General features: G+C 38.1%; 2 protein-coding genes and 1 long non-coding RNA gene across 14 annotated transcripts; 2 read left to right on the top strand and 1 right to left on the bottom strand.

The window, feature by feature from the left end:
* The first annotated feature begins 39528 nt into the window (after positions 1-39528).
* Positions 39529-147124, top strand: MBP (myelin basic protein). Of its 5 annotated transcripts, none has more exons than XM_088172374.1 (11): positions 39529-39844; positions 64763-64836; positions 94032-94122; positions 128437-128867; positions 132157-132180; positions 138540-138563; positions 140552-140659; positions 141134-141169; positions 141746-141778; positions 142754-142876; positions 145346-147124. In XM_088172374.1, exons 2-11 carry the CDS (start codon positions 64786-64788, stop codon positions 145400-145402), a joined length of 978 nt encoding a protein of 325 aa, XP_088028500.1. In that variant the 5' UTR covers positions 39529-39844; positions 64763-64785; the 3' UTR covers positions 145403-147124. The 5 variants fall into 5 exon arrangements, with proteins under 5 accessions (XP_088028500.1, XP_088028492.1, XP_014730644.2 ...); XM_088172366.1 differs by lacking the exon at positions 39529-39844 and adding an exon at positions 40050-40231; XM_088172379.1 differs by lacking the exon at positions 39529-39844 and adding an exon at positions 40051-40280.
* A 1705-nt stretch (positions 147125-148829) lies between these two features.
* Positions 148830-221875, bottom strand: ZNF236 (zinc finger protein 236). 8 transcript variants are annotated; one of them, XM_088172349.1, is made up of 33 exons: positions 221797-221875; positions 211030-211172; positions 209407-209571; positions 204964-205142; positions 203294-203418; positions 199921-200093; positions 197402-197548; positions 195082-195153; positions 190402-190572; positions 189082-189310; positions 187088-187360; positions 185130-185333; positions 183190-183334; positions 180682-180942; positions 180180-180430; positions 179459-179560; positions 174485-174636; positions 173294-173400; positions 173043-173194; positions 172714-172926; positions 171927-172206; positions 171413-171516; positions 167316-167681; positions 165214-165359; positions 163752-163995; positions 162888-163067; positions 162217-162369; positions 161435-161625; positions 159641-159772; positions 158217-158414; positions 152423-152552; positions 150978-151154; positions 148830-150551 (listed from the first exon to the last, which is right to left on the bottom strand). In XM_088172349.1, the coding sequence occupies exons 1-33, from the start codon at positions 221858-221860 to the stop codon at positions 150424-150426; spliced, it is 5757 nt and encodes a 1918-aa protein (XP_088028475.1). In that variant the 5' UTR covers positions 221861-221875; the 3' UTR covers positions 148830-150423. The 8 variants fall into 8 exon arrangements, 7 of the variants coding, with proteins under 7 accessions (XP_088028475.1, XP_014730650.2, XP_088028455.1 ...); XM_014875164.2 differs by having other exon boundaries at positions 165214-165329; positions 190402-190605; XM_088172329.1 differs by having other exon boundaries at positions 190402-190605.
* A 29-nt stretch (positions 221876-221904) lies between these two features.
* Positions 221905-225268, top strand: LOC148225372 (uncharacterized). The gene is made up of 3 exons (XR_015806461.1): positions 221905-222074; positions 222476-222977; positions 224146-225268. It is a non-coding gene; the product is annotated as an uncharacterized LOC148225372 (long non-coding RNA).
* The last annotated feature ends 63090 nt before the right edge of the window (positions 225269-288358 follow it).

The raw sequence follows: 288358 nt of genomic DNA on the forward strand, positions 1-288358 counted from the left end.
CCCTGAGCCAAGGACTTTTCAGCGTCCCACGCTGTGCCAGTGAGCAGGTGCACAAGAAGCTGGGGGAGCAGGGCCAGGACAGCTGATCCAAACTGGGCAAAGAAACACAGAATGTTGTTCTCAGTCGATAATCTGAGGGAAGCTGGTCAAATCCTGCTAGTTGCTGCTCAGGAATGGGCTGGGCATTGGTTGGTGGGTGGTGAGAAATTAAATTATGCATCACTTGTTTGTCTTGGGTTTTATTACTTTCTCCTCTCTCATTTTGAATAAAAATAATGATTATTGTTATTATTCTAATTAGTATTATTAGTATATTTGGGTTTGTTTCCGTCATTAAACTGTCCTTATCTCATCCCATGAGGTTTGCTTTTTTCCCATCAGTTCTTCTCCCCATCAGGGGTGAGGGAGTACTTAGTTGCTGACTGAAGTTGAATCACAGCAATACTATTTACTTCTAGCTCATAATTGCTCTCAATAAGCTTTGTTCTCTGAAAATTAATAATCAGCTGAAGCTGTGGGCTTGCTTCTTAAAAAATGCCCAATATTTTCCCTCTTTCTTTCACATGAAATACACAAATGCTGTAAAGATGTTTTGAAATAACAAACAGAATTGAAAATTATTCAAATTAATTTCTTTGTCAGCTACATAAAGAAATCCAGGTCCAGAAAGGACCTTCTAAGTCAGTGTATTGCAGGCAATCACTGTAGAAAGATAAGGTACAGTAATGTCATGCCTGTCAGTGTCATGGAGCAGCAGGAATTTCATCATTATTGTTGAAACACCGCTTCCTTAGAAACATCAAATTTTATTTGCCTTTTGATAAGCCCATTGTCCTAAGAGAATGGTGATCAAAAGTAATCCAACATATTTTTAATCTTGGAGAACACTTCAAGAATCTAAATAGGACGTGCTAAATCAGTTCTGTTGTTCTCTACCTAGACTTTGACATTTCTGGTTTGATATGGTTATTTTCCTTGCTGATATTTTGTAGGTGGAGAGCTGTTTCTTTATATTTGTGTGCGTGGGTACATGCATGCCCTTATTCTTCAGTTCAGGAAAACAGAAAGGTTTCAGATCAAATTTGGAACTATGACAAAAATATGTTAATAAATTTCTAGGCAGTATAAAATCAAATTCATGTAAAAAAAACCCTTTGAAAATATCTTACTAACCAACAACAACAGAGCTCTGACTGGATTTCCAAGATTTAGAACTCAAACCCCAAATGAAAAGTTCACTGAGTACTTAACATTACTTGTCAACTGCTCACCAGGCTAGACATCACCTGTGTAATTTTCCTATTAATTAATAAAGAAATTCTGTATTTTTATGACTTTCATTTTAAAAATCAAAATTTCGTTTTAAGAATCAAAATTTCATCAGTTCAGGCATCCAATCTGCTAATTGCAAGGTTATCTTTCATATGATTCTTTTAAATTCTCACATCATGTTGACTTTCCTTATCAAGGAATTTAAATACTGACCCATGACGAGCATTCTTTGGATCTGCACAAAGGGCCCAAATCAGCAGCAAAGGATGCTGTTCTTTATATACCACCTCATTACTCATATGAGTCAATCTAGCAGATAAAATGGGTGAAAAAACCCAAACACTTTCAAGACACTTATTTAAAAGAGCTTTCCAGTAATTTGTATGAATGGGGATGTTTTTTTAAAGTACACTCACTTGCACAAGGCTATGTTCTGTTGATCATTCTGTGCATTTTATAGGAATCAGTCATTAAAAATAAGGTCACCAGATAAAGCTGCTTTAAAGCTCTTGCTCACCTTGGCAGAAAAGGAATAAAAGCAAATTTTGATCAAGCTCTGCACTTACTTATGAGATCGATATACACTATTGAAATTTTAATGATGAGGCATTTTTTTAATGCTCGGAAATGACCTGATTTATGTGCTTTCTGTCAGGAATCTAAGCTTCAGAAGTAAACAATAATGATGAATTTAAGTCCTCTAAAATGGCCTTGAGAGATCAGCTCTCCCTGCTGACTACCAAGGAAAACTAGACAACTCACCCGTGTCGGAGCTCTATAGCACCTGACGGTATGCCACAGTCCTGAGAAGTAAAAACATAAATAGAAATAAGACCCTCTCAAGATCCCATAGGTTAAAACCCCTGATCAACCCAATTGCTCTCCCATATGTCAAAAGTTGGTGACAGTTTCTTGTAAACACACGGTCTATTGGAAAGATGACACACAAGTTATAATTAGAGTGTGCTACATGGATGGATTCCAGGCTACTCACCTACTCCGTGTGCTTGCCTCCTGTAATGTGATGTCTGAAAATTAATGGAGCTATCTTTCAGATGAGTCTTTTATTTCCCAGCAAAATATATTTCTGGAGGACAGCTCCAGAATGATTCATTTCTATAACTGTGAGAACTCCATTTTCCTGTCAGTATTTATGAAAGGAATTGTCTTTACATTTTCCAGTCTGCCCTAGCAGAACTAGGTCGAGGTGTGCATATTTTTTATTTCACAAAATCTCCAGTGAAGTGTTTGGACCACTAAAACAAAACTGGTAAAAATTCCTCCAAGAAAATTTATGATTAGCTCCTATTTTTTTTTTGTTCTTAATTATGCATTTTCTATTTTATTCAAGCAAAACATTTTTGTGTAAACATTGCTGCATGTGTGTCTAACTCCTGTGTTTGCTTGTGGTGCCAATTCACCAACTGAAGCCCTGTGAGCAGGTGTGTGATGGTGAGTGGTTTCAGTAGCAGTTTGCAGAAGACACTGGACTTATTTCTTCATATTAGTCTGCCTTCTGGCACTAATGGTTTATCTGGCTTTAACCTACCCAACTGAAAGCAAAATTGGACCAAATTCCTCATCACATCATCTTCTCAAGTTGTAAAGGGTTACATTTTTTAAGGACTCATACCTGATTTTCCTCTGCAGCTTCCAGTTCCTGCTGCAACACATCAATTTCAGCTTGATCTCATCTTGATAATTATTTTACTCACCCTGTCTTGTTTGTTGGGATATAATAATTGCATTATTATGATGATGATGCTGATCCTTTGTGCTGCTTAATAAAAGTCAGTGTTCCCCTCCGACTGGAAAAGACAAATTTCTTATCTGAAATTCAAATACAATGATCATGCTAACATATCTAGTGGTTTAGGTGCACTTCAGAAAACTGTGGCACCAGGGAGGTAATTCCTCAAAGAAGCTGCATAAGCAGGAGTAGTTCTAAAACAGAACACTCATTCTTCTCAAAATTTTGTCTCCATTTGTTAAACTTAAATAATAATTCAACTGAGAAAAAGGTCATTGTTGTTTTTTGGATTTTTTTTTGTTTTTTGGATGCTTTTTTGAGTAAGATTCTTCTCCTTGCATATAAGAGCTCACGGGGTTTGGAGGCATTGCTCAGCATAAAAAATGCCAACAGTCCAGCATAGGATTGCAGATTCTGGAACCTAATAATATATGTTAATTCGAATGGTAAATGCAAAACAAGTTGAAAATACAACAGATCTATGATGCCTGAAGTTTTGTGAATCTAATCAAAGCACTTGTGGCTGCCTTCTTGCTAGAAGTAGTCTGTCAAGATCTGTCAAGACAGCTCTTTATATGCTTGCATGGTAGGAAATGATTTGAGAACCAGACAATTGGAAAGGATATTTTTTGAAGATGTACTTGACTCTCTTTTACAACCTTCGAAGAGGGCACTTAAGACCAATACATAACCATTGAGGAAATACTAATTACACCTAGGAATGTCTATGTACTTTAGAAACTTGGCTCCTTTTAAATTCTGCTGACCTCCAAGTAAGTGATTGCACTGACTGTAGTGGGGTCTTGGATCAGTTATCTAAGTAAGCATCTCCTCCTTCCCTCTCTGTGTCATAATACAGCAATCAGCAGCTCTGCTCCCAGAGAGCTCTTACACAGAGACACTTGTTTCAGCAAGCAGGGTGCCATTGGCAATACATTCCAACTAGGAGTACTTGAATTTTCTAGAAGATTTTTGCCCGGAGAGTTTCTTAATCTCTTAATTTTACTTCTCTGGTGAACTGCACGGGGGAGTGTGAGAGGTATCCTTAAAACAATTTTACTGAGCCTGCTGTAAAAAGGTTCTTTATGGAGCACGGGGAGAAGGGGGAAGAGGAAGAGGAAAGAAGGGAAGGGAAGGGAAGGGAAGGGAAGGGAAGGGAAGGGAAGGGAAGGGAAGGGAAGGGAAGGGAAGGGAAGGGAAGGGAAGGGAAGGGAAGGGAAGGGAAGGGAAGGGAAGGGAAGGGAAGGGAAGGGAAGGGAAGGGAAGGGAAGGGAAGGGAAGGGAAGGGAAGGGAAGGGAAGGGAAGGGAAGGGAAGGTGGAGAGAGAGCTTATAAAGATCAGTTTACTGCATTTAGAGTTGGCCGCTATGAGCCCTCTCTTTAATCTCACTCCCTGTGGAGAGGACGTGATTTGATCAATCTGAAAAATCTGTAACCACCTATTAAACTAATATTATTTAAGAAATTCTCATTAGAAAAGTTATTTCTGCTTTGGGTCATGGATAACAGAAATGTCCCTTCCTGCCTGTGCTTTTCAAAGTGTGATCCTTTCTACAGTGATTCATTTAATTAAATTTCTTTGCATATCTAAAGAAGGAAATTGAAAAGATGTAGCTTATCTATCCTGTCACCAGATATTTTTAGAGTTCTGCACATTTTACTGACCTGCTAGAAAAATTAAAAAGGCATGGTAGCATTTTTTTATTTACTTAGTTGAATGTTCTTGCATATCTGGCATGATCAAAAATTGTGCAGCCCTTCTGAAGAAGTTTTGTGCAATTATTCATAGGAGATAAGGTCATTATCTTCATAGTCACCTGAAAAAAAAGTGATAATGCATTTCTTCTTTATTAATTATCCATTTCTCTAAAATCTCCATGATGGTAAAAAACACTTTTGCGTGATTTAGTTAAAAAAGGCCTACTGAGCAAATCTCACCCTATAGTCTAGCTGAAAAATGTGTTTGATAAGCCATATTGACTAAATTTATTTAGCAAAATATCCGGTCTAATAATGTGACAACTCCCAGTGAAGTTCCATTGTTACACAGGGGAGCAGAACAAAGATTTTTTTCTGGTATTTGACAGCCCAACATTTGGTCTCCCTGGGGCTTGGGTGAGGGAAGGGAGAGGCTAAGATATAAAGCCAACATAACTATATATAATATTTTAATAATATCTTTTAAAATATTTTAATTTTATAATATTTTATATAATATTTCCCCCCACTCCTGAATATTGGGCTCCATGTAGACTGGGACTGTAAATGTGCCCTCCTTGGCTAGGGATGTAGAAAGAGAAGAGAGGGATATGTAGATAGAGAGGTAGAAGTAGCCTAGCTTCTAGACACAGAGGAGCAGCTACTAGGGATTTTCCTTGTGAGGCTAAGATTACTAAGATTACTTCAGGACCAGAAGAAGCATTCCCAGGGAGTAGGAGAGGGAGAAGGAGGTCCTTGCAGGAACTGTAGCAATGACCACTTTTAAAGCGTGAGAGTGAAATGGATTAAATGGATAGACAGTGACTTTCAGGATATTTTTTGTAAGGATTCTTTCTAGAAATTCAAGAAAATAATCCTTTATTGATACTGTTTAATTGGCAGAACTATTCCAAAGGAGTATATATTTAACCAAATACAGTTCCCTTGTTTACACACTCACACAAAGGCTGTGCTTTTCTCTACACTGAACCATTCTCTGAGCCTTTGCAACAAATGATGAAGCATAAAATTATATATGCCATGGGGTTTTTTAATTCTTATTTACTGCCAGGAGCAAGCTGTCAGAATCAAATAATCTGAACACTCAGCATGTCAGAAAAGGTCCCCAAACCAGTTTGATATCAGTGCATTCTTCACCTGTTAATTTCAGATGTATCTTGTTTTTACAACAGGATGAAGGAACACTGTTATGGATGTGATTTTCTACAACTTGATCATTTTGGAGTCAATTCTGGTTTCCATCTCAGAATTCCCAGTGCCAAAGGCATGCTTTATTTTCTCTTGAAGTCAGAGCTAGCTAAAGTGTTAACTACAGGCTATGTAAACAGTTGCAGGTCTGAGAAATAGATAGATAGATAGATAGATAGATAGATAGATAGATAGATGATAGAGAGATAGATAGATAGATAGATAGATAGATAGATAGATGACTTGTGTATCTAACATATAGTCTAATAAAGCATCCTGTGTCTTCAAAAGGCTTAGAGACAGAAGGCTGTACTTCCTCCTACTGTTTTGTCTGTCTGTTTGAAACCTGACTCACATTTTTATCTATGTAAGATTCTTCAAACATTCTTTAAGTATATATATATGCATTATGTGAGTCAAAACAACTACTGTCAAAACTCACAGACAAAGAATTTCTTTCTGGAAATGTATTCCTGCTATATTTTAGCAGTGAACATTGTGCTATTACCTTCAAAGACAGATGGGATCTTGAATTCTTGCTTTCTACCAAGCAGCAAATAATACAAATGAAGACTAGATGGTAATGATACAGAAATGTGGCAATTTATCCATGGGCACCAAAGGAATATTTTATCCTTTTTGCTGCTTATTGCGAATTTACCTGATACTGAATTCTTTTTCCTTTCTCTGCATATTTGCCATAATGAAAACATGGCTGAAAAATAATTCCTAAATCATATCCCTGATAAAGTTTTCATTATTTCTCTTGGTGGGTTCTGCCTACTGAAGATCAAATTAGCAAGAAAAGTAGTCCTACTACATAGGACTACGATATTTAACAGAGTGCATATAGTGGCTGTTTCTCTGGTAGCATTGGCTGAAACAGTGGCAATTTTTGTACAAAAAGATTACTTTGAAAAAAATCTTTATGATGTATAACCAATTAATGTGCAATGGGTTAATTGCAGCCCTGTGAAAGTTGAAGTGCCAGGATAATGCTGTTTTCTACAGAGCTTCATGGAAAGAAGTTGGCTTTTGTAGAGGAACTGGTTTTATAAGGAACAGCAGGATTCTAATTCAAAATCGGAGTAATCACATATGATTTACAGCTTTTAATTTAGTCTTGTTTATAACTCAAAATACCTGCATCAACCTGCTTTGTCCCCACAGAGGTTTATATCTTTGGGGTTTTAAACCTTTGTTCATTGAAGAGGACATTTTGGAAACAGTCAGAGGGTTTATCAAACTTCCGAGTACATTAGAAGACTCATTCAAAGTGCCTATAATAAAAACATTTCCTCTGAAGTCTTGATGGGAATTGCAGTAAAAGAAATCTTTTTTCTTTATTTTCAGAGCTATTATAAGGAAATCAATAATATATGATGGGGACATTTAAAATAAATGTTAAAAAAACTGGAATAATGGAAACCATTCTTCATGCTGACACAATTTTTAAAAAAATGTTCCAACAGAAATAATAATTTTCACACCAACTAGCAGTCCATGAATGTCTTTTGTGTACATATACAAATGTGGACTGTCTTTTCTTTAGGAAGCAAAATTTTTCTCTAAGAATAATACTTAACGCTAGATGTAAACTCTTACAGTTAAAGCAAGCATCAATTAGTGTTATTATTTTAATTTTACAGCCACCAGCATCTCATATCAATGTATAATCTGAGATCTTCATTTTTCCTGAGCTATTTACACCGAATTTCTTCATTTTTGGGTGAAATCATGGGATTTCTCATGCTTGTTTGGTAAGAAACAGTTTCCCATTATTTAGGTTCCCTTGCTTTCAAATCAGGGTAATAGTTTTAACAAAATATTTTAAGTCTTAATTTTGATTTTCTAAACAGCTATTCATGAATGCTCTGCTTTAAAGGATTATTTATTATCAGTTAACACATTGACTTTTTGTGTCATTAATTTTTTTCACATTATCTATTTTTTTGTAAATGGAAGCAAAGCCAATTTTAAAAACATCTTTCTCACAGAAAGGATAATGGACTTTCACCTAATACTTAATTTTAAAAAAATTAAAGAAGGAAGCATTTTACTTTTGATTCATTTCTTTTATTATAATATTTCATACCATATTATGGTAGAGGGAAACTGCCTGGTGCAGCACAGCAGGTACAGAGTGTGGCAGGGCCCTGCATGCCTGCTGACAGCAGGGCTATTTCCCCTCTTTTTTTTGTCAAGTACACAGCAAATGCTACAATTTATGGTGCCAAACTCTTTAGATTATTTTTCTTATGCATCTTTTGCTATACTGTATTTCTATTTGTTTAGCATGTTGGCACCATGGGGCAGCGTCAAGTAAAGGTTGCTATTGCAATTTAGCCTGTTTCCAAGCAAAGACACCAAGCTTTTTCCACATACTGAGCTTTGTTCGAAAGAAGTCAAGTGAATTCACACGTTCCCTCAGCACAAAGCACAACACCCATCTTCGGAGTACATCATCACAGAGAACAGCATGTTCTCTGTTCCGTGTGAATCTACTGCTTGTACTAGAACATAAAACACTAAGAATTTCTTTGGAGGGGAAGCTCTTTTAAAAGTGTCCTGAAGATAGCTGACATAACTTTATTCATGTGCTTGATGCCTAACAAAAATCATTTAAGCTCTGCTGTGATGAAGATTGTTTTTGCATTGTTTAAAATAACCTGTACCAGTTGCAAATGAGTCTTTTCCAGCTCCCTGGTTGTCACAGAATGTGGATCAGGCCCTGTATCACATGAGAAGGAAAACATCAAAGAGGTGGGATAAACACTCAGCATCTGGCATGACAAATGCATGCAGGTTTATTTTGCAGAGTAGTCACGAGCATTTACCACAGGTAAAGACAAATGGTGATGATTAATTTCTCTTCCAACAGAAAATAATTTTCTAATGATTTACCTAGAATGTTCACAACAGAGTTCATTTGCAGCACCTGCTTCCCAGATTTATTTTACTCCCATACAAGATTTTATCTAAGGAAAGCAAATGTCCCCGGCTATGTTGAAGGCTCATCCACTGCATATTCCTGGCTGCTCTGCAGCCACAGCTAACAATGCTGACATGACCCACATATGGGGGTTTCTTATGCAAAACTCTTTTATCAGAGAAATTTTGGCCTGCTCTTAATACAAGGACAATGTCTTCCTGCCACCCTCAAAATTATGCTCATTCACAGGGTGATATAAACAGTGTCTCTTGGTATGTCTCCTTCAATATCTGAGAATAAAAGAATTGGTACAACATGAACTTCCCATTATTGCTCCTACTGCTGCCACAGTCCCTGCACTGCTTCTCAAATGAACCCCATGTGCAGTAAAACTGCACTAGTTCTTCTGCCTGAGACATCCAGTATCCCATGAATATATGAAGGATGATATTAGCATCATTCAATAGAGAGGTTTCGAATATTCCCGGGTTTTCCAAGCAAAAATCCCCCCTCCCTTTCCATTCTTTAAAGAGAATGTTTTACAGGGGTGTTACAGATAAAGTCAAAAAGAACATGCATCAACGTGTGAATTTTACATCTAAACTGATGCAATCACGACTGGTTTTGATTCACATGCTAACCCTGTGCCAAATCATCATGAGTGTTTATGTGTGGATATGCACAAACATACACTAGCTCTAAATTTTGGTGGGTTTTGTTTTATGGCAATCATAAAGACATGCTCAGGCCAGTAAGGAATGAGAGCACGTTCATGAATCATTGATCAGTCTCAGTGCAGACCCAGAACTTTCTTTTGCTAGTATGCCCAGATGGGCTATTACTGTTACAGGGAAGTGATATAGAGGAGGAGAATGGTGCTGAGCCAGACAAAGATAACAGGAGCAGCTTTTGCCTTGGGAACAGTGGGGTCCATCCCATCAAAACCTCATACTTCTTATGAAATGCCTTTTTTTCCATTCTATCTTAATGGTAACGTGCATAGCACAATACAAGTTGTAAGTAGGAGGCAAAATGTCGCAATAAATGCAAAATGTCAGACGTTTCAGCATGACCAGCATGCACTTTCCATATATATATATATATAAATTTTTTTTTTTACTGGTGTTTTAATGCACCATAAAGTTCTCATGCCTTTATCCACCTGCACAGTATCTCTATTCCAGAAATTTTCTGGCTATTCTCAAGCTTTCAGAGATGAGCCTGTGGCAATTCAGTCAGTGCAAAAATGTTGCAGAAGAAAATTACAAGGCCTTTTATGAAAGTTATGGCTCTTTTCTCTGGTTTCCAAAACAGAAAAGCTTAACTCTGAAGTTTGATTTGTCTTCTCATTGTATTACTGTTAGGAATAGCACATATTGTTCTTGCTTTGTGCTCTGCTGCTCACTGAAATATCAATTGTGTTACGCTTGCACAGATTTGCAGTTGTGCACAAATCTACTCTTGTGTTTCCTGCTGAGAGCTTCACCAGCCAAAATGTGTTAGAGTTGCCACTGAGGATACTTCATTCTAACTAGCTTCTAGTGAAACACCATTCTTTTCTTCTGTTGAGGTGGCTCATAGGGGGTTTTACAGCTTTATGGAAAGACTGTTTTCATTCTCTATGTCTTCTAGTCAAAACTAATAAGGAAACAAAACAAAAGAGACAACTTAAGGGCTGGTTACTGCATCCAGCTCCCTCCTGTAGTGTGCTTAGCAATTGCACACATCCTTTCATTGCCATCATGTGTGGTACGAGAGAGCAAGGGCAGGCAGCATTCTTTTGACAGTGATATAATAAAGAACCCAGACATAATGGATATTGTCCAGTTTCAACATTGCAGTGGTGCAGATCAACTGCAACGAAACTACAAGGGACAATGAAAACATCAGAAACCCAGGGGAAAGGGGATAGAACCAGGCAAATGTTACTTTGTGTGTTTTTAGTGGTCACTGTCCTCAGAGGCATTAATGAGTGATTTATTTAAGCTTATATGGTGTCCTGTCAAAGGGAAACTGCATTTCAGCAGTTTCTCTCTCTGGAAAGGGAAACGACAGCAGCTGTGCAGTCACAGTACAGCTGTCTTGAATTGCACGATTCCCCTAGCAAATATAGAAGTCCCACCTGTGAACTGGTCTATAAAAACCACTAAGATTCTCCTTGATTTCTGTGGAATTAGGGAACAGTTGTTGGCAGAATCAGCAGTATCATAAATAGGCAGATGGTTCGGTAAGTAGCAGAGAGGGAGTATTGCTGTACTCCTTTCCTAATTTAGTATGAAAAGTAGGGTTTTTGTCTGTGCTTATACATAGATCCGCCTGCATTCCCTGAATTGAAAGAAATATGCTCAGTCTCTTGATTTCTATTTCTACTATGTAGATTATTTTGTGCAGTTGGTCTCTAAAGCTCAGCATAGCTCCTTTAAAACTGAGCTAAGAATGTCATGTTAATGTTAGATTCCTCTTGCCTACAGCAGGGAACCTCTTCACTAGCATCAGCCCTAACAATGTACAAATCCAAAGGGTTCAAAAATAATTCAGCTAACGCAGTTAGAAAATAAAACAATTACGGACGTTTTAAAGATCTTTTATGCCTAATTATTTGAAACCATATCCTGCTCGTAGACTGATGTTAGAGGAAGTTAAATAAAGTTAATTAGCAGGTATTTTGGCATTCTGCTCAGTTTAATTCTGTGGCCACATCCTGCAAGGTCAGAATATCCAGAGGTTAGTAATGAAAAAGATTTGGAAAATTCTGTCTTGTCTGAGTGGCTGTCATAAGCAATTTTCCTTACACCACTGCTGTACATATTATTTTACAAGTTACCTGACCAGACTTTGCTGTCAGAGATGCAAGCGGTCACTCAGTCACACTGCTAAGGCGGGGAAATAGGAGGAACATTTTTTATAATTATTCAATTACTTAGAGAAAACAACAATAAAGCCACAGCCTTGGAGGGGTATTCTGTTGCCTGACTCACCTCAGCCTCTTTGAGGTGATTGCAATGACAAAATACCCATCAGGAGATGGTCAGGATGATCTGTGCTCCCAGGTAGAATAATGGTGCAGAAATATTGGCTTATCAAACCCAGGGGGTGACAGATTACAGTGTGCACACTATACATATACAGTCCCTGGAACAGATAGTATGTCTGATAAAAAGAGGTAGGACTACTCTAAATCCAAAGGAACATCTCTTTTGAGTACTCCCTAGAAGCCTGGTGCTAGACTCCTGAATGAGTTCACAGCAGCCTAAGCAAGCAGAGTCACATGTTAAAAAGCCTGAAGCAGCAGATATATTTGGTGCACATGGTTCGTCCATGTTTCAGTTTTGCAGAAACACCAGAAGCAAATGGCGTGGAGTTGTGCTTTCATCAAACATCTAAATTTATGCAGTGGGACAATTCTGCTACAGAGCAGGTCCCCACAGCCATGTGGCTCTTACCAGATCTCTCTCTAACTTCCCACTGCAGCAGGCCAGAGAGCAGGAATCAGTCATTCTGTGCCAGCTGCATGCAGCAGATTCTGGACAAGCCCTTCACTCACATGCTTTGTGTAAAGCCATGTTACAATTCCTTTAGCTCCTTCTACGACCTGTTTAATAAAGATCTGTGCTCTTTACTGGGAATAGGTGGTAGGAACATGATTTTATACCTCAGCCAAAAGACAAATCCAATCTGCTGTGGCTGGTAGGACAATCTCTCCCACAGGATCATCTACTCAAAGGACAGCAGTCTTCCCCTCACTCAGCAGTTATTCCTTCTCCTAATCCAACTTGTTTCCATCTCTCACTTGCCCAATAACTCACAGTATGCACAATGAAAGCCAAAATATCCTGCAGAAGAACAAACAAATGGAAAAATCCCAGACTGGCAATGCAATTTCATTCCTTGATAACGTTGCATAAAATTTCAAATCTAGGGTCCAGTAGAACAAATTATTTTTGTAGGATGAAGCACCCAGCACAGGAAACTACACCAGCTCCAGCCTCCAACTCCATCAGCTTGACTTCTTCACATGCCACATTTCATGGTTGACCATGCATCTGATAACTTCGTGGGCTTCAGTGGAGCTGCATTTCTTGTTCCAAGGTAATACTCCTTCCTCTGTACATTCCTTTATTTTGTTGTGTGTTGGAAGAGCCTCCTGCGCTGGAGGAACTGGGTTCTGTTACAACCAGAGCTTCAGAAATCTCACTTAAAACTTTCTTTGTCATTCTGTTTTAATAAATGTTGACATGCAATGGCAACATAGCACAGTGGAGGAAATATGTGATTCTGGAGATAACTGGTAATATTTGCTTTCTTATGTTTGCATGTATAAATGTATATATATGCATGTATATATCTTTTTCTAATGTTTATATGTCATAAACTTTTCATACATTTGAACCCCTACGTAGGAGCTTTCACTGAGGATTTTTCTGACTATCCCCAAGCTTGTAGAAGACAGGCTTGTGGGAATTAGGACTGATGAGGAAAAGTGGCTTGAGAAAATCACAAAGTGATCTTTTACAAGAGAACAGCCCTTTTCTTTTCCTGTGTTTCAAAGCATAGCAACTAAATACTTTAATCTGGGTAATATTATCTTGGTAATGAGTGACCTATATTGGTCTTATTTTCTATAATGGTATTCTCATAACCCTCCACTATTTGCACACATATGCATGAATCTATGCAGAATTTTATAAGATCTGGTAAAAAGCACTAGCACCACTACCACAGAAAAGGAAATTTTGGTTGTCATAGTGTTCAGATTTAAACTTTTCTTTAGTAAATAGAACTACTGATAGATCTCATATTCATTTCTGGATCTTAATTTGTGCACTACATGCCTTTTGAGTGACGTACTGTACTTTTGAGGATAAGCATATCTTGAGGGCTGTGTTTGTTTTTTTTTTAAGTAAATATTACACAGTACAGTCATTGGATCTGCATTATGTTACTAGAAACATCTGCAGATCTTAAATTCTCTCTAATCTTATTATTTTCCTGACAGCTATAAACTGATGCTTCAAAATGTAACATTTACCACGGGCAAAAACGTTTCTTCTCACCAAACAGAATTCCTCTGCCAGAGAAATAGTCCTGTGACAGCAGCAGTAAGGTAGGGTTTGTGGTGCTGCTGTGCTCAAGAGGAAATAGAAATAATTTATGATTCTTGTTAAAGTTCCAAAGTCTCAGTCCTCTACGCTGACCTTTCAGATACTAGTGGATTTTTTTTCCTAAAAGTCATCAATGGTTCGTGTCACTTGATTGCAACCTCGCAGAGTCGTCATTTCCTTTACAGCTGATTCAGCAGTCAGAATGCAGGGAAAAGTCATCCACTATTGCAAGCATTTAAAATCAATTTAATGGGTTTAGGTGTTAGACTGGCAACATTTGTTCTTGTTAGAATATTTGGACTTGCAATATTCTAACCGCGAGAAAGCAGCTGCAGATGCTGTGGGATAGCCCCTAATCAGGGTAGGTTTGTATGTTCACACATGGTCTGGAATGGCTCTTAATGACTTCAGCCAATTGCAAGAGCTGGTAATTCTATGAGAAAGAATAACTTGGATGAGTACTACCCACTGGTGTTTGAGTACTTATTCACCATAGATAAACTAAAAGTCTCATCCTTTCTGTTATGCAGTTATCTAACATGACTTGTGTTTGTGTTTTCTGACAAATCCCTCTTTCTTGCCTAACTTGATCAGAAGTGACATTTAGTTTCTGACATGGTGCTGTGAGAGAAGTAATTGCCTCATAAAGCTGCTGCTGGCAAGCAGAGACTTTGAAGAAGGTTGCACTGCTTCATGGCCAGTCTGCACCTTGAAATGTTCCTATCTGGTCCCAGAGCAAGAAGTTTTAAAGCATTGCATGCCATGCACAAGACTGCTGAACAACCAGGTTGTTTCAGTCTAGTGAAAAAGTGTGCTTCACATCTATGGTACTGGTGGAAGAATGAAGAGAAGTTTGTATATGGGTCTGTTACCTTCCAGAATATGCTAATTCACTGCTCTTAAATAAAATGTGTTGCATGTACAAATCCAAGTCTTCTTGTTTTGCCAACATTTCTGGTTATTGTTTCAGTCATACACCATTCATCCAGATTCCCATTTCTCAGTGCACAAACATCATTTTCTGAGTGATTTAATAGTGGCAGTTAAGCTGGACCTTTTGCAACTTCCATCACTTTCAGAAATTTGAATTAGAATAGACTTCATTTCTATCTTAATTAATTCAGTTGGGTTAACCATTACAATATTTGTTAATTCAAGGTTGGTTTTATTAAAACTATGGAGAAATATTGTCATTGTATTAAAATTATATCCATTGAAGTCAAGCTTCTAGAAAGATGCATAGAGAGGTTTTAACTTGTTTTAAGTGCTGGAATTAATGCTTGAGGCTGAATTGTATGCAGTAGGTTAAAAAAAAGATTGTTATGATATTTTTTTCAGTCTTAGTCTCAAAAATTAGTCTTTCATTCATAGTGAGACAGATGCACTTATATGAGAAGCTCTGTCAAAGTGAGGCAAGAACTTAATTGGACTGGAAAGTTCGTAGATGAACATTGGAAAATAATGCAGGTTGGGCATTCAACAGATCAACAGAAAGCTCAGGTAGGGTAAAACTACTGAGTTTTAAAAGACAGTTTCACAGTAAATAGTTCAAGTTCCCTGTAAGCAATTTGAATGTTCTGAAGTTCAGGAGCACAGCTGCAATCATCCTCTGTAATATAAAGAAATGTACTTTCTGTCCCCCTAAAAAGGTTATCATTAAATCCTTTAAACAATCCTTTATGAGCAAAATGGATGCTGAACAGACAATGGACCAGAAAAGTTATAGGGAAAGAAGCATTTTCCTCAGCTAAAAGAAAGAGAATTTCAGAGATTAGTGTTTTAAAAGTGAGATAATTTTTTCTACACTGAACTAGAAATTGAGTAATACATATGGGAAGTCAAAATTTTTTCTTCTTTTTTTTTTTTGCTAGCTTTTTTGACCTATACTCACTTCTAGTCGGATATAATGGCTAAAACTTGAAAACTTGAGAAGCAGATACAATACATCACTGAAGAAGATTCACCATGCTTCAGTTCCTGATTTAAATGATATTTATATGCTATGCTAGTAGCATGAAAAGATTAGTGGAAGAAGAGGTTGGTTGAGGCAAAATTATAGAATATATCAGGACTGGCTGTTTGATTAGGTTCAATCTACAAGTCCTAATTTCCATATTCACACCCATTCTTCAAGTGTAGACAGGTCTTTCTCCTAAACTTAGAGGCTGCCAGCTGCAGATTGTAAACATGAAATAGTGCAGTACTTGTTACAAAATGTGAATGCAACTACTTTGAGGCAACATCATTTGAACTGCATGCATTAGACTTCTCTGAATTTTGGCACAAGTAAAAATTCATCTGGTGAACAAAAAGGTCTCTGATACTTCTCTTGCCTAGTGAGGTGAATTGTATTTGTTTGATTTTGTATTGTGTTATAAAGTTCCAAAAATATTTCAAATTTTGTGTTGTAGAGTGATTGAATTTTGTCAACAGCTCTTTTTGTCACAATATAAGACCCATATAAACATCAATTCCCAAGAATAAGCTGCTATGAGAGTAGAATCAAATATCTGACTGTCTTGCAGAAGAACTGTTTGTTTAAATTTAAGTGCTATACAAGACAGCTGCTTAAATATTAATGCAATAAAACGAAGTATGAAAACAAATTGTGTATTTGTATCTTGAAACTTAAGTTTATGTGAGAAAAATGAGAAGGACAATTCTAAGTCCATCCTCCTTTGTGCTGTGGCAGCACACATGCATGCTAATAATCAAATGGCAATGAAAGTTTCCAAAATGCAAATGGAAAAGGCCTGCAACTTGTCCTTTTAGGCTTGTCTACAGTGTTTACTGTAATTCTTTCTCACTTTTAGAAAAGCAAAATATTCAGGCTAGAAATTTCCATTCCTTGTTTTTGTAACAGTTTTTTTTTCTGGGGGCTTGAGTAAAATCAGTTGTGCAGAGACTGGAAAAATGAAAATGTGGAACTTTCTTATTAATGTTAATAAATAAAGCCAGAAAACAAAAAAGCTCTGTGAGGATAATCTCCAATTATATCTGTCCTGAAGTACAACACAATGAAGGCACTGCACTTTACTCTGTGGGTTGAGTGACAGGAAAGGCAGTAGCAACCTCAGAGTTTTTTCAGGAAGCTAATACCTGTGGCCATGAAAAGCTCTTGTAGCTGTCACTGTCATTCTTGCAATTTTGGTAAAAGATTGTACCAATCTTGACTGCTTTTCTTGTGGGCACAGAGTGTGCTAGTTACATAGTATGATAGATTATATAATCACACTGTGTTTGTTCACTGAAGTGTAGTTTCACTAAGTGAGACCATTAAATGCTATGGGCTAAGTTGAATTCACTTAGGCTGTTCTACAAGCACAAGCTAAGCCAAAGAGACCTTGGCTTTTTTGCATTCAAAATGTGACATCCCAGCATTTATTAGATACTTTGAAAACAAGCTATAGACAATTCAGGCTGGCTACATAAATGAATAGAAACATCTGTCTTTAGTTTCTGACTGTATTGTCCTCTTCATGTATCAAATGATCTGTGAAACATCCTAGCGCTGTGTTTACAAGCAGCAAAAAAGATCATGAGAAAATAAACTGTTCTGTCTTTAGAACAGTATTTCTGAGCTTAATGTAAATGCGATGAATAAGGCATAATAATGCATTACCTGGACACTGTGAGGAAAAACATTGCCAAAGCCCTGAATTTCTGTCTACCTGCAGAGCACTACACTGCTGTGGGCTGGAGGAGGCAGGGGCACCACTGGAAAATGTCATTCAGTTATGTGGTTGGACACTGATGGCCCTTATGTTATGTTATGGCCCTGCATTTCTCAACTTTAGAAATCTTGACTTAGTATGTTCTCTATCTGTGGTAGGTTTGTTTGTAAGTATTATGTATTCAGGGAGTATCAAAGTTTTTGTAATGTGGTAAATGACAATCAAGAGAGTTCGTATTTCCTTAACTAGCAGTCATAAAATAATGACAGAAAGGATGGAGAAAGTCTCATAAAGGCCACAGCAAAATTTAATAATTTGCAATTTATATAATTATTATTATAATTTATATAATTATTTCCACTTTTAAAATTTTTCCTTGTTTCTGTCCGCATTTCTTCAGACTCTGTTTCTATATCCCGTGCTTTCACCTGCATTTCAGCACAGCAACTGCTGAAAATATGAATGAGAACAACTATTCCAAATCCTTTCTATATTTAGATACTGTAATAAAAATATAATGAGCCTTCAGCAAGTGATTTACAACATCAGAACTCTGGTTTTCACAATATAAAATGTGCTCAAAAGTGCCAAAACTTCACAAATAACAAAAAAAAAAATAAAAAAAGAAAATTAAAAGACTGTTAAAAAATACACTGTACTAGCATTTACTACCATTTTAGGATTTAGATGTTTTTTCATTCTAAAAGTGCATTTTTTTTCCCCTTCAAATTCTGTGCTAAAATATTGCATAAATTCACAGCCGGACAATTGAATGTCTGCAATAAAATAGATGAAACTGTAAATCAAATGCAGTATGAAGTGGTAAGTTAAAGGTTAATACCTTTAGATATGAATAAATATATATAAAATAAACTGTTCTCTGTAGTGACACGATTCTGAATTTTTCTTCTCTCTTCAAATTCAGAAATGGCTGTGAGTATTGGTCTCAGGATTAAATTGTTAGCTGAATTCTTTATGTAAATCAAATCTATGTAAAACAATTTTGAAAAATTGTTGAGATCCTACAAAATGCAGTAATTTGTACTTGGTTTCAAGCCATTTCCCACTTAAATTTTAATACTATACTTTAGCATTCAGATGCAATAGCAATAACTTTTCTGAGCCCCACATAGATCAAAAGTAAAAATCTTTGACAGCCAACCTGACAACATCATAAATGTAAGTCATGTGATGGTAGGCAAAATTCCTCTTATTTTTATGGTGTCCTAGTTGCTATAAATTAAGTGAACTTATTAAATGCAAAGATAAAGGACAAAGGGTAGAGTTGCATAAATATTCAACTAGTTGAAATTGTTTAAAGCTAATAAATAATTGCCTAGCTTTGGACAAATGTATGCCATATCTGCAAAAGATCATCATCTAGCATGCACTTAAATTATTCTGCAGGTCTAATGTAATTAAGTGCATGAGCATCAGTGCAAGATGGAGAATTTAGGAGGAAGAGAGTTTAATAACACCTGTATAGGCTGCCAGTTTCTTTTATTTAGAAAGGGCAGTACATACATCAGCATTATGTTCAGGTGCACCTTTCAAGAGAATAAGAGCATAATTGTATTTAAATGCTTTGCAGAACTGATGTCTCATTTGTCATCATGTGCCACCAAATACCACAGAACTGCTTAAACCACTGGAGAAAGGGTTCAGAGGGTGTCACATGGATGGCCACGTCCAGGAAAGGCACTACCTAGCACAGAGATGATTCCTTAGGGCAGTGCAGAGAGTGGTAGGAGACCTCAGAGGCTTAATAAAACAGCAGCGTTGAGTAGCAATGCAAACGAATCTTTTTTATGCAATTTGCCATTGCAGACATTTAAAATTTGCCATTGCAGACATTTAAAACTGCAATTCTGCTGTAGCAGAAGAATATTGCCCATCACTTTTAATCTAGTAAGGGTTAGAATTATATTAACTAAATTTACTGCCTTGACAGACCACAAGGACAGGTGGATTTCCACTTGTATTTCTCTTTCTTTCTGCTCAAACTTTGTTTTCTCAATCTTTTACAGAAATTACCTGAACCTTTTGGACTTACATCTGGTAATGGAGCACTGATACCTAGGAGAAAACCTACAGCCTCCCTAAGGTGTAACTCTGACACAAAACAGTTGCTAAAGATTATTGTAGCAAAATGGTATTGTCTTCATAATTCATTCTTAAATCAGCTGTTGGGGAAAAGGCCAACATGTCTCCAGGCTCTTCTCTCCAGAAGTTCTTCCTTTTTTCCATGGCTCTTTTAGTTTCCTGCTCTGCGAAAAGGACTGACATTAAGGATAATGAATGTACTGACTCACACTTCTGTTAGTGATTATGTCATATTAAAGGTTCTCCCTTTGTGTGGGCAGAGGAAGCTGGGCCTCATTAAGAGTTCAGAAGGAAAGATTAACATACTAATTAATGCACTAGAAACTGACAGCCAAGATCTCTGGATCTGATTTCAGGCTGTGTTCTAGCTGCAATATCTCATGACACTTCTAGATTTAGTCAGAATTAGTTCCATTAGAAGATTGTTCATACTTATAAATTTAAGTAGGATTTCCCGTTGTTAAATATCAACGCTAACAGCTCCTATTCCTTCTGAGAAACACAACTTATACCTCTCCATCACTGTGTATCATTGTCATGGCTTTAGTTAACTCAGGGCAAAATTCAAGAAGGTGAAGCCCAGACAGAATCATCCCCTGTATTCTTGCAGTACTGTAGACAAAATAGTGAAAAATAGATGTATTCAATTTATAGTTACTAGCTTGGTTCAGGAAAGACTCATCAAATTTTGTGGTGCTTCTTCTTTCAGTAAGTAAATAGAAAAGATGATTTTATAACTCTGTTGCTAGACAAAAGCTCTTTTTTATTGCTTATTTTCAAAACTTTAAAATCTTGTATGAAAAAAGATGCTGCTTTTTGAACTGTGAAACTTCCTTAGAGATGATAAATATTGGGTGTATGGAGGATTGGGTTTGTATTTTGCTCTTAGCAAAGGATTGTTTACACAGGCAACAAGGAAACAAAAAGTCATGTGGCTATTAAAAACTACTATATTTAGAGCCTGGTGCACCTAAACTAAAGTGTCAGGTAACTATCAGCATCTCAACAAGACTTCCATCAAAATGAGCTATCCCTCCTATTTGTAAAGAATTGTATTGTATTTCAAAAATGTTTGCATCTCCCACTAAAATATTTGGAGGTGAGTAATGGAAAATAGAATAAAATATAATTGATGGTAATTGATTCAGCATATTCTGAAATCCTAAGCTTATTTACTAGTATTTATTGTACATTATATCACTTTGAGGGTGTCAAATTAAAGCTGTAAACTAAAGAAACTAGCAGGGGAATTAGAAGCTGACTAGAGACTTGATTGTATCCAGACATTCATTCATTCAACTTTCATTAAATGCCACTGACTGCTCACTCTTCCCCAAGCTTTCTATTCCCATTTTTCTATAATTGTTAAATACTATTTTAATGCACAGGGTTTACCTTTTTGGCTTAATAATGAATGATTGGATTCCACAGAACATGATAAGTATAGTTGCCTTTCACTTGGTTTTGTTTGTCTGCTTTTATCATCCATTTCTTGCCCTTCTATGATATCTTTAGATCATAAGTTCTTCCGTGTGAAAGCATTATATTTTTCCACACATTCACTTGGTTCATTTTCCCTAGGTACACTTTAGAATCATGGAATTAAGGTTGGAGAAGACCTCCAGGATCAAGTCTAACCTTTGACTGAACACCACCATTTCATATTGCAAAATGCCACAGTTTTAATGTATTTTAAAATTTAAATGTATTTTAATTGCTAATCACAACACAAGAACTTTTATAATTTTCACCTGTAGACTTAACTTGTTTGCAAAATACTCAGCTGAACATTTTTTAAGACATTTTTCCCATACATTTCTTTTCACCTCAGAGAATAACTGCTCAAACTGCTGCTTATGCTTTGAAACCATTGACAATCTGCTATGCCTGTTTCTAAAATTCAATCTCATGTTTAATGGTTCTCATTGGAAAATAAATAATTGCTTAGAACCATTAATTTTAAATGTACTTTGGCAAGAGTTGCTTATGACAGAGTTATTCCTATTCTGTTCTCATACTGTTCATCTCTGAGTGACTGCAAATCCCAGCGAGAATTCTGGGACACGTAATTAATGAGTACGCTTGGTTAACGAATAAACATCAGAGAAAGAATAAAATGTCCTCTGGTGAGTATCACTCTTGTATCCAAGGAAAGGATAGCTGACAGGCCTGGACTGTGTTCCCTTTAACACAATTTAATTCCTTGCATTTGGAAGGGATTTTGCTATTTTTTGTTTGGGACAGGAGGGGCAGAATGTTTTATTCTCTGGTAGTTATTTACAGGGTCCATTACAGTCAGTATTTTCTCTCCACCCTTCCCATTCAATATTTCAGAGTATCACGAGTAAGTAAGGTTCTTGGTGTAGAAAATGGACACAAATAAACTAAAAGTCTAAATTGCTGTGGATATATTTCAGATGGGACACATTGGGTTTCACACTGACCCGTTTTCTGTGTCTAAGCTGAACCAAGAGCCCCAGAAAATACATGCCCATCCCTCTGCCCAGCAAGAGCAGCTTCATGACTTCTCATTCTATTTTTCCTAGGCCAGACTGGAATAGCCAAGGTGGCAGTGTGTCATGGCATTGGCCCATGACACTGATGTTAAAAACAGATACGTTGTTCCAGCTTGTTCTGCGCCAGGAGGAAAATGCTGTGGATGTACCTAAGACCAAGAAATTACTAGCATTGCCAGAGGTGTTCAACTACAGGTAACCCCAGTGATGAGATGTGAGAGCACACTGCCATCTGCCAGCTGCAGAGCACAGAAAGGTGAGACCTGTGGTGGAATAGTATTCTCTCTTTTAATATTGCAGAAGGACTTGTTTCTGGAAGAACCCCCCATTAGAGTGAAAGGAATGTGTTAAAACATAGGTGAATTTCCACAGGATGAAGAGATTTCACCAACACGAAACTTTTCTTTGTCCCTGTTTGCTTGTGTAGCAGTCCCACTGAAGTGCAAATAATTCACACAAAGCAAGCATTACTTCACTCTGCCAATTCTGCTCATTATATGCATATCTTACATTGATTTTAGGTTGATTAATGAGGTAACTTTTTGCAATTCCAACATACCACTGTTAGCTAAGATGTGTTCTTATGTTTCACCCAAGAAAAAGCAAAATCTGAACTTGTTACCACACATCTAAGAGGAATTCCAAAGTTACCAAAGCTTGGTGACTCCCAGCATGGTCATCACTATGCTTGAGAACATATTGGGAAATCTTCCTAAAGTGAAAGTCTCAGAGTCCCAGTTTGTTCCCACATCTTGTCAGATTTGTTTGGCTAGATTTCTTTGGCTAGAGGTTTTGTAACCTGACACAGTTGGATGTCACCACATGCAGCAATAGTAGTATGTCAACTTTAGAAAGAAAAAAAAGTAGATTACGCATATCCACCTAGCAGGAAAAAAAGTCAACTTGTTTTCCTGTTGATATGCTTTAAGACTAAAACCAGATATTGTATGCCAGATGGTAAAGAGTGTACAGTTTCTGTGGGGTAATTTAAAAAAAAAATGAAAATCTGTGACAGATCTTGTCTTTAATTAATTTCTTTACCTTTCCTCCCACTTTTCTAACAGTAATATTGGAATTTTAAAAAAGAAATTGCACCACATTTCCCAGTTAACACCCTCCACTGGGAGACTAGAGCTTCTCACAAAATAAGTAGGCAGGAGTGCCTTATACTCTATTTTCCTGGTCATAAAGTGTAAGGAATGGAGTGAGCTATTCCCTGTTGATGGCAAGCCCAAGCCTTTTACTCCTCCATCTTTATAGATGTACAAGCCACATACCAAGACAAATACGCCAGGCTTTGACTGTTTCTTGGTGAAATCCCTGCATCTTGGCCCTATCCCTATTGCACAGCATTCAAAATTAAGTAGGGAAACAATATTTTTGAAACCTTGTTGAATTTAATGATCTGCTTTGTTCATATGCTAGAACACTGTGTAGGGATTTCGGCCTCAGGATCAGGTGTTTCAGATGATATATCTTCAGAAAATATAGGATAGATCTAGGAATTGTCTTGGTTAATTTTTCTATATTTATCAGGAATTTCTTATGTTCCCTCCCCTACAGAGTTGTTGAAGTTTCTTAGTGCATTTTATCCAGAGTCTGCCACAGTGCCCTGCTCGTGACTCGAGGCATCAACTAACACTTAGGGATTATGTAACACGTGATGCTTTCTCTTCTGCCACAGACTATGTCCCTCAGGGACAATCTCCTTAGAGAGAGTCATCTGATTCACAGATGATTTTGTCTGTAAACTTATTTCTGTACAGAATATTACAGATTTCAAAATCTAGGGACTGATACCACTAGGCTGAAGGTAAATAGTGAGGAGCAAAGAAGCAGTTTAATAAAATAAATAAACCAGATGAACGTGGGTTGTCTCATGGTTTTAGTTTTTCCTCAGATAACATTTGTGTGGGACTTTGATTAGTGAAATTTGGGTGAGATTAACTGTAGATTTCAGATTTGTGGCCAAACTTTTTCAAAACTTGATAGATTGTTCAGTCTGATATTTCTTTTCAGGAAGACTCACATTTTCTGCAGCCACTATCACTGATTAACTGCTTATTTAAGCAAGCAATTTCATCTGTCATTGCATTCAATTATTTCTTAATTTGGCTAATTTGTCTTCTGCACTATGGCCCTTAGTGTGTTTTTCAACTCTGCTGCTAGAATGGGCAAATACAATCTCTAAAGAAATATTGTAATAATTATAAATATAATATAATATAATAATATAATAATAATAATTTAATAAACAATGTATTCGTTTCTTTTTAGAAATTATTTCAGAACACAGAAGTGTTAAACAAAAGCCTTTTATTTGCCTTTCTGAGCATCAGAGATCTGCACTAAAGCCTACACTTTTGGGGAGGTACAGAAATAAAAGCAGAGTATTGGAAGGGCAGTTCCAGTCTATGGACTCACATATTATAGATACATATGAAGTCTAAATGTCAGCTAAACACATTGATTTTCCCATTTTGGTTTTGAATGAAATATCTTCTCTCTTCTTTTTACATAATCTCCTGCTTTTGAAATTCATGTCATTCCACTGTTCAAAAAAGAGAAACCCCCTGGGGGATTTAAGGGGAATGCATTGCAAAGCTTTTGGAAAGAGCTTCCTGCATTGGAAGATCACATTGTAGTTTTACTGGTTCATTAAATATGTACGCCTCATCTCCTATGTAATTCTCATTCCAAAGTTGCACAGCAGCTTGTAGAGCATGTGGCTTTGTTCTATTTCCTAAAAGATTCTTTCAGCCTTTAATGCAGTGGAAACCAATAATGTCATTGACATTTTCCCTGCGAGCCTCACATTTAACCATGACTTTCTCCTGATGTCTGGGATGCAAACTCTCCATCTGACTGATGTTACTGAAATGTCATCTGTTTTGTCACCCTCTGAGTATAGGAATATGTACTAGGGAGGCAGGGCTTTATTGAGGTAACCCAGTACAAGGATTTTTTTAGGTTACCAATGTCATGCAGTTCCAACTAAATAAAATCCCATTCACCCTCAGCTACAGTAGAATGCCAATACAAGCATTCCTTCACAACGTCCCAAAGCAGCACAGTTAGAAATCATTACCACAAAAGAGATACACACGCAGAAGTGAAAGAAAACCTTGCTGGTGTACCTTAGGCAAGGTTATGTAGGAAAAATCTTTCACCGTTATTAATGCAAATCCTATGCCTGTTTTTCATTTGCTGCTTGGCTCTTTCTCTCTTGACTCCTATTGCTCGGTAACCTCCACCTAAAATCTTGCCCATCACTAAGCTATTTTTAGCTTCCTATGGGGAAGTACCTTCACAGTGCATCTTTAGCTACGCTTAGATCTCTGCTTGTCCCCTTCTTATCCTTTGTTGGAATATTGGCTCTCCTTCCCTTCAGTCCTTCAAGGACATCCACATGAACTCATTCTTTTGCTCCAAAACTCATATTAATTCATGCTTATACAGGAGATAATCAGCCCATTCTTAATGAAAACCAGGATTGTTTCTCCTCATTCAACATGTATACATATATATATATATATATGTATATATATATATATATATATTGCTTGCAGCAACCCTTTGGCCAAGGCCTATAAAAAACTAGCTAGCAGAAAAAACTGTCCTTTGGTGAGTAAAAGTCTTCTGCTCCCCTCTTTAATGACTGCTTCCCCTGTTTCAGTGTGGGATGTAGCTTTCATTGCACTTTTATTCTATACCAATCTGTACATTGAAACCATAACTGAGATAATTACACTTAGGTGCTTGTCTGCCTCTCATTATTGGCTGAGTACTGCCTGGGCTGGCAATGAATTTTGTTGACTGATCTCCAGCCTCCTACACCAAAGCACTCAATTTGACATATTGATGGTCTTAGGGCAATAAAGCTGTAGATGTAATTTTTTTTTTTTAAACAATTGAAAAGGCATTTTTCTACCTAGTCAGTACCATCTCTAAATTGAAGCTTTTGGTTAAACTAGAACTAATCACTGTGTGATCACTGAGTATATGTGCCTATTGACTTTGATTGAAAATACCACTAATATCCAGCTTAAAACACATCACTGAATCCCACTGGAACTTGAGTGTCTTTAATGAGTAAAGATGGGCAGAAATCTTGTAGATCTGCAATCAAGACCTTGTGGCTTTTTTCCATCCTCCAAAAATTAAAATCCCTATGGCTGCTTCAGTCCTGAAAGAGTTCCAGAAGATTCTGTCTGTCTGTAGATAATATTTGATTGTCTGGGAATGTTAGTCCTCTACCTGAAGCATAATTCCTAGAAGAATTAAGCTCCTGACAGTGGCTGAACAAAAATATTGATTTTATCCTCTCACTGCCAAGCAATTTACTGTATATGCATGATCCTTTCCAGCAATGAAGAGAGAGGTGTGACCACTGGCTGGGTTTGTTAACTGAACTCTGTGCCAGGGCTATGACAAGGCTTAGAGAGCCTTCTTCATGTTTTTAGGACCCTGAAAGTTCTCCATCTAATAAATATGCTACCTCAAAAGTTGAGTAGTTTCACTTCAGACTTCTTGGCTCCTTGGGATACTCTTCCCAAATACTTGACAGGAAGTTCAACCAATAATTTCTTTGTCTTCATGGTAGAGAAACAGGCAAAAAGTAATGTTTTGGGAATTTTTAGCTTGATGAAATGCATTTAGAAAGCATCAGCAGTATTTACACAATTCTACTGCTATCTTTTCATCTTATTCTGCACAGAGATCAAATGTAGCAATTTAATTAATCTGGAAGGGGGAAAACAATTTCATAATAGATAAAACTGATCTTCTGCATCAATATAGCCAATGGGCTCACCAGGTGCTAATAGTTATGCATTAACTTGGTAACAGGCATCATGATTATTACATTTTCCTTTCCCAAATCATTTGCATTCATTTCACTATTACAGTCTTTTTCTCTTTGATTAATACTAGGAAAAATGAAGGAAAATAGCTGGAGTTTTTCCTCAATGAAACTAATTTTTCAAGAGCAAAAAGAAAATTACATGTTTTGTCAAATAAATAAAAAGACCAGAATAAATAGATTATCTCCAAGTCCTTTCCAACCCAAACCATTCTATGATTCTATGATCTTAGGATAAATCAAAGCCTGTTTGCCTCAGAGAAGTGTAACATCCACTGTTTTTACCTCTTTTCACAGTAATTCAATCTGAAGCCATTTATGACAACTGAAAAGTTAATTATCAGTGTAAGCAGAAGCTACACTGAATTGGGTCACAACAGCTGGGAACTTAACTCTCAGCCTTGAAATGGAATGGCTTTGACAGTTTCTTTGGCAAAAAGACAGGTGGCAGCACATCTATATTAGATATTTTCTTATTCATGCCTACAGACGATGACGCTTTCACAGACCTTATAGCGCAGCACCTGCCTTGAGCAGTACATCCACATGTGTTAAAGGCTCCTGACAAAACAGGTCATTGTACAAAAGGCAAATCCACCCACTCTGACTCTCCATTTAGTAAAACACTTTGCAACCAATGTCACTGTTTTTTAAAAATAGTCCTTCTAAAAAAAAATAGTACTTTACAGCACATTAAGAATTTGCAACACTTAACCCTAAAGTGAGATTTTTTTTTCCCAATACAGCTATGTAATAACGGTGCACTGTGTCACTAATCTCAATATTACTGGATAAAGCAGAATTATTTATTTACTTTTTGATGTAATATTCAAGACATGGATACAGAGACAGAGAAATGGATAATACAAAAATAGTTTTCTTCTAAATACATTCCTTTGCACAGGAAATAACATAGAATGTGAAATAGAAAAGCAACAACCTATTATTGAAGAAACAGACTTAATTTATAGCAGTGGTGAGTGACAGACTTGTGGAGTATCCATAAATACCAGTTTATGCTTGACATATTTTATTTTAACCCAAGTATTTTAAACTGTAGCCTTATGATAGAATTTATAACTTAAATGCTCTCTTCTCTACTTAATAAAATGAATTCCGGGGTTGGTGGTGTTATCTTCTATCAACCTGAATTAAATCTCTGACAGCAAGCTAGATTCCACATATCACAGGAAATTCAATTTGTCTCCCTGAAGAGCTTAGAGTCTGATTAAGCTGACATTAAAGTCGATGTAGATCTGCCCTAAGTTCAGGGAAAGGGACTGATTGCATCGGCCCAGATTTGGAGTTAAGGATAGCAGACACATTCTGCTCTGAATAGGCAGCTTCAGTGATTGTAAGTGCAAGATGACATTCAGCAAGCTGTTCTTTGCAAGTGGAACACCCATTGAAAGCACTTTTTTCTCCCCACTCAAAAGATGCTTTCCACTGAAAAAATGGGATGATTTTCAGTGCCACTCCCAGCACTCAGCACAAGCAGAGTAAAACACAAGATTTCATGTGCTCAACTTGTTTGGTGTTCAGGATCAGCAAGAGGTCTGATGCTGAAAGGGATCCTTTAATTTTTGCAGTTTATTTTCAACAAATCAATCCCAATTTTAGAAATGTAATACTTCTTATGCATATTGACAGTTCTTGAAGACATGCATAAGATTTGAAAACAGTGATTTAAGCAATTTCTTTCCCGTTTGATGGGAAGACCAGGAGCTAATTAATAGCCACAAATGAAACATTTTTGGTCATTGTAAAGACACATATTTTTCCCCATCTGTCTGAAAAATAGATTGCATTGGGGCCCTTAGTTTGTGCCAAACCAGCAGGAGGTAGGAATTTTTATTAAAAAATAGGTAGTACAGATTCATCAAAGATTGTCATGAACTGCAACTACACTGCATGAAAATCTGATGTAGCCAAATGAAAAAAAAAAAAAAAAAAAAGAAAACAACCCCACACTGTAATAAGAGTGTTTTAGCTGAAACTATGTTTATTAATATCATGGTGAACCTGAGGCCTTTCCATGCTAAACGCTGCTTCCAACATGGGAGCAAAAGATGTTGACTATTATAAGGACCTTGAATAATGGGCAAGGCAGCAGATGGACACAGGCAGATGGGCAGCAGTGTAACAAGGCAAATACTATCAGTCAGCTTGCCTGGCACTTGTCTCTGCCCATGAAAGCTTAACTGCAGCCATGCTGCAGGTGGCTGCTTTCATTTGGGCAGTGGGTGGGTGCATTTTGCTTGCTGTGTTTTTTTTTAACATAGGCATTATTGCAATTGAAGGTATTAAAGCAAGTGGAGGGAGGATAAAGACAGAGCTCTGCAGATGCTTACAGGGAAAATTGAGGGCGCAGATAATCTGACAGTGTCAGTTCTACCTTCCCCTGTAAAGATTTCTGCCAGTTTTAGTGGATTATACATACTCAGTAACAGAATAGCCATCTTCAGACCTTTTTGCTTCATGTGTGCAGTCTACCTTCATTTTGGTGAAGTTCAACTCTCAGAAAATTTTATTGCATGAGATTTTGGTAATGGGGGTGAACTGTATGTTACCTGTAAAACCAAATGTTGTTATGTAAAGAGGTATTCAATCTAAGATCCTTGTAGTATTAAATATGTACCTGATTTAACAACGATTGATGGGCTCTTACTGTCATGAAAATCACATCTTCCCTTAGTAGTCTTTCTACAGTAGAACTCTTTAATATTCTTCCCTCTGTCACGTCCTTTTTGAATACATTGTTTTCTCGTGCTATGAGATGCTGACACTTGATGGAAAAATTATGCATCAGCTACATTATTAATTAAAAAAACACAAGTGTCTTCTGCTATTTTGGACACACAAACACACCAGCAAATGCTCCAGCACAGGCTAATTTACAGAAATACTTTCACAAAACTTATCTTTGAACAAAATTAATGTAAATTTCTAAGTACAGTGAAAACAGTATTTTTCTCATCATCTTAAAATTGCTGTGTAAAATTATTTTAGGCGTTTATTCTAAAATTTATTTATTTAAATATTGTTTGAAATGTATCTAGAAAAACACTCTTTCTTTTATTAACTTCTAAGGACTTTTTGAAATTTTTTCAGGTTTTTCATGGACTTCATGGAAAACTGTGGAAGAGAAACCTAGCCAGGGCCTACAATTACTCTTGTAACAAACACCAAGTTCAATGAAAGAGATGCAATGTTTTGTGACACGTGCAGGACAGCTTACACAAGGTTGAAAACAACATACATACAGTTTGCATAATAAGTATGCCTAAAACAGCTATTTTCAGAGAAAGACTTCCTTGGGCTAAAGCTGAACCACAGATAAGCCCAGTCTACAAAAAACTCCTCAAACTGGCATTTTTACTAGGATAATTTCAGCCACTGGCAGCTGTTCAGCTCTGATAAATTTTTCCAATAATTTACACTTATTGCTATATAATTACAACTTATAACCATAAATGTTTGCCTTCACAGATTTATTAATTTATTGAGAGTTTTCCAAACAGTTACACAGGACTCAATTTTCTGTGCTGAAACTTTATGACTTGTCTATTTTTATGAAATTATTAAAAAATAATAAAATTTATAAATATAGTCTCTTCAATTCCAAACTTATTTACTCATTGAATTTGGGTGTTTCCCAATGAAGGTGCTGACAGTAAATTTAAAAGGCACTCAAAAAAACATCTGTTGGGCTTTCTTTTGCTTTGTCTCTTCTTGGAAATTCAACTCCATGCAGACAATTAACTAGCTTTTTTGCCCTGTTTTCCATTTTAAGTACTTTTTCCCTTGGAATGTCATGTTTCCAGTTTACATCATTTCTCTTTGTAATGCATCAAATTCCAATCTTTCCACAGCTGTGTAAGCTGTATAACAACAGAGTATAATTCACTGTCTTTAGTTTAGAAAAAGGGCATTCTTCTAAAGCATGTTTCATCTCACTAACCAAAAATCATACAAAGTCAGTTATTTATGCAATATTTAAGAAGACAGTATTTTCCTTTAACCTTGTTGTTACCTCTCTGCTAAGTAACATCATTAACATGCACAAACATTCCTGTTTCAGCTGGAGCAGAAATAGCATAACTACACAGTATTTTGATTACCAATCTTATTAATACTAATTAATTAAAAAATTGGTTCTACTCAGAAAAAAAAAAAGATGGAAAGGAGATACAGAATCTGACAAATAGTTCTTTCAGCTACCATCACTGAGTCTCTACACTGGACTTGCACAAGAAACTGAACAGAAAAATTTCTTCCCAATATTTAATCTTATGGAAAAGTTTGCCAGCTATTTGGACCACTTGATGTTGCCTCCACGAAACTGCCACAGCTGTGGGTAAGATCAGCTGTGGTCCAGCACCATTCCTTAACCCAGCGAGTGCCACCATGCCCATTGCTTAGTCCTGACATCAGGGTATTTTGGACCACCAAGCAGACGTGTGGCTCTGGTGGCATGCCTGCCACCAGCAGGGCAGATGACAGCTTTTGAGAGCTACAGAGGCATGGAATGGAGAAGCAGCCCCAGGAGAGAACGGCCTGTACCTCACCCTGCTGCAGACAGAACACCCCCGAGGCCATAGGAGCTCCAGCTCCTTCTGGCTCTTCACCTCATGCTTTTAGTTGGTCTTCACCATCTCTAAACATTTTTGCTACAGATGAAACCCCCTTCTTTCTGCTCTTATCTGACTTGCCTATAACAATCTTCTATATACTGGAAGATTTACAAGTTCAGCCTTTGTCTAACAAAGTTAATGCTATACTTGTAAGCCCCAGCCATTTCCTAGAGTACTGCTGCCTACTCTCATTAGTGCTTTTTTTTTTTTTTTCCCTTTCATAGAGGAACTACCTAGGAAAGATTTAAAGTTTCCTTTCTTCAAGGTTTTAATTTTCATCTTGTCCTATCAAATTACTTGCACCCTTTCTCAGCTGGCTCCTTACACCCATTTTATGGCCATCCTTTTTCTCTAACTCATATCAAAGAGGAAGGAATCTGGACAACTGTAGGGTGTGTTCCTGTTGAAATGCATCAGAGGCCCAAATTTTCCTTTCTGTACCTCCTGTTACTGCCACCTTCTTTCATACTGCCTAGCTTTTTTTTGTCATTTCCCTTTTTTTTTTCTCTGTTATTGGAATGAAAGTTTTATACTAGCAACTAGAGCTTATCAGAAATAGAAAAACAGGAAAAACAGGTAGACTATTGCTATCCCTGAGCTGCCTATTTTTTTACCTTCAAAAGAAAGCTTTAAGATTTTAAACAACTAAGCACAAAGAAGCAGCTAATGAATAATTTTCATTATGACAGATATCAGAGAACTTTTTGAAATTTATATAGTAGTGTATTTTGGGAAATGGATATATTTACCCATTTCATAACTGCATATAATTTTTTACAAGACATTTATATCAAATACATTAGAAATACCTAATAATTACCAACAAAACAGATCACAGATCCACCTGGAATTATTGATAGGTGGTTACCACCACGCATTGGAAGACTCAGCTTTGGACACTTAAAATTTTGTCAAATTTCAGTGATTTGGGAAAATAGTTTATTTGGGCTATACCCCTCCATAAAACCTCAAAAACATTGCTTAATCTATTTCATATACAAGGATTGTACAGAAAGTAGACTTCTTCATGTAAAAACAAGCAAGCAAACTTAGATTTTGCAATATATGTCTAAAAATCCATATGGCTTGTTAATACTAGAGGTTAGATCTACCATGCAGGTTAAAATCAATATTAGGTAGCACTGCCCTATCATACCCTACATTTGTTTTGGCCAAGAAATAGAAAGCTTGGCATAGTCAGTTCCAGAGTTAACTGAGGAGAAGTTTTCAGTATTGACTGTGGAGGCATAAGATAAAATTACCCTGCTCAAGCCCATTTGGAACTTCCAGGATAGTCATGTATTGTCTGAATGGGGCTGTGGATTTTCAGAGTTGAGAATTGTTGCATTGTGACTGTAAAGAAGAAGGGAATTAATATTATTCAATCTACCACTGTTCATGAACACAAGATCAGAACTTTATTGACAGTGATTACTGAATATCGTATCTGCTTTGATAGATTTCCATCATTCTAGTTTTTACTGTTTTTTCCACAGCCAATCCAAATAACAACCTTTTATTATGGTTAACCTTACTAGGTGTATAAATCTGAAGCACTTTTCCGATTAAAGTTTGGTTTATCCTTCTATCCACCAGTCTGAATCTGGAGTAAACTCTAATATTTAACAATGCAGTGCAGCACACACAGTAAAGGAATGAACTGCTACTGAAAGCCTCTCTCTTACTAAATGACTGTTTGCTTGCCCCATAGCATAAGTCAATCCATACCTGCCAGTCAGAACAGACCACCAAGAATAGGCCTTCTCTGGCACAAATTGGGATACTACTGTGCTAACCATTAAAAATTCTACTGACAGCCATGTTTTCTAGACCTCTTCCTTTGTAGTGACACAACACCCTGCAAGGCTACTGTATCCTCCTTTCCAAAAAGAAACTTCACAGGTGAAAATAATACCCTTTTGTTGTTCATCTTCAGTTGGCTAACTTGCCCACTTTGCACATGTTTAATTAGGGGGAGGGAATGTTATGCATTGACAACTCCAGTTAAAGTCAGTACAGAACAAAGTTATGTGAGGTCCATTAAACAAGCACTGTTAGCACAGTTGATAAAATTCTTTGTTATGTATACTGCACTAGCAATTTAATCTGCTAAACTGAAAGAAAAGATAAGAGAGTGATTAGCACAGTGCAATGTATGCAAGTGAAAAGTATTTCCCAATGGCGAAAACAGAAAGCAGTGCAAGCAACTACATGCCCTATAATTGTACACTTTGCACAGATTTGTACTGAAAACTGCTTGTGTTCAGATCCTTCTGGATTATGCACTAGCAAAACTGAAAAATGGCATGATTTCCTATCCTAGGAAACTAACCCACAGCTGCAAAATGGGATTGTTTTTTGTAGTAGGGTTTTTGTAGCCTGAAGGGGAAGGCCCCAGTTCAGTTATCACGAATGTTTTCTGCTCTTTCTCTGCTGATACTGCTGCAGCTGTGCTGAGGCATTCTGGAGTAAGTTTTATGTGTGAGGCTGGTTGACTTCCTCTTGTTGGAAAGGCACTGAATAGCAATAAAGCAGAGCTTTGTAGATGTCTGCCCACACAGCGACTACAGCTTCTCTCTTCTGCAGCAGGAGAAACTATAATGATGGCTGTCATGTTTAAGGAGCATGTTTTACTTAGTGTAAAACTGATCTGAGCACACATTAGATTCTCTTGTAGAGACATACCTACATTCTGTGATTTACTCTCAAAGTGCACTGAATTCAAGAACTAGGTGGTCACAAATTGCATGTAATACAAATCTTAGCCTTCTACAGATTTTCAATTTAAGGATTACGCTATAGTAAACAAAATCATATTGTCACTAGGTTTTTAGCATATATTTTAATACCCCTTTTATTTCTCTTACAAAATTTAACTCAGAAGTTCAAATGTCAGAATCTTATGATTTTATAAAGAATAACAAAAAAGTTATTTCACTGTGAGTGCCAGGTGATCATTCTTATTAGTAAGTACACTAAATCTGTCTTTATGTTCTAAGCCTGGTCTCTTTTCAAATTACCCCTTTTGGAAACTTTCACTTGGGGACTTGTAAATCTTCATTTTTTAAGCTGAACAAAAGCATTATTCCTCTTCTTTTTCCCTTCATGACACAAAGTAAAAGGACTTCAAGCTGGACAGCCCTGCCTGTTGCATTGGTTTCCAAGTTCAGTGTGACAGGAAGTTAGATATTTCACATCTCTGGAATAAAGATGATTTCTCCAAATGGCTGGAGAACTGGCATTAGAAACAAACCAGTACTTCAACACACTGCAGATAATGGATTGAGAAAACGGATGGAGACACAGACAGGCAGAACTTCCTCTGGCACTGAGCTGAGTGAGGACTGTTATTTTAAAAGCTTCTACACTGAAATAGAGGAAGTGTTGTGCTCGTCATCCCAAAGAGAAGTCCCAGTTCTGAAGCACATGCAGTGTAAGAACTAAGATGTAATAAATAAAAAACAAAAGGTGGGAAGAACAGAGGTTCATAGTAGGGTAGTGCTGTATATATTAGTTTCTGTCTCTCTTTAACTTTCCATCTGCCCACAGCAACCTTTAAAACACTCTATCATGGATTAAAATACAGGGATAGATATGGATCAAATTTATGTATATCTGTGTGTGTGCATGCATCTGAGAAAGCAGACACTTTAATTTTTATAAGTGGAGAGGTATTTATACACAGGCTTGTTTTCTACTCATTCATTTGTAAATTAACTGTACACAGCAGGCATATTTTCTCTACTGATTAAGTGAAAAGCAGAAACATGGTAATGTTCTTAGCACTTGAACACGTCAAATATTTTTGATGAGCTTTTTCCATTAGCTGGAATGTTCATGTTAGAAGAAAAAGAAGAGTAAAAGCTCCTTTTATCATAGAACTTTCTTGTCCTATATTGCAGCAGTACATGAGACGTGTTTGAAATAACTGGTGAGATGATCAGTTTCACAGAAAACTAGGTTGTCAGAGGCAATGATTAGACAGACAAAAAAAATAGAAAATGGAGAAAATTAGTTTGAAGGCCTCTTATCGTTATCTTCACAATCCTGTGCTACTACAACCACTTTTCAATGTTTTCCTGCAAACAGGATATTGATGGTGTCATAAAAATAAAGCTCACCTCTTGAACAATGCTTTAGAATCTGAAGACAAATATTTAGGTCAACAATTTGGAACAAAAATTCTTGTTTGATCACTGATAGGCAGTTTTTGCTCTTAAATGCAATCACTCAGATCTTCAAGTGTCAGTATTTATCTAAACAATTGCTTTTCTTTCTCATTCAGGCAAGAATATATCATATTTGCAAGGATCATCAATATCTATTATATTGTCATTCATCCACTGCTGATTCATCCAGGAGGTAATCATAATTTACCAATAGAAAAATTTTCTTTACAATGAATATTTACAATTAAGTCAGACGCCTTAGTACCCATGGCTAGTAAGAAACTGTGAGTTCTGAGGAGATTTCTGAAGAGGGTCTGTCCCCTTGTGGCTGCAGAACACCACCCCGATTCTCAAGATTCATTGAGAAAGTAAAACTGCAATTTTTTAAACAAAGGCTTCAGAAATTGTGGGTTTTTAACTGCCCCTTTCACAGGTATTTGCTGAAGAAGGACACATGTTGAGCCATTTTTCTAAATATTTAGCAGAGACCTTCTAAAGTTTAGTTACCCTGACCATATAGAAAATTCCTTACAAGAATTCTAGTCTAACTTTGAAATATATTAACTGCTAACACATAGCTCCCAGTCTGTAACAGTTCTCAGCATCTGCAGGTAACAGTGTTCTGTTTGTCTATATAAACAGTATGACATTTCTCTAGATGAGACAATGCTCTTGAATCAGAGTCTTCTTGGAAAAAAAAGTATCAAGGACTTATGTGATTCTGCTCCTAAAAATAGGGTAAGCATTGTGTTGTTATTTTTAAGGACTCACACATAATAAAAGGTTTTGTGAAGATACAGCAACCTCCTAAGTCTTTATAATCAAGTCTTGATTCTAAGACTTCAATGAAACTATTATCATCTGGAATTCACTGATGGTCCATTCACGAAAAATTTCAAATGAGTTCCTAATTAGGTCTAGATTATGTTTCCTCTACATGTAGGACTTGATATCGTTAATCTTGCATTGGCAATCTCCACTGTCTCACTGATGATTCCTCATTACAACATTTGCCGTTTGCCATTTTCAATTCTTGAAAAAAATAGCTGTTCTTTCATCTTAATTCAATAGCATTCCATGAATTTTAATTAAATCCTTCTCTGAGGTTATGTGATGTTAGTCTGGTTACCCATTATGAGGCTATTGCACACAAACTACAGTTTTCCTAATAAGTCTAATCCACTGGCCAACAAGGTCAATTGCTTCTCATTAAGAATAATAAATGGCAATTCTAGTATAAAAGTACATATGAAATACTGTGGAAAATCTGCTCTCCTTCCACTGCCTTTCTCTGATTTGCGTAAAGGAACATTTCATACTTGACTCAAGTAATTTTTTCAGGGACAGTTAATTAAAAATAAATAAAATAAAGACTAATTTTCCTGTGTCAATTGTTTTCATACTATCTTCTATTCAGGTATCATTCTTTACAGTGGCCCAAAGACCAGGAGTGAAATAATGTGTGGGGTATTTAAAAACAAGATGACATTTTTCTTTTCTCCCTGCAAAAGCAAGCAAACAAAAGATGAAATGATACCAGCTTTGTAGGTGTGGGCGCATTGCTGCTCAACCATACACACTTGCTTTCATCACGAAGGGTTTCCAGGAGCTGGCATTCATTAGTCACAGAGTTACAAGGGACAAACCAGAATGTCTACGTTTCTAGCTACCAATGCTGTTCACTCATTCTAGTGTTTTTTACAGAAGTTAATTTGTCTATGTAATTGAGAATGCTGACATCTGTTTACATATACAAAAATCCTGGAACAATGGGGGAAACTGCAAACTGAACAGTAGGGAGATGTTCAACACACTAAGAGAGAGGTGTAGCAGCTATGCCAGGTAACACAGCTGTACAAGGGCAGTTATTTCTTCAAATTTTTTTCCCTTTTACTGTATGACAATGCATACTCTGCAACTGTGAGTCTCCTCATACCTTCATAGCCATTTAGGCCTCAACAGAGTAAGCGTAGCATAATTGTATGTAGAAACACACACACGTATATAAAAAATGTATATTTTTTGTATGCACATCTCTATGCAAAGATGTTCACATGTGCAAATGCATGGTCCACTGCCTGAAGGGTAATTATTCTAGCTCAAATCTACACATAATATGAAAAAATGCAAGATTTGGGTTCTAATCTTGTTACCATGATTTATTCATCTGCCTTCTGAGGGTGTGATCAGATGAGAGTTTTGGACCTAACTTTCCCCTGACATTTTTATCCAAGAAAAGACAGAGATGACCACCTTAAATCTGAAACTGAGTGTTGTCTCTTAAAGTTATTAAATACTGGTTTCTTTTTTCATGCTTTTTTACCAAAGTTACCATTTAAAAGTACACAAAGCTAAAGTATCAAACTCATTTAAAATCTTCCTCAGATTTCCAAGAAAAGAAGTGATTTTGCCAGTCAAGAAGTGTGAGGAAAAAGATGATTCAAAGCAGTATCTTATGTATCCTTAATATAAAATTACCCGACTTTGAATTGCTCATAATGGTGATATTCCACCTCTTCATTTCCTCTGCAAACCTCCTTTCCTTCTGTGACCTTTTCTAACTCACATTCCAGAATTTTATCTTCACTGAAGTATTTGCACATTCAATAAAGACTAATGTTGTAAACGTCTCACTTTGCATAGTAAGGAATTAGGAAACAAGGATGTACGTTTCATACAATGGAAATAATTATGCAAATAACTGTTTATTCATGAGAACACAGAGTTTCTAATCTGAGCCAAAATACTTTTCTAAGACTTCCTTCATCTTTGGAGATGAACAGCAAGTAAAAAAAAAGTTCACATAATGAGAAATTGATGCATAGGTAGTTTAATAAGTATTTATAGAGGTTTAAACATGGTGCAGGTGCAACAGATACAGTAATCACCAATGAACTTTTCAAATTAAAAAATACACAAATTTACTTTGTACCTTTGCATTTTTGAACTGAATGGAAACACTGCCTACAGTATTCAACCAAGTGAACTGCCCCCAAATGCAGGATGAAACGCAAAAGGCGATTTCTCATCCCTCTGAACTCCAAACAGCCCGACCCCCGCTCTGGAGCGTCATCCCACGAAGGTGGCTGAACTTTGCCTGTGCCTCGCGCTAAGGTGACACGGGCTCCTGGGCTCCAGGATGTCCATGGGTCAGCGTGTGATTCCCGTTGGAACAGCGAGATGTGCCGTGGGCCTCGGAGCAGGCAGAGCTCGGCGATACCCGGTGTCTATTGCGGGTGTGTGACTTTGAGTCTGAAACTGCAGGTCCCTTTGCCGACCCCTCCCGCCACCCCCCGGGAATCAGATGTATCAGGATCCCAGTAACCCCAGTTATGGGAGGAAGTTACCGGCCCACGGCAGCCAGCCCCGGGCGGGCAGGGCGGGCATGCAGGCAGGTTGCCACCGCTCGCTGAGACCGTGGCCAAACGCAGCTCTCAGTGGCCCAGAGCTACTTGCGTCCCTTTCTCAGCTTGAGCCCCGCGGGGCTAACGGGTCCCTGCCCTTCCCTGCCCTTCCCTGCCCGCCTCCGCCGGTGGGAGCTCGCCCGCTGCTCCTTCCTGGTTGCCGAGGGGCGGGCGGGCGAGCGGCGGGGCGCGGCTGCCGGGCGCACCTCCCGCGCAGGTACCGGGGGACAGCCGGGCTTCCAAAGGGAGGGCTGGGATCAGGAAGGAGCAAGGGAACAAGCCACACGGCGCTGGCACCGAGCGGGGGCAGCTCCCGGCTCTGCCGCCGGAGGAGGCGCGGCTGTGTGGCGGCGGGAGGGACCCACGAGCGCTCCTGAGCGCAGAACGGAGGTTCTCCCCTTCCTGCTCCATCCCTGCCTCTCCCCTCACCTGGCCGCCGCTCCCGGTGGGCGGCGGGTGCGTGTGCGCTGCCCTCTCGCATGCAGCCCCCGGAGCGCCGCAGCCCAGGAGGATACGCCGGGTGCGTTGGGATTTACTAATATTATTATTATTATTATTATTATTATTATTAATAATAATAATAATAATAATTTAAGAGTGTTTTTTTTTTTTTTTTCTCTGTCCGGGCGGCTTCGCGGAGGGGAGGGGAGAGGGGCAGCCGGGGCCTCCCCAGCCCCGGCGGCTCCAGGGCTGTGCCCGCCCCGCACGCTGCGCTCCGCTCCGCCGTGTTTGTTGTTGTTGTGCTCCGGGAAGGAGGCGGCAGAGCGAGCGACTCCCCCGGGGCGGCGGAGGGCGGGCAGCCCTTCGGCTTGTTTCTCTTCTTTCTGGCCGTGTGAGCCCGCGCCCCGTGCTCCTCGGCGGAGGACACCTGTGCGGCGCTGCGGGACACCTGGGGCAGGTGGCAGCGGTAGGTGGCCCCGGGCTCCCTCCGGGGAGGGATCCCGCCCGCGGGACAGGTACCTGCGGAGCAGGCGAGCGGTGCTGGGCGGGCAGGGAGGGAGGGAGGAAGGGAGGGCAGGGCAGGGCAGGCGCTGCTGCCCGGTCCCCGCAGGTGTCTGCCAGGGGCGCGGGGCTCCCCCTCCGTCGGGGCGGCCGTGCCTTACATAACCGGGCGGGAGGCCCCGAGTCCGTGCCGTGCCTTCCGGTTTCACATCACGGCTGTGCCGGAGCCTTACGCCGAAACGGACAAGTTCTCCTTTTTCTGTTTTGTTTTGTTGTGTTTTTTTCCCCCCACTTCACGGGGCCAAGGCGCGGGAGAGGCGCTGGCGGAGAGGAGCGGGGCAGGTGCTGTCCTCGCCGCGATCCCAGCGCTGCCCCCTGCGCGGCTGGGCGCTCCTGCAGGGATTTCCTGAGATTTCCCTGGGAAAGGTGCGCACGGGAGGGCTGCGGTGCCTCCGAGGTGCCGCTGGGACACTCCTGTGGAGCGCCCCGGGACCCGCCGCCTCCTCCGCTCTCTCCGGCTCGGCTGGGCTCGGTTGGAAGTTGCCGTGATTGGGATGCGCCAGGGCTGTGCGCTTGCCGGGGAGGGTTTGGCGGTGTTTGGGGTAACTGTGTCTCCGTGTGTGATGAGCTGTGCCGATAGCAAAGGCTGTACTCTCCGTGCCTGAGTACGCTTGTGCGGGACTTCTTAAGAATCGCTGCATGATTTGCCTCGGGAAGAATGTAAACATGTGTTTTTGTAATTTTAAGTAGGTCCATCCTGATAGTATTTCCTGTGTGCACCGCCTTTGCCCTTCAGTATATTCGATGCTGTGTTTGAAGTAAAGCTGATTGAAATAATATGAAGACACTGGGAAAATAACGAATTCTTGTGGAGAAACAGAAGGTTTCCTCCTCCTCAGTGGAACCAGAGTTGAGTCTCAGGTGATCAGGAGTGATAGCATGTATATTGCACTGTTTTACTTCTGTTATATCCACTAATCATTGTTAAAGAGCTGAGACTAATATAATTTTTTTTGTTGTGGAGTACTGACAGCTCACAGATAGTAACAAGTTAACCTCTAGGTTGTGGGTGATTGTGTATAAAGGCTTGAAATACCTGGCTGGAAGGATGATGAAGTGCTCCCTGTCAGTCAAGGTAAATAGTAACAGGTTTATGTTAATGATTTGACTACTCTTGGCAGTAAAGTAGGAAGCAGTTCTAAACAGTTCTCTAAAATTCTTAAATGGTCTTAGAGCAGCTAATAATAAGTGGTGTGGGTCCATCAAAGCTCTTGAGCATCATGGATTGTGGGTTACATTGGTTCTGTCTGTCACTGGTTGCATTCAGAATCGTTCTAAAGAGCATGAATGAGAATATTACAAATGCCATACCAGGCTATACCCAAGTTTCTACTGGTAGCACCCAAAGAGGACCAGGAAAGGAAAAGCTTGCACTGATGCTTCCCTAGAATGCTGTCTCCAGGCAGTTATGGCTCAAGCACTCCCATGGGTAGAAGAGTTGCCTTTGTTCTTGAACAACACAAAGTTTGTTGTTCTTTCTTTGATATTATACAGTAGTTTTTTCAGTCTCTGAGGAAATAGGTAACCAGATGAAGTATTCTACAGATATTAATCACTGATAAGATGGTCAGAGGGCAAGTTTTTGTTTGCAAAGGCCCGTGCATAGGAGTTATATTGAGGGATATTAATTTTCCAAGTGGTGTTCATGCATTAGGCTCTGAGATAATACATCTAAAATAAAGCTTGATATTTATAATGAAAAGAAAAAGGCAAAGAGTGGTGTCTTAAAGAAATAGATTTGAATTAATTTTCACTGATTGGGAGAAGGACATGAATACAACTTACAGTCAGCTTCACTGAATTTCTAAGTAGAGAATTAAGAACAGAAATGGAGTTTATGCCATTCTGTATAGCTGAATAATGTTCACAGACTTTCAAAGCCCCTGTTCTATCATAGTAATTAATATAAATAAGGTTGTTACAGTTAATATTGTGATAAATTTTAGCTCACCGCAGACCCTTAATGATAGAAAATGGAGCATATTACTTAATAATAGTTTCATATTTATAATTGTCTAATTTTGTGCATTTGTGAAAAATTTCATGACAGAATTGTTCTTGCATTGGGATTTGTTTCTCATTATGCCAGCTCCCATATGACACCTAGAGCCTTACATCCTCATTAAAGACAAGCTTGTCAGAATTCTAGAAGTTATCAACTCAAGAGTATCCTGCATATGCAGAGGAGGATTATACCTGTTTTTAAGGCTTGATAACAACCGAGATGATATTGGTCACCCCAGGAATTGATAGCATAACTGGGACTTACATCCAGTTCTTTTCAGTTCTGAGAGTTTGAGAAGATGAGTGTTGGTGGTGTGCTAGATGACAAATGAAGGTACATAAAGTGGTAATGGTGAGATGAGGCAAGAGAGCAACCCGACTGAGTGTCCCTGCTGTTGTGTATCCAGAAATTTCTTGTTTGTTCTTTTTGTGATGGCTTATTCAATACATGATATAAATTACCCATATGGTTGAAAAAGCCACTTTGGTTATTTATTCCCTCAAATAGAACATATAATTTAGGCTCTCATTGCTCTGCTACATTATTTTTGTGACAGAAGAAACGCATTATAAACTGTCGAGAGAAGGCCAAATAAGCTGAAATATACATCTCATGCTTACTTGAAGCAATGTGGATGAAATCTCATATTTTTGGCTGAAGTACTAAAAGCATAACTAATGTTTAATGAGGAGAAGGCTGGAAGGTTTGCAGTCTAAGACTCTGATCTTGCATACAGGTTAAAGTATAAACTCTGCCATGGATTAAAGAACAGCAGAGTCTTCTGGATCACTGGTGGAGTGCTCCTTCCTGTGGTATTTAATTACCTGAATTATTTTTCTTTCAGGCAAGACATCAGGTTGAAACTGTTATCTTTGTTTCCTGAGGTGAGGCTCTTAAATAAAGGACAGCTGTGATGAAGAGCAGCAGGTCAGGAACTGCTGTTTTAAATACAGACAGCTGATAATCTTTTATAAAACAGGGATTTTTCTAGATTCTTTAAAGTACTCTGTTGAAGACAGAAAGGTGTCCAGAATTGTTAGAGGCTTCCAAGAAAAAATCAGTAGCACATTGTAATTTCTGAAGAAGCCTGAATTTATATGAAATAAAAAGAAAAGTTAGCAGCCAATAGAAGAAGAATCAGAAAAAGGATATATGCTTTAGAGCTTGAGTGCTCAAATCACTAGCACAACTGGAATTTCAGACAGGTAACTCCTGTCCTTTATTTGCATGTTTCTTATGTTAATATCTGTTTTCCAGGGCGTTCAGCCTTCTGCATAGAGCGCTTGATTTGGACCTAATTAAAGAATTGATATAAAATGAACAAGTTGGTGCAGTTGCCCAAGGCAGTAGTGGCTGGCTGCAGTGGAGATGACATTAGAGCTGTGTCAGTGTAGCCTTCAGCCACGGCTTGGCTCTGGCTGTGCTGGTCATTCTGCAGGCAGGTTGTCCTCAGCCCCAGGAGACAACCTGTGAGCCAAAGGAGCACAGAGGGCTGGTGCTGACTAAGCCCCAAGTGAAGATGCCACAACTGAAACACAGTTCTCTAAGGGTTTTGCCAATGTGAGACTTTAGACAAAGTATTCTTAGTTATGCTAAGCTATGGTCAGAAAGAATTGCACAGAACTTCATTGATGGCTTTCCCCAGGGAGACAGTGATAGTGCTTAATCTTATGTATTCAATGACATTAAATAAAGGCTATGTCACAATTAGTTGTAGATTGTCTTTACTTAATAATGTCATTCAGATGACTATGGATTTTCTATGTTCATTTCTCTGGTTGTTTTCTTATATTAAAAGTGCATGAAGAAATGTCTTCTTCAGTCCAATCACCACAAATATCACATGTACTCCTGTTTGAATCCTTGTGTCAAATGAACTTTTGGACATAGTAGTAAATAATTTTTGATGTTACGAGTTAATTTTGATTAACAATTTCATTAACTTCTTTAAAAAAGAAATTATACTCATGTTTTCTTGCTTTGCCAGCGGTTTCCAGAGTTTGGCCTTTGGGTTTTTAAAAACACTTCTTCTAGATGTTCAGGAAATATATCAGCCACTCTCATCAACTTTCTACGCCTCATCTTCTTATTTGAGACATTTCTCTGACCCTTTTGTAAAAGGTTGATCATCCTGGGTATAACTATTTCTTGTAGAGATTGGCACACAACTTACTACGTTTTCTTTAAAGGATTCAGAATCTATTATGAACATTTGTTATTAGCTAAAGAATTCCTGAATAGGAGACACTTAAACAGTTCCTGATAACAGTATTCAGATTTTAATATTTTTCAGCTTTCATATTCTGAAAGAAGCTTTATGCTTGTCAAAATGCTCTGTTAAAAATAAGTAGAGAACTCTGGTTAATACAGAGTGAGATCATTCCTATGAGGCTTCTTGCATCAGTTGCAGTAACTGTGAAATCCCAGTTCTGTTCTTGGAATAGCTGTAAATCTTGGACATAATCCAGGAAAGCCCACACAAAAGGCACGTGAGAGAAAAACAAGAAATAACATGGAAATTTTCAGACAGTTTTTTTTTTTCGCTTCTGTCCTGAAGTGATTTTGAAGTTACTCAGCGAGGAAGTTAGTTTTCTAAATATTTACTTAAATATTGCTTTTTATTTTACCTTTTTTTCCCCCTTTGAGCTTTTGGAAGTCCTTTCAAAGGGGAGAAACAAGGAAATAATAAATACGAAAAGACTGATCAAGTCAGATTTTTTTTTGAATATACAATGACTGAAGGTAAAATAGTGGGCTTTATATTATTTTTTCTTAAAATCTGAGCATTTTTTGATAATGTATCAGCTGTACTACATTTGTTTTGCATGTTCGAAGAAAAGTTGTTTTTTTTAATCTGACTTTTTTTGGTATTTTGTTCCAACACTTGTAAAATTTCTTAGCGTGTCATTGAAATTCTTAGTATTTATTTTTTTACACTTGGGAAAGTTTAAACGTTTGGAAATGTTTAAATTCAGGTCCTTCCAGGTTGGTGAAATTAACAGCTGAGGGGAATCTGGTGTTATATTTCTGAAATTAATTTAGGCATGTAGTGTATTTTTTTGTGTGTCTACCTGGTGCATTATCTTTGACTTCTGCTAAAGAGTTGAAATTGGTGGCTCACAAGTCAAAATCTGTTTGTTCTTAGCTTACTTCTTACTCAGAAGTCTCAAAATTCAGGTAAAATGATGCAGTTAGACAATTCATAGCTATCACTGGAATTCAGATACTTGGAAGAGAGGCTTATCAGTGTGAGAGATCAGTACTACCAGACACATATAAAGCCATTCTGGCTGCATTTTTGAACCAGTTTTTCTGACTGGTCTTTTGAATACATGAAAGACCATGAAAAATAATGGTGATATGTAATGGATTAAGTTAGATCAAGGATTCTTATAGTGCAATAACAGCTTGTCATCTCAATGGACATATATTTTTTTCTCTGAAGATTGGAAAAGTCATGAAATACAGCTATTGTGTTGGCAGTGCCCTGCCAGTTTTTTTGGGCTTTGTTTCTTTGCAGTTATAAATTGGGCTGGGATAATTTCCGGATTAGAAGGCAGTTGTATTCTGGTTATTCAAAGGTCTTCTGGGGGATAATGTACAGCTGCTTCATCTGTTCTGGGCATGTCAGTGTATGTGCTTCATCTGTTCTTGCTGAAGTGTGATATAGTGGTAAAAGGCCAGTCATGAGGTTTGTTCATCTGTGGGCTTAAGGTGTTAAAACTGCCATAGTAAAATCATAGTTTCCAATATAGCAATAGCCTTGGAGTCCTAAGGACAGTTGTCCTGTAATTTTTGTATCATTGACTTTCCTAGATTTCCTTGATAGATTTCAGGTGGATAAACTGAGTGAGGAAGGGTGGGTTCAAGTTGGTAATGTTGGTTTGTTGGATTAAAGTGGTCAAGATGGTTTTTGCTGTCTCCTCAGATCTTCTTCCTCACCAGCTTAACAATATCACTTTGTATCACCTACACCTTGTCCACACAGCTGGCCAAATCTCTCATTCCTCAGGCTTGAAGATCAGGCCTAGACATTTTTTTTTTAGTGCAGCAATTCTGCAGATCCCAGTGACAGCTTTTGCTGTCCTCTGCCCTTCAAATCTGTACCTACACCTGTAGGTACGTCAACATCAACATATCCCCTTGTTGCCATTTTCTCCTGACTAATTTATGTAATAATATATATATTTAGGACTTCTATTGGCTTCCTAAAGTACCCACTCCCAGGAAGTATTCCTGCAGTTTATGACAAATTCCTCAATTACCTAGACTTTCAGTTCATCTCAGAAAAGACTTATCAGCTTATGGGGGTGGAAGTTCCATATCATCTACAATATCTTGGATAATAGCAAAACACTGTTCTGTGATGTTGTCTAATGTATTGTAATGCTTTTCAGTTATCCTTCTCCAACATTGTAACATTGTTGTTTCCTGGATGTCAGCATTGCTCTTCTAATTCTAAAAACATGAGTCCTTAGTTAAACTCCCTTGTCAGATCTTTTTAGTTCTCTGGATGAAAAGCAGTGTTGGAATATTATCTGACAGAACTTAGAGTGTTTAAAATAAAATACTATACTTGTCCCTTAGAGCGTTAAGAAGGTACATAAGAAATTATGGCAGATTTGTGCATATGCTGGATCTTTTTTTTTTTTTTTTTTTTTTTGTGGAGGATGGTTGTACAAGTTTGTGTCCAGAAACGACCTGTTATACTGAAAATTATGACAGCAAAGTCTAAAACCAAATGAAGGAAAATAACTGGCCTATGTTTCCAGTAGTTCTGTGATATGGGATAAAATATGGTTGAAACAATGCAGAACAGTAACTTTGGGGATTCCTGTGTGCCTTGGAGCTTTATCCATAAAGAATGATATAATCATTTTAATAAGAAACTTTCAGACACCTGTTGTGTTGCATTTGTAATGTTTTGATAGTTCACACCATTCTGGAGATCTAAAATTGGAGTAAAACTCGTAATCCTATGAATTACTAAAATCCACTGTCAAGTTACACTGCGATCCCATTTTAATTTGTCTCTTCAGTGAAATGGTCACTGAAAAATAGTAAGCAGTTTGATTCCAAGCATTTTCATCTCTACATTGCTTAACTTAAAAGAAAAAAACCACAATGCCTGGAAGGCTGATGAAAGAACAGTGGCAAACTGTTTTGAAAGTGGTTGCCTGTTGTGCTTCATGTATTAACAAAATTGGTGATATAAGCAGAACCTTTCCACATTTCTTAAATCAGCCTTGGTGCTAACGCTCCTTTTATTTTTCTGAAAGTAGAAAGAAGGCCGATTTTTTTGTAGCTGTTTTTAAGCTTAATATACATGCTCAAATAATTGGGACTGACTTAAAGGAGAAAAATTGCAATTATCTTGTGCTTTGGGTCTTACTGAGTCTATTGCTTTTAGATTCTTTCCTCAAATGTTGGAAGTTACTGAGGGACTTCTCCCCGAAGTGCAGAGCTTCTACAAATAGAAACTCCCTGACTCGTATTTTGTGTTATCTTTTATCTGTGCTATTTCCTTGCCCTGACTTGTTCTGGTAAAGAGATGCACATAAGTTTCTGCACAGCTTTCATCAGCATGGTCTGACTCAGCGCTGTTCACCTGGAGGATAGGCAGTAATTTGGCTTTGGTTTTGTTCTTCAGAAAGATACTCTTGTCAAATGGGAAATAACCCATAATAGACTCACATGGAAAAATTGTTGCTTTTATGGAAATTTTAGTAGGTGCTTTTCGACTGAGCAGCAGGGCTATTGGAGTTGAAAAGCTGATCTTAAACTTTGGCCAACGTGTAGAGTAGGTTGTGAAATACCTCATTCTTCTCCTCCTCCAGTGGTAAAACACTTTGTATGTGGTTTGGTTATTGGGTTTGGGGTTTTTTCTGGTTGTTTGTTTCCCCCCTCCTCCCCCCTTAATACTAGCTCCTGAATGCCACAACTTTCTTTATTAATGAAAGCACCATAGGAAGATATTTGGTTCCAACTGAGGGCTGAAATTATAGCCACGAGTAATAATTTTTTATGCCTCTGGAAAGAGTGAGAAAGAAGTAATGAAAACTACTTTGCAACATAATTGGCCTTTTACTATAAGTGGCTTGCATGTTTCATCTCTGTGAGTAATATTTTGTCCATTAGGCCTTAGTGAGGCCACAAACAGCACAGAGCAACAACAAAAGTATGCTCCTTGTCTTAATGGAGTTACGTGGTAAAGCACTGAGTAGCATCATATTCAGAATTCCTAACCTCAGTTTATATCCTGCCACTAGGAACTGTGTTTCTTTTCCCCTTACCTAATACATATTTACAACTTCCCAGATCACAGTTGATGTTGTTCTGCCTCCGTGCACCTTGATGAAAAGCCTGGCCTCATCATTTTTATAATTTACTTTCAGATATTGAAAATTTGATGCTAGGTGCTCCAAAGCTTTCTCCAGGCTGAACAATCCCAGTGTCTTCAGCCTCTCCTCACAGGACATGTGTTCCAGCTGACAGCTGTCTTTGTGGCCTCCCACTGAACTTGTTCCTGTTGACATTTGATAATGTGGATCCACGAGCAGACCTGGTAGTGCAGATACCAGAGAAGTGGATTGTGCATGAAGCAGAACAATTGCTTCCCTCAGTCCACTGGCTGTGCTTCAATTTCCAAAGCCTGGGAAGCTTTTGGCTGTCCTTGCTGCCAGGTGGAGGGCTGATTCATGTCTTGCCAGGACCTCCAGCTTGTTTTTGGGGGAGCTGCTCCCCCAAAGTTGGTTTTCAGGCTATGCTACCATGACATTTTTGTTTGCCATATCTAAGTTATTCTGAATGGCAACCCTGTCTTCTACACCCGTAAATGTAGTGTTTGCAGACTTAGAGTCTGCTCTGCAAGATTACTGTAAAGGAAATTAAACAGGATTGGGTGCCCAGCCTATTCACTTTATGACCATAGGCTGATACTAAACCATTAAGAGCTGCTGTTTTGGCTTATGATAGAGATCTTTGGGCTTTTTTATCAGCTAGTAGTTTACCCATCCATGCTGTAACTTGGATCAGGTTTGGTGCAAAGATGATGCAGGAGACATTGTTAAGTATTCCTGAAATGAAGGCGGGCGACTCCAGTGATCTCTCATTCACAAATCCTGTCATTTTATGACAGAAGGCAATCATATTGGTTAGGCATTATTTAACCTCTGTAAATCCATCCTGGTGATTTCCAATGACCATATTCTCTTTAATATGCCCAGAAATGACATCCAGGCAGGCATATGTCTAAACATACTGTGGAAGCAGATTAACAAACAATGAAAGTTGGCTGGACTGTGATGTTTTCTTTCCTAGCCATCCCTCAGACTTGGTAACTGGTCACCTGTGCATAATCCCTCTGCTGCTTTTCTTTTCTGGATGCTGCTCTCCATCTGTAGGTGATGAGTGCGTGCTGGTCACAGGATGGAGCACCTGCCTCTTTGGGAATGTGGTGATGAATAAGCTGGGACTTCATGTGACCTGGGGTAACAAGTTTGTTAGGAACAGGATGTTGCTTCTAAAGTGATTCTTGCTCCCTGTGTGTGTGAGGAATTTACAAAATAAGAAGGTGACAGCAAAAGTGACAGTAAGTTTAATAATTATTTTGGCTTGATCTAATGCATGTTAATGATTATATTGGTGATCTTTTTAAAGCCAATGGGCTTTGCCCTGGGTTCTCTTTTGTATTGATTTAGTTCCATTAGCTTGACAGTAAAAGTATTGCATATGCAAGTGTCAGGGTGTGTGAAAAAACTGTATTTGCTTTCTGATATGCATTTAAAGCTTGGTTTGGTTTTTTTTTGGGGGGGGGAGAGTTGTTTGCTTTTTTTTTTTGTTTTCTTGCTACTTTTAATCTGCTTTTACAGCTTCTCTAATTATGTCATGGCTTTTTTTTCTGCTAATCACTCTTTTGATACTCCCTTATTACTCATAATTTTAGGTGGTCTTTAGAAAACACCAGCAAATGCAGTAAGATCCACAGTAAAACTGAGACTTGCTTGCTTTGCACATAGTAAGAAGCAGAGAAATTTAACCTGATAGCATGAAATAGTGAGTTCACAATGACTTATTGGGGAATTCAGTCTTTCTCAGATCTTATCATTAGCACCACTTGCCTTACTAGTTCAGATGCTTAATTTTCCGACTTCTGTTTTTGATGAACAGCTATTGCTCCACATAGTTCATCATGTATCAAAATAATTTTGTCACGTGATGATAATTGTCCTTTGTTTTGTCCTGTATAGAACTGTACATTTAGATATTAATTTTTATTAATTGCATTATTTTTTAGGACCTGAAAAGCCACTTCAGAGTAAGGTTACAAATATATTTAATAAAACATTTCTGAAGGAGCAGTAGCTGAATTGATTGTAAGAGTTACATTCTGCAATTTAGAAATGTTTTAGTAACCATCTAATCAGCAGTGAATTAATCAGAAATACAGTATTCATAATATGTTTTGAATGGCAGGTATAATTAGTTCATTATTTTAATGCTTCCAGTAGTGTTTAATTGCAGTAAGACTTCAATGCTTTAGGAAAAAGATCATAATTGTTGGCAAATCATTGTCAGTATTTTAACCCAATCTTACGTGTATTCCAAAATCATACTGGCGTTTTCTAAATTGAGACCGAAAAATGCATATAGGGGAAAAAGTCAAATGCCAAATGATAAGTAGTAAATGGTACTTCTATAGTAAATTTTAGGTATCTAAGTTCTTACTTTTATATATAATGCCTGTCTCTCTCACATTTTTGGAATCTGATTTTATGCTTTACTTGTGAAGTGTAAAATCACATTTTCTTCTTGTTCAGTTTAGTAAATATTTCAGTTTTTCAAATAAAAGATTAACATGCAAATACAGTATTTGTAGAATATTACATGTGGAAATGGACAAATGATTAAATGTATTTCACAATCAGCTAGCTGTGTACTTTAACCTGAGAGGAAAAACCAGGGCTTTGGAAAGAAGGCAGTTAAGTAATTTCATAATCATTCATGCATTACAGCAATAATACTGGCACACAAAAGCATAAAAACCGGTTTTGCAACGTCTTCCTGATACAAAAAAATACGTCATTCTTCAATGGGCTTTCTTGTATAAGGAAAGACCACCTAAATAAGTAAGATCAAATGAAAGCAAGATTTTAAGACATTACGGTTTGTTGGCACACTGATTTTTAAATAGATAATAAACATATTAAAAAGTTATTCTGTATATGTCCTTTCATGGTATTGAGTCATTTTGTGATTTTTTTTGATTGATTAAGGGAGGCATTGACTTAGAATATGTTGACTGAATTCCAGCTTATTTTGTTTGTATAAAACTCCTGTAGTGTCAGTTAAATAAGTTGCTTGTCATGTATCTTCTTAAGCGTTTTCAGTTTTCTCAATTTAAAGATTGCTGCAATTCAGAAATATTTGAAGTTATTTTTATTTGTATTTTGTTGGGAGGCAAGAAATTGTACTTCAGACAGAAGAGAAAGCTGAGTAGCATTGCAGTGGGACATGTATGGCGAGTTTCTGGCCAAGAGAGAAGATCTCCTTCTGCTTTCAAGTTCTGTATTTGCAGTATAAGATCAGGCAGGTTGTGGGGGTGGAGCTTGGAAAAAAACCCACCTCTTTTGTGGAAAATTATATATTCTAGATTATGTTTGGGTATGGACAATTTTCAATGGGCAGATGGTAAGCAAGTGATGGGCAAGGTAATTGTATTGCCAGAGAGTTATGACATGAAATGAGCGAAATAGTAATTGGCACCAAAATTATTAGGTGCCTTTGTTTCTGCAAAGTTGTGACACCTCCTGTTCATCAACCTGTGCATGTTCCAGTCCCACTGGACCTGGCATCATTGTGCATCTGAGTCTGTTATTGTCTGCTTACACCTTTTCCCCATGTGAGATTTGAGAGAGCATTTGTGGTATGATCTGCAATCCTCCTCCATTTTAGCAGACCACCAATATCTGGTGACATTTTAAGTGCTTTAGGACTTACTATTTATATTATGTACTTGGCAAGATAAGAGAAACTTCTGTGCATGACTAATTGAATATAAAAGTGAAAAAAGTGCACTCTGATGTGTCCAAACTGATGAAATGTTTACATGCAACTCTGTTAAAAAAAACCTCAAAACAGTTCTAGTGATAATTGCTTTCCACTTTGCTTAGCTTCAAACATACAAAGTCTGGAGTGCTTTTAGCTTGTGTTTTTAAACATCCTTGCTATATGCTATGAAGCCTGTGGTTTTAGGGGGTGGAGCTGTGTTTTTTTCTGAGTGAATATTGTGTGCTTCAAGATAGTGAATGGGGAAAACAGTTTTTTTTGGTTTTGTTTTTTTTTTTTTTGTTTTGTTTTTTGTTTTGGTTTTTTTTTTGTTTTTTTTGGGGTTTTTTTTGGGGTTTTTTTTTGTGGTTTTTTTTTGTTTTTTTTTTTTTTTTTGTTTGTTTTTTTTTGTTTGTTTTTTTGTTTTTGTTTTTGTTTTTTTTGGCCCTGGCATTGCTGTATTTTTGTTTTGGAAACTGGCTTTAATTTTGGCAGATGCTCAAATACCAAATGGGGAATGGATTTACTAATGGATACTTACCTATCAACAGTAATGCATTAATGTTACTGGATGGACTAAAATAAGGCAGTGATGAAAACAGTAGCATTAGCTTAATAGAGACAGGTTTGGTCATTCAGAATTATTTTAAGGTCTTAAAATTCTACAGACTAAATATAAAGGACCACAGTGGGGCAATATTGAAATAAAGAAGGGATTATTCATTTGGAAGTGAAAGACTCTAGCTGTAACATCTCAAACCTATCATAACTGTTATCTTAAATAGCTGAATTTCCACTTAAAAATGTATTATAAGTCAGCTAAAACCTATTGGTATAACTTAATTGCTTGCAATTCAGTAAAAGCTGGTTTAAGCATGATGCTATGTTAAATAAAAAACCCGTTGCTTTCACTCATAGCTAACTCATGTGAATGTTAAATGACAGGTTTTGACTCAGGTATAGTAACTTGTATTAATGACTGTATTTATGCCATGAGTAGTTGTTGTTGAAAGTGCTGTAGGTGAATTAAGAGTGAGATGGTAGTAGGTTGGGTGGAGATATTGTTTGAGGTAAGAAATAAAGAATTCAGACAAACCTGCAGCTAAATATTTAAGCATTTCTGAGAGGTTTTAACTCTCTTAAGGTGTGGAATGAGAAGCACTTTTATGGATTGAGTTAATGATGAGATGCACAAACAAATTGCTGGAAGAGTTTGTTATATAATTTGTTCTATGCGTATGTGATATAAAGGTTCAGTCACAGACTGTGGAACTATTTCTTGTTGTTGCATTTCCATGGAGGAGTGTTTACTGCAGAGTTTTTGAGGAGGGGATTTTAAAGGACTCTTTTGGAATATAGTCTTAGAGGAATGTTACGAGCAGTTGATTTGTGAATGGTTTGGGAAAAGGGTAAAAGAAACTTGCAGAGCCCTGTATGAAACCCCTGTTGTATCTGGTGCTCAGAATTAGATGTCTCAGAATATTATCCGACGTAACCAATGAGCAAAGGCTCCTGAAGGTCAGTATCCGTCCAAACAAAGTGTGTTTCACTGCTGTTCCAATTCCCAGAGCTGCGGAGGGCAGAGGTGGACTTTGTGTGTGTCTCACAAATGTTCCCTGAGGGCCACTGCTCACAAACTTGCAGAAGAGCTGGTTAGCCAAGACCCTGCTGTGCTGTGGTTGGGATGGAGATAGCTCCAGCTCTTTCCCAAAGGGTTCAGACCTGTGTTTCCTGCTGCAAGGAGCAGGCTGCCAAGGTAGAGGCAGTTGAGCAGGAGTCATGTTCCCTTGCTTCAGTAAATCCGTGTCTTAGTGCAGAGAGAGTTACAGCTCTCCCATACTGACACTGGTCCCTTACAGGATAAAGTGGAGAAGCTCAGAGTGGGGAGTAAAGTCTGTTTGTCTCGTATCCTACCTGCCAGTGTGATCCAGCTGGCTAAAAGCTATCCTATTTCATTTCTGTTTCCCCTTTCCCACAGTATTGCTGGTTTTGTGGTTTTCTTTTGTTTGAGGCTTGGATAATTATATCCTTTTTTACAGTCAGTTGTCTGTATATGAACAGTTTCAGAAAAAGGTAGGCCCTCTCTGCACCTCCCTCCAGCTTCCCATCCCAATACTCCAGATACACTGTTCAGAAATATGAATTGAAATATTCCCAGGCCTGTGTCATTTGGGGCTGTCCTGCCATGGTAAGAGCCACACCACTCATGCAGTCCCTGAAATACAGTGGTCATTTCTGTCTTCAACAGAGCTAGGTGTTGTACTCTCCTCTGGTTCTCCCAGAGCGCTGCTCTCCTGATGTCTAGAAATATTCTGACTTCCAGTTTAGATTTATATGTGGGCAGTGTGTATTTTCTCCTCCTCCAACACTCATTTAGCTTAGCTTTGCTTTACTTAGGCTTGACATGTCATGAGCTTTCAGTCTTCTCTCTGTCTAATAGGTTCCTATTGCTCCCTCATCTTCGCATCTGTTCTGGTAAAAAATTCATGTTGTTAGACACGGCTGATCAGAACTGTTCGTGTATTCAGCTGATGTTGTGCTAGTGACTTGTGTGATGACTTTAATTCTTCCCTGTCTTAGCTGGAAATACTCCCTCATAATACAATGTAGGTCTGTTTGTCTGTCTTTTTTTTAAATCTATTTTCCCCTTGCCAGATCACATTGGTGACTCACAGTTATCCTGTGATCAAGCCAGACTGATCTTTGCCTTCAGTATCGTCTGAAATGATCCCTGGTTTCCCACATCCTGTGTGAGTGTGCTAATCACAAGCCTATTATCTCATGGTATGGGTGACCTGCTATAGCTGCTTAGGGGAAAAAAAAGGCAGGGGGTGAGTTGTTGCAGTGGTTTCCACTCTGTCTTGTGATAATCTTGGACCTGATAGTTCACATTTCCTGTGTTTGAGGCAAAGTTGGCTGAATGAAGACCTAGGATGTGAGAGAAAAAACCTCATTGTATATTGATGGGGTTCTAGTGTAAAATCATGTGAAGCTGCTTGGCCGTGTTATCGTAGCTGGAGTGTTATTTTGTATGACTGATGGTAGGACTTGAAAGCCATAAAGCACTTGTAAAATAAGAAAGGAGGTGTGTGTTGTGATTACAAACGCTGGCATTATGTAGTAGCTGAGAACGGGTTTTCAGAATTACAGCTCTGGATTTAATTTTCTAATGCCTGCCAAAGTTTCTCAAGTGGGCTGTAAGTATTTTTTAATGTATTTTCCTTAACTTATCTCTGCCTTTGCACTATATCTGTAATATGGGGGAAAGGTTTACCTTCTGGTCATGTGTTTTGTCTACTTATGTTGCAAGACCTTTAGGGAAGGAACTTCCTTGCTATCTTTGCATATTGTCTGGAAAACCCCTCTTGGCTGCAGGCTGTGGACCCTGTCACAGATTATGGCATTTGCAACATTTTCTTTTCAAAAAAATATTTAGTTAACAGTAAAACAGTTCACAAGTGCATCTTGTTCAGACACAAGATACTCTTGGGATGGGTGCTGCAAATATTATATACAAGCTTACTTTTAATCATATAGTGGATTTGAGATGTATTTTGGTAATCATGATTGGAAGTGAATACACTGCTAGACTCCTTATTGAAACATGTATTTTCTCACTCCATTATTTTGATATATTGCCAGATTTTGTTATCTTTTTCATTTGTACACTGATAAATGGTGAACTCCATTTGAAAACCATTCTGAAAAAATGAGTGTTTGGCCTGTCACGTACTTTTGTCTTCCTTTTAACCTGGAATAAACAATCTGATTTTCTTTTTAATGAAAGAAGGGGAGATAATGGTCTTGTGTACATTTAGGACATTCTCATGTTCAAGTGGAAATTTTCCCCTGGGTCTGTCGTTGTTCTTTTCAGTAATGACTGTTTCTATATTGGCTTTGAATGTACCCCTGATAAAGATTGGGAAAACAATATTAGCACATGACACTTAAGATCTAGATAAAATGAGACAATGTTCAAGTACAAGCCACGAGTTCTTGAAAGCATATTTAAAGAATCACACAAGTACAATAATTATGTCAGGGTGATGTTTCTCATGCAGATTTCAGCTGCTGTTACTCATTAATTATTTAAAATTCCAAGTGCAACGACTCACAGCTTAGTGATTGTAACCTGCTGAGCCTCTGACCTAAACAATTAAAGCCAAAACATCTGGATTAAAATTCCATCTGAAAAGAAGATAAATTGATTTATTTATTTCTCAGCTATGCAATTATCCTTAGCAAAAAACTGATTTTACTTTCTCTTCTCAGAAGAGAAAGCAAATCAGTGTGTCATCACCAGAGAAAATCCCAAACTGGGGTAACTGTGTTTCCAGATAAGCATTTATGAGCCCAGAAAAATTGCTTCTTTACAGCCTTCTGAGTTACTTCGTTCTTAAATTTATTTACTGACTTTGGAGGAGTTTATAAATCTTTACTTAAGCTTCATGAGTCATCACTTGTAATTTGCATAGCAAACCATTTCTGACTGGAGAACTGTCTTGTTTGTGTTACTGGACTCTGGATAATGGTAGCCTTTTAGGAGACTGCCACATGAACTTTGAACATTCTTGCATGTCTTCAGCATGCCTACAAATTAAAATACCCAGGATTGAATCTTCATCAAATTACTTTAAAAACTACTTTAGGAGCATGATTTCATGTATGAACGCTCAGACAATAAGGCCAGGCAAAAGAAGACAAAAAGAAGTGAGAAACACAATGCACAAGAAGAGAGAAATACAAGCATAGAGTTAAGGATGCATTTTTTTCCGTGTCAGAGAAGGAACATTGGGTTTTGTGCCTCTTTGGCAGTGTGTTTATGGGAAGGAAGGGAGGGACATGACTGTAGAGAAGTAGATTGGGCCAAAGGGAGTCAACTCGGAGTATGGTGAAAGTCAGACCCTTTCGCAATATCAGTATTTATGCCAAATGTTGCAGAGCAGAATCTACAGGAAATCCATCTGTTGGTTGATATGTTTGCAGTATAGATAATATATATGAAGTCAGGAGCGAGAGAGAATTTTTTTTTTTTAATTGAGAAGGATACAGTGATTCAGTGTTATCTCACAGCACAGTTAATGCTGTCTGAAGGGGTGAATCATCTCCTTGTGCCATCTGTCAGTCTGTTGAATATGAGAGGAGCAGGCATACAGTGCCTTTAATTCATGTGTGTTTAGAGCTGCAGGTGTGCATTTTGTCATTAGTCTCTACAAAGTGTTAGTGAAATACTGATCATCAAAGTGCCTGTTCTCTGGGAAGATTAGGTAACCTATCTCACTTTGAAAGAGAGAATATACTGCTCAACATTTGGAGAGGGCTGGTTTTTCTAAGCAGAGAACAGGAAAAAGAGTGAGTTATCAAATATATCTTGGTTTTATTCTCCTGGAATTTTTTATTTTTTTATCAGAAAAGAGGTGCTAGATCTTGTCTGTTTTCAGAGTACCTTAATCTCAGAAACTGAAAGTCTTCAAGTAACAAACAATTATAATTTTCTGTATGATTTCTCAGTTGCTTTTTTTTTTGCCCTCTGGTAGTGGTAAGACTATTACTTTGGCCTGAAATTCTCTGTGATTTGAATACGAATTTCATTCTTCTTTTCATTCTCCTGGTTAGTACTGCACTTAGGTTATATAATCTTGTGTGGTGTTTCCTATTTTTCAAAACTACCTGAGAATTTAGGACAACTGTCTGACTTTTAGTTGTTGACTCACTGAGGCCGAATATTGAGGTTCCCAGCAGTGGAAGTGTATTCGTAAAGGACATACGGTACTTTAGAAGCCAGGATGGTGGAAAGCACTGTCTTAGGAGCCTACTGCATATCTTACAAATACATAGAATGAGGCTATGACATGTCTCTGTTCTTAAACTTTATGTCTTTCTCTGTCCCTTTTTTTTTTTCAATGAGATAATTTATTTTATTGTAGTATCAAGTTACTTTGTTTCTGGAGCACAAAGGAAAAATAACCAATGAATATGTGTCTGATCCTTTTCAGAAAGCTTGGAAAAATTGGTCCTAGCACCAAGCTGTTGTATGCCATGCAGACCTAAACCTGTATGAAAAAGAATGTAGTAACACCCAGCCTATTTTGTTGTGGTGTTGTGCAAAAAAGACAGCATGTAGCAAATTAAGTGAACTTGTTCGTATTAGTGACTGAGATAAAAAACAGACAAATCATCTTAGTTTTGTAGGAGGGCACCATTTTCATTTTGATACATACATTCAAAGGAGGTGGATGTGTATGCTTGCCTCTCTGTTCCCTAGACTGGGAATTGCTGAGAGGCACAAGTATCTCAGCAAAGTCAGAGTACTTTCAAGGACATCCACGTTTAGTCCAGACCCAGTTGTAGGTACAGTGGTAGAAGTGCAGCAAGCAGAAGGGATGGAGCTCAAACGTGCTGGGTGCATCTGGACCTTGCCCCAGGCCTTTGGGGTCATACCTGGCTCCCTCCTCAGATGCCCTGGAGGTGATTAAGGAAATTTCCTTATGACCCTGCAGGTGGATTGGCACAGAGTTCACAGGGCTTTGCTAATGTTAGTGTTTTGAAGACAAACAGTAAACATGTGGTTAATGTCAAATGATTGTGGTCATCGATGATTTCTGTTTGTGTAAAGGAGTGTAGGTACCAGTGTGTGCTACATGACCTCGGGGGAGCGTTTTTCCATTTGGGAAGCAGAAAATCCCTGTTGAGAAACTTGTTTTAAAATTTCATCTTTTCTTAGTGGGTGGGACAGGGCTGATGGTTCTAGCAAGGAGAGTGGAGTGGGTTGAAGGAAGAGAGGAGAGAAAAACTAGAGAAGCCTGAGGTACAGAAAATAAATGCATGTGGCTTAGCAATTTCATTGTAATTTCACTGTTGTCTAAAATCAAGTTTGGACTTTGCTCAGCGTGATGAGGTGAGATTCCTGGAAATCACATGCTTTTATAAAAAATAATGTGCAATATCCTTCTTATTGGCAGTAGAGGAAAATGGTAATCAAAGCAGGCAGGAAACATCTTAAATCTTGGGTCCTGCTTACCCTATGGCAATTTTAGGAAATAGTTTGCAACAACTTTTTTTTCACAAAATATATTCTCTCTCACTATTGTAACCATTCTCATGTGCCATAGTGTTGCAGAAAATTTTAGAGAAAACGAAATAATTTTGGTGTCCTTTCCAATGATATGTGAAGTGTGTGTAAATTACTGAGCAACACTGGGGGGGAGTATTTTCTCAGGCAAATAGTGCTTCACATCTTGGCTCATCTCTCAAAGGGGTGGTTTTCTAGGCCTAGTGTCCTTGCTAAGGTACATTCAGTTATCTGTAAACATGAAAATTGGTGTAATATCTAGGTAGGTCAGGACTGTGATACACAAGACACTGTACAAGCATGATTAAATACATCTGTAAGTACTAAACTCCTGTTGACTTCTCTGATTTATAGGCTATGGCCACCAGTGAAATCTTAGTTTTGATAATTCGTGATGGAAATATGTCTGGAATAATGTATTTTCCTTTCAGAGAAATCAAATTGTGGAAGTCAAAAGTGAAAAGAAGTTTGATTTAGGAAATACTGCATTCTTTCACAATAACGAAAAATTAAATCTGCATTAAATAACTATGAAACTTGTAAGGGATTTAAGGCACTGTATTTTATGAAATAATTCAACAGTTGAATTAAGAGGGTGGGGTTCCTGGGGAGCAATTTGTCCATGAGGCAGGTTGCTTTTGTTAAGTGGTTGCTCACATCTGTCTATGAAGGCTGTGGCCACTGATGAATTTAGCTGCAGAACACTCATTTGTGCCTGCTGGAGGTTTTCTTCTTTGGTGAGCTGGAATATTAGGTTACCACGATGAGGGAATTCTGAAGAAACAGATGAGGCATGCCCAGTGTCTCAGTCTTGTTCTGAAAGAAAATGAAGTGAAAAGCTTCCTTGAAAAGATGTGTATCACACTGAGAGCCTAAAAAAACCACTCAAAGATTTCCATCTAGCTGGCAGCTACTGCTGTGCAATGTGTCAGCTTGCTTCCTAGGAAGCTACGTAACCAGGACCTGACACTACCAAAAACAAACAAAAAACCAAACACAGAAGATTTCAAAAAACCCAAAAAAACCAAACAAAAAAAAAAAAACAACCCCAAACCCCACAAAAACTAGAATAAGTTTGTAATTAAGTTTACATTAGGGGGCTACCAGAATTAGAGACAACTTGCACGTTTCTTAAAAGAAAATACACTTTTTTTTTTCCAAATAAGATCTGTATGTAGTAGTAAAAAGTCATATTTACTTGGATAAGAATAGTTACGAATTTAGCAGGAATTTTAAAGTAAATTCCTCCAATATTTTTATATTCTATGTTTACCCTTCCCATGTGTGAGTAAGGCTAGGAGCACTTGTAGCTCTGCACCCAGCATCAGTCTGTGATGAACACATATTCCTAGACAAGGTAGTAATTATGTTCTAATACTTTTAAATATGTGAGTCCTTGCATACCTCTATTATTACATGTAGTTCTGTTGAGTCATAATTAACTTGTGGGAAGAGGTAAGATCATATTTAACAATCCATTTTCAGCATTGTGTGATACACATTCAGTAGTTTATGCTTTTTAATTTGAAGGAACCATTAATGTTCAATAAAAGTGCTCCATGTGGATTGGCTTAGAGACTGTTTTGACTCCTGAATTACAGTATTACTTATTTAAAGTCTGATGGCTACATGGGTGAACTTTTTTCAGGCTCCTGTGAGTAAGAAAATGCTATTTTGACATTACAACTGCATAACCTGCAGAAAGTAATGCCATTGCATTTCTTGTTATATTCAGAAGGTTTGGAGAAGTGTTTTTCTGGCTTTCATTGAAAATTCTAAATCATAAACTTCCTTCTAGGACAGTGGGTGTGTATGGGAAGATGATTAGAACCACTTGTTTAGCTGCAAATATCAACAGGCAGGCTAGAATGGGCTAAAAACGCTACAATGATAGATGTTTCTAAACCCCTATTTTTAATCAACTGCTCCGATGAAGATAAATTACATTATGCCAATGTAAGTGTACTTTTATGGGTACATGTCGTGTAGAACAGAGTTTTTCCATCTCTTTTTTTATACTGAGTTTTGGAAATAGAAGCTTTTCTCCTTGGGTAGGGCACTGGCATTTCTGCAGTTGTTGCTAGTTGGAATATGGGTTCCTGTTGGGAAGAAAGTGGGAAAGCTGCTTGGCCTAGGCTTCCATCAGGTTATCTGTTAGACTGACTCTCTGTAAGAAGGTGAATTGATGGGAGGAGACAACTTTATTTCATTTCCCCAGGCAAAATCCCTTGGAAGTTTTTGGAATTACTCGAAGCAGCCGGCATAGGTGGAGCTACTGCTGTATCAGTCATGGATTGGGAAGTGCCAGGTCATGGCAGCAGAGCTGATTAACTCTGTAGGTGGTTGTGGCATAGTGCTGAGGCAGCTGGATGACTGCTGGTGGCACCTGCAGCGGTGGTTCATGACTTCCTGCCCTAATTCACTCACTTCAACATAAAGAGTTTTTAGGTAGCAGAAGTGTTTTCAACTTTTAGTCCTGTTAAATCAGTTTACTCCTGTGACCTTTAATTTTCTGAGCCTCTCAGATGGCTTTAATATGGAACCAGCAACTCTTGGTGGGGAGTTTTATAGGGGAGCTGGTGATGTAACTCCATTCACTGCAGTCATGCAGAGTGTCCCCTCTCATTTGTGACTCAAGCTCATGTGCAAAATTTGTCATCTCTTAGGATTTACAAAACTTGCAGGGTTTCACAAGGAAGGTTTTTGACAAATGCTGTTGTGGTCATAAGCTCCATCTCATGTGCAGGCCTGTTTTGGCAGCTTATTGTTAGGTGTGATTGATGGGAGATTCAAAGAAGGTGTTGCCTTTCCACAGTACTGTTTCTTCATTGCTTGGAGCACTGTGACTGTTCATCAGTGCTGACTCATTCATGGATTCCTCTTCAAAGAAGAGTGTTATTCAGTTGATGGACATTCTTAGGAAGTGCAAGAAGCTGTTTCTTCACTTAGAGCTGTTTAGTCTGGCAACCTGTACATTATGAAGGTGACTAAAAAGAAAATACGAATCTTCTTCCAGATGAGATGTTTGGAATAGTTGGCTACAGGTTCCTACAAAGATTGTAAAATGAGTAATCCCATTGAAGTCAGTGACTCAACTCATTGCATGAAGACTGGCACAGGTAGAAACTGTGCAGTATGCTCTCCCTCTGGACAGTAAGAACTAAAGTCAGTGTTTAAGTCGTAGTGTTGCAGGGTGTACTTTCTTCCTGAAGTGGAAACAACCTGTGTGCTCAGTGTTCAGTCAAATAAGGCGGATTTCTGCTTGAGACTGAAGTGAAAAATTAAGTCTTTGTTGCTGTAAACGCTTGCATGTGTGTGTGGTTTTGCTTCCTAATCAGATATCTACAGAACAGCTGGCACTATACAGTTTCTTTCATAATTCATGTCAGATTCGTGGAAGCCTTTCTTTGCCAAAGGATTACTTAGATTTCTCTCTCTAATAGGTAGCATGAAGAAATCTGTAACATTTAGGATACCCTTGCTAGTGTCTGGTTGCTTTTGTCCCTTTGGCTGAAATGTAGTTTTATTGCTACATGAGGAATTAATAGCAGTTACCTATAGCTAACTTCTCTTCAAGCATCAGCATTCATTTATGCATGGAAAAAAAACCCCATAAAATCTAGTTGTGAGTGTTTTATGGGTACAGGGTGGTTGTTCCTGGAGCTTTATTCCAAAGGCATAGGGGAGGCTAAGGAGAGGCAGGAGGACAGGATCACAGCTCTGGTCTGCAAGTGTTATGTTGGCTTCATCAAATGTGTGTTATAGACCAAGTTTGATAGTTAATTTTTGATGAGTAGAAGAATAAGACATAGAACATTTGCCTTTATGTTCTGCTGTAGAGATCTCTTACAGTTTTGTATGCCACTGTGCTTTCCTTGTGTTAGGAAGTAGGTGATGAGGAATGAGCTGCTGCTCATAATTTGTAGAGCAGAGGCCAGTTTGAGGAAGTTCCGGTCTGAAACCCAGTGTATATGAATTTATTTGTATTTTTCCTTGAAAAATTTTAGAATGTCAAAAATGAGTGAATTGGTTGTGCTGATCTCATAGTTGGAAAGTAGAGGGGTTTTTGCTTTTGTTTTTTTGTATCTTGTATGCAATAGATGGTGCTTGTTTAAAAAAAAACATGTTTCCAATATAGCAATAAATTCTATCTTGAGTGCATTTACTGAGTTTGGATGTTTTTTGTTTTGTGAGACCTTGGAAATGGATTTTTGTTAGTAATTATTTAATTGGATACAGTGATAACATGGAATTTAGAGCAAATTTAATTTAGTGAATTGCCAGATGAGCACTGTATGCTGTCAAAATTTGAAATTTATCACTAGGGGTTAGGTGGGGTGGTGAAGTGTGTGTGGAAATAAATCTGTCAGTCTCTCCAAAAGCTGAAGTAGAGATACAAAATAAGATTGATTACTTATGACTGTCCATCACAGATGTGCACTTTGTGAAAAGCCAAGTTTCTGTCTTCAGAATCCTTTTGTACACAAATCAGTGTGTGTAGCTGGGGTTATAATATATGTATGAGTTTATATAGGCTATTGCTTTACTTCATGTATGTAATTTTATTCAATTCAATGCTGAATTTTATTCAGCTTCAAATGCTGTGATGCACTGCATTCAGATAATCTCAAGGCAGCAGCTGCAAGATCCTGCTTCTATGACAAGAAATATGTGGCACAACCACAAGCATGCTCTAAAAGCTGAAATTTGAGTGTTGTGGTTTAACCTACATTAGCTCTGTTGGAGCTGAGATACACCAGGATGAGCCAGAAAATACAAAGAAAGAGTTGGCATTACTTTCTAATGTGCTCATCATGAAAGCAGAGCTGTAAACATGTTCTAACCTCCACAGCAAATTGTTAGCAGTTAGTGTGGTGCTTTTTTCACTAATTGCTGTTTATATAATGGTAGATGTGAATTCAAAAGAACTTATTTGAACTTCTATGGAAGTTTGTACTTACAAGTTATTTCATACATACTGCACTGTTTGTTATTAAAAGCATAATATCAAGAGACAGAGCCTAATTTCTAATCTCGTTTTGTTTTATGCGCAAATTTCAAAAAGAACATTTTTTCCCCCCTCTCTTTTATGTCTTTTTTTTTTAAATACAGAAGTATAAAAGCTTTCTGATATTGCTTAAACATGCAAAATAAACCAGCATGTTTTCCTTAGGATGTTTCATAGGTCTTACTTTGGATTGTAAACATTGTATGTGAAAAATATCTTTGTTATATGTCAGATTAAAAATTAATTTGTGTTTCTTGACAAATGTATTGGTTTCAAAAATGTTGTTTTGTTTTTATCTTTTCAGAATTTAAAGTTTGGTGATCCATCATGGGGAACCATGCAGGAAAACGAGAGCATAGCACTGAGAAGTCAGCCAAGGTGAGTATAGAAAATTGAAGAGAAAGTGCCACTCGGGAAATACGTATTCTGTGAAATACAGGAAATTTTTAGCACAGTAGTTTTTTACCAGATCATTGTTATCATTACTGTTTTGTAGTTTACACTGTAAAATGAGCACGTTTTTGAAAGAGTGTTCTATGAGATGTGCCCAAATGAAGATTTTGTTGTGCTGGATTTAGTGAGAGATGTGGTATTTGTTCCACAGCTGGTAATAATCTTCTCAGTCATGGTGGAAATGAATGAAAGGAACTTAGAATCATGATATTGTAGAATTCTTTTAAGAGTCATGAGCAGAATTGTGTTCTGTGTGTTGGGCAATAAAATTGGCTTCATCTATAACAAAGATGTTATGAAGAAATAGGTAAAATAAGAGGCTTTTAAAGGACAAGCTTGTCAATCCAAGGAGAGACAGCTTTAAAAAAATCTCCTCCCTAGGGGAAAAACAAAAAAGAGAGAACTGTCAAAATGTTCACTCAAAGTTAGTATTTGATTCCTAAGCATCTGTTGACACTGTTGTGTATTCTGCACATAATGTGGTATTCTGTTTGCCTTGTGATAATATATTGTTTATTTGTTTTTCTGTGTTGTACGGAAGAGATTTCACACATCTTAGAACATCTTTCTCTATATATTTATATGTAAAAAAACCCCAACCCGCTGCTTGTTGCTAGCTATTGCTATCTTCCCTCCACACATCCTCATCCAAAAATAACTGTTTACAGTCTAAGCCCACACTGTATCAAGCTCTTGACCTTTGCATTGGACAGAAGATGTAAACAGATATTTCTGAGCTTTATCTGGAGCCATGTGGGTATTTTGCTTTGCTGTGGCAGATAAGCAGCTATCCCCAGAAGGTGTGTAAACTAGAACTCAGACAGTTTTTAGTTCCTTGCCACTCTTTTAGGAAAATGCATAGTCACACTGGAGGGAACAGGGAGAAAGCAGCAGGAACAGAGGAGAGCTGGCTACATATGGTTTTGTTTTGTGTTGGTGCAGTACTCTGCAAAATGCTTTTGTGGCCCAAAATTTCGATTTTCAGTACAAAAAACAGTGTGAATCCCAAGTTGCTGTCTTGTTGCTGGTCTTGCAGACTTGACCTTTAGAAAACTCTGTTGTGCAGCAAAGTCAAATGCACCAAACAGATACATTTAATCAAATATTTTGATCCTTTCCGAGTAAGCATGTGAGATCCTGGAGGTATGATACATTAAGTTTACAGAGCTTGATGGGCTGCAGTGCACCAAATATCCCCTGCTTTGGTCTTTGAGGATAAAATTTGGTTAAAAAAACCCACATTGAATCTTCTCTCCTGCTATGGGCTCATGTTTGTTTTTGATGCATCTGGATGGCAGATGGGTGAGTTGTGGGGCACAGCTGGCTTCAAAAAGCTAAAAATTCTTCAGATTGTAACAGCCTATGCAAAAGGTGCAAATTCTGTGGTGGAGAGTGAGAGTCAGGTGACTGTAAGTCTGCACTTGGTATATGGGACAGAACTACAAGGAAATGGATTGCTGCAATTCTTTAAAATTCCTTCTCTTTCCTAATCAGTTCATGGAAAATACTTGATTCTGCAATCAAAATAAAATTTGTTTACCAAAGTTGCTTTGTGAAGCAGGAACTTAGTACTGTAGCAATGTTTTCTGTCCTTCGCTCATCCTCCTAGAGGGTCAAAAAACCAAAACACTAAACCCCTAAACTTTCAAATTGTCAGTGCTTGATGAAAATCTCCCTTTATGCACAGAAATGTGCATGATCTCCTTTTATCTAAAACAGTAATCATGCCACAAGAAATCACAAGACCATAGATTTAAAATCAGGAAATACATGATTAAAGCACTACTATGGATTCTCTGTAGTCGGTCGCTCTTGATTCAGTTCTTTCAGGCAGCATTAAATTTCTTAGTCGTTACATTAACCAAACCAGTTTGTTTTTCTTTTTTTTCTCTCTTTTTTTTTCAAAGCTGAAGTAGATTTTTTTATTGTTGTTCAATATTGCTGTAGATTAGAACTGTTTTCCCACTAACCTTCTAGACCTGCTGAAGGCTTACAGAGACTACGGTGGAAATGCTGAACTGCCTCTCCTCACTCATAGTAATAGAACTGCAGTAAAAGAGGTGAACATGTCACCAAGGCTCTTTCTAAATTTCATTACTTTCACTCTCCAGGCTGTTCATTTCCCAAAACTGTAGGTCCAAAGGAAAAAACATGATTTTAGGCAGCTTCTCTGAACCTTTGAGGCCACATTTACAGCCACTGAACTGCTCCTGGACTAGTAGACCATTTCTCCACAGAGCTATTTTTTGTGTAGTGACATTAAAGAGACTGTTGCCAACTGCAGCAATCACAGTTTTGGTTGTCCAGTAAATGTCCTTTAATCCAGCCATGACTTTGAGGTTAGTTTTGTGGGTTTTTTGAGTTGACATCTACCTTCACTTTACTTTCAGTAAATTTGTGTATTTAAATTACAAAATTAAAAACCGACTTCTGGAAATCAATTACTTCATGAAATGTCTAAGGTGACACTGATAAGCTTTCAAATTAGGAAATTTACAGAAGAGATTAAGATGGCTTCCCATGCTGTGACACTTCCTTGCAAATATTGTTCTTCTCTTGATATATAAATAGGGCAAACTACAATGATTACTTAATAAATAATGAGATACTGTGGAATTAAGTGAATGTTTAGAAAAAATATTTGACCTAAATAGTGTGGAGGAGTGTTTACAAAGCCCTTCTGTTTTACTCACAGCAATAGCATACATCAGCTTATTTCTGTGGGATTTCTTTCTTGTATGTTTAACGGATCTGCATCTTTTAGAGTTTTGTAAGATATAAAAAAAATTTTCAATTAACCCAGCATTTTATCTTTTCTTTTTACTTTGAATGATACTAGACTTTGCAACTGCTTAATGTGTTAGTAAATGTTTAAGTCTTTATTTTGTTTGCTTTCTTAGTGTTAATACATGAGTTTGAACTTAACATAAATCTAAGAACAACAGTAATAAAAAGAAGGGGCTGTCCAGCATATTATTGCCATCCAAAAATCTTTGAACTTTCTTGCTATCTGTCAAAACTGGCCCTTAATATCATTGATTGTTAAGAAAGAGGGGTTTGGGAGGAAAGTTTCTGGCGTTGTCCCACTTACTCCACAGCGACTTCCAAAAGCACCTGGTCCAAGTAGCCCGGTTTCCATGGTCACATAGTACTGTGGGGAGCTGGAAACCAAACTTGTGACCTATAATGAAAGATCAAAACACACTGCACTGCCATGTCAAGGGATTGCTCAAGAAATTTATACAGGATTGAGACATGTTAGATTATGGGAAATGCTGGATTATGTACCTAGTTCATGTCCTTTAGGTAATTGGGGTGTGCTGTAAAAAAAAAAAACAGCAAGGAACCAAACTCAATTGCCACTTCTGGTACCAAACTCTGAAATCCCTTGGGAAATGCAATTGCAGGCCGAAACTGAAAACAGACATAATGATGATAAGGCATTCAGTCTCAATTTAGTTTTCTTTGAACTAAAAATAATCTGTTAGTAATGACCAAGACTTGCTGGGTAGTGAACTTATGAAAAAATCCTGCCTTTCATTGCTTTGTATTATGTACCTAGCTTCTATAATGTGTTTTGCAGTGGTTGATTTGATGTAACTTTAATAAACTAACTGGTTCTCAGTGTTTAAGGAAAGCTCAGTGTAACTAGTTCAGGCTAAATTGCTTCAGTGAGCACGTATCAGTAAATCAGATGGTTTCTGTGCTGCTTTGGAGGAGATTCTATTTTCTCTCCTCTTTTTCCCCCCCTGTTGCCTTGCTAATGTTCTGAAATTTGCACCCTGTGTAAGGCTGCAGTCTGGTAACACTGACAGAAAATCTTCTCTCTTCATGGTGAAAGAGAGTTGAAATTCTTAAGATGACTGGCACATGATGGTAGTTGAACTGTTCATCTCATATGTGCTCAGCGATCTGCAAACATAAAAGCTTTCACTACCTCTCATGGCTTAGGCTGCTTACAGACCTGAGCTGCATGTGTGGTTTTTGCCAGGTGCTTCCTCTTGTTATGCATCATAAATTATCAAAAAAGGAAAAAATAGATTAAATACTTCTTACTTGCTCAGTTAATTGCTCTGAAGTGTTATTTTCATAAGATAAAGGTTTATTATTTTTTAGTATATGCAGGTTGAGAGATACGTGGCATACAGATTGTATGGGTTTTGAAGTCTGGGGTACATTTTTCTGTAAAAAGTAAAGGAAAAAAAACAGTCTTATTACCATACAGAATTAATCATGAAGCCTTTTCACTTTTTCCCCCTAGCAAAGTTGTATAGCACTATTTTTATTTCTCAGAGTTTTACTCTTTCCTATAAAGCAATATAGAGCACAGGAACTCTTATGGTGTATTCTTTGCAATTTGATGGATTGATTAAAACACTCCCCCTTGAGCCAGTATGTTTTCTGAAGGCAAGTGGAAAGGAGAAAAAAACTTTAAAATGTTGAGAGCACCAGTGTTTTCTGTGAGAGATTTAATGAGCATTTTCACCAGTCAATTTTACAAGTTAGATATGCTCTGTAGAATCTTTATGACCATCCTGGTGCCTGGTACGAGGTGCTGCTGCTTTTGGAAGAGACAAATCTTCAAGGGTATGCAGGGCAGTTCTGGAAATTCAGCAATACCAGTTGAATTTGATAGATGTCTGTTTTCCTCATTTTCTACCATCAACCTGGCTTTGCCCTAGAGCAAATCCTCATATGCTCGCTCTGTCTTCCTATTTCATTTCCCAACCTTCGGGCTGTCTAACTGGATGGTTTGTTGGGACAGATGCAGTGTCATTCTGTATTAATAGTAGTGCTTGGAGACCTTGAGTGGAGCCTTCAGGCACTAATGTGCTTCTCCTGGTGAGATGGTATCATAGTGATACAGAAATGACTCTACTGTTTGAAACTTCTGAGAACGCCAAGCATGAAGTAGCTGTGACATCTGTCCTCAAAAACTAACCTTAACACCAGCACTCAGTATGGTATCAGAAGTCTGTGTAAATGTTTTGGTGGGCAAATAGTTCTACTATGAAGTTTAAAAGAACAACTTGTGTCTAAATCCAAATAATGTGTTTCAGTACTTGATTGCTCATGCAACTCTTGGGGTGCTGAATTTGGTATAGTCAATCATAGCTGCAGTAATTAATCTTTCTCATGTCTAAAATATAGCAAGCTGGTCGAAATTTTGTGAGGACGATAAATTGTCCCTGAATTGAAGCTGATATTCCTACACTTCCATGTTTCCCCTTGTTGCATGTGAAGGCTGCTGAAGGTACAGTGTTGTGCTGTGCAAGGAATGGGTGGAAAAGTTAAAATGTGAGAGGCAAGGCAGGTGCAAGTGAGGTGCAAGTTCTGGCCCTGCCAAAGCGCCCACTGCTAATGTTTAAGGAGTTGCCTGAATTGTGTAACCATGGCAGTATATCACTATATCTGTATTTCAATGAAAAAGTGAGTAAATGTGTGGGCAATGATTGTATAAAATAAGTTGCAAGTATGTTTTTTTCTGTTGTGCATGCAATGGCTAAGTCCTAGTGCTTCTTGGTTTAGGTCTTGAGCTGGTTTAAGCCTGCATGAGTGTAAAAGGAAGAGGTGCAGTCGCTGTGGTTTTGGCTGGGGAGGAGGCAGGGTCTTAGATTTTGTTCTCCCACCCTCAGCCTGCAGAACTGACTAAAAGAGAGAAGTGCACTCTCTGCTTTTTTAAGGTCTTGTGCTTCAGATGCCATGTTTTTTGTGGTAGTTTTCTGCAGTTCCCTCCTTGTTAGCTTTGATACAGAGCTAGATAAATGTCCTGTCAGATGAGTTTAATGCCAGTGCCACTTAAATTAGCAAGGAGCTGGAAGAACAGGGGTGTAAGGCAGTAGGCATTCTTTGTGAACTCTCTGCGAACTGTTCTAGCTGCTGAAATGACTTTTCTAGTAAATCAGCCCATACTTCAGCCTGAGAACATACCGATCAGTGTTTTGGCACCTTCATGCCGTAAAAATGAAGGGAAAGTTGTTGATATTTTGTATCTTGAGGAAGCAGTTAAGTGACCTGGCGATCCTGAAGGGGAAGAGTATCTTCCTTCCTACCTAACCTTATGTGCTTTTATTGTTGTGGTGCTCCTGGATCAGCGCGCTGCAGTAATGTTATATCACCCAATTTTAAATTGGGTCAGATCAAATTCTAGTTTGTTACTTTAACCTTGGTTGTATTTCAGAAGAGCTTAAAAAAAATCTTCTGCAGTAACATGTTACCTTAAGATGCAGTTACATCTGTAAAATAAGTTGTGATGAAATGTACTCGTCCTTTCATAGGAATAGCCAAGTTTAACCTCTGGGTATCCGGTGTCAAACCACAGCAGAACCTCCAGCATCTAAGACAGTGACTGGCAAACCTGCCCTGTAGCACTTACTGAAGTATTGAAACCTGTTAAAAGTGCGTTTTAAGGTTTGTTCTCATCTTTTTCCTCCTAGTGCTAGTTGGGTGGTGTTTGATGCTCCTGGGCAGCAGCTGTGAGGAAGAGTTCTGGGGACATGTTTTATTTTAATTCTCAGTTTCTCACAGTTGTATTTCTGATAATGCAACCGACTGTGCAGATAGGGTAGCTGTAAGACAGCTCTACACTATGCATCAGTACAAGGTCAGAACACTCAGATCTGATGTTAAAATGCTGCCATTAGAAAAGAGGGGTTCCACATTAAGCTGACATAAATTTTGCTCTGATTTGTAAATTCAGCAAGTGTGTAATGGACGTCAGAAGGAAAAAGTTGTAGGGCTTTCCCATGCAAAGTATTGCTGACTGGAACTTCTTTTTGCACTTCAGAAGTTGAATTTCTTGAGTAATTGGAGCTATTTGTTCAGTGAATAAATTCAACTTGTCTGCAGCTACAGTTCAGAAATTGATTTTTCCACTTTGAGCAGAACTGCCATGGAATGCTTTTCTTTTTTATTTAACTTTTTCAGGCAGTCTTCTTTAAGTCAATGGAAATTCTTTGGTAGGTGGCATTTGCTAGGGGAGAAAAAACCGGTTTTTGTAAAAGGAAATTGAAAAACTTTAAAGCAGAATAATGTAATGTTACTCTTGATTGCTGAGATAAGATTCACTCTTAAAAACAATGTGATCTTTCAGTGCAGCATACAGTGGATGTGACCATAAAGATATCAAAATTTGCATAGGGCTGAAAGCCACAAGATACATGCCAGTTACCTTGCATGATTAAAGGGACTTCTGAGCATCAATTGCAATCAAGAAGAGGCAATAATGGAAATCTTGTATTTTTGTCACAGTGCCACAGAGTGGTGTTCAGGCTGGTGTGGCTGGACTAAGAATTGGAAGCTGAATTTAGGGAGGCCTGAGGGCACTCAGCTTGCTAGGAACTCTAGGTAGCTCAAAAATAATTGAAAGGCCCCAAGAGAGACCCAGAAATCTTAGCAAGTCTGTCACCAATGAGATACATCTTCAAACAGGCACTTATCGAAACAATAGTCCCCATTTCTGGGCCCTCAGATTTTCCTGTTCAGTGTAAGAGCTTCAGGAATGGATTCACTCTTTGGTGGTGCAGACATTTTCAGATGAACTATAGAAATACCAATATACTGGAGATGTTTTGATTAAAAACAAATTGAGACTATGACATTGAAATCTGAGTCATTTGGGGTTTTTCTTGTTTTGGTTTTGTGGTCATAGCTAACTTATCTGTCTAGCTCCTTCCTTTATCTTCCTTCTACTTCTTTCACTCAGTTTCTTCGTGCATGCTACTTTCTGCCAGCGCCTCTGATGCAATCAAAATGCATTGCTTTGATTTTTTCTGAGGCATTGGAAGTAATATTTAGTTGCTAACAGTGCTCAGAAACAGAAGAGCTGGCCAGCTAATAGGCAGTCTGATCAGGAAGGTGTGAACACTGTAGAAGAAAGCAGAGAAAATTTGCACTTTCCTGACAGCACATATCCACCGGAATAATTACTTTCTCTTCAAGCCAGTTCTCTCTCTTCATGTTATAATCTGACTTTCTGCAACATTCCCAGGCTACCACAGCACATTGCTTTACAAAGCAATCCAGTAGCGCCATTGCCAGTATTTGAAAGCTGAAAATCAAAGCAATATTATGATATTTTTATGACCAACTATCATTGAACTTATATGCTGTTTTGTCATGAAGTTGTTTTGGATTTTTGCATTTGTACCTTGTACCTGTTAGAGAATTTATTATATGCAGCAAATGCAAGAACTTGTATGTAGTCCTTTTGGGGAAATGTGGCTAAAATTTGTCAGTGTGAAGTGGAACTGTGCAAAAAGTTTAAATCCCTTTAAATCACTTCCATTTCTTTTGTGCACATATATGTAAGCATGCTCATGTCCATATTGAAAAAAGTACAAGCCTATATTTAGAAAAATACTTGTATATAAATGCAAGTGTATATTCAGGCATTGATACTGTGCTTCTAGCCCTGTATGGCTGCAGATGTGCTCCCTGTATTAGTTTCAAAAGGCAAGAGCAGTAGCCTTTCACCCTGGGGAGTCTGACTGTTCATTCTGATCTTCCCTGTGAACTACAGACTAAATGTTCTCTTAGTGTTAAGCCAAAGCTTTCTACTGCAGATGAAACTTGCCTTATGCTACACAGTGATAAAGCCTGAATAATCAGTACCTTTTTTCTTTTAGACTCTTGTCTGAAATTCCAGACAGTTCTGGGTTTTTGAGGCTTGGAAGATGAAAGATTGTGCATGTGAGACTCAGAATCTCAAGTCAGTGCCTGTAACAGTTGAGAAATATTTATATATCATAAAATATATTGAATACATTTCAATACTTCATGTGTATTGATTTAAAATTAGATATCTTTAATATATTTAACAAATCTATAGTACTAGTATAAATAAATATATCTTTGTGTTATAGGAGAGGCTTCAGAGTTCACAGTAGTTGAGACCCACTGCATAAAATAACCACTGCTTTGTCTTTGGTGCACTACTGCACAGAAATTCAGTGTGTTTGGGACGATTGACATTATTTCTGAAGCTTGGTCATATGAGCTGGGATTCTAGGTCAAGGCTGCGCACAATGTTATATTTTTGTGCTGAAATAAATAACTTGTCATGTGCTGCAGGATACTTGCTGATAGAAACTTGCTGAGAGGAGCTCTTCTCCTGTGGTAGGGTGCTAATCTTCAGTTTCCTTCAGAATCATATCTGCGTTTGGAGAAAGCTTTGTATGTTATATATAACCTATATGTTATATATTTTAATAGAGTTGGATCTGAACCACTGTAATCTGTTACATTCAGATTGGATTAAGTGAAGTATGCTTGTTTGTAGGTGCTGACAATGTGTCCTGAACATTCAGCTTTAGGATTCTTTTATTTGACAGATTAATTTTAATGTTGGTATTTTGTTTCTAAAATACAATATTAAAAAATATTCTAAATAAAAGGTTTTTCTTTATATGTACTACAACTAATTTCTTGCCATATAAGTAAGGGTATTGACAAGAAAAAAAAATAGGGGAAATACCTCATAAAAATTAAGCTTTTACACTTTTCCTCTTGTTTTCACCTCAGTGTAATATGTTCTACTTTCCTGCAGTCTCTCAGGAAGGGAAGGAACAGAACTACATTCAAGAGTCTCTTCAATATACCTTTTCTGTCTGTTGCCTTCTTTTCCTTTCCACTGGCATTTTGTCTATTGTTTTTTAATTTTTTATTATATTCTGCTGTGCTATATAGTCCTTATAAGGATTGATAAAACTGAAGGTTTTATATAAAAATGGAAGTTCTATGGAGCCTAGGGGAAAGGAGGCCACAAGATCCCTGTCCTTGGATGTGTTCAGTTGGGATGAGGAGCTCTGGGTTCTGATACCCTCTCAACAGATTGTACAGGTGTCCTGGCTGATGACTTTAAGTACAAGAGCAACCAGTGGAGCAAGGAATATTCTGCCTTTGGCAAGGGATGCTGAGATCTTCCAGGCATCAGATTCTGCTCTGGGATTGTGCAGAGTTCATCATGCCATAGCATAATGCAGTTATAATGTAATACTCTACTGCAGCTGTTGAGTCACCTGATTATGGGAGAATAAAGGGTTTATGGTATTTTGGAAGCCTGTAGGGCTTGACACATAGACTTTGTATCAACTAAATTGCGTGTCTGTGATAATTTCTGATGATGTCTCTTGCTGCTGTATGTAAGGAACAGGAGGGACCCTCTGAACATGTCTTGCTCCACCAGGAGCAGGGGCGCTTGGCTTGGATCCCAGCTTTGAGCTCTGGTCTCAGCAATGAGGAGTTGTCTGGGCTCTGCCCCATGGGCTTGCTTTAAACAATTAGGCTGCAAACCGTGGGCTGGTGCAGCAGGAGCAGAGCTGCTGTCCTTGTGCTGCAGCCAGATGGCCATTTAATTGTCCCAGTCACTGAGCAGGACTTGGCCAAGTCTCTTGCTCAGTTCTCAATTCTGCTGCTGCACTGCCAAGTTGGGTCTTGTGGCCTTAAAAAAATGAGGACTTCGGAGAAAACTCTGAGCATCTGGACTTCTCTTAGTCATGGCATAATGTGGTTAGTTTCAAACCTCAAAATGGTTCATTGCCTAATGTTGTTTTCTTAAAAGAAAGAAATTGCTTGATGCTTTCCTGCAATAAAGATTTCTGATCTGCTCTGGCATATCTTGCTTGTAACAGTGTTATTAATATTGAGGTGACCGGGAAAAAAGCTTTAAGTAGGAACCCTTATTTCAAAGGGTTGATTCCCTGGGATTTTGCAAGGACAACCTTTGTATCTGTTGAGTTACCTCTTACCAGGACAAGAGCCGAGGGGAAGAATTTTGAGGGTTAAGAATATTTTGGTTTGCAAAAGTTTTCAAAATCCTGTTTTAGAAAAACAATTTTTCGTTGTTCAGAAGAAGTAAGAAATTATTATTTGAATACTGCACTTAAGGGGAAGTGCTAGACTTTAAGGCTTGTAAACTTGCTAAATAGAATTGCAAATAAAATGTGTTTGCTTAGCTATATGCTTATACTTATTTGGTTTAATAACTACAAATAACTGTAACATCTTCAAATGAATATATTTGTTGCTCATATGTAACTCAGTTGTTTTTTTGTCAAGATAACCCACTTTTATTATAGTAAATTATTTAAGAAGCTACAACTGAGGCGCGTTAGAGGCAAAGGATGGGACTAAGCAGAGTAATGATAAAATGTTATTTGCAGTTCTAGGGAATTGAATTAAAAAGATGTCCAGGTATTTCTAGCAGGCCACCTCTTTTGTTCAGTGCTAAAAAGGCAGTTTCTGGGTCTAAAGTGATTATGAAGTACCAATTTGATTCAAGCTGCTTAAGAGTTAGACTGTCAGTCAAATCACAAGTACCCTATATATGGAAAGGATTGAATATATATGTTAATAAAATACAGCTATTTAAGCTTTTGTGTTTAGAGTCAATGGATTTTAATCTGCATTTATGTAAAAATTTTTTTTCTTTTTAATCCATCATGCTCCACCTGTTTTGTTCAGTCTTGGATCTGATTCACACAGCTTTTTTTAGTGTTGTTTTGACTGTGGCTCTGGCAGTACCAATTCTGCCCAGAAGTTATGTAGCCTATGGATTATACTACCTCTAGGGGAAAAGGTGAAGAGCTTTGCATGGTGTGTTGTGCTTTTGTCTGCAGTCTCCATTGCACAGCACATGAATAATGCTAGAAAGTCTACTCAAGGTCTACCCACTCTTTTTTTTATGATGAAATGCTACCAAAATAAGGGCAGTGGAAATAGCTTCTTGTTCACCCACAGGTTTCTCTCCAGTAAAATTCTCTGCCTAGAGAAGCAGTTGAAAATAGTTGGTGCAACTTTGTTTTACAGTTGCCCACATGACTCCTTTCATTCCTGCCTGCCTATAGAATCGGAGCATGGATTTTAGCCTTCACAACACATATGCAGTGATGTAAAATTCTATTTATGTGCAGAGGGTTACTAAGTAACAGTTGCTGAGGGAAATGCAGTCTTTAACTGTGTGACGTCTGTGCACTTAAAATTCCCAGCCGAGTAGTGCATTCATATAGATTTTGCACATTAATGTAATGGGATTTGCTGTGGGCAGTGTGAGCAAAACCTTGGGAAGACAACAGTGTGGTTTAAGGAATTGTAGTCTCTGCCGCCTGACCCTGTGGACAGGAGATGAAACCCAATTTTTGCCCTTCTACCTCAGTCTCTCCATAGCACACCATAATTAAGGACCCTGATATATTTCATGGAATCATAGAATATCCTGAGTTGGAAGGGACCCACCGAGTCCCACTGCTGGCCCTGCACAGGACATCCCCAAGAATATCACACCATGTGCCTGAAAGCATTGTCCAGACATTTCTTGAACTCTCTCAGGCTTGGTTCTGTCCAGTGCCCAGCCACCTGCATAAGTGAAGAGCCTTCTCCTAATATCCAGCCTAAACCTCTCCTGACACAGTATCAGGAAATTCCCTTCAGTCCTGTCACTGATCACCAGAGAGATCAGTGGCTGCTTCATTTACCAGCTTCCAGTCACCTGGGACCTTTCTAGATTCCCAAGACAGCTGAAAAATCATTGAAGGAGGTCTCACGGTGACATCAGGCAGCTCCTTGAGTATCCTGGGATGAATGCCATCAGGCACCATAAACTTGGCAGCATCCAGCTGAAGAAGCAAGTCCCTCACAGGTTCAGGTTGGCTGGGAATTTAAAATTCTTGCATTTGTGGTCCTCCAGTTCACGGCTCTGGAGGTTCTTTTTAAAATATTTGTGTGTATTTTAATATTTGCTTGATATTTGTGTGTGTGTATTTGTATTTATACCTATCTATAGATAAAAAGGATCCCACATGTAATCAGTTTGTTTTGCATGTGTACCTTCCTTCAGGGGGAGGAAAGTTGAGTGGCAAAAAACCAAAAAAGAGTTGGGGATAGATTGGGTGTTGATAATAAAAGGAGAAATTTCCCTTGAGCTGTGTCTCAAGTGTGTCTCTTCTATTAACTCTGTTTCTAATTTTTCATGGTCTATCAGAGGATTTGTTTTTTTCTAAGGATTTTTTTTTTTCAGTACTTTTTACTTGGGAAAGGTCACGTGTCTAGCCTTGAAAATGAACTTTTGTATTGGAAAAGATTCTACTTAAATGATCAACCTTTCCTTAAAATCACACCTAGTATGACTTACAGTAGGGCTTTGAACCAAAGACCTTTATATGCTGATAAAGATGATTTGTTGAACTTCCATGAAGTTTTACAGCTTTTAAGTAATTTCTCTATTACCAGGCTCCTTTTTGTCTGAAAATAGTTGGAGGGGAAGATAAAATATTATTTGTTGATCACTGAGAAATGCATTATAGCCAGGAGTTGATCTAATATTATTTACCTGGGCTCTTCAGTAACCAGCATTGTCACTGTCATGGGAATAGTTTCGTGATTTGTCAACTGTACAAAATTTACTGTTTACTTATGTATGACAATTGTTTTTCAGTTTATTCTTTTGTTCTTTCTATGCAAATTTTAAAAAAACAACCCAGCAAACCAAGCAAAAACCAACCCTAGTGATACCATCTCTGTAAAAGTGTCTATTTTCTGTTCCTGACATTGTGAAGTCTCTTCACATTTTGATGGGGTATAATTCTCAAGTGCTGTCTGACTGCATTTTTTGTCTGTGTTTGAGAGAGTGCAGTATCTGAGGGTTTTTGTAGTCTTTCATGCAGTTCACTCATTTTGGTTTTGAGGCCAGAAACTCTTGCCTCTGGAGAGAAATCGATCCTGAATTCTTCATTGTTCAGTCAAGCTGCTGTTTTTCTGTAACTCGTTGTGATCAGCTGTGACTGCTCAAGTGGTTTTAAACTTGTGTATTGGCCCCAGCTTTTTCCTCAGGCAGCTGTCATCACTGGTGGGGGTCCTGACTCTGAGCAAAGTATCTTTAGAGTCTACAGAAGAAGCAAAACAGAACAAGGGGAGAAAAACTCTCACACAATTGACACATCTGTTCTTCCAAAGCCTTTTCTTGTTGCTCCATAGGGGCTTGTGTGGTTTTGGGTTTTTTTCTCTCAAATTACCAAGTTCGGGAGAACTCCAGTTAAACCTTTTTGCCAATGGCACCTGCCTTTGCCTTGTACTTCAGGAGCTGCTCATCAGTTCCAAACATTCTGTAATTCAACCATTTATAGTTATTTAACTAAAATGGATGAAAAAAACATAAATGGAACCTTTTCTGCAAAGCTGTTTTCAGGCCATTTAGGCCCCTGCTGATCCTAGTGAATGAAGTTCACCCATTTCAGCTGCAGAGTTTTGCCTGTGCCCTTATTTGACTTAATGAAGTTCTTGTCTGTTTACTTCTGTAGCCTGTCAAGGTCCCTGTCTGAAGAGCACTTCTGCCTCTGTGTACTGACCAGTCCCCCAGTTTATTATCAGCTGGGTTTTTAATAAAGACATTAAATGTTATTGGCCTCAGTGCTGATCCCTGAGGGATGCTGCTGCTGACTGACAGACAGCTGGACTCTGCTGCTGATTGCCATGCTCTGAGCTTGGTGGTCCAGCCAGTTATCCACCTCTTGTATTCCACCTACCCAGACTTTATGTTCTTGGTTTGACTGGAAGGGTAGAGTGGCAGACTGTGGGAGGCTGTGTCATAGGCCATGCTCAAGTTGGGGGATGTGATGTCATGCCTTTCCCCTCCTCCACAAAACCAGTAATTTTATCACGGGAGGCTCTCAGGGGTTAGTCAGATACCATTTGCCCTTGATAAATCCAAGCAAGCTGTTCCTACACACCTTCTATCCATGGGGAAAAATTACTGTCAAAACTGTTATGTCATCTAAAAAAAGAAAAATAGCTAAGCATTTGAAATGCTGTGTATAAAGCATGTCTCTCATTCCACCAGTGCATTATCACTCCTTCAATGCTAATGCAGAAGTTTCTGTTGAGTACAGAATGTACCTACCTTTGACAGTCTTTTATCCTTCAGTCAAGTACTGCACTTTTGGATTCTTGTCAAAAAAAAAAAAATACCAGGGCCTTCTTCTTTCAGGACAAATCCACATAAAAGAGAAAAGAGGTGTGAAGTGCACTTTCTAGTTGTATGATGATCTTTGATTTCATGAAACCTTTCTAGAAAGATGGACAGTTGTCACAGTTACGAAGTCTTGACAGATTTATAGCAGCCTGTATAGTGTACAAAGTTAATGTTGGGTGGTCACAGAAGAAAAGGCAATGCTGTCTGGCTGAGCTGTTGGTTGGGGTTTTGTTTGGTTGTTGCTGTTGTTTTGGGTTTGGTGGGTTTTTTGGGTTAGGTTTTTTGGTTGTTTGGTGTTGGGTGTTTTTATTTGTTTTGTTTTGTTTTTTTTTTTTGTTTTGTTTTGTTTTTTGGTGTTTTTTTTTTTGTTTGTTTGTTTTTTGTTTTTTTTTGTTAAATAGCTAGAAAAGAGGAAAGATCTAAAAATTAGGCACTGGAGGAAAAGGTGGAAGTTGAAGACAAGAGCAAGTGTTCCTGCTTGGAGTTGGAGACATTCCCAGGCAGTGAATAGGTATGCTTGCTGATAGAGCTCCCCTCCAGAGCCCAGGCTTGCACAGATGATGACTATAAATAGTGCAAAGTAGCACTTATTTAAATCACCTTTTTTTCTTTTACTTTTTAACATGTAGCTCTTGAATTTCAGTGCAATATTTCTCCTGAAGATGTAGAGTTTTTACTAGAATCACATTAATTAAACAAACTGTGGTAAATTGGATCATCTCTGCAGTGACCAGTGATAGGACCCAAGGTAATGGCCTGAAGTTGTGTCAGGGGAGGTTTAGGTTGGATTTTAGAAAAAGGTTCCTCACCCAGAGGGTGCTTGGGCACTGGAACAGGCTCCCCAGGGAAGTGGTCACAGCACCAAGCCTGAGAGTTCAAGGAGTGTTTGGACAGTGCTGTCAGGCACATGGTGTGATTCTGGGCCAGGAGTTGAGTGTGATGATCTTTGTGGGTCCCTTCCAACTCAGCATATTGAATGATTCTGTGATCTTTTTAAATGACAGTTTCTGTTTGGTTTTTGACTCACTGAGTGGTAAGCTGGCTGCTCACAAATTGTATTTCTGGTCTTAACCATTTTTCCTGTCTGTACATGCACATGAATGTTTCAATGTCATCACTTCTGATACTTATTTGCACTGGTGTTAGAGAAAATGGACATTTATCTCAAAGTCAGTATGAGATTTGCATTGCATGATTTTTCTCAGGTTTAGTTTCTTTGACTTTATATATTTGGAAAATGGTAGCTACAGCTGTTTAAAACAATACTGTCCCTGCAACAAAACAAGAAACGTTTCTGAAGAACAGGATTGTGTACTGTGCAGATGGGGTCTTTCTTATTCAGTTACTAGATTATCTGCTCAGGCTTTGCAGCAGGTATGAGAACATGCTTATGAACCTTTTATGTTATGGGCATCTATCTTATCATATTGACCATCTGAAGACACTTTGGATAGATGATTACTGACCACAGTCTTTTTTTCTATGGTGTACAGAAATTATCTCCACAGGAAAACCTTCCCTAGTTCCAGGTGAGTAATAGTAGGTATTTGCTGATGAATCAGGTGTCACCTGGGACTGAAGAAGCAGTGAGTGTGAGATCTGAGTGAGTCATTTCCTTGGGCTCTCAAGGTTTGTTTTACCACCAGTTCAGTGTGGTAAGCAGCAATAGTTAACTTGAGGTGACTATTTCTGAAAGTCACGAACATGTTGAATTACTGATGTATGGGGGAAATAAAATAATGATAATAATAATTTTAGCTGTACTCCTTACATATGAAATCACCAATATCTGCTGGAAACTCACCACATCATTTTATGAAATTTTGGAAAAGCATTGACCAGATTGTCTATCTGCCATACCTACATCTGCATGTTACAGTCTGGGCTGCATCAGATTGTGAGTGTGCTCCAGAGGAGGGCACCAAAATCTGGAGTGTTAGTGCCACTGGTGTAACAAACCAGTTGGTGGTCTGGTAGCCAGAACCTGATGAGGTCAGGCTCTGAGTGACAGCCCTTTAAATGCCTGGAAGCCTCAGTGTGATCAGATGTTCTGCCTGAGTTTTCAATGTACCAGCTGTAGGGCAACTAATGGATTTGGCTTCTGCTGTTCATTAAAGTCCAGATCTTCAGGATTTGTTGTTGTTGTTGTTTTCCCCCTCACAGAGGTCAATACAATTTGAATGCTAATTCAGACATTTTAAACAGGCTGAAAATAAACAATTAAATGTCATCTCTCTGGGCATCTTTGGGTAAACAATTGGGTTTGTTGTACTTTTTTTCAAAATATTTTGCCTCTTAGACTTCATTATTCCCTTCTGAAATGGGAAAGTTCACCTGTTGAATATGTACGTTAGTATTTCAGCGTGCAGCTTCCTACATGTGTTACAATGGCCGATTTTTCTTCTAATATTGGTGCAGTTGTAACTCTGCACAGTAGTTTTTGTGAGAGTGCCTCTGTGTTGGCTTAAAGGATGGAGGGAAGCATTATTCTGTTGTTTGTTTTCAGAAAATGTGGTGGGTTGACCCTGGCTGGACTCCCGGTGCCCACCAGAGCTGCTCTGTCACATGTTTAGTGCATATGAACATTGTGAAAGGGAAACCATCATGCCAGTAAGGGTTCTGCTCCTCTGTTCCTGATAAAGGATGCAGAGGTCAAAGCAAGCAGTGAATGGGAGCAGTTTCTTTTTATGTTGGGAGAATTTGAGGGATTTGTGTTCTATTGCCGTGGAATTTCTTTCTTTTTCTTGGAGTGGATTGGTTTTGGTTAGATTTTTTTGACATTCTCCTGACTTAGATTCTATTGCTTTAGTGTTAATTAGGTGCATTGTTTTGAGTTATTTACTTTATGACACTTTTTCGGGTTCAGTTTAGACAGTTTCTTGAAAAATGACTGACAGCTAGAATATTTTTGAAATCTGTTAATCTTCTCTTTAGATTTTGCATTTTGTGGTTGTTAAGGTAACTAGGAAAAATGAGGAAGGGATTTTCATTGTGCTTTCTTCAAGTGTCTTAAGCAAAACTGTAAATTAATTTTAATAGGTGTAAATTGTTAATAGGCAACTTTCTGAAGATGCACTTTAATATTCATGTGATTCTTGCATACATTTCAGTGTATATTCTTTGTCTCTTAGGAAATATCTCTTAGGTTATTTCTCTGTTTTCTAGTAATTAGTTTTATTTATGTATTGTTGACAGCTATCTATTAGTTGATTTATACTTGAAAGGCTCACAGTGGGCTGCTGAAATACAGGTCAGCCCTGTTGGGGTGTATAGTTGGACATCAGATGAACAAATCCCTGAGATGATGTTGTGGCTTTCTGGAGAGGTAGCTGTTCCTGAAAGATGATTTTAAAGTCAAAAATTAGCATTTATCATTCTATTGCTTCCTGCTGGTTGACTTCTGTGAGAATTGAGGTTGCTGAGACTTTATGGGCAAGGTCTATCTCTAAAAATGATCTATAAAAAATATTTGCAAAAGTGAGTAATACTGCTGAGAAACTTCCTGTAATGTCTTTGGTGAGGTATGGAAGGGGGAGGTAACATCGGGTCTTCAGGCATGTTGAGAAACAGACTCCTTGAGGTGCTGTAATATGGTTCTAAAAACTAATGAAAACTAATGGTCCCTCTTTCCTGTCTTTTTATCTATATTATCAATATCCAAGGTTATTACCTAAGGTGCAAATACATTTCTGTGCACGCTGTCTTTCCATCTCGTGTATCTTCTCTTCTAGGAGAGAGATTTGGGTCCGTGGTGTTGTGATGATGCTGGTGGGGCTTGTGAAATCCTTGGGCTGTTTCCCCCTACTGAAATTCTGGGGCTGTTATCCCCCTTCCTTGATCCGTGGGCAGCCTTGGTACTGGTAGGAAGGTCCTGAGATTGGTTATATGACTCTGGGCCTGAGGAACAGGGGCACAGGAGCCAAGTGCTCCCAGTGAAGGGGTAGGGCTTGGAAGGAATTGAGTGGATCCTGGAGGTTGACAGCTGGCTGCACAGCTGATGCTGACAACAGGCATTTGGCTTTTACAGCCATGCAGTCCCTCTCTGAGGGTCCAGGACTGCTCAGATGGAATCCACCTGACCAAGTCAGGCAAAAGCCTCTTTGCCAACAGGCTGGCCAAGCTGGTGAGCAGAGCTTTAAACTAGGAAAAAATAAGAGAGAGAGATGACAACCCACAGACAAGTGAGGGAGTGATGGAACGGGTTGGCAAACAAAGGGAACAGGGTGATGTAGACAAGAAGAACCTTGGAAAAAGATGTAACAGACCTAAAGGCAGAGATTGGTTCCATGAACAAGCAGTCAGATACTCAGTTTCGCCTAGTGTCTTAACTTTCCTGGTGAGTCTGCATTAGACTCAAACTTTTGATTATACTTAGTATCTTAATGTTTGTAACAATTTTTTAATAGAGTCTGCTTCTCTCTTTGTTTTTAATATGGTTTTGTAGTGGGGAACTATTTTTGACACAGAAGTATATTGATAAAGTTATACTTGATCACATGATCAATGTGATCTTTCCTTATCTTCACATATTGTATGCTTGATGCTTTTTAAAATTTACTTATATGGGAGTTAAAAGATGTCATACCACTGTTTTGCAATTATAAAAACTGTTTCGTGCCTTTATCAGTTTCCCTTAATTAAAAAAAAAAACAAACCCTTGCTTCCATGCCAACTGCATTTCAAAACTCTTATCTGAAAAGAAATCTTTATTTACGTTTTGAAAAAGGCAGTTATGTTGATTATTTTGTAAACATTGACCCTGTAAGTCTTGACATTTTAAAGCATTATCTTCCAAGTGGTGTTGGTGTGTTTATTTACACTACACAGAGGACCTATTCACATTCTGGGAGCACGGAAGGGTAAAACTCATTTTCTTTCAAGATCATGCGTTTAACATTGTCCTATTTAAATCAAACAGGGAAAAGTAATTTTCTGTCTTGGGTGGATAGACAAGTACGTGCTCACGAAGATCTTGTTTTCTGTGGTGGCAGCAGGGTCAGGGGAGCTTCCCCCTTAACCAAGTGTTCCATAGCAAACCTTTTCCCAGGCAGACTGGGCTGAGGGAGGGGCTCTCTGCTGGGTTGGACCCAAGAGCTGGTTTGTTTCCATTGTCTCCCTTTCTCATGGTAATAAGATGGATTATTTTTAGCTCTTTCGCCCCTCATCCGGTTCCTTGAGGGCCCAAAAAGTTTTGGGAGCAGCCCAGCTTGTAGGTATGGTCAGGAGGGAGGACACATTCCTTGGAGATGGGGCAGGAGTTCGTGCTAATGATGAGCTGAAATGTCTGTGTCAAAATACCTTGCACCTTGGAAAGGCAAAAGTGTCTTTTTCTGAACAATCCACCAGCCCCAAAAAAACCTTTTTGTGCAAACTTCAAGAAACGTCTGTTAATTCTCTTTTATCACAGTTCAGAAACTTGATGAGTACTGTGGTCAGAATTTTCTTTGAACGTCTAAATCTTGCAGGGAAACGTAATATATTTTAGCATCAGGCAACTTGTACACACAAATTTTCTTAGGTTTGGCCTATAAATATACTTCATGAGGTTAGAGACTGCCAAGGGACCTAAAGCACTTTCAAGTGTGCTGAAAAATCTCTCTTCTAAAATTAACTGCTTGATGTTCTTCTTTTAATTCTTGGCAAATAAAAGTAAATACTGCTTTTTAAATGCTGAAAATGGTTTGGTAGTTTTTGGGGAGTTGATGAGATGTAATTTGGGGTGTTTTTGCATGCTTTTTACATAGTTGCTTTTGAGCTTTCTTTCCTTGTGTGCTAGAGACTTGGAAGTGAAAATTAAATTAAAGAAGTTAAAAGTTCATGTTTAGTGTTCACTGGCAATTGTTTCAGAATGTGTTTCATACTCATTAAGTCCAAAGGGGATTTGAATTAGTCTGTTGTATCTCTTGCCCGCTGTGAGTAGAACAGCGAGAAAGTGTTCTAAAGTTGTCTACTGTTTTTGTCTTTTCTGTAACCTTAGAGAAAACACTAAAAATATATTTTTATTACTGAAGAAAGGCAGTCTGCATCTGTGTTGAGGAAATGATCCAGACACATATTCCGTGTAATTATTTTGCACACTGAAGGACTGGTTCATGCACGTAATGGAATTAGGAAGAAAATACCAGAAGTGAAATTCTGGTTTCCCTGCAGCCTGGTTTGCTGCTGAGGAACTGAGCAGAGCTGACCTCTCCTGTTGGGTGCCGAGTTCCTGCTGTGCATTTTTATTTGGCACAGTTGTGCTTCAGCTCTTTGTAGCCCCCACAGTCATATGTCCCACTTTGCTTTTGCAGGCTGGTGGAGTCAACAATTCACGTTGAGGAGGGGAACCTCATGTGTTTTCTCTTAACAACGTTAACCGGCTGCAGAGTCAGGATATCAGCTGTGTTGGGTTTTTGTCAAAAATACCTGTCCACTGTCTATTGGGAGTCCTGCAAAATCCAGAACATTTTCACACCTAGGGGCCGAGAAAAGATGTTTTGCTGTTAATGCAGCAGAAAGGTTAATCTCTAATAGTTGTTTACTGTTCTTAGGTTTGACACTTTTTCAGTGAATATTTCTGAGTTGCTCTGTAATAGCTTTCATTTTATAATATATTTCACTCAAAATACATTTGAGATAATGGAAGAAGGTAAATACAATTTAACTAATTTTTTTAATTTGTTTTTTTTTTTTACTTATCTAAGGCACTGAGTGTCCTCTTGTTCCTGGGTTACTGCAGACATCCATCCTTGTGTTTGATGAACCAGATTTGGACACTGATTCTGGCCGAATTTCTTATTTTTCATTTTTTTTTAAACAACCATAAGCATCATGCAAATGCAGCAATGCAGCCTCACATAGCTATGGGTGGTGGGACTCTGCAAAAGGACTGGAGCCTTTCCTCTGTGTATCATCACATCAGGTAGCTTCTGCACTGCATCATGGTCTGGAGCCATGCAGTCCTCCCAGATGTGCTCCTTTGTGGCCAGCTGTTTCTAGAGCACACCCAGGGAAGTGTAGAAGGGCTGTGGGTGCCTTTGCTTTCTCTGCTGCTCAGTGCTGTGCTGTGCAGGTGCACCCAGGAACCCTGCAGGAGCCCTCTCAGCACTGCTCCCAGCCAGGATTACAGTGCTGCTCAGTGCCCTGCTAGGCACTGCCTTGTGCTCCCCACAGACAGCTCTGACCCCTTCTGCATCTCTTCCTGTGGATAACAGGTGCAGATCACCAGGCTGACTGCCACCCTCCGTCCTCTGTAGCCAACACTGAGGATTTCTAATTATGTGGCAATCATTTTGATCTTTTTTTCATTGCAAGCTGGCAAACAGACCTCTGTGAAGAAAACAGGATTGCTGTTGTACACTTCTGTTATAACCCTTCAGAAAGAATGTGGTGGCATTTGAAAATTACGAGTCTGCTGGGGCCAGACACTGATGTTGTTGAAGCTTGTAAGGAGGTATGCTGAGGGTTGAGGCTGCAGCATCAACACTGTATTTATGACTTAAACCACATCCTTTTCTTGAAAAACAGAGTGAAATATTTGCACTTGTTCAGCATGTGGCTAAAGTAAGTGCTTAAAGGAAAGTAAATTTGCACTCAGTTTAGATGAGATTAAGATGTAGAATGGGCTGTGAAGGCGTTGATATTGACAGCTGTCATTTTTCAGGCTATTGTGGAAATCAGCTTGAGCATCCTTGGTAAAAGAGATGTGCTCTTGTGCTTGGTGCCCAAAACACCTGTTTTTGATTTTGTCCCTTGAGTGTTACAGTTCCTCTTTGATTTCGGGAGGTCAAGAGCTGCATCCACCAATGTGCCTGCCAGATGCTGTTTGCAGTGGAGCTGTAGAAAACCTGCCTGGCTTCAAAGCAGTTATCACATGTTTAATTACATTAGTTCCAGGTTGGGTGTTCTGGAGGCTGTTGAACCTCACTGTGCTCCCAAGTGTGGGTGTAGGTCCTTGTACTGATCTTCACAATTCCACCTTGTGTTGCCACTGCATTGCTTGTGCAGCTGATGCAGTGATGGTTGCTCTGCTCTGTAGGACCAGGTGGGATTGGCAGAAGAAGTAACAAGTCATAGCCCTGCCCCTACTTGTCTGAATTTGATGTGATTCACATCCGGGTTTCCTATGAATGGTTTCAGGATTAATGTGTACAGAGTGACAGACAGTTGCTTGAAACTGAAAATATTGACCCAGAGCATATTTTTGTGTCTTGTCTTTACTTGTTTTGCAAATTCCTTGTGGTTCTAGGAGGATTCCTGATCCTGACAGTATCATAGAGTATCTACAAAGTAAAAGGTCACTATTTACAAAGCTTTTCCTCTCCTTCTGCCCCTATGCACAGGGCACCTGACATTATTTTTTTTCAGTTCACATTAATGCAAAACTCTTGAATCTTGCATGGGGTTGTCTGACCTGTTTTTTATTTCGTTTGTTTCCCAAATGAGCGCTGTCATTTTAACAGCTTGCTTCCAAGTACCTTTTGCCTCTGTGAGTTGTATGGACACAGTAATGCAATCCCACATATTCTTCCTTTTCCCTGCTCAAAACTCCATTCTCAGCCTAGAGGAGTACTGTATGGACTAGTAAAAGCTGACTAGTAGTGCACTGTAGGTCCATTAATTGTCTTTATCTGTTACATTCTGAACTGAAGAGACCTCAGTTATAAAATGTGAGAATCCCAGTGTGGTCAGGAGCATTTAAAGGTGAGATATTCGCTGTATTAACCCAGTTTGTAAGAACACAGAGCAGAGTGCTGGTAACACCAAAGTCATCGGTTCAATCCCAGTATGGGCCATTGCCTTGAGTTGGACTCAGTGGGTCCCTTTCAACTCAGAATATTCTGTGAAGTCTGTGAGACTTCTCCGCAAACAGAAGCAGTTTTAAAATGCCTTTAGTAAAAGAACGGAAGCACAGAACAAAATGGCATGGAACTGCAATGCGGAATGTAGCACATTTTTGAGTTAGAATTCAGTATTTTTTTACTTCAACCCGCTGGTATTTTGAAGTTGCAAAATAGACTGAATTATTTTCTTCAAAGACCTGGATAATGTGTTTCAGGCATCTCAGACCTTTTTCAAAGTGCCTTGGTCTGCCTTGGGGGTTAGTGATGAGCATCCTTTTGTTTGAGATTCTTTAGAAGTTCTCCTTTGGTGACAGCAGTGTAGCACTGTAATGTTGAAGCTAAGAGGAACAGAAAACTGTCCTTGGAAACTCTGGCCCTCTCTTTTTCCATTACTTTTGTTAGCATCTCATATGTTTGACATGTGTTAAGCTGTATGTGTAGATATTCCTTTTAATGAACAGGAGCTAAAAATTTTGACACTGATTGATGTGTCTAATAAGAAGTAACAAGGAATTCCTCCAGCTTTTATGACAGCAACATTGTTAGTACTTAATCTGGGGATGCAGAATACAAAAATTACTGGGAAATTGTTACTTTTAAGATTGACTTACTGCCTGCCCTGCTGATTGCAGCAGTATTTGGTATTTAGAGAAAAATCCATGCATTTGACAGACTTACTATACTTGTGTCTCAGTCCTGTTATTGTCACCATTTTGAAGGAGCACATATTCATGTTTTAAAGTATTTTCTTACTTTTCCCCCATGGAAATCTGTGGGAAATTATTTATCTCTGAGAAGGGACGATGTATAGATTGTCCTGAAGGTATACAATAGCCTGAAAATCATACATTGAATATTAAATGAAAGGTAGCATTGCGTCGTAGAGTTCAGAGGAATATCATTGCAGAAGTGGAAAATCAGGAATGTTTTGCAGAGTTCTTCAGCTGAATCTGGAGCAGTATGATCTGCTATGGATATGGTTTAGATTAGGCAGATTGTTAATGCCTGCAACAACTAACTCTTCCTGTTATTTCAAAGTGAAGGTTTATTGCCAGTCAAATCTGGTTTTATGCCCGAGAAACTCTCGTCTGTCTTTTGAGGTGGTGCCTGTTGCTTACCTTAGTTTTGTAGGTGTAGCATAGAGGAAGAATCAAATGTTTAACCGTGCCCTCAGTGCTGCTGGGTTTTGTGGAGGGAAGGTAATGTGCTATGGGCAGGAATGAGTAACAGAAGGAACTGGAGAAATGTCTCTGCTGCCAATGCAGCTGCTCATGCACTCACAGTCTGTGTTGTCTTGCTGCAGCTTTCGATGCCCGTGTGGCATTTTTTCGAAAAAGAGAGGAAATTTTGGCTGTTTTCACTCATGCAATTGGAATGAAGCTAAACATACTAGCTAAATATATATAATATGAAAAAGGAGTAGATTGTAAAAGGCAGGAATGAAAGCACAAACAATATGAATCTGTGCCTCACAGTGGATTTCTTGAATTCTCATTGAGACATAACACTTCTTGAATAATCATTTTATCTCTGATGAGAAGTTTTAACTTTTCTCTGTGTGGTTTTATCGCTTAGAAAATGAAGTCATTGAGTAACAGCTTTGTGGTTAAAGGAAAAGAAACAAGCCCTTCCTAACTGGTATACAAAAATGGTGATGTAGTTAAAAAGCTGGCTTGAATTCTCTGGAGTACAACTTCCCATTTCCAAGGCCTATGATTCCTTGAGGACTTAGCTGCTTCTCTAATTGTAATATGCCTCACTGCACTTTTTAACCTGGCCTGATACTGTAGTACTTGCAGAATACAGCTCACTGTAACTCAGGATTCCTTAATATTTCCCATGTAAGTAAAGATCATCTAAGTAGGCACTGATAGCAACAAAATACAAGTAGCCTCTTCTGACACTAATGGGCGTATATATAAAATTTTTGACATTGCTGTTCATTTGTTGCAAATATTTTGACAGCTACTGGTTATTCGTATATTTACCTATCAAACTTTTAAAATGTTGTGCAATATGGTCTCTGTGGTGTGCACATGCGGGATAGTGGGAAAACTGGTGAAGTGAGTCATGAGGCACCTGGGGACAGCTACAGTGGAAAGTTGGGTCAAAAATGTCTTATAAAACCGAGGCAGACTATAATGCAATTCTAATTTCTATCAGATCTGAATCAAGAGCAGGTATATATGTATATATTCACATCTATAGAGCTGCAGTATATATGCACATCTCATTTTGAAACTGCTTTGTGAAATAATAGAAGTGGTTCTAGTCTGTCACCAGTTGTTATGATGCAGTAGCTGCTGGCTTGCTCCTTAGGTATTTTATGGTATTTTGAAATATGAGTAGTCAAGGAGATGCTTTTTGGGGGAGACAGTTTTTTGTGATTTTAGGCCTATACAGTATTTATTTCCTGCTAAAATCAGATATTATCTACTCTCCTGGGAACTGATACTGTAAAATACATCAATTTTCCCCATCACTTCTGAAATTGCATTGAGTACTCAACCTAAAAGAGCTAGTTAGAATTATGTTGACTCTGTTATGTACAAACGGCCTTTATTTTATAACCAGTCTAAAGCACACTATAACTGTAGGTAAAGAATCTCTTCTGGCACAGCTCAGGCAGTGTAAGGGAATGTGTTTTCACTTTTTCTTTTCATTGATTGCAAAGATGGAGACACTTAAAAATTTTTAGGACTCTAGAAAAAAGAATCAAGCAACTGACCAAATCTTGACTTTTTTTCAATACAGCTCAGTTTGGAGCATCTAGATCATTGATGGCTCTTTTGCAGTGATATGTCTTGTCTTGCTTTTGGTAATACAGGTATTATATATGCCAGCAATAACGTGTTGAATACATTCTTCTGTGCAAAAAATAAAGCAAAAGAAGTCTTTCGAAAGTTTGCCTTTTGGTTATGAAGGCATGCCAAGCAGAATTATATCCAACCATACACTGTCATATTTTAGGCTGATACATCACACAACTTTGCTGTCAGCATCTTGGAGCTGGCATCTGTCAACACAACAATATGTCTTACACAGAGAGCAGACAGCACAGCTGCTGTGCAGTTCTTTCCAGTGATTTAAGTCAAACCAAAATGTCTCAGGGTTCAGTCTTTCTAACTTCCCTGAGACTGCCAAAGCCCTATTTTCAAAGCAAGGGATGCAAACATCTCCCCAGTAGAAGCTTGGAGTGACAGCACGTGTCACAGGCACAGCTGAGTGTCTGCTGCACAGTTTTGTTGCTGCTGCTCTTGATGCCTTGCAGCAGTTACAGACTTTCAGCTGTTTCCCAAGAGGAATGAGAGCATAAAGAACAATCCCTCTCTTCCTGTACCACCAGCTTTACCATACACTAAATATAATGAAATACAATTAAAGATGGAGCTAACAAGCACTGTCTTTGGCAAGCCTAGAGCAATAGCTCTGATCAGGAGTTCGGCTGTCCCCCTTCATTTGGGAAAGCCCTAAATGTATTAATTTTGTCTCATCCATGATGATGGAATTTTTACTGTTTGTCTTTGCCTCTGGGACTGACTTACCCTGCTGTAGCAGATGTCCTCTTCTGCTTTTTTTCAGAGTTGACTGCTGTTCTCCATTTCTCTGTACAACAAAGATGTAACTGTTGATTTGCTGCTCACTCTAGAGCAACTAAAATAGGATGGAGAACCCGAGTCCAACATGGAGCTTACAGAATCAGTGGCCTCTAAATGCAGGTGATCCTGTCAACCAGCACAGCCCTTAGCAGATGTCCCTTGTCCAAGTGGACAGCGTTGCAAACTGTGGCTGCACAACTGACAGAATGTATCGCTGGGGACAGGACTTCAGTTAATTGTGCTGATCGTGAAGTTGTTTACCCAAAGCAAGATATCTCCCAGTATTGCCACTACTGGTTTCTGACTGGGTCCCTCCATCTTCCCAAGGGACACTAGTTAAGCCAGACTTAGGTGTGCGTCTGCTAAAACTGGCTTCCCTGCTCAGCTCTGAGAGGTACCGAGCTGATACCTGTTTTTCTGCATGGGACACACTCAGCTTGGTGCCTTGAGGGAGTGCAGAATCCTTTTTGCTTTTGCACATCCTTCCCAATTCAGGAAGGACCTGCACTGTTCCTCTGAGGCAGTTTCTCTGTCTCTGCTATTCCCAATTCTTGTCAGCTGCTGTGTGACACCAGTAGGCTTGCTAGCTCTTTCTTTCTGAAAATCCTTGATCTCTTGCTTCGAAGTCTCTTGAGTTTATGTGCCTTAAGTTTGCACTCCTCTGTTCTATAGGGAGATTAACAGACTTAATCTATCTTCTGACACTTTCCTTATTGTTAATAATAAGGGAAAATAAGAGTTGGAAGTCTGCTATGTTTCTGAGAGCAGAGATGGTAATTTTTCATGAACAGATTGTATAGCAGCCTTTTCAAATATATGACAGTTTAAAAATTGTATTTCTCAAAACGTCACACAAAGTCTTCCAAAGGAGCATGTACTTGAATAGAGCAATATGTATCCTTTAAAAAGCACAGGCATGCAATATTTCTCTTTTATTTCTTCCCCAATTCTTAGTCAACTCTTTCCAGTAATATTTAATATTGTATCAGTCATTTCATATCCATCATTCAACAGCTGACTGCTTATGCAATTTACTGTCTGCTTTGCTGTAAGCTTGTGTATGTTTCTCTTGAGACTAAAATAAAACATTGTTAAAACATGAGTTGTTTTTTCTTTAGTAGCAATATAAATATTTAAAACTCAATGTTTCACATCTTGTGGTTCCCTCAGACTTTTCTAGCTAGGGAATTAAATGTTTTAACTTCTGGCAAGTTAAGTGCTGAAGCTGTTGATTTATCTCTGGGCCCAGTCTAACACCAAATTGGCAGATTTGTTTCAGAAATAGATAAGTCCTTGTGCTTTAAACAGTCAAGTACACGAATTGGTTAAACACTTGAAGCTCTAGCTCACTTGCCTTTGCTGTGTAATGAGAAATATTTGTGTTCTATCTTCTGATCTCTTGGTTCACTAAGTCTACATGGAATATGTCATTAGAAATAAAATTAAATATGAGGAGGAAAGGTGGAAACGTACAAGTCTGTTATGGTTTAAGATCTCTCTCTTGTTTAAATGTCTTTTCTAACTCTCCAACTTATTTAGTCTAGTCAAATTAAAACAGATTAAAAAAAATCAGGGTTTTCTGAGAGTATTTTGCCGTAATATTTTTCAAAACCACAGTGTGTATCAAGATAAGAAAACCACCTATATTCATTAAGAATGTAATTAAGAAGTTTGAAGAGTGTTTCTATTTGAGAGCTGTAAAAGGACTAATCTCAGTAAATGCTTGTTTTACAGAATGCTGAAACCAAGGTGGAGGAAGCAGCTAAGGAGAGCCCGAAAGCAGCCAGACTAACACAGCAGTCATCAGAGGACAATGAAGTATTTGGTGAGTTACTGCAAAAAGGGGAAATCGTTATTTGATAGTGCAAAGGGAATTCCCACGAAGACCTAGTGATGTATTTAATGTTGATGTACAGCATTTGAGTGCAGGCTGTACATTCCCACAGAGACCTGAAAAGATGGAGGAAAGGACCAAGAAGAAAACAGAGAGCTATCAGCAGTCTAAAACAAATCATCTCTGAGGAGAAGAAAGATTGAACTCAAGTGTTCAACAAAATTACAGTAAGGGAAAATAAACTTTTCTCCGTCCATAATGGAGAGAGTAAACAGGGAATTCTTAAAAGTGCAAAGAGAAGAATGTGATCAAATGTCAGGAAGGGAAATACAGAAACAAATGCTAAAGCATTGTGATATATCATCTGGAAAGTGTGCAGTTCGTCATTGCAGGCCTTGAAAAACAGGTTAGACAAGTAACTGTCTAAATTGATGTAATCATCTTGTGCCAGAAGGATAGACTGGATGACCTTTGAGAATTCTTGCAGGCCTCGATTTTAAATTAGCTTGTCTTTGTATTTTTCTGTGAATCCCTTCCCTGCTTTGCGTATAGATCTTGCTGATGATTTTATTATTTGATCTGAAAGCCACATTTGACCTTTTCTTCTGCATTGAGTTTTGGAAAAGAGATAGAGAATCATAGAATATGGTAAGTTGGAAGGAACTCAACAGGATCATTGAGTCCAACTCCTGGGCATGCACAGAGCATCCCAAAAAATCACAGTGTGTGCCTAAGATTATTGTCCAGACACTTCTTGGACTCTGTCAGGCTTGGTGCTGTGAGCACTTCCTTGCCGAGCCTGTTCCAGTTCCCAACCACCTGCTGGGTGAAGAACGTTTTCCTCATAAGGGAAGCCTCATTATTACAACTTTAGGTTTATTTTATGCTAATAGAACTCCAATAAAGAAGCAGTAGTCTAACGTTAATGCAGGAGAGGTTAGGGCAAGGCTGATCATGTGTATGTTACTAAGGTTGACTAGTTTGAAAACTAGTGAATGAATGAAATATTTTTGAATACAGTAAGGATTTTTTTTCTTTAAAGGTACAAAAGGAATGGAGCATGAATAATTAATAATTAGTCTTTCTTGCTACATATGGAAACCATTTAAACTGGTTTTGTTTAAAATCGTATTTTCTCAGTGAGATAATATATAATGTGATTGGCACATGAACCTGAATTCCTAGCATGAATATTTCCACCACTGATCATATAATGCCAGTGTCTGATGACTCCACAAGCGGACTTTAGAACTAGCTTTCAACTTTATTAAGTGAGTGCTGAGGCTATTACCTCATTTCCTTGCCATTTGCTCTGCCAGTTATTTTCAGTAGATCCAGCATTACTGGTTGTAAAGCCCCATGGCTCAGTGTAATGTGCATCTCAAACTGTGTCCTTTCTTAGTGCAGATCTCTCGTTTTCTTTCTGTGGGGAGGGTGGAGACAGCAAAGCAAGTTTGCCTCCATCTACCTCTTTCTACCAGCAAAATCTCAGGCATTTAAACCTTCTGTATATTTTGATCACTACTCCCCTGTACCAGTGAGCTAACCCAGTAGTTAGTCAAGCCTCTGGTCCATGTGGGAACTGTGAGTTTAAAGATGGAAATTAAGCATGAAGTTCACTGTTGGTAGGTTTAAACTCACCATCCAGTGATCCATACCCTGGATCAACAAATTATTTAACTAATTGAAGAAAGTCAACACGCAGTGTGATATGTGGTCTTTAAAGCTAATGATTTGTTAACAAACTGCTAAATATTTCCATGTTCCAAATCTGTGAACTGAGGTGGTTATCTAACATGAGACATTGATCAGCCTTTGATAATTCGACACAACAAGGAGGAAAATTTCTTTCCAACTCCAAAACCAGTCAGACTACAGTATCTTATATCAACTCTCCTACCACTTTGCAGATGACAGTCTGGGGTTTTGGTTTTTGGGTTTTTTTTGTCTTCATTTTAAGATTAGGTCAAAATGAGGGTAAAAAAAGAAACAGTGTGGTGCAAATGGACTCTGTAATCTTCTTTTACTCTGGTCAAGTGAGTAAATCAAAGTGGACTGAAGGTGCAAATGAAACAACTGTAGTAAGAATCGGAGAATATTTTTCCAGATACAAGTATCATGTTGTCTTGAGAATGACTGCTGTATATGCCTTTCCCTGCAGTTCTGGACAATTTCTTAAAATACTCTTACATCTTATGGGGATAAAAGATAAGCTTGAAGCAGTTTTCCCTAGGTGAGTTATTTGTTGTTTTGTGGCTTAAGTAATTACAGACCCAGCTCAGTTATTCTCCCTCTGGCTGGATCTATTTCAAGCTATCCCTCATTTCTTTCTTCTTTCTTTTTCCCCAGTGATGCTAATTATACCAAGCATCAAGCATGCACCAATAGTTGGTTAATTTTTAGCTCCAGCTTTGGCTAGAATCCCTCTTCTGAAGAATTTTTAATAGCCTCCAGTCTCTTTTTTCACGGAGATCACTATCTGCTGTGACTTACTTATTTTCCCTAGAGATCCCTTCCCGGAGCTTTCTGTGGGCAGTGCCACCCTCTACAGAAAGGTGAGCAGAGGAGCCTGACGCAGCTCTGAGCCCCCTTTGAGGAGGAGCAGCATCCCTTGGGAGGATGGAGCATCCCTCCCTGCTGGCAGGAGCCGTGTCCCCGGCACTGCTGGCTGTCCCTCGCCGCTGAGCCACCCGGTGGCAGCAGCTGCCAGCCCCTGGCAGCCACCAGGGCAGGGCAGGGCAGGACTGACAGGTCCCGGGATCTTCAGCAGAGGAGATGGAAATCTCCTGATTTGTGCTTGTCTCCATGGTTAGTGTTGGTGCGGACCAGGTGACAATAATGACTTGTCAGGATAAGGAAACCTCTTCTGTGGATGGAATAGGTGCAGTTGCTAAGGACTGTTATACAGAAGATACTTGAACACCATTTGAATACTGCGGCGGTTTTTTGTTTTTTTTAAATACTTCCTTTCAGAGTAAATGAGGTTTCTGCAGTCCCTATCAGCTGGGTCCAGTTTTGGAGGCAAACACATTATTATTGATTGAAAATATCACCATGGTAAGGGAGCAAGTGTGGGGTTCTCTTTCAAGTCTGCTAGACCTGGTAGCATTCTTTGTAGATTCAAGCAAGGTTTGATCCACTGCTTGTAAAGGGACGCTTGTGAACACACATAAATGTCTTAGTTTTCCTGCTCTTCTCTGTATGGGTTAGATTTGAGAATTACCATTTCAGAAGGCTTTTTTGCATTTCTCTTTAATATTCATTTTTGGATTGGGGTGTAGATGAAATTACCTTACCAACTATGAAGCCACATTGTATCAGCTGCTTTATGAAACAAACACTTCAGGTGTGTCTTATGTTTCAGAGAGCTAATTTTCAAAGGCAATGAACTTTTTATACAGGAGGATGGAGTGCAGAAATGTAACAGAAGGGTAAGGGTATTGGGAGAGAAGGGACATCACAGTGATGGCATTTGCAACTATGCAATTCTGAATTGACAAGAGTTAGTTTTGTTTGCCCTTTGAAAGGATTTTCTTGTGGCACCCAACAGAGTTCTGTTGTCTGATATATACTGAATATGCATCTGTGATGTGGAGCTAGAATGTCTTGCTCACTACAAACTTCTGTTGAACTTGCACGTAGTCAACATGGTCTCTGTTACACCAGTGTGTGGTCAGAAAAGGACTGTGAATTACACCTCAGTCCAAGGAAGAGAAGAAAACTGCAGGCTATGGTGCTTTGCATTTAAAGAAATGGGTCAGGAGGAGACTCTTAGCCTTACTTCCAGAGAATATTTTCAGAAGTTTGTTTGATCCAGTGCTACTCTACAATGGTCAGGCAGAAGCGGGGGGGGGAACTGCCTGTCATTCTGACCACTGGAAGGATTGGACCTTCCTTTCTTTGGTGCAGTCCCCATTACATTAACCTGGAAAATAACAAATGCAGAGTTTTAATTATACTTCTTTTTTTTTTCCCCGTAGGGTTGAATTAGCATAAAATTACAAGCAAGATTTTTTTTGTAGGAGGAACTATTGTATATTGTGTATAAATACAGCAGCAATAAAATTCAAAGTGTGCTAACTTTTTATGATAGAATCATAGAATGTTTTGAATTGGAAGGGACTTTTGAAGGCCATGGGAGGGGACACTTTGAACTAAATTGGGTTGCCCAGAACCCTGTCCAATGTCACCTTGACTGTTTCTAGGGATGGGGCATCCACCATCTCTGTGGTGACCTGCTCCAGTGTTTCACCACCCTCATGGTTAAAAACTTCATCTTCCTTAGGAAGACAGAATAAGACTTTATCTTTTCAAACTGGAAGGTTTCCTTTTTTTCATCTGGTTGATTAGGTCTAAAATTGCATTTGGATGTGGTCATTTTTCTTCTGGCATAGAGCTTTCCAGGGATCCATGCTGTGTGCCTGGAGTTGTACTGTGAGGTATTGGGTTTTTGTTGTTGTTTGGGTTTGATGGTGGGGTTTTGTGCTTTGCTTATTTGTTGGTGGTGGGGGTTTTTTGTTTGGTTGGTTTTGGTTTTTGGATTGTTTGTTCTTTGGGGTTTTTTACTAAAAGAGGCAAAATGAGCACATTTTTTTTCCCTCTAAAAGGAGAGATCCTATTGTAGAGCTTTTTCAGCACCATGTGCCATTTTTGCCATTCTGCTGTTTCAAATTGCAGTGCTGGGTACGTCCTGAGGTGTCTTTTTGTGTGCAGAGCTCAGAGATACAGCAAGGAAATGTACATTCAGCACAATTCCATGGTGACCTGACTCACCCTGATTCTTGCTTCTGCTGATGCCTGCTGCTGTGTCCCACGCAGAATGTCCTGTGGGGAGTTGTGTAAACCCACACAGGATGAAGGACTTCTCTCTCCATGAGACTTCCATCTGTAGTGGTTTGACACAGTCACACTCACTGTGGGTCTTCCTTAACATGGTCCCACTGCATCCAAACAGGAATTTTCGGATGCTGTGTGTTGAATGCCAATTTGAGTTTTCTGGTTGGGAAGGGCAGTTGATTGTTAGGCTTTTTGGGTTTTTTTTAAGCTGAAGATTTATTGGTGATTTATAAAGTTTTTCTTAGAAAATGAGAGAATTTGTATTTTAGCCTTACAGAATATACTGACAAAGTTGGGAATGTAAGTTATTGTATGTTACATCTGTATGGATGTCACTCTTTTCTTGTACTAGTTTTTGCTTTTTGACTCTTGCTTTAAAAAGGGAGGGGGAAGAATGTGAAGGGAGGAGCTGGAAGGCACAAGGCCTTTATCAGGAGGTGATGCAGTCCTGTCAGGAGCTGGCTAAAAGCTGGGGGTTATTGCAGTTCAGTGACCTTCCTGGGAAGTTTCTTTAGTTGTAAACACGATCAATTGTGGAACACAAGCTATGACTTTAATGCAAAATAATGGCAAGCTTACACACAAAAAAATCAATTTGGTGTGACAGCAAATGGTCCTAAAATAGGTGTTATTACCATGATGCAGTTATTTCCTCTTGCCTGAGAGGCAAATGGGAGAATTTAGTGTCCTGTTGGTTGTCATTGTAAGCTGAGCAGTGATTCCAGTTTGCCTGCTATCCATGTATATCCACTTTCCTTAACCTTCTTTCCTTTTCCCAGTTTCTTGCAAGACTTGGCCGGTCTGCTTTCACCCAGACACCACTGGTTTATCAAAATTACAAAAGCAACCCTGGATTAGCTTTCTGAGGTGGAAAGGATAGATTTACATTTTAATAAAAAAACTTGCTTGCTATTTTTTGTGCAAGTTGCTGGGTCTCAGAGGTATGGCTCACTGCTTTCCCTTTTTGGTGTGGTATTTTATGCCTATCTGCAGATCTTTTTTTTAGGGAAAGGGTTGAATCTTGTGTATCCACAAAAAACACCCACATAGCATAAAGGGGTTTTTGCAAACAGTGTGTAGTTTTTACATATGGACAAGTGAAGCTGAATACTGTAGAAGTGCTGTGGTGGAAAGACACCTGTAGGAGTCCAGAGGCAGCAGCTGGCCAGCTGGTAGGATTTTTTGTTATTTTAAAGTTTGAAGGTTTTTATAAAGTATAGATATTTGCAACGTCTGCATTACTTCTGTGGTTGGTTTGGTTATGGTTCATTTTTATGGTTTTTCTTTGTTTAAAAGTAGCATTCAAACATTATTTATTTCCTGGAAGCAATATGCTTTAAACAGTAACGGTAGCTCTTGGACATCTAATTAGTTAATATGTCATTAATTAATTAATGTAGTGTTTTATAGTAGCATCATCTAAATCTTTAAGATTATTTTTAGCATGCCACTGATATTTGCTGCAAAATTAGTGCACAAGCACTTATTAAGGGCATTTTAACAACTCTGGTTTGGTATGATTTTTCTTTTTTTTTTCTTACGTGTACCACATGCAGGCAATATACATAACAGGTCTGGGTTTTTAGTAATATCATAGGGACTGCATTTGTTACTTGGGTCCTTAACATAGGCGTGGAGCTGTGACAGTGATGCCTGCTGTATTTTTAGCAGTGGTGGGCTGTGCTTGCTGTAATTAATCAGCACATTAACAATAAATGACTTATTCATTACTTTAATGCATGCTATACAGTGTACAGGAGCTGGTGATTATTTTCCCCCTTGTTTATTCAATAAGAGTGAGTCTGTGTGGAAGATGGGGGAAGCACAATAGGCATTTACCATCCTATTGTTATCCAGAACAAGCATTTTATCAGAATGTAAAAGTGAGGATGGCCAAGGGTGGTCTAATGTCACGTGTTGCTGGGTGGTGATAGGAGGCTTTTGGCTAATTAGCTAGCCATGAAGCAAATTATTCCCTTCCCAGTGTGTTTTGTCATCTTTGTCCTGTTAGCAGGCTGCAGCCCAAGAGAGTATTCTGTGTGCACAGAAGTCCTTAGTGTTCTCTGTCACTGATTCTTATGTACCATCCCGCTGGGTTAAGGCAGGATTTTATCTGTAAATGAATTAAAAGTGCTTCTGAAAGATCTTTATTTTGAGTATAGGAGTTGAAATGTTGCTGTTGTCCCATTTCCAATTTTGTTGAGGCTGAATAACCACTCAGTTCTGGTTTGAGTGAAAGAAGAAGCAGAATAGCTCTCTGTGGGCCAACCACTCTTCTGTCGGGTTAGCTGAAACAGATGTTGTCATTAAACTTTAATTACAACATGACTCACTTTTTAATGCAGTGGCTAGAAGAGAACTAGAAGGAGTTTTTGCACCATACGTTAGAAGAATATGAAAACAGCAGCTAAGATTTATAATACTTCTGTGTCTTTAAAAAAAATAATACAAAAACCATCAACTTGGGCTTCCTGCATAATATAAACTATGGAATGTCATTGTGTAATTTCTGGATAAAATCCTTAATAGATGATTTGAGCCAGAATAATGTCTTGTTGAAAAAATTGCACTAAAACAGTGGATTCTCCTCAGGCTTTAAGCAGTCAGTTACCTTTGCTGATGGTCTGGACCCCATAATGACCTCTGGTTGTGTGTCTGGCCTCTATTAGACTGCCCATAGCACGTCATGAAAGACAGATCCAAACCCAGATTTTTTCTTATCTGAATGCAGAAGACAGACTCCAAGGGGAAAAAGGGTAAACATTTTGCCCTCATAGATACAATATGTCAGTGTATACAGTAAGTTGATGCTTCCCATCCAGTGTGCTGTTGAGTGGGTGAAATTCCAATTCCTTGCCAGGATCTGGTAGGCCTAAGAAATTCTGGGTTGGATTTCTTAATGATACTTCCCACTCACACCCCTCTTTAAGTCATGTTCACTCACGATACTGTAATTAGCTCTACTGACTTTGCCAAAACTATAAAAATAGTGAATTGAGCTTAAAAATCAAAATTCCATTGACTTGTCCTTCCAACATTAAAGGGTTGTGCTGAAGTGTGGAAAAACCTGTGGATTTTCTTATGTTCAGGTTGATGCCCAAAGAGTATTGAAGGGCAGGGAGAGAGCCAGTGTAGCTGCATCCTCTTGTCCATCAGCAGTTCTGCAAAAATATCAGAACTTGGTGTGTGTGATGAGTGTAGCTCTGGAAGGAGAGCCAAGCAGCAAAAAGCCCACTGTGAAAAGATTATGAAACTAAAGAATGACAGCAATTGTAAACATCCCATGCAAGCTGTTCTGGTGGTGACCCTGATAAAATATTTTTATTCTTATGCTGGGTTAATCTAAATTTTGCTGAAGCCTCACGTATGGTACTTGCAGCCGTGTCCACAAGACTGAAAATGAATCTGATGGTGGTGGAGAGTGAAAGCAAGAAGGAATACACAGCATTTGAATGAGTGAATGAAAAATTGCAGGACTTGGCATCTGTCAGTTTCCCCAGGCACTCTTCCATCACTGTACCCTGGAGCTCTGTGAAACTCCAGGGCTCCAGTACTGTGTCAGGCAGGAAATCCAAAGCACACTTGAAGCTGTGGCTTTCTGTTACGCATTTGTTGGAGAAGGCTGAATGTGGTTTGGCTTAACTCCTTCAAACACATAGCTCGGCAGCACTTGTGCAATAGTTTAGTTTTAGGGGTGGGACAGTGGCCCTTTAAGTGCTGACAAGGAGGAACAGAGCAGAAATTCACATCTGAGCTAATCCATTTTTGATGAGGAAAATAGAAGTGAAAAGAACTAGTATTTACTGGTGTGCACACACTGGTACTTGTACAGAAACATCCTGGTGGCGACAAGACTGCAGTCGCTCACAAGCCTTGCAAGGAGCAGAGAACAGCCATGATAATGCTGCTCTTTATTTCCAGTGCTGTTCAGAGCAGGCTCCCTCTCCAGAGCCTTCCCTATGCTTCCCTTCCCTGTTGCCAGTGAAAAGATTGGCCTTCTCCAGTCCTTTAAACAGTCCCCCTTAATTAGAAGGAACCATTTTTATACTGGATACAAATATGTCCATCAAAACAGCAACTTTAAATTAGTTTGAGTGATTTCTACTAGCTGTCATCCATTTCATCCGTTCTGGATTCTTTTTTTCCTTTTTGGTGGTTCTTGCTGTTGCATCTTAAAATTTCTGCTGTGCATCATATTAATCTGCTGCAGGAGGACTGCTGTAAAAATCAGCATTCTAAAGACTAAACTGTTGTTTAAACACATGCATGGACTGCATGTGACAAACACTAAATGTGTTTATCTCAAGTGACTTCAATAGAAACAGTCTACAGATAAAATAAATTCACAGGAGTTCTCATTTCTGTTATGAAATATCTGTAATAGGATTTTCTTTTAACCTTTGCTTGTGGAAAAGTGAATGAATGGGCTCTTGAAACAAAAGTAATGATAGGTTTTGGACACTTAACTAAGCCACCATGTTATGTTACAATAAATAGACTTCATTTAATTAGACTCAGTGGAAAAATGAAAATATTAAAGCTTCTAAAATAAATACTTGACATTTGACTAACAATTCCTTCTTTGAAATAAGCCTGCTTCCCTGAATGTTTACCAGGATGTGGTGACTCTGTTTGCCTTGATGGGACCTCCTGCTTCTTCAGCACAGCAACTCTGCTGACTTTAGCAGAGCCATGCAGTGGTTGTGCCTGAGTTCCTACCAGGGCTGTGATTATCCCTGAGTTCCTACAGAGGAAGATGCTGATCTGTGGTACCACAGCTCAGCCAGCAGGTGTGAGGTAGCTGTCTTGCACATCAGGCACTGGTATTTCCATTTTCTGGTCTCCTGATGCCTTGCAGCCCAAAGTCAAACAGGAGTAGTAGATAATTTTATTCTGAAACATATGGGCCAAGTTTTAATTGCAGTTCTGACATTTATTGCCGTGAGTGGACTGAATTTTTTGGAAAGCCTTTTTGGGTAGGATTAGGTATAGACATGATAAATTTTTGCCACCTTTTGCTTCACCTGTTCATCAGGTCTAAAATGTACAAGTATGTAATTTTTTTAAGGTAAGGCTATGGCAGGAGCAGACAGTAGTGTTAATCTATTCCCTTTTACTTATTTTCAGGCTGTCCTTTGTTTTGTGTATCATGTTCCATCTTGTGTATAAACTTAAAATGACCACAAAACCCTCTTGTTTGGTCTTCACATCTTATTGCTGTAGTATCACATTCCTTCTGTGTATGTCAACATAGGAAATCTATTACAAAATAGGCAATGGATGTTTAGATTTCATTTATACAACAAGCCTGAGCGCCCTAGTCAGCATTAAATATAAATTCTGAAAATGTATTTATTTTTATTTATTTGCCAAAATTTCTTGAAATAATTTTACTGCTCTGTTTCTGAATATATAATTCTGATAGGAAGATCTGAAGGCAAATCTGTTTGAAGATTCACACTTGAAACAAAACCCGAAATCACAAACTGTTAAGACCCCTGAAAAAGGAGAGTTTCTGTTTTACTTTTCCACCCTTGCTTTGAGGGATCAGTGATTAGCCAACATCATCGTGAGCTGAACAGCCTACAGAGGGAGAATAATAAGTGAAAATTAATAGAGAAACTTCACTAGATTTCAGCAGAATTAGGAATATGCTTTAACACTTGGGAATAATATCCAGATTTTGATTTTAATATCCAGATTTATCCAGATTTTGTATTTTGGTGAATCTGGATTTATCGTGAGAATCAGAAGATTGGGCAGAATAACTGTTTGTCACCCCTCTGTGATAAATTCCCCCAAGCTCCAGCAGAGAGATGTGACTTGTGTTTCCATTTGCCATCAACAATAAATCAGGCATCTGTTTTAAAATCAGTGCTCACCTGATTGTAGTAATTTATATTTAGTGGCCTGTTTCCGGGATGTGGATTGGAGTGATCAGTGAGATCAAATTGAGGAATTTTCTGGAAGTGAGAAGCCTGGGAGTTCAGACTTGTAAATGCATTCATGCTTGGGATTCTTCTTTTTCCTTTTCAGCTGCTCTCATTATTTTCATGGTGCACAGGTTTTGGTTTTTTTCCTCTGTTACTCTAGTACCATAATCCAAATGCAGACTCGCTCCCAGCATTTTTCCAGTCACTGTTCATCCTGCAGCAGGATCAGTCGAGGACTGGACCTCGCTGAGCCTGTTGATCTATAAACATTAGACCATAACCAGGTTGCTCTGCACCTGTTACAGCTGGTTCCCATTTCCCAGAGTGGGTATTTCCCTGCCAGGCACACTGCTTTTGCACCAAGCATTTTGCTCTCAATTGTAAGACAAGAACTAAATTGCTCTGGATTTTGCAGGCTGACTGCAGTTCCATGTCTAACTTCATGACCACAGTTCCTGTTTGGGCAAACTCAGTAGCAGCATCTCAGCAGCACAATTATCCTCTGTGGATGTGTGCTTCATTAGCAGCCTCTCCAAATGCTGCTGCTGCTCTTGACAGGGTTACAGCTGCAGTGTCACACCTGTGGCAATACAGCTCTGCTGGGGACTGCTCCCTGAAGCCAAGTGTTTAAATTATTCCTCTCTTCAGCCCAACAATCTTTTTATATTGACTTGTAATTTGTTGTTCAATTTTGAATAATTATGAGGAGGGATAGATGTCTTTCTAGTTTCCGAGTTACTGGTTTGCCACCCACGGGTTGTTTTTGTTTAATGGATGTGCTGATTAAAATGTCTCCTGCAGTGAAAATATGAGGCCTTTTCTACTGTATTTTCTTAGTTCTCATCGAAAAAGACCCTTTTTAGCTCTACCCAAAGGTACCTATTAGAGGATTTCTGAGACTGAAATGTTCTTGCAAATTAATTTCAAGATTCCATTTAAAAAGAAAATAAGAAAAAGAAAGCTGTGGAGCTGGCCCCTCGAGAAAACAGAGGTGAATGTCATGAAATCAGCACGTTATATAAAATCACACACTGCTTTGGCTAGTCATTGTGACACCCAACCACTACTGGCATGTTGAAATACCTGGCTTTTCTAGTCAACTCCCTCTGTGCATTTTCAGAGTATTATAATCACATTCCTTATGAGAAGTCAGCATATAAGATAGTTTGACATAGGGAGCTATTTAGAGCATTTTCTCCACCATCTCTATTAGTCTGCTTGTGTTGACATAATTGTGATGCAACACTTCAACATAAAAACGTGTATTTTTATAGGCAAGATTCATAGTTCAAATATCCTGATTAAAATAAAAATATAACCCCTCTAATTTAGCTGATTTATTTTCATTGAAGAAGTATATAAACACTTGATACTTTTTGTATTTTTATTTAGTTGTTCTATTTGCTATTTTAATTAGAGAATGAAAAGGGATCTGGAGCATCTCAGAATGTTGGAAAGTTGTAATTTTTTTTTTATGTTAAGTAAAAAAATCTGTGCAAAAAGTGCATTTTCATCTGACAGAAATATCCTAATATTCCTTCTTTGTAGAATTGCTAATGAGTTCACGTCTTTCTGAAAATTGCAGTTAATTTGCTTTAAGTGTAGGGCTTTATAACATTTCAGATCTCCTTAAAATGTTGTGGATGCAGTAATTCATTTATTTTAAGGGTATTATTTATATAAAAAATAAGGAACCATGCTAGTAAGCTGTGTCTTCCATAGGGGGGAAGATAAAATTACAACTTGGATTAGGGGGAGGAATTTAATAAAGCATATTTATGTCATTTCATACTCTGTACATTTACCTGTTTAATTCCTAGGCTGGTTTGTGTGTTAATTCAGAGAACAGTAATATGCACACAGTGGAGATGCACAGGCAATTTCCTTGTCTCTCTGAAGTGTAAGCTGGAAAGTGTATAATTTTCTGTAGATTTTAGCACTTAGTAACAATTGGAATTCTTGCCTATATGCTGCTCCTGCTAAAGTGGCATGAATCAGAGGTGGTTTGTTTTGTTGCTTGGATTTTTTTTTTTTTTAATTAACCATCTGTGGGTAAGAGGCTGAGCATCTCATTTTTTGAGATTACTGGTAAACAACTTAATGTTTTCAACAAAACAATTCAAGAATAATTAAAGTGCATCACAAAGATGTGACTTGGATGAAATATTATAAAACAAAATTTAAAAGGCAAGAAAGGAATCTTGTAGGGGAGATTGTAGAACAGGGCAGCATGGAATAAACTTATTCTTTCCTAATTACATGCAGCTTCTTAGCCTAGTGTTTGGGTTTTGGTGGAGGGATTTTCCTAGTGTTTTGGAGTGTAGTTTCTTGGGAGGTTTGTTTGGGGATTTTGGGGGCTTTTTTTGTTTTTTTTTCCTCATGTGTTAGTATCTACTTGTGCCAAGAAAGTTGGATCAAATGCACTTCTAGGTTTCTGCCTAAGGCTTTGGGGAGGGACAGATGGATCTGTATCTGTTTTGTCATTCTTAAAACTGCTTCACCATTCAGCACACAAGCCTGGAACTATTAACTAAAGAATTGCTTGTATCCTAACACCTTTTAAACTAGCCTGGTGGTCAGTGAGTTCCTTGGAAAAGGCAGAAGAGAAATTCCAGGTCTGTGAAAATACTTAACTTAAAACGTCCTGCCAGCAGTTCCACCTCAGCCTTTATATGTGACAGCCAACATATCTCAGATGACCTCAACTCTCAGGGGAACATAAGAATAGAGGCATTCTCTGCATGAGTGGTTGGAATAACACTGTGCTTAGTGATCAAATGAACAATCCCTTTGAGCTTTCGAGATAGTACCCCCTCTCACAGGGCATCGGAAAGCATTTCTTTAACAATTATGCAACAACAAAGCACAATAGGGTCACTGGTTGCCATGACTTCTTTCTGAGGAGGAAAGTCAGAGTTTATGTTACCTTGTTACTATCTCAAACTAAACTGGTTTGGCAGTCGAGAAATGCAGACTGATCTGTTGCCAGATCCCTGGTTTTAGTGGAATAGGGTGCTGCAGAAATAAATATTTGAGATTTTTTGTGCTTTAACGTGCCTGGTGCTATTTATTTTTTAATACCTCCCCCCCCTGCTGCCCCTCCAATCTCTTGTCTGGTGTTCCTGGTTTTCTTAAAGCAGTTTCAAGATCCTCCTGTTGTAAACAGAACCCGTGCCACGGACTGTGCTTTTCTTATGCTCTGGGTCATTTCTCCAGCCCACTGGTTTTCCTTTTCTCTGTGCCTGATTCCTTCTGTGTGACTACACTCTTTTACTGCTGTTGTCTGCTTTTGCTCACCACCAGTATTTTTTTTCCCTGTGTTTTTCTCACCACCTTTTTTTCTCACCTGCAGATCCATTTCTTTCTGCCCGACCTTCTTTAGCTGCACTTGCATCCCTCCATCTGGCTGGTTCCTTCCTTTTCTTCCTTATCCTCTTCTCCTCTTTGTGATCTTCCTTTACTGCCAGGGGTCACTACTTCAGCTGCTTTCTAGGATCTTCTCTACCAACAAACACACAAAGTGCTCCTTCTGGTGCCCTTCTTGATGATTAACCTGCATGTTACCACAAATGTTTTAAACAATATTAGCCAATCTATCTCTTCTCTTGCACCCCTGATCATCAGAAAAAGAAAAAAGAGAGGGGAAAAAAGTCCATATGCTAAGGGTCAATTTAAAGTAATTTAGATGCTTACTTTTTTGATTTTTAAATGCTGACTGTGGGACACTGCATGCTACATACAGTGAATATTCCAGCCTTGCACAAATGAATACTGATGAGATGACCTGGGATAATAACATTGCTCAGGGCTGTCGAGGCCATTCTGCTGTAATAACAAATTCTACTCAAGACTAAGACATATTCTGCAATAGGAAGTCTTTTCTTTGAATTTGAAAATATTAACAAAACTGAGGTTTTCTTATGTTGTGCATAAGAAAATGTGTGTGTGCAAACAAGTATTTGTATGACACACAAGTGTTGCACAGTGAGCAGCAGAATGAATACAAATACATATATTCTGTGTTCTCTGTAACCTTTTCATTTTAGATGAAGAATAAAAGTTGACGATTGTAAATTGCATTCATTTAAAATTAAGATCTAGTGTTTGGATTTTTTGCCTGTGTAGTGCCCATGCCTTATTAAAATCTCTGGGGAAAAAACATGTGCTCTTTAGCAAAATTGCTAGTTCTCAGCTACTGAAATGGGCCTCAATGTAACATTTATATTCTCATCATAGAGTTCTGCTGGTTTGTTGTTGGGTTTCTTTTTACTCCTTTTCTCCCTGCTAATTAGTTTCATGCTGCCAGCATTAGAAACATACTTTTACTTTTGTATTTGTACTATTTATTTATAACTTCAGGCTTGTCTGTACTTTATAGGAAAGGGAATGAATTTCAGTCTTAGCCCTAGATCTCAGAAATGACCAATTACTGTATCTGGAATCCCACTAGCTCTTCTTACTGCTTTCAGCCTATCCCAGTAGAACAGGCTGTGGTGGTTGGTTTTGAGCTGCTTGTAATCACAAGCACACACAGTTTGTTGGAAGGCCAGAGGCTGGAAATGGGAATGTATAAATTTGACACTTGATTTGATATTCCTGCTGAGCAAAAGACACACGCATTTCTCCCTTTGCACTCTTATTTTCTCCTGGTGGAGCAGAAAACATATGATAATGAGTCCAAAAGCAAGTGGTTATTTAGATGGCAACAAATTGCTGCATAACTGTGGTCCCAAGGAAGAATAGGAACGTGGGGAAGCTGTGCTGGTTTTATTTTATCTTGCAGAAGGTATTTAGCACAGCCAGTTTTCTCAGGGTTCCACAGAGATATTGTTTATGGAGACAAGTGTTTTGAATGTCTAAACCTATTGCTGACCTTTTTTCCTTTCTCTTAATTACTTTGAGTGCTATGGATTAGAATCTTGTTTCAGATTTTAAAAACAACCAATCAAAACAAGAGCCAGATGAATGTACGTGATCAATTGACAGCATGTTACCCTCTCTGTTAAGAGGACGAAACTGGTAGAAAACAAAAAGAAGACATAAAATTCTTAAGCAGGAAATTTGCATGTTGTGGGTGGATTTTCTAAAATACTTGAAGGGAATTTTAAATACTCTGGAAAAATTACCAAAAAAAATCTTATCCTGAGTGTAAGTAATGAAGAACATTAAGTACGGTGGTGAGCTCTGCAGAATATCCTAAAGTATTTTCACATTTACAGTTCAGTCTCAAAGGAAAAACTGTAAATGGAAGAGAAGAACTAGAAAAATCTGGTCTGTGCAAGCATTAGTAATGAACACTGTCAATACCATGTTCTGAGAACTCTCAAGATGTAAAACAGCTGTTGGCATTTGGAATTTTGGACAGGGTTTGGGCGTTTTTTTTGGAAGAATTGAAGGTCAAAATACCTGATGCCAGACTGCATATGAGTTTTAACCTGGCAGGCAAAATACTGACACCACTAAACCTTTCCAGTCTGGCTGGCAGTAGTGCCCCTAGCTGTATGTGTTTTGTAAGAGCACACTGGGGGCAGCCAAGCAAGATCGATAAATTGACACACATTCTTAAACAGGAGCCATCTGAAACTTCCAGTTCCACTTGGCTAAGCACTAATTTGATTTTTGCTTCTACTTTTTGATTTGTTTTGAGCCCATTGTGATCTGTTTGGATTGGCTTGCTAAATTTGAAGTAAATAGTCCAAAAGCAGATTATGACAGCTACTGCTTTATTGCCACCTGCTCTCTCCACCCCATTTCAAACAAAGTCTAATTCCAAAGTAGCGTGGCTACACTTTTGGCTTGTTTGCTTTTGATTTGTATTATATTTTACTGCCAAAACAACCTGGTCATACCAGCGATTAGTAACTTGTCAATGTTTGCCCTAAAAAGCAATTTGATGCAAAAGCTTTCTTCAAAAAGGGAGGCATTTTGGGACAGTAACTACACCATGAAAAAACAATTTCACTTTTGGAGACCCCTCATTTTGAAATTGCTCTGGATGAACACATTCCATTGTATGCTGAAAGAAGAGACAGGAACAATTGATTTGTTACTTCTTCATGGGGCAGCAAAACAAGGGGAGCAAGAGAAGTGTGCAGTGTGGAGAATACAATTCTGCTGGGAGGGGAACAGGATATTTCCTTCTTCTGCACCTGGCTCTTGAACTGAAGGTCATGGCAAGTGTCTCGCACTGGCCATGGTCATGGGTTGAAAGCTTTTATTATTTGGCTTGTTGCTCTGTTTTGTACACATAGAGTACTAGAGTGTTCACATCCTAAGTGGGATTGAAAATTTGCCTGAATAAGCATGTAACTGATCCTGGAATCTAAAGATTTGTTTCTTTACTTTGGAATTCGTTCTCAGTGAGTGATTTACTTTTATATGTGCATCTTTTAAAACAAACAATTGTTTCCGCCTTCTTTTAAAGCTGAAGAATAACAAGATACAAAAAAGCACACTAAATTACAGGAACCCAGCAGCATTTCCATCTCTCCTATGGCTAGGTCCTGTTTTTTTCCTGTATTCATATGCTTACAGTCCCTTAGTTTCCCCTTCCACACCTTTGTATCTATGTTCCCATTAAAAAAAAAAAAAAAAAAAAAAAAAACCAACAAAAAACCCAAAACAACAAAAACCTTAATGAGCAGTCTGGATGACTGAGGATGTCAGAATTCACATCCTGACAAGGAGCATGGGCACAGCTATACCACTAGAATGCATCTGGTGTGAACAAACAAAAAGAACAGACCTTTTCAGGCCATTTGGAGTACAGCTAAGGCTGCCTCCTAGTTCTTTGGAGATTTTGTGTTACATAAATTTTCAATTTGTGTAAAATAGATGCAGGAAGGACTAAGGAATGTTTTGACAATACGATGGATGTTTCCCAGGGATTGATCAGCTTAGTTCTGAATCATGATACTGTGTAATTCCTGTAAGGAGGATGAAGCACATAGTCCCCAATACGTATGCTTAGTCAGAGGTAAAAGAGTTCCACTCAGCCATTTTTAATGACCTTTTAGCTATTGCATAGGGCAAACATAGGGTGTTTTGGTAGAGGAAGAAGAGACATTGCTTCTCTGGTATCACTGGCATCTCTCCAGTCAGTGTTCAAGTGCCATGGTTTTCATTGGATGTTGCGTTTTTCAGAAGCAGAGCCTTGTTTGGTCTGTTTCGAGTTCCAAAACATGAAAAGACAGTCCCTGAATAAATTTATTTTCATAGAATCACTGACTCTTTTAGATGTATTTCATGTCCATTCCTTTTCTGGCTACCATTTAAAGCATATTTGATCTAGTTAGCAAGCCCTTCTGCAGGCTTAATGCTGCTGGTACCTCCAAGGTATTAATGCTCACGTTTGTGTAGATGTTGCTGGAGAAACTGTATATGGCCACATGAGAAACTTCCCTGTCAGAAGGGAACCTGGTGCGCTCCCCAGGGATGTGGTGCCTCTGCACTGTAGGACATCCACCCTTGCCTTTTGCTGACATTGATTAATTTGTTAAGGGTTTATATTTATTAAGGGAATTTTCTCTGTTCTGTCACCAGATAAGCCAGCTTTTGCTAATTAATTCATTCAGATTTGTGTACATGTATATGCAGGACAGCACTAACAAAATGATTCTGCTTACAAAACTTAATAGTTTGTTCCATTAAGTAGGTCTCAGTTGTCTGTGAATCCGTGCTGACTCAGAGCTATACAGATGCTTTTTTTTAATAATCTTGGACATACATCTTCTATATAGAGGTTGTACATCCACTCAATTATGCTAAAGTTGCTGTGAACTGGGCTGGATGTCCTGCCACTCACATAAGTGCAAGTGGCTCCTACTGACTTGAATACCAGTCAAAATAATCTTTAAAAAGTAGCAAATATATAGTGCGGTGCAAGCAGTTTTATCTGCTGGTTAGTTGTGATGATGGCAATGGTAGTTTTCATTTAGCTAGCCCCATGCAGCTTCTAAGTACCATACAAAGTGTGCAGTAATTAAGTATAACTGCTCTGTAACTTAACTTTTACTGAATTTGGAAAGCTTGACACTTTTTATTATGTGTGACAGACCTGGCAATGAGAGAAAGATGTAAGCAGCATGACTTCAACTTGCAATCATCTAGTCAAACAGTATCAAGTTAGAAATTAGACTTGTATGAAAAACAGTAGATGCTCAGATAATGTCATGGTATAGCTCCACTTCAAGTTATCCTCCATCTTTTTTCTCTCTCTTTCATTTTTTTTTTTTAATATGGATTACAACATGCTGCTTGTGCCATCAGTAGAAGTGTAGGGTAATCTGAAAACTGATGATTGCAACTAAGTTGTGTCAGCCACCTGCAAAGAATATAGGCCATAATTTTGTTCCTTTCAGGTATGTGAGAAATATTTTCCTTGCCAGAATAGAAAATTGGGAAATGGAAAATGGGGCAAGTGATAGACCTGTCTTATTTGTTGTCACAGAAAAAATTGTCAGGAGATGTGGGTGGGAAGAAGGGGACTTGTTTCAGTAAATGCCTCTTTATGATACTTTCTGAAAGGCAGGCAGGCAGAGCGGGAGACTTTTGCAAGTGCAAGTTTTTGTCCTGATTACAAACTATTTATTTTCTTACTTTTATGAAATGTATCTTGGTTTGTTAATCTGCATGCATTTGCTTTTTTTATTTTTTTCCCCCACTTCTGTTTCTCAGGCAACACTGTCCACAGTGGGCATTTTGCTTATGATACCCTTGAGGTTCATTCCTTCCTGTAATAGGCCAGAGGTAATAAATGAGAGCTCAAAATCAAATGCATTTGCTTTTCACAGCTTGATGCTGTGATGCTGCTGGGGAGCAGCAGGGGTGTCCTGGCCATCCTGGGGATGTCTGGGAGCAGGGTGGCAGCAGGGCAGGCAGGGTCAGCACTGCAGGAGCAGCGAGGGCTGCCCAAGCCCCAGCAGGTCCCACCCAGCCTGCTTGTGCACTTGGGACCTGGAAATGGATCCTCGAGCCATGTGTTTTTCCAACTGTTCTTCACAGTTGACTATAAATGGAATTACATTTCCTTTGTATTTTTTTTATCCTTGATTCCAGTACTTCAGGCTTTCAGTGGGGAGAAAAAAAAATTCCTAGTAGGCCATGAACACAAATCTGGAAGTACATGGGAATTTTCCTGCTACTTCCAGCACATTCGAATGGTACAGTCTGTGGAACCCCTTTGTCAGACTATCCTGATCGTCCTGTTTGCTCAGGATAAGCAAAGCCCATGAATCTCTACAACAGACTGCATCCTAAATTGTGAACTGAACCAAGGTGCTAGGGCTTTATAAACATATTGCATTATTTACTTATTTCAAGGGGATGCTAGGTAACTTTCTGGGAAACCACAGACTGTGAATTTAAAAGAGTTCTCATTTTTCCACTCACAATCTGTGGCTGCAAAAATGCTCTTACAGCACTTAACTGGGAAATAAAAGACTTTTTATTTTCAGAGATAAGATTAACACAGCTATTTTTCTGTCTGTGGAGCACTTTCTACCTTCTGTGATTCCTAGGAGGCAGAAAAATGAAAACTTCCTGCTGAGAAAACCGAAGTGGAGTTGTTTATTTCTGAAATGGCTTGTGGATAGTGCTCCTGCAAACACAGGCCCAGAGCCACCCAGAATTGTTGAGGCTTTTGCCAGCGGGCACAGGGCTGCTGCACCCAGGGAAGTGCCAGCTGGAGGCTGCCAGTGCCAGGTCAGGTTTGCTGGCTGGGATGAGCGTGGTGCTGAGGGCTCCATCGTGACTTCTGCTGGCCTTGGGCACAGGGGAGCAATCTCTGCCTGCAGAAAGCAGCCGTGGTAGCACCTGCCTCCCCAGGGCTGCATCCTGAATTAGGATAACTGGGGCTGCGTGCTATGTGCATCTTCTGTATACAGCTGCTGCCCTGTGATAGTCCTTCTGGTGTAACCCATGGAGTTGCTCTCAGGCTCTTTGTAAACTTTTCTAGAAGTGGTGGTTTTACTCATTCTCATGCTTGCTGGGTGGATTGAGAGAAACATATTCAAAGTACACTTGGGAAAAAACATGTTTATAGCCTTTCTTGCTTGTTAAAATATTGTGTAGCCCAATCTACTACCATTTCAGTCTTCAGAACTAACAGCTCTTTTTGCTGAGCATGCTTTCTTCATCACATGAAAAGTGACTTTATATGTACTCAAATAGCAAAATAAAATTTGTGAATTCTTTGATTTTCTTTCTTTTCTTTTTTAATAGCAGTAACTCCCACGAACTGGTACAAGGCTTGGTACTGTGCAAGCAGTTTTTCACTCTTAGAATGCTGCTACTGAAAAGCAGATATTGTGTAAAGTACCATCGATCACTGCCGCGGTTTTATACAGTTTGTCACCATTGTTCTTCGTATAGCATTGAGTCACATTTAGAACTATGGTACAGCTCACAAGTGTTCAGGGTGGGGGAAAAATGTGTTGGGTTTTCTTAATGTAAAAAAACCTCCTAATTATTTATAATCTGATATCATTGATTTGTTAGTGTACAGAAAATATGTCTGATGTGGCCTAGTATAGATGAGAACAGATTTATTAATATGTTTACAAGTGTATGATGTCATTTATAAAGATGGAGAGTGGAATTGAGTTTCTAAAGACCTAGAACAGCTGAGGTTAGAAATATTAGAGCAGATATCGATAAGGCTGTTCTGACAGATGCTTAGCTCAGAGGCAGAAATGGACTTTTGTATCTGGTTTTACATTCACAGCTTTGGGATTCCCTAATAATTTCCTTGGGAATTTTTCCTGACTAAGAGCATACTGTATCTCACGTAAAATCCCACTGAAGTAATAGATGGTTTTAAATTGATGTGTGAGCAGATCACATTTTCTCAGTCTATAAAACACCATGTAAATACATCTTTTAGAAATGTGGGATTTCATGCTGTACAATTCGTACCTATGGCCTAGGCTACTTTGGAAATCTTGTTATTTTACTCCCTTCTTCAGCTTGTAGAATGAAACGAGGAGAATCCTGTTTGTAATTGGGATATAGAGGAGGCAGCAGTGTATGATCTTTGTGTTAGCACAGCTATTTAAATTTCTCTGGGGAGGGTGAGAAATTAAATATTTCTTCTTTCAATGCAGAAGAGACAAACTCCCTAAACCCAATCAATGTGTGGCACCAACATGCAACACGTAATTCTGGTTTAAGAGAGCTGTGGGCAGAGGCTGATGCAGCGTCTCAGTCCATCAGAGCTGTAGAGGGTTGCTGCTGGAAAGGTGTTTGTGAAGTGTATCCTGACATGACTTTGGAAGCTCTAATGTGGACAAATGTCAGTAATCCAGAGCAGCAGGAGCAAGTGAGAAAGGGCAAAAGGCCATGCAGTATTTATTTTCCAAGTGGGGACCTTTTGAATTTAGATGCTCTGTGTTAGCATCGTAAGAGTACGAATGGGTTGTAAACATTTGACTGAGTAGGTTAGGAGAGGTAGCACTTTAATCTTGTGACTCTTGTAGTTGGTTTAGAAGTGTTTGTTGTCTGCTTGTACCAGCTTCTGACAGCTCTGACCAGCGTTGCATAGGTAGGCCTTATGACATAGACAGATTCCTGAGGTGAATTCCTGTGCAGATATAATTTGGAATTTGCTCCACAAGAAGCTTGCCAAAGCCTGCAGCAGCATGGCAAGGGATCAGGATCTTTGTGGAGCTGGAGCTCATGGCAGTCAGATAGGCAGCACAGCAGAGTGGTTTGGACAGCAGCTTCAGTCCAGGAGCCTTGGGAAAAGGAAGGTGGGAGGGAGGACTGGAAACTGCTGGGGGCAAGAGAGGGACACAAGAGAGAACAGCAGAATGGTGTGACCAGTGCAAATACTGTCCCTTCCTTCAGGATTTCCTTTCTTACATCTAGACATGTAAGGCTGTGGATTCCATGGTTCACCTTGGAGTGTAAAGTCTTTCCAAGTGATTGCTGATAACGTTTCTTTATTCCCTGGTAAATGCTGGTCTTTGCTTGTAGGATCGACAGACAAGGTGATTTGTATCCCTCTTTAAATGTCTTCAGTTCATCATAAAAAAAAAAAATCTTTTCCTTTATTTCCCCTGGTATCTTTCTTCTGAGCATCTTATTCTCAGCTTTCTGCCAGTATTTCTATGGAATAATATCTCTGCTGTTAGGCCCTATGCCAGTTCAGTGCAGACTGCTTTAGTCCTTTGGATTCATCATTTTATTTGCTAAGTTTCAGCTACTCTTCTTTTCTGGTTTTAGGGCTGCACTCGAGGCCGTTATGAAGAAGGTAAACCTGTAAACTCTATGATAAATTCTGGAATAAGGTTTTCTTTCAATCTGTCTGCCAGGCAGGCAGATATTTTAATAAAATCTCGTATCAATTGTTCAGGCATACATTAGAGTTCCCTTTTGAAAAATATGTCTTTGATTTCTCTAAAACTATTGGGAGTTTTACTGTAGTGATTGTAAAATTGTAAAGGCCTTGAAATAATTTTTGCTAGTATTTTAAGAAACTATCCACCTTTCATTGCATGTATTGCAGTATTTTTATATCCTTCCCTCATCCTGCCACAGTAATTCCATGGCTCTGCTCCTAGGTCTGTGCTGACATTCTCTATTGTGCAGCTTCCAGACAAAGCTGTTCTGACAAGCAGGACAGAGCATGGTAGCAAAAATCCCATTCCCTCTGTTCACAGCAGTGATCAGGGTGCAACATCCTCGAGTGCTGTGCTCCTGTGCCAGGGCCTGCAGAGAGGATTTAAACTGTGGGAGCAACCAAACACAGCCTCAAAACTCTGTGCCCCAGCAGCATCCCTGCCATAAATGTGCTGTGATTTCTCTGCTGACTTTGCATATGGCATGTGGGATTTCTTCTTTGAGCAATCTGGCTTTTAGGTTTCTCCTCAGAGTTCAGAGTTACCAGCTTGATTGTCACATTCTAAAATCCCATATTATTACATGAAAACATTTTAAAATCTGGTTTGAGTAAGCATTATTTCCAGGCAGACAAAAACTAGGATCTGGAGTGCTGGACATCCCCGAAGTGACACATTTGTGAAACATTTACAGTCTTTTCATAATTAACAGTCAGCTGCTGATCTTCTAGGCAGAATAACTTTCTCACCATCCATACCAAAGGCAGAGCTGGAGCTGCACATGGCTCCTGCAGTGTCCGTGAGAGAAAGGGACCCCCTCTTAATGCCAGCATCTTGAACTGCAGGTGAAGCTCAAGACCTGGTGCTCTGCTTCCCCAAAGGGTTACAGAGGTGTCCATCCTCCACCTCATGGACACAGCTGGTGGTGTGGCTCTTGTCCCCACTGAGATGGGAGCTTCTTCCACTTCAGCTGCCTGGGTCAAGCTGGAGCTGTGAGACACAGAGGGCTCATCTTCCACCTGCGGGCACAGCCGGATATCCAGGTCACAGCCTGGGCCCCTGCACCTTCCCAGGGCAGGGAGCTGCCCACCTGGGCTTCTGCCTCCCCCGGGGCTCGGGGTACTCTCAGTAATTCATCAGTTTCTGAGATGTGACAAGCTCTGAACAAACTCCATGTGACTGGGAGAAACTCCTGCTCACTTTTGCTCCTCTGATCTTACACCATAGGTGTTGAGGTGAAAATCAATTCCAAAGTGAAGATAATGTCAGACAGTGACTAATGGGTGTGGACTTGTTCTGTTTGTAAAGAACTGCAGTTTAGGCAGACTTGAACAACCCTACTCCATCTTTTTCGGCTTGTGTTTTTTATTTGGGAGGTATGTTTTGTTAGCTCCTCAAGAGCCACATCTCCAATTTTGTTTTACATATACAAGAATTCAACACAATGGTAAATGATCTATAGGCTTATTTGTACCCAGGTATTTCAGATATTTTTAGAAATATTGGCAAATATGTGTGTCATACTCAGAATATGTCACTGTGGTGTACTACAGAATTTTCTGGGGAAAAAAGTCTTCTAAAAACTATCGGTGTAATTCCCCTCACTGCAAATTCTGAACCGTGACTCTCTGGGATCACTTGTGCTATTAAAAGCTTCAGTTCAGAATACATTAACAGGGCAAAATAGAGAAATCCAGAGATGTGGCAATGTGCACCTGAAGGATGCATGGAAATGTCAAGCTTATTGATTACATCATCCTGCAGGTGATTCACAGCTTCCAGAAACCCAGCTTGCGTTGTGCACTCTTCTCTCTAGGACTGCCATACTCCTGTAATTTGCTTTTTACCTGGGCCTGCCCTATACAAGGCTGTATTGGGAAACAAACTTCGAAATTATGTCCTCCAACCAGCAAATCGTTATTTTGGGGGGGCGTTAAAAGCATTAATATTCTCTTTTTGTTTTACATATGAAAAACTCCTCTACAGGGCTATGTTCATTACTGTGAAATGTTTTGTTGGGTTTAGTTGGGTTAGTTGGCCTGAGGAGAAATTGACACACACGTGATGGCTGTTACTCTGTAGGACTAAAACGCAGCTTACAGGAATTGGAGTTTATCACCTCATGCTGTAAGTAGTTTCCCTGTGGCCACAAACCGGTTTTTTATTTGGTTAACTTATAATAAGTGTATTTTATTCTGCAGTATATACTTCATAAATAGTAAAATACCACTCAGACGCTTAAATCCAGTCAGTAAAAACACAGCAGTGTTATCAGGCCCTCTTTGGAGGTGCTACATGATGGGTTTAAACAGGAAATATTCTACAGATAGGGGGGTTTTCTGTGCTGCTTATCAACGTGCTCTGAGTAACTTCTTTGAACCAAGTGGTTCAGTCACTATCCTCACCTCACTTGTTTCACCAGCATTTCTTTTCCTGCTGCTTTGAAGGTCCTGTTTTTCTATGGTATTATGAAAAAATTAACTTTAATATTGGGTACATGGTTGCACTGATGGAAATAGGTTATTTTCCAGTAAAACATAACTGATGTGGAAAATACAAAAGAGAGTGGAAGTTGTGAGGACTGATGGACTCATTTTCCATACATTGGGGGGGGAGGGATATATCCAAGTTTTGCAACCTTACAATTACTCAGTCTCAGTGTAATTGAAGGATAAAAGACGAATAATCAAACAATCTTTGTCTAATACTAGTCCTAGTATAACTTTTAAAGAATACAAATGCTGATGGGTCAGGTCATTTAATTTGTCCTCCTTAAGTACATGGAATTGTTTGTTACAAATGATGCTCCAGCTTGCTTTGCTGTGGAAGGATCTTTTGTGAGATATTCGAGATTAAAACGAACCTATATGTTCTAGTGACACAAAGGAACATTTTTCTTTGGAACTGGTGGGTGGATAAAATTCTTTGTTGAAGTTTTTATGAACCTCTCTGCAGGCCGTGTGGAGAATTGCCACATGCTTCTCATAGATTCCAAATTTCTGCCATAGCAAGTCCCACTGGTTTCAACCACAGGCTCTTTTGTTTTCTGTACTCGCCTTTGTAACCCTCAGCAAGTGGAGGCAATGCCAGGAGTTCTGGAAAACAAGAGGGAGAGGGTGTGAGCCAGGCCCACACTGCTGCATTCCTTCCTCTGCAATGGCAGGGCACCGTGTGGGCTTTGTTTCTGCTCTCCCTTGTACACCACAGGCATAGCCAAGTGCCCAGCTCTCTGAAAGCATGCAGAGCACAGAAGCATGCAGAAATCAGCTCCTGCAGTCAAGTGGATTGGTTTTAATTGCAGTCTTAAGATCAAAAATTGTTCTCACTCAGGGGATGCTTTCTGCTTTTTTGAATGCCTCTTTTTACTTGCAGGTTTCTTTACCTGTCCTCACAAGCAAACAATACCTTCACACACCCACAAGGCTCATAACAGTCCTGAGCCACCTTCTCTTTTCACAGAGTCATAGAATCATTAAAGTTGGAAAAGACCTCAAAGATTGAGTCCCACCTTTGACTGAACACCACCACATCAACTAAACCACAGCACCAAGTGCCACATCCAGCCATTCCTTGAACACTTCCAGGAACAGTGACTCCATCACTTCCCTGGGCAGTCTGATTCAGTGCTTAATCACTGGTAATTTCTTACAAAGGTGTGTCACTGAATTGCCAAAATACATACATAGCCCATTAAAAAAGATGATGAAGAGGAAATTAAGCACCATTAAGCAGTGACAGATGATGAGTAACTTAGGCCTCCCAGATAATTTCTTGCATGTTGAATCTGATACGACTTTCACAGTAGGTTTAAGGAAAAAAACGTCTGTTGCACCCCTGGTTTTAAGCCTCAGCATCATCAGTAACAGGACAACACACAGAGTTGGTATGCAACTGCTGCTCTGATTCCTATGGTTTGAAGCCCCTCGCTGACTGGTTTGCTTTCATCACTCTTTGGCAGAGGCAGAATGAACTGGCTAAATTTCTTCAGTAAGAACATAGAAGAGAGGGAGTTCTTAAAGGCTTAATTAAATACAGAGTGTGCAAGTCTGGGGAAAGTATGATGTTCTTTTTCCTCCATCAAGTCTGAAACCTGTCTCCTGGAGTGCAGCCCTTCACAGTGGGTAATGGGATGTTAACACATTTCAGCCCACAGTAATAACCACAGATGCTTCCCATTAAAATCCAGTCTTTGGGCATGGACTGTGGGTTATTACTTCACAGACTTGGGAGTGTTTTCACATCTCTGACATGCAGATGCTGGGGGTTGTGTGTACCTTGTTGAAAATACAGAAAAGCTTTCCAGCAAGAGGACTCTTGATATATCAAAAATCTCTGACTCAGACAGTATTGCTACTTTTTACACACTGATACCGTAAAATGTAATTGTCTTCAGCAGAATGATAATGCTGAACATAAGCTGTAATGACTATTTAGCATATTTTTAATTTCTAATTTTTATTTTGTAGTCATTTCACAGAACCAACCCTCTCAAATCATGAAGTTGTTATGTGCTGTTTGCTGATTCACAAAATAAGATTTAGGCATGTTTATCAGAGTGTCACCATTCCAGCTAGATGTCACATTGCTGTGTGTTTTCACCTAGTCATTGATTGGTTGCATTATGGTTTTACTGGGTAAGTTTAAAAAGTCAGTACAGTTGTCCTACCAAAAAAGATACCACAGCAACAACTCCCCACCGTGCCAGTACCACCTTACAGGGATCTTTATCTCAAAAAATGTTGGCTTTACTGCAGAGCAATGCTTAAGGCATGTATTTATCATGAAACTGGTATTCTTGTAACAAGCAGGGGTTCACAGTTTACATATTAAACACTTCGGGATGATGAAGTCTGGAAGAATTAAGGGGAAAGAAAAAACATCAGGCTATTGGTTAACCTACTGAACTTGCAAAATTAATACTGCTTATTGTTTGTCACTCCATAATCCAGCACTACTTTTATAGACCAAATAAGTGTGTATTGACATCTATGCTGTCTTCATTGTCTGGCTTTTAAGCATTGGCACCCTGAAGAAGGTTGCTACCCATTTCAGGAGAAATTTTACTCTATCTCTTAGCTAGTAGAATAGGTAATACTTGTGAATTGATGCCAAAGTATGTCAAATGTTGGAGGGTTTGGGTTTTTTTCCAGCAGATCTGGAGTACGTTTAGGATAGTATCAGAAATAAAGTGAGAAGAATCACACTTACGTTTTCCTACTGTAGCAGTTAGTGTCTGAAAGAGTTTACATTCTCCTATGCAATTTTCAGGCTTTTCCCTACAGCATAATTTTATGCTAAAAAGTATATATTCCTGTTCTACCTGAGTGAATGCAGTACTTTTCTTTGAAATATGAGCATAAATAATATAGCTAAAGTGTCAACTGCAAAGGCAGTTAATTCCATAACAGGATGCAGACTACGTTTTCCCTCTCTCCACTAAACATTTTTATGTTTTCATGTGAGCTCTGCTGTAAAGCCAAACTCTGCTACCTCAGCAGCTATTTTTCAGCAGGAGAGGACCAGGGAGGGCTTGGAGAAATGGTGTCTTTCATGAGTCTGAAAGAAACTGTGCAAGACTTGGGTATTAGCAAAGGTCTAGCAATTCATAGATCCTATTTGACCTATTAATTTTCAGTCTGGTATCAGCTCTTAGGGGCCATAAGGCTTTCTGCAAAAAACAGCTAAAAACTGGCATTCCATGAGGTATCAGGGATTCTAGAAAAGCCGCATTTGTCAGGCATTTCTTGTAAAATGTTAAGTGGAAGTTACATTCACCCAGCCACAACAATGTACTCTAAATGTCTAAACCTATGTTGTGCCTTTACCAGCAGCAGTGCAATAACTTTCAGCAGGCTCAGCCACTGATCCTTATTGACCCAAAATGTACTACAAAACTAAACTTGGTCTTTTAAAAAATTTTGTTCAATAGAAGTAAATACTGGACCAGGTGAAGTTTTTCACTTTGTACTGTTTTTTTAGTACTAAGTTTTATTGGAAGGAAAATTATGTCACAGCAGACCCCTTATTCACTGCTTCAGCAGATCTGTGTAGAAATGTGCTTGACTTATCAGTGGAATGGAAACAGCCTCACAACTATTTTATTCTAGTCTGGTAAGAGCTTTATGTGCTATAAAATGTCTAATGAAAGAAGTGAGGGAGGGAAGTCAAAGGAGTGCATGTTATGCTTAGCAGGTGGCTTCTTGTTTTAGTGGTGGTTTAGTCTGCAGCTTGGTTAGCCCATAGAAAAAGCCAAATTTCTTGTGCAGAAAAATATCACTCCTTCAGTTATGCTGAAACTATTGAAAAAACTTGCCTTTGGGTGGATTTTTTCTTCCTGAAAGTTATAAGCTTTGTCAAGAAGGGAGGAGAGCAAGCTGTAATGGAAGTGATCTCTTGGCTAAGTGCAGTAGGAGTGTTAAACTCATGTGAATCTGTATCTTGAGACACATGGGCTGTTCTCCCTGTATTCACTCTTCTAGAAAATGGGGAGAATGTTTGTGGAAAGGCTAAATGCACCAGCACATTCGTTCTGGTTGTGTTCAGAGCTATGACCAAGTGTTTGTTTCACAATTATACTGCATGCCATTCATTTCAAACAGAAATATTTGTCCAAAATTGATTCCCAACTGTTTGACAAGCATCAGACAAACCCAGTAATTAGGTCTGTGAATTGAAATGTCTGATGGCATATTGCCTTCTAACCATATTAGAGAAGTTAGGCTAAGAGCCATTTTTTTGTCTTAGCATAATGAGGATGAATCAAGCTTTTGCAGTTTAGATTTAACAATGCAGACAGAATTCTTTCCTCTGTCTCCCCAAATACTTCTGTAGTGAAGCCTAATGGCTGTGGACACGCTCTTCTACTGTGGGCTGTGCTGCACTAAAATTCCAGACCAGGAGCTGGATTGCTGTGAAATTGTCTCAGCACAGAGTTGGAACCCAGATATCCTCAGCTGCAGCATGTATGTAGTAATGAGGGATGTGTTTTCTCTGGCCTTTTATTCTTTCAAGTGCCTGATATTACCACAAGTGTTATTAGAAGCCACATGTTCCAAAACAGTGGTCCCAGCCTGTTAAATTATGCAAGGCAACCTATTACTAATACATTTGCCTTATTGCTATAGCTTGTCAGAGATCTTGAAATCTGAGCTGTGACAAAGTTGATTAATTTCTAGGTGTTACCTTTTGTTGTTCAAGTGACTAAACATGATGAATCAATACAAAAAGTGAGATGTTTTAGCCAATATTTTATTGTCAGCATTTCAGCAAACATACTGAAATAAACTTAACTCAGAATTGAGGACTATACTGCATTGTATTTCACTATCCAGTTGACATTTATAGAAAAGAGAGGACCTAAAAAGTAGAAAAGGGCAAATACAGATTATATTTCATTTACTGAAAAACAGTGATTTATATAAATGACTTAAACTAAAATGAGAAGTTGATTTAAAAGTTCAGTAATTTCCATCTTCATACCCTGGGAAAAGAAGGCTGAGAAGGTAAGTGAATATAATCAATCAGAGCAGCCTGTAGTTATGATAAAGTGTATCAAATATTCAGTGTTACAAAGTTGGTTAATGTACTTTCTGGTATTTTAAACAAGTAAATAATACTTAGTTCTTAAGTTTTGATATAAATATTTAAGCTGTTGTCATGTATAATCAATATTTTCAATATGCTGTAACTGTTGATCTAAGCCCGTCTTGAGAACCCAAAGTAAGGTAATGTACTTCAGCTTTTATCAGCTCCATCTTCCTCATTTGTTTTACAACATTTGTAGAGCGAGCAGCAGTAGGAATGTGAGAGGAATTGCAAGTATCTGCAAGAAAGCAGGACTGGAGAGGAGTAGGAGGAGATGAAAAACTTGGAATATTTTTTAAAACTCTTAGCTTAACAACGTCTTTCCAGGCTGTCCTCTGTATGGACACAGGCAGACTGCTGTGCACACAGGGAGGGACTGTCACAGAGCAGCCCTTCCAAGGGCTGAGGAGGATACCCATGAGCAGGACATTTGTATCTGAGGTCTCTCGATTGGAAGTTGTCCTTTGCATGGAGCAGATTTCCGTGGTTGTTGAGAGGAGCTGTTGTTCGAAGCACTGGGCAGAGAAGTCCCAGCCAATTAGCAACTTAGGGAAAAGAGCTATTTTGATTCTCAAGAAATGGGATAAACTATCAATGTCTAATCAAGCACCAGGGCCACAGTAGTTTTGAAAATACTTAAATGGGACCTAATTCCTATTAAGGAGAATGAAGGATTGGATTTATTATTGTCTCATGGAAAGCACCTTTGGACTTAACCCTTTGGTTTCATTAACAGACAGCTAGGATTTTTTTGTCCATCTATATTCCTCATTTTGGAAGTCACTGTGTGTACAGGGAACAAATGGCCCTATTCACTGTGACCAACATGCCCAGGGAACATTGTGCCAGCAGCAGGCTCAGAGCACTGTGTGAGGGGAAGCCTTTGGAGAGGTGTCACTGCCTTTGGGACTGGTCCTTGGCCACACCTGGAGTGCTTCATCCCTGCTTGGAGTCTGGTTCCCTCCTGCTGTCTTTGGGCCAATGTGAGGAGGTGCTTTTCTTGTGCTCTCATTTGTGCAGCTCTCAAGGACTACATTCACTTACATATAAATAGAAAACACTTCCATAGCCTTCTAGTTAATGCCCAAGGGCAATGCATCCTGCTGTACTTCAATTTACAAGGATTAGCAAAAAGGTGCCTAAGATCTCTTCCTCCCTGAGCAACTTTCTGTTTTGTACAAGTGGTATGGTACAGGTCATGTGCTCTATTTTAAGAAAGAGTTTCATCTTCCAAAGAAAAATAGCTTAAAAACTAGTTAGCTATACACAGTATTTACAATAGATTTTAATAAAAGTCTAAGTATTTGTTTTTAAATGAACAAATAAGCACACATTTATATAGTCCATTAATTCTGGATGTCCTTAGGACATTATTAAAGTGATCTGTCTCTCCAAATGCACTGGAAGACTTTGATTATTTAGCAGCAGTATTAACAGTATCTCTCTAACGTGTTTTTATGTATTAGAGAAGACATAAGCATGAAGAAAATTTAGAGGCAAACTTAAAAAGTGTGCTTTCACTGCTGAAATAAAGCCTCCAGAAAGATTTATACTTTATAGCTCACTGCGTATGCACTGGGAGAAGCTACTTTTGTGGCACAAATACTCTTCTTTGTTGCTTACCAATACCCGTATTCAGTGGCACAATGAACAACTGTTGTAAAAAATATTAGTATGCAGATGCTCTGGTGTTTTGTTAATGCATTTAATTAAATACAATAACTCTTTTGTTTGAGTTTCTTCTTCTGTCCTTGAATGGATTTGTATTATGGTATAGAACCTAGGCTTATAGTTGCTGTTTAAAATGTTCTGCTGTTTCAGAATGTGTCACACATCCAAGTTAGTTACTTTTCTTTTGTTATATTAAGAAAATAATTTGAGTATGTTATTAGTTTCTTTTAAGTTTCAGAGCATCTTTTCAGGAAAACACAAATTCTAAAGTTGCCAGCAAATATTCTCACCACTCACTCATGAGGTCTTCAGTGACAGTTAGGCACTGGTTAAATAATTGTATTCCTGAGAGACTTTCAGATGTTTTAACCTAATAAATTTTTCTTGAAGTTCCCCACAATTTTCTAGCTAGTTTTCACAAAAGAAATCAAAAAATTGCACAGCAAGACTGCACTTTATGTTTCTATATGAAAAACTGTAGCAGGCTGATTACACCCAATTGTAACCTACACACATGTTTTGCAGAAGCCATCATTACTGTCTTGTGTTGTTATCCATACAATTATTTCAGAATTATTCTCAGCCTGGGAAAAGGTTTCTTTAGTGCCCTGTGGGTGGGTGAAACCATACGAAATGACTGTATCAAGTCTAAAATTGCCCTGCTGAATCAGCAAAGTACTTGAGCCCAGAGTACTTTAAAAACAAAGCAGTATTTGCCAGATCCTATGCCTCCCATGGCAGCAAAGACAAAATCAAATGAGGATATAAAAAGGTAATTAGGAGACCCTAAAGGCAACACATGACTAACTTATTTCTGAATTTCTGAGCTCCACTAATTCCAAAAGACATTTCTGACAGAGTGTGTGGGAGGTGTCTGTGCTGAAGGTTGCTTCTCAGGCAATGACCTACTAGTACTCATTTGGTGTTCCTTGGAGATAAGTCATATTCTTCAGTGGGTGCAGTTTCCTTTAGAACAGTAGGAGTCATGGCATAGACCATAAAAACCTCCATAAATCTTTTTGTCACCAATAGAAGGAGCTACTGCAGGAGAAGGAAGGGCTAAGTGTGCTGCAGCTGGTGCTTCTCAGATGCTTTTATGGGTGCATCAGAGCACAACTGTGGAGAAGGCAGCAGGCATTTCACTTACCACAGGGGTCTGTCTTGGTTCCTTTCTTGGCTAAAATAAAAAGCTTGCCAGTTGCTGGTAATTCTTTTTGTCACTTCTCACAAGCACTAAATGTAAATCGGACAGTTTTGCTTTAGGCCTTCAGCATCAGTTCTAGAACACTGTACCAGGATCATCATGGGCAAAAACTGTCATGAGAAGCTAAGCAGAAATTGCAGTTTAGTGCTCTTTTTTTTGAAATGAGGACAATTTCAATAGTGGGGCAAAAATCCCCTTCCTCTCATTGTGCATGTTTGATCCATATTGAAGTTACAGCGAGGAATTCCAAATGAGGCCATGAGCTCTGACATTGTGCAGAGGGAACGTGCACTTGTGAAGGCACAGATCTGCAATGTCACTGTAATTATTTAATTTTTTCTGTTTTGGAGAAAGATGGCATAATGGGAGTTGCAGTCCTCAAGGGAAAGTCCAGGAATTCTGATTACTCACCGAAAGCCTCCTCATCCACAAGCCTTCCATGTAAATAAAGTTCGTTTCAGTTATGCTTCGAGTAATCTATCGATTATGTGTTTAAAAAAAACAAACACCAAAAAATCACCTATAACTACTGCAAAATTGTGTGAGAACATCATTCTGGTTTCAGTTCCAAGATAACTTAATGTTCTTTAAGGCTGGAAGAGAACATAGTTTCATTCCAACTGCACATATTACGGGTTTTTTATGAAATGAGCATCTCAAGGCACGGGAAAGAAAGCACCATTGTTCCAGGGCTGTTTTTCACAGGCCTGTATTCATATCTCATCCTTGTTGTTTGCAGGAGAGGCAGATGTGAACCAGAACAATGGGACGTCCACGAAGAGCCCAGCGGTGACAGACCCCAAAGGCACAGCGGACCCGAAGAATGCCTGGCCCGAGGCCAGCCCAGCTGACAGGACTGGTCGCCCCCACTTGATCCGCCTCTTTTCCCGAGATGCCCCAGGAAGAGAAGACAACACCTTCAAAGACCGGCCCTCGGAGTCAGACGAGCTACAGACCATCCAAGAGGACAGTGCAGCAGCTTCAGAGAATTCGGATTTGATGGCTTCACAAAAACGCTCCTCTTTCCGGCACGGATCAAAACTGGCATCTGCGAGCACTATAGACCATGCCAGACATGGATCCCCACGGCACAGAGACTCGGGGCTACTTGACTCGCTGGGCAGATTCTTTGGAGGTGAAAGACACGTTCCCCGGCGGGGCTCGGGCAAGGTGAGCTCTGAGGAGTAGAGAACTGCAAGGCTACAGCAGAATACAGTACAATTAAAGAGGAAGGGTGGGTCTGAAAGAAAGGTCTCACTGCTATAAGGCAAGAGTTGACCTAGCCAGCGGGATGGTACTTGTAATATAATGCCTGGCTTTAAACTGAAAACAGCAACAACAACAAAACAAAACAAACAAACAAAAAAAGCAAATATCTGGGAAACAAGAGGAGCTGCTCTGGGCAGTAACAAGGAGTATTAGAAACCGGGGGCTCTAGAAACATTACTGGGAGGAATTTTTATGAGCATTTAACGTGGTGTGTTGTATGCATTTCTATGCTGTGCCATTTAGAGAAACTTCAGTCTGCTTTTGTGTGTTGTTCTTAAATATTTGCAAAAGGGAGCTGGACGAGAGCACTAAATACAAGGCAATCTCTACATCTCTTGGCGCTAAGTGAAAGAAAAACTTGGAAATAGATGTTAGAAAAGGAATTGTGGCCAAATTCCCAGCCTGCTTGAGCAAGAGTATGTTTAAGGTCAGTTGACAGCATTGCCAGGGAGATGACTTGACAGATACTATTCTGAATCCCAGGTGTACAAAATAATCGAGCTGCTATATTCTGACAGGAAGTTGAGATTTATTCCAAGCATTTCGTATTAGAAATTGTATAACAAGTTATTTCTACACTATGAATTCAAAAACAAGGCATTGAGGAAAGGCTGTTAATTAAATTCTTCCCTTCTCCAGGACACCTGCCTCCTCTGATAAATTATGCAGCTGGCATATTAGTTCACTGTTATTCAAGTGGCAAAGTTTAAGATGTTTTCTCTGTATCTTTTGCTGTGTAAATGATAAGTGGAATCTTGTGTTTGTGTGTCCACACACTGCATAAGCATCCGAATGGAACTGCTGTAGGGCTGTAAAACCTTTCTTGTACCTGAATTTGTTGTAGTTGCTCAAGTTGTGTGTTGCAAAAAGCAGTGTTTGTAGTTGCTGGCTGGACCCAAATTTTTGAAAATCCTTTGACAACCTCTGAGGTCTGTTCAGTGTTCCAGCCTGTGATCTCTGCTGCACTGGGAAAGGACACAAACTGCCCTGTGGTGTAAAACTGAACTGTGGTGGTCCCACAGCTGTGGCTGGCAGTGTCCTTCACAGCTCCACACCTGGAAGCACAATGTATAATAGCCCTTTAGAGACCACTGGACAAAAGATACTCTAGAAACCTTAAAACCAGAAGCTCCTCACACTTGGTGGGCAGTACTAAGCAAGTACTAAGCAAGCTGGGTGTGTTTTGTTCTTCTTATTTCTCACCTTTACCAATTGGGGCCTGTAATGCTATTGACAAAGACTTAGCAGCCAGGCATTTTTTTCTGTAGAAATGTTGCTGTGTGTAATGTTGCTGTGTGTAATGTTCATAAATGCCACAAGCAGTTGCTGTGAGCATGAAGAAAACCTTCTTTCTTACTGTTACTGCACATAACAGAGACTGTTCCCAGCTGCTATTTTCTGGAACCTGGTTGGCCAGCTCAACTCTTGCTGTTTTGTTCATGTACTGTGTTATTTGATGAAAAATAGTGTATGAAATGTTCTTTGTACACCACGGAGACAATACCAAAAAGTTAGATTCTGCATACAGAATACACAGAGGTGTGTGCATTCCTGCTTGGCAATAAATCAAACCAATTAACTCAGTTTTTAGGAGTAATGAACTAAAAAATGTCTGCAAGATGTACAAATTCTGTATTTTATTCTCTGGTGTGAACATGATTGCAATGATTCTCTATAGATTTTGATGTAATTATGTACGAGAGGACAGGAGATCATCTCTTTTATCTCTGCTGTAAAATGCTATTTTGAAGAACTTAAATGTCTGCAAAACAGAAAAGAATTATGGACAATTCTGACTTTCTTTACCTAGCAGAAGTAGTCGTTTGGGATTATTTCCCCTTAAGAATGACTACTCATAGGGAGTCCTGATTTGCAGATCTGAGCTGGAAGCACAGAGAAGTTGAATAATTTTGGCAAAAGTCAGTCACTTTAGGACTTCCAGTGCCAAAGCATCTCTAGTACTCTTCCACACAACAATAATACTGATGTACGTCCTAGGAAACATTCCTAGGGAGCTCTCTTGTGGGAAGGCTTCAGTGCAGAAAGTATTGAGCAAGTGGCGCAGACAGTCATTTCAACTCTTATTTATTTAGCCTCTGAAACAATACCTTTTGGCTTCTTGTATCAAGAAAGGCTTGTGGTGTCATTTATTTATACAAGTGTAGACAGAGGAAATCTAGATGGCTCATTTGTGCTTAAACCCTAAATAGTTTTTGCTGATTGTAGAATTTTGTAGAGGATCATAGATAGATGATGAAGGTGTTCATGGACCAGCTGAAATAGAATGAAGTCCCTTGGCAATTTTCCAGACTCCACTAAGTAAACAGGTCTTTGGAAAATAAGAAACTACTAAAAGCACCTTAAAGGATGAATTTCAAAGGCTTGAAAAGTTCCTAGAGCTGCACTGTTTATTTGCTTGCACTTTTTTATTTATTTTGAAGCATTTCAAAGCAATTCTGCAGCTGCCTTTCTTGCAGTCTTCCTTTTTCAGCCAGCCCATGCCTCAGTGGGAGCATCTCAACTACCCACACCAGCAAGCACTGGAATGCAAAGACAACACTTGCTCTTTGTACAGATTTAGGGGCTGACATTCAAGCAAAACACATTACAAATTCTTTGTGGAGGCATTTTCTTCTTTCATCCACAGCTAAGAAATACATTAATGAATAATATTCACTATTGTGTCCAGAAAGGTGGGGTAGGAACAATGCTGGGACTGTTTCATGGCCTCCTTTTCTCATGTGGAGCAGGTTCTTCCTTGCCCTGCAATTCTGAAGTTAAATTTAAGAGTGCAGGGGAGTTCCATGGGAGGTGTTAAAAATAGAAATACTGGAATGTACAGAAATACTCCTTTTCCTCCAAGGGAGAGCAAGTGCATTTGCCATTTTTCCCCCAGTCCCACTGAGATTTTGGATAGCTGAAATTCAATCAAAACCAGCTTGAATTTTGTACTTTTAAGAAAAACTTTTAAGGTAGAATATTTGAACTAAAACTGTTGTTGTGCCCAGCTCAAATTTAATCGTATTAAAACAGAATTTAAAATGGTGACAAAAAGAAACTGTGGTGCAGACATTTTAAATAGCATGCAAGAAAGAGTAGCATAATGATAAATTATTTCCTTTCTAATCTTTACAGAATATTTGTCTAAGCAAGTTTGTTAAAACAATCAAATGTTCTTTGTGCCTCCTAGATTCTGAGCCTGTATTCAACTTCAGTATGTACTGACTGCCATTTTGTTCCTTTGATGCAGTTGTTTATGCTTTTGTAATTCTTTTGTTTATGATTTTTTTTTCCTACTAAAGTTTAGATTGTGAAACAAGAACTTTTCTGTCCCGGATTAACATTTTGCATTAACGTACTAAACTTTAAACTACACTTGTGACACAGATGAAACAAACCAAAATATGTGACAGTAAACAATAGGTGAGGCAAGTCTTAGTGGAAGATTAAATCAATTTGTCTTTTACATTTTGCTTCGGTTTTGTATGCAATCTTGTAAGAACCTCCTGTTGCCTGAATGAAGCCCTGCTCCTGTATTTCCTTCCCAATTTCTTTGTGTTCGGGTGCAGGAACCAGGGAAGGTAGCGATGGGCTTCCCATGCTACAGACAGGTACGAGGCAGGAGCAGCACGGGGCTGAAGTTCCTCTCAGCCTGAGCACAACCAGGGGCTGGGATCAGCATTTCCGAATCTGCATTTCCAAACCCGCTCCTGAGCTAAGCAGCTGCTAGAGTGGGGATCTACAAAAATGGTTAGGTTAAAAGTTTAGGAAGTGCAGTTTTAAATAATGTCGTCGAGGGATAAATTAATCAGAATCTTTTTTTCTTTTTTTTTGCACCTGAACTCTATTCACATTTCCTGTGGAAGCTTTAATGTATACTACAGCACCATGAAGAATTTGAAAAGTAGTTAAATCAGTGCTAGTCTGAGTAGTATGTGATGTGATTTAAGTAATTACTTACTATGATTTTAATTTCCAAGTCTTAGTTTTCAGGGAGTGGTATTGCTTGTGTACACTGTTTTGTAAAACCTGCTGTGCAAGCAGTATGCTTGTAAAATATTTTTATAGAGTTTATGGTGGTTGTAACAATAATTTTGTTTTAATCTTTTGCTTTTCATGTGCTTTATGTATTCATTAAACTGTTTACATCACAAAAACCAGTGTACTAATGATTTAATTTGTTTTAAATGCTTTAATCCATTAACAGAAGTTGCAACAAACTACTACTTGTATGTGACAGGTTTTTAGTTCACTAAGAGGCTCCCTGTCCTTCTGCAAAATTCAGTTAGAACAGTGCATTGGACAGAAAGGAATAGAGAGATTTCCTTCTGGAAGGAAAGGGTAGGCTTTGAATAACCAAAGCTCCTGAATCTGATGTTCTCAATGATAATGGGAACTGAATCTGGCCTCTCGTTTGTAGCAGGTATTAATGAATGATGAATACCTAAAAATGAATTAATGTAACAGATCTGCCAGTCTGAAGTTCATTTAGCTTATCCAGTGGTAAAACCTCAGAGTACTTTAGATCTGCCTGGTTTAAAAAATATCACCTGTACAAAACAAGGGAATACCAACTGGTGAGTACACACACCACGTGAGAAGTCAAAGGCATGGGAGCCAACATTATGTGGCATTGATTTTGAGGTATTCATTTAACACATGTATGACCATAAGCATGTTATTTGTGCCTAATAATTAACACATTGTTTAATGCACTGGAACTTGCATTTTCAAGGAAATTGCTGCTTGAAGTAATTATTACAAGCTGCTAGAGGAATTTGGGCATTGGACTAGGTTAAATGCTCTTTAAATGGTACTTTGAAGTGCAAGCACTAAATTTTTGTGAAGTATTAATGATGCTTTGTGTTCACCTGACATCAGCTGCATGGTAAGATTTGTTCAGAAATGGGACAAAGTATTTGGGGCTTGCTGATTTGTATTACAAGTTAAAGAGGAGATCATGACTGGGGAGAATGCGTGTATGCTTCACTGCTTTTACTGTTTTTTTATATGGTCTTGTGCCTATTGCATTCCAAAATGTATTAGTAACAGGTTCAGGCTAAAGTACAAATTAATCATCTGACACATTTGAAGAATCTCTGTTTCTAATCACTCCACAGCAAAAGGTTTCCCCCTTTCATTAAATTCTAACAGTATCTTTCAGTTCAGTCTTTGCTTGACTAACAGGATCTTTCAGTTCAGTTGTCTTTGCTTGACTGTTTCTAGAGTCTTCTATTCACTAATATGATATAATAATAACAGTAGTATGTGTAATTTGCATGCAGAGGAGCATGTTGAGTTCTACAGAAGAGCTCCAAGAGTTCTTCTGAGCACACTTGGTGAAGTTCAAAGCTTGTGGTGCCCTTTGCCTGGGCCTGAGACTGATGGCAGAGCTGCTGGAGGGGCAGTGATGGGAGGGGCAGTGATGGCAGCTTTGGGATCTTTTGGTGGGAACTGGCCTCGGCTGCTCTAAGCCATTCCTCTTGTTCACCTGCATGGCCCCACAACCCAGCTGAGAGAGAAAGGTCTGGATTTCATTTTAAAACCGTGTATCAGAGGGAGGTGTTTGTTTAAAGTGCGAGGGCCAGGGAGGGACCCCAAAATGTACACACAGGTGGTCAAACAGGGCTATTAAAAATTTAGCACAAGGATTTTCTATTCCTGAGAACAATTTAATCTGTTAACTTCTCTGCAGATGAACCTGTTTGATAAGAAATTGCTTTATACTAAAATCTGATATATTGTTTTTTTCTATCACATTCCTTACAATTGAAGAACTACATTATCCTTAGCACTTTCCATCCTAAAATGCCAAAATAAATGACTGTACTTTAGCTGTTTTCAGATTACACAATGGTAAATGCTGCCAGATAGAAGATCAGAGCAAAAGTTACTACTTTTTTTCCCCTGACCTAGTTTTATACCTCTGTCATCACACAGCATTAGTGGCAATGGCTAGCTTCCACCTTTTGTACTGATGGAAAATATCTCACCATGTTCCTGAAATGGTCTCCAGTTAGACATGTTCAATTACACATTACACTCCAAAGTTACTTGTTTTCATTTCTGAGCTGCACAAGAAATTGTTCACTGCTATTTTCAGGTGATTTTACTGAATTTTTTACAAATAAATTTAAAACTGTTGGTAAAACACAATTACTGCTGCAGACCCAAGATGAGCCTTAGCTCTCTTTCCCCTTTTGCTTATGATGCATCTGCTTCTCCATTTCTGATACACCATACAATTAATGTGCCTTGGAATCTGTACAAGCCTCAGGTATGGAGTGCTCCATATTCCCCACTTTATACTAACAATATTACTGAAAACTTTGCCATGATACTTCTTTCATAGAAATATACTATTAACCATGCCATGTCTAAATATTTCACAATAGTAACCTCTCCTTGCTATTACACTCTCTCTACAAGTTATGCTAAGACAAGCAATAGTGCTTTTAACAACCTGTCATTTGCTTACCTATTAAAGGCAGAAAAAAAGTAGCATTGGGTCAATCCTTCAAAGATGAGAACTGATCAAATATTTTGTGGGTGAGTCGGTGGGTGAATGCATACAATCTGAGATTTCCAGAAATCAAGGTTGTAGTAACAATTTCTTGCCAGCAGCTGTAAAGTGATAGTGTACACCTGGTATTTATAGCTTTGTTTTTCAAATAATTCCCATATTACCTTCATGACTACATGAAAATACTAGGGAACAGGACATGTAAAAATTGTATACATTTCTGCTTTCTTAGCAAATGGCCATACCCACAATGTTACATTATTTTGCTGTAGAAGCACCAACAAATAGATGCATCTCCACCAAATACACGGGTGATCAGCAGAAACTGATCATAGTGAATAACAGTGCAGGATGCCTTCCATGTCTTACTCATGTACAGTAAAGTCCTTAAGGCTGTGAAGTTTGATGACAGCAGAAGCTACTTGGAGAATGCCTACTAGCCAAAGTCTTTTTTTTTTTTTTTTTTTCTGGAGTGATTATTATCAAACAAAATCCAAAACTAAACCAGTCAAGAAAACCCCCACCCAAACCATGGATCATTTCAACAAAGTTTAATCTATGTAATTGATACCAACTTGATAAAGTAACAGAACAATACTGAGTGTGCATCAAAGACTATGTCACCAAGCAGATAAAAAAAACTTCTATCATGAAGAATATTTGAATAAAATTATTCATGCTAGGCAGAAAAAATGCTTCAAAAAAGCAAGTCAGAGCACTGGGTTTTCCTCTGAAACCATTTATCAAGTGTCACAACAATGGAATAACTGGACACAGGAAAAAACCTAGACAGTATGGTGGCACTGGTCTCTCATTTGAGTCCCATCATAAACCAGAACTCTTCTGAAAAACTGCCCCATTCTTCTTTTCTCCTCAGCCATTCTTTTACCTGCTAATTTATGAACATTAATCATCAAGGCACTAAGGGGTAATAAGGTTATGGAGAAATGTGGTTCTGGATTATTGATTGGCATCGCTCTTGATCAGGGAGTGTTCTCCATTGTTTCCTTCTTCTTCCTTCTGTTTCTTACTTTTCAGTCATCTCTCGTCTTTACTGCCATGTTTCCTGTTGTTCTGCTAAGAATTCTTCCTCTGTTTGTTCATTGCCTATTTGTAGACAAAGATTGATCTCAGCACAACTCTGAAAGGCAGAATCTCCTGCCTTCTACATCCCTCTTCCTGCCAATTCTCCTCTATACCTTTGAGCGAGTAATTTAATTTCTGTCTTAACTTCCACATTAGTAAAAATTAACATTACAAGGATGTGCGGTTCATCCTTCCTAAAGTGATTTAAAAGGCCTGCTGAATTAGACAATTAACTATAATGCCATTGCCAGCATTCCCAATGCTTTTGGTAACAGATCAAGTCGTGAACAGCCTGGAACAAACACTGCCACCAAGAGCCAGCTGGTACCTGGGTTGTACGTGAACAAAGATGGAACCAACACCACCAGTACAACACAGCTCTGATTCAGCAGCACATGCTCACAGAAGTTACACTGCTCCTAGAATAAGCATGGAAAATCACATCCCACGTGGGCTGTGTATTCTGCCTGGTGAGAGCCGGAGTAGCAGCACTGGAAGGTTCTGACGAAGTGTCAGTCATGCCCAGGAACACAAAGCCCCATGGACAAAGCCCCTCCACATCCCAAGATGAAGCAATTTCTGTATTCAAGTGCCTGTCAGGTTTCTCCTTAAAGTATATCATAGATTTCCATGTTTTTAAAAGAAGAAAAAAACCCACATATATATTTGCAGAAAGGATGCATCTCAATTCCTGTTTGGCATACATATTTAGAAACCATACTGACTACCTAAGTTTGAACCTGTACAGGAATTTCATTAAAGTTTGGATTTTCAGAGTCCATTTCAAGGACTAAAACAAAAGCACCTGAGTGGTTTACCAATTGCCTGTTGAACTTTCAGCTTTTTCTTCCCACAAAACAGCACAGTGTTCATCACATAATGCTTAAAGGGTAATTTTAGTCTACCAGTACAGTTCCAGATGTCTTAATGGGGGTAGTTATTATGGACATTATAGCATTATGGACAACCTACAGGTTATGGAACAGATTGGTTTTCTAAGTCAATCTAAATGCAATTTTCATGTCTATGTGAATTTGAAATGTGTGGATTTTGTATTTTATCTTTTAAATTCATGCACAGCAACTCATTAGGTATCTTGTGAAGAAAAACCATTGGAAACCATGAAAACCCATTGAACCCATGAAAAAGCACTTTGCTTTCCAGCATTACCTGGTTTGACTGCATTTCAAATCAGCTATTTCCATATTTCATATGCATGGATTTTGTCAGCAGAGAAACAACAACATGGGATGTATTTTAGATTTTTGTCTCACATCCTAAAGTAGGCAACAAAAGCACTCAATAGTGGTACCGAAAGGAACTGTAAAAAGCTGTAAATCCAAGTACTCCAAAAGTATCTTAATACTGTTATTGCCACAAATGCATATGACAGACTGATGAGGACTTAGAGCAATTTACATGCATATGGAATCTTCAGCTATAAGCAATCCTATTGTGGAGGATGAGAGATTATAATATGCATTTAAAAGACCTCCCCAACGCATCTGAGTTGCAAGATCTCACATATCCCAGTTATAGCAAGCGAAGTCAGGGATGGATTTCTTGGGATTTCAAGACTGGGAAAAAAAAAAGCCTGTAACTTCTTAACTGTAGTTTTTATCCATTTTATACCCAGGGCCAGTTGTTGTCCAACATTGAAAAACATGCATACCTTTGGGTATCTTCAGGTCAATTGGAAATGTAATAACCTTGCACTAAACCCCAAATGGAGCCCATATTGTTAGAGACATGGCAATTTTAATTTTTTTTTATTAACAGCTCTTACAAGATACTAATACAGGTTGTGCCAGTAAATGTGATTAGTCTGATGTGAAAGTACACGGCTAACACAAGGAATGCAATTCCAATGTATAGCTAATGTTGAGACTTAATATACCTGCATGTTTTCTTTGCACTGCATTCACAGTTGCTCTCTCTCTTTTTTTTTTTTTTTTTTGTCTTAGTGGCCAACATACCACCATACCAAGGTAGGTGACACAGTAAAACAATGCTACTTTTCTGTGCATCACCAGTAAGAACCACAAAATGTTTAAAAAGAAATCACTCTCCTTACAGGATAACTGTGGATATTTTATGTATATTTTTAAGAATTCTTATTTAGGTTATTAATCCTTAAAACTATTGATTTCACAGTGAAGTTGCAGACTATGTTTTTTGTCATCAGATCTCCCAGTTACTGCTTAAATTTCCAGTACTGGCAAATCTTTTTTATTAAAATCATTCAGCTTTAGGGTTCTTTTTGGCTCTTTTGAATGTGCAGAGACTTGACTTAGTTGAGATCCTTAACTGAGGTCAAATATTTCATTAATGTTAACTGGGAACAGGAAAAGGTGAGTATTCTTCTGTTCAGTTACTGAAGAATTATTGTATGTTTAAACTTTCTTTAAGGGCACAAACAGAGGCACCTCCATTTTAAACTTCACCAATACCCAAAGGCTCTGAATTCATGCTCACACTTGGCCAAGTACATTTCAAAATACACAAATATGGAAGCCAAGGATGCCTTTTATTGGCAACGCTCTCAAGACTGAAATTCCTAACAACATTGCAGGAGGTGTGGGGAGAACTGCAGCCCCTGGGCAAAAGCGACCAGTAACACAAAGAAATAAGATGTAAATTCCATCCCTTCCCAAAACACAGTTACCCTTCTCTATTCCTATTAGGTTTTAACAAGAATATTATTTAAAGCTAAGCACCTAAAACATATTTAAAGGTAAATAATGATGATCTGAATGCATTAATGAAACACATGGTAACTGTTAAATGGAGTTCATTAAAAAAAGTGCACTTACATCACAGCATCTCAGTAGCTCATCAAAGCAGCATAAATCAGATTTATTTTCTCTTAATTTCAAATCCATTTGAATTTACCTTTTAACACCTATAGACATCACTTATTACATAAACATAAGCAGTCTCTGAAAGACACAACTGGAATTTGTTTTTTGTCCCTAGGAGTCCAAAAATTGAAAGAACAAACTAGAGGTGAAAAGTAATTTCAACTATGAATTGCAAGGAAACATGTAAATTACCTGTCAAAAAGAGTAATATCAAAGGTTCTGAAGACAGATTAAGTCTGCTGATGACAATATGAATGGAAAGCACTTTATTTTAAACACCAGGAAACTCACCCAGAACAGTAATTAAAAATTACTTCAGATTTGCTTCATACAAATTAAAATGGGAGACAGTCGAAGCCTGTGATGACATTTGGCACTGCAAGCAGAAGAAACTTTATATATACAGCACAAAACCTTTCCAATAAGCCAAGTTATTAGCACCTAATTGGTCAGAACGCCAAAAATCAAGAAACTCAACCTGATAAAAACCAGCCAAACTTCTCTGCATTGAGTATTTTTTTTCCAACGGAAATCAATGTCATAAACCACGTATCTGACTTCATTTGGACTATTGCTCAGGAAGCCCTACTGAAAATAGAAAGCCCTACTGAAATAGAAATTGTCAGCCTCACTTGATTCCCTCGTTCCAAAAAAAAACCATTGCTCTTGCAGCTCATGAGTGTTACAAAGTCTTTGGAAACTAAAAATGATAACACGATCTATTCCTGCTCTCCTCTGCAGAATGATCCATCAGTTTTAATTTTTTTTCCATTTTAGTTTATTTTCTAAAATCACACTCCATGATCCTACTGAAGAAAAATTTCCTACTTAAGGAAAATTACAAAGTTTCTGTTACCTTAACTTTCCAGTAAGAAGCTTAATTCCACACTGGGCTGTAACATTAAGAACACATGCATCCATATAAATGCACAACATATGTGCATATACATACTGTGTATCTGCCATTTCACAGCACCGACAACTGTAGGGGGCAATCTCTGTAGATTTCCAAGGCATATTCCTCCTGTCTTCACCTCTGAACATGATTCTTCATGCCATGGCTGGTAAGCTGTCCTTCCCAGCTGACTGGGCGACGTGCCTGTTCTGCTTTTCAGGACATACATGCAGCCAGGGTCAGCCACCACGTCGGGTCCATCCCCCCAAGGTCTCAGCATGGCCGGCCCATTGATGACAACCCTGTAGTCCACTTCTTCAAGAACATTGTAAGTCTCCCCTCTTCTTTTGCACCAAAATTAAATATTTTCTTTAGAATCCATCAGTAAACTAATACTCCCCAGTCATTACCCTTTATTTTGAGCCTCAAATTGTATTGTGCCTTTTGAGCTCATTAAGCTGTTCAAATACAAAAATATTTTTTATCTAGAAGACAAACAATACTGAAATGCTACCAAAAAAGTGTGTAAACATCCATTAGCATAGTCAAATGCTAACCATGTCAGTTATACAGCTTCACTATAGACAGGTTTTGTCCTTGTGTCTTTAACACTTGCAGTATTCAGGAATTATTACTGTTTCAAGACAGACATAAATCCAGTGTATTACAGGCAAGCCTAAAACAGCAGAGGAGCTTCTCAATACAATTATTGTTTTTAGCACATGGATAATGTGCAAAAGGCCTGATAATTTCTGACATTTATTTTGGCTTTGTTTGACAACTGTTTTGTGTTGGTTTTTAGGTCTCACCCCGTACACCTCCCCCAATGCAAGCAAAGGTAAGCAGTTTCAGGGACTCAAGGCGTTTACTGGCTAATTCACACTAATTCAACTGCAAGCCTGATTCACTGTCCCTAATGGCACTAAGTCAAATCTACAGGTATCACTGGGAACAATTTAAAGCAAGAGCCTAAGACACAGAAGCCATGGTTCTCTTCCTCATGCACTTCTTGACTTCATGCATGACTAACTGAAGCCAATTGCAGGGATTTTTATATTCAATTTATGGTGTGATCGCTTTTTGTAACGAACTAACAATAAGTAATTCTTTCAAACAAGCCTCACCAACCTGGAGCGGTCCTTCCGTTTACTCAACTCAGCTGGCTTTTGAAGTATGTAACGCTGAGAAACCATGGCTAGTGAAGTCAGTTCTAGTAATTACAATAAACAATTTTGCCTTGTTTTCTTCATGAAATGACTGTACAGACTGTTGTTCTCAACTCCTGCCTGCCTCATTATCTGGCCATTATTTCATAATCTTAGCTGTCTTTTCATCTTCTGCTGTGTATGGCAGACCCAGATGCTGTGTTCCATAGTGATCATCATGTCATTGTTTCTATTTCTTGCATGTGCAGGGAAGAGGATTATCCCTCACCAGATTTAGCTGGGTAGGTGACAAATGTGCTTTTGGTAACAGCCGTTTTATTTACCAGGCCAAAGCATATCTTGCTCCATTGCCTCAAGCTGCTGCAGCAACGTGATAATTTTCTTTTGTCTCAAGTTTGCTATTTTGCTTTTTCTGTTCCACTTTCCTTCCTCCTTCCACAGCACTTTAGGAGGGTAATTGTGTTGCTTGCTCTTATACTGCAATTTGACAGCCCTTGCAGCAATAGCTTCTTTTGCTTCAGCACAAAGAGAGCAAAATCCACTGCATGGCACAGCTCTATTCCCTTAAAGGCTCCTGGAAGACCTATCTGCTGCATTTTTCTTCTCCTGAGATGGACAAAAATGGGAGGGAGGGCTGGGACAAGACTGGTGCTTATTCCACTTTTGCAACTGCTCTTACACAGTGAAGTCTGCAAAACTAATGCTCACTAACCTCAGTATTTTGTCCCACCTTTCCTGTCAGTTAGAAGTGATCTGCCTAAGCAATTCCTAGACAAGTTCTTCCCACAGTTCTCTCACAACTAATTAAATTCAACTTCTCTACCACAGGTTTGATTTTATATGAGATGGCATGTAAATTACTGGCATTTAAGACAAAATATCTAAGCCTTCAAACTATTAAACATTTCTTTCACTATCAGAACACCACATATTAGCTGATGTGTTTGACATCTTAAAACTCGTGAAATTAAAACATTTTAAGTTTTATCACACAGGCTAATGCTCTGAGTATTTAATTTTTGAATATTAATTCATTTTTTACAGATTGATGCTTCCCTTAGATTTGAATCTATTCAGAAAATTTCCTAACATTTTCCTTCAGCCTTGTTTATTACATACAAAATTATTTTATTGCAACAGCCTCCAAATTCCTCATTTGAGTATTACATTTCAGTGATCACAAATAAAGACTACATCGTGCATATGATAATTTGAATGTGATAATTTGCAATATACATGAAAATCTTTCTTTGCAGGGTGGTGAAACACACAAGCCAGGATATGGAAGCGGAAAATTCTATGAGCATAAATCTGCTCACAAGGGACACAAGGGATCCTATCATGAGGGCCAGGGCACTCTTTCCAGAATCTTTAAACTGGTAAAGTATAATTGAACTTTAAATACAAAAAAATTGAACTGGGAATAAGAGAAGCCAAACCTCTCCAGAACCTGCCATGTTTGAAACAACCATATTTCCTTAAAGCTTCTGACAGAATTAGATTTGATTGGATAAACTAGAAGGTTATTTAGTGGCTTAGGGACTACTTACATGATAGGAAACAAAGGTAAAAGTACACAGTTAGTGGCCATCAGGAAAGAAGGTAAGTCCACAATGTCCCACCGAGACCTGCACCAGGAACAGTGTTGTTACTGAATGCAAAAATGATCTGGAATACAGAAGACAAATGAAATGACACAGCTCGTTGCTGCTAAATTGTTTAGGATAGTGAAAATAAAAGAGAACCGATAAACTACAAAAGGGCAGTACAGGGCAGTGCTGGACACACATTTGGATGCAGTAAGGACTCCAGCAGTCCCAGTTTATTCCCACCCTAGGTGGGAGAACTCCTACAATATGTCAATATCGCAAGTTACGAAACCACAAAGTGAGGCAAATTAGAAAACTGTCTACTAAAAATAAACATTTGGTCAGATTATCTTTAGTTTGGTTCAGTTCCCCATTTAAAGGCACAGCACAGCCACAGCAACACAGGCAATAAATGAAAACAGAACAGGAAAAAAAGGTCAGTGGTGAGGATTTTTCACATTCTCTGTCAGGAAACAGACACATGAAAAGCACACTATATCCACTGGCAGATACATTAAGAAAGACTGTATTTTCCCTCAAAGGCAATGATGGCAGTGAATTCACTCATAACAAATCACCCAGTGCACTATTTGCACATGAAGATGCCATCAGTAGTCATCTCAATTTCAAGTCAGGTCTGAAATCCTTAGCAGAGCTGGTAATTTCAGACTCTTCCTCTCTGCAACAGGAGATGTTACAGTGCCTTCATTTGCAGAAAAACATTGCATTTTTTTCTCTTAAACAGCTTAGGTTTTATATCTCCCATTATACAGTTGTTTTCCAAGTATATGCAGCACCAAATGACAGCAGAAAAACTTGGTATTCTTATGTTGCAATTTAAGAAAAGGAATGATCTCTTCAGAGGCCCAGGTAAAAATCAAACACATTTTAAGCCTTATTTTCACATCGTTTTAGTGGAGTTCAGGTACATCAACTATTCCATGGCTATATACTGACATTATTGGTAAATTTCCATTTTTTCAACATCAGAAATTACGCATTAATGATGTCTTGTTAAATTTAACATTCTTTTTTTTGCATACTTATCACAGCTATTTTAGCTTATATATATATATATGAGAGATACATACACCAGCTTTACTTTTTAGATAACCTTTTCCCAGCCATTTTAATTTCTGGAACATTGATACTAGTTTGATTCAGATGTATTTGACTTAGACCCATTGTTTACAGCAGGAGGCATTAATTACTCTTTTTTAATACAGTTTTACAGCCTTGTAATACAAAAAAGTTATCCATTCTTTAAGATATCTTTGAAAGAAAAAAAGCCAATTACCTAATGAATTAGACTGAATTTTCCTCTAACACTTCTGTAAAATTAAGGAGACAGCACTGAAAGATGAGAAGAATATAAATGAAGAAAATGAAGTCTCAAAGTACACTTTTTTTTTTCAAGTCAACAGTTCAGTCATCACCTGATTACAGTAAGAATTACCCCACCATCTCACATTTGTGATCTTAAGTGCCTTTTTCAAGATTTGCTGATAGAAGAGTTGCTACAGCTAAGGGACAAGATACCAAGTTAGCCTGATCTCAAATTCCAAAAAATAAAATGTCAGAATTTCACCTTGGATCATCTTTGCTATAAAACTGCTTTTCTCAAGTGCATACTTATGAATTGTCACAGTCTTTTTCCTCATAGTTTGACACTTTCTTATTATTTATAAGAATAGGGCAGGTTTCAGCCCTTTTATCTTTTCTTAGCTTTCTCCTGTATCTGCATCTAAGCTTTCCATACAAGCCTCATGGTTGACATAAAACTGAGAATTTACTGCAGAATGAAACTATTAAATTTCAGTTCCTTCAGATGTGAAACTATTACATCTTATATGCAAAGTTTCGATATTTTGTTTTGTTATTTAAAGTATATACACAGTATATATACAGGGTTCATGAAACTGAAATTTTCCGTGCTATTCAAGGAAATAAATTGTTTTCATTAGGAACATCTGAATAAGAACATGCACTTAGAAGTAATTAATGAGAGGCTGTTTAGTCCTCTGTGGAAGATCTAATGACAGTAAGTTAATCCTATGTAAAAATCAATGAAAATCAATCTTCTTTTTGAAGTGTAAATCCCAGTAAATATTTAGTGGTATAGTAGAGGCAACTGCAGGCTATTTTCATTAGATAGTATTTAATATTTTGTCATACTTACAACAGATTGATGTTCTTCAATGCACAGCCCCAAATATATATTAATTTCTACTTAATGCAACTCTGTTCTTCCCTCCACAGGGAGGCTCTGGGTCCCGACCTGGATCGCGGTCTGGTTCCCCCATTGCTAGGCGCTGAAGCTCCCAGATACCATCCAAGGATCACGTACTCTGCTTCATAGTATAACTGCCTTAAAATTAGTAACAGCTGCCACAATTACCTAGATAGATGCAATCCATTACTTAATGCCAATTAGGTTCTGCATGCAGTAGATGATACAACTTCTATTGGCAATCCCTGAGCAACAGTTGAATGAAAGGAACACAAAAAGTAGCTTTGCTAGATGTTTTCCTTATTTTATGTAAAGTAACAAGATCTCTGACTTTACCCAATCTTCTTCAGGATGCCCTAACTGTATGCTGGACTCCTTTATTTCTCCCAAGCACCTAATTTAAGCTCAACTCCTCTGATTTCGTTTTAGTGAACAACAGAATTACAAATAAAGAGCTATAATGTCTTGGATACTGAGCACTGCTGTTAATGAATTTTTGAGACACTGCTGTTAAAGCAAAAAAAACCCCAACATGTGCAGAAGTTGTGAGGACTGTTTATCCAAATTTTCTTTTTTTTTTTTTTTTTTTGTTTTGTTTTGTTTAATCTTCCTTCTCTCACTCACAGAATAATTTATTTTCATAACAGGATTAGGCAGTCATGGAAAGGTTTATCAAATCTTGGGAGTTCAAGGTATGTGAAGTGTGGGAGGGGGCAGATGTTGAAGAATCAATACGATGTGGAGCAATAGCAATAAGGAAATACTTTCCATACCATGAATTGCTCATTGCGTCCAAACCATTAGAATAAAGAGTAGATGAGGGAGAGAAAGAGGATTTAAAATTTGAGTTAGACTAATGTTACAAAACAAGGGATATTCCCAGAGAAACATCTAAGACTGCACATGTGACCACTGGATGTCACTGGTGCTTCACATAAACTCTGCTGCAACAGCATTAACTTTGCAGTACAGTAAGTAAATAAGCATATAAACAAAAAAAAGTCTAATTTCTGAAAGAAAGCCCTTCAGTACTGGTATCTTAGATAGTCCTGCACATCTCACGTTAGAATTTCAAATCTTTCTCTTGGTATTGCAGCAGTGTTGCATTTGATTGGCTCATCTTTTGCCTGGATGCCTATTAAGGGCAGTGCACCAAAGCAAACTCATAGTAAACTACTGTGAACATTTAACTGTTGTAGTTGCCGTGTAGAAATAAATTATAGCTCAGTTAGATTTATGTAGGAATTGTTCACAAATTAATAAAATTAATGTGTGGAGATGGTATTTCCAGCCACACTTAGGGAAATAAAAGGCTCTTCTGAATTGCACTGTTTCATTACTTAAACTTACCATTTCTTCAAACTGTCATGTAAGTGTGATTAATTATTTTATTTTTTTAGTTTTAGCCTATGCACTGTAGATTATAGTTAGTGCTTCCTAGGTTGAAACAGCATTCTTAATAAGTGCCCAGTAAAAGTTACCTCTAAATATATATGTTAATTGCATTTCACATCTAAATCTGTCATAGGTTTAAATCAGTGTCCATTAATATGAAGCAATGGAAAATGAGATGATAGAAAATACATAGAGACTAAAGAAAACAAAACTGCCAAAATGATTAAGCATACACACACCTATTACATCTATTACCTTCGTTGGTTGCTATGTGTATTTTTCTATTGTAGCTTCATTCAGATGTATACTCTGCAACGTAATAGTTGATTTAATTTGAACACGTATTGTTCTTATAGGAACACAGCTTTTAAAAATAGACACTATTGAAATAAAGTAATCAACTTGAAATGAAACTTGGGCCAGTTTTGTTTTTTACAAAGGAAAAGGAAACATGTATGTATTTATATACACCTATATATAGGTCTTTTTGGTTTATTTCCCCCACACACTCCCTCCCCCCCAGAGTTTATGAAGAATGTTCAGATACTAGAAAATGACACAATGACACTTTGGGACCCTGCACACAGGCCTCTAGTGACATTGCATGGCCCAAAGGCTGCCAATAGGACACAAGAATTATGGAATACCAGTGTCTATGGAGTGGCAGCTAAAGGCCAGAAGGATATTGCAAGGCATAAAATGTCTATGAACATGCAATTAAAAACAGCCCCCCTCATGAACAATTGTGGTGCAAACAGCCTTCAAAAATGTGAAAGAATATTTAAGGTAAAAAACTCAAGAGAAAGATATCTTTCAAAATACTGCACTTTAGAGTAACAGAATTTAACCAAAACTTCTTGCTTGCCTGTATCACTCTTCTTTCCCTTCAGTCATCTTTTCCACAGGGTTGAAGTGACTTTATTGTATTTAATTCCTTTAGAGGAATAGGTGTAGTACTTGAAAGCATTGTTTTTCTAACACAAAAAAGAGATTAAAACTTAGCCTGAACTTTATTCTTTTAGTTACACACCAGTAGTTTTGATGAAAACCAGCAGTTTAAATGGCCATTTGATTTGCAAGAAAAGTATTTTTCCTGATACAGGAATGCCCAACCAATATCAGGAATGCATAATTTAATGTCCTGAAGGAATGGACATAAACCAAAAGATATTGTGAGCAGGCACAAGGCACAGGCCAAAAACCCCAAGGCTAGCACAAGCCTACCACTGCATTAAACCAGAAAGAAGAGTTCCAAGCACTGTTCACTTACCCATCATACAACGTGGAACTTCAAGTACTCGCCAGAACAAGCGTTCCTCTGCTTCCTTAAATAATGCATCTACTTTAATACTGCTTTTGAAAATATCAATGTATTGGTTACCATGTCTGTACTTGTTCTGAACATCAACATATACACTGCTCTGAAAAGCTCCAGCTCAATCTTACTAAGGCTATAAAAACCTCTGTAAAGACACTTGAAGTTCACAGGGAACAGGATGCAGGGAAGCAAATCAAATACAATGTTAAAATGAAATTTTATAGAAGTCTGTTACTGTAGCTGACAGGATTTCCAAGTGCTGGAGGAGTAGCAAACTGAATTCAGGAAAAATGTCAGCTGACTCGGTAACTCACACTGTTTATTTAACACTTCCAAGACTTGCTACACAGACTCACTGCCTCTAACCAAGGCGTAACACTTTGAAAAGTGACCCTTTAAAAATGTAATCTTTTTACTCATGAGATCAGCTTTTAGGTTGTGTGTATCAAGAATCATTCCAACCCAGAATCATTAAATGGTCTGGGTTGGAATGGACCTTAAAGATCACCTAGTTCCAAGCCCTCTGTGCATTTATAGAATATTCCCTGAAATAACAGGGAAAACAATTCATACATGGTACATGCAACACAGCATATTTTGCTGTATTATTATAGATAAACTGCATGCTATGCCAGGAGGCCAGACACCAGCTGAAACAGTCACAGGCTGCCTGGAAGGGAAGGCACTGCTGGGAGGACTTTATTCTTTACATCTGATATTCATATACGCATTTCTGTAAACTGTTTTTCCGATCTCCTAGAATCCAGAATCATATGCTTAAAAAAATACACAAAACAGAATTTGGAAAAAAGTAATATTATTTAGCAGGTTTTTCAATTAAATATTCCACATAACAAAAGTGTTATTTTCATGTCACCAACTATTTTACTTATATACATATGCTGAACAGTTAACAAAAGAATTAGATGGCCTATCAAAACCAATAGCGATTTCTTGCTTCAGCAATCTGAAATAACTAGTTTGTATCACAGACAGAGTATAGACAATATTTACAGAAAAGGGCTTTTTGGATCTGAGAACAATTATCTTTTAGAAAGCAAATTAAAGTCCATGTCTGTATTATAGAACAACATATCCACCACTGATCTAGAAGTACTTGTGGCAATCGAACAGATGAACTCCTTGCAACTGGGATTAGTATTTACAAAATATACTGATCAGCCACACAGAGGCTCATAAACTTTAAATATATATATACATACATAAGCACACATATATATATCTATATATATGTAACATATAAATAAAATTCAAAAGAACAAGGCAAAAATAAGAAAACAGCTTCTGTCTTTGGAATGTCTAAAAGACAACTATGCTTTTACTCCAGTGTTTCTTTGCTATGAATATACTTAACAAGTGGCACCTTTGAAAGCAATACTCAGTCAGCTAGGTAGTTTTGCTGAAACAATGACTTAAACAACAAATAAATGTAATATATTTCCAAAACCCACAAAGAAAATAGTAAGGAATTTACAGATTCAAAATGATAACTGTTCACAGCACTGGGGAACATTGTATAGTATAGGTGACCTAGTGAGCATCTAGTTTTCTCACTGCTACCACAAAATTGTACTTGTTTACCTCTCAGATTTAGTATATGGCTGTTTTCCACAGATACTGTGATATGCACCTGCTGACCCAGTACAGCAAACAACAACAGAGGCTTTTACCGGCACCTTTTCTCATTTGGATTCTTTTTAAGTAATTATTGCCAAGTCCAAAACCTCAAGACTTTTACTATAAAAAACTAACTGCCTCTTGTGGTTGGAATGAAAATGAACATGCTCCCTCTCAAGACTTTAACTCAAGAAAAGCCATGAGCTTGCAGTATTTTATTTTTTTCAACAAATTTTCAAAATGCACTAAAAAATAAAGCTTAAAAAAAAAATACAGCCTTTTCCTGTGCCTTGTAAGGAAAAAAACGGCAAAACTCCACTATTTTATACTGCATGCATTATCAACTGCAACACTTTGTTTCCAATTATTTCTTTAAACATAAAAAAAATAGTTGACTGACAGTTCCATGATTTTCCTGTGACGTTATTCTTCATCCCCATTAAAAACGGGAATCATTCTATTCTGATATAAAGTTCCAGTTTATCTTTAAATAGATATACTGTCTGTAAATTCAAAGATGAAACTGTATACATTATTACCTGAGTTCATTGATTCACAGACAACTTAGCACAGATTAAATGAAGTTTTCCCAATATTCTTCTATAAGCTTAAAAAAAATCATCTTTTAGGTAACTTCTGTAAATAATTAAAAAAAAACTATAATATATTATTCTATCGTTAGTATCTTCAATGCTTGAAGCTTTAACTGTAAAGTTCAAGTCCCAGAAACATTTTTAGCTTTCAAATTTCAAGGTGTTATCGAAAAACATTGCCTATATTTTGCCATTCATTTGAAGATTCTTGTACCACTTCTTCTAAATTCAGAGCACGACTGATGTCTTCCCCTTCTTGTTCTTGGTGACTTGCAGGCTCTTGTACAGGACCTACCAAGGTAAAAGAGAAAAGGCAAATGAGTATGATTTGATGTATGGTGTAAGAAAAATGCAAATATAGACTTGGGAACAAAGGAATCATGATGGGAACAGTATTATAAAATTACTTCAGATACTGTAAATTGATTAGATGGTCTTGGAAAAAAAATTTTTAAAAATCTAATACAATATACTGCTTTCCTGGAAGAATTTTCAACTCTGTATTTCTATACTCAGAGCTCCACGTAAAAAACAAGGAACCATAAAAAGAAATTAATTGCCGTTGCAACCTGATTCTTGCATTGCATGTGCAACTACTAGCTCATTAACTGTGGTCTTTGGCTTTTAGCACTTGACTCCTCCATAACTTCAGGGAAGTGCTCTGTGCTCTTCTACCAAAACATACAGATCCCTGCCCTCAGCAGGAATGTTACATACCAGTGTAACCATGAGTCCGTTTCATATGCAGTTTCATATTGCTTTTCTGTGTAAATCCCATGGCACAGTAATCACATTTATAAGGTCTCTCTCCTGTGTGCCTTTTCATGTGGACTTTAAGAGCACTCTTCTGGTTAAATGCCTTTTCACACAGTGTACACTGAAATGGCCGTTCCCCTTTATAAGAAAGAAAAACTTATTTCATGATTGAAATACAGTTTGGAATTCAGTAAAAATTATCAAGATGATTTAGAAATGAAATAGACATCATCATTTTCCTTGAGACTTTCTCCAAACAGTGCTATAGCTCCACATTGTCAGCCAAAATCTCAAATGTCAGAATAGTTACATAAGTACTGAATCACTGATATTATCTTTCCTATCCAACTTATCACCTAGGTAAGTTACCCACAGTAGAAGCAGAATGTTCCTTTCTAATGTAGTAACCACAAAATAGCTTGATGCTGGGGAAGGAGAAAGCTCTGGCTGACTCACTCTAAGAGAGAGTTACCCTTTGAGGGAATCTTATTCTACAGCACATCCAGCCAAATTCATTGGTCTTCTCCAGGTTAGTAGCAACACAGATAACTTTACCCTGTCCTCCTTAAGTTTAGCAGCCATGAGAGCTCTTTATTGGTAGCAGTGATAGGGAAAAGAATGAACTTGTTTCAGAGAACTGACTCCTACAGTTACAACTCATGTTCTTAAGAAGAATGTTTGTCAGGCACAGAAGGTGGCAGGGAGGGCAGCTGTGCTATCATCCTGTGTACAGCTTTCAACTTACAGCAGGGCAGAAGCTGCAACCTGAAAAGCACTTATATTACAGAAAATCAGTGCTCCCTAGGAGGAGTCAGTACAGACTTCTTATAGAATAACTGCTAAAGAAAATAGCAGAAGTGGAATATGTGGAAAAGAACACAACAAAGTAAAAGCACTGGCATTAGAAACAGATGACCTGTGCAAGAAGCTCAGTGATAATGAAACACTGCATACAGCAGTCAGTATCAGCAGTCAATATCAGCAGTTAAGCCTAGCCCTTGTTTAACATCACTGAGCACGCTCCCTTAGTTGCACATCCCATATGATTTGGGATGATCATAACCAGTGCCTTTAAATAATTTTAAATAATGCTTAAAATATGCTTTTATTAATCTGTTTCAAAGACTGACTAACCTTTAGACTGACTAACAAGCTCATGCACTCACATTTTCACTGCAGTACTCCCAGTCCCGAAATACAGATGAGCTTAGTGAAGCACATGAGTTTTCAAGTTTGCTGTTCCTCCTTTTAGTTTCCAAGCATTTGAGGTAAGAAATTTACCTGTTTTTTTAAGCTTAAGTTGACATTTAAATGCAGTTAGCTGAAAGCATAAGCAAGGGCTCCAAACATAACACCCAGATATTCATAAGAAAATCTCTCAAGATAAAAATAATTTCTGGCGTCACCTGTGTGGATGCGACTGTGTCTCTCCAGCTGACTTGGCTTAGCGAAAGCTTTTTCACAAGTATCACACTTAAACACTCTAGGCTTCTGTGAACTTAGTGAAGGTCCACCCTGATGAGTTTGCATGTGTTCCTAAGCCAGCATAGGAAAAAAAAATTTCAGACCATTTAAAAAGACCTCAGTACTTAACATAAAAATATATTCACAACTTGAAGGCAAAAGCAGAGGATCTTAGTCATCAGCAGACAAACTGGAAGAAAACAGAAGCCTGAATTTGTTTTTTTCTTTTAAATGAGAAATCATTTTTGTGTATCAACTCTCTCTAACCATCAGTATCTTTACACTCTCTCAATAACTTCATCAGTAACTGTGTGTCTTTCTTTTTTGGTATACATTAGCCCTTTACTAATTACTTGAAGCAAAATAAAATTCAGAAAACCAAACCACAGTTCTTTAAATGCTCTGTTCATCTACAAAGAGGTATTTTGACAACTGTGCATTGCAAGCTAATACAGGATTTTTCCCCCTCTCCTCTACAGAATCCATCTCCCTCCTTGTCTGGTATGTGGGTATTCCTCAGCACCCGAATTGGTAACACTGTCAAACTGTACAGGCCTCAAAGAGTCAACTATCACAACATACACACATAGCTGTGTGATGGCAAGATGCAAACAGAACCACTTTGCAATGGACTCTTGATTGAAAAAAACCACCAGAAAATAAAACCACTAAAGTTCTTAATGGTAAGACAGCAGGATGCTTTTTCTTCATGAAGAAGCATCAGTAAGAGTTCTAATTTCAGTGTTTTTAATATACTGATCCCCGGCCCAGATATTTTTCAAACTTAGAAGATTTATGTTATCTATCTTATGTTATCTATCTTATGTTATCTATCTTATGTTATCTATCTTATGTTATCTATCTTATGTATTATTTTTTTTCACTTTTAATTTATTAATACCAAGAAAAAAAATCAAATTACAAAAGAAAATAAATAAAAAATATATGAAGATAAAAAAATCTAATCAAGAACTGTCTGGGAAACAGTACTGTAAATACTTGTCCGCTTTCTAAAATGTGTGTGGATATTCTTTTCTAGTCTATTTGATTACAGACTAAACTATTAATTAGTCTTTACTATACCTAAACAATAAGCCTTCTTGATGTCTATGAAGTCCTATTCCTCACTCCACGAACAGAAGCAAACTGTGTCTGCAGTTTGTTTACACTGGAAAATCACTGAGAAAGTTACATGGAAGAATATTATTATCACAGTAATTAAAATAATAGAGTAATATAGAGAAATAATGTAAGGTCTTCTGAGAAAAATAATGTACCTGTAAACTCCTGCTTAGGTGGAAATAAACAAAATCTTTCAGTTTTATCTTGTTCATTACTCCCTCAAGCATTGAAATGGTGGAAGCATACTATGACCTATTTCAGAAAAATTATCTGAAACCAGTTGCTACTTTCTTCCACTACAAAACCAAACCTCCAAATACTAACAAACCCCATCCCATCTTCTACTTGAAAGCAAACAACCTATCATCCAGATAGCTCTGTAAAACTTCCTGTCAACTTTCTCTGAAGAAATAGTTTATGATGCAATTCTGTTCCACTGATCTGTGCATCTCTTATACTTTTCCTGTAAAATAAATATACTTTTGAAAATAGTTCATGGAAATGCAACATTCTGAAGTGCAATCATCTCTTTATAGACATAATATTTCACTGATTGTTCATGTGATATTTTACAGTTTTATTTGTGTAATTCTTATATTCTTCAGAGAGTAATTATCTTAGGGTAGCAAACAAGCTTTATCTAATTAGAAAGTAAGACCAGGAAACCTTCTTTGAAATGGCTGATGCATTAGTATGCCACTCTTATACCCCATCACTCCTGAAACATTAATTGTAACCACCTCTGAAAATGTGGCAATAAAAAGTTTGTTTGATTCCATTGTTTTAATAAGATGATAAGGCCTTTTTCCTTTCATCTTGGAATCATGTCTGTGCCTTATTTACTATTGAAAGTCAACTTCCAGATAGTTCCACTACAAATTCATATGAAATTGGACAGTTTAGACACTGTGCATGTCTTAAGATTCTTCTCTCTGAAGCTGTAAAATAGGACAGTAACCCACATCAGAAGGAGAACTGTAGTCACTGGACTGAAAAGCCTTAACACTGGGGGTGGGGTATGTGGTGGAGTTGCTTGTACATGATCTCTGAAGAGGAATTTCTTATAGATAACTGTGGAACTGCTGGTACTGACATCTTTGGAAAAAACACATGCTGTTAAATACTGGCATCTAAACACTGATACCCTTAACTCTTACTGGATTTTTCTGAAAAGCCTGAAGTTTGGTAGTGCCAAACTTTTTTGTGATCTCCAGAATTCCATAAGTATAAAATGAATACCATGAGTAACAGATCACTGAACTCTTCCCAAAATCCTAAGCCAAACCCCAACATTTATCTTTGAATTTGCCTCATTAAAGGCTGCTCATAGGTGAAGCTGCTATTAACATCTTGATAAAGAAAAAGAGTCTGATAAAGGGTGGAATTTGTTTTAGTACATGATGGTCCAGTGGTAAATGAAACTGTCCTTTAAGACCTTTAAGATCTAAGCCAACCATTAATCAGCAGTGACAAGGCTACCACTAAACTATGTCTGCTAAGACACTGTCCATAGTGTCACATCTACACATCTTCTAAACACCTTCAGAGTTGGTGACCCAACAACTTCCCTTTACAGGCTGTGCCAGTGCCTGACAAACCTTTCAGTGAAGAAATTTTCCCTGATATCCAATCTAAACCTCCCCTAACACAACTGAGGTAATTTCCTCTTATCCTACTGCTCATTAGCCAGCAGAAGAGGCCAACCCCCACCTGGCCACAACCTCCTTTCAGGCAGCTGTAGAGAGTGTTAAGTGACGCCCAGGCTCCTTTTCTCCAGGCTAAACAAGCTTGGCTTCCCTCAACTGCTTTTCCTAGGACTTGTGCTCCACACCTTTCACCAGCTCTGCTGCCCTTCTCTGGACACACTCCAGAACCTCAATGTCCTTCTTCAACTGAGGGCCCAAAACTGAACACAGGAATTGAAGTGCAGTCTTGCCAGAGCAAAGTAAAGAAGGACAGTCACTGCCCTGCTCCTGCTGGCCTCACTATTGCTGACACAGGCCAGGAAGCCACTGGCCTCCTTGGCCACCTGGGCACACACTGGCTCATGTTCAGCCACTGTCAATCAGCAGCCCCAGGTCCTTTTCCACCAGCAGCTTTCCAGCCACTCCACCCCCCAGCCTGCAGCACTGCCTGGGGCTGTTGTGACCCAAAGGCAGGACCCAGTACTGGACTTGTTGAACCTCACACAACTGGCCCCAACCCATTGATCCAGCCTGTCCAGATCCCTCTGCAGAGCCTTCCTGCCCTCCAGCAGATCACCACTGCTGCCCAACTTGCTGTTATCTGCAAAATGACAGAGAGTGTACTCGATCCTCTTGTCCAGATTGATAAAGATCCTCTTAGCCAGATTGATAAAGATATTAAATAGAACTAGCTCCAGTACTGAGCCCTGGAGAGCACTACTCCTGACCAGCTGGATGTAATTCCATTCACCAATTCTCTGAGCCTGGACATATAGCCCAATTTTTTCCTAGCAAACAGTGAACCTGTCCGAGCCATGGAGGTCAGTTTCTCCAGGAGAAAGCTTTGCTGAAGTCCAGGTAGACAACATCCACAGCCTTTCCCTCCTACACTGAGCAAGTTCCTTGTCACAGGAAATCATGTTACCCAAGCAGGACCTGCTTTTCATAAACCCATACTGACTGTGCCTGATCTCCTAGCTGTCCTGCATGTGCCACATGACGGCGCTCAAGATGAGCTGCTCCGTAACCTTTCCTGGCACTGAGATCAGGCTGAAAGGCCTGTAGCTTTCAACATCCTACTTGCAGCCCTTGCAGATGGGCATCACAGGTGCTAAGATCCAGTCAACTGGGACCTCCCTGGTAAGCCAGCACTGCTCATCATAAATGACTGAAAGTGGCTTGGCAAGCTTTTCTGACAGATTCCTTGGTACCCTTGGGTGAATTCCATCCAGTCCTATAGACGAGTTGTGCATGTCTAAGTGGTGCAGCAGATCACTGACCATTTCCCCTACCTCTAACGAGATGGCTACGGTGCTGCACGCACCAGCACAGGGACATTTCAAATGTGCTCCAGTGTACTTGGCACGCTGGGGTGGAGCTTGAAGGGCCTCACTAGAACACGAACCCTCAAACACTGACGTGCTGCCCTCAAGCTTATCTCCAGCAAGTCTGGATCTATCCCTTCCTCCCTACAAATCTAGTTTAGATGATCTCTCGACAAGCCCTGCTAACTCCTCAGCAAAGATCTTTTTCCCCTTTTGAGACAAGTGCAGCCCAACTGCAGCAGGCCTGCTGTTGTGTAGACCAACCTATGATCAAAAACCCCTAAATTCTGCTGGTGATACCAGTCTCAGAAACAGCTATTGATCTGCCAGCTGTTCCTGCCTCTTCCTACTCCTCTCCCTGCAACTGGAAGGACAGAAGAGAAGATTACTCGTGCTTCTGATCCCTTAACAAGTTATCCCAAGCCCCTGAAGTCTCTTGTGACTGCCCTTGAACTTTTTATTGCAACTTCAATCTCTCCCTTCCTGAAAAATCCGTTATGGACAATAATCCAAGGGACATACTAGGGTAAGAAGTGATCTTGTCATATTTTTAACCTGAGCCCAGTTCTAAGAAAACAAACTGAAGAGAGACTGATTTTTGCAGTTTGTTATCATTACTTAAGAGAAACAAGTATCAAGACTCTTTTGGTTTTTTCCTGGAAAATTTCTTCTAACTCAGAGGTTAAGAGTTTTACAACAACACATTTTATGACAATTTCCAATAGTCTGCTTGATAGACATGATCACTCCAAGGGGGTGAACTTCACAAAGAGAGTATATTTCATTAAAATATTATATCAAAGTGAAAGGAAATCTATTGGAGAGCAATTTATAAATATAAAGATGATATATATGACTATAAATACATTGCCTTTGACTCAAAAAATTTCTTGCTATAAATTCTGGGAAGCTGGCAAAGTTCCAGGCAACTTACGTGTTTACTCTTTTCTTAAAGCTCTTCTTTAAGTTACTTCCTTTAAGTATGTCTCAGAGGTTAAGATACTGGCCTAAACAAAGCACTTGTCTAGTACAACCCAATATTTCTAACAGGAACGTTCTATAATCCAATTAAAAATTTAGATACACCACTAAATTTTTTTTAAAGACTTGGAAGTATTAGGTTGTTCATAATCTAGAGAAAACAGAGAAAATTCACTAGACAAAAGCAATAATATAAGGACGTTTTAAAACAAATGCTTCCTCTATCACCTGTACTCACATGACAGAGCCATCTACAAATGAAATGGTAAGACTGTAAGGCAGGTAACTTCCTGAGATACCAAAAGATCATCTGGAAATCAGGATTAGCACTGATGATATTCATATACAATAAAGTGAAATCTTTTCCTGACACTACCGCTTGCATGACAGGCATTAACATTGTTCGTTCTGTAGTCAATATATGCATTAAAATCCTCTCCACGCTCCAGAAGAGAGTTCTCTATCTGTGCACATTATCACTTAGACTCCCTCTCTCAGATGCACACCTCTCACACTGTAAAGGGAAAGGAAAGACAAAGGGCTAATAGGTACCTTTTGTTAATATGACAGAAAGTCCAAAACAAAAGGAGTTGTGAGAACAGTCAAATGTTATTACCAAATACCTTGAGATGTGTTGCCCGCTTAAAGGCCTTATTGCAGATCTGGCAAACGTGTATTCGCTCCTTGCCATGAACCTCTTTGCAGTGGTGCGTCAGCATGGTGACAGAATAAAAGGTTTGGCTACACTCAAAACACTGGTGCCCACGAGTTTCTTTTTCTGCTTGATTGCTTTTAGCCACATTAGGGGAGACTTCTGTCACCTGTAACAATTTACAAATACACTATCAGGTAATTTCATAACCACATCCACATTGATTTATTCTTCAAATCTACCTCAACATGACAAACTTCTGGAGAGTATCTGCAAGCAACTTACAGACACAAAAGAAGTCAGTTATATGTAAATATGAACTTCTATTTCATTGCTCTAAAGAATGACACATGTATGTATTTTTAGAAAACAACATTCATAATGATGACGAAATTGACTTCACACATCATAAATAGAAACTGTGTGTACCTGTATTTTTCTACATTCAGTTTTATGCTCCTGAACATCTCAGATAATCCTCAATTTACCATCAAACAAAATTCTAAGCCAAAAGCATTTTGGACAGAAAAAAATTATCTCTGATTTTGTAGAGCAAAAGAATATTTTCTATTTGTTTAACTTCTTTATTGGGGATTCTATTTTCATAAGGAAGTAAAGCTCTACCTCCAGAAGTACTGAAACACAATGAAAAATTGATAGAATTGGATGGTGGTGTGCTGCCTTATTCTTTTGTTTTAATTAGAGAGAACTACCTGGAAAAACTACTTTCTTCAGATAATTTAATACTAACTTTATAGATACAGAAGAATCCTAAGTATAATAACATAGAAAGCAACAAATGAAGTCACCATCTACCTTCCCCATTTCTCCTGTTTAAGAGGTTGCCCTACCAGGCTAGTTGAAAACATTCATTCTGCCTTCAAGAAAACTAGTCTGAACTACTTCTTCTAATCCAAAACTGTATTGCTTATGTAGGAGTTTCTATTGTGATTCAAAGGCATAAGAAGTAGCAAAGACTTTATATTGCACCATCACTGAAACAACTTGGATACAGAAAGAGAATGGAAAAAGTGGACCAATAGGTGCTATTTTTCCCCACAGCTCCAAAATTTATCTATTTTTATTATCTAAATACCAACTTACTTGGAAATTTCTGGAGTTGTCTGGGCTGAACGTGTGATTATGTGATTTGCAGAAAGAAACACATTATTAATGACATTTCATTCTCGTGTGTATGGATATATGTACGAAAGTGGTTTTTAATTCAAAACTTAAAACAGAATCTGGGTGACTAGGAAGTCAGAGAACCTCTTCCCAATATTTGTTTGGGAATGACATCAGCCTTCATGACTCAAGATAAAAATAAATTATTCCAGTATTTTTATTAAATAAAAGTCCTTTACCATGAAAGATACAGAAATGTAGAGTATCTACCTGATATGTTATTTCATCAGAGTTTGCAGGTGCTGAATGGGGTGTATGGCTCACCAGTATGACTTGCTGTGATCCTGATCCACTTTGGCTAGCAAGACTGGAATCTGTGAGTATAGCAGGGAACTGCTGACCCTGTCAGAGAGGGGAGCACAAAAAAGAAAAAAAAAAAAAAGTAACTATACTTAAAAAGCTGTATTTTAACAGTTAACTGTAGAAATGTAAGTTTTCACACCTAAACGGTACTTTTTTCTTTAGGAAGAAACATTTCAAAATCCCCAAATCCTATCTGAACAAGTGCAACTATTTTCCCTCCTTTTCTCTTTTAAATTTATATCTAACCATTTAAGGGCAATGACAGCTGTAAGGTTGTAAGACTAGATTTAGTTCCGATTAAGTTTTACCAGCCTTGCATGGAATACTGTATGTTTTATCCTTCCATTGCCTTTCTTTAACCCCTCTATTCTGCTCTCCTGCATGGTCTTCCCACAGTGTTCTTTTATTTATTCCTTCCTTTATTTAAATTTCTTGATTAAACATACTTCCAAACCCCATGAAATCATCACACAAAATCACTACTTAGGATATATGATTACTAATATCTTACTACTTCTATTCCTACACTACTTTTAACGACTTTTCAATTTCCCCAGGAAACACAATTCTTTTACATACTACCTGTCTATTCACCATGATTTCTTGCAACCAAAACTATGTTTGTATAGCTAACATAATTATTCAATATTTCAATTTCATTTATACTTGTCTTAACAGGAGGCATGGGATCTTAGAAATAAACAGCAACACCGCCAAATGTAACCACTTAAATTATTACAAAGTCTGAAATGAAACCATGCTCTGCTTTGTTATTCTCTGATAGCAGAAACCACAAACATATCCTAAAAATTATTTAAGAAATCTTTTCTTCCCTTCTCCACAGCAAAACTGCAGAGGGAACCAGGAAACTTTGCTTCATCAGTATTTACCACAGCCCATGCAAGGTAAATAGTATTTCATTTGTACAAATTTACACATTTTAACTCAGGTCAAAAAGTAAATAAAAATCAATCTAAACCTAGTTAAGTCAGGAAAATAGCAGAAACAGTCTAAGTTTTCAGATGGAAAATCGACATTGAAATGTCAACCACACACCCATTTTCACTTTGTAGTCTTTTAATTTTTTATCTCCCCACTCTGTAGATTCTATTTGCTGATATGTCTTTGACTCTTGATGACACCACAATATTCCTAAGTTATGCTATAAATGAAGCTAATAGCGAGGCTACTGGGGAGATGACAGTCCATGCAGCACCATTTTTATAAAACTTCTTATAATGCCACTTGTTATTAAAGATAGTCAACTAAATTCTGTCCTGTTACTTGCTGTGAAAAGAACTGTCACAGCTGCTGTACAACTCTCCCATTCACAAGTTGGAAAAGAAAAAATTACCATATGAAATAATGTATTTAGGAGTACTAACCTGTATTACTGAATAGTGATAATGAAGTACATAGTCTAACAAACACCAAAAACTGATCTCAAATCATGTTTGAAACAGCAGAACCTATCTGTTCATGTAAAAAACCAAACAACCCTGTAAAATTTATCTGCACTTCTGTTCAAACATTTCATATCTCTAGATGTTGTACACACACAGTTAGGAGAAAGAAGCAAAATTAACTAAACTTTCAAATATTATGTATTTACAGGACAAAATTGTTTTCCAAACAAAATCTCCAATTCCTGCTCTGTAAGACAAACATAAATTTATCTGTCAGTTCAGAAAAGCATCTTACCTGTGAAGTGATATTAAGTGTAACTGCATCAAGACCACCTGACAACATTCCCTGAGTGTCAGCAAGAGTCAAAGTGACACTACCATCTCCTCCAACTCCTGATGAAGACATTACCAAATTCTGTGCAGAAACTGCAGACTGAGATATGGGTGCTGCTGGAGGAAGGTTTGCTCCCCCTGTTGTATTAAGTTCTGGAACATACGCAAAATGGTAAGGAAAAAAAGTCTGTTACATGCATAAACACTAAACTGCAAATATATTTTAAGTGAACTTAGTTATTTCTGTTTCTCATTACTAGGATTTTCTATTGTGAAATCAACAAAATCGGTTAAACAGCTAATCAAGAACTTAAAGTTGTCAGTCAGATGATAAAATTAGAAAAATTACATTTAAATATTCACGTGCGGATACAAACATATATAGGTAGAAATTCATATACATACTTAAAATCTCAAAATTTGACTACTAGATAAAGTGATACTTTATCACTTCTGCAGCAAAGGCACCAGATTTTGTTGTTGTCCAGTTTATTGATATAATTCTTTAATACTACTCTAATTGCCTCAAAGTACTAATTTAAGACATGTCTCCTTGCTTTTATTTTTTCTTACCATGTGGAATAAAGTTCATTTAAACTGACGTAACAATTTAAAGCTTGTGAGAAAACACACAGAACACTCAAAGTTCCTGAATCATGACGTGCAAGATGATACCATTTCATTCTAATATTTACTTTTTGAACTAAAAAATATTTTCAATTAAAAACATTGCTGTATGCATACCTGGAGCATTTAGTGAAGGGCCCTGAGAAAGAAGCTGGTCATTGCTTATAGTTAATGTAGCACCTGTAGTCTGACTGCTGATGGTTGGTGCTGTCAGCCTTAAGCCAGTGTTCAGATCAGTGCTTCCAGAATTATGCTGAATAAGATCTTGGCCTGAATAGAAATAAGTCCTATCGTAACTGGAACCATCTCAGCATTATACTGCTACTGTTTTTACAACAGATCATGAAAAAATAAAAAATAGAAAATACAACCAAAACATAACATTAACTTCTACACATGCAGATTTTTATGCAGAAGTTTGACAAATTTTAACACAGATGTGATTATGCAAATCCACATACTTACATGTACAGAAATACCTGAGATTAGTAATATTTAGACAAATACGGATCTTACTTATCAAGATTCAAAGCACCAACTTGATCAATCTATAAAAATCCAGCTGTTAACTGAAGCTATAAATAAAACAGTGAACCAATCTAACATATTCTCAAAGCAAATGTGTTTGGGTTTCAAATGTGGACTTGGGGAGTATGTTTCAAAGCTGATGAATATAAGAAAAATATGCTATGGGAAAACTGTGAACTGTGCAAATCATCGTAGACTACTCTATAGGTACTTTACAAAACAGAGATTTGGTATCATTAAAGATTTTTAAAAACACAAACCAGATATTGTAAGAGTGATTTCTTGAGGACTTCCTGATGAGGTCGCAGTAGTAGAACCCGAAGCATGAGCTAGAACTTGACTCAAACTGGAATTATTTATGGTCAACATTATCTCATGCTGTCCATTTGTAGATGACACCATACCCTGTGAAGTCATGACTTGAGTAATGTCTTGTGCACCTAAAGGAAAGTGGTAGAACAAAAAAAGAAATTCCATGAACATCCGTTGGTGAAATTTTTGGAATTCAAGGAATTCCAGGAATATCCGTTGGTGGAATTGGACGTAACTTTTTAGAGCAATATTTTCTGAGCTACTATAATCAATGCAGCCAAGGGGAGATGCTAGAACTGGCAGCATAAAGCATGAATTTTTTTCACATCCAATTTATTCCTCTGTAGTTAAGATTTTCAGAATGAAGATTTTGTACTTTGCTCAAAACTATGGAAGTTCTTAAGTGTTTTCATTAGATAGAATCATAGAATGGCCATAGAATGAACTTCCACTATACGAAGATGCTCAAAACCCCATTCAACCTGGCCTTGAACATTTCCAGGGATGGGGCATCCAGCTTCTATGGGCAACCTGTTCCAGTGCCTCACCACCTTCACTGTAAAGAATTTCTAATATCTAATCTAAACGTAGTTTCTGATTCACCTTCTGAAAAAAATTGTATTAAGAAAGGGTAACAGAAAGCTGTAAAATTTGCTGAAGATGCTCAAGCAAGAACTGCAAATTTATTTTAATAAAATGAAGTGTTTGGTGCGAGTGGGGAGAGGCAGGGGGGAGACATTTTCTCGCTGTAAGTAATACCCTGAGTAAGATTAAGAAATTGAAATGACAATAAAACTACTGATAGTGCTTACCATTAGCGCTGGTTGTCAGCACAGACTCCTGCTCAGACAGGGACCCTATTGTCATGTTAGCAGATGATGTTACTGTGGGCTGCAAAGACAAGCCTGATATGGGCTGAATAACCACATTAGCTGGCACTGCATTTTCTGTTGCCTGGAGGGAGGGATTCTGTGGAGTCATGGTGGGATCTCCAGTCAGCTGTTGAGTAAGTAAATTACTCTGCTGTAATGTCTGCTGTAGGATACTTGGATCAATCTGAAAAACAAGTTTTCAGCAATCAATCTGAAGTTAACAAACTGGGTTAAATCAATATTCTTAACATAAGTCCCGAATAAATACTACATAGAGAGTGTATACGGTACTGGAAATTGATAATAAATTATTTATAATTTAAATTTAGTTTTATGTGTCTGTATATAGCCAGTCTCTAAAGTGACTATGTAACCAGTGTACTCCAATTCACTTTCTCCCCCTTCCTTCAGCAAAATGTTAGGGAAATAATGATCAGTTACATATCAGCATGCCTGGCCCTAGGTAAACACACTGCTGGTGTTCTGTACTGTCCTATTAGTGCATGTAATGCTTATTACTGTCTCCAAGCCTTTGAAAGTGAAACAGCATGGAGCAGAGAGAAGACTGATATTAGAAATTATTTAATTTTTCAGCTCCTAGGGGTCATTAAAGTCTCATTTCACAAGCCAACAGTTGTTCTCTACACTTAAAGATAAGACATTTTCCTCTTCAGACACATTTAGCAGTTGAGAAAAACAAAATGAAAATGTCTTCATTTTATGCTAAAAACTCCTTGAGCAAACGGACTATGAGCAACTCAATGCAGCTCTGCAGATGTCCCTCCCCTGACCCTGGGGTTGTACCTGGTGACCTTCAAGGGCTCCTCCGACATCAATAATTCTGTGCAACTCATCGAACATAGCCAAGTTCAAGAAAATCATTGTTTCACACATCTCAAGAACTTTTAAATGCAATCATCTCACCTCTTTCTGTCGTTTCTTTTACAAGCTCAATGGGAATTTAAATTGTGAATTCAACCATTAAAAGCTTGCAAAGTTACACAGTGCCTTATGTTTAGAAAAGAACACTGTGCAATAATTCAGGTTTGTTTCAGGGGGTGAGTGGGTGCCTTTTGGGGGTTGGGTGGGAACCTAAAGTACTTTTGAAGTGTAAAGACCAAATACAATTAAAAGGAAAAAAATATGTATTTTAAAGCAGTCTGGAAAAATCCCCTAGAGGTAAAAAAACGTGAAAAAAACGAAAATGAAAAAAAAAAAAAGAGAAAAATATCCCACTGTGCAGCTATTTTTTAAGTCTTCTAGCATCGTACAAGTGATACAGTATGTTACTAGCTCACTCAACTCAAGGGAACTCTTCCAGAATTATGTAGGCTCCTTAAACTTTCATCAGCCTTCAAAGTAATTTCACAGAATTAAAAGCAAGGAACAGTGAGCAACTTACCTGTAATGTTATGTTGTTAATACCAGTGGCATCTATTCCAGATATCTGAACATTTTGTCCAACCAGATTAGCAGCAAGTTGTAACTGTATTCCTTCAAGAGTGGCCAAGCTACCATCTGTCAAGGACACAGTTAAGTCACCTCCAGCTACCAAAGAAAACAGTTATATTGTAATGTTTTTATTTACCATTACTGACTACCTCTTTCAGCGTGCTTATTTCATAAATTAAATCAATATGAAAGCTACGTACACACACATTTATTTATGACAAGAATGGTAATTTGAAGTGTATAATTTAAATATAAAGTAATTTGATTGCCTGTTTTAAAGCTTCATAAATTCCATGTGACTTAAGGATTGCTATTTAGGCACTAGCTAGTGGCTTACAAAACAAGAATCCCTCCAGAGTAGCATTAGAAAGCTGAAGAATTTTGCTTAGATTTCCTTGGAGAGAGTGTTACACCTAAACAAAGAAGCACACACACAGGATATTTACATTGTGACTCTGAAGAGACACACAAAATTTACTCCCACATTTTGCACAGCACAGACATGGTCAAGTATCAAACCGTCAAAGTTCATCCTCCGTACTTACACAGATGAAAATAAAGGCGCATTAGCAACTGAAATCCTGAAGTCTTTAGAACTTGAAAAGGTTCTAATTTCAAAAGCTGAACAAACCATCTCCACAAAAGGTCTTGAGACAATATATGAAAGTCATCTTGTGTTTGACATACCTTCATCTCAAAACACCTTGAGTGTGATCAACCAGTTTCCTTTGGTTGATGCTTCAAAAACACCTATCCTTCCCTCTTTAGATTTATTATACTGAAGAATTCTGGTTTACAACGCACCCAAAAAATACCTGCTTTGGCCAAAAACCCACACTACTAGTCTCAATTTAATAAGGCCTCTTTCTAGCACATCTGAACAAGATAAAACACTCTTCCTCTTTCTGTTCAAAAACCCAAGCAAAGATCAATGCATTGATGTTTCATTCATCACAAGTTTACACTAACTTGTGCCTGTCAAATAATATTACTCTGAACACCAACTATTTGTTCATTTTGGACAACAGTTTAGGTCAAATCAGATAAGCTGGAATGGCCACAGTTAAATATGAGACAATAATCTGAATTTGTGAGCATACCTGCAAAATCATAGACACGTACTGAAAAAAAACCAAAGCACATAAAATCAAAGTCTCACTTTCAAAAATGAAAGACAGTCCAAGACCCACAATTTAAGTAGTATATTTAAGAGTACCAAGGCACGTCTTGTGCCTTAACACTATTCTGCTCTTAAAATTGTCCCTGTCCCAAGTTTATCTGAGCACTTACACAAACATTGGGTCAGTGTGCACTTACACAAAAAGTACCTGAAAAAAGTTAGAAATTATCAAGGATCATTCTCCAAAGGTCACTTTCTTGCAACACGAAGCATGCTGGGTATTCTATGCTAGCTGGCCTCAACAAATGGGCTGTGGTACATTTAATGTGCTAATGCAGCTGTAGTCACTGCCAATTGGTGAGACTTCATATCCTAGACACTTAATCATCTAACATACACACCTACACTACTAATTTTTATATTGCTAAAGAGCTTTCTTGCTTTGTGTTGAGGTTAGGGGTCTTTTGGTTGGTTTTCTTTTGGTGTATGTGGGTTTTTTTTCTATTTTGGAGAAATAACTACACATGTACAACAGAGCATATGCACTTAAGACACTCTTCATTATTCACATAAATAACTAGTGAAGACAAACAGAGTAACTGTTTGGCTTCTTTTCTTTTTAAATAAAACCAACAAAGTATTACCAAGAATAATACAAGTACTCCACCTATTTGTTATCTGCATTTTCTTCCTCGCTGCAGTGCAATACCACAGCAGAATTGAAAAGACTTTTAGGTGAACTGCATATATTTTTTCTTCATTCTTAAATAAGTAAATTTCTATTCATGTCACCACTGTGCATCAAACCATGAATTCAGGACAACTCTTAACTGTTTGGCAAGCATTGTTCGGCAAAACTTTCTGAACTCTAATAGAATGCAAATTTCATAACTTGATCTCCACAACATCATCACCATCCCATCCATTTTTACCTGATACTGAAGCAGGCAGGATAGCCTGGCCCACAAGTCCTTGTTGAAGTAAATTTTGATCAAACTGACTTGTCAAAACAGAGTTATTCATGATGAAAACATTAGGGTCTGTTGAGGATGAATTGAGAAGACTGACTGGTTGTAGTCCCTCAGTTGAAGTCCGTGCAACAGGCTTCCTAACTTTCTTTGTATCCGGTTTATAATGACACTGTATGTGGGTTTTTCTGCGCCCTGAAGTACGAAACCGCAAATCACAGTGTGGGCATTTGAAGGGCTTTGCTCCCGTATGCAGGCGCATGTGGACTTTTAGACTGCCCTTTGTAGAAAAAGAATTGCTGCACACGTGACAACAGAAGAGCTTCTGACCTAGAAAAGTTTAAAAACCAGAAAGATAAGTGATTAAACCTCTAAAAAGATTGACAGAACTAAATAATCCATTTAACAAACCCCATTAACAGACACTAAACTAATTTGAACAGAATAAATTTGAAATAATTGGACTTTATTATTTGGCTGCTTTTCAAATGAATTAAGATTCTCAATGAAAGGCATATTAACTTTTTCCTTTCACTAAAATTCCATACGCTTTTAAAGCTTTCAGGCAGAAGCTTATTTGGTCACCTTCATGCCTCTGTTGTCCTCCTCATCTCATGTTCCTGACTAATCCACTGTTTCAACTATACAGCTCATAAACTGGAGAATTAAAAGTTTCATCTTGACCTCTTCAGCATTTGGCTCCTACTTACTTTGCCACTCATTTCCTTTTTAATTCCAGCAGCTTTATTCTTCTGTTTCAATACTGCCTCAACTAACCAGTATTAATGGATAACAAGTAGGAAATTATTAAAATTAAGTGAGATAGCATTCCAAAACAAAATATAAATCCCATAAAGTAATCCAGAAGTACAGAAATCTGGTCTATACATATACAGACCTCTTTGTCTCTCCTTTCAGAGTGTGTAACATCTGAAAAATATCCTTGATCTCAAACGGAATTTTTAATGTACTACAAGTCACAGCAAGCTACAGAGTTTATTCCTTTAACCATATGCACAGCTGTACAATTCACAAAAAGCATAATGTAACTATCTGGCAGCAAACATGCCACTGCAGCTGAAAACCCACTATAATTCCTGAAATTACCAGGCCTTCCAGCACAAGATTGCTTCCTAGCTAAACAAGGGAAAGAAACTAATGCATTTGGTAAGGAAATCACAAGAGCAATATGTGCCTATCATTCCTGCTTTTGAGTTCCAGTTTCCATTGACACATAAGAATCGCTCATCAATTTCCTGAATTACAATTCAGCCTACTGCAAATTACAAAACCCTGCTACACTGTTGTCACTTCTTGTTCAACAAAACTAAGTAAACCTCTGACTATATTCTGTTTCAAAAAACGGAGAAGAAAGAGCCCAGTAACATGAACCAGTAAAACAATGGGAATCTGGGCTGCAGCAAAGTCATCTACCACATTCACAGTACCACAAAGGAAGTCATCCAGCAGTTTTCCCCACTAAATAAAAAAATCTCCACCTACTGGGAGAAAGGGGGAGTGGAAAAATAAGAGACAGAGAGAAGAAAACCAACAAAAAGTAAGCAGGAATGAATAAATAGAATATCTGAAGTCCTGTTATTTAAAGATGCAATAAGATTATGACCTCACTCTTGGGCCTTTTGTGTCAATACTAGGAATCCGAAAAGAAAAATCAAAGACAGCTGAACTATGTTTTCAGTAGTTCAGTAGTTTTGAGTTATTATCTACAAGGGAAGCTCGAAGGAAAGATGATCACAAGTTCAGATGAAAAGTCATCGAGGAATGGCAAACATTAAATTGGCACTGCTTCCAAATATAGCAAAAATTAAATGGCTTTTATGCCACTGACATGTCACACTACTGGCTACACATCTAACACGTCAAAAAAAATCTGTTATGTAATTAGGAAACTGGAAAAGAAATGAAGACAGAAATGCAATAGTGTGTGACTTCAGTTATCCCACTTCATGCTACATCAGGATGCAGGAGCTAAGTGTTCAGACAAAGAACCATACACCTCACTGAGCAACTTCCAATCTTCCAGTAAAGCCCCAAACTAATTCTTTGGATCATTGCTGATTACAGTTGATATCTAGTAGGTTCCAATTCAGGCAACTCTCATCTGCAGGTGAGGATCAGAGTTGCTGTTCAAACTGAACTATTTTAAGAGGAGTTACAGACATTAATACTGTAAATTTTTTTTACTGTTCATTTAAATAAATATAAATTCCAATGAACTCAATATAAAATCCAATGAATTATTAGATGTAGGTATTGCCCACAGATTAAGACTGCATTCCAGAAAGCAATCCAGGCTCAAATGCAGAAAACTGCACATTAGCAGAACTTCATCCAGCCCAAGCTGGACCAAGTATAAAAGAACACGGAGAAAAGCTCCCATAAGATAAAATGAATTACAATAAGGAAAAGGTGATGTGGCTTTGGCAGTGAAAATTACACCTCAAAATCTGTGAGTGCTCTTCGAAGAACATCAGATTTCCACTGCATCTGGATTTTTGGCATTTTTTGCTGGTTTTATACAAAAAGACCTTAACAAAAATGCTGTCACAGGGTGAAAGGCCAGAGTCTCTTCATGAACTAAAGAAAAACAGTTCTAAGACCGAACACAAACGGTTTCTATGAATAATTTTCACAAGGCTGGAAGTCAGCAAAAGAGTTCTTAAACACCTGAGCAAGGAACTCAAACTTCAAAATTGTACTATATGTAACGTGAATGAGAGAATGAATAGCAGGTTGGGAAACTCTGTTTAAGGATCTTAAAATAATAATTTACAAAGCTCCATCATATATTATCAAAAAGCCTGTACAACCATACAGAGCTTAACCATTAAGAAGGGGAAGCAATTTGTCTTTATTTCTCAGACAAAAAAACTAGTGGGCTTAGGATCAAAATTATCAAGAGAGCAAACAGAAAATCAAATTAATCCTTTAACTTACTACTACTGACTACACTGAAGGCCATTCCTTTTTACTCAGTTTTTCTGAATTCAGAAAACAACGGGATAAAATTAATGTAAAATATTCTATTAAAGCTAGAGAGCAGATATGCAATCTCTTTATTCAGAGTCCCATAATTTGTAAACTGCTTGAACCCACAGGTACATGACACCATCCCTGCTTTGTTCCTTTCATTACCCTTACTATCTGCTACTGTCTGTCCTGATCTACATAACAATTTCATGTAACATGAGTACTATTTCTTACTAAACAACAGTAGAAAGTACAAATACTGTAAAATGAAGAGGGAGCTTCCATGAACAAAATAATCATGCATTACAGCATTAAAAGCTTTCTATCTTGTTTTTTTTTTAATTTTTGAAAAGGGATAATAACAAAACTTAATGAAACTGTAGACAGTTTTAGAAATTACTTAGTCCAAGACTGGGTTTATTACAGAAGTTCAATGGTAAGAAGAAAACAAGTATGGAAGACATAGAAGGTTTTTTTAATTAGTGCAAAATCGTAGTTGAAAAATAGTACTATTAAAATCAGATGTCTCATAGGAATACAAAAACCTACTCTAAAAATCTAAGTACTACAGATACTAGGTTTTCATTCAACCTGCAAGATTCAGACAGCTGAATGGTCAAAATTTTTGAACTTTTAATTTCCAGTTTACATAGCAGCACCCATATTCATGTTTATAGGAGTTTTTTTCTCTAACTTAATTTTATAAAATTCCCCCAACTCCACCTTCTTACTCAAGAAAATAATTTATCATTGAAATGCTACAGAAGATTTGACATGAACATATTCAGGATACTTACATACACAGTTTTTGCATGAGCTAAGACCATGCTTTAGAGCCTTACTAATAGAGTAGTAGGCTTACTAACAGAGAAGGCTGTAATAACGTTGTTTATTCAGAATGTTCAGACGTGATTCACTTGATGGTGTCACAAGTACCAAATTTCCCCTAGCAGAGTCATCCACATTTCCAAATACTAAATCACAGTGAAACATAGCATTTATTGCAAAGTCTGTACTTAAACAGCTGCTCAAGAAACAAACAGCTTCTAACAAAGACATGCAAAACTGACCTGTGTGTGTTTTAACATGACAATCCAGAGTGGATTTTACAGTGAAACTCTTTCCACATTCATCGCACTTATACGGCTTCTCTCCAGTATGGATACGAACATGCCTAATAATTCCAGGATACACATATAAATGAATTTCAACTTTTATGTCAGTTTGTACAAATATTTATTTTCTATCTTATTAATTTTAAAATTAATTTAATACTTATACTAGCATTACTCTAGGCAGAACAAAATTTAAGTATCTGCATTTTTTCAACAGATTTTTACATGCTTTTATACACAAGTATTAGAGAAAGAAGAAACAATTTATTCTAAAACTTCCTAATAATAATTTTAATACTGCAGGAAAATAAATATGAAAAGGCTAGATTAGCCATATTCAGAATATGTAACATTTGACACATTTTTAAAACCACTGTGAAAAAGGAAAATTTATCCAACTGTTATTGCTAAAGTTTCTGGTGAACTATTCAGCAAATAAAAAAGATATTATAATTTTTCCATTCCTCACCTGACTAAATCACTAGGTTTTTTAAAGCTTTTGGGACAATAACTGCAACAGTTGGCATATTTGGGCTCTGCTTCCAGTTCTGCTTGCTTATCTTTGATCTCACTAATTCTGTCTTTCTCTGCAGCTGACTGGACAAGAACTTTTTCTGAAACAGTGGCACTTTCTTGAGGCCTAATCTTTGCCAGTTCTGCTGTCTCTTCTTCTGTAAAAGTTATGACACCAGGACGAGATTTTCTGGAAGTTCTTTCAGAGCTTTCATCATCATCTTCAACACATGTAACTATTAAGTAAAAAAACAAACAAACAAACAAAAAACAACAAAAAACATTTCTGTTAGTTTAACCTGTCAGCTGAAATTACAAAAAATAGAAGGGTTTATTATTAAACACACGGCCGCTACATTTTGTATTTGGACTCGCACTATTATGGACTTTTAATCTCTTTTAGAAGTCTAACTATTCATGTTTGTACTTAATTTTAAAACAACCTGGATTTACAATTCTTATTTTTACAATACTAACACAAGTTAAATAATACAGGACAAAAACTCTTCTACTTTAGTGACATACTAAAGTAGCTATGTCACATACAGTACCTTTAACGCACTGGACAGATCCTGGGAAACTAATTTCTTTAAACAATTCAGATAACAGAGCGATTTCAGCAGCTCTGAAAGCAGACATTATCCACGCTGGAAGGCTATCTTGCACCACTATTGTTATAGCATTCATGTATTTCTTATTTATTATGTAGTAAGGACTGTAAAAGTAAAAATGAAATCATTTACCTCCCCCTCCTGTATCTGTAGCTGCTGCTACAGCTGAGGAAACTGCCTGATGTTTTTTCATATGTTTTTTGCAGTGAACAGTTGTTCGAAAGCTTTCATCACAGAATGGGCACTTGTAAGGCTTCATGCTCATGTGAGTTGCCATGTGCCTGGTAAGGCTGCCATTAGTTGTGAAGGAGGTATTGCAAATGCTACAGCTGAATGCTTTAACTCCTTAAAGTAACAGAAACAAATAAGTAGCATGCTATTTGTTTAAGTTTACTCACACAGGATATTTACAAAACCCAAACATGGGTTAAGCTAATATAGAGCTGGTATACTCCACTTACCTGTATGAGTCTTCTCATGTGACTTAAGAACTCCCGAGGAAACAAAACCACGGCCACAGAGTTGGCATTTGTAAGGTTTCTCACCAGTATGTGATCGTACATGTTGTTTCAAATGGCTGGATTTCTTAAAACCCTTGTTGCAATACTCACATCTATAAGAATCAAATAGCAAATAATTTTCATTAGATTTATGTAATCATTAGCCCAAAAGATTGAAGAAATTCTGTTACAAAAGTAAAAGTTTAACACACCTATATGAACGCCTACTTTGATCTTCATTATCCTCAAGAAAATGAGGCCGTTGTGTGTGCAATTCAAGCTCTTCCTGTGGTGACTGATCTTGTATCAAGCGAGTGGTCTAAAAATCAAAGACTCAAGTGAATTTCAGAAACGCAATATTTATATAGAGTCTCACAAATAGGCAAGAAAAAAATTACAGCATTTACAGTCAACACAAGTAATTAAATTTATGCTTTCGTACATTTTGACAGGAAATTAAGAGTGCAATATAATAGTTCGCTCTTCCATAGTGAGAAGGAAAGCATGAAAACGTTCAGCTACTGAACTGGAATAAACAGACAACATAGTGCACTTACACTTCTCTGAATCTCCACAAAAATGTATTTAAATTGTCTAGATTTTCTAGTGTTTGAGGAGGTAAATTTAAAACTAGAGTAATCATTTTAAACACTGAATAAGCAGCAAAACAGTGTTGCTGACAGACTTCACTACTTTCTGAACATTCCTATAAGTAAAAGCCACAACAGAATAATCCTTGAGAATATTTCAAGATTTGAAGCAAAGAAAATTCCGAAGCCTGCAGGTTGAAATAACTCAAACTCTTCCAGATCCTAAAACCCAAATCAGTTCCCTGACAACATCTACACTTTGCAAACACGCTTGAATGGACAGTAACTCAGAGATCATCATGGTAAATACATTACAGCAGATTGTCATCATGCTAGGTATTTCTACTGTCATAAAAAGTTACATTTAAACTGTATTTTTAGCAATTGAGCCCTTTTATATATTTAACTAAATGAGCACCATGCAAAAACATCATACACTGCAATATGCAAGCTCCATGAATGATCACTGAAGATTTGTAATGCTTTTTTCATTGCTTGATCATAGATATCTATAGAAATTTAATCATTTAATTTCGCAACATTAAATCCACTCCTTAGTTTTAAACTCACAATCCAATATTATAGAATTTTTTAAGTCTAGAGCATGCAAACATACATCTCCTTCTCAGAAACTGCAGTCAAGTCACTTTTCCTCTCCTCACCTTCCTATTTTCCAGCTGTTAAACATAAGCAATCTAGAGAAGAAATCCTAAAACTTTTCTGACTTCTTGTTTTACCTGTCACCAATGAAATGGTGCAAGAAAGCCACGACTGAACACAGAACAATGAATCCTGCCTTCAAGTAGTACTTACTACGTTTATAGTGTCTGTATTTGGAACCTGAAGAAGGGCAGGTGGATGATAACTCGTAGAAAGAGCCTGAGATTCAAGTGTGCTTGAATCCTGCAGCTGTTGTACAGCTGGAAATTGAGTCTGTTGATTGTAGCTGTCATTCACAGTAAAACCTGACAGAAATTAAACAGTCATAAACCTGGAAAATACACTGATTTGGACTTTGAACAGCACCACACTTTTCTGAAGACTACCTTAAAAAGAGAGAAGTAGCATTACCATATAGTAATAGTTGTACTCTTCACTGTTGAGCATCAAAACACGTTTCTGGCATCTATGTAATAGGCATAACAGGGTTACTTACCGTTAGCTGGAATTCTATTGGAAAATCTCCTCCACAGAAAAACACTGTTTGAAGTTTCTTCAAGGTGCCACAACTACCTTAGAGCCATTGAAATTTTGAATTTCTTGTATGTAAGCATGCATGTGTCAAACAGGTTGACCCATCTCCCTTTATCCACGTTGGTACCACGCTCCCTTAACTACACTGAAAGCCGATCACAAGGATGCAAAGCTCAGTGGGGAGGATGGCGGGTGAGTGGAGGAGATGACCCAATAGGAGAACTCCAGTTTCTGATAAAGTAACCCCATTTTCTCCTACTTTGGATCTCCTCCACATATTCCCACTCTTTAGATAATAGTAAAGTAGAGCCTCTCAAAGGCAAACTGCAAAGTAAAAAATAAACACATTTTTATTCACATTTCTGGTATGAAACTCTGAAATTTTTATTTGGTTTTGTTCTCCTGAAACAGCAGATCTTAATCATCTCCTTTTCTAAATGAATGAATGAAATGATAGCACCAATGATTGAGAGCCAGGGAAATACAGCTCAGATTGCAGTGTTTTTAAATGCTACTAGAGATGTCCTTTTATCAACCCTTTTAAATCTTAATAATTCCAGTATTAAAAAACAATCCACAATGTCATGTGGAAAAAAATTAAACCACAGGTATCAGTAATTAATGTATGGGCAACAATTTCAGTACTTCTGCGCAGTTTGCCTTTAGTGGACAAAAAGAATGAAGATTATGAAAACAGGGTAGAAACAAACCCACATCAGATGATCACAGCATCAAAGACCAAAAAGCAATGCTTATAGAATGTTTTCGAGCAACAGTAAACAAAAACCTAGATGTGTTGAGTTTAAGCAGAAAATTTTCCACAATACACTTTCCAGAGCAGAATATTGTAATCAGTAGAGAAAAAAACACCTATTTGTAAGCTATTGCTTCCACCATAGAATGAAAACTCACAAATGTAAATACATCTTGAAAGCATTAGTAATCAGATCATAACTAGTCACCAAACCTAATGCTGAAATTTGTATAACATTTTCTCTCCTAGAAGTACCACAAGAGTACAAGAAAAAAAAGATACTAAGAGCTGCACCTTGCACCTCAATTACCCCTTGTGAAATGACAAAAAACGTAGCCTGAAGAAAGCAATGACAAGTTCTGCAGTGATAAGAAGGTTTCTAATTTCTCCTTCTCAAATAAATTTTAGAAGTATCTCTATAGAAAAATGACATTCCCACTACATGGGATGAGAATACAAAAAAACAAGACTCAAGAAACTGGAGCGAAGTGATGTTATTTACATGCCCTACATTAAAAAAAAAAAAAACCCAACTATTAAATAAACCTGAAACGTTTTTAATCAATAAATTTTACTAGCTAAGAAGGAAAAAAGAAGTTACTGTGCTATGACCTATTTAATTGCACGATGTTTAAATAAATTACTGACATTCTGAAAGATCTCCCAGGATCATGCAACAAAATGCTCAGGAAGAGAAGATCTAAATGTAGACGTATTTGAGGAAAAACTGAAGAAAGAAATGCTACTTCTGAAAGCAGTTTTGGAATAAACAGAAACCAAACAGGAATGCATCCCCATTTTGCTCAATTCCTAGCATAAGGGTCATCTTCCCCTCAAAATTCAAAAAAAGATCTGACAGCTTTGAGCATTCTAAAAGCATTTGCTAGCACCATACTATTTCTACAGAACAGAAAAAAAAAATTTCCATACCACCAAACAACAGAACCCAGACACTCAGTCTGAGACAGAAATTTCACAACCTTTATTTTCTGCTCCTTTTCATCACTGTATGCTGTTTCCCAGAAGCTTTTGATCAATCTTACAAGAACAGAGAATATCTTAAGCACTGTATAATAAGGGGAGCCTCTACAAAGTCCTCTGAACTTGGAATTTAATTCTGTGTTTTTCAGTACAAGTAATAATTTGCGTTGCTTGGGGTTTTTTTGGCTTTAGGATATTATCCAACCTATTATCTCCTGTATTAGCAAAAACCAGAATACTCTGGAAATAATTTTACTCATGCGTCTTGCATGTGAGAATGAGAAAACAACGGTATGATAGTTACATATGTATTATGTAACAGTATGAAACAATATTTAATTTAGTAGACATTTCACAGATCTTTTAAATTCTAACATTATAAACATCAACATGAACACGTGCATCTCAGCAGGGATCACTGACTAACAATTACATGCTCTGCAGGTTTGCTTCTTAGGCAAAGGCAACCAGCTAAACAGTACTGACTGCAAATACCTATAAACAGTTACTGAAAGATAAGAAATCTAAGCCCTGAGAGTGAAAGCAAGTATCATTCTGGTGGCAAGGGTATATTTGTCTGGGCTATAGAACTAACAGCATTTGGACTTCCAGTTTTTCAAGATCATTTGCCTATCACCACTAATGGAACTACCATTCAACCATGCTTACAGGGACACTTTCAAGGAAGCAAAGGTGATATAATTTATATGAAAACACATTTGCTGACAGATGATATTCAATAACCCGAAGACAATTTCAGATAGAAGACGCATCTGTTGGTTCTTACTTCACTTAAAAGTCTTCAAATGAAGATGGCTGAACGCACTACAAAGAACGTAAGTCGTTTTCCTCAGCCTTCAAACCTAGCTCAAATGAATCACAGATTATGATACTGTAGCATCCTCACAGGATCTGCACTCCTTTACAAGTCTGAACATATGGGAAAGATAATCTATCTGAACAAACAAGAAATTCAACAGAAGTATTACAAGCAAACCTGAAAGAAGAAGCAAAGTTCTTCCTGGTCTATGTAGACCTAGAAATTAGCCTTATCTGTCTAAAATGCAAAGTCGGAGTTTTTCCCTTAAAAAAGGAAAAAGAAAAATCAAAAAACCTTTCAAAGATCTTTTTTAAACTCCTACATCATTTTATTAATAAACACTGAAGCAAAATATTTTAACCAGAATACAGCCTATAAATATCAAGAATAAAAAAGACAGCATTTTAAGCTTGAATGTTCTGCCTAGCTGATAGGAAAAAGAAATTAGGAGCATGAAGCACAGATGCAGACATAGGGAGAGGGTCGACCAATTTAACGCATGCATCCGCGCAAATGCTTACCTACCTGAAATTCAAAAATTTTGAAGGGCTCCAGGATCTTCAAGGAAACTTCAAAGAGTTGGGAATCTGTGGATGAGATTCCAAGTAGAATAGGAAACATCTTATACAAATGAGACTTTGAAATGCCCACACTACACATGTTCTGTTTCTCTGTACCAATTTTACAACATATTGATGATCAATCCAGATTTCGGATAATGAAAGAATTGTTTTGTGGGTTCTAGGAGTCTTTCTCTTCCCCAAGAAATCATTCTATATTTATATAATGCAGAAGATACACATCCACAGAAATTGAATTTTAAATACAATAACAAAACAATAGTTACTTATTGGGTTTATAAATTCTAAGGAGCCATTAAAAAAAACAAAACAAAAATCACCACTATTCTTCAGAATAATGTAGAACAAAAGGCTTTTTTTTTCCGTAGTGTCTTCTCATTGATTTGAAAAACTGTAAAAGTCAACCAATGAAAATAATCATAGTATTTTAAGAGGATCTGGATCAATCTTGTTTAATAAAGGTGGAGACTTTATTTTTCTTTTCTTTACACGTAAAGCAGCATAACCTAGAGAATTAAAATTGGCAAATTATACCATTTCTTCACAGTCTGATGCAACTTACCACAGTCAATTAAGTTTTTAGAAATGATGATGCTATACAATTAAAAGGGAATGAAACTAAGTTTGTGCAGATAGAATACCAATTATGGGTTATCAGCTACATGAAGTTATTTCCTAGAGTCAGAAACAAGGAGATCAAGGTAAAGCCAGTGATGTATACTTCCAAAACAAAACAAATTAAAACCCCTTGAACATTCCCCAACTCAGCAGCAGCCCCCGTGACACAAAATCCAAAAAAAAATAACCGATAAAACCCCAAAACAAAATAGTAGATTCATATGATGTAACAATTAAAAAAAAAAAAAAAAGCATAGAAAGACAGTAATTTCTTCACCATTTGCAGGCTACACATGCCTAGGCATGTTTCTCTGTATTTTAGGGGAAAAAAGGAGTTTCCAACTGCTTACAATCTCTTCATTTGCTAGTTTCATTGCTCAATAAAATATAAAAAGAAACTGCTATGGATAGGTGAAAGTATGATTTTTACATGACTGTATTTCGCACTGTCTTTTTCCAAAATGAATCCCAGTAGCTACTCACTCAAATCTTAAGATTGTGTTTCTGATCATCTCAGGTTATGAGCATGTATAATGAGGGAGAAACTCGTGCAAACTGCCTACTACCACAGCAATTTCAAATACAATCAAGGAAAGAATATTATACGCTTGACTATAAAACCCATACAGAAATGACTAGACATTGGCTCATAACAGAAAAAAAAAAAAGTATTCATAATATTCTACCAAGTATAGCTTCAGAATGGCAATTTTTTTCCAATTTCTCTGCATTGCAGTTACTTTGACTGCAGATGCCCACTTTGAAAATGTTTTATCATAGCTATGCTGTAAAGCTGGATTTATAAAAACTACTTTTTACCTCCTTTATTTATTACTAACCTTGTGATAAGGTCTGTTGATCAAATGGCTGCTGTGTTATAGTCTGTTGTTCAAACTGAGTGATGTTTTCCTGTAAAGCATGCTGGGATGTCACAAATCTATCTGAAATGGGGAAAGGAAGGAGAGGGGAAAGGGGGAAATATCAAGAAAAAAAGATGTAACTAAATGCATATTTCACTTGTTTCGAAACCCCCATATTCTACAGTCAACCAAATTTTCGCATTAAAAATAAATATTAGCTGAACAGGTATTTAAATATTTGCTTATAGTACATTTTATTTATATTCCCCTGTTGTTCTTGATAACTCATTGCACCATAAGAAAGAGCAAGGAAACAAAACCAAAATATTTTGTTCCATTATTACAAATTAAATAAGAACATCGAACATTCAGCTCAAACCACAGGTATTACTTTCTAATTCGACTACAAAGCAGCTTTTTAATAATAAGAGAACTGACATGGTAAGGTTTTGCGGACAGATTATTTTTCTGTATATTTGTTTAATAGTTTTGATTGCTACAATTAAAGGGTACAAATTTAATCTTTTTTTTATTTTAATAGTAAGCCTAAACAGCAATGAATGAAACTGTACTATATACTTTTAGGTATACAGTAAGTAGCCTTTACTCCATCTATTTTTGTAGTTCCTGTCAAGAAACAATTATTTGAGAACTTATAAACTTACCTCATTATAAACCTTATCATATTTCAAATACTCACCTTCATCTTGCTCTAAAGGCTGATCAGTCAATTCTTGTTCTAGTGCTGTTTCTTCTGTGCCTACTACTGGCTGCTGGTCTAACTCTAAAATAGCCTGCTGATCTGTTGCAACAGTTTCTGACTGCTGTAGCTCATCACTTTGTATCTCCACCTGCATTTGTGTAGAAACATGAATGCTCTGTTGATGTACTGTAGAATCATCTATTGAAGAAGACTGCTGATTCTGCTGAAGTTGCTGTGCAAGTTCATATCTACAAAGTAAGGTGAGAAAGTCTTTATGGTTGCAGTTAGACAAATGTACTATTTATATGAACAATTTTTTATTTTTACTATACATCACAATTTATTATACCTACAAAGGCACCTAAGGTTTGCTACCCATAAAAAAAGATCCTTATTTGAACATATTCAGTTGCTACAGAGCAAAGCTGTCTTTCCAAGTATCTTTAAGGAATGGCTGCTGAACTACATTGAAAGATTCATACAAAAATTGCAAGCATACCTGTGAGTCTTCATGTGCTTTTTACAGTTGAGTGATGTTTTGAATGTTTTTTGACAGTAGGGACACATATATGGTCGAAGGTCATTATGGATTCCCATGTGTCGCCTGAGGCTACCGCCAGTAGTGAAGGCCCCATTGCACACAACACACTTGAAAGCTTTCAGTCCAGTGTGTGTTCTAATATGTGCTTTCAGAACTCCAGCTGACACAAAACCTCTTCCACACTGAGAGCACTTAAATGGCTTTTCACCTGTGTGAGACCTTTTTAAGAAAAAGCAGAATTTAACAGTTTAATTTATAAAGTTATTAAAGGACTCAATTTTAAAATGAGCAAAATAAACCAAACTAAGGTGACAGCTGTATAGGATGGAAGAGGCTGCAATTAAGAAAAGCCTGAAATTGAACTTTAAGAACTTACAAACAACCTATCAGGGCTAAAAACAGTCCAATCTCCTTTTCTGATTCTACTACATCTCCATCATCATAGGCGGGTTTAATTTTTCTGCTCCAGACGGTGTAGTAGTTCTTCAGACTAGCATTTTATCACTCACATGTATTTTCCTCAATTCAGCTAAAAAACTGTCCACAAAAGTTTGGAGAAAAAGACATGGCTCTCCTTGTATCTACTACCACTACACTTAACAACAAAACTCTCAGGAAAACAACTGTGTCCATCCCGAATAACTCCTGAACAAGGCACAAACCTGCCTCTCACAATGCTACGTCAAAAAAATATTCAAGTGGAGAAAGCCTCTTACTTTTATTATCAAAGTACATAGCAGTCAATATATTCTTCCTTCCAGAGGTGCTAGAGGAGCTTCCCTTTAGGACTACACTGAGATACAAAACAGGTGGAAGGAAAAGTTAGGAAATGAAATGGAATTCAACAAGAATTTTAAGGGTAACAACTGTAGCATCCCAGGAGAGAGCTACAAAGAAGGCAATGGGAATGCTAGAAAATAGAAGATAAAAGAAGCAAAATTTAATGAAATCTAGAAAAGTTATGGACAGCTTATGATTACAGTAACCTTGGTCTATGACCACCACATCAGATGCCATAGCAAAGTATATGACAGATAGTAAGATTACTGTTTTGCTACTAATATACACAATAAAAATTAGCAGTAGGGTATCCTGACTTTCTTTGGTGTGCCTGGGGGATTATTTGACACACCATTCACAGTCACTGCTCTACTGAAAATACCTATACTACAAATTTCCACCTTTCTCAGAAAGGGAAACAAGCTTTGCAAGCAATGATCAGCATCACTCCATGAGGACACACTCTCCACAGAATTATCAAGCATAGCAATTTAATTTTAGCAACGCCAATTTACAAAGAGCAAACATGTAAAAAGAAAATTCCTCCACAAAACCTTAAACAAAGTCATGCTTCAATCAGTAGTCTGTTGAAAGATCAAAGAAACACAGCAGCAAGTCATTGGCACCCACATCATATTTTTGCATTTACAGTATAATTGGAAATTATTTTCATTTAAATCCATCAATCTGGAATGTGTCTACCAAAGACAGTGAGAAATATAGGTAGGATATTACGAAAGAAAAGATGGGATATTGTAAAACTTCCCTTCCTCCTGGTAAAGACAGCATATAAAACCCAAGAACTGTTTCAAGGCAGTCTGAGAATGTAAAAATACAGAACGTGATTTGTAAAGAGAGTATGAGGAACTCACCATGATCTGAACTAGAGAGAGTGAGAAAGCAGAACAGAGCTGACATTGCAGATTACCACCTGCTTGTAGAGACTCCTCCCTTAGATTCTTGTAATCATCTAAGGTGGGGTTTTTTCGTATTTCTTCTAATTATTTATAGTTTGTAAGTCAGAGAGCACTGTTTCATACCTTGACTAAATGTTAAATCTCATTACCTGTAAAACTGCAACCTGATCTAACTTTGAAGCTACTCTTATTTTTAAAACAAGATTGGATTAGTTACCTCCCCTGGTTCTCCTACAACCTACATTTTTCTATGACTCCATGACTTTGTGGTTCTAACAAGCAGTGACTACACGGAACTTGAACTGAGCTTCAAGCAACAAAATGATCCCCAACAGTATTTATTCAATTACAATGCAAACTCAAATTCTTATAGGTTTTCTATAAAGGACAAAAGGCAAATTTCCTTCTCAAAAAATAGGATTTACATATGAAGCAGGCAATCTGGAGTATGCAATTACAAAATTACCATAAAAATTCACAAACAGTGCTTGTTATTTTCCATATACAGTTCTGGAAAAAAGAATCGAAGTGCCAGTAAAGTAAACTGCACATTGAACACAACCACTTATACTGCTAGAACTGCACATAACCATGAATTAGTCCAAAGCTTCCTCCAACTCTACAAGAAAAAAAAAAATCAATTATCACTGGTTCAGTGTTTAAGAGATGGTAAAAAAAAAAGTCTTTTCGGCGAATACTATATCAATTTCATGCCTTTCCACAAATTTGTTATGGCATACATTTCCTTTCTTTACTGTGCTTATTTTACCTGATGTGTTGTTTAAGATGACAAGATTTTTTATAGGCTCGATGGCAATAATAGCATTTGTATGGTCTCTCTGCATTATTCACAAAATTATTGTTAAAATAGTTTTGGAAGACCTGGCTATTCCTCGGGATTGGCTGGATAAGACCTGCATACATAAACACACACACACAAAAAAAAAGAAAAATTAATTGGCAAAGTTATTCCAAAGATGCAGTAGTCAGTAGAGCTAGTATTTGAAAAGAAAGCATGACTAAACTTGTGGTGTCCAAAAATAGAAAGAAATTGTGCATATTCTCAGCATTTACTTAAAATTATGCACACATCTATTTAGCATTATAGATATTATACTGTACATGGCATTTTAGTGGTAAGTTCTTCATTTATTAACAGGTCCACCTTATTACAGTAGCAGCCTTGCCCAAAATAAGCATTAACTCTAGAAAAATTTGACAGTTATGAATTCATTGCTAATCCAATAATATCTTCTTCCAACCTCGACCTTAGCAAATGATATTTAATCAATGTATATCAGGTATTATCAGGTATACAACTTGGCTAATATTTAATAAGCCTTTTGTGAAAAGCATTGAAACAGGTAGAGAATAATTTGCAGACTTTTTTTCACAGGCTTTTAGAAAAAATTTAGAAAGCAAGATATATATCAACAGAAGTGCCACTCAAAGACTAACACTATTATAAAGGAACATTATTAGGTTCTTGACATCTCTAAAAGAACTATGATTACTTTTGGGGGGGCGAAGGAGTAAAAATGTGGAAATATTATCAAGGGGTTGAAAAAACATGACACCTTCTAGATAAACAGTAGAACTTATTTTTACATTGAACATTCTAATATCAGCAGAGTTCATGTGTTATCAGCATACATAGGAAATAAATTCTATAGTATTTCTTGTCAATATTAATCTTTCTCCAAAAATCGGAGTTTCACTGAGCAGATCTTAATTGTATTGGAGTGGAGCTTTTCTTCAAAACTGAAAAATGAGATTATACTTGTTTCTGGGGTTCACTCAAGAAAGAAATACTGTGTGATCTGTCTGAAGCTGTCAGCTAAATTTTAATTGCACCCCAAAAATTTAAGTTTCTTCTATCTGATACCAAAATAACCCCTACTCTTGCTTTCAGTAATTCCTGGATTCTGGATGCAGTGAAAACAAAAGGATTTTTAAAGAGTGGTAACAATTTTATCGATATAAGCTAAAGGTATTACCGATGTAAGATTCCACCATCAAGCTGCACAACAGACAAGTCAGGGGTTAGCAGACTGTTCAATCAAACAACGAAGAGTAAACACCTCACCCACAATACTGACCTCTACCAGACAACAACATACTGTTTTGCACAGCTTCTTCCAAAAACTGGTTTTACATAACCCTGTGACAATATTCATACAATAGAATTCAATTAACTGGATGAATTCTCCAAAGCAGGTTCCAGGATTAAGCTGCCTTTTTTTTTCGGAAATATGACCACTAATGATTACTACTAATTCAGTTGAGGTCATAATTATAACAAATACTTTAAAAACATGTAACAGACTTACTCATTAATATCTGTAATCTTTATTTCAAATGTTTACTGAAACATGATCATCTTAAGAAGACTCTAGGTAATGATCTCTCTGATATCTTCTATATCAACAGTCTAATAATATTCAAATAAACTCCTAATATAAAAATGTACATACTTTCTTACTGTTAAGGACTATACAATTTCACTGTAAATAAAAAAATACTGTTCTTATTAATTCTAGTACAAGCAAACTATAAAATATGTCACTTTGCTGAAGTTTGTTTTTGATGACTCATTTCAATGTGTGTCTTTATGAGTGAGCTCTAAATGCTTTTGCTTGATTAAAATGCAACTTTTATATTCCGTTGTAGTGCAAGTTTCAAAAGAGTATGGATTTATTTGCTCTTTACCTAAATCAGTTATGAGTATGGGCTCTTGCAAAGGAATGTCTGGTACTGGACCACTTGACTTTCCTACTCGAACTTTTGCAGGTTTACGTTGGTGTCGTAGCTTTCTTAGTTCTGTATGTTTAAAATGTGAAGTGACATGAGTTTTCCGATGGCCTGATGTTCTAAACTTCTTGTCACAGTGAGGACAAGCAAAAGGCCTAACACCTGCAAAAGATTAAAAAAGAAAATTAGTTTAAAATTTTATTTCCATCAACCTAAAAATGTAGCTTCAGAATACTGATTCTCTTTCCTATTTATTTTTTTTCCTTCTCTCGTGGTGTTTATTGTAACATAGGTTTTCAAATAGATCCATAAAACCCAATACAACCCAATTACAACTAATCTGCTGAATGGCTAATTAACTGAAACACGTCACTTGAAGCAAGTTTGCTATCAAGAAACTGGAAGATGCAAAAGTGACTGCAGTTTTCAAGTGCTTCAGAAGGTCTCCTAAGAACTGCATGTGGTGGGTTAAAGTCTTTCCAAAACAAACTTTTAAAAAACTGTGAGAAAAGGGAATCAGCAAACATACAGACAAGTATTTATATAACAGGATAAAAGAGAGGGAACAGGGATATGACAAAGTCGAAAAACTTCTAGATCAGTCACTAAAAACATCAACTCTGTTTGACAGCAGTCAAAAAAGCATGCCAACAGAAGTATCAAAGAAAGACTTTTGTAATGCAAAATTCAGTAGAAACATCTCCCTGGGAGAGATTTCCTAGAGAACTTGGTAAATTAGAGCCAGGCAAAGCTGAATAACTTTACAGTTTTGTTCAAGGGGAAATCTTGCACTTAAAAGGCTAGGAAATGTGACTGGGTATTATGAAGACAGCTTTTATCAAGTTCAATCACAGGCAGAAAAAATGTAGAAGAATGAACCATTCTTCACAATGCAATAAATGAAACATTATCTGAAACTACAGAGCAGTTCCATAAACACTGGACTACCTGTTTTCCAAGCCACCTAGTGCTTCTGCCACTCTGAATTAAATCTGAATGCTTGTAAGAAGTAAGCCAGACTTTAAACTAGCAGAAAAAAAAGCTGGTTTACAAGTGGACAAAAAAAAGCGAAGACTTTCTGCAGATGAATCCAACACTGATATTTCGTGGATAAAATAAATCTAATTCTAAAACACATTGGATTCCAAATGCACCTAAGCCAATAAATTATACTTTTGCAGATGGTAATTACATAAACAGGAATTAAAGGGAAGAGCAGCACATTTATCTTGCTGAAACTTCATTTACCTATATGAACAAAGAAAGAACTTGGAAAACAACCAGGTAGCCTACCAAAAGCAGAAAATTCATTGCTCTTGGTGGAAAGGATAGTTCAATCACATAAAAAGGTTTTGAAGACATCACATATTATGTAAACAAAGACCATATGATCAGAAGAGTTCTAGGATATTCAGTGTAAGATGCTGAAAACAAGTAAGTTGGTGAAAACATGGAGCAACACTGTAATGTAGAACATAAAATGCAAAGTAACCAGTCCTGAGTGTTATGGTGAAATTATCAAAATGTGCGGGGAGGGGGAAGGAAGATGCAGAGCAAGTATTAAAAATGACTGAGGATAAGTAAAACCAGAAGTCAAATCGCAAGAGCATGACTCTTTAGAAAACACAATTAAATACATTCAGAATAGTGATATTAGAAAGGAACAATAACTGACTCATCATCGGAAAATTAAAAGGCCATGTTTTTTGTATCAGCCCGAAGTTTCAAAGCCATGAAACACTAGAAAGTTATTACAAAAAATGACACTCATCATGTACAACACTAAAATGATGCATTCTCTGATAGATATTAACAATGAAATGGCAGACATGTCTACAACTTACACATTTCAGAGTCTTTTCTCATTCAAGGTCCCACCCACATGATAGAATACATAAAGCCATTAAAGGCCTTACCTGTATGCAGGCGAATGTGAACTTTTAAACTCCCTGAGGTGGAAAAGCTTTTCATACAAAATTGGCACTTGAAAGCTTTAATGCCAGTGTGTGTTTTTATGTGTGCTGTTAGAGTGCTCTTCACAGCAAAGGCGCGGAAACACTGGGGACACTTGAATGGCTTCTCATGGGTGTGAATGCGAATGTGGCGCACTAAATCACTTGGTTTTTTAAATTCTTTAGAGCAATATGGACAAACATGCCACCTGATTCCATTTTCTTCACGTATAGAACCTAAAACAAGGAATATCAAAATGAATGCTTTTTAAACTTTCTAACAGTTCTTGAAAAATCCCGCTACATTGATGCTATTGTACAAAGCAATCAGACCATAAAATACTTTGTGAAATAGATGCCATCACAACACACATTACAAGATTAACTTCTCTATCAGATATATTCTACTTCATGAAAATGGTGATGGGCTGGAATGACAAAAAAAAAACCAAAACATGAGAAGCCAGTTAAAATTCAAACAACGCAATTTTATGCCACTTAAAAATGTAGAATGCAGCTGTAAATGCAATATAATACACCCATTAACTTAAAAATAATGTATCTAACAAAAATTTATCCAACAATGATTTTAAATCCTCAACCACAACCACACCAAATTATTTTATGTACTTAACACTTATCTAACTGGAGGAGATACTTTGCTTGACCCTCTCTTTTACAAATTCAGACTTAAATTACATTTTGTAGACTTGTAAAGGAAGAAAAACTGTGCAAGTCCTTCTGATAGATTAACAATTTAAGTCTATTTTTTTTACAAAAGTCGTTTTATGATCCAAGAACCCTAAGGTCTGCCCTAAGGGAACAGGACATTTTTTCTCAACAGAAAAATCAAAGAAAACCCTTCTCTCTGAGTTTTTTATTCATATATCAGATTGTTTGCTTATTTAAATCAGTTAACCTAGTGTTTCTTTTTATGTCAACACACTGAGGTCATGTTACTTTATCAAAAAACAAAAGTGGTTGTGTTTGACCGTACGGAAGTGACCTTTTATTTTTTTTTTTTTAGTCACAGCTAGAGTTGTTACTCTTAAACACAAGTAGCAAATAATTCTTCACTGAGGAACAATTTAATGTTAATTTTTATCACAGCTATACTGAAGAAGATGAGTTTTTACTTTGGATCAATTTCTCCATCCCTTGCAAAAGACAAGCAACATCAAGGCACCTGTGAAGATACTATAGATAGACATCAAAGCCTGCATTATAGCACTGTATATACCAGGCCGGCAGCTTAAGTATGAAGGTTTTACTTGGAACAAACAATTGTAGTTGCCATAAAGCCCAAGCAACCTTGAAACTGAAGTCGCATTTAAGCACACAGAAACAAAAGGCAGGCTTGCATATACACAACACAGTATACAGAGACAGAATAGTAACGTGTATTTGTGGTGACAATATCATATCAGTACTGAGATTCCAGAGACAGGTGACATGAAGAATTATTCATAATGCCAGCCTTCGTCCTTCCCGTCATGGGATCAGCCAAGATCTGCAGTCCTGCCCTTATGCCTCTGTAAGACCTCTTTTCCAAAGGGGAAGAATAGTCCTTGCAAGAACTCTTTACTCTGGGACACAATGAAAACCCAGTCCTTGTCAGAGAATGACGATGAGAGAGAATAATAGATTCACACTTTTTTTGTCCTTTTTGTACAACTCCTCTTTGTACATTAAATCCATCTTCTGGATTTAATCCAAAAGATTTAGAAGTATAATTTCACTTCATTCTATCTTAACATGTTTTTTTAATGAAAATATATTTTAAAATGAAAATTACAAATACTATTAATCATACCTTACATTGTGTTTTTGGTAAGAACAAATACTGTTCATAACTAATCCACAACACATTTTGGGAAATCCCTTCATAAAGTCATAAACACAGCCACAATTGCTACACTCTTTACAGCACAGGAAGTAGAAAGCAGTGGAAATATTACCAGGCAAAAATGGTGATTTTTTCTTAATGAACTTTTTTTCTTTTTTATCTAGTTTATCTGTACTCTCTTGCTCCTTATCTTGTTCGGCACTATTAGAATCACCCTGGTGATTTGAGAGACTCGGGACATCTGGGTTCTGATCCTGGGCCCCAGCAGCCTTAGCCTGGCTGCAGTCAGTAGAATGTGCAGAGACAGGAATTGATGACAACCCGCTGTTCTCTAATGCTTGCTAAAAAAAGAACAAAAAAAACTTCTAGATTAAGGATGAAACAATCCACAGTTATCCCCAACTTTTCTCAAACAAGTACTCAGAAGACACAATGCAAATATAATTAAAGGAATTAAATGTCTCATTGTCATGAAATTTCAGCTGCATTTCAAACCTGCAAACACATTATTACACAGCACTGATTTCTGTCTCTGAAATTTTAGGTTGGATTTTCTGTACTTACACATTTGCCAGCAGCTGCCTTTCAGGAAACAACTTTTTTTTTTTTTTTTAAACACTTATCACGATAATAGTTATGTATCATGTTTTTACTCTTTGCAATTCCTTATCACATTCCAGACTTTAGAGAACTCAGCACAGGTAACAGGGCGAACTTGCCCATAGCCACATATAACATTTGGGTCTTCCAAACCCAAATTTAAATGGTACTTAAAAGTCTAGAGATGAAAAGGTACCTTATAGGATACCACTAACACTAAAGAATATTATTCTCTGCCCTGATCCCTCCTGTTTGTGCCTTTATGTGGTGCAGGCTGCAGAACAAGCACAGATAGTTATTCACCAGCCTACATCTCTTTTGTTACACCACGTCTCCTGCCATTATTAAGGACAAAATATAATAAGTTTTTAGGAAAAACACTGTCTGACCTTGGGAAAAAAATTTTGCACAAATAGGAAATATTCAGATAGCCCTTATTAATTAGAACAGGGTAAATACATTCTCATTTTTAACCAGATAAAAATATTTTTCCCTCTTGAATGATATCATGCTTTAAGCACTGCATATCCTAAGGACATGCCAAAAGCTGCTTCTAGGCAACAGGAAAACAGAAGGCTTAAAGAATTAGCAAAAATATCCATGTACAGGGGTGTACACCTAAAGCCATACAAAGATACATTGGTGCAGTCCATACCCGTTCAATAAATTATTACATTTCTTTCTTGACTGATGAATTGTTTAGAAATCCATAATGAAATTATGAAATTTCAATGAAAATTTTTCATTAAAATGTAAGAATTTCATTAAAATATAAGAAAGAATGAGAAAGGAACCACTGAAACGTAAAGCTGTTCTCACATAGAGCTCTTACCTGCAAAATATCTCTACTGATCCCCACTGCAATGTTGAGCTGTTGACCAGGTTGTTGAGGCTGGTTATTTTCTACTGGACCTGGTTCTGATAACTCAAGGAGCTGCTGGATGACATCAGTGACAGTCTGCTGACCCTGATGAGCAGCAGCTGGAGACACCTGGTTTTCTGTCTGTTGAAGAAGTGGAGACCGAAAATGTGTGGCCTGAAATATACAGTGGTACGTTCGTCAAGGAAGATCAAAAGTATGCGTTATGAGCTCACCTGTCCAGCTCCCTTACCTGAAATGTCTGGTAACTGTCCACTATGAGGATGGCTACTTGTACAATACATAATGATTATACAGTGCCTCATTCAAAATTTGCTTACTGCATTATAGAATTGCTTTTGTATATCCCTTTTCTTTCCACTTCTTCCCAAGCTTGAAATTGTAAGCTTATAGCTTGAATTAAATTTACTGTTAACTACTGAACCTTCAACCAATTTAGAAAACACAGGGAAGGATCAACTACAGAACTCCATGTGTAAAGGCCACATGAAAAGTAATTCCCAAAAGAAATAAAGTGACATGGCTATCTTTTTAATGTTCACATTTATCTCAAGCAGGTCCTTCAGAAAAAACAACCTTCTATTAGAGATTTTTTTAGTAATTTATCTGTGTTGCTGTATCAAAACCTTTCAGAACAAACAACTAACTTTTCCCCTTCAATTTGGAACCTTTGAAACCACTTAGTTTTAGAGAAATCTCTTCATAGTCTAAAAACTAAGCACATATCAGACTCTGTCAAAATACTAAAAAAAATTAGAAGTGTAAAAATCTAATTGCTCAATTTTAATTTGAAATTGTGTATCTTAGACTATATCAGTAAAAAATATGAAGGAAAAAAGTGATAAAGAGCTTTGGTATTTATTCTAAAATCAGAAATAAAGACTCCTGTTTGCCTACATTTATAAACTATTCTTCTTATGATGAACAGAGTGCATAAGTATAGCATTACTGAAACAACTGCTTTCAGTAATTTATTTTTATATAGGCTTCACATTTGTACTACATCCTTCTAATCTGAAAATGTCCCTGAGATTTTCTTTATACTAGCACTTTACACTAGACGGTTAAGATGACAGTCATTGTAGTAAAGAAAGGACGGTTACAAAGGACTATATTAAGAAACATTAACTTGACTCAGATTATGTCATGTGAATTTGATGAAGTATTCTTAATGCCTAATCATGAAATGATATAAAACAAATCCTTATCTTGTTTATCTTGCATGCATGTGAGAGTATCACTTGTTACTTTGCTGATTTAACCATTAGTTCTTTTTTTACCTCACTAGTAAGACACAAAAAGACTCCCTATCTCTTCATATTCCAATTTAGCAAAAGTGCTATAAACATTTCGATATGGGTGACACACTGTATTGCAATGAGAATGGCATAAACAGGAACTGAAGCAAAGCACTTTGCTGAAGAGTGTAACAGCCCTTTATAGAGCTGGAAACAGAAGGTAGGGAAGCTTTTATGTTGAGCAAGATGCCTACACTAGAAGTGTATAAAATTCTCCCAGGCTTTATCAAGAGAAAAATCAATTGTTAATGCAGGAACTTCTCAACATCATCTTTGATATGAAAATTACAGCATTACATGCATTTAGCCAGTGTGTCTTGTGTATTATACAGCAGTTTGTATACAGTCTCATGGAGGTTATCTTTTTTGAACAATAAAGTACATACATGCACATATATGAAGTTTGTTACAATTACTCTTAAGATACACTGTAAATTATGAAAAGTTTCTCCTTCAAGGTCTTACTTGAACATCCGATTAAAGATAACATAGAGAACTGTTCAATTGGAACAGTGCACCTTGCAATGACCCTTGGTTTCTGATCTGCTGATCACACAGACAGTGTGCCTGCTCTGAGTGAACTACTTCAAGTCATAGACACTGTAAAAAATTAGAGCAGTTCTTTAAACCAAGTAGTTTATTGTGGTTAACTTTTTCTGTTGCCATCCAACTTCAATATGCGGCTCCAAGAATAAATTACCTTCACTAAAATTTCACACTTTATTTCCAAGTGTTAATTTGACTAGCTTTGACCCTTGAATTTTTTTCCTCTTCTCTGTTAAGATGACAGATTTCTCTCTCTTCTTCAAAACAGAAGATGAAATCACATCTAAATATTTCATCTGATGGACAAGACAGCTAATCTCTTCACTAATAAACACACCATAGCATATTCTAAGGATTCTGATGGCTCTAATTCCTCCTGCATCATTGCATACAGTTCATGAATAATGAACACTTCAAACAGACAACTGAAAAAACCCTAAAAATTGCCAGAATGAAATGTAGACCATATACAACCCTGGATCTGGACAGACTTGGTCAATAGTTCAATTATGTGAGGGTCAACAAGGCCAAGTGCTGGGTCCTTGGTAACACTTGGGTAACAAAAACCCCAGGCAGTGCTATTGGCCAGGGGAAAAGTCGCTGGAAAGCCGCCTGGCAGTTTCAGGCAATTCTGGGAGGAGAAGGCATTGGGATCCATTGCTCCCAACTCATACCTCTCACTAGGAAAAACCTGGCACTCTTCATCACATTATCACAGAATATTTTGGAAGGGACCCATCAGGATGATCGAGTCCAGTTCCTGGCCCTGTGCAGTACACCCCAAGAATCACACCATGTGTCTGAGACCATTGTCCAAATGCTTCCTCAAGTCTGTCAGTTTTGGTGCCGTACCACTTCCCTGGGGAGCCTGTTCCAGTGCACAACCACCCTCTGGGTGAAGAACCTTTTCCTAATATCCAACCTAAACCTACCCTGACACAACTTCAGGCCATTCCCTCAGGTCCTGTCCCTGGTCACCACAGAGAAGAGATCAGTGTTTGCCCATCCTCTTCCCCTCATGAAGAAGTTGTAACTGAAATGAAGTATAAGTCTTCCCCAGGCTGAACAGACCAAGTCCCTATCCCTATTTGTCAGGTGACCATCCTCATCCTGTAACGGGCCAATGTTATTTTTTACACTGCTTATTGCCATTAATACATTTGAATAAACTCTTTTTGTTGTCCCCCACAGTTCTGGTGAGCTTCAACTGCAGGCTAGCCTTGGTCACTTAAATTTTGTCCCTACAGTAACAAGCAGTATCTCTGTATTCTTCCTGTGTCACCCGACCTTGCTTCAATAGGGCATACACCTTTGTTTTCTGTCTTATTTCCAAGAGAAGATCTCTGTTCAGCTAGCATGGCCTTCTGCCTTGCCTGCTTGACTTGTGACATTTGCGAATTGCCTGCTCCTGTGCCCTCAGAAGGTGATATTTAAACAGTGACCAGCACTGATATTCCCCAGCACCTGCAAAAACATTTTCCCACGGGTCCTTAAATTTACTAGGTTCCCTGAGCAACCTGAAGTCTGCTCTCCTCAAGCCCAGAGCTGAGGCTCTGCTGGCACTTTTCCTTCTGTCAACAGAGATTTTAAAATCTGTTGCTTCATGGTCATTGTGACCAAGGGATGGTTGCCAATCTCCATTTTGCTTATGAAATCCTCTCTCCTGACAAGCAGTAGGTCAAGGAGGGCATCTTTCTAAGTCTGCTCCCTTAGGACCTATTCCACAAAGTTGTCATCCAGGTTTTAAGCAATCTTCAGGCCAAGGTTGTATTGGCTGTGTGATTCTCCCAGGTAAATTCTGGCAAGCTGAAGTCCCCCCTAAGGGCAAGGGCAGTTGACTCAAATATGTCCCTTAGTTCCTCAAAGAATAACTCATCAATGTCATCGTCCTGCCTGGAAGGTGTACAGCAGACTGTCACAATAATATCTGCATTATTTGTTTGCCCCTTGATTCTTATCCAGGCAGTCAACTACTCCATTGCCAAGCGTGAGTTCCAAACATTCTAACCCTTCATTACACATTCAGTGTCACCCCTCCACCTTTTCTGCCCTGCCTACAGTGGATGGGCTGTTCATGGTGACTTTAAAGCAACACTGCCACATTTCCCAGTTCTTGGTTTTATGGATTTGAGTACAAGAGAAAATAATCAGTACCAGGGAAGGGGAGATTGTAAGTAAGATCATCTGTTCCTAAGATACCATGCTGCAACCTATGTCTGACAAACAGGATGCTGTACAGCTGCGATAAAACCTGCCAGAACTCTCAGGGGGACTGGCACATACAGACCTTCCTGTACACCACAACTTTTTGCTATGGAGTTCCAGAAAGTCAGCCCTGCATCATCCTCCCCCAGCTCCACGGCTCCTCCTGAGCCCCACAGTTCCTCTGCTGTCTAGATTCCAATCAACTCAACCTGTACGAACACAGCTCCTTCCCTCTCCAACCAAACCATGGTAATGACTGCAAAATAAAGGCAGAGAGGTAGGGCAATCCAGGATTTTTAAGAATCCTTACTATTTGGTCTTTTTATATAGAAAAGCTATTGAACAGACTTACATGCAAAATCATGAGTTTGTAAACAAATGAGGCAATATAACCCATTCAAGACCTATTCCACCTCTAAATAACCAGCTGCATTCACCAAGGAGTTTCCCATCACATATTAGCTGATCCAACTTATCACAAAGTATCACCTTTTCACCAGTTAAATGAAAATTTACAAAATTATGTAAAGTTTCTCCTACTTATAGTCCCGACACAAAAATATGACAAAAACTCCATACTTACATTCTTCCATTTGTTATCAACAGGTTGCAGAAGATTAGATGGGGATGTTGCTAAAGGCTGGGTGACAGAGTCCTACAAAGAAATCAAAATATTTTAAATCTTTATCAAAAAGAAGAAAAACACAGCTGATACAACGCAGAAATGCAGCACAGAGAAATCAGACTATGTGAGAGAAACAGAAGTACACAAAATCATCTTAGCTATAAATATTAATGCAGCAAATGACAGCAAAATGACAGCCTTACAGTCACTATAGTTTAGAAAACATTCTCATGTATCCCACAAGAGTACATTCTTTGGTAGTGATGCCTGGAAAGGCTGACCTGAACAGAGACTAGGCAGAGCAAAAGTAATAAAATAGGTATTTATTGAAAGGATACACCTTGGGCAGTGCAAGAGCCTGGCCGGGGCTGTACCCAAGTCAAATACAAGATGCCTCCTGGTTACAAGTCTTTACACTTTTATAAGTTTTGGTTCATCTACATATTGGGGTTAACTGTCCAACCACAGCTTCAGGTTATGAAGTCTCGACCCCCTAGCTTGCCCTCTTCCCTTAGCTGTTGTTTCTGCTTTTTGGGTACCAGTTGTCCTTGATTCTCTAGCTGGGAAGGGATTGTTTTGTCTAACTACCCTGTGAAGAGAACTTACTAACATCTAACATAAAGTTTCAGAGTTACATACTAAGCAGCCGAGAATCTGAAAATATAAAAGCTAAAACCCAAGGCATCAGTAGCACAGCACTTCAGTAAACTTCAGCTTTTGGAATGGGTACTTAATAAGGACATAATCATTGCTTATCCCCAGGTATGTACCAAGGGGTGACAGAGACTGATGGCAAAGTTCAGAATAGAATTATTATACTGGAGATTTGTTGTTAAAGCAGCTCTGCAAGTTTTCAGCCGAATGAAGGAAAGTTCTAAATCTAATAATGCCTGTGCTAATCTAATAATGTACTAAGTTACTAAAGCAATAGAAAAAAAATAGGAATAAATATATGCAGATTCAGATATAAAATTACAAGTAAAAAGCATAATCCCCTCTAACATACAACTGACATGTAATTTTTTTATCTCTGCTCCTCCTTGCTAAACTTCTTGGCATCTTTTTTTAGAAAGAATCTTTTTCTCCCTTCTCTCTCTTTGCTCATACTGTTGTATGGGATTTTTTGTATTCTCCTCTTTCATGCAAGCAGTGAAGTATTCATGCAAGCAGAGATAAACCACACTGCTGAAATATTAATATGCTAAGCAAACCCAATATATTTAAGCAAACAAAAAAAACCAAAAAAACCCAGAGCTAGACAGCGAAAAAAACCCATGAGATAGTATGAAGGAATTCTTTTCCATCCTGCATTTAAGATTAGGCTTGAGAATATAAAATGTAAAAAAAAGACATAGAGAATATGTGTGCTTGCAAACAAATAAGACACATTAGTCTTTCTTTTTACGAATTAACATAGAGAAACAAATCGTATCTGCCCTATAAAACAACCTCAGAAAATGTAAAAAAAAAAAGCTTTCCCAAACAACATTACTGGACAGTTTATTTCAAGAAGACACAGCTGGAAAATGAAGTACAGACTTCAAATTTTAACCCTCCTCTTTCAAAGTCTAGTATTACTCATCACCCACTGAACAATAAAGCATGAGCTGGAGATTAGGCAAACAGAGGGGACTAAAGGTAGAAAAGGTTGTTCTAATCAAAGAAAAGAAGAGTAATATGAAAAATTAAATATGCACTGGCTCAAAAAATATTGTAGTCTTATGAAACCAGAGAGATTTTCTGAATTTTAGCTCTTTTTTGTATCTTGGTAAAGAAAGAATAACATCCACTGCTTCCAATAAAGCTAGGTTTTCTTCCTTTATAATCTGCCTAATAAGAAGCTAACGTTTAAAAAAAGTTATCAGATACAGAAGAATCCACTATGTGTTTATATGGATGAGAATTATGCAAACGATTTCTGAAAATTAGTTGAAACTAATACATTATTTCAATAGTTCTAAAACTTCCCCATAATTTTCACTTTATCAGAGGAGGTAACATCTGTAAGAACAAGAATTATACTTAGTTGCAGACTTAAACTGCTGTATTTTCAACCAAACTCTCAAATTGCAAATACTTTTTTGCATATAGTTGGCCAATTTACATTTTCCCAATATTTAATCCTGCAAATTAATACCAAAGATCACACAAAACTTGAAAAAGACAAAAGACAGCTACAGGTCTAGAAGTTCTAACTTATCTGAAGAATTACTGGAACTAAAATATAGACCTATTAAACTCTCAAAGGCATTTTCACAATACACCAAGCAAAGCTTACCGCTGTAACATGAGATACATCTGCTGAAGCACTTGCAGAATTCTGTGGACCACCCATGTGCATCTTGCTGATATGTGTATTTAAACTACCCAAGCTTTTGAAGACACAGCTACATTCTGTACAGTTGTATGTAGGGCCATTCTTCACCTTTAAAAGAAAAATTAAGTAAATTTTCCCTACATCTATCAAATACTATGTTTTTCATTATTTTTCTATATAACAAATATACTCCAGGATTATGAGAGCTAAAATGGATTATTTTTTCAAGTTACCAATATACAGTTATGGAACCAGGCTGGTACCTCTCGCATATAAATGAACTATAATCTATGTGCATGATGACAATTGTTTACTACCACTTCTCAACATTGTGAAGCACCAGACAGCAAAACAAATGTCCTGTGGCAAACAAGGTCTCAGACTTATCTCTCTTTATCATCTCCTACCATTCCACACTTAAAAGCAAAACTGAAATGCAACTTTATCAATTAAGATGTGCCTGAAGACAAAACATCATACATAATACAAATGAAGTTTGGAAGTATGAGATAAAAAAATGCAGACAAAATCAACACCGTGAAGGGCATGGAAGTTTAATGTCTAGTTTGAACTGAAATTTAAACATATAGAATGAGAAAGCGATTAGCAGCCACTTGTTTGAGACTTTCAGACCAATGGATTAAGATAATTAAAGCAGTTAAATTTGTAGATTCCAACCATCTTCACCTTCCTTCCTCAGTCCATCACACAGCAATAACATCCAGTGTGGTACTTGCAATGTGCAGGAAGCAACAAGGTATTCAAAAGACAACACACTGCAGTACTTACAATATAATATTAGTATTTCATATTTTGTGACATTAAACTGCCAACAAGACTTTCAAAAAGAGGTATTAAGTAATAAAATATGCTACAACTAAACAGTGCTTTAGGAAGCGAGAATCAACCTGTAATTCATTATCGGCTCCAATGTTATATTGTAACTGTCTCAGAATAAAACAAAGAATTCATAGAGTTCCATGCGGGCTTGAAGAAAACACAGCAAAAGCAAGAAAGAAAAAATATCAGTAAATTATCCAAAGTAGTAACTCAAATGAAGACTCAGGACTGCAAAAGACAGCATAAGATGTGATCAAGATTTATTTAAAGTGCCTTATTCGACAGCTTCTTTCTTTCTTACAGAAAAACAGAGTAATAGAGAAAAAAGTGAAAACTATTTTTTACTTCATCCCTAACTAATATTGAAAAAAGTCAATTTAAATTATTAAATCAATGTTGGTGCATTTTTCTATGTAACAAAAGCTATCCCATATAGAGAGCTGTTAACCTTGAGGATGACTTTTGCTGGTCGCTTTGGAGAAGAGTCCGACTCACACCTGGCCACAGCCTCCCTCCAGGGAGTTGTAGAGAATGATAAGGTCTCTCCTGAGCCTCCTCTTCTCCAGGCTAAACATCCCCAGCTCTCTCAACCACTCCTCACAGAACCTGTGCTCCAGACTCCTCACCAGCTTCACTGCCCTTCTCTAGACATGCTCCAGGACCTCAACGTCCTTCCTGAACTGAGCGGTCCAAACTGGACACAGTTCTCAAAGTTATATGACTTGACATAATTAAGTGTATCACAAACTATTAAGACATATCCATATACTAAGGCATATCCTAAAAGTCAGAAACTAACATGCTAAAAGGATCCTTAGTACTATCTAACATTGTAACACTATCTAACATTGTAACACAAAAAGAGAAAACGAGACTGCAAATCTCAGGGGAAGAGTGAGAATGAAGATGATATTGTGCACACAGGATAAAAAAGAAGCAAAAAGCACTACCTCTATCACTTCATAATTTCCAAACCAAAATTAGGTCTCTTTCTATAGGTATTTTCAAACACAAATCACTAAAGTCTGCAAGGAAATTACTGAACTAAGTTGCATAGCTCACATTGCTAAGTTTGTATTACTTTATCACAGCAGTACCTTTTGAGTCTTAAAAATTGTCTGTCAAAGAGAAGAAAAAAAACTAGACTTTAAGAGGTCTGAAGCAGTTCTTTTGTTAATCTTATTCTAGAATTTTCTTCTAATTGTAACCAAAGAAACCTCTGCAAAAGGCTGCAAGACGTATACTTCAAAGACAAATGGCAAGTATGTTCTACAATAGAATGATTTAGTTGCTGTTTGGCCTTGAAATTTTTAACCAGTATCTGCTTGGCTGCTTTTGGCTTACTTTCATGTGATTCTAGCCCTTGTTCTCCCAAGACTGACACAGGTACATTTTTGTACACCTAACCACACTATTTATTAATCTATCCCTGTACTGAAAAGACACGGGCAAACGAAGGTTTTGCTACTTCTCCTAAGTATACATTTATCAGACCAAGCTAAGGAAAGCTCACAGGTAAAAGCAGCAAGCCAGAATCTACATCACAGCAGTAAATCTATACTGGTTGGAGCACATAGGAATAGCAAGACTGAGTTAAGATGCATGTTAGCATCCAGGACTCGATGAATAATTGCATTTACCTCAGAGTGAACTCGCTGTATGTGTGACTGCAGGTTGCCTTTCTGGGAGAAGGCGGCGGGACAAAAGGCACAGGCGTGGGGCTTCTCCCCCGTGTGCTTGATCATGTGAGTCTGCAGAGCCCCCTTCTGGTTAAAGGCCTTCCCACACTCGCTGCACTTGAAAGGCCTTTCACCTGCAAGGAAACAGCAGCAGGAGGAAGGGTAGGGGGATTCAAGTCAATGTCAGCGGTGAAAAATGAAAAATTGTATCCACTAAAATAAAATGCACACGTTATAATATATGCTATTAGGAGATGTTGACAATAAAATTGTTTATCTTGACCACCAACCTCAGCACCTACTATGATGAAAATGCAGCCTTGAGAAAAAGTTTTGTGACTTAGCTGATGATTATCTGTTGAAATGGGTAAAATAAAGGAAATCTAGATGAAGCAATTATTTAGCAGTTTCCCTCTACTTGTGGTTTGAAAGATCTTAGGAGCTGCTATGCCAAATCATCAGAGGAAAAAACACAAAAAGAAAAAAGAAACCCTCATATGTTTTACACCAAGTCCTATAAAATGCATACACCTTCACAGAAACAACCGGACCCAGAGGGTAAACGGGCAGTAATAAATAAAAGGTTAAATTTTTTGACTGTTAGTTATCTAGTTCAGAATCAGAAAGTCTTACAGTAACACTGCAAAAGATGATATATACTTTTCCCACTCCCCAATAAATATTAAGAGCCATTCAATCTTTGCAACCACCTACTGAAAATATGTAATGAAATAATGTTTTGGACAGTTCTGCTCGGAAAATAATTTTAAAAAACTGTTCATGTTGAACATTTAAAGAAAAACAAGCCAATATTGTTACAGAAATGCTCTGTCACAACTTCCCAAATTTGGTGCCCTCAGTGCTGTGCAGAATTACACTTTTTGCAAATTTCCAGATAAGCATGAAAAACCTCACAGAAACTTTAAGTTACAGAACTTAAAAGGACCGCATTAACAGATAACAAAGCTACATAAACATACTACTAATAAATTTCAGTTTCTTACAACCATGTGTCCTAATTAACTCCTGGAAACCTCCACTGTGAACTTAGTATAACCCTTTTTTTCTTTTAGTGAAATAGTTCAGCTGTGGTAACTCTAGAACCTTGAAAATATTTAACACCTTGCCTTTGCACATTTCCATAGCCAAGACCAGTACAAGCACACAGTATGTTATGTCTGCTACACCAGTAAGTACTACCATGTGCACACTAAAACAGTTTTAATAAATATTTTAATATGACTTCTAATTTTATAGCTGTAATTACAGCTACTTCAAAGTTATTAATTCTTAATTAAATTCATACTGTCAGAAACAAAAGCAGCTATTTTTCTGAAATTGATTACAAGCATATAACTCACTGAAGGAATATAGCTTCTGTTCAGTATATCTTCTGTTCTGCTGCTTAGGGGTTTTGACGGTGCTTTAAGGATTGCAGGTTTTAACTGTGTATTTTTTGAGAGATTAAAAAAAGGAACACTGATTCACATCTGGAAATACAAAATTTCCTATTAAGCTCTCACAGGCAAAAAGCTTAGCTTCCAGTAAGAGCTGCTGGTGGACACACGGAAGTATTGCTTCAGATTAAGTTTGCCCATGTAAGCAAATCTCATTATAAAAACAAAATCTTAATTCTATTGTGGAAAAATGAAATTTCTGTATTTCCCAAGTATAACTTAGTAAAATACCAATTTGAAAAGGCAGACAAGGGATTCATTACTTATTTACTAATGTGGGAATTGCAATCCCTGAGACCTGATTTTTTCCCCAGAAGGATGTAAGTGCTTGAAATGACTAACTGGAACAAAAAAAGTACTGCAATTAAGAAGCTAACATAATGCTGCACATTGTACACAGACCTGCTATTTTAACCCTTAAAGACTCGAGCACTCTAAATTCTTTAAAGCAGAGTTGTTCTTTTCTTCATATTTATGGTACCTTAAGCAGCCGAATGCTAGAGAGATTGTCTGCAGATTTAGATTACTAACATACTTTGCAAATTAAATGAGTATTTCCAAGCTACTTGGAAGTTAAAATGACCTCCCATCATGTGTAGATTGGGACTGCATTTTCTATCTCTAGTTTCCCAATAGACAAATGTCTTTCAGCCTTAAAAAAAATATATAAATACCTGTGAACTTTTTGAAGCTTTACAAAAGAATTCACAACCAACTATAATCTTATTTCTTTAATTCTGATTAGAATAAGATAATGAATTAGATAGAGCCAAGAATCTAAAATACTGAAGTTAATTTTCACTGACTTTTTTTGGTATTACTTTCAAGCAATTGTTTTAAAGCAGGTACAAGGGTGACCTCTTGTGTTACTTTTCTATAACTAGATCTGTAGAACTTCAAAAGATTCTTCAGAAACTGTCACACAATGGTCTCTATATTTCTTAGTAAACATGGCCATTCTTGTAAATGGCAACTCATCACGTATGTCACTGTCTGAACAGTGATATAACACTGACTGATATTACAAACGAATTGCACACTGACATAAATTAGTACCTGAATTAGCTAAAAACCAGACAAATTGTAAATTATTCCATATGTATGAAAAATACATATTGAACATCACTGGAACATCTTCAAGGAAGACTTTGTTTAAAGCCAAACTCCTGCTATAATATGTATACCTGGCTAAAACGTAAGAACTATACTTTTATAGTCATCTGTACACTTCAAAACTTTTATATTATTTTATGCTTGGCATTTTCAAATTATTTCAATTGCTTATGGTTTAAACATGCACATCTTTATGACAGAAATGTAGCAACAAACATTTCCTACTCATTTTGCAAATGAGAAGCCACCTGTGCTTCTTCCATTACTCAAAACCTAGGCTTATCACCTCACAAGATCACTTTGTAAGTTTAAATAAATCAATTTTAAAAAATGCAAGACTACTACTTTATTATTATCATTAATTCTCATGTACTTTTGCCCTTTTTGCAATTGTAGATTTTAGAAACTTATCTCTAGAGTACATAAGATCTAATTTAAAGCAGTGGACTGGCTGTTATCTAGGGATCCTGATTTTAGGGCCCATTGAAACTCTAAGTACCAAAACTGACATTTGGTAACAAATGAAATCTATAGAGTTTTTCACATTTTTTAACTGTTTCTAATCATATAAATCTGGAAATTTTAAAAGCATATAAATTTCCTAAGGAAATTAATTCAAGTTTATTTTAAACCAACAGATAACTGCATCTAATGAGCCAAATGTATTAATAGTATTTTAAGTCCCAACAGGGAGAAAAAATGTACAGCATTTCAGAGGTTAACTGATTTTTGTAAAACAAAAATAAGTCCTTCCACAGCCTTACCTGTGTGTATTCTAACATGTCGTGTTAACTGACTTGGTTTTTGGAACGTCTTTCCACAGTGAGGACAGGAATAGGTAAACCCACTTCTATCAATGTTTCTATTGTAAGATCTGGTATTTGATACCCTGTGATTAAAAAATAAATAAATAATTTTAATGATGAAACATTCTTTTGAAGAAGCTTCTTTTACCCCATCCTTTTTAACACTGTGTTAACTTGATAGCAACATAGTATTAGCTGCAACAGTGAAAACCCAAACTCCATGATGATACTGAAAGAACAATGCCAACAGCTCTTTTCTCAACACCTACATGCACCAAACATTTTAGTTATTTCTGCAGTAAAAATCCATTACATCTTAGAGGCTCTCTTCAGACATTTTCAAGGTAAATTCTGCCAGTAGTATACAGTGACTTCACAAACATTTTGTTGGGAACTTTCAACTCTGTGCAACTCAATTTCTCTTGCCAGAGCATAGCAAGTCCTTCATCCTGAACTAGAAAATGCAAATCTCATGAAATGGAGTACAAACACACTTGCTGGAGTCTAGTAAGAGCAAGTTAATAATTTAGCAGCCCAAATATTCACCACTGGCCCTCAAATACAAATCACACTTTCCAGAGAACCACAGAAAGAGAGAATATAAATTCCCAAAATTCTTTTGCTACAAGTCAAACAAATTAGTTTATTCATCCTAACATCTCTACTCAGAAGTTATCCACAAGAAGAATGGTTTTTGTAGGTAATACATTCATATAACCCAATACAAACCTAACTTGGTACTCCGTACCTTTAAATTTCTATTTGCAGATTGAAATTTACAACACCTGTTTAAACCTCCTGCAACACAACTACTAAGATCTTAGAACCTGTATTAATTTCAAATAAAAAGAACTGGAATAGACAGGATTTCCTGTTTTAAAATAGGAAATTTTCTTCATCTGCTTTTTTATAGAAACAGTGAAAATTAAGAGAGATCACCTGTCAAGACTTGAGGCTTTTTTAATACATAAAGTAAACCAAGAAAACTTTTTCTTCCTTCTAACTTAAAGTAATTCCCACCCTCCTAAAAGTAAAGTTAAACTAGAGAGCTGAAAGAAAGAACAGAACAAATATTCACCAAAAATAAGAACAGCATTTACCATGCCTCTTTTTTTCCCCTTCATTTTGTGCTTGTTCAGATTTACAAGAAACTCATGGGAGGCTGTAATGAGGACCTCTTGAGAAAGATGATTAAACTGCAAAGAACAAGTTACATCTTTGCAGAATGAAAGCATTAAAACTTTTGTCATTATAATAAATGCTATGTAAAACTAATATTCATTTGCTTCAATATACTGCTATTAGTGTTTAAAATCATAAACACACTTCAAAAATCACTTTGCATCAGAGGAACTTAACCCCCGTTCCCAAATAGCTGGTAGCTGAACTATGCTTAGTATGTATGCCTAAATACAAAAAACAGGGGAAAAAAAGAGGCCTCCAAAAATAACCACCCACTTAAGCAAGGTTTTAAAAAGCAAGTGTCATTTTAGAACAGCATACCAAAGAAAATAAATTATCTGCATAAATCATGGTACTTTGCTGACTGGAATTACTACTCCTGCTTTTCCCAGCTATCACTATAAAAGTAACATCTGCTCATTTTGTTATAATCCCATGATTGTCACCTTATTTTATAGTGAGTTTTCATATGCTCCTTTAGCTGTGAAGAAGTTTCAAATTCTTTTTTGCAAGACTTGCAGCTGTGAATCCTACTGCCTGCCAATTCTTGACGATGTTCTTCCATGTGCATGGACAGCTGACTCTGTAAAGTGAATTCATCTCCACACTCTGAACAGATAAGATTCTGAAAGAGATAATAGAGACTGATTTTTCAAAATAGCAGTGCACAAGCTTTGCTTAAGTAGATTAACTTATCCTTCTATGGACACTGGCAGCTGGAAACAAGCAGCACGAGAAGTACACAAGCAAGAAAAGTCCTGTGACATAAATCATGTACAAGAATCACAGCAAGATTATATTAATATTTATATTTTAAGAATCTTCACTAGAGCAGAGTTCTGGAAAACTTCATACAGCAGCAGAAACGAGCAGTTCAGTACTATCCTCACCACTCCCTGTTTCCTTGGTGGGCTGGTTCAAGACACACAGAAGCTCACCTCAGTGCCATTACACCCTGGTCTACAGAAACATCTGTAACAAATAATTACTTTCTAACCAAAGGCATAGTAACTGTGGATTCAGGGATTTCACACTTTTACAGGCTATAATTATATTGATTATCACTTTTAAAAGAGTAATCTCACCACAGTTAGTACTGACTTTTCTTAAGCTTTCTTGACAGTAAAGATGACAGAAATAAAGAGGGACACATTTCTAACAGATACCTCTTCAACCCATTAATTTTAACAGTGTTAAACATACCATTTTCCAGTTACATTAGTATTCCATGTCATCTAGAATGGAAATTATACTTCTAATGTTTAACACAAAAGTGTTGTTATTTCTCTGAAATTCTGAGTAAGAATCAAAGTCAAATATTGTTTCTGTGAAAATTAAAAGCGCTGCATTTATTTGACTTCCTTTTGCCTTTTGAAATCATTAATTTTATTTATCAGTCTATTTTAGAAAACCTAAGCTGAGAGGTAATCTTAAATGTCTAAAAATATCCATATTTGTTAAATGTTCTTCACTGGTGCGCACAAGTAACTTTAGATAGGTTTTTTTATCAGCTCAGTTTTCAGTAATTGCGATTGTCACTGCAAATTGAAACGTTTTTTATGCTCCTCCCCTTTTTCCTCTCTCATAATGATCAATAAGAAAAATAAAAACAAACAACAGAAAACAACAGTGTTCATTTCAAGAAGGATATTGACAAGAACGTTTTAATCAAGAGGAACACAAGAATGCAAAGTTATTTTTGGATAATTAATTTGTTCTTTAAGCCTGAAAAAAAATTCTGCAGTATCACATTTCCAGACAAAAGCTTAAAAAGCTTAAATCCTTTAATGAAATTAATTACCATCTCAAAAATTATTCGTTTACTCTAACCTAGATGTAATTATTACTAGATTCAAGTTACAGAGTGAGATAATTAATAACTAATACTTTTTTTTTTCTAGGACATACATTCAAATCTGAATACCTCTTATGGGCATCTACTGTTTTTACACAACAAATTTAGTTTATGATTTTAGATTTCTAAAAGTGGGGGAAAATTCTATGAAGGGAAACTCACAATTACTATGCCAAGCTCATAAACCTCAAAACTGAGGATTTTGAATTGCTTCTCCGCATTTTTCAGACATTAATATGTATCACGTTAAGTTGCAAATACACATATTCTATTAAGCAACTTATACAAACAAATAAATAGCCTAAGATGAAGTATTTGAGACAAAGTCTTCATTATTCTTTTCAGTACTGTGGAATTTACTTGAGGAAAGCAAGATCACAGTAAAGCAGAAAAACTACAAAAAAAACCACCAATATATCACACCAAACAGACACTGCTATAGGCAATACCAGGTGTATTTTTTGCTTCTCAAGTAAACAAAAAAAAATCACCAACACACACAGAACAAGTAATTGAACACTGTATCCTCACTATGGTTAAACTCACATTTTAAAACTAAACAAAAGGGTCTGCTCTTATGCAAAATACCCAAACTCAGAAAAAAATTTTTAAACCTCTACTGATTGGATTCTGCCTGTTTTAGCTCTCCCTATCTTACCAGATGCAACATCTTTGGATCTCGTGATCTTCACCTGTTTAGTATCTATGACTCACAGCATATGTAAAGGATTTTAATCTGCACTTTTTTAAAAGACCATTGCTCACAACATATTAGAGAGTACAAATCAAATACAGTGAAGATTTCTAAAAAAAAAACCCAAACAAAATCCCAACATCACACAAAGTAAAACATAAAAACCCACACCAAGAGGATGTTGTAATGAAGGAATTTTAATTTTATATCCATCAAATATCAGTTTTAACTTTTTCAACATATTAAGCTGTTCCTAAAGCCCAAAAGCCCCTTACTTTCATGAAAAAAGAAGACATAGTAGCGGTTCTTATGCAATAAATAAATTGTGTTTCAGTTTTTTATTCACCATTTCTGTCTTGGCAGGGCAAAATGTAGCAACGAAAACCATTGAGGAAATGGACAAGATCAACAATCCTCGAGAAGATGGGGCATATTTAGACAAGATATGTTCTCTGTGATTTCCCAAGAGAAAGCTACCCCATATTAATGAGGAATTTCAAATGTAAAGTTTTTCCCTCACACCAGTGCATTACACACAAACCACCAAAGAATGTGAAGAGAAAGTCTCTTACAAGCTCAATATCAGTAGCCCAAAAAATTCCTTCCGCAATCTCTCACAGGGAGTAATCAATCACAAAAATAAGTTTCACTGACATATCCACTCTCCCAAATCTCACTTGAGCTCCCAAGAAGCTAATCACTCTAATTTCTCGTTCTTGCCCATCTGCTTTCATCTGTAGATAAAACTGCCTAATACAGCACCACACAAGGGTAAAGTTCCCTAAATTTCATTCTATGAAGCCATCTCTTTAAGCTCTATTTATGTCCCTTAATGTATGTCTCCCCATATGTACCTTTGCACTGATTTCAGATTTTTAACCCTTCCAACAGCAAAAGGAAGAAGAGCAAACAGGAGGGAGAATGTACTTCACCAATAACTTGTTAACCTGCACAGCTAGTGCCATCACCAGTACCCTTTGCTTCAAGTTCAAATTCCAGTTCTTCTACAGGTCCTGTGAAAGTTACTCCCGCAGTTTTACGTGAATTAATTGTTACATTCATCTCCGTTTTATCACGAAGCTATTGACTATTATAAGAAACACATTCATTAGCAATTGAAACATGTTTGTATTTTTATAAATTTCATTTTAAAGCTGCAGATAGAATTTTAAATTGGAAGGCATCACACAGCGTATTCTTCTGACATCTGCACCAAATCAACAAAATCATCGTTGCTGAAGTGCATAGAAACAAATACCAAAAACCACCCTTGGGTGTCTTTCTTGATGCTTAGTTTCCTCATTCCGATGTTTTCAGGAATCCATAAATCAAATTTCCTTAATAATACCGATTAAGCCATTATAGACACATTAATATGCAACAAAATTGTACTCTAGTCCACTTGGCTGCCTACTTGACTGTTTACATGACAAAAGGTGAGCTAAAATGATTAAAGAAGAAAAACAATCTCTACAGATGGCATGCATTGCATCTGGTTTTGGGAGAAGTGCACATAGGCCTATTATCCTCAACTTACAGGTCAAAACTCCTGCAAACTGTCACCAATTAGCATGGAGAAACACACCACTGTTACATTTATGATTAGAAGTCTGACAATAAAAGTGCATTCTTGGTTCAGCTCCGATTCTCCAATATGAGGTGCAATTTTTAAAAAGCCTTAACAGGAGGAAGAGGCAATTACACGACTGAAAACTTGGTATTTCGGGCAGTGCAATCAATTCTGGCAATTGTAGTAATGTAGTAATGACTATAAAGTGTGCAAAATACACCACTATGTATTAACTGTTTGCTAAGAATTTAACCAACACTCTAACAAAATGGAAAATGAAATTGTGAGAGGGGAAGGAACAAGTACTCTCAAACAAAACAACCAACCACTCAAAAACACAGTGGGAGCTGCAGATAAGGGTTAATCTATTTCTATGGATGGTGAGAGTGCCTCACCATGACATCTGTCATCAAACATGATCACACATTATTTAAGACGTGTGGGCTTATCAATGTAGATTAAGTCCCAGAAGTATATTCAAAATAAAAATATGTGTAAGTAACGAATCAGTTAATACTTATATATAGTGTATGATATGGCATCTATCAAACACACACAAGTTCCTTTTGTTCATAAAGACACAACTTATATTCAGGATATTAATTTCTGTAACTAATATTAAAACAAACTTCCCTTCTTAAAGGTTTTATATTTCTTCTGAAAAAAATCATTTATTCAATCCTCCAATCTAAAGCATACAGGTAAGGCATTAAATACAACCACTATTGGCATGTCTTCTCAAAATTAAGTTATAAAGTTTAATGAATTACCTCCTCTTTCTCATGTAGCATTATATGTGCTTTCAGACTGGCTACTCTGGAGAATTTCTTGTTGCACACAGGACATGTAGGATCCTCGCCATTGTGAGTACATTTGTGAAGTGTCAGGTTGAATTCAACATTAAATGACATCGGACACTGGTCACACCGGTGAGGCTGTTTGTTAAAATCACAAAAATAAAGACAAAATTCAGTCTTCCCATAAGCTACACATATAACCCTGAGTGACACATATAGCCATACAAATCAAAATGTTAAACATTAAAAAAGGGCAGTTCAAGTGCCTACATAGGATAATGATGCTTAATAATACTGATATTAATCATTTTATCTTCTTTGCATCTCACTACAGAAAATACAAATACAGTATTACAAGAGCACAAAGAGAAAGAAAGCAGGAGAACTAAGGAAACCAGAGACTCAAAACTGAGACTGTCTGAAAAGAGTAAAGTTAGTAGGAGAGAAGAATGAGCAAGAGATAGAAATGTATTTTCCTACTTAAACTGTGATCACAATTTACCCAGAGGGTGTTTGGGCACTGGGACAGGCTCCCCAGGGAAGTGGTCACAGCACCAAGCCTGACAGAGTTCAAGGAGGATTTAGACGATGCTCTCAGACAAATGGTGTGACCCTTGGGGTGCCCTGCACAGGGCCAGGGGTTGGTCCTGATGATCCCTATGGGTCCTTTCAATTCAGCATATTCTGAGATTCCATGAAATCTCCTTAAATAAAACTAATAATCAAAATAGCAAAATACTTAGCTTATACTAGGCCTCATGGCTATTCACTTGGTATCTGCAAAACCAGTTTTCATTCTTTTAAAAGCACTTTCACTTTTAGATGTAAAGGCTCTTAGATAAGTGTGCAACAGCATGGGTTTAACTTTATCAACTTTACAACACTGAAACTTGTATAAGTTGTTCTTTGTATATGGGAATTATCTCCAAGTGCTACGTTTTGTAAAATTTAATCTGTATTTAGGGCTTCCTCAAAAAGTAATAAAATTATTTTCCTGTCACATCTAAGTAGTTTTAGCTTTGTGAAATGCAAAACAAGGGAAATAAATTAAACACTTCCTATCACAGATGCAACTTGCGGCAAAACCTTCATTTACAAAGCCAGTCCAGTCTTAATCACATATCTGTATTCTCATTCTTTTCCCAAATTGGATTTGTAAGCAGCTAAAGTGAGGACATTAATCTACTGATTAATACCTACATACTAAATTAGTTTACTAGTAGGGTCCTGTTAATAAATATAAGCATTCCTTTCTTTTTATTGCTAATGTGTAGAATCACTTTGCAAACTCTACTGAAAAAAAACTCGTACATCTTAGCATCTACCTGGGTATTTTATAAATCAAAGAAAATGGCTAAAATGAAAAATTACTGATCTGGAAACAACAATCCAATTAAGGGGCATCAAAGGTAGGTCCTTATCTCAAAGAAAACATGAGAAAAGATGAAAGAGAAATGTCACAAAACTCTGAGGTCTGTAAGTAATAATTATTAGCAGTGTGATTGAAAAGACATGGAAAAGATATCTTGTGTTAGTTTTACTTGACAGTATATGAAAATATCAATGTACACTGGTAATATCCACCACAATTCATACCTTGTCATTTTGCTCATGATCCCTCATATGGCGCTGGAACTGGGTCTCTCTTGGAAAAGACAGCAAACAAATCTCACACTTATGGAAGTTGGGTACTTGGTAGGGAAAATTACCGTTCTCTGTATTCGGTGTTAGAACATCATCTACAAAACAATGAACAAAACATTTGTATGAAGTCACATTTTATCTATTTATAATTTATTGTAAAAACAGAGTCATTTGAAGCAGAAACTATTCCAATTCCTCTAAGAATTTTGACTTATCCAACACTGTAACTTCAAGGGATCTTGATGACCTCAGCAATAACATATGACTGCTTCCACCGACTCAGGATCAACCAAATATATCCACACCTCAAACTGCCAGTCACTACAGACAAATAATCACCTTTTCCCAGTAATTTGAAATAAATTCTTTCTGTGCTTCATAAACACCCATCAAATTTGAAACAAAATGAAACGTTGCAAAAAACACTAGGTATGGGTAAGTTACTGCAAGGGGTTACTTTTAATAACATATCACATGTTTCTAAAAAAGTTTTTTAAAATTACATAGTCAGTAGTTCTTACTACACAGATGTTCTGCCCTCCCTTCTCTTTCTCTCTCTTTTCTTATGGAAAATTTAGACATATTTTCTTTCTTCTACTCCTGGCATTATAAAACCTTTATTAAAACCTACTTTAAAACCAACACCAGTGTTTCAAACAGTTGAGAGAGACGAAATAAACTGCAAACCTATGTGCACACATATTAATTCAATGGAAAGACATATTTTTCTTTAAAGAGATCCAGCCTAAACTCATACAGCTTTCTTCTGAACTCCTATAGTCATGCAACTTTTGATACACAAGTTGCAACTTCTACATCCTCCTGCTTCAATGAGTGAAGTCAATCCTATAAATACTATATGATATAAGGAAAATATTAATCTGAGGAAGTTAAACACATGCTACCTTTGAGAAGATACTGTATTACTGAGGAATTTCTCTTTATTTAAGAAAAACTTTAAGAAAAGCAACTGGCAGGAGGGTTTGGCTTGTGCTGCAGGTTAGCGTCATGAAAGAGAAAAAAATCTATAGAATTCCGTTTGAAACACTGCCACAACTAAAACTGCATCAACACAGAACACAAAAAGAGGAGAACATTGATTTTATTATCTAGACATGCAAGGCTTCTGATGTTTCTCTTTAAGTCAGTACTTTTCTCCATGTATGTAAGAACTAGGCATAGGAAGTAACACAAGTAGAAGTTTAGAGGATCCTGTTTACATTTCTTCAGAGGAAATTGAAGATTACAATTCATATAGTATTTCCACTCTACTGCACCCACTTCAAAGTCATCTCTCATTCACCACACCATTTACAAGGGGGAAAAAAGAATCAGTACCTTATGCCCTGATCTTTTTTTTTCCCGCTAAAATTCTCATACACAAACTTTAAAAGCTTGTAGCTGAGGAAGCTGTAGGAAACATTTCAGCACAATATATTCTGGGCAAGAAATCACAACAAAAAACAATGCCCTAAGGACTTACACTTTCCATTTCTGGGCTAAGTAATCCAATTAAATTTTGCTTTGCAAAATTTAGTTATCAAGTACTTCTCTGTAACAGAATGATGCAAATATCACTAATCTTTATCATGTGTAAACTTACACTTACTGCACCCTTTAATAGACTATAAATTTATAGCACACAGACCCTATCAATAACAACCCTGAAACGATCATATTTCTTCAAAAGCTGAAAACCACAGCTTTAATTACAAGCCACAATCCTTTAAGCAATCTTGTGATAAATATGCCTGAGTAGAAAAAAGGACACAAAATCAGTTTCTGTAAATAATGACACCACAAGAGAAGTGAAAGAAAAATCTACTCCTATACTTGGACTACATGAAAACATAATGTACAAGGCTTTCCTTTCCCCTGGAAAAAGGAGTAATTGTTCAACTCCATGCAGTTCTGACCTCTCACTTTAAATTGTCAACTGAAAAATGATCCAATCCATGACTTTACAAAGGCCTTAAAACCTTCTCCTTGTGCAAAAGAGATTATTATCTTTAAACATTCACTCTTGAGATCAAAGGCACTGGGCAATATGTAAAAACAATGTGGAAGCAAGTGAAGTAGCAAAAATGTAGCAGTGACATCATCAAAGGTGTTAACTTCTCTATACTTGAAAGCAAAATCCAACATGCTCGCTAGTTTCTGAATAATACTGCCAAGCGGCATTGGTCTTGGGTCAAATATATCTAGAAATCATTTCCATTAAAATGTGTATCATATCTGTATTGACCACAATACTGATTAATCTACAGGCTGGGAATTTTCTTCTGCAATTTAAAAAGAAGTTTAACTATAGAACGAAAAATCAAGTATCTTGTAATATTTCAACAAAACTTGATTACTATAATTCTATTAAATCAGACCACCTGATGTTGTACCTGAAAGTACTTCAGTTGTGCTGCAAAAAGACAGAAGTGATCACCACTAAAATAAACAGAAAGAGACAACAACTGCATAATCTTAAAATATTTCATAGAAAAGAACAGAAAAACAGCCTGAACTTCGAAAAATGAGGAGCTGAACATATCACATCCCATGCGAAATCATCAGGAAGTTCTCAAGACTAGTTCATGGATGATCATAAACCCTGAGCTGCCTCCAAGCTGCTCTACCTTTCCAAAGGCACTCAGATCCCATTGGAAGAATAAACAGAAGGCACCCACACAGAAAATGGACTGCTTACACCCGTAACATTTTAACCATTACTCTTGCAAAGAATATTTCTGTAGCTCTTTCCAAAGCCAAATCTTTTGGGCTTAGGTCCTGTCTTTCATACTGATAAAAGGAAAAGAAAGACACTGGGGAATTAGGACCGGACTCTAGAATCACCAACTGGACTGTAAAGTCCAACTTCCCTTAGCAGATGGCTCTCAGTGCAGAAATCCTTAAGGACAAGGCACAGCAGATCAACTTAGGTTAGACTCTAGAAGTCTTCAAAGACTCAGGTATTTGGAGATCAGGCTGAAGTGTGTTCTAGGTAGTTACAGCCAGTATGTCCATAAAAACAGTCCAGTTTGGACACTAAAGAATTCTGAAAGTTCAATTGCTTCACATTCACTCAAAGGGCAGGATTGCTATCTAATATAGGTTTAAATTGAAACACAAACTCATTTATTCATTAACACTATGTCTGAAGTAGCCTACGGGAAAGATGAGACTATATTGGTTTTTTTCCTTTGTATTGTCACTAGAACAGTCTGGTCCTCTATCACCTACCAAATACTGCAAATTTAAGAGAGTTGCACAACTCCTTTTTATTCAAGATGTAGGAAGTGACTTTATAGCTTACTCTTCTACTACCAAGGACAGCATTCAGAAAAATATCTCTCCTGAAATCAAACAACTGAGTAACAGCAAGGCCTAAACTAATACACTGTATTTAGAATTAGGAGGACAATAAAAACAGGAAAGACACTGTGAATTAAAGAAGTAACAAGCAAGTGGGCTATATTTTGACTTTTCAGGCAGGTGTCACAGCCTCATGAAATATGACCCAGTCTGTTTCCATTTCAATGTTATAAAAAAAAGTTGCAAAAATGAAATAGCTGTTTGACACAATTTGTTTGTTAGAAGAAATCAGTATCCCAATGAAGACTTTATTTACGCTGATACCTCTTTCATAACTAGTCAAAGTAATAACCTACACTACTATAGTTCAGATAAATCAGCAATAAAATAATATTTCCCCTTATCAGAGGAAAAAATGCTTTTGGTGCATCAGCTTGGATCATCAAACAAGCTAAACACTGCAAAATACTGAACCTATCTTAAAGACCAATATTTTTGAATATTAAAAAAACATGCCGACAAAAGCAAGTTCAAGAAGTTGGCAATGAGGCATGAATCCTGTATTTTTAAATGCACTGAGAAATTTGTCAATTAAAAAAATGCAACAATTCTAAACATTCACTGGGTACCCAAGTGAAGAAAAATCAAAATACTGAAATGACTGACACAACATTTGATGGACATATTTATCATTTATCATATTAGCAAGTATCTCATAAATAGCCAATAGGATGCTTATGCTCTCAGAAAAATATAAGTATTAGAAACACAAATTAAGCAATCTATTTATTGTCAGGTATATTCTGGCAGATGAAAACACAAGTCTGCTTTCTTAATGAATTCATGCAACTCAGAATGCCATTCAAGCCAAAAACACAGAACTAAAAGTTTGATGTTTTGGTTCAAGAAGACATTAATGGATTAAGCACATAATGTCAACACATGAAAAACTGCCATGCTCTTACTAGAGCATTACTGATATCTGTAAACAAACAGAGAGAGAGAAAACAGAAAATTACTATCAGAGAGTAGCAAACCTCCAGAAAAATAAGTGATCCTTTCAGGTCTGCACACTACAACAAATGATAAACCTTGCTGAACAGAAAGAAAGTTTCAAACATTTGCATTTATTATATTAGCTGCATAGGAACAGTGCAGAAGATACGGATTTGCATGTTAGTGTTGCTGCAACATAAAGCAACCTTATTCCTTCACAGCTTGGGAGAGACAGTCAAATATCAATACAACTAACCTAAACAGAGAGCACTTAGCTCATTATGCACTGTCAAACATATTTTTGTCTGTATTCTTACAGCTTGTCCAAAGCGCCCAAAAATAGAAGAATCAGATTTGCTAAGTACCTATCAATGATAACAAACTTTCAGTTAAAGATGGTCTTACTTGAATACTCTTAATGTTACAATCTGTAATGTCTTTCCTGAATTTATTGTCCCTCACAGAGCAGCAGCAATCACTTTGGGTGAACTCAGCTGTGACACAGCCTTCACCAACACTTGACCTCAGGAGCTGAGTCAGCAAGCAGGTGCTCTCTGCTAGAAGCCACTGATGTCAACTCCGTGTGGAAGGAGGAAGACAGAATTAGAGCACTCCCAGCCACTCCCTCTTTATGTAAGCAGCACTGTGCCTCATGGCAGCCCACAGCCGTCTCTGCAAGGCACAGATGGACTCATTCAGCTGTGAATGCAGCACAGCCTTATTAGATCTCTAATAACCTCCTCGAATCTGACTGAGAGGACATTGCAAATAAACACTCAAGATTGTGAAATTCATGGACGAAAACTTGTCACTTACGTTAAATGACATTTGGCCAGCCTAGGGACAAAAGGGTCTGACCCTATCAAAACCTGTTTATTAACTTAGGAGTGGAAGGAAAGTGGTAGGACAAGAGAACAAAACAGGGATGGTAATACTGACGTTTCCGCATACTATACTTCAGAACACAAATGACAATGAATCATTAAAACATTTTTCTTAGTTCCGCAATCATAAATGCAACAGCTTCCTTTAAATCTAGCTCAGCACTCTAAACAAAAACAGCAGGCATTCCTTCTGACTTCTAATGGGAAGAGCAGGAGAAGGATTCAACTCTCAGTCCATGTATCGTACCAAAAGCCAGAAATCAGTCAAGATTTGCTGATATTTTTTATTATGCTTTGGTCAACAATCTGGAATACACTGCTGGGATGGACATTCAGGGGCCAGTCACTTTGTGTTTGTGCCAACACAAAGTAGATGCATTCCTTTCAGGAGCAGAGTCCAGGCAAAGCACAGCCACACTGCTGCACTCCTGCTGCAGAGAAGCCTGGATTAACTGTCTGAGGACACAGAATTCACAGCTCCATCACAGCCCGTTCAATGCCAAGTAGGTTGCACTGGGTCTGGCTGCGATAGAGTTAACTTCCTTCCTATCAACCCATATGGTGCTGTGTTTCAAATTTGTGACTAAAACAATGCTGCTAACATCACTGCTTAAGCTATTGCTGAACAGTGCTGCACAGCATGAAGGCCCTTGTCTGTTTCTCACTTTGCCCCCACAATGGGTAGGCTGAGGGTGGGAGAAAGGTTGGAGCTAACACAAAGAGATATTCCAAGCCATAAACCATTATGCCCAGCAATATAAAACTGGGGGTAGTTCTTCCAAGGTAGTGTGCTCAGAGACTGAGCACCAGACTGCACCTCTGTGAGTGATGGCAAACCTTAGCACCACTTGGTTGGGCTCTTTTGTTGGTTGGCAGTTTGGTTGGTTTGTTGTTTTTATGTTTTCTTCAACTTTCCCTCTTTATTTCCTCAACTGCCTTCATCTTAAGCTATGAACTTTTTCTTACTCTTGCTATAGTCCCATTCTTTCTCTCACCCCACTGCAGGAGAAAGTGAGCAAATGGTTGGAGGGTGCTTTATTCCTGGCCAAGGTCAGCCCACACACAGATACACCATCCACATCACCCTAACCTACACAGACAACCAAAAATTGACATTTCCTCAACCAACTTTTGATAGCTTGATTTGACATTTAGGTAAATATTGCCACGTTTATTGATAAATACACTAAAACGGGAGTTACCTTTTTTGACAGCTGCATATGAATATACCAAGCTACCATTTTTCAGCTGTTTGCTTTCACACGATTTGGATTTCTCATGTTTGAAATCATGACCTTTACCTCTGCCCAGCCACTACACTGTGAACAGAAACTTCTGAATGAACTGATTTACTACATGGTCTTCACTCTTCCAGAGAGTGAACATAATCCAACTGCAGCAATAAAACTCAAAAGTAGGACATGAGAGATCTCAAATAGAAATTTTAATTATATTTGGAAGCACTTAATGCATGGGAATAAATGAGGTATGAAGATATGAGCACAGATGCAATAGGAAATAAAATGTCTGCAACTGGCAGAAAGCTATGGACAAGGGACAGAACAAGGACTGAAGCTATCACACAGAACACAAGTTATTCAACTGCATAGATTACCTAAGAAAAGACATGGACATTATCTCAAGTACAGTGAGGAACTGCATGTGTGAAATTGCTTGCCATTGTAATCCAAGTTTATCATCTTTATCACCCAACATGCCCCTTGTATATAAATGTGGATTGTTTTTACTGCAGAGTAGTGAGATACCAGAGTATCACCAGTAAAGCCTAAATATGAACTTTTTCTAAGACAAAAGCTTGAGCAGTTGTTCCTCCTGCATGTTTTCAAAAGGAATTACCTATACCTATTGTATTTAAGAGATTCAGTGCACACCACACAAGCTGTACCACCACCTCTTCATTCTTGCCTGCATGACATCACTCACATATTCTTCTCTTGTCAATCAGAGGGCACCACATAAAACCCTAATCACAACTACTAAAATAATCTACATTAAAAAGATTTTGTAAGATTCAACTGGAGCGTTCAAGTTTCATTTCTCTTCAGTAATATACAATTGGAATGTAAAACCTCTAAATTGATCTTCCCCTAATTCAATGTACTCACACCCTAAATGCTGCTGGAGGACTGGCACACAGCAAACAAAATACAGCCAGCTATGCAGAGGCAGACTTAAAGCTATGTCATCTCTGTGTTCCCTAGCTTTGTCTATTTATCACTCTTCACGTGTGAATTCTGCTACAATTCAGGCCCTCTGAAGACATGAAATACTCAAGTTTTAACTGCACTCATAAAGGAATTCAGTTCAAACTTTTTTAAAAGTAGCCCTTGGGTTTAATAAAGGACATACACTCTAGACCTAAAAACTGCTCCAGTACACCCTGAAATATTTCATGTTGCTGTTCAAAGCATTCCTTTCCTGCTATTTGAAAGTGATCAGATAGCAAAAGTCAAAACTGCTCATTTCATGTTGCCGCTAGTGAGTGACAAACATCCCAGGTAAAAACAGAAAGGGCCTCTCTATGGAAGGAGACTCCACAACTCCCTTGTGTAACCACTGCCGGCGCTCAGACACCCTCACAGTAAAGAAGTATTTCCTTAAGCTCAGACAGAACCTGCCATGTTTCAGTTTTGACCAGAGGTCGATTTGAGCAGTTCAATTGAGTTTAAAAAAACAAATAAATTGCAAGATAGTTTTGGGAAAACAATACAATACCAAAAAAGAAAAATGGTATTTTAAAGTATCAGCTATTGAGGTCAAGATATTATTTTGACTACTGCTGCCTAGAGTTCATTTTTCTTATCCAACATATCTAACTTTCCTAGAACAAAGAACTTGTTCTAGTCTTTGACATGCATGCTGGTTAAAGTAGTCTAAAGAAGCTACATAAAACATTATTGATTCACCTTTATTTTCTCCCAAAGCAGAAATATCATAAACATTCAGACTGTACCAACTACAAAGAGCAACAATTCCATGAAAGACATCAGCAGAGCATGACTGTAGGAATTCCAAGGACCTCACTTTAAAAAAATCTAAAGCCATGCAATTTTCTAAGTAAAATATATGAAATTCACTTTTGCAAACATGTTGTGTACTTGTTTTCTAAATAAAATTCCTCCTGGTAAAAACGAAACCTATGAAATGCACAATCAGTTTCCCAAGTCTGTATCTGAACAGGACTAACAGCCAAATGTCCTGAAACACAAGTTTACCAGATTCAGCTGTCCAGTTCAGACAGAGCTTCCTCATTCATGACCTTTTCCTGTCACAGAGAAGTGCAGAAAAAAAACGTGCTGCTTGCCAACATTGACTTTGCTGCTTTCCCAGACTGCTGAAATCTCAAAGACCAAAACCGCTAGAATCCACAAACTTACTTATTTAGGACAATCCTTGCACTTGTCTCTCAATTCCTGTGATCGCCCTAGACCCTGTAATTCTCAACTGCTGTCTACATTCAAAACACTTCTATGAAACAATATCATTAAAAAATTGGTAATTTAAAAAAAAAGAAATAGAAATGTGAAAATGGAGAATGTGATGAAACTCACAGTAAGTCTTGCCAGCCATACACACCATAGAAATAGTCTAAGATCAAGGTCCAACTACAAGCAAAATGAATGCAGCTACTGGGCTTGCCTGAATTCTCATCCTTTTCTGATTCATACATCATGCAATTACTACAGGAGTTCATACACGTATGATACGTGCATACCCTTCCAAAAACTACTAGAGAACTAAGTAGATCTTTAAGTAGCTTTTTTAGTTTAAATAATGAAAACAAAACAAAAAAACACCCAAAAAAAGGCCCAAAACACCAAAAAACAAAGGAGAAAAAAAAAACACTTCAACCTCCAAAGCTGGCAATAGGAAAAGTTCTTTGGGACCTTCTTATATCCTTATTGATTAGTGGTCAAAAGTTGAGATCAATGGCCACAACAGAACTAACAACAAAAAGCTAAACCCAACCAATTCTGGTAGGAACCTGTGGCCCATCTGGCTTTCCATGCCGTAGAAAAAATCATGCTCAACTTCCCAACCCTCACCTAGCAGTGCAGCTTTTTCTTTGCCTGTCAGCACATTTCAATTCTACAGAAAAGTATTCCACAGAAGGCTCACCTACACATTTCCCTTACAGAGCCAGAGCTTATCTGCAAGCATTAAGGAAACAAAGTAGTCTAAATATACACTGAAAATATTAATTGGCTGACTTTTCATGACTGAAATAGGCATGGTATTCAAATGCTTTATGAAATTTCTCTCTATCTGTTAAAAAAATACATATTTGAAATAAACACCTACTGCTACATGCTTGGGCTGAAGAAGTCACTTATGAGGGTTTCAGGCCTACCTGAACCACAGCATTTTTCGTTTGTGGGTCTTATTCTGATATTGCTCACAGAACCACAGTAACATCAGCAGGAACAACCTACACCAAAGAGCCATAAAACTCACCAGCTACCAATTGCTGTAAAAAAAAAAAAAAGTGCCCCAGCCCATCAAATTAATCCTGCCCTGAAAGTACTCTCCCGACATCAACGGCAATAAAATACAATCGAAAATTTTAAAATTTAAGCGTGACACTAATACATGTTGGGAGAAAAAAATAGTTTTGTTTCGGGTTTTTTACACATATATTCACAAAAAAAACTACTGCAAAGGTGTTTTTAAAGAAAACAACAACAACAAACTTAAAAATAACGTCGTCTTTGCAAATCAGAGATGGACGGGCTGAACCTCATTTTCCATTTCTTTATCGTGCTTTATTCGAGAGTCTCGTTAATTTGGCCAGGAGAAGAAGGGAAGGGAGAGGAGCAGTGGAAGGAGCCGGAGCCTTCCCGTCCTGCCCGCCTCAAGCTGGCCCGAGCTCTTCCTCCGGCTCCGGGGCCCGCACCGCGACAGGAGGAGGAGGAGGAGGGCCAGGCCCGAGGAGCGCTCCTCCGCCGGCCATCACAGCCACGGCCGCCGCTGCTGCTGCCCCGGCAGGAGGCTGCGGGGAGGCGGCGAGGCCGCCCCGGCCCACTCCGCCACTGCCCGCTCGGTATCATTCCGCAGCGCCGGGCCCGGCTCCCTCCGCTCTCCTCTCCTCCCCTCCGCCCTCTCGCCTGTACCCTCGCACAATAGACCCGGCCTTCCTCCCCCATATCCGGGGACTATATGCGGAGCCCGCGGAGGCTTCTCGCCTCCCACCCCCGGGCGCAGATCGCGCCCGCCCGGCCGCGCTCGTTACCTGCCTCGGCGCCGGCCTCGCCACTCTCCCCGCCGGGCTCGGGGGGCCGCCCCCTCGGCATGGCCGCCCCCAACCCGTCCCTCCCGCCCCCCCCGGCGCACGCACACACAGACACACCACACACACACACACACACACACACACACACTCTTGGCAACGGCGGAGGGGGGTCGGAGGGGCGGGGACGGGCGGGCGGGCCCGGCCCTACACACGGGCTGCGAGGGGCGGGCGCCGGCGCTCCCAGGGGAGGCGGGCAGGGGGCGAGCGGGGCAGCGGAGAACTCACGGCAGGGCCGGGCGGGCGGGGGGCGCACGGCGGGTGAGGGGCGGCGGCGGCCCCCCGTGCGCATGCGCCGGCCTGTGCTGGTGTGGGGGGAGGTCGGCACATCCGGGTGCGGCGGCGGGCGGGGCCGCAGGGCACCCTGGTGGAGCAGGCCTGGGAACGGGAGCCGGGCCCAGCGGGGTTTGGCGCGGTGGATCTGCCTGCCTGCGGCTCCCGGCTGGACGCCTACCTGTGTTCCCTGCTCTAGCTGACCCTGCCTTGGCAATGGGGTTGGATTAGAGGTCCCTTCCCACTCCTACAGCTCTGTGAGGGTGGGAGTCTCGGAGCCTGAAAGTTAGCAGGACTCGGCCGCAGCCGCTTGGTTAATGGCCTGAAGTTGTGTCAGGGAAAATTTAGGTTGGATATTAGGTACTAGGAAAAGGTTCTTCACCCAGAGGGTGTTTGGGCGCTGGAATGGGCTCTCCAGGGAAGTCATAGTACCAAGCCTGCCAGATTTCAGGGAGTGTTTGGGGAATGCTGTCAGGCACATGGTGTGGTCTTGGGGCTGTGATCTGCAGGGCTGGGAGTTGTACTCCATGATCCTTTTAGGTCCTTCCAGATGTGGGTATTCTGTGATTCTGTCCCCTACGGGCAATTGTTCCCTGCCTTCCCCTCATACACCCTCCATAAATTCTGTTTTTAGGCTGAGGGGCGCAAAACATGAGCACACGGGACTCACCTGGCACCAAGGAAGGCGGCAGCCTCCAGCCCACGTGGCTGCCGGGGCAGGCGGGGTTTGCTGCTGAAGCCGACTGAACTGAACTTGCTGGAATTGTTTGGCCTGGCTGTGCCCTGGCCAGGCTTTGCTAACTGAACCAAATTGCTTGCTGCCCAAGGAGATCTTAGAATCACAGGGTGTTTGGGTGGACCCTAAAGATCGTCTCGTTCCAACACCCCTGCCCATGAGCGGTGACACCTTTGATTAGACCAGGTTGTTCAAGCCCCATCCAACCTGGCCTTGAACACTTCCAGGAATGCAGCATTTACGGCTTCTCTGGGCAGCTTGTCCCAGTGTCTCACTACCCTCACAGTAAATAATTATTTTCCAGTATCTAATGTACCCTCCTTCAGTTTAACGTCATTCCCACTTGTCCTATCACTTATTGTGAGTGAACCTTGTCAGAAGTCCTTCTCCAGATCTTGATGTGAGTTGTCATAAAAAGATCACTGGGTCATTTAATAGCGATTTTTTGGTATCATAAGTCATAGTGTTTGATTCTGTCCCCTGTAACTTGTGTGCAATAGAACTTCACTATCTGGAAAGATACCAATAAAGTTGCATATGGTTTTCTTGACTGCATGTGCAGCACTTCATAGATTTCATTGCTTCCAAAGACACTGCTGTATGTCATGTTTAATACACAAGAGTTCAGTTTATAAAATTAGGTGTTTATTACACCTCTTTCGTGCTAAATAAAACTTAATACAATTTATTTTTGATGAATGACTTGATTCCACTTTTTCCATTATCTTTATAGTTAGACCTATTTAAGACTGTAAAGCTTTCTTGTGAATTACGGGGGGGGGGTGTTCTGCAACTTTTGATTTTTAAATACCTTTTAAAAAGGAATATATTTCTGTACAGAGGGAATTGGTATGAGAATACTGCCTGCAGTGATCAAACTACCTTTTAAAAATTTTTTTTGGCTACTCAAGTCTTACTGCCAAAAATGGATCCAAAGCCCATTCCCACTGAACTGGCTTGCTGCTGCTTATTTGCTAAACTGTTAAAATGCTCAAGTTCTTCTCATTGCCTTCCAGGATGTCCCTTTTTCCTCCCCCCATGCCATATGCCAGCATATGTCCAGTTTCTTTATTACAAACCACATAGTGTATTAAAATCACATTTAATGTGATGCATTGGCCAGACTGGATGATCCTGTTCTCATTTGTTGCATTTATTACTTTAATGTTACGTTTTGTTGTCTCTGGTAGTATTAGTCGGGTATTTCAGATCACTGATCAAAAAATAGGATGGGTCGGTACTGATATCTGTAAACTATAGTAGCAAAGCATTACTTAATTTTCTCATCGTTGAATGTTAATTATCACTTCGTTAATTCATTTATCTTGTTCCATTGCAAATGAGTGTTGGGGTTTTTTTCTTAAGTTAAAGCCTTTCAGAAACCTAATTAAATTACATCTAAAAACTTGCCCTAAGCAACCCAATTTAATCATATCAAAGAATGAATTCAGGTTTTTGGAATGCAAGGTTTCATTTCTTCCTGAAGGCTAAGGTTGGGTAACCAATGTTTAATAATTTCACATTCTGTCCGCCAATAAGAAGTATACTGTTTTTAATTTTCTCTGCAGAAGTGCAGCATTGGCATATAAAAGTGGAATGGAGGACTGAAGCTGGTGTGACCATCGCCTGGGGCTTCTGTGAGCTCACTACTCGCTGCAGCCCAGCTGCAGGCAGGGAAAGAGCAAAGAACAGCAGTGGCCTCTGGTGGCTGTAAGATCGTTCTGTGCTAAGATATTAAGATCGCCGGTCGTTTTAGCAGTGAACTACAACCTACAAGTACATGAAACAAAGTGATAGCTTTTTGCGTGATTTCAGAAAGGCCCCAGGGACAGGAATCAAAACCAAAATCGAACCGAATCAGTATCTGGAAAAACTTTACACAACCTCATGATTTTGCATACTTCTGATTTTATTCTAACTTTGGTATCAGGACTGTATTTTTTGTTGAGGTCGTTTGCTTTAGGATTAAGAACCTTCAGTCTTGAGTTTATTTTCAGTTTTGAAAAGACCTGATGTACACTTTACAGGAATGTAAATGAGATTGTATGTGAAGGCAGCTTCTGTCTGTACAGATAGTAATGAAAATTGTCTAATGCAAAAGCCAACTTTCATTTATATTTCAGCTTTTCAGCATGATTGTTCCCTGCATGTCTTTCAGTGTTCGGAAGCAGTACATACAATTGTGTTTAATTTTGTACTGGAAAAGTCTGTTCATTATCTGTTCCAACTTTATGTGGTATGTTTGTCGTTGCCTATCAGTCTGCATCACTCTCATTCTGTATAAAACTAGCTCTACATAAAAGCAGAATAGACAAAATATTTTTCTTCAGAGCCTTAAGAAGCTTGTGGTACTGGGAGACAAGTAGTTTATGAAGAGTGTATGGAATACGTGTTGAAGAGCATATGAAAATTATTATTAATAAGGAAATTCAGTGGTATCATATGCCTAACTTTAGAGACATTTTCAAGCTGTCTAATCTCTGTGTAATTTTCCTTCTTTGTCTGTCTGATTGACACAATATTTTTCCCCTGCACTTTGCACCTCTTGGAAGAAATGTACTGCATGCATTGCTATAACTTCTGTGCTGCTTGTCAGTGATTCTCTTGTCTGCATTTGCAGAAGTGCTGATGTTTAAAGATATTTCATAATTTTTGCATTTTGTAAATAATAAAGTCACCAATTGCAATCTCTCTCTGAAGTCTCTGGCATTACTCCAGAAGTGCTACACAAGACACTGTCTGTTTTGGGATGTGCCTAGCATTATAACCCAGTGCCTTCTCAGGTGAGAGCCTAGCAGACCATTACTTAGGTTCTGCTGTCCATACAAAGAAAACATGGGTCTGTTTCCCAGATGGAGTCTGTAATGTAATACAGAGAGTGGGAGATGGTTAACCTTTAGCTCTTTCTATGATTAATTTTATCAGGTATCACTAATTTCTAAGCAGAAAAGCAGCTATAGTGTCATCCCTTAAAATATACAACATTAAAAGTTATGCTTATTTCATACCTACAGATAAACTATAGCAACAGAGAATAAGGTGCAACAGAGAATAAGGTTAACACAAGGCCACAGAACAGAGTTCTAGGTTTTACTGCCAGCCAGTAGTACTAGATGTGCTGCTGAATTTTAAGGCAAACTAATGAAATTCAGTGAACCATTTCAGTAAAGCTAATTACTATTTGCAGTTGTCAGATACTGTTTTACTATTGTAAGATATTTTTTTCAGTTGCTTATGGTTTTGCCATACTTGAAATCCTTGGACTAAAATGTCCATGCCAGCTGTCTCACTGCTGTTGATTTGAACAGTGTGCTTCTATTTATCAGATTATGTATCAGCCTTGGTTGGTTTGCTGTTGTTTTTATTTAAGAAGGCATAGGAAATAATTTGCTGCACTCACCAGTGAAAGCAGTGGTTGAAAATGTTGATGTTAGCATGAATTTTAATTTAGGAGGAGTCCACTCCAATAAGACTTCACATTTATTCTTTTTCTGTATGTTTCAAACAAATTACTAGTATGTGCGCCTTTTTTTTAAATTTTATTTTATTTTTCATTTTAAGGGTCTTGTGATATCTTTCTGTCCATGTTTTCCAAGCTGGGGAAGGCAGCGCAGTACTTTCCCTGTTTTTAAGGCATGTAGTATTCCAGATTGGAAAACCCCTCTACAATTTGCTTTAAATCATGACATTTAAATAAGTAAAACATCTTTTGAACTCTTATCTTTTGGCTTTTGCATGTCTGAATGCTCGTGAGGTAGAAACAAACATACTTCTAGTGAATGCATTTTTTGGTCTTGGTTTAGCTTCAGGCAATGACATTTTTAAGAAAAAAGCATTGCCATTTTCCCAGCGTGATGAAAATGCTGAAACATCAAAGTAGTTCCGTAGTTCTGTGTTCAGCCAGAAGTGAGGGAGAGGCAGTCTCAGTGTCCTAGACACACTGTACAGCCAGCCTTCCACAGAAGGGTGTTTTGAGAGCTATACCATCAAATTTCGTAGAATGCTTTGGGTTGGAAGGGGCTTACAGGTCATTGAGTTCCAACCCCTCTGCTATGTGTAGGGAACCTTCCACTAAACCAGGTTTGCTCCCAGCCCCACCCAGCCTGGCCTGAACACTGTATTTACCTGCTGTTGGCACAAAACAGTAAATGAACCTAAGACTGGCTTAGTGCTGTTGCCAAAATGAAATAAGCTGTCCTGGGAATAGGAACTTTATGGTTATAGTGCATAACCTGGACTAGAACCTGCAGTAATGTGGAAATGTCAATAAAAACAACAGTCTTCTGTCATATTACTATAATAGCAAAAGCTAGAATAGGCTTGGTGTATGTTCAGAATCTATGAAATTGTTAAACTTAGGCAGTGTGAGAACTTCAGTATGCATTGTTTATGAAAGATTTCACTAAAAAGGTAGCTTTCCAATGTTAACGTATTAATTTCCAAGGAAAGGTAAATGTTTCCTGCTTTGTTGAGTTGGTTTGTTCATTTATCAAAGAAATGGTGCCTCCTACACTTTTTTAATTTCCTTTGGTGTGGTTGAAGGACTTGGGTTTCCAGCATGGTCAACTATCTTGCTTCTAAAGGTGTTATTCCAGTGGAAAATAGTATTTTGATAAAGGACTAATTCCCTGTGAAAATCTAGTGTTTACACTCATTACAAACCCCCACACATTTAATGAAGATTGAAAAGGTAAATGCCCCTTGAATAATATCCATAAAAATCTCATTGGCAGCCATGAGGCTGCATGTACAGTTCAGTATTTTAAGAGGAAATTCAGTATAGTAGGGTGGGGTTATCCTGAAGTATATTGTGATAGTAGAGCTGTACTAAAGGTGAAATCTATTTTGAAACCAGGACAACTAATAAAATAAGAACAGCAGAGAGTCTAGCAGCTTCTTTTAGTATATGCTACGGAACTTAAATATTTCACATCTGTATGACTTCCACCTTCTCCCAGCTAGGCACTAAGTCAAACTGGTCATCTAAAAGATAGACATTACGTTTGTTGTCAGTGTCAGAGTTCTAATTGGATTCCTATGAATTCCTACAGAATCATGTTACCTAGGTTGGCTCCTACACTGGGATTTAAAGACTCCTTCCCTGTTTCAAACCGAGCACAGATATCACCATTTCTTTGTGCAACTTTCCTAAAGGTGCAGTTTTTACTGTCACATTGATCAGTCTGAGGCTCTATGACCAGAGCTGTCTCTTTTCTATTGCATTTGATTATCCCATTTTCTTCTATTTATGTAATGTATACCCTGTGATGCAGGTTCTCTACTGGCTGAGCTTTATTTTCGGTTGTGGGTGTAACATGCCTGGAAGATGTTCCAGTCCTTCAGATACAACCTGCTGATCTTCCAGCAGCTTTGCTGCAAGGATGCCAGTGTATCATCTGCTCTAGATAAGTATGGGGGGTTGATTTTTTAAAATTTTTGAACCTGTTTTAAATGATTTGTCAGAAACCTCTAATAAGTTTCATTATTCCTTTCAGTGACATTAGTTTCTGTGTTGTCTGCGCTACCTGAAACTTCAGCCTATAAGCATTCTCTGTACGTTTTCTTTGTGTGTCTTTTTGGGGGGAGTTATTGCATGGTCGTTGTGGTTTTATGGTCATGCATTTTTATAATTTTAATCTATCTTGTTACAATTTCAATTTAGTTTTCTCTTCACAAGTAATAATGTAGGAGTCTTCATAACCGACGAGGTTTACTGATGCTTTACTGTGAACTTGGCATTTAATTTCCTGTTTGTGTGCTGCCTTGTCTTGATGTCTTATGATAGGCCGAGGTTTATGTTTTCTGTTTTCTGTGGTCTTTTCGTTCCCTTCCTCCTTCTTCCTCTGCTGTTCCCTCTACTATTTCCTTTTACCTTGACTACAAGTTTTGGCATGATAATTTTTTGTGCTGCAAGTGTATGACCCAAAACGGAAGGTCTATCCATCACCTTATTTTTTTTCTTCGTAGTACATCATAAACAATTTTATGTGATCTTGTAATTTGCTTGTCCTTTCTGCTCTGTATTGCTTTTTTTGATGGTTTTGGTGATGGGAGTGGGTTCTTGGGCAGGCTTTTTGCTGTCTTTTTGTTCTTTTCCTCTGCTGCATGCCACGTTGTCCATATTGTTGTCCATTGCTGTCCATATTGTATTTGTCTGTATGTTTTTAATATGACAATTCTATAATTCAGCTTTCTTATATAATTCAGTGTAGGTCTTCCTCAGATTTTTTGACCACAGTTATTTTTCTTTTTTTAAAAAGAACCTTTTCATTGATTCTTGAGTGAATGTAAAATCGTAGAAATCGTCTAAGCATGAACTGCCCTGGTCTTGCCTTCATAGTGTCTTGCCTTCAAGGTACCATTAGAATATGTAGTCACCTTTACAAGTAAAGGATACAGTCTCAGGACATCATTCTGCTCTCCACCGACCCCTTCTGCAGAGCAGTTTCAGAAATAAGTCTTTTCATTCATAGAAATTGCACTTTACATATTCTTTTCACTATGAAAACTATGTTTGAACCATTGGTCTTTTCATGTAAAGGATTTTATAATAGAAGGAAAATCTTCGTATTTAGACACTACTTATATGTCCTTAAATCTATTGTATTTTTTCATATTTGGTCATGCTACAGAGCCCTGGTATCTGGATGCTGCATAGACCACAGGAGCTTGAACAACTCAAGTACACAGGAGATATTTTTCTCCCAAATTTTTCAGTGGAAGCAAACTTAGAGGCTTCAGAGTTAGACTAGGCATGGAACTTACCCTGAAGTAGCAATGTAGGCTAAATACTTTGATCCTGTGGAAGAAAAAATGAAGTTTCCCAGCTTCATTCTTGAAGGGCAAAGATCTTACCTACTGCAACCAGTGCTAATCCATTCTTTTGATAGATAACTAAGGAATTTTTATAATTTCATGAGTCTATATTTTTCCTATTTGTTGATGGGAGTATCTCACTAGTTATCACACACAGAGATATTAATATAAATGAGTTCACAGTGAGAAGACACAAAACGAAGTAAGCATTTGCTTGCAGGGAAGGTGAGAGTAAGAAAATAAGCAATTATACTTCCTTGAACAACAGAAATATTATTCAAATAATAAAATTTTCTTATAAACATTTATTAGAAAAATCGGATAGAAATGTTTCTGTCTTAACCCAGAGCTTTTCTAGATCAATGTAAGTATCTGAATGTTCATGTTCATAGTCTTGTAATTTTGAAAACTTGTGCAATAGCAAACAATAGAATATAATTAATTGTTTTGTGTTTTCACAGTGTTAATTCATGTGAAGAAGCGTTGTTTAGACAGAGTCCTTCTGGGGGTGTAACTGCACATTGAGAAATAGTTGGTGGCTGTTCTCACTTAGAAATTCTCTCCCTGCCATTCTCACAATGATTTTTCTTCTCTCCATAGTTTGTCACCCTGGGCTGTGCTGGCATGATGGTCCAAGAGGGTACAACATACTTGAAAGAGATTATGGAACTGACCCCATTTTAGAGGGTTTGTATTTTATGTTTTTGGCAAGCACAGTATATTGGTGCCAAACACAAATACCATCCCCTCAGGCAGATATTAAAGGTGCAAAAATCAGGGATACAGATTTACTAGGATTTAGGAACATTGCTTTGTACAAGGAAGACATGAGAGAGGAGTCATTAGGGAACTGGGCTTCTGGCACTTAAAATCAGGCATATAATGAGCTTGTAAACAAAGAAGTGTTGAGAAAGCCAATATGTTCAGAAGAACATGTGTTTTGAAGGGGAAATTGTGGTAATGGTAATGCTATGGGATTTCAATTACATCAGTCAAAGCAGAGAAAAGTCAAATAAGCTGCCAGTTAAAGAAGAGAATGTGGCAGAAACAACTGCTTAAAAACTAAGATACACGATGAGGGAAGCAAGTCCAGCCCTAAGTGGAAGAAGTGGCCTAGTACACTTACCAGAAGCTTGACAGAAGGAAGTTTATCCACAGATTATAACACCAAAACAAAAACTTTATTGATGAAGGTGAAAATTAAGTAGGCCTCCATGGTGGTGATGTGATGTTACCTACTTCATAAAAGTTAGAATATAATGAAGAAACTCCCTGCTTCATCAAACAACTGTACAAATCCACATGGACTGAAATTCAAAGCCTAAATCAAAGAAATGGGTCGTTTTGTTGGTAACTGCCCAGCAAAGATGGTAACACTGGTTTCAGTATCCTAAGACCACCAAAGAAGCAGCCAAGCCAGGCAGTAGAATCATCATGGGCTGCCTTATTTGCCTATGGCAACAGGTTGAACACCACGAGACTTGTAACAGGGGGATTGCTCAGTAGAGGGGCCATTGGTCAGCAGCCCATGAGCTGGGTCACAGCAGCTTCCAGGGGCTGCCCCAGAGCCTCACTGCTCAGGAATTGCTCTGCAGCAGCTGCTGCAGCACACTCAGCGGTTCTGCAGCCTTCAGTGGTCTTCTAGAAGCAGCTGCAGTTGGGCTCCTCATAAAAGGGAACTGGGGGAAAGAAGCACCTTGTTAAATTTAAAAGGTTAGATAAGAGAATGGAATATTCTAGTTCACTTGAAAATTTTTTTGGACACCATCAGTCTGGAAGCATTGGGCCAACACACCCTGTTTATGAAGAAAAGGGTGGGAAATGGCAAAAGAAAACCCACATACTAAGGAACAAGTGACAAGCATAGCAAAAGCCAGGAGATGCTCTGCAAAAAGCTGATGTCAACATTAAAAGAATGGAAAGAATTGTAGATTCTGAAGACAAGAAGAATTTTGAGCAACATCTAGCAGAGAAATTCACAAGTAGCTACAAATCTTTCTTTCAATATAACAACAGCAGGAATTAAGCCAAAATTGAGCCCACTTAGGAAGGTTAGGCCATTGCAGAGAAGTTACATTAATTATTTTCATCAGCACTCACTGCACAAGAAATAGGGCAGATTCTAATGTAAAGTTGTCTTTTTGAGAGACTTTTCAGAGGGTCCACATGGAAAGGAAGTGGCTACAGAAGACCACGCATGGAGCAAACAGAGCACACAAAGAGCAGCACCTTGCCAGGACAAGGTGGTGATCATGACAGAGTTCAGGAGGAATTCAAGCCTGAAAGAATTGAATGACTCCTAAAACATGACAGTGGTAACTTTCTCAAAGCTGCCTTGGGACCCAAGGGCAACTGAAAATCTGAAGCCAACTTTTTAAAAACTTTTAAAGAAGAGACCTGGAGACGTACAAAATTTTTAAGCATTTTTAAAGCATGATATCTGTACCATGCAGAATAGCTATCAAGAACAGAATTACTTAATATCTTGATAAAATGATACTGGTTTTGGCCTTTCTGAAGTCTTATCAACAGTTATGTGGATAACTGTGATGTGGTTGATGTGGCTTACTTGGTTTTTCCAAAACGCTTTTGAGAAATGTTTTACTAGAGGCTTTTAGGGAAACTGCACCATGCAATGAGGGGAAAGACCTGTGTATGGTTAAATGCTTAGAAGACAGGAGTAAATGGTCAATTTTCACAGTAGAAGATAGTGACAGATGAGGTTCTGTATGACCTATGCTAGAGCCTTTGCTGTTCAACACGGTTATAAATTACTTTAAAAAGCATGTTAGCACTGAGGTAATCAAGTTTGATGATACTAATTTATTCAGGGTAGTAAAACTTGGTGACTGAGCAATAAAATGACAGCTTAAATTCAGTGTAGATAAATGTTCAGTGATGTACATAAAGAGAAGAACTACTAATTTTACTTCCATGAGCTGCCTGGAATGAGAATTGGGAGTTATGATCAATAGTCACACAGAAACATCAGTGCTCAGTAATGCTCAAATGAGTAAATCAAATACCAGGAGCCGTTAGGAGAAGAATGATGAACAGAAGAGAGACTGGTGCTCTGCCACAATGTAAATCTGTGGTTTTGTCCTATCTGGAATATGTTGTGCAGTTCTGGTCTTGTCCCTCCCTACCACCTCAAAAAAGTACAAGGGACCAAAGAACATTTAGTCAAGTTCAACCAGGACAGTCAGAGACATAGATTAACTTCCATATTGGAAATCACTTAAGCTACAACTATTGAATCGTGATATTCTCAATGACAAGGAGAAAACTGTGGAAAAAGGAACCAAGAAGAAACTAAATTATTAGGGGCAACAAATAATTATAATCACAATAGAAAAAATAGTTGAAGGAAAAGACGGCAAAACTAAAAACAAGGAAATAGTGATACTAAAGTGTAACCAGAATACTTCTTGATAGCACATTGAGGGCACCCAAAAATTTGGTGAATGCTGCTCAGCTGTTCTGTGCACAGAGGTTTTGCAAGGTGTATGACAACAATTCAACACTAAATACTGAAGAATTTATTTTTAAGTCAAATACAGTTTTTTTGATACTCATTTAATTCACAAATTTTCAGTTATTGTATGTTTTAACTAATTTGACTGTTTTGTTGAAATGCAAATGATATACCTATCATATATGGTATATGATATATGATAATGATATACATATCATATACATATATATATACATATGATATACATATCTTTTAATGCATTTCAGAGTCCAGCTCCACATGAAGCTTTCAGATGACCTTCTGGGACTCTAAACTAAGCAAACCCCAAACTTTCCAATTTAAATCAGAGGACAGCTATTTGAATTAATTTTTCTCTATAATCTTTATCAGTATTTGAAGAATATACCAGCTCAAAAATACATCTGTCAGTCAGCATCATAACAAATCTTTATTTTAATATTTTTCATTATTTAAATAATAAAAAGGAACCAATTAATATATTTTCTGTATTAAAACCCCAAAAGACTGAGACAACCAGGTGATTTTCCAACCAGTTCATGAATGCTGGTTTAATATAGACCAGTAGTGGCTAAATTATGGTGAGCTGTGGTTAAAATCACTGCAGGTGTTCTAGTTAATGAAGTGTTAGGTGGCAGATGACTATGACGTGTTGGGGTCATGTGAGTCATGAGTACAGGAGAAGGAAAGTGTAAGTGCTGAGCTGTGTGACATGAAAGAAGGACATCGAGGATTGGCCTTGTAAATTGTAGTCTTGCTACATTCAGCATGTGCTGACCTGAGACAAAATGTATTTGCCAATGTACATGTGGAAAGCTCTGTGTATTACTAGTAGGTCACTCATATTTATTTTATGGATATTGTAACAGCAAAGCCCAATGGGTTTACTGAATTTAGAAAACTAGGGGCAAATTCAGAGTCAAACCCTCAAGTTTTGTAATTCCAGATTATCTTCAGAGGTGATGAACAGAAGAAGGTGTAAAATCATCCCAATTAAAAAGCAAACTATAATTTCATATGTAGGGCTTAGCAGATGAGCAGTCAGCAGCTGAAATTTTAGGGATGCCAGTAACTTACGGAGAATATTTCCTATGTAACATGAATGGAGTAATATCACTTCTGTGAGAAGAATAAATGATTTTGTAATAGCATATGCCTGCACTCAGTTTCCAGGTATGCAGTCACCTTCACAGGAGCCTGATGCTGACTTTCTATGGGGAAGGTTAGAGCAACTGCAGGCTAATCTTCCGTATGAGTTATCTCCTGGGCTACGTAGGTCATTGGCATTGAACTTCATCATAATTTTAGTACCAAAGAAACAACAAAAATGCATTATCTCTTTTGTGGACACATAAGAAAAAAGGAAATGGAAAATTAAAGATCAGAGAAATGTCAAGACATTAGAGTTGTAATTTAATACTTCATCATTAAAATGCCTGTTGCCTCCTATCCTTTTTCTCGTTTCCCTCTCTTTTTTCTTGTTAACATTTGTTCTTTTCACTGACAGTGCATGTTCTAACAAACTTGTCTATTCTTCTTCTGTTTTATACATCCCATTGCAACACCTCTGTCCTCATCATCCTACACACTTTGTCAGTGTTTGAGTTCCCTAGCTGTCTTTTTTCATTCCTGGTGATTAATCAGAGGTAAAAAAAAGTAGAATCCTCAAAGACATTGGATACAAAATTGTAATACTTTTCCATTTAAGTCAACGTGTTTAGTCTGATTTTTCTGGGGCTTGTAGCTTGGCGAAGTATGAATTCCTCTCTAGGGAACTTCAGTGAGTTCAGTGAGCTGATTTTCAAGTTCTTTTTTCAAAGGATGTAGATAACTGATTTTTTAAAATTAAATAATTGAGAGTTCATATGAAGTAAGCAAGCTGTTATCCCCCACATAATTCTTGAAAATCACAAGTTCATCTGAAACACTCTCTCTTTTTATCTTTTGATTTAATTCTGAAGATGGCACTTACTCCAGAAAATATCAGCCCACACAATCAAGCTGAAAATGGTCTTATGATGGAAAAAGTTAGGCAATTTTAACAGCAGGTGTCAGTGTGAACTCTGCCTTTCTAATTAAGTGTGAAACCAATCTGATTAAGAAGTTTCAGCACCATCACATAATACTCTCAGTTGTGGATCTTAAAAGCTCTTTTATTATTCAAAAGTGCTTTCCAAATATTGTTCTTTCACATGTCAAATAGTTACCATATCATAATCAGGCTATTTTTCTGTCTTTTCAGCAATTTTCACTAGCAGCAGCACCATTACAAAACCCTTGAAATCACATCCCTGAAAGCAGCAACCATAATAGTAAATATTTGTTTTTATATAATATCTATTGAAATTTTTTTAAAGAAGAATGTGATAAATAAGTGATAAGGTTGATTGAAAAGACAGACTAAATTATGAAAAGACAAACAAAATACAATTTTTGAAGAGATTTCAAGAATGGTATAGTCAATAGAAAAAAAATCCCAAAACCTAGAGTAGAAAGTCACTGAGGCATGTAATAATAAAAATCAATTGTCTGCAGAGCTGGCTGAACAAGCTGTAACACGTTAATGAAAGGAAGTAAATTAGAATTACTTGGAAACTAGTAAAGTGGGGGGATGTTAAGGTGGAAGAAATGAACACTTTTATCTTTACATCCACTTAGTTATTCCTTCTTCCTTTCTGCCTTTAGCCAATACCTCTGTTCACCCATATCTATGCTGGGTGTGAAAAGATATTTTGTATTTTTGAAGATCTTTGGAGTACCTACCTATATTTCTTCTCCAGTACAGATATGCCAACTACCACATTGTTGGGATATTTAGTCCTATTTTTTTTCCAAGAAGAGAGGCACAGAAATTTCTATCAATGTGATTGTTTAACAGTGTGGTGTATGTGAAAGCTGAGGATAATCACAGATGAGGCATCTGTAGATTTATTCTACGACTAGATATGAGATAAAAAACTCAACCAATCTAGAATACATGTTTAAGATAATGATTCTTTTAAAAGTTCTGATGTACATATATATGTATGTGTATGTTTTATATATACATTCATACGTATATATATAGTGTGTGTGTATATTCACTTACATACAGATATGTATATGCAGATGAGCGAGGCTGGAAGGCAGCCAGGTTCTCCCAGCTGAGAATTCCCCTGGCTGCCTGCTTTGGCTGGCACCTACCACACTCTGCTCCTGTGTCACAGAGCTTCAAGTACTTTGTCCTTCAGCTGTACTCAGTCAGGGCATGTAGAGAAGCTTTCACTAGGATATAGAACAGTGTGAGAGAATTCTTTCTTGAGAATCAGTGATCCATAACTACCTCCATTATTCAGTCTCCTCTACACCCCTGCAAACTTTCTATCTTTTTGGCTGTGTGTTTTGTATGGCTTCCGTGGTACTGCCTGAGTGGCTCCAGAACGGGAATGTATTCTCTTCCTGATCTCTGTAAGGTAGAAAAGCTCTGCTACTCCTCCTATTACACATGGGGAGTCAAGGCCACACTGTGTTTCTACTGACTCTGAAATCTGTGTTTGAATTCAAAGAACCAAATTGGCTGAAGCTGTGTCTGTACGGCCTGGAGGAGGTCAGGTATGAGCCAGTCCTGCTCTCTGCCTCAGATTTCTTTTTTGGAGAGGCATCTTGATTTTCCAGATGAGAAGCAAAGTGATAGTCAACCTGCAGGCAGTCCTCAGAGAGTTTTGCATCTGGCCCCAAGTGACAAGGTAGTGTAAATACAGCAGTGATTAAAAGCCAGAGTTATTGCAATAATTAGGTGTCTGTAATTTCAGCACAACACAACTAAATTTTATGAGATTTGGACTCAAGAGTGGAATCCAAAGCCCAGATTTTGAGGACTAGACAAAGTCCGGACAGCCCAGAAACATCATGCTCTGAGGAGTCATTTGGAGTTATCTCAAAGGTACCAGTAAAAGGTTTGTCTGAAAACTCATTCTGTTTGAGACTTGCATGTCTGTATTAAGGCTAGAAGTTAAGAATCTAGATTTCCTCTGAAAGTAAGTACTTACAAGTAGGAAGGGAGCCAAGTAAACTTTGGTTGTACTGTACCAACTATCCCAATGGCTAGAGCATTCATCCTACAATTCCAATTTGTGTCTCTGGCCCTTCCAATTTGTGTCTCTTCAGCTGGAAGTATTTAAAATCATCTCTTTGGGGCTGCCTTTACTGTTGGGGGAGCTGCTGATCTGCTTAAATGGATTGTACTGCAGGCAGAGAGGAAGCATAATCCTGTAGCCCAACAGATTAGATATTAAGGACTAGGCTGTCAAGAATTTGTCCAAAAACAAGAGAAGAACTCTACAGAAGCACAAATTAATGCTCTGCTCTCTTGGCTTCCAGGACTTGAGGTGGCAGGCACTCATCTCTGGTTACTGGTAGCACTGGATATTGGCCTATTCTACATTTAAATCTAACTCCAGCCTGACATACTGTATGGGATTAATCAATTTACAGAAAAAACAAACTACACCTCAAACAGTTTCTGAATTTTGTGTTGCATCTGTTGCAGTGGGATTAAAATAAAAGCGGAAGATAGCTTGTTTAAAAAAAAAATAAAAAGAATATAACCTCATCCATATGGATTTGGTTATCAAAAGTTATTCTAACTGAATGAAACTTTATTGACTTGGTCTTTACCTTCCTTAAGCATCCTACTTGCCCTGAGCACTACTGAGAAAGGGTGAGAAATATGTCTATACCAGCAAATAACACCATTCCCAAGGATATTCCCAGGCCCAGAAGCCAGCTGGCATGGACTGACTCACAAGTACACCAGTAAACAAACACAGCCAGCCTCCAGAAAAGGCTGACTGGATGCAAATCTTTTGGTGCCAATGGTCTGTGGGATGTTGTAATTCCATGCCTGGGAATTGCCTGGGAGACAGCTAGTTGGTACAGGCCAAAAGCATGTCAGGGACTGCTCTAATAATTTCAGACCAGTCATATTCCAGTGTCTGGGAACAGTCACAGGTACTGTTTAATTCACTGGCATAGGCATAGCCTTAGGTTCACTGGTGTATTCCACAAATTCTTTCCAACTGCTCAGAGATGATAAAGACTGGTGATTATTGGTGGGGAAATATTAAAAATTAAATCTTGGCTAAAGTGCCTGCTTTGTTGTGGACCTTTTTACTTTTGAGAAATACAAATTTATAATTTGGTTCTGGATTTTTGGTCTTTTAGTATTTCCCTTGTTAGTGTAGCAAACCTTTTAATGTTTAATAGTAATATAAAATAGCTTGAAGATATCTACAGGTTTTAGAATTAATTTTGTGGCCCTTAGGGCAAATTTAGGAGTAGACAACTAAATTTGTGTGATTCTGGATATATAAAAGCAGTCTTCTGTGCAGTCTTCTCTCTCCAATACCTATTCTTTCCTTTGATAACAGTTACTTGTTTAGAAGATGTTATAATTTTAAAACTATCATTCCAGAAAACAGATACCTTTAAAAGACTTTCAGGTTTTACAAAACCCTGCTTCATTATCTTGTGCTATTAACTGTATTTATTATGTAGGAATTGAGTAAAATTATAACTGTGTTCCATATTAACTTGATACAAAAAAAGTAAAGCAATGGTTAGGTGTGAACAGATTGCCTATTTGAATTATCTTAATTTGTTCATGATCACATTTTTAAGTTCTCTAATTCCTACTTCCTATGATGCCTTAAGTTTTAGCTTTCATATTTTCTAGTTTCTGTACTGCATTAGTATGTAACTCTGAACTTCATAAAAAGTGTTAGCAAGTTCTCCTCACAGTTTAGTTAGACAAAACAATCCTTTTCCAGCCCAACAACCAAGGACACCATTGCAGCTTCAGGCCCAAAAAGTGGAAGCAGCAGCAAATTGAGGAGAACAATCTGGGAGGATGGGACTTCATAACCTGAAGCTGTAATTGGACAATTAACCCCAACATGTAAATGGACCAAAATTTATAAAGGTGTGAAAATGTGTGATCTGTCATCCATCCTGAGTGTAACCTCAGCCAGGCTCTTGTACTGCCCAAGGTGTACCCTTTGATGGCCTTTTTAATAATACCTACTTTATTCCTTTAACACTGTCTAGCCTCTGTTCCAGCTAGCCTCTCAAGGCATCACCTACTGCCCACTAAACTTTTTAGCATTAGCTAAAAATTTAAGAAGGAATAAATAAAGCATCCTGAATTTAAAAACACACACAACACATGAGAAGTAACTGTTTAGCCTTTACATTGAATTTAACAAATTTTACCAATTCTTTAGGTCCTTTGATTGCAAATTTTGTTTGAAATAAAAAATTGGAGATTTTTACCCCATCATATATTCTTTTCTCTTGGAAAAGAAAATCAACTCAGCAAAAAGAACACATAAAGAATTCAGCTTTAACCTGAACAAAAATGGCTCCCTTTTTCTACAAGTTATTTATTCATTGAAGTATCTTTATCTGGCTTGCTCATTATTTACAGAACTAATTTAAATCCCCTGATTCTACAAAAGGTCAGACAAAAGCTTCTGCCACAGCCCTAATTCCCTAATGATTCTCTTTGTACTTTATGGGAGATCTTTCAAATTATGATGGTAAAAGAGCAAGGCCGTTAGAGGATCACTCTGGGAATCCCATGGTCAGTATGTTATCTCACTTTTTTGTGATGAAGTTATGTTTGCATATTCCAAAGATAAATATTTGCAGAAAATTAGCACATAAAACTGTGGTGAGGCAACATAAAGAAATCAGAGCACAAAGAAAATAGCAGCTTTTACTACAGCATACTCTTAAAAGGCTTTCTGGTATCCAGCTAATAGAACAGATCTGCAGTATTAGACGGTGTCATTGTTTATATAAAAGAAAAAATAAAGTTAAATATGCAAGAAGTAAAATCATTATTCTTCCACTGTTCTATATCTTACCATCAACTGAAAAAATGTGATCTTAAAAAATGTGGTCTTTCCTTTTGCTTTGTTTCAGCATCATTACTTCATTTAAATCTTACCTTCTTCTACAAAGAACATAGTCTCTGTGCAGTGAAAGGATATTCTAGTCCTATTCCAAAATATTGTGGCGTTATTGGTATGAAGGTAGTGCAAAAGGACATAAAAATATGTAGCAAACAAAACTAGGAATGATGGTTAGAAGAGTCAAGTTTTAGATGTTTTATCTAGATCTGAATTGTCATCGAATTATGTATTCTAAAATAAATGTCTGTAAGTGTGGGTTGAGACAAAGTGCTGCATGAACTTCTTCTGTGTTATTTTATTGCAGTAAACATGCACAAATAAAGTATCGTGATTGCCAGTTTTCATGAGCAAAGCAGTTCAATAAATAGATCTTTAGGACTGGGAGTGACTCAAGGTAAGATTTGCTTATTGTACACCATGAGCAGAAGACGGCAGTCAATGTCCTCAATGTGCAAAACCTGTGAAGTTTGGTGTTTCCTTGTAGTCTTCTGACTCTAGGAAATGGTATGTTAAAGAAAATCACCACATGTATGGAAATCATGATACCATTAAGTTTGCTGCATTTGAAATTCGTGTCACTCCTGTGTTGTCACGTCCCAGACCAGCTATGTCCATTGTAGCTACTTGGTCCTGTTGCATGTCCTCAATCTAGGGAACTTCAACGAATTCCAAAAGGTTGTGGAGTGTTCTCTCAGATTCCCACTTAATTTCAAATGCAAGAGAAGGTTGCAGTGGCTGGTGCTAGTCGGCTGGGTTAGAGTGTGGGGGATCTGTGGTTTGCTGCAGTTTGTAGTTCACAGTCTTCTCCAGGGCAGCTGAGTGACACAGGCAGCATGCATCTGAGCCAGCTGCAGCTTTCTGCTTTTAATCACAGCTGATGGACAGTTAACTGCAGAGATTTAACAGTGGAAGTAGACAATGCTGAGGAAAGTCCAGGTACTGTAAAAGCAAAGACATAAAAAGCGTTTTAAAAAAAATCTTTTATAGGGTAAGATGATGGAAGTACCAGTTTCTCTTTAAATTTAGGGAAATTTGATCTGAATTGATCTCTTACTTACAGAACTAATTTATATGCCACATGTCTCTAAAAGGTCAGGCAAAATTGTCTTTCCCAAACTTGATAGCTCTCAGAAGTTACTATGTATTTTCACATCCGCACAGATTGTTGTGGGCTAATATGACATATCCGAAAAAAACCTCCATGGTCTATTAAAGCCAGGCAAGGGACAGAGAAATAGAGTTTCTTTAATGCATAAAAGCCAACTAAAAATGGAACAGGCATGAAAAGGACTTGATGCAGAAGCTGTAGGATACTTTCTAATCTTGAAAAGGTACCTGATGGAAATTACCCACTGATGAAGTGTTGCCAGACAGAAGAAAAGATCTGAGGATCAGCACTGCAGCTGGAGGATTGGTGAAAGAGTGATATGAAAATAGAGGACAGGGGAAGGGAGAGAGGAGGCTATGCAGGCATTTGAAATTAACAGACACCTATTAAATGAGATGATATAGAGAAGAGATGCACGAATGGGTTGTATGACCCAAAAACCATATGTCATAGGTAAAAATGAAGGAAGAGATCACTATTGTACAAGGAGATGAGACAAAAAACAGTGTAAATCAGTGAAAAGAGTGGGCAAGGAACAAACAGAAATATAAGACTTGTTTTCAGGAAAGAACAGGAGTTACCTCTAGCAAAGTGGTAAAATGGAAATAGCCAGGGAACAGAACAGGAGAAATAAAAATGTAATACAGGAGACTATGAATTACAGAAATAGAAATTTATTGGTTGAAGAGATTTATGAAAATCATCCAATCCATCTGCATAGTTAGTGGAATGAGGATTTTTCAGCAATGGCTTTTTCTAGCTCAGTCTTGAAAATCTCCTAAGATGAAGTCAGTGTCTCTGTCTTGGTGTTGTACCACACTTAGCAAAGACATTTTTTGTAATGTCCTGTTGGAACTTCTCTCACTGCACATTGCTACTATTGCATCTTGAAAAACTGTCTGCAACTACCATGAAAAATTTGTCACTGCAGTATTGCCCCCAGAGATAGTTGCAGGCCGTTGTTAGATCACACCGTATTTTCCTCTTCACCAAACCAAATAAATTTCTCTTCACCTGTGTGAGGAGCTATGCCTAGCTTGTCCAGTCAAGTTTGGAATAGCTTTCAAAATAGAGATTACACAACTTGAAGAGGCAACTTGGTTCAGTGTTTGACCACGCTCCCAGTGAAAACATTTTTTATAAGTTTCCATAGAAATTTCTCTTGTTGCCATTCAGGACCATTGCCTTGTTCTTTTTTTTTATGGTGCATCAAGAAGAAACTTCCCCTGTGATCTTATAACAGCAGAATAGCCCCTATTGAACTTCCTTTGTGCAGGCTGAACAAACAGGGCTCCATCACCTGCTTGGTGGAATGTGTTCCAGCCTCCTAGTCATCTTGGTGAATGAATCCACCTCCAGTGGGTTCATTCTGGTATGTCTATATCCTTGTTTTATTGAAAAGCCCTAAATTGAACATGAGCTGTGGTCTCCTTATTACGACCTAAAGGAGAAAAACCCTCTTCATTTGACTTGCTGGCTACACTTCTCCCAATACAGCTGTCATGGTTTAATCCCAGCTGGCAGTGAAACCCCATACAGCTGCTCACTCTACTCCCCAGTGCAAGAGAGTGGGAAGAGAATTAGAAGGGTAAAAGTGAGGAAAAGTTGTGAGTTGAGATAAAGCTTTAATCGATAAAGCAAAAGCCGTACATGCAAGCAAAGCAACGCAAAGGATTCATTCCCCACTTCCTGTGGGCAGGCAGGTGTTCAGCCACTCCCAGGAATGCAGGACTCCATCACAAGTAATGGTGAAAGCATCACTCTGAAAGTCTCCCTCCTTTCTTCTTACCCCCACTTTATGTGCTGAGCATGACTGGTTGGTATGGTATGGTATGGTATGGTATGGTATGGTATGGTATGGTATGGTATGGTATGGTATGGTATGGTATGTCCCCACCACTAACAACAAAAATAAAACAGATTCTAAGGGATGGTTTTGGAAAAAGGTTTTGGTTGCAAGGCTTCTGAGTCATTGAGAATTTCTGAAAATGGGCTTCACTTAAGTGTTGGAGTGTTCTTCTGCCCAACTAAGAGGAGCTTTAAAACACAAACTTTAAGCTATTCTCATATTTACAGCATTGTTTAAAATGTAGTGCAGCTGTACATAAATTACTTCACATTTTGGAAGCAGCCTGGCTGCAGCACAAGGTTGCTTTGCTTATTCAGTTCAACCTGATGTTTAGAAATTGCTTGCACAGCAGGGGAAGACTGACATAGAGATTCATGTTAATTTCCACACTTGGCAAAGGTACAGAGGGAGAAGAAAAATTAGTAAAATAAAAGCGCTGTAGTGGTGAGAAGAGCTAAATTTAAATCACAACATCTTGTCTAATCTCCTTCCATTCTTTTCCAGCAGATTTAAAGTATTTAATACCTTGATGTAATACTGTAATTGCATGGGGAATTACAAAATGAAACAGAGATTGAGGTTAACAAATAAATGCCTCACAAAATGGGTGCTTTGTTATGTCCCAGTCCTTCTCTATACTCCCATAAGATTTGAAACATTCGAGTTTTGCTATGGAATACAGCAAATATCAATATCTCTGCAGTGCCTTTCCCTATGTGTTGTGGGCTCCTTTTGCCTATCGCTTCATGTATGATAAATACATGCAGAATCTTGTTTTCAGCCATAAGTACAAAGAGCAGAAGTTCTCAAAGCAAAAAATTCTGACGTTTAAGCAGAGCATCTTGCATTTTAGGCTGTTGCATTTCACTGATGTGTGTTTTTCCACTGCAGTGGAGTTGGAACGAGATGATCTTTAAGGTCCCTTCCAACCCAATCTATTCTATGATTCTGTGACTCAATGACATTCTAGTCCTGGTTTGCATTCTTGATGCTCCCAAATATGTGACAACAACATATTTCATGCTGCTTGTGTTATGATCACTAAAAAAAAATAGTAGCTGAAATGATGGGAAGCACAGGCACTGATGGAGTCTACCCCAGTGCTGATGTTTTACTTCCTGAACCATACATCTATAAGGGGGAGAAAAATATGATGGAAGAAAATGGCTGTTCAGCTAAGGGACAATGCTGGCAGAATAACAAATACCTGGGAAATGACCATAATTAAATTTATTATGGGAATATAGAGCCAGGATTCTGCCTGTTGGAGGGGTGTTATTTTGGACCTGCACTTCAGCTGAAGTGTGAAATGGAGTGTGAAAAAAAAAGAACTGCATTTCGAATGATACTGTTCTGCTCGTGTGGTAGAACTCTGGACTTTGTGTAAAAGGCATTTGAAAAAAAAAGCTTTTTGGCATTTCCGCATCAGTTTTAATGGGTATAAATACAAATATAACACTACTTCCTTGAAACTGGCTGGTTTTCATCTTAAAAAAATTAATTTAGTTTCATTCCTGGAAGGGGGTAGGCAAGGTGGGCTTACAACAACCTTTATTTTCTCTGGAAAAAGGATGAGTACTTTTACCACGTCTGTCTCAGACACGGTATGGTTGTTCCTTTCCAAAGAAAATTGTGTTTGGGGAAAAGCTAATCAGATTATCACTCATTTTTCAGAGCAAGCCATTTGGGTAAAATGCCCAAAGGTATTCAGACTGGGCCAATTTTTCCTGACAGTAGTTAGTATGACACTTTCTTAAAAGGCATAGAATTAAATTACTACAAAAGGAAACTATTATATCAGATGAAACTGTTAATATATAGTCATAGTATCATGATCTGTTATCACTTTACACATGTAGTTGTGTCATTTATTTTTAAACAGTGCACTGAGAAAACTGAATAGTTGTTCTCTTTTTAATAAAACTCAGTGAACCTTCAGGGTTTAACATCTCCATATAAATAAATCTGATATGTTACACTTTAGAACCTCAAAAAAGTCTGTTATATTGTGCTGTAAAACATGCAAATATTACTGAGATTGCTGTTCTATAAATGCTTGGAAGGTAAGTTTATCAGTTTTGGATGTAAAGAAGAAATTCATTGCCTTTGGTAGCAGTGGTTAGCCAATATTAAGAGCCTGTCCTCATTAGCAAGAGAAATGGAGAATAGCCCAATGGTGACAATCCTGGTAATTTACAGGAATGTATGCAGCATCCTGTTTTCTAGGAAACAGTCAAAATAAACACTGTGAGACAGCGTCTTTGTTCAAAAATCAAAATCTGCCTGACTTTCGAGAAATTTTTCCCCAAACAGCTCTGCACGTCGCGCTCACAGAGGTATGCCCTTGACATCTCTTGCTTTCTTCTGGGTTTCTCCTCGCCTCATATGTATGCATTGGTAATCAGTCTCACAGCACTCCTGGGACCTCCTCCATCTCTCTCATCTTCTTGAATTGCAACCTCTTTAGTTAGTTACTTAGTTACCACTCCCCAAAGGGGCCCTTACTTGCTCCTTCCAGTTAGGCTGCTGAAAAGCCACTTTCTACTGCCCTTTTGATTTTACTTGCCTCTAAGTTAGAAAAAGCATCCCTTCTCAGCTTCCAAAGTGCCGAAATTCTACAATTTTAAAAACTGTTATGTGGCCTATTGTTTATTGTTGTCATATTTGCTTTGGAGTAACTGTTAGCCCGGTCCTAACTAGGCACTGGATTGGGATGGCTGTAGAGCACCCACTCTTTCCCAGCTGGTGTCAGTGCTGTCCTGCTGGCTGACTGGGCTGTGTGGCGAGCACACAGCTCCACAGCTGTGGAGCTTTCTTTGTCAGCCACAGCAATAACTGAGCATTTCCCAGGAAGGATGAGGAAGTTAAAGAAAAGGCACTGGACACACCTGGGAAGCATGGGTACTTTGAGAGCTCAGCTGAAGCAGCCCACAGTAGGCTCTGATGCAGGATGTACCTGAAAATATGGAGAAAATTCCTATGAATTTTCCTATGAATGATTGCCCTACCCTGGATCAGTTTCTGATGGTATACCCCTAAACAATCATTGTGACCTTCTGTCATGGGACTCGATGGATTCTTGGTCTGTCTGGTTATGTCAATCCTTGTATTCATTTAGGAGCAGGAAAATAGGGTGGATTGCACCTGGAACACAATACCAGATGCACTCAAAGTAGAAAGCAAGTGAATAAACCTTTGAAATCACTTAGAAGAAAATATTATTATTCTTCATCCCCTGCAGTTTGGAGGTCCAGTTCAGCAAAAATACTCAAGTTTTTAATGTACAGTCAATGACATGTTAGGAGAGGTTTCAAATTAATTGTCTTTAAGTGGTGTGCTTGATGGTGTCATGTATTTCTAGATATGTCATCTAGATTACAAAAAAAGGTTGAGATCACTCTGAAAATTGCTGTCTTTGGAAATGAATTAAACTTTCTGTCTAACACTCTGCAGGATATTAATTAGGTAATCCTGATAGCACCTACCTTTGCATTTGAACTCTGTTACAGATGCATAGGGAACATGAACAAATTATTGGGACACAGGAAATTGCCATGTTGAGTTCTCTGTGTGCATTCTCTTACTTCAAGTAAAAGTGAAGCAGCCTGTCCTTTAATTGAGAGGAAAACCACCTGAGATTATAGCAGGAGAGGAGGGACGTGTATATGGTTACCTCACCAAGAGCTGACACACGGCAATTCCTTACCCCATGGTACCTTCTTGGTGTGTCAAAGCCTTATGGCTTCACTGATATTTTCTTGCATTTTGCTCATTAATTCTCTGCATTGAACAGATCATATATTTATTTCTCGAAGTCACTGAGAGAGAAAAATAAAATGATGACATCTTGCAATTTTGACTGCTGGAAGAATAATTACAAGTGTAGTTATTTAGTTTATGATGAAAGTTGCAGCAAAACTGACCTGTGTCTACATTGACAAGGTATAATTTCTGTAAAGCTTGTGTCCACCAATGCTAGCATGTATTTAGTTCTCTACTTAGCTGCATTCCATTTCTATCCAGCATTTTTTTTGCCTAAATTTTTTTTCAGCACCCTGCAAATAAAATGCACTAAATTAGTCATGGTCACAGTAAGTTCATGTTTTGAAACATTTTGAAATAAAAATTGATGCTTCTGAGTATAAATACTTGTAGTAAAACCTTCCAGGCAGAAGATACTGTAGTGACACTCTCATGCCAACGCAATGATTATTTTATAAGTGATCAAAGTACCACTCATGTCTAAGAAGTTCCTGATTAAACAGAAAGTTGACATATCCTCACCCCCCATATCCTACCATATTGTCAAGTTAACGTTGCCATAAATAACACTCCTGGGACACATTTTCATATTAATATTACTTTATGCTTATATCAAGTGCAGGAATGAAGGCAATGAATTAAGAGCACCTTCATTAATTAGTGTCAGGAAGAGTGACTGACCACTTAGTGGTGAAGAACATGATATTGAATAGTAGACTTTTGTTTTTTACTGTAGTTCGTGTTTCTAACAAAATAATCAAGAGAAGACGCCTCAGCAGGAGAGAACAAGCTGCAAGCACAGAGTTATGTGTATGGATGGATCAGCAAGGAGTAGACCTGAAAAGGGGCCGCCCAAGAGGCTCGACACAAGGATTTATCAACCCCATGTCATTGCAAGGCCACTTCTTTTTATTCAATAATTCAATATTGTTGAATCTTGAAAAGGTCATGAGGGACATAGCACCAGTGGGACCTTGACAGTCTGGAAAGCTGGGCCAACAGGAACATAATGAAGTTCAACAAAAGGAAATGCAAAATCCTAACCTGGGGGAAGAACAACCCATGCATTGGTGTGCCTGGATGTAGACTGCTTGGGAAGCAACTTTTCAGAGAAGGTTCTGGGAATGCTGGTGGACAAAATGATCATGAGCCAGTAAAGTGCTTCTGCAGCAGAGAAGGCCAGCAACATCCTGGGAGGCACTGAGAGCACTGTCAGCAGGTCAGGAGAGCTGATCATTTGGCTCTGCTCAGCACCATTGAGAACACATCTGGAGTGCTGTGCCAGTCCCAGATTCCCCAGTACAGAGAGACATGGACACACAAGAGTGAGTGCAGTAAGGCCTGCAAAAATGATTAAGGAATTCAGTGAAGTGCTCCAAAAATAGCTAAGGAATTGGAGCATCTGGCACAGAAAGACTGAGAGAGCTGGGACTGTTTAGCCTGGAGAAAAGGTGGCTCAGGGATATCATATCAATATGCATAAATAGCTGATGGTTGGGAATAAAGAATATGGAGCCAGAGTCTTCTCAGTGGTACCTAATGAAATGACAAGAGGGAATGGAACAAGATGAAATAAAAGAAACTTCCCTTGAACACAAGAAAATCTTTTTTACTGTGAGAATAGTGGAACCTCGGAAGTGAAAGGTTGAAGAGTTGTTATATTTTAAGACATTCAGAAGCCAATGGGACAATGTCCTGAATAACTTGTTCTAGTTGTGCCTGCTTTGGGGGAAGGAGGGTAGGAGGTTGAAGGTGAATTCTCTTCCCACCACAAACAAAGAGCCAATGAATAATAGGGTAAATGAAGGCATAAAAGTTGCTTAAGAAAAGTAGTCCAAAAGACACTGTAATCTTTGAAAATACGCTTATGCCACGCTGAAGATACCAAATGAATTGTAGCCCGAATTATACAGTTTAGAAAGGGCTTTGCTGAGCATAAATTTAATAAGAAGACAGACTTAAGCAGCACAGGGTTAACTCTATTCTCCTACTAAAATATTCTGACATGTTGAATAATTACAAGGACCACCATGTATCCAGTTCTGTGAAATGCAACTTACTTTACGTATTGTTTTTGTTTGCCTGTTTAGAATCCTAGGGAAATAAATAACTGTGACATGTGAAGCCCTTGATAAACATGAATAAGGAAAGTACAAAGTGGGTGTTTATTGAAAATTTGATATAAGTGTTAAATCAAAATATGTTCAAACATGGGACAATGTCTTACTGAGTTAATATTTAGCCCGTTGAGTAGGTGATTCTTAAACGGTCTTCACTCTAAGGATCATAACAAGAACAGTTGAAGACTCTTATTTTGTAAAAGAGATATAAATGGGAGATGAATCAAATGTAGTTGCTATTGGCATGTTTCATGCAATTACAGGGGAAAACATGATTAATAGCAATGAAATTTATGGTTGATTAAAAATAAAATATAATGCCTAGAGAAAGGCCATAGATAAAGCTAAATGCATTAATATGAAAATAGGCATTTGCAAGTAAAAATCTGTAGCAGTGGTAAGCCTAAATATAGTTCCTCTTAATTGTGGGAATAAATATTACCTCTGAAGTTGTGGGAAAAGAGAATCTTGTTTGAGGAGAAGGCACGTTTGTTCAATGCACAAAAAGACTAATTGCTGCTAGAAATCTGTTCATTTTGCTACTCACCCAGTAATGATCCTAGCGTACACACAAGGAGCATTTCAGGCAAATTGAGACAGATATCGAGCCTGGGCTCAAGGTGACTTGGCACTGTGTTCCTTGTGTCACCACCCAGCAGTCAGTCACTGCAGCTGACTTCCTGGGCGTCACGATTTTATGGGGCCAGAAGAGTGGGGTGCTGCAGACTGCCCACTTTTCATTTTCTATATGCAAAGGAGCTTAGGGACTGAAACCCACCACTATCTTTAGACACTGGTGGAGGGAGAACATGAGATTTCCACTATTTGAAAATTAGGTGCCTCTGCTTACAGAAATTATGGGAATTCTTTGCATTGTTCAGGAGAGGGAGGGTATGAAGTATATATTTAAGCTGCTATAATGAAACACATAAGAGTCTTCTTCTAGCAACCTCTGAACCTGAAGTGTGTGAGACAGATTTGGTGAAGAAGATAGTGTGTAAATGTGGGTTGAATATAAGCATTGGACTAAAACAATGCTCATAAATGATGTATCCAATCTACTGTGCCATAAATGTACATACTCAACATCCGAAACTGGCCAAACTGAGTAAAATAAAGGGAAATCAGAAATGTGGCCTGAGGCAAGTTGCTTTCTTTCATCTGCTTTAGGAATCTCCCAATAAAGGAGAAAAAGAGCTAAAGCAACCAGGCACCCTATCATTTTGCCATATTTACTCTGTTTAAATTATGTCTTATTGCCACAATTAAAAAAAAAATCCTGATATTTTTGCAACTCTTCACATTGCTTTTACCTAAGCAGTTGAGGCAAACTGTACCAAGAGTAAAACTAAACATTTCATACATATTGCTGTAATGAAGGAAAGAGTAGAGGGCAAAGAGGAAAATTCAGGGAAGTTTAGAAGAGTATCATGTGTTTAGATCTCATATAACAGTAACACATTTCAAAAGGCTGAAATTGTGTCAGAGCTGAGTTCAATCCACTGATGTTACATGAAGACAAACATCCCAGTAGATTATTTGTGGGATGGACAAAATACTGTGTTCCCTATTCAGGAGGCTTGTAGTTAATGCAGACACAGATGGGAATCCACAAATACTTAAATTATAACTACCATACCAGCTTGTACAAATGAATAGTTAATTACTTGCTTATATATCTTGCATATTGTCGTTTAATAATATTTTGTGTTCTTTTTCTAAACTAAATACCCAAGTAGAATATAAATAAGGGGGGTTTTGTCATTCAGATATGCCATGTAATATATATGTCATATAGACATCTAAATCCCACTGAGTCGTAATAAAATTTGGAAAGAAATCAAAATATGCTTTTTCCTTGTTATTTGTTCTTTTCAGTTTCTGTCATTGCAGCTTTGTTAAAGCACAGTCCAAACCTTCCCGTATGGCATCTTTGGTACTTTCTTACACATACATTTCAGTAAATGGGCTTCAGTCCAAATTTTGATTCCTTTCTCTTTTGTTGTTCAAAACAATTGACATCAAACTGAAACATAAAAGAGAGAAGAAAAGGTTGTTTTCTCCACACGAAGAACCACAGCAGTGTTTTACATTTTCCATATGAATACAATTATTGTTTGTCTCTTGCTTGCACACTGCATCCTACATTTGGATTTTGGCAGGTAAAGTTATGCTTGCTGAGCTCGCTGATGCTTTGTCCAATTCCAAGCAGCACTGTGGGCTTTGTTATTGTCCACTAGACACTTCCCCTCCCCCAGAGCTACTTAAACCCCTTTTAAGATCAGTTTTCTGGAGTTCATCTGGCATTTTCAGAGCCCTGTTAGGAGGCCACTGCACTGCTGGGGTGTGCTGTGAGCTGCAAGAGGCCATCGTGCTCCTGCATACACACGGCAACAGAAGTGCTTTCTGTTTATACTCCTCCGCATGTTATCTGGAGTCTCATTTCAAACACATTAACGCTAAAATAAGACTTCCAACTACTACTTCTATTTATACACTTTAAGCTTTCTCAATCCTAGCTTTATTGGCTAAAAAAAAAGTTTATAGATAGCATACCCCAGGCACAGTTCTCTAATGCTTCATTTAAGAAACATTAGTAACTCTGATCTATGGAAATTAACCGAGATAAATTGTTGCTTTTTAAACGAAGCTTCTTTCTATCCAATTTGGGTATCAAAGGCTCAAACACTGGTAATATGTCTGGAGCATTTGAAGATGAAATAAGAAACAGATATTGATAAAGAGGTTGAGTTTACACTGTTTAAAGCCTGATCTGTCCAGAACAACAATTTAAACCAAAGTTTTAGTAAATAAGGAAGGGGAAGCCAGTGCTGTTCGTCTCTATAACTGACTCAGTTCCCCTATTTATAAGCACATGAACATTACTTGGTTTAGAACTTCTGACTCCTCTTGCATCACCTGCCTAAGCATCACTTCTGAGGCTTCTTGAGTGTGAGCCTTCCTCCACTGCCCTGCTTTCCCTGCTTCACCTGGGTAACCTATTCAAGTGCTCCCTCGCACCAGAATGTTCTTCCTTGCTGTTTGCAGCACGTGGCACCAAACCCAGCAGCACATTTTGGGTGAGGGCTCCGAGCTACTGGTTAAAAGTGGGCAGTTTCTGCTCTGACAACTTGGTAAAACTGGTAATACATTTTGATGGTGAACTGGAAAATAAGTTCTCAGAGAATCCTACTAGCAGTCAAAATATATAATGGAGCACCAATCACTATCATTATCTTTAATGAAAGACAGTAGTTCAATCATGGCATTCAAAGAAAAGTGAAGTATTAGGTTTAGTGAATCCTAGCTTGGAAACTACTTTTCTTATACAGTTTGAAAGTAATAATCTGCATCTTTTCTGATCCAGGGAATATAACATTCTGGACAGTTTGTCCACTATCAAGTTACAAGTTTTCCGTGAGACCTCAAGCAAATAAAATTGTTCAGTCTAATCCTTGGTTTTCTAGTAATGAAAAATAATGTTTGAGGACACTTTGCTTCCGTGATGATGATGACGTGTTCTGAATCTGTAGCAAGCATCTAGAGTAGTCTCCTTTTACTAAGCCATAGGAAAATCCAGGCTTTGGAGCTGAATTTTTCATATGAAACAGAACTTAGCGACAAGTCAGTTATTTATCTAATATAATTTGGGCAATGAAAGATTATGCAGAAGTTCCTTTTCTGTAAATATTAATAGGAACAAAGATCATAAGGGTGATTGCATTAGACACATTTGTCCTGTAACCAACCTTCACCCAAGTAACATTAAGTTGTCCTCAGTCTCTTTCTCTGTCCTTAAGAGAAAGATGAGTGAGGCTAGGCAAAATTCAGAAATAACTATCACGACTGGAAATGTTTGAGTTTCACCACCTTTTTGCTCGTTATTACTCCCTCCTCAGCTGAGACAGATGAATCAAGTCTGTTAAATCACTCCCTTGAACATTTCAGGGAAACACCAGCTGGGATGTCCTAACTCCTAGCTGTAATTGGACAATTAACCCCAACATGTAAATGGACCAAAACTTATAAAAGTGTGAAAATGTGTGATCTGTCATCCATCCTGAGTGTAACCTCAGCCAGGCTCTTGTACTGCCCAAGGTGTACCCTTTGAAGGCCTTTTTAATAAATACCTACTTTATTCCTTTAACACTGTTCCAGGTAGCCTCTCAAGGCATCAATGACAATTGATGGCATCCAGGTGATTTGAAATGATGAGAATGAGGGGCATTCCCAAATTGTTTCATTAAATCAGCTGCATGGCCAATAGTCTTCTGCTGAAGGCTCATTAAAATACTTGTGGACAGAAGAGGAGTGGGTGCTGCAGTGATTTCTACAACAATTGCTCTTTTTACAACTGGGAAACTCCTAGCCAAAATCTCCATACTGCTTGTTTAGAAAAAGCAGATGAGACTGAGCATCCCTCTTCTTTTCTATGATTCCTTTCTATTCATTATGCTTTTTGTTGGGGTTGTGTAATATAAGGGAACTTCAAGGATCCAGATGCCATCTAGAAAGAAAAATAAAATTATCTGGTAGTAGTTAATTACTTTTTGGCAAAATATTCTCCAAAACATTATCCTGTTTGTTTGCACATCTTTAACCTCCAGTGCATCTGAAATTCTTCTACGGTAGCTTTAACTTCAGATGCACTGTACCAATTAATATTCCAATTTGTTAGCTCAGAACAATTATTTTCATATAACATTTTTAATGATTATGACAATGTAGTGCCCTTCATAGAGAGTGCTAAAATGTTAATTATAAAAATAAATTCTCTTGTAGAATCAAATTACTGACCTTTTTCTCATTTAATCCTATTTTCAGAGCTGCCTTACAGCATTTGACAGTGAAAATTACAAACTTTCTGAGAGTCAGCTCAATTGTTTTCTTGGTTTTTATCACCTTAAATTCTTACCTGGAGGAAACACAATCAAATGAAACCAAAATTAGCTGAAACAAAAATCAAAAGTGACTGGTTTTATAGGCCCATTTTCCCACATTACTTCAGATGTTGTCTGTTATGTTCATACCACAAATAATCAGGAGGAAAACACTTGGAGGGTCACATAGGTCAATAAACATCTGGGTTATGAAGTGTTGCCCCACTGCCTGTATTATGTTGATAAAATTACTTTAGTCAGGAGAAAGAAATATAAAGTACAAAATATAAGTGGTAAATTTTCCCGTCTTGACATATGGAAGATTTGCATGTGTAATTTACATCGGCATAAATCTCAGTTTATCAAAATGAAATTCCATCCAAAATTCCAAGAGGAAAAGAAACATGGGATGTGTGTTTCAGGGTCTGTCTCCATCTGAGTGTGAGTGTAGTGTCCTCTATCCATCAGGATGAGACCATTCCAGAGTTCTTGGTACTTCTCCAGCAAGTGGTTTGAAGGCACTGTTTCCTTCTGCTATGAAAGCAATTTTAATCTGCTCTAAATGCAGATCAGCAGCAAAACCCCCCAGCTATACAAATTCTTACAGCCACGCTCTTGCCCAAATTCTTCTGTTTATCGCTCGAGCTTTTGCAAATATTTGAAATTCCTGGAGAAATCTGTCCTCACCTGCACCCACTAGCAGATTCACTAAAAGAATATTTAATGGGAAGGTACTGTGTTGTCTGTGTTATCAGGAGCAGCACGCTTAGCTTGTTTTAATTCATGTGGCAGATAACTGCCTTTGTGATAAGTCAGTCTTCTTATTTTTATTGCTGTTCTTTGCATGACTTTTATGTTCTCTTGTGATGTTACTAAACATTTTGCTTGAATAAATATTGGGCTGCTTGTTGGATTTTTTAAAACTTCCTGTGTTAAAAACCAAAATTGCTTTGGGCAAATTTTGTTTTCTTTTTTTTTCCAAGGAAAATTCCTGTTAACTTCAAATAAGGGCTTCAGGGGTTAGTTGTCCAAGAAAAATGAATGTGTGATCACAGGAGGAGATTTTTGACACTTTCCTTGGCTAGGGGCATTCATCACATATTTGAATGGAGTTCTGCCTAGAATGGATCCAGGAAAATAGGTATTAGTTTATGAACTCCAGTTATTGTGCAACCAAAGTGCAATAGCATAATCCAATATGTTTAGGTGACACTATTTTGTCCAGAGGAGAGAAAGAAAAAAATAGTAGATGTGATAGAATGAAAAAAAATAGTCCTGCATTAATTGAAGTAATTTTTTTGCAGTAACAAAATTAAGCACAAGGCATCTGCCATAGATACCTAATTCTAATGCTTACTCCAAGAATCTTTTTTTACTTGAGGCAGATTGGATCATTTTTCAAAGAACTTTACCTGTCAACCTGAAATGAAAACTGCCAGAGACTTGGTACTCACCCTACCACAGGTAATGAAATATCCCCAGCGAGGTATCCTATCTGTGATCATCGTGTGCATCCTCCCAAACAGGAATAACAAAACCCCAACACTGATATTTTAGTCTGTGTTTTGGGAAATTAGATGGTAGATAGTTACCAAGAGATGTAATAATATCCTCAAGAAGTCATCATCTGGTGTTTGTTAGGTAGGTCAGCTTCCAATGTAGCCAGTTGCTGTCTGATCTCGCTACTTCTCATCCTACATTCCAAGTAAGTCACCTCATCTGTACTTATCTGGCCACTTTCTCAGTTTTCACACAGTCAGACATGCTCATAAAACTGTCCTAAACACCTTTTCCACATCCTTCAACTATTCCAAACAGGTGGTGCTATATCAGAATTTCATCACTGTTGGCCATGGTGGATTTGCTCTGTACTTCCTACATTTTTTTAACCTTTCCCTGGAACACTGCAGGTGTGTGCTTCATTCCAGCAGCCTGCAGGGACTCTATCTGTGGAGAAGAAAGGCCAAAAGAACCTTGTGCTCTCCAGTGCTCTGAACCCTCAGAACTGCAGGGAGTTGGATGGATGCAGCCTCTGCTCCACGGGAGGAGTTTGTGAGATCCGTGTTTTTGAGCTGCCCTTCAGAACACAATCAGATCAGCAGAATTGCTCTCTCCAAATTCTTCTCAGTGCCCTTATTTGCACTCTGAAAGTGACTGGTCTTGGTGATGGCTTCCACGTGGTACATTTGGTAGACATCTCTTGCCTTCTTCAGTATCCCCTGCTCTTTTGTTAATGTTCACCACAACAAAAACTCAGCTTTGTGGTTTTTTCCCTTAAATTCTTGTGTGTTAAAAGCTCTCACAGCCTCAAAAAGAAGGAAGTTTTGGGTTCAAGTGGAGAGACTCACATTTTCTATGTTTGGAGGCCTCTTTGCTCTCCTTCATGGTCATTTCAGTCATGTTTGCAGGTCATGGCAGGTTTGGCAAAGCCTGTGAGTCCTGAGGCTGATTCTGCACCCTGTCCAAAGCACATATGTCAATGACCCCAGCATCACTGGCCTGCTGATAAACCAGCTCTTCTGGAACCAGCCTCATTTCTGAACAAAAATCTCATTTCTGACCCATGTTCCTGTCTTAATGCTTCCAAATAGGTATTTTGGGAAGAATGAATGGCATGAACAGAATTACTGTAGGACATCTGTAGACACAGTCATCCTGAGTGATGTTGTGACACCTGATCTGCCTTAGAGTATTTGTTTATGATTGCTATGGAGATCAGAATGCCTTGAGTTTATTTCTAAGATTGTATTTTGCATGACATGTCCATTTTTTGCTGTATAAATTTAAAATTAAAATACTGGAATATATATCACCCTTAAGTCTGCCTTCAGGCACTTAAATAAATGGCCAGGTTTTTAAATAATTAAGTACTTGCAGCTGCCATCAAAGTCAACAGAAGGGCTGTAGCAAGGAACAGGCAGAAATCTTCAAGACAGAAAATACAAAGAAAAGAAAATTTTAACCAGTATTGTATCAACCTGAGACATCTGCAGAAGGAAGATATAGAAAAGGTACCCTTAGCATGGATTCTGCTAGCTGAGGGGCTCACTGTTGATCTGTCCACTAGTTGGCAGGCACAGCAATGCAGTCAGCTATCCTGTGGATGCATCCCTGGCTGCTCCCGAATCTCTGCTGAGGCGTCCTAGCAACTGTGTGCCAGCACTGCACTGTGCAAATGCATAAGCATTAGCAGGATCAATTGAACCTGCAGGGGAGTTTTCCAGTGGCTGGGGCATAAAGCATTTCACTGGAGCAGAGTGAAACACCTGGTGAACAGGGATACCAAGGTTAAGTGTATTTCCAGGACTGCATTCATCTTTTTGTTCCTTAAAAGAACCTAACGACTAGAAATCATAGTTCTGAACGTATAGCTTGGAGATTTTTCCCACCCCTTCAAGATCCTGTTCCTGAGGATTATGCAACTGTACAAGTGCCTGCAGCAGATGCTCAGAACACTCTCACTCTTTGATGGATTACATGGGTCACTTCAAATTTCGGGACAAAAGGACCTTGCAGATCAGATTTACAGTATATAGTGTACACGATCTTTTTCCCCTCAGTACTATGTTTCAGAAAAGTGCCATTATGCATCAGCAATTTTAGTTGGCTTACAAGAGGAGGTGAATTTTTGGTTTTTCATTTTGCTTTCTGCCTTTACATCCCACATATAACAACCCTGTAACATGTATTTCGGAGAAAACTTGTTCATTCAGAAAACCAAGAAATGAGTCACTCAGCTCCCATTCCACATGAACATTTCACTCCATATATATCCGGATTCACAATTTCATTTTCTGCCTTCTGTGCATTATCTGATATATTAACATGCTTTCCTAGGCTCCTTCTACTCTTTCACTTTTCTGTAGCTGCTGAAGACAGTTTTGTCGAAGCTTTTTTTTTTTTACTGGGGCAAAATCCTGTCAACAGAGTGCAAAAGCATGTTTAATGGCCTCTAGCTGGCTGCAGATGCCCACATTTCTGAATAGCACTCAACATCAGAAAACTGAACGTACTATTAATTAAAGCTTTCTTTTCAAATGATGCCAAAATAGAATATTTTCTGAAAAGACCTCACTTTTCCTCCAGCATGAAGTAAGATGAAAGACATTTACTCTGTGATTTCATTTGCATTCTCTGAAGTGACTCTCTGAAATGTGCTTTGGCAATAAAAAAAGCACTTGTTGCTGAAAAGCAAAAACAAAGTATTACTTGTCAGTCTTTATACAGTGTATCTGCAAATGTGAGTCTTGCATGCGAAAAATTACTGGTGGTGTAAAATTGGACATGTAAGGTCACACACTTACCGGTTAGAAGATCCTAAAAGGAATTCTTTTTTTCCAGCCACATTGGATTTTCCACACCAAATATCTATTTTAAGGTTATTATACAATAATATGCTAATAATTATATTTATCATGTAAAACGTATAGATAGTACTGAAGGGAGATAAAACAACTGATTTTTTTTAATTAAAAAATCCCCTTGTTTTACAATGCAGTGATAAGTTTTACAGTATTTCATTTTGTACCCCTGTAATGCTGCATAAATGTCCTCTCTATATTTTTATTTCCTTTTATGTGTATAGATATATATGTTTCAATGAAAAAAGGGAAAAGAGAATTTAAATAAAGTGCAAATGACCAGTGAAATGTACAGGCATTGCTTACTGTCAGAGCAAGCAAGTATACGCTCAGGGTTACAGGAGTGACATCCAAGTTGTGTGGAAGTTGTGCTTGTCCCAGTTCACCAAATTGGAAAACAAGCTGGTAATTGCCTTCCCCACAACTTCCAGGCCACATACTGTGCTTTCATTTCCACAAAGACAAGGCTGAAAGGACAAAAATGCAACAGATTGCCCGAGAGGTTGTAGATTCTCCTTCACTGGAGATATTCAAGAACAGTCTGGACACAATCCTGTGCCATGTGCTCTGGGATGACCCTGCCTGAGCAGGGAGGTTGGGTCAGAGGAAATGCTGTGGTCCCTCCCAACCTGACCCATTCTGTGACTCGGTGATTTTGTGAATAGGAATTGTGGTCTCAGCCTACACAGTCAGGATGTGACTGCAGCATAAGTCTGGCCCCACCAGCTGGGGAGACAACACAGTATACATGCAGCACGTTGGGCTTCAGAAAGCACTCAGGGCAAGAAGAGACATCCTGCTGTGATCCACTTGGAAAACCCCTTCCAACTCCTGCAGTTCAGGGAAAGGGTAAACAACTCTATGCAAAATCCCAGCAATGTGCTGGCATTCTGGCAAAGCTTTCTCCAGCCTAAATCTCTATCTGCCTGCTCTTGCCTGCCTGCATGAGGAGAATACAAAAAGTGTCAGCAGGATCTGCCTCTCCTCTTTCACTGTGTGCTGGGGATACCTGGTACCCCCTGCCCTCATTAAGTTACTATGCATTAGCAGGATACTTGGGGTATACTTCCTTCCCGGCATTCTCTACGTCCTGTTTTAAATTATTAAGTCCTGTTGTTCTTGCTCAAGGACTTTTATAATGTAGGCAAATACTTCTGCTAAATTTTAAAACTCGTTAAAAAAACAAGTTTTACTGTGAGAAGTCAAATTAATGACGCTTGAATTATAAGGACTTGTGCAACTGCATATTCAGGGACCTAACAGATTTAAAACATTTTTCCATACTAGGGTTATTCATGAAAGGGTTTTCCTATTTCTACTGTAGACTTTTTAATGTTTAAAAAGTTCATAACCATCCTTTGCCTTACCAGTAAAATGTTTCCACGCAGACAATATGCAAGACTGGAGCAGGTTGTCCAGAGAAGCTGTGAAGTATCAATTCACAGAGATGTTGTGCTTTGCACTGGAAAAGCTCCTGAGCAAGTCTAGATAGCCCATTTTGAGAAGGGCTTTGTCCAAGTGGTCTTCAGGGTTCATTTCCAACCTAAATTACTCCATGTTTTGCCTAAGCAGTGGAGTCTTGTTTATCCATCCCCATCTATTTTTGTGGCACTGCCATACTGCACCTATATGCCACTGAATTGAGTTGGATTTGGCAAAAGGGACTCAAAGGTTACAAGAAGACAACACACATCATGACTACATAATTCTTATTGCCTTGCAGAGGTAGGCTGCACATGAAAAGAAAAGCAATTTTGTCTGAATAACAGGTTGAAAAATTGCTGAGGTACAAAACATAAGTTACATATATGGTTTTTAAAAATGTATTACTTAATATTGGGCTTTGAATTTAATTAATTCTTTACATAAATTTTAAATTACTATATTAATGATTAGCATCTATATTAATATGTTAAACTATATTTATTCTTAGAGTGATAAAATATCAAATTGTCAGACAAATTCTGACCTCTGCAACACTAATGTACATTGCTGGATTAATATCAAGCTAAGCAAGAGTAGAATTTATCCCAGTGATTCAGAGGAGTTATTCTGGGTATTTCAGTACAGATTTATAAGAAAATCATATCTTAAGAAATGAAACTATATCTATGCAATGAAGATACTTGTGCCTAAGAAGACAGAAAATAAACCACAGTAGGTTTTATTATGTAATCAAATAATTTTTTTGTGTCATTTTACAAAAACTACAACTGTATTTTTTTACTTCCTCTTTTTTATAATTTCTTTCATGAGATACAGGATATACAATATTAGAGAAGGCTCTGGGGCACACAAAGGCTAATTCATTTGAGGAACATCACTGATGTCATGACCCTCAGGAGTGAAGGCTCAGGAAGCTTGGGACATAAAATACGTCAAGCCTGCACAGAACAAAAAGATTGCAGGAACATTTCAAGTGTTCCTTGTTTATAAATCTAAAACCTCCACAAAATTGCAGAACAGTTTAAGTTTTCCAAATCAGTGAGATTTGTGATAATGCACAAAGTGAGAACACATATCTTTAATGTAACTTGGGAAATTAATTTAGTTGCAAAACAATTATTATTTTGGAAAGATCTCAATTCTTTCTACAATAGAAACAAACCAGTCTCTGCTAGCATGGTGAATGCTGCATTGGTGTCATCTGGTGGATGTCTGGCATAGTATCTATGCAAATAAAGCCAGAATCAGTGAAAAATCATATTTTGGGAAGCATTGCACCCTTTTCCTTACCATTTTCTCCATCCTTGCAAAGGAAACACTAGAAAAGTGTTTCTAAATCAAGCCCTTAAGATCCCTTTCCATGCTATTCTAAAGATCCTAGATTTGTCGAGACTTGCTGAAATGTCTCTATCTCCAGAAGGATGAAGCAAAACAAACTATTGTTTTATAACTTTATGCATAATTTAGAGAAAACTGAAGATTTTTGAAAAAGGTGTTTGCACCCGTTTTCTTCAGCTGGTATAAATTGGTCTGCATCCTTTGATTTCTGAATTTATACCTGGTAAAATTGCACATGGGTTTAGTGCTATCAAATAGCCCCACAGGAAACTGCAAGATGACTATCCAATTTAGCACCACTTTGAAGGTATATCTTATCTAAGTATCCAATGTAATATTCTTATCCAGAGTTAGGACAAAACAAAAACAGGTCTTCTGGACCTGAAGCACAGCCCTAGCTTGCCTGTGCTTACTGCAGCTCCCTATGGATAGAGATGGATTTGCTTTCTTTGCAGAAAGCCACCTTTGGGGAGAGCTGGTGCACTTGGTGATGTTGACTGCCCCACCTTGAGCTTTTAATAACACCCAGTAATAATATTCTTGTCTCCCTGCCAGCAATTGCAAGGTGGAGGGTAAGGACGCAGAGAAACCATCATTTGGGGAGTTATACACCTTTAATGTCACTTTTACTCCACCTGTGGCACGGAGTTTCTGCACTGATGGCCAGGATCCAAGTCCTTCTCAGACTTCTAGCATGTGCACTGCAAACAGAAATATTTGTACATTGTCTTCCAGTGTTGCTCAAGGTAACTGATATTACCATAAAAAGGAGACCAGTGGTGCTCATTTTTTGCAGCGTTTCTATGACAGCCCCCACTGTATTTTGGCAGTCCACGTGATTCTCGTGCTCAGATGCCAGGCTTATATACATAAAATATAATAGTCTGCACTAAAACAAGCAATATTTGCCTGGCATTTGTGGTGGTAGGTAGGTGTTGGGCTTTATGTCTGGCTCTGCTCTGTGTTTGGGAAAATCAAGTCACTGCTATGCAGGAGGATGTATGTGTAAATATGAAAAATATTTCTAAATTTCTGGAGTGCCTTCTGATTACCCAAAACTGTGGAGGAAGAATGGGAGAGTCACAGTTGACTAAGATGGTTGGGGAAAACTGAAAATTTTTAAAAGAAGAGACTCATTGGCATGAGGCTGAAGGATGTGCCTTTTAAAAAAGATCCAAAATTCCTAGGAAACTTGCACCTTGGTCACTATGCAGCATATCCCTGTAGTGCCCTTCAGCTCCAGCTGCAGCTAGAGGAACACTGACCTTTGATAAATGAAATCTCAGAGTGGATGTGTGAGAGGCAGGGGGATAGTGAACAAGTCTCATACTAAAGCATAAATATTCTTTTTTCCAAAGGTAAAATGGTAGTGTTGCATAGAAATTCCCTTGGATAATTGTAGAGGTTCCACCCATAAGGATGAGGAATTCAACTCTGTCTCTAGCCAGGGAGAGAATTTTGTAGCTCTGTGAAAATCCCTGTTGTAGCTAAGCTGACTGCCTGCAGCTGCCTTGGGTGGTTAGCAAAAGTAGGTTAACTCTACTTTGTACTGTACAGAGTAGGCTACACTGAATCTTACCTTTTGTAAAGAATAAATAATAAAATATCCATTTCTTCTTGGCATGTTTAAAATGTATAGAAAAAATAGAAGTTCCTGCTTTGGTGTTTGTATAATGCCTTGTTGGTGACTAAGGCACTCTATGATGACACAAACAATTAAGGTAATTTTTCTTTCTTCTTTACTTAAGGAAGCATTGATAGATATTAGGATTCATAAAAATCTATGGTGGGTAATAAAGGAACTGTGTTGCCTGCCAGATTTAGAGTAAATTTGGTAGCAAATAAACATGCCATTAGAAAACATGTAGCTGCAAAGGAAAATTCTTCTCTGGTTATCTCCCTCCATACTTGAAAACTCTGTCCTTGATCCACTGATACACCCTGGACCAAAAATTCCCCTCAAAACAAGCCTAAAAACAGTGTCATGGAACAAAAATACCCCGATTATTAGTTAAAGAAATTGAAAATATAAGTCCAAAGTAGGTCAGCTTTAACCAACTGACACAACTTCTAAGGTCAGGAAAAGCTTCAGTAATAGTTTGTATTCCTTTGCTAGGGAAATTATTACACAGTAATGTCTTGGGGCTGTGTGTTTGCTGGTGCTGCCAAGACAAGTAATTTCTGTGTGTGCTGTGAGGAGCATTCCTTCTCTATCATATGACTACGAGATAGACATAATGCTTCACTGTAACAGCACTGACTCACCCTGTGCTTTACGCCAACACTTAATGTCATTCATGCTTAATAAAACTGCAGGGTTCTGCTTTTCCACCCACTTTTTGTTATTTTTCTTGAAACCTACCACAGCACAAGAGAAGTTATGGCAGCTTGATATAAAATGCTTATTTTATATTCTCCATTCAAATCTATTTGACAGTATTCCTGAGAAAAAGTTGTCTGAACAGCCACACATAGATGGCCAGCACACAGCTGAATGGCTGCAGCATTCTTTTCAGAGGAATAGGTATATCTGGTCATCTGATTGTCTAGTCTGTTTGTTTGAATTGCAAAGTTCATTTGGAAATCATAAATTCGTGCAAGCCAAAATTCCCCCCAAAGCCCCTCCAGCTCGGATCAGCAAACTGACCCACTTCTGTTCTCCTCAGCTCAAACCCACCTTTACACCAGCTGCCATGCTTCCTTTGAATGACTGATGTGAAGAGGGTCTGTTAAATATTGCAGGTAAAGACCTTATTAAAAAAATATTAAATCAAACATGTTTTCCTGCAATGCTGTAAGCCCAAACACAACAGCAGCAGTGTGGTAGCTAATGAGAAATTCCATGCTGATGCACCTCAGTTCCCAGCTCCGAGATGTACTGGAGGAAGGCAAATGCCAGCTCTTAATGCCACCTCTTAATGCCACATTATGCTTTGCCCTACACACACGTCCAGAAGGATTTCACTCCGTTTGAGCAGTGAGCAGCTGTAATTCCAGCTCTCTCCCCTCTAAGTAGAAGCAATGAGGAAATGGAATGGGCCTGAGGATTGCATGGCTCACAGAACAGCAAGGATGGGTGGGCTGTGGTAGCTTTCTTCAGGCTGTGCTGCCAATGCACCTGAACAGCCACAGGAAATCCAGTGACAAAATCCTGAAAATTGTAGTAGAGTGTGCAATTTTCATGGACTGTGAGAATATAACATCTAGTGAAATTAGAGGGGTTCTGCATTTAGTTTTTATTGTAGTAAAAGAGAGTGGAGTAAAAAAAAATTGTATTTTGCTCCTGTGTTCAGTTCCTGAAGTCTTATGCGCCAGCAGGGATATTGGAAATACACAAGATTTGGTGCACTTTTCTTTCTCCCAAATGGAACAAAATTATCATTCAGAAATATCTGTAGCAGTTCCAGGAATAAACTGTCTCCCTTATTGATTTAGCAATACCAAGGCAGCGGAAAATTCTCAGTTCTATATAGAGGGAATTGTCCCAGTTTTCATTGTAGCAACGGAACTGAAATAGCCAGTTCCAGTAAAATATTATTTTATTAAAACCACTATAATTGCACATTAACTGTTTGTGTGTTTCAGTTCTTCTCCTCTTCCCAGTCTGAAAAGAAATAAAGTCACATCTTTCAGTATTACTGTTCTTTCAGTGAAATTAGTAAACTGGCTTCTCTGTGTAGTATCAGCTTGATTAACAGCTACCATACTCAAATGCATGACCTCCTTGTTCAGAGAGCCTTTTAGGGAGAGTGTGGAGTGTGCATATAGATGTGATAATGAGTGGGTGAGACACACATTTGTGCCTGTTTTTACCTCAATAATAGTATCTTTCCTTTTTTCTTTCCCCCCCAATTAATAAAAAAACAAACCTGAAAAACTCTGAACAACTAAGGGTTTTTCATTGCTGGCTTTTAAGATATACAAAGAATTCTGCCAGTATATGTGATCATTACAGAATATTCCCACAAGAAACAGGGCTATGTTGCTTTAAAGCCTTCTATATTTAATATATTTGTTTTGGGCTCTCTTGTGAAAACTGTCAGAAGAAAAAAGAAGAGACAGCATGTATGTAATATATAGTTTGATCATTCAAACATGGTGAAAAATGGTATCTGCTCTCTGTAGATAGAAGCACATTTTCAGCTAAAACAAACCTGTCTTCTGGTTTTTGTTTGATGCAGAGAGGAGTGCTGTTCTGATTAGAATAGAGTACTTCAAATAAGGGAAGTTACTTTTCATAGCTCTGACAGGCACTTCTCTGCCTGAATAGGTCACTAAACCTTTATGTGCTTCAGTTTTATTATTTGTAAAATAATTCTTATTTATTTCAGAAGGATATACTGAGACTAAATAGGACTTGAAAAAGCATATTTAGATCTCCAGTAAAAACACTGTAAACATGGGACACATTGTCTATTTGGAAAAATAAGTTGAAAAGTAAAATGAAAGTAGAAAAAGTTTTTAAAGGGAGATTTCTAGATTTTTAGATTTTTCTACTTATTCCTGGCTCATTTTCATCAGTGTAGCCTGGTAATAAAAACCAAAGCTAAGTGTTGCTATAGGAAGGAATGACACATGCTGTTTCCTCCTCTCTAGCACCCTTACAGTATTTGGCATTGTTGACAGGTACCTCAGGGTTTTGGAACAGAAGTTACTCAGAACACCAAATATTGCACCAGGGTCATACTTGGCACTTGCTGTTCAGCTGTTGCCATGCAGAAGGACTCTCTTCCAATGTCACTGGAAGAGCCACAGTCAGCAGCAAGGTGTGCAGCCCGAGTTTGGTTTAGGTCCCATCATTGCTCCTGGCTGGCAGGGACAGAGGGAGAGCAGGCAGGAGATGGCCAGAGCTGTTCCTCAAGGACTGGGATGTCTTGGGCAGAGAGTGCTGGTGCCTCTCGGAGACACCAACCCCCTTGGAGGGATCTGAGGCCCCGGGTTTCAGTCAGATGTCCTACAGTGTAGCTGTTTGGCTTTCCCTGACAAAATGGTGTCTGAGCTAAATCATTCAGTACTTTGCCTTAGGCCTCATGTCCTACTGCCATGAGTTTATTTAAAGGATCCCCATCTCCTTTCCAGCTATCACATAAGGCAGCAGACATACACATCTGTTGTAGATACACATCCAGATTTATTTTCAGGTTTCTCATTTCAAGGCTTTCTTTTTTGGTCAGAGTTCTTCAGCGTGAATGGTGCTCCATGTGAGTCATCCATGTTGCATTCAGCTCAATACCCTCAGGGCCAAATAAGAGATGGCATCTGGCATACAGAAGAAAGAAAGTTATGTACAAAGCAGTCACCATACTGCAAAGAAGCACTTGAAACCAAATGGTTGAACTATGTCCCTGTGGGTTGATATTCTAGATAGGGTCACAGAAGAGAAAAAAATAAAACCTGTTCCTACCTCAGCCTTGTTGAGACCAGACTAGGATTACTCAGGTGCATAATTGTTTGTTCAAAAGCACTGCATGTCATTAAAATACTATTAAATTTTTGAAGGCTTGTTTTTGCTCATAGAAACAAGTATTCTCCACCTAGTAACTTAAAGTGGAAAAAAATGCATCACCACAAGCAGTTTTATATTAGCTTTAGGTATTGTTAGTTCTATTTAATATTAGGAGTCCATATAAGTATTTTGAGGACAAGCTACATTGGGGTTGCTGACTGGCAAGCTGAACAATCCATACTAGGAGTGGTGGGAAATTTCCAAGTGATCTAACCCAACTTTTGTAGCTATGGTTGATATCATCTTGGGGATGTTCTCCTCACCTAGCCAGTGACAGCAGCTGCTGCCTGAAGAGCCCCTTTTATTGTTTACTAGTATGTTAATCTCAGTTTATGTTCTTAGCTAGTCATCCTGACTGCTCACAACATCAAGATCTCACACAGATGACCTAGGAAAGAAAGAGGGGAAAAAATAGGCAGAACAGAAAACCATGCAAAGCTCTCTCCTGTCATGTCAGAGCAACCGATGTTATCACAGATTTGTAGAATCATAGATTCATAAAATCATAGAACGCCCAGGATTGGAAGGGACCTTAAAGATTATCTAGCTCCTGCTTTGGGCAGGAGCACCTTCTACTAGACCAGGTTCCTCAGAGCCTCATCCAACCTGGCCTTGAACACTTCCAGGGGGCATCTACAGCATATCTGGGCAATCTGTTGTTATGTCTTACCACCCTCAGACTACAGCATTTCTCCCTAATATCTAGTCTAAAGCTACTCTCTTTCAGTGTAATGTCATTACTCCTTGTCCTATCACTCCATGACCTTGTAAAAAATTCTTCAACCTTCTTGGGGGTCTTAGGTACTGGAAGGTGCTGTATGGTGTCCCCAGAGCCTTCTCTTCCTCAGGCTGAGTAACCATGGCTGTCTCAGTCTGTCTTCATAGGAGACATGCTCCAGCCCTTTGATCATCTTCATGGCCTCCTCTGGACTCCCTAAAAGGTCAGTGTCCTTAGTTTTGGAGCCCCTGGAGCTGGATGTGGCATTCCAAGTGGGGTCTCACCAGGGCAGGGCAGAGCAGAGGGGCAGAATTCCCTCCCTTGTCCTGCTGGCCACTCTGCTTTTGATGCAGCTCACAATAGGTTTGGCTTTCTGGGCTGTGAGTGCCCATTGCCAGGTTGTGCTGAGCTTCTTATCAGCCAACACCCCAAAGTCCTACTCCTCAGGGCTGCTTTCAACCCATTTTCCATTCTTTCTTTCCATTTTAGCATACATCTAGCTGATTCCCATTAGCCACTGTAGGATTAGCAGAATATAAAGTTGCAGTATGAGCAACCAATAATTTGCAAATAATCCAAGCCATTTGGTGCTACTGAATATCTCTTACATATTTATATGCTGTCTAAAATGTTAGATATCATTACTCACATTCTTTAGTATGTCTGCATATCTAAAATTGTGTAGATAATATAGTGTTGTTCCACTGTAAAAGTGGGAAGGAGCAGTCCATAATTCCTTCTGGAATCCACTCATCAATTAATAGGTTGTGGTAACACATGCTGCATAACAGAGGCCAAAGTACCTCATCCAGCAATTTACTCTGTTTGAGTTGGCATGGGTTTTCAAGAAAGACTGAGTTCAGACTTTATCCCTCCCTATACAAGTGATTTTATCAATTAATTAACCTCAGCAGTCACAATTTGTGCTGTGCTTCAAGTGAGCATTTGCCTAACGTGTGTTTCCATGCACTGGAACACATGACCTTTTGTTTGCTGTTTACTTGGGCTTTTTTTCCTAAATAAAAAACTACCTTCAATCAAAAATCCTTTATAGCACAGGAGCTCTTAAACAGCTTGCAATTCACCTCACAACCTTCTTAATGGCATTTGCAACAAAACCATGAAGAATTGTAGTTTGCTTCCTCAGAGCAACTGAGGTAAAGTGGACACAGTTGGGGTGTGCAGGGCTGCCCTTAGCTGGAGCAATGGGGGTGTACTGCCAGAAAAAAACCCCAGAGATGCCACTCACCAAACTTCCAGGGCTCCCTCTGACCCACAAACATGAATTTTGGACCAAAAAAAAAAGACAGAGGAGCCTGAGGCACGCATATGTCTCATCCCAGTGTGGGCTCCACACCTTGTCAAGCAATGTACCTGGGCCCAGAAGCTCAGGATATTACAGCTGTTTTGGCATCCTCTTGGCTACTCAAACACTTTTTTTTGGAGAAGGGATATTGCCCTACTTGGTGTTGGTTTGACTCAACTAGTGCTCAGGGGAGCACAAGCAGCCATACTACATCTTCTTCTAAAAGTTGCACAGGAGGAGAGTTATTTTTTCCCCTTGGGCTAAATACGAACAGAAGTGTGGAAACTGCATCCTTTCATATATTCTGAATAGTGCTAAATATATTCTCACCTGCTATGTATGTGTTCCATTTTTATGTAAATATAATAGTTCTGATAGCATGGTGCAACCCAAAGTTTATTTGAGGGCAAGTTTATGAAAGAAATGTCTTTTTTTCCTCTGGGCAAGGAGGAACCCTATAGTTGCCAAAAATTTCCAGAGATAAAGTGTCTTATCTCATTTACCTAGAACCTAATGCATCTGTATTTTTAAAGCCCAGAGCACAAAGGACTCTGTATTTTGAGCAAATTTCGTAGTTCAGCTAACATTTGTGTTCCCTACATTTTGTACAGTTCAAATGTGTTTTTCAAAGGAAAAATACCTTGTAAAAAACTCCCTTTTCTATAATTTTAGGTGATTTGTGGGGAATTCTTTAACCTAATTCCCCTCTGGGTAATTTTGACAATGGAAAATGATATGCCTGTACTATTTACAGAAGTTTGGTCTGTGATGAGAGAACAAAAAGTGCAGTATAATTAGAGAGACATTGAGCCACACTATTTAATCGATGAAGAGTTCTGACAACAAAGTAGAGTTATCCCTATATCTTTTTTATTCTCTGGAAGATAATATGTAAGTGTGACAATCAGATAAACATATCAGAAAATTATTAGCCAAATCTTGGTAACAGTTGTACCATTGCAATTTCATGGTTCAAAGACTTTGGTTGGGTTGTTTTTAAGCGTTTCTCCTCAATCTCTACCATATTGGTGATCAATTTTCAAATCAAGTGAAACATTCCTCAGCTCACAAGACCTTTTCCTTCTTGATAAGTGAATTTAATAATGAAGACAAATGATAATTTTCTGATGTTTGGTTTGTTTATTACTTTTCTTAGCTTGGAAAGGCCAATAAAATTAAAAAAAAAAAAAAAAAAAAGAACTGTGGGAACTTAAAGATATTATACAAAAATAATTTAGTACCTCATTGCATGTTCAGAGTTACATGTGACCACTGTTGAGTCATCTATGTTTTGGTATTGTGGTAAATTTGATTTAATCTTTCTAAAGCTATGCCTGATAAAAAGACATCTGCTTCTCTTCACTGCTCTGACATTTTGTCTTGAATATATCCATTCATGGTAGACATTTACAGTTTCATATTCCTGTAACAGTCATTGGGAATTCAAAGGAATGCCCTTGCTTGCCCAAAAGGCAGGATTTAGTGAAAACTATGTGATGGATCAGAATTAGCCATTCACTTTTAGACCTTTGACTTCAGTGGGCTGAATTTCAAGCAAAGACTGATCTTTCTTAACTCCTTTCTATTTATGGCTATATCAAAGCCAGAATTTTTTAAAGCCCTGTAGAAACAAAACCAGAGGACTTTGCATAAGCTTTGAACAAAGATGCACATGTAGATGGGAAAAGTGAGCCTAAATATGGTGAAAGAGCAACAACCATTAGAAAGGTGAACATCAAGAATATATTTTCCCTGATGAGAGAGGTGACATCTCCCGAGAAAATATGTATCTAGGAGATAAGAAGACTTAAGAATAAGAGCCAGCTTAGCATTAGCAGCAAAATAAGTTGTCAAAAAAATCATTGTAATTTTCCCCAAATAATCAAAATGGATTAAGTAAATCTTAAAAAAAGTGACTGGGAGAAGGGGCCTTGTAGAATAAGAAGATAACCATCACAGCATTGCATGAAACATTCAGGACATTGAGTTACTGGCCTTTTTACTGAATTAAGATAAAAAAGGACTCTTTCTGTAATCCTGATTTTGTTATCATCTTACTCATAGAGTAATTTTAAGAATAATTCAGTAACTTGAATTATGCAGTTTAGTATACAATGAGCTTACCCTTTCTTCTGTTTAAAATTTAATATGCAATAATTGATGGTTGTCCGCCTTACACCTTGCTGTACATGATAATGAGTAGCCACAAGTCCCTTCCACTGATTTTTGGATGTCAAAACCATAATATAGGGAATCACAACCAATAATAACAATTAGATTGCACTACTGGGCTACTGTCAGAACAGTTCTGAGTAGCAACCACATCTGTCACTGCTTTTTACTTTAATGATATCCAAATCTCCTCTTGAAACTCACTGAATGGATGTTAAGAAAGGAGGCTTAAATAAAAAAATCTCATTCTAACAAAAAAAAAATCAGTATAACATTTTTGAGGCTCAGGGCTCAAATGGAGGGGGAGGCTATTTCCTTTGCTTCAAAAGAAAGTAGCTAGATTCTAATCTTGCTTCCACTGAAGTAACAGACTTCATCATACAAAACAGGGAGAGAGAAATTCACTTTGTTTAATAGCTGTAGTTTCAGTTCTTAGTGCTTTTGTTTCCTTAGAGATTTACATGCTTGTAGATAGGCATACATTTTCTGATAAACACATCTCATTCTACTTCCTTTGCTTTCACAGGTTGAGGTTTAAAAAGTGCTCATGCATTCCTTCATCTTTTGTTTTCCTTCCAGTGCTAATGAAAAAAGCAGGGCTGCTGCAATATCATATGCAGGAAAAAAACAATAAAACCCTGACTTGAGATGTTCCTCACCAGTTACCTTGCCTAAATAAATTTATTGGGTATGACTATAACAGATCAAAACAATGATATTGGGAAACAAACTGTACACTCAACTGCTACCAAATACTGATGTTGTTGTCACAAGTATTATTACATCATGCTCTTTTTCTTAATTTCTATATCTGTGGCAATAATTATAAACAAACATTGCCAAACAAGCATGGTACCTCTAATTTTTTTAATGTGCTGTGGTAAGATAACAAGGTTGATATCCTTGGTCTGGTAGATTGTGTCAAGAACCTGCAAGATTCATCTTTCCAGCATGTCTGTATAAACCTATTATCAAATCGTCTCAAAATCTTCAGTGAATTTAACCTCCCAGAGCCTTTGTGAAATAGAACACTCTCATAATTATCACTTTGTGTATTTGGAAATAAGCATCACAAGTAAGACCACGAGCAAGAAAAAACATAAGACCAAGATTATTAAAGCTACTAAAATGTACTTGCACTCAGGAGCACATAAATTTGGTTTAGATGCTTAAGTCCTCCTGAAATCACAGACCCCAATAACTACAGCATCCCTCTGACTCAAAGCAGAGCCAGGAATGATTCATAGTCATCAAACTATCCTCTTGGGAAATGCTGTGGATCTGATCAGGACGAATCTTGGGTTTTTTTACCTTGTTGAAACTAGTTCTGTCTAGTAATTGCCAAAAAGCCCCTACTCTACAGCATGGCAGCTACATTACTGCAGGATAGTGGGAATTGGCACCTGCCCAGAGGATGGAATTGTTCTGAAGGAGACCTTTTCTTTAGGTCTTTCTTTCATTAATAACCGTGAGAAGATCACACTGTGGAAGTTCATTCTGATATCCTGTTCATTGAGTAGCAATCTCAGATTTAGGCAATTGTTTAAAAGGGTACAGAATAGGGAAATAAATCAGCATTGGTGTCAGTTTGTTTTATTTCAATAATGGTCACCATGGAAACAAAGTCACTGACCTATTTCTTTTCATACATACAAGTAAACACCAGGGTTTCCAATTTTCATACACACCATCTTTCATGCCAACAATTTACCTTACAGAATGCCCATAATGTACTATCTTATTGCAACTCACAGCTTTTCCTTAAAGGGCTTTTTTACTTTCTGCCAATTTCCTTCACCAGGGAGGCAATGAAAACTTAGTATTGTCATGGTAATTCCAGACCTCTTCTAGTTTCACTACACCTACACTTGCACATAGGTGCAGTGACTGTAAACCTCATAGCTGTATGATTAGATGTGCTTCAGCAGTCATGTCTAACTCATCAGATTAATTTCAGATTACTTCATTCTGCATCTTTTGAAAATACTGGTCAGTGTTACTACACAACAACATCTTTCTAATGACAAGCTAGCTGCCATTGTATGAATATCTTCTGCTTCCAGCTGAGAAGGCCTCTCCTCTTTCCTCCCCATCATGGCACTCTTTAAACAAATTAGTACCACTGACCTGGCTTGCGCCAGACTGTTCAGAACCTGTGGTTTCATTCTTGGCTTTTTGTATTTACATAATTGACATTGATTTATTTGCACTTAGATAAGCTGTAGGTGTCAAGAACTCACAGGTAACATTAACCAGATGACACTCAAAGTGAGTGTGTATGTGTAAGAGCAACATGTTCCTACTCACATAAGGAAGAAGATAATGGAGTTTGCAAGGAATACTGCAAAACCATCAGACCGGAGTGCCACTTCCCCTTTTATTATTGAGCACACAATAACACCCTCTCCCTAAGCATTTACTACGTGTGCTGTGTGCGTGCAATGCGCTGTGGCCTCAAGGATAATCACCCACATGTGTGGGGAGAGAGAGACAAATCACATGGAAATGCAGAAAAGTAAAACAATATGATCTTTGCTACATTATGGCCTCTGAAACTATGCCCTGTGCTTGTCTCATCTCAGTAACAGTTAAATAATCTAGCACATTAGCTGCATATTCTAGGCTAAATGCACTGCTAGAGTAACTCTAGAGATGTAATGAATATACTGTCTTCTCCTTTAAGCAATTTAAATCCATGTAACACCATTGAATTTGATGGCATTACTCCAAGACTAAATAGATATAACTATGAACAGAATTATCTGACTGAACCAAGCTGTTCAGAAAGAAATCAAAGACGTGCCAAAGAGCCAGTGCCTTTCATTTTGTATTTCTGTGACAAGCCTGACTGCTGTATCCTTCACAGGCGTTTTAGGTTTAAGTTAAAGGCATATGAAAATAGTTGTTTTAAGTCAAGTTCATCCACATCACTGCTCATAGCAGTCAATATATGCATTTTACCTGACATAGGAATTGAATGTTGTCTAGGTTACTTTATAGGGAGATTTGTTGGATTCTGTTTTTTTTTCAGCTGCTATTATTTCTGCAATCTACTAAGCAAATGTGGTTACAATTTCCTAAGTCCCATTGCCCAAATTTACTTAAACTGCTTCATAAACAGAATTTAAACATGCCTTAGCTAGTGCTTGTGATAGATTAAACTTTTCCTCTACTACACTTCCAAAACTTCTGTTCCAGCTGAGGGCACCGACCTTGCAAATAGATAAAACATGTTTTGTTTCAGTGCTCTGTATCTATCTCAACGGCCTGCAACCTTTCAAACTTTCCTTCCCCCCTCCTTCTCCTGGGTCCTGCTGTTTCCTACTGAGGAGAGGGACACAGAACCTTCCTTATTGGGTAACGCTGGGCAAGTCCAGGCACTGCTGTCCACTGAAGGCAGATTTCTGTAATGACGTCGGACAGTTCCTACAGCAGCAGCCTGAGGAGCCTGAGCTCAGCAATCAACAGCCTGGGGAATTCAACAGGAAGAGGAAAAACAATAAGGAAAAAAATCCCCAACAGCAACTGCTTGAGACTTAGTACACTCAGATGATTTTTGTCATCTCAAATCACTGGAATATAAAGTCAGGGGACTTTCTCTGCATTTTCCTTTTAATATTGGCAGCAGCTCAGACTAGAGCTGCTATCACTGTGATTTTATTTTTCAATTTTAAATTTTTTTTAAGGTTATTTGATATTTTCATCTTTCAGTATGTTGTGGTGACATAAGGGATGGTGAATCTTCAGTGCCAACCAGAGCTTAGCTCCGGTGTGTTGGCTGCCCAGTGTCCCTGTACAGACTGAAAATACATGAGAATAAAAAACAGTGCCTTTTTACTTCATACTATCAGTTCTTTACATATTTAGAGGTTTTATTTGTTTATTGTTTATTTTGTACTTTATTCCAATAACAAAAATTAGTTCATACTAATTAGTTCAAGATTCCATTGTCCACTAATACTCCCAGATTAATGGAATCAGTGGTGCTGGTTGCATAATAAGTTTTCCAAAAAAGCACCCTGAAAAGTTTATTGTTTTCCAGAAGACTGCATGGAGAACCCAGAGTATTCTACAATCTGTCTCAGAGCAGAGTGAAATTTTAACTGTAGGAGTTAGTAAGTTTCAGAAAGAGTTTTCATTTCATTGTCAGATGGAGTTTGCAAATGGATGCTAAAGTAAACTAAATTAAAACAGGATAAAAGAGCTTTTTTTAAATCATTATACTAAATTTGGTACAGTAACCACCCACATAAACACAGAATCTTAAAGATATAAAAATCCTAAATATAAGCATTGTCGAGAGAAGTAATTTGAGAGACAGTAAAATAAAAGTCCACGTTAGAGAGACAGTGTGCATAGCAATATCTCTTTAGAAATATACTCTCCCTCTGGTTTTGGCCACACTCCAAAAATCTACTTCTGAGACATCCCAAACCATGGAGACCTTATAACGAGAACCTGTGGAGCAGTGTCCTGCATCGTGCTGATGATTTATGAAAGAGTGGTTTGTCTCAGCTCTAATAATTCCAAATATATAAAATTAATGGTCTCAAAAGACAAGCAAATGTTTACTGCACACAGCAAACACATTGCAGAAATCCACTTAGGTGGTTCTAACTTTCTACTCATTTTCTCTGCACTTTTCCTGAGGAAGCAGGCATTCAGCAGGGTACTCCCTTGCATAAGCCCAGGTCTTGGATGTGTTGATTCCTGCAGGCAGATTCCTCATACCATACTTAAGCTGCTTAAAAGGAAATGGCCAGATTTTCAAAACTCTGAGAAATGAGCAGTTACCATGGGCATTGAGGAGATTTGCAGCTTCTAGGCAAGCCAGGTACCTCCTCTTTGGGCATCTAACTGGGGCATAGCTCTTGCTGCTCAGACTCAAAATTCTTGATGGTAGTGTGGAGCTAAAGGATTTTGAAGGTTTTTACTTAATTGGGGATTTTTATATAAAAATTACCAAGATTATGCAAAGACTTCTTACGCTGTTTCTCCCTAAAAATTCAAGCCATGCTGGTATGAGTACCCTCATGTGTGCCAAAGGGATTTCACGGAGCCAAGGGTTAAGTGGCAGGAGCTTATTTTGGTGATTTGGGGATGGCAGAGGGGATTGAGCAGTTGCAACTTGACTACCAGGGACACAAATCACTGACAGGGCACTGTCACTTGATGATTTAGTGACACTCTGCCTCCACTTCGCTGGGTGGAGACTTCCACAAATCCTGTGACATAACTGTATTTTATTTGTGTGTTTGGAGATCTGGAATTCATTTTATTAATCAATGAGCTGGATGTAAATGAAAGAACTTGGTCAGATAAAACCTGTGTGTAGGTGGACTGTGATCCACCCCAAGGAAGAGCCTGTTTCCTTCTGGAAAGGGCTCTCCAGCACTTTGTCTGCAGTGAACCTCCCCCTGCCTTGCCCCACCTTAATACTGACCCCCATGCACAGGGGACACAGCCCAAATGGGAGCTAGAGACAATCTGCAGGTCTCGGGAAAGGGGAGATGAAGACAAACCAGGAAGCAAAATTTCTATTAAACTGGGAATTCGATGGCAAGGACTGGAGAATCCTGACTTCAGGGAGTTAAGAGAGACCCTCTGCTGAAGCTCAGCCACTAGTCAATGTGGATGCCTGACACTGTCGTCTCTTGAGTCATTGTTTACTTACTTTTTGATGCCATTCTATAAAGTTTCTGCTATTACGATATTTTTTGAGAAAAAAAAATAAAAGTTCTCCTTTCAGTTCTTGTTCAAAGACCCTCAGGTCTGTGGAAGAAATGGAAAGTGATAAAAAAGTGATAAAAAAGTGATAAGATGATTAAATCTACTGTTACCACATAAAAGCAAATTGCATGTGCAAAGATTATGTCATTCCTAATTATTTAAAGTAGATATTGATTTACCTTCATGAAACAAAAGATACTTTAATTATATTTTGCAGGTATATTTAATAGACATAACCCAGACAAACATTTTATATATGAAACCATGCTTACACACATTATTTCAAGGATCAGTTCACATGATATAACTAACTTGTTTTAAAGACCAGTCCAAAGACAAAGGGTTCGTTCACCTGTACATTTATTAATTCAATATGCAAAAATGCATTTATTTGTATCCATGGGTTTTATTCCCTGTTACATGTCCTTGACAAGGGAAAGCTTAATGCTATGCCAGTAGCAAATAAAAAGCATAAGGGTGATGAGGAGATAAGTCTGTTGTTTGACACATGCAAGTTGCAGTTTATGACTTAAGAGAAACATATCTTCTCTTGTATGCTGAAGAATCGTATGGTGTTTTAAGAAGGGAATCTCTGGTATTCTTCTGTCTCTTGCACATGTCCTGTAGGACAAGAAAGACACATCAGAGCAATGCCATGGGCTGCCTTTCAGACTCCTACCGCTGACTTAAAACATCACACCGGTGTATGCTAGGCTCCACCACTGCCTTGTAACTGATCAGTATCATCTATTGATGAATCTTATCTTGTCACACTACTTGGCATACATCCAAGTCTTCCGTGCACAAAGTAAACAATGAGATTTTCGGTGTAATTTGAGTTTTCTGGTGTAAACTGTGGAAAGTTCAACGAATTTAGACGTGGAGGATAGTCCTAGCTGCACAGACCTTATCTGGTGGTTTTATAATGCCTTCCGAGAAGAGGCAAATACAATTTACAGGGAGTTTCCATACAAGGGGCCTGCAGTTTCTACTGTTCCCAGGAGATGGCATACATCTTTTGGAAAAAAATGTCTGCTCACTTCCTAAAGGAGATGTGAGGTGTAGGAGGAAATACTTCAATGCACCATTCAGTCCCGCGATTTCCACTTGAAAAATTGAAAGTCAGTTGGCAAACCGTTTGGGATTTAGGAAAGATGGAATGGGGATTGCCCCGCACAGAGGAGAGTTTGTATGAATAGCTCAGCAGGAGGAGGGCGAAGAATCCCCACCCAGCAACCGCATTTTCTTTGTGGCATAATATATGTAAGACCATAATACAATGCCCTCCTACTTTCATCTTTCTATATTGCCACTCATCAGCATTACAAAGAATGTAGCTATTAAAAGAACTGCCTCTTGGCACCCGAAAGCCATAGCACTGTATTTTCTACAACAAAAAACTTGAGCCTCTATTATTTGTTTTGCTACATTTGCAGCAGTCTCCCCATTAAGCTTGCTTCTCACAGCTCCCTGATGTCATTCCCCGTTGGACCTAGATCAGACACACAAGAGGTCAGGCTGACTTTCAAACTTTCTTGTGGGCTGGCAAGCACAGAAAAGTGTAACTGTAACAAGGATTAAAAAGTTCTCAGATGGGCCTACCAATGTGAAAAGTCCCTCCCCTCCCCAGCCTTGCTACCCTCCGAAACCCTTGGGGTAAACATCAGAGCCAGATTTATCAACAGAGCATTTATTAACCCCTAGTTATTCAAGCCAGCCTTTGCAAGCATTGGGGCCTGTCCTGAAGCTCCTACAAATGCATTCTCTGGCACTTCAGTAAGACTTTTAAAAGTCCTGCAACTCCTGCTAATGGAAAAGGATTTCCATCAGTTTCTCGTGGCAATCCCAAATCTTGGAAGCGCGATCTGAGGCAGTGAAGAAGAAGCCATCAGACATTGCTCCTTCTGCTGACACACTCATGTGTAGCTCTTTGTGGTAAATGGAAACTGGTACATTGTGATTTGTGACACACTGCCTGCATGCTCAAATTTATATACATAACACCAAGAATACCCTCTCTGAAAGGGAAGCCGATGGCCAGCATCAAGGGCTACAACAACCAGAATCTAATCCATCAGCAGTCACCACCTGCTGACAGCCCAGACACAGGTAGCTGCAGTGGAGAAAGCAGTGCATGGGCTCAGTCACTGAAGGAAGCTGCAGCCAGAAGGAAAGGTAGAAATAGTTAAGTGCTGGAACAAGTGCCCCTAAAGATGGTGTTTGTTACCGCTGTCATTTATGGCGACCAACTTTCACCCAAGGCTTTGCTGTTCAGAACAAGGCACACTTGCCCACCTCCCACAGGACTTCCTCTGGCTGCAAGCAGCGTCTCTGGAGCCTGAACCTAAATGCACTAAGACTCCAACAGGCACCCAACCTACCTTAATTCCCCCAGGCAGTGAGTCCCAAACCTGGAGTCCCCATGCCTGGGACAGTGTAGTGTTGGATCACCCATCCTGTGGCTGGGATAATGGCCCTTCCAGAGCATTACCATCTCCCACCAGGTGGGCACTCAGATAGTGGCTGGTGTGCTCAGGTGCCTGGCCAGTTGAGAGATAATGTGGCCCCTCAAAAGCACACTGGGAGATCTTGACAACAGGCTCCTCTCAGCCTGCCTTTTTCCACTGTATTTGGTACAACAGAGGTGGAGCCAGTTCTAGACTTTGGGTGTCACAGGAGACTGGGATAAGCCTATGCCAGCTGCACTAAAGTAGAAGTAAGTGAAACAGCTGGCAGCAGGTGAGTGGTGTATTTTTAAAGTTCCTGGGGGATGTCTGAAATGCACTTATCTTGATGCTTGTGGATAGTTTTAAAAGAGCTTCAAAAGAGGATTTGCTGTAGTCAGCTATTTGCTTATTCTAACAAATAAATATAAAAAACTGCTCTTCAAGAAATTAAAGGTTAAATTTGGATGCCTTCCACAGGAAATGGAAGTGTAAGGGTGAGTATGTGTTTTGAAATACAGATGTTACAATTCCCATTCTAGCTTGCAAAACAAACCCCAAACCCCATACTATGTCACTTTAATGATTTATAAGCATGTCTTTAAAAAAATCACTTATTCAGTGTCTCGTGATGGCTGTCTGGTACACCCATGAGGCTCAGCAGCCTGCTTGTTTCTCATGCTGCAGAGATTATTGCTTTTACTGATGGCCAGACTGTGGCTGCCCAGGAGCAGGTGCATGAGTAAGGGGGAGGTGAGGATGCTCAAAGCTTTCATCTGCTTGGGCAGGTATTCAACTAGCAGCAATCCCAGTCTTGCCTCTTGCAGATAACATTTCAGAAAGAGCAGGCAAGCCACACTAGTTGTGGTTCAAGTGGGGTAAGTGCACTTCCCTCTGACACTGCCCACTTGGGCTGGTTTGGAGACAGTTGTGCTGCACCTTGAGATGTGTTGCAGAACTGCTCCAAGCACTGAGGTAGTGTTCAGCAAAGAAAATCAGGTGGCTCCTAGCACTTTCTGACTCTCTCCCTTTAGTCATAGGAAGAGAAATTCTGTATTGCTGTTAATCTGAAAGGGCTGGGTTTTCCAAGGGTATCCATATAGCCTGCTGCACTGCTGAGGCCCTCTGACACCTGGAGCTTGAGTTCAGAAGGACTGGACACCCAGGACTCTACTGGTGCTTCCAAGGTGCTTCAGGAAACCAAGAAAGTGCAGCTATAAAAATTTTCTAGCAAGGACATGAGCATGTTCAAATACAGACATGCACATGCAAGAGCAGAAGTGAAAGAAAAAGTTAACAGAGATCAAGGTCATGCAGACATGGAATTACTAAAGCAACGACTAATCATTTAAAATTTACTCTGAACCACTCAGAAATGGAACAAATCAAAGGGAAACCTTTCTCAGTTTTGTTTGACTAATGCAAAATCTAAACCATACTTAATATATCACTGGGTTTCAAAAACTTATCAGATGGCACAGTGTCTACTTCTTCTGTGAGATTTACTGCTCTTCAGAGCTGAAATATGCCAAGGGGGACCTTTAGCTGGTTATGATAAATGGCTTCTCTCCACTGACTTCACTGAAGCTATGCTATATTGGTCTGATTTTTTAATATCTGACCTAAAGAGCTAAAAAACCATTGAGGACACAGGCACTAAAACCTGCTTCTGAAGGGAGATACTGCAACAGTTTTTCTAAGGACTAAGAAATATTAAAGGGTCAAAGTATGAAGCTTGAGTTTATTTCCATAAACAGAAAGCACTCCCTGCTTCCCCCCCACCACCTGAAATTCTTCTCACTGAAATGCAGGAATATTTTTCATTAAATCCTTCTCATTGAAGTACAGGTGTATTTTTCATGACTTATCCAGGTTTCTTTTTTCAAGGAAGTAGTTGCTCAGCTTAGATCCTAAAAGCTGGTCTTTCCCTTTAACATTCTGTGTGGAATAACGTTACAGAGAATTATAAACTTTGGGCATTTTTGGAAAAGGCCTCAGCCCTCTTAGCATTGAAATGACAATGATTAACATCATTATTTCAATGATTGCCACTTTGCCCAACTGACAGATACCCTAAAGGTTTTCTTCCATCATATAACCACAGCTGAACACCAGAAATGCTTTCCACTGTAGGAACAACTATCTGAAGATAATTTTCATTTCTCCTTTTCACGTACAACTGTTTACTCCATTCTCAGAGTAATGTTTTTTAAAAAATGTTGGTAAAAGCAGAAATGAAAGCAGTAGCAAAAAAAAAAAAAAGCTATTTCAATTTGGTTAAAATTGAGACTTTTAAGGTTAACTCTAGTTATGGAAAGCAGCAACAGACAGTCTCAGGGGCAGAAGAGTGAGGAAGAAAACACACTACACTTGTCACTAGGAACGTTACTGGCTTCTACTCAGAGGAAACATCTGCCAAAACTTGAGCTGATCAGGGTAGAGTTAGCTTGATATAAAACCAATTCTGTTCATCAATTGTTAAGGACCAGACAGGAAAAAGTTACAATTTGATCTTGGAGCAGTTGCTGAGCCATAAAACTTCCTTGAGAATTGTTTTATATTTCTTCCTCAGTCTAAATGTTTTGATTACCAAGGCAGTGTTTTCCCATGAGGCATATCTCAAAGAGATGTGGTGCCAGGACCAAGTGGGATGAGATTATAAAATATAAGAAGCTGGAACACGAGAAGTTTGAAACTCAGCTGTGAAAATGTTTATTGGATAAATGTTTACTCTGCTGCATGCTCATATTTATTTTTCTTTCAAACCTTTGAGTTTCCTTACTGCTGCACTGAGACAATTAATTTTCTTTGGAAAACATGGCATGGTTAATTAAACAGGTGAGAGAAAGTAGTTTCTCAACTGTCTGGAGATTCAAAGATTCAATTGCAATTTACAAAGAATATATTACAGTTGTCAACATCATGTGAATCCTGGATTGTGTGAAAATGATAAACACATGAATGCTGTAGGAAATACTCTTTAGAAACCTGAGACCTTTTAAAAACTCATCAATGCCAGTCCTCTGTTGTTCCAGGTGATCACAGCACACTGTGCTTTTCATGAACAGCTTGTGCTTTGTCTTATAAATACCTAAGGTTTTTGCTCCTTTTTTTCTTCCTATAGACTGGCTACTCTGAAATATCACTATGCTGATGGCTAGAGAACGAATTAAAAAATCCCCTGGCTGTTTCTTTTTGTGCCTAAGTTGGTTTTATCTTTTGTAGCCTGTCTTCATCTCTGATTTTTATCCTTGTGATATATTTACAAAGATAGATTTATGTTCTCTTAGTCTTCACCTGCTAGCCAGAGCAGTGCAAACTTGGGGGCATATCTTTGTGTGGAGGTGTGTGTGCTGACTTTGTGAGCCAGCCAGCCCTGCTTGGCCCACACAGCATGGCCAGTGCATCTTCTCTCTGGAACTCAGCCCAGCTCTGGTCTCACAGTTCATATCCACCAGCAGGCAGCATCAGGGCTTTGAAGATGTGCTGAAGAAGGAAGCTAAAAAAGACTGGCCTGGCTGAACACAGAGCTTTGGCTGAAATTCAGGGGAAAAAAAGGGAGTTAGTTTATGACCTTTGGAAGAAGTGGCAGGCAGCAGGGAGAAATTTAGAAAGGCCAAAGCTGAACGAGAACTTCATCTGGCTACTATTCTAAAAAACAAGGAATGTTTCTGTAGTTATATTATCAAGAAATGGAGGGCTAAGGAGAACCTCCATCTTTTATTGCATGCAGGAATAAACATAGTGACAAAGGATGAGGTAAAGGCTGATGAACTCAATGCCTTCTTTGCCTCGGTCTTCCACAGTAAGACCAGTTGTCATCAAAGTACCCAGCTGTCTGAGCTCTCTGGAAAACAGAGATGTGGAGGGGAATGAAGCCCCCACAATCCAAGGGGAAATAGTCAGTGATCTGATACACCACTGAGACATGCACAGCCCTATGGGGCCAGCTGGGATCCACCCAGTATCCAGGTACTGAAGGATTTGGCAGAAGGGCTCACTGAGACACTTTCCATCACCTACCAGCACTCCTGGCTCACTGGGGAGATACCAGCTGACTAAGGGTTAGCAAATGCCATGCCCACCTACAAGAAGGGCTGAAAGGAGAATCTGGGGAGCTACAGCCCTATCAGCATGACCTTGGTGCCAGGGCATGGATCAGCCCATCGTAGGTGTCATCGTGTGCAGGACTACCAGGGGATCAGGCCCAGCAGGGCTTTATGAAAGGCAGGTCCTGCTGGACCAAGCTGATCTCCCTCTATGAAAAATCGACCCGCTCAGTGAAGGAAGGAAAAGCTGTGTATGTTGTCTGCTTGGACTCTAGTAAAGCCTTTGATCCTGTTTCCCACAGCATTCTCCTGGAGAAACTGGCTGCTTTTGGCTTGGACAGGTGCCCTCTTTGGTGGATAAAAATTTCTTCACTGAAAGGGTGGTCAAACACTGGCACAAGCTGCACAGGAATGATTCTATGATTCCAATCCTCAGCCCTTATAAAAACAGCTTGCAAAAATAGCACTTTGACCATGAACTTGAGCCTGTATTTTCTAGAAGATAAATCTAGAAAACAGTACAGAAATTGCCTGATGGGGCCATGTAAATGAGTTTAAGCTCTCTGAGGCAGACTGTTATTTCCTCTGGTTTTGCCTTAAATGTAGAATCATGTGGCCTTGATCAGTGGCCTTTTGGTGCTACTGTGATCTCAAAGTTAAGTATTAATAGCTTCAAACAGCAGGGAGTTTTCAACCACACTGTACTATCTATTGTACTAAGAAAGGCCAGTGCAGTAAGCTGCATTCATGTCAGGAAGGACTTTACATGATCAAAAAGTATGATCTGGGTGGGGAATGGGATGAGGATACTCTGGCAGTGAACTTTGTCTGCTACACCAAGTGGTAAGATGTACTCCCCTTTACCTCTCATCAGCGACTCCAGACTTTCTTTCATCACTTTCCATACAGAAAGATCAAGCAACTATGTAAATTTTTGACATTTGACTATTGTTTAATGCGTGTTTTATTTTACTGGTTTTAATGTGTTATCCATAAACAAGCACTACTGTTTGGCCAACTGTTATGTTTTTTCTAGGATTACTTCAGTCTCAGTTATTTGTGGAATGTTCCTATATTCCTTTGGGCAGTCAGCGCATGACTCAAAATTATCTAATATCTTCTTGTGAAAAAATATCTCAGATCACTTTTATGCATCTTTTACATAGCTGTTAAATATTATAGGACATACATACTCACTTCAACACCACCACATCTGCAATTGTGGCTGAAAGTAAGAGATTCTCTCTATAGCAACCAGTGCATGTTCAGTTTTTTATTTTAAAATACCAAAACCCATATTTTGCTCTCAGATCCTCAGTAATTTTGGGTTTTTTTCTGATTTTCTTTTTTCTTGAGAGTGACTAAAGTCCTGATGCTTTTCCACTACACGTGTCTCAACCTTATTTTGGCAGATTTCTGAAACAAATAGTTTGCTGATTTTTTCTCTAAATCAAAAATGTATTAATGGATCTTCAGACGGGGATGTGCTTTGAATGAATCTGGACAGAATTACTGACAGCGAAATGTTCACTGCAGTACATTCTTTCTGCAAAGCCTTTAGAACTAATTCCAAATGCATACATGAATGTGGACTTTTAATTGGATAATTCTTGCCTGTTGACTTTCTTCCAGCTTCATCCTGTAAGGCAATGTGTGTCAAGATTTCAGAGTCACTTGCATATCTGTATATCCCTATTTTTCAACCGTATGTGTAAACAACTGTTTGCCCATGCAAAATGGGTCTTTAGATGTGCAAATACTTGATCTTCTTGCATAAATATTTTTTTGTAAGCAGATCTGTTTACAAGAATGACTACATAAAGTACAGATATGTTTGAAATTAAATGAAATACAATTAAGTGCAGGTCTATTTACTTGAATGACTACATACACAAAAAATAGAGGGCCTTTAACTGTGAGGTTGGGGACTTCTGCCTCATACCACTGTCTTTCTTTTTGTCTGTTCTCACTAATAAAGTAGTTTTAGCAGCGAGCCCAGCAAACACACTGATAAAACATCTATGCACATGTTTAACTTCAGTGAAGCTTAAGCAAGGTTAAGCACATCAGTCAGTGCTTTTCTGAATTGGACCAGCATTCAGATCCAGAGCTCGATATTTTTCCATGCTTCCTGATTTCCTACACTGAAAGAGAACCAAATTTCAATGGAAACAGTTCATAAAGGATGCAGAATTAGGTGTTGTCAGGGAGCGTCCCCTTTGTTGATGTATTTTATAGCCAGATTCCTTATGAAGTCACAGTTGATCTCAATAAGGGCTGAGAAATTCAAACACATGCCATGCACTGTATCTAGCATTTCCATAGGTATTGAGGAAATGGTGATCCTACTGATCTGCACATTAGCTTGCAGTTCTCCAAAAATGAAGTCTGTGACATTTACTTCTCCCCAAAAATTTGCTCATTGGCCTTTGCATGTTATTTGACAGCACAAATACTTACGTTTAATTTAACTGACCTGCTCATTAAGTGGGAATCACATTATTCACAAATAATCAATGTTCAGCTGGTGATCCAGGGTCTGAAGAGCATTGCATTTGTCCTCATTTCAAACTGGAATAGATAATTATTGTAGAGCAATATTGCAGACAATTAGTTATGGAGCATTCTTCTTGTCAAAGCCTAGCCCTGAGCAGGGGGCTGAGGAACCATATTTCCCTGGTATTAAGGTATCAGAAGGGAACTTGCACTCCTTGAAAAATGATCTTTCCCATAGGTAAGTAGTGCACAAGATGACTGCTCTCTTCTAGAAGTCTTTGGGAAGTGTGCTGTGTGAGGGAGGGAGAGTCCCTGAGTCCCTGGGACTGCTTCAGTTGGCTTTCAGGTATGGTATAAAAAGGGTTGGGCAAACCTTGTCTTCTGTTACCTATACTATGGTTCTCTTCCAAGCTTTTTGCTTTTGTGCCTGTGCTTCCCATCCCCCACTCTTCTTCATATTATCATTACGAGATGAATGTGGAAAGTCAAGATTTTGGCCCTGGAACCTGCAGTTTTTTGGCTGTACTGGACCATGCAGGGCTGAAGATATTTCACAAAGTTAGAAAGAACCAAGAACACCTGACTGGTTTTATAACTTGTGATGCTGATTTTAATGGCACTTAAAAGTTGAAGTAAGTATCATTACACTATTCCGTAAGAAAAACACAATACTTCTGTTAGAAATATTTGGATTTTCCATTCACATGCCAAGTTTGTACCTGTTTTTATACCAAGTTTTCTCCTTTGCCCCACTCTCCATATTTTTGCTGATTCATATCTGATTACCACTAACTTAATACTAGATAATTTTATTTGTATTTCAGATATAATTTTCATCTCATTAATAAATATGTATAGTATGCTCAGCCTTTAAAAAGCATAACTTTTTCTACAACTTTAATTAGATTTGTTACTGTTTTCTTTAAGTTTAGTTCTGATTTGGCAAAACATCTGTGCATTTGGCCCACTTTTCAAAAAAAACGTGCAAATTGTTCTGTACTAAATGGTTCGATTCCCTGTACGGTCCCAAAATACCACTTAGTGAAAACCATCCACAAAGTCTGTTAATTAGCATCAGTGTGTAAGATAGCAAAGATCAGCTTCCATGTGGACAGAGCCTTTGGATCAAACAGGAGGAACGGGCTAAGAGATTGTATGGCTGTGAACAGATGAAATCATGTGACGGGCTTTATTGCTGGTGAAATCTGTTTCCACTTGCTGCCACCCACTAATTTGACAATAGATTGCATCATGTGGTTGCAGCAACTGAGATGACTAGCAACCATTTTAAAATGCTTCCCTTAAAGGGGAAAACACCCTTCTAAAACAGCGGAACAGAGAGGCAGTGTTGTGAGCACATTTTAAATTTTAGATAAATGCAGTTATGTTTGCTGCATTTGTATATTAAATTTAACATAACCCAAGTATTTGGTAAGGAGCTATGTATTAGCCAAAATTTGTTTATTGAAAGATTTTTCTTAGTGGACATAAACAGCTAGGAGGTTTGTTAACAGTAATTTAGCTCATCCTAGGATTGCAATTACCACCTAAGTGCTGTATGGGAAACACACAACATTTTTCAAAGCAGAAAATAAATAATAATGAACCCTTAGCGTAAAAATGCAATTCTCTCTGTGTTCTTTTCTTGTAAAGAAAAATCTACATTTCAAAGGAATATTTTCTTACATATGGAAATGCTTATTTTCTAGCTACTGAAGATCTGCCAGGAAATATTAGAGAATATCATGTTCAGAGTTTTAGAAGGCAAATTGCTTCTGCATACGCTGTATCTAGCAGACAGCTTCATGGTGCTCTTTACCTGTCTGTCATAACATCATCAGTTTTTCCGAAGTACCTGAAGCCTTTGAAAGTTAAGGAGTGTAGCAGTATACCTTGACATGACACATGTATTTAGCAATGCTAATCTGATTAGCAAGTAAATACAAACTACAGTGGTACGTGCTTTAAACCCAATTATTAAATGTTCCTTGATGGAGGACAAAAACAACTCTGAAAGTAAAAACTGGCTTCAGCGTAAGAAGAAGAATTTTAAAGAGCACTAATCAAAGCACACTTATCATGGCTGTGCACCTTTAAAAATGAGTTTCAGATGGACTTTATTGTCTTAATTTATATCTTAGGGAAGCAAGGAGAGCCACCTTAGCTGTGCAAGATTTGGCTTTTTAGATATAAACACTGACTTTGAAACATCTCAGCAGCATTTTCAGATTGTCACAGTGAGCAGAAACATCCATGTTGTCAGCCAGATGGGAAATTTCATATGCGTTTCTTAAACCAGCTAATTTTCTTCCTCAGTGCAGAGAAGCCAAGAGCTAATGCTGAGGTCTGGGACATACTTTCAATTGCTTTTTGTGTCAAATTCCGTGCACCCAGAAAGCCTTACTCTTTTATTTCTTTGTTTGGTTTTATTTTAGAGAGAAACCAGTGCATTTCTGGCAGTTTATTCTCAATCTGCCTTAAACCATTCTAGTATTCTGACAGGAAAAAAAAATTCTTTGAAACTGTCAGAATAATTTGAAAAACTGATTTAAAAATAAAAATGGTGTTCTCTTTCTCCTTAGATTCCATATTGAGACAAATTTTAACTGCTTGAATAAGAGCTGCAGAAATGCCCTATGGTCCTTGAGGAAGTTTTCATCCTCACCGCATTTGCCACTTATTTAGTGTACCTCGTTTTTAAAACATCACACAAGAAAAATGTTCTTGTACCTCTCTCTGCTTAGTGTTTGGCTTCTTTCCTTACCAGTACATTATTTTACTTGCTTTTGCTTCATTCCACATTACAGGGTCAAGATCAGTTTTATTTATTGGGTCAGCATAATGCAAATAAATCTCTGCTGTTGGTTACTGCTCAATGCCTGCAAGAGAGCAAGCCCAGCCTCCCTGCCCCAGCATCTGCTAACCAGGGAGGGGCAGCCACCCTGGGGAGATCTCCTGAAGGCAGCCACGGCCCAGGGCAGCTCTTCAGAGGAGGAGGAAAATTAATTCAAACCCAAAGCTTTTTGAGGAGATGGTTCTTGCAGGCAGGAGTGAGGAGTCAAGAGAAAGCGCCAAGAGGGATTTGAAAATGAAGCACGTCCAAACCGCGTTCCTTGGGAGTGCAACCATTGTAATGCACTTGGTGTTCACACTTAAATTTTAAAAGCAGATTTTTAGCAAAGTTCAGAACAGCAAAATTTCCTGATACTTATTAGTTGTGAAAGCATAGTTTTG

The sequence above is a fragment of the Sturnus vulgaris genome, chromosome 1 (genome assembly GCF_052056855.1).
Source record: "Sturnus vulgaris isolate bStuVul1 chromosome 1, bStuVul1.hap1, whole genome shotgun sequence".
NCBI lineage: Eukaryota > Metazoa > Chordata > Aves > Passeriformes > Sturnidae > Sturnus > Sturnus vulgaris.

Coding starts and splice junctions, on each gene's coding strand:
- ZNF236 (XM_088172329.1), bottom strand. CDS start 221,860: ATGCGCACGGGGGGCCGCCGCCGCCCCTCACCCGCCGTGCGCCCCCCG. Junction 189,311..190,401: donor TCAGTAGAGATATTTTGCAG/GTAAGAGCTCTA, acceptor TTCTTTTTTTAG/CAAGCATTAGAGAACAGCGG. Junction 183,335..185,129: donor CATACTCATAACTGATTTAG/GTAAAGAGCAAA, acceptor TTATGTATGCAG/GTCTTATCCAGCCAATCCCG.
- MBP (XM_088172374.1), top strand. CDS start 64,786: ATGGGGAACCATGCAGGAAAACGAGAGCATAGCACTGAGAAGTCAGCC. Junction 132,181..138,539: donor TGAGCCTGTATTCAACTTCA/GTATGTACTGAC, acceptor TTTTTGTCTTAG/TGGCCAACATACCACCATAC. Junction 141,779..142,753: donor CCCTCACCAGATTTAGCTGG/GTAGGTGACAAA, acceptor CTTTCTTTGCAG/GGTGGTGAAACACACAAGCC.